Below are 288358 nucleotides of genomic sequence, written 5' to 3'. Positions count from 1 at the left end.
AACCGGCATCAAGCTGACTTGACTCTCCAGTTTCAGCCAAGCGTAGCCTCCTGACATGTGTAAAGTTTTGTCCATCAGTCCTGGCACATAACTTGGATTATCGCTCTCTCAGTTCTAACCTCTTTTCCACTGAAAATAAACAAGATGTCTAGAAACTATTAAAGATGTCACATCATAAAAACAGCAGAGCTTTGTGTCCATTCACTGTATTACTCTTTCTTCACAAAGACCAAAGGGGGCGGGGCCTTACAGCTGTTTAATGCTTCAGGATTTTTCACATTTAATGTCCCATCCACAACAGTTGTTGCCGATTTTTAATATGACATCATATAATCTACTAAACATCGGGCTTTATCACTGGTAGCATCATATGCAGACTGCCTTCAGTGCCGGAGGGGTTTTAGGGTTTGTTCAGGATGCAAAGTACATTAATAAGAAAACAAAAATAATGACATTGGCTCCCAAATGCTCCTATATCAGTTCTGTTCATCTGTCCATTAAAATACCGTCTACCTACTTTTTTGCATGATTAGGGACAATTACTGCATTTAATTGAACTAATGATATATAAAAAACAATGTGTACATGAATATCTCTTTTCATTAAAAATTCAATATGCACCTATTAACATATCTCTGAATTTCTCGGACTAGGTATTAAATAACAGCTTGAATGAACCAAGCTGTATTTAGGTGTACTTGTAGCTATCGTCATATCACACAAGCACGGTCAATTACACAGGCAGAAGAAAAGTTTACCTCATGGCAAAACACCAATGGCAGATCTTAATCTGAACAAGACAACAATTAAAAACAAGATCTGATTAATCAGGTAATGATACCTTGAACTTTTGATGTTTTGCAACATTGAGCCATATGCCTCGTACTATGTATGCATTACCAATATCTTGTTTGATCATTTAAAACAATACCATTGAATTACTACGTGTGTGTTATTTGTTGAATGCAGATACTCAATTCAGGTAGGATACTGCATTGCATGCATTATGAAGTTTAAAAATAAATCAGAAAAGAGGAAGGGGGGATATATATCATATGAAAGACAGATTATTTGGAAAGAAATAAGAAGAGGACATTTTGTTAAGAGTCATGGACTAAAACAAGAGATTGTACAATCAGATATCTATACACAAAGTGATCAAAAAGCCCACCATATTTGATATCACACTGACTCAAATTTCACTTGAACCAACATTGATAGTGGGCAATTTTCAATTGCTATACAGATAGTTGAGGTAATTTTGAAATAATCAGCATGATTCTGCCAAAGACTAAGTGTTGAACTGACATGGGACTCATCGATAAATCAGGACACAGTCAATATTGCAGTCTTATCATTTCTCCCAAGTTAAAGATCCATTTCCCAAAATGTCAACCAAACATTTATTTCTACCAAGAGAATAGATATGTAAAAACAATATTTTTAATCTAACTTTCTACTGCTTTGTGTAAACTGTACGTGGAGAAATTAGCATAGAAATCAGTTGAAAGCAAACAGTTAATATTAGAGCTATTCATTTTTAAAAGTGTTAATTTCTTAAAACTGCATGGTCACTTAGCTTTTCAACATTTTATATCCCTTCTGATCCATGAATTTTATAACAAATCCATCCATAAACTTCAAATAAAAAAGTAGACTTTAATTGATGACACATTCCAAAACTTTCCTCCCAGTAATGAATACATTGTAATATAATATAATTTTTCCAGACAAATTTATGGCACATGTTTTTGGTTAATAAAACACATGCATAATCAAAACCCTACTGACATAATCATACAGACTCTTGCAGTCTTTTACAAATATTCATTACCGAAAGACATTCAAGCAACATTCTACATTTTTCGTATGACAAATACAATCTATACATGCATTTTCTTCACAATGATGTTGGCAGACGATAAGGATTCTATTCTGGGAATGGAGCACTGATCTGATTGCCAATGTAACTGTTATTTAAGCATTTGATTGACTACTGATTCTCTCTTCTTTTTATTAATTACAATGTTTCCGAGTGTTCTGGCATATGATAAAAACACTTGGCTATGTCATCCCTGATAACATCTGTCTGTTAACTCACCATATAGCACAAAGAATACATGTTGTATATGAAAATACAGACAATTGATGTAGAGAAAAATGGACAATTAATTCTATATCTAACGATAAATCAGCACAGAAGGCTGCTATAATACCATCAGTTCTCTCAAACCTGAACCTTCTTCAATTTGTGTACAATTGATAGCTTTCCAGGACACAGAATGAATATAATGAGGATTTTACTGCTTTTGAATGCTATACTCTAGTCCCTATATTCTTGCTTTTAATCATCACTGCAATCATCAACCAATGAAATGATAAAAGTGGCCAGTGACTTTACATCAGACCCACATCAAGTAAGTGCGCCAGATGACCAATGCTCAGATTTACTGATATCATCTGCCTTAATTCCTAACAGACCTAAAACCAAATAACCGGAAAAAATCAATGGAAATGAACATTTTAACCACCTTATCCCCCAACCTCACACACCCCCCCCCCCCCCAAAAAAAAAAATAATTTCATTTAAAAAAGATTTTAGTTTTAGCATTTCAAACTAATCAGAGTCAATCAGAGCAGCGATGAATGTGTTTACTTTTCTGTTTCTCAAGTAAGTTAAAAAGTTTTCATATACAATTCCAATTTCTGAATTAAAAATGAATTTAAAAATCTCACTGACCAACCGTATAAATCAACGGAAATGAAAACTTCCAGTTGTTTCATTATGTCACATCCAGTTTTATAGCATATGATTAAAGTATCAAATTGTGAAAACATTTACATCTGCCAGACTCTAATATATTCTTTTCTGTATCCTTCAAGCCAATCAGAATAAAATTTAATGCAGATGCAGGCAATTCTATCTCTCTTATCTGCTGTGAAATATCAAAGACTCTATTTGATCATGTAATTCTATATATTCAAGCCAAGTCCACTACATTTTATGATCTTTTCTTTGTTCAACAGATGAAAAAATAAAGTGTAATTCTTTTATTTTTCTGCGTGTGAAAATTATAAAAATTGGATCCAGAGGTAAATCTGCATAATATACAGCAATAAACGTTGCACCTACTGGTCTTTTTAACAAGATGCAATCACTCTACAAACCAACACTATATCAGTAGTCTGGTCATAGCTCGCTTATGGCCAACAGCGGGAGGAAAGGCGAGATTTCGGAATTCAAAAAAAAAATTCTACAGATGATACACCCTAGCTATTTTTCAGACAGGATCCAGGAGGTTCATTATAAGCAAATAAACTCTTTATTCTCTGGGAGAGAAGAATGCTTGGGCCACAAGAGAGGGATTTTCTGAGGGACATTAACAGACTGTACCGAGTCAAAAGGTCTTCGAATAATTACAGTGGGGAAAAGTGGATATGGTCATTTTACTCTGCTGAACATATGAACCAGCAATGACAAAAATGCAAGTCTTATGGTAGAAATTACTTTGCTCTTTCGACCTGACTAATGCAATGTTTTACTCATCACATGAACAATAAATGTAAGGTTTTACACTATACAAAATGTGTACCATTGATGAAATAAATAATTCTCTACAAGGGTGACTTTCATGCAAGTTACTTATATTTCATCATCATTCTTTGTACATGTATACATATTCCACAAATATTTCTCCAAAACCACATTAGCAGTGGATGTCATGGTGCATTGAATCAAAAGTCACACTTATGTGCTATACTGTGATTTTTAGCTGATATACCCTTTAAGGAGTCAGAAGTTGAACCTGGTGGTGTCTATATAAACCAGATTAGGTTACAGTGATGACAAGACTTCACACAATGACTGACTTTTCCCCCACACAATGGAGGAAATCAGGCTTGCTTTCGGAAGAATTTCCCCAGCAGTGACAGATAGAGAGTGCTGTGCCAGCTACCTGTGTTGCACTATGTTGACCAGCAACAGCTGTGAGGCAACATAGCCATTAAAATTTTTGGTTTACCTACAACACATATAATTCAGATACTAATTGGTGACAAACATAGACAGAACAATGGGTACTTCAACTGTATTATGGGTCTTTCAGAGCAGAAAAAAATAGGACATAAAGGCAATGGAGAGTAAGGAACATATTGCATTTTTTTTAGTCCTAATTTAATCTTTTTTCAGTAAGTTTTATTGCAACCTAGGAGTGTCATATCTTATCTTTTCCAAATGATGTTTTTAAGCACCGCATGGTACAAATGACCATACCCATAGAATGACTCATGATATTCGCATCAACAGGTCATGAAAAATTTACATTTATGGGAATTAATAGCCCTTAAAATAGATGAGATTCATTTAATCAATCTCTCTCATAAAACTACAGTGAATGAACTGCTGAGCTTGAAAGTCAAAGCTGGAAATTGAATTCTATTGCAATTTGACCTTATGACTCTAAATGATTTGAGTAGAAGTCCTCAAAGCTACAATTTACCAGCTATGAAAGGTTATCAATCCTATTCTAAAACCTTATATAGAGATACAAGTTCACTTCTTGAATATTACTATACACAGGGACAAGGTTATTTTTGCCCTTTGTTATTTTCGCCCTTCTACACTTTCAAATGGTTTCGCCTTGTCTTGAATTCGCCCAGATGCTGTTTTGTTGAAATGAAATATTAATTGCGACAATGCAATTCGCCCAATCTTAAATTTGCTCCCTGACCACACAGACTAAAATAAAGCGGTGGGGGAGGGGGGAGGGGGGCACGGGGGTATTTCCCTGTACACAGTAGCTATAATTTTCCATTTGCCACTGCCTTAAATAAAAGATGCAAATGTCAAAGGTCTAAGATACGAAAACAACAATTTGTTTTCAGTCAGTGACAAGCCATATTAAAATGGAGGTGTGGACCTCAGAAACCTGAGAAAATATAAATCTTGTCTATTTTTTTCTAACAAGATTGTCATTTTTCTCCAAATACCTGAGATGAAAAATTGCTCTCTCCTGGAACAGGTATGTGTTTTAAATGATACTTGTGACTCCAGGGGTTTCATTGCAGCAGTTTTAATGGGATGAAAGAAACAAAACCTCTGATTTAGAAAACAACACCCTGATGTTTCAACAATGATCAATTCTTTTAAACATTAATCAAAAGATGAAAGTCTGTAACTGCCTTTATTCATTGCTGAACATCTTGCTGGATTTTCAAACAAGTGACAGAATGATAGCTTTTTTATCTTCATAGTACACTAGTGCATTGATGAAGTCAATTCATATTCAAAGATGTGTACCGGTTAATACAATTAATTTCATTCACTGGAGCCCATCTTAAAAACTTGAAGCTTCAATGTTTCCTTGTTATGCTGAGTAGTTTGAAAGAAAGTGATGACAATCTAAGCTCATGAAAAAATTAATAACCATCAAGGATGCAAGTTGAAAATTATATACTTGTTTAAGCAAGGAGCACATAGGTCCAGTTACCATGGTGCTTAGCAGATGAGAGTCGTTGATTCCCCTGGATGGGACACCAATCCATTGCTTTTAACCCTAGCACAAGTCAATTCCCAAATTACCACTGGATGGACTGAGACTATGAAGATAAAGTCCCTTGCCAAAAGACACAACACACAATCAAGTGCCCACTTCCTTGGAATTTGAACCAGCAACATACTGACCTAACACCTTATGACCACTGAACCATGTGCCCCACTATATTAAGGATGCAATAAACAAGTACAGATTCTCTCCTGAAACTGCTTTAATTTACAATAAACATTTCATTAAATTTTAATTTCGGATAGGAGATAATACACCAATTAATTTGTACTGAAGTAGACCTATTGCTGTCAATAATTATAAAAACTTGCTGATCCTTACTCAAACATGCATAGATGATGAATTTTTTTTCTAACTTGAAGCATGCAGACATCAACCTTTGAATGCACCAAAAACTATCCATCAATTGAAACTCAAAACTTGGACTTAATGCTGGATAATTAAAATTGATAGCCTGTGATGCATTTACACAAAGGAAAATTGGGGGATCAGAATTCCATAAATCAGTGATTTACATCACCAAAGCCATAGCAACCAGATCAGGAGGGACAAAAATCCCTTTAATTCTTCATTAAACATAAGGTAGTACTGTAAATCTTGCTTGGCCTAATAAGGAAAACTCTGTCTAAATTATGGGTTTGTTTTGGGCTAATCTTGTAGTGCAACGACCTTAAATCTTTCAGTGAAATAAGCATTCAGATACCTGGCTACCTTTCTTCAATTCATTTTGAGAATTACATGCCCTGGTTAAATGTTGTGCAGTTTTATAGACTCCAGTTGTAACACAAGCTAGGGATCTGGAGGTGGTTATTGTCACCACCCAACAACACTAAGTACTATCAATCAATGATGATTTATTTTTTTTATCAACAAATCTGAAAATAAAACACATAGGCTTTTGTAAGATTTTCTTTCAAAATGTTATAGGATCTTCCGGTTTCCCTATTACAGTGTTTCAAATGTGCTTGTTCCCTTTTCTGCACTTAATTTATTATGACAGTTTAGGGGCAAGTGTGAAATCACACACCATTAAAATATTAGCATACTTTAATAGATTAATTTGAATGTTGAACTTTTTAAAAAGAATCTTAATCCCAACCTTGCAGATGTACAATATTCTGCAAAATTTGAAACAGTACCATTTTTTGATGGTTTAAACCTATCAACATCATAAATGTATTTAATATTAGAAATTGTTGTTATTTCTCTTGTTTTTTAAATAGAGATTATAAACACAAGGTTTTCTAGGCCAAGTTAAAGATTACATATGGTACAAATTTTACGTTCAGTATTCTAACATAAAAATAGATGTTTACTCTATCCACACATCAGAAATCTTTTTTTGAAATCACCATAAAAACATTTATGATGGTACCTGCATCATATATGATACTGTAATAGACTCATGTTTTTAAGAAGATAAAATTCATATCGATCAATCTATCTATAAAATTTTCAGGGAGGCAGATATGTTCTTTTGATGTAGAAATAATCAGGGAAGACAAAAAGAATTTGAACAGCAGTGGGTAGCCTGCCGATATAAAGCAGAGACAAGAAGCATGATCATTTCACAAGAAGAACGGCTCTGCAAGATTAACTAACAGCTCAGCAAGAGGTCCTCTGAATGCAAACAAAAAATGGGTTTCCAAGCCAATTTACAAAACAATTTGAGCTACTACAGCCCTGTAGACCCAGCAGCAATGACTTAATGCTAACCAAAGCCAAGTAGGAGGGAAGCAAAATTATGAAGTATATGTTTTCATAATAAACAGATATTTTTACCCTGCCTTGGGTATCTAGGGCTTATCGTCATTACGATAGGTACTGAAGACAAGCATAACTAAGAGCTTTGTCAATAGCGAAATTATGCGGGATTGTTGATGCTAGCAAATGAAGATTTTAGAACTAGTAATAAAAGAAGATGTTGAAAAAGACATGGAAGAGCCAATATTACATAATTCTGTACATAAATTGCTGGTCTGAATACTGACATTCATAACTTCAAAGACAGGAAAATATTTGCATCCTTAGTCTTGTTATGTAAGATTAACATATTAGTTTAACAAAGAAACAGCAGCTAAGATTCCCATCATCATTTAATAAGTTTTAACCTTGACCCACTGTGACCTTGAAACTTTCATTGACATCAAAGAACATAATGGATGGCACTTGTCAAATGTCGACACTTCATGAGAATGTTTCCACTGCTGTATATGTATATGAATATATATCATACTTATATGACATAAAATTTATGCAAATTTGTTGAATCTAATTGGAGATAACAAATGTTTGAAAATGAAAAAGAACTGTTTGACCACATCCCAAACCCTGCAGGTGTATACATGTACCGGTATATTTCACTGATCCGAAAAAAATTCACAAAATCGATAAAATACTGAAATCACCAAATAATGGATGAAGAACTGATATAACTATATGTCTACACCAACAGACAATTCCACTTTCAGCATTACGAAACTTTTCTCTAGACTTATAGGATGATGCTTTAGGATGACATAATAACCAGTTTATAACAACTCTATTTTTATGGTGAACATTCATGTACAACTCCTTCACATATATAACTTAGCTGTCATGTTTTGCATGAACATTAACATCAACTTTTGAAATTTCTCTTCACAAAACATAATACAAGTTACCGCAGCAGACAGATTTAATGCATTTGCTTCAAGTATCTAACCTGCTTATGATTCCAATCCTCTAACTTTTGCCCCGCGTTTCACTTACTGACTGTTGACCAAACACGGAGAAATCAACCATTTGTCTATTATAAACATCTTTGCCCAATTTCCTTCTACAGTATTAAATGGCTTGTACATCTCAATTCATATCCCAGTCAGAAAAAAACATCAATATACATCATAAAATTTTAAAACCCAAGAAAGTATGACCACTTTTATAATGGCTGCAGTTACAGCTGAATGGAAGGCTCCATCTTTCTTGACTGACTGAATATGCAGACCAAAAAATTGATAAAGTTTTATGTCCAATTTGAGAGAAATCTAATTAAATGCACAAAATTAGTGGGAATCACGCAATTCATTAAATCCATGTACTATTATAATATCTGTTTACGTCTGAAACAAATAACTCCCAGAGTGAGTCCCGTATTGGACGCACTGAACACATCGTTGACTTTCCATAAACGAGTTGACTTAAAATGGTCTTCAATGATCACATTCCAATTTACGATGATCAATGCTAATGTATAAAATGTGCAGATATTAACAATTACTTTGATTAAGCAAGCACTTGCTTCCTGAACATGATTATTTCTAACTACCAGTTATCATGATCGAAGATGAAAGCATGCAAAAACACTGAAGTTGAGGACTCTCATTGAAAGATGCATGGTATGTGACTTGAAAAGTCGGTCAGTTAAAGAAAGCTTTTGGAATGTGGCTTAATGTTAAACTCTTCAAAAATTACTTTAAATGGCTACATTGATATTTCTTAAGGTAACATTCCCTGATCCAATCAGCCTGGACAGCCACAAAGTTATTCATAAATTGACCAATTACACCTATGATCCTATCTTAAAAATATCTAAAGACAGGTAATTGCCCAGTAAATAATCCTTTAGCCAAAGTTAATATGGTTAAGAGTTGTATTAAGGAACTATTTGTGTTTAATGCCCTATAACTTTTGTCATTCTTGGGAGGCAGTGGGTACTTTTAAATCTCTGCTAGAAATCAATGAATCTGCAAAGGTATCTTCTGCTATATAATTAAACAACAGCCATGGGATAATCACCCAGTATGAAACAAGCATTGAAATCCAATTAATAAGGTTTTTTTAAAGTTTGCAGGATTTTTCCCTTTAGTGAACACAACATGGTTCCACAATCAAGAGATTATGGACCATCCTTACATCTCCATGGGAACAAACTGAAGTAACAATTTCTTTTCTTGTTCTGCACCGAGAACTGGTCATATACAAAAAATGGTGTCATTTCAAGGTCAAGATATAATACATGGCTGTCTATACAATGTTCCTTTTCAGAACCCGTAAAACACATAAACTTGCTGACCGTCTGAAAAGAAAATAGAAACATAAAACCTCCACATATACAAATACAAGCATAGCAGGAAATTTCCATGCATGTGTTTTGCAAGAAAATTCATACTAATTAAGATATTCCTTTGTAATGTGTATCTTAGACGAATTTCAACCCATTTCCTGTGATGTCTACAGCAGATTGTATATATAAACATCTTGTACAAATTTTATTATGTATTACACAGGAAAATGTTGATGAGAAAACGCATTAAAGCTGTCAAAAATGTTGGGAACTTGTATCATTCTGCACTAGAACCCCTTCTGATGCCACTGAAACCAGAGAAATTTAAAACTTCATATCCCTATCAATGACATCTAGTAATTTTGAAAGATATTAGACAGAACAGTTTTATTTGATCGTAAATGCCATTCCGTTTGCTGTATAATCAAGTTGATTAAGTTGGTTAATATAAATAAACTTTATCTTTTCAGTCATTTGCATGTAACCAATTAGAGCAGAATATATATACAAAGCATAATGCTCATATTGAAGAAGTTTTTAAATGATATTCTTTGACACTGATAACGAAATAAGGTACATACTGGTATACAGATATATGCTGGCAAATTCTTTTCTTTTAAGAATCAAAACTTTCTTGCAGATAAGTAAATACTGGTACCAATAATTTCGTTTTCTGTCTGTGAATATAACTGCTATAGTCAAACCGATGAATTTATTCCCCATTTAATTTAACTTATTCTTCAAAAATTGTCATTTGATTCAGACATTCAAAACTGTGGACAGTGCACAGTAGATAATTAGGGTGGTTGTTTGCTTCAAATGAAATCCGAAACTCTGGACAGTGCATGGAAAACAAACAAAACAGTGCTAACCCACTTGAATTGCGAGCAAATTTAAGGCAAAACAGTCCAATACAATAACCAATGATGCATCATCAAATTATGAAAAATGACTTTCATGTACAGGTTTATGCAATTATGCTCCAGTTACAGAAGTTTCTGTCCCCTTCTAAGCAAAAAATTTCAAAAATATAAGCAAAATAAGCAGCTCTGACTTTAATTGAGTTTCAAGAGTCAAAGCAAAACAAAAAAAAACCATTGTTGCAGATCAGATTTTTACCATTATGTACAAAAACTCAACAAAAATTGTCTATTATGCAAGAAAACCATGCAAATGCTTATTGATGAATCCATACATCATCTGCGCTATTCTGACTTGCAATACTTGGTAGATAGAGTTTAAATACTATCCTAGAGATTAACATTTACAATGGGAATTTTACCCTTTTCACACATTTCATGTTCCTGAAAAACATTATACCAATTTAAGCTCTGAGTAATACAATTCAGGCCAATTTTTAAAGTTTATAACATTCCATGAATTATCTGTCATTGTCACCATGCAGTTGCAGATATTAAGTATAATCCTTAATATTGTACAAGTTTCTCCTACAGTCAATGTCTGAGAGGTCCTTAGACAATTGTAATCTACATATTTGAATTTGTGTTTTTTCATATATCTTAAACAGACTAATTTGAATGATAAGAACTTCTTTTAAATTTTTTAATTAAACTAAGAAGCTAAAAAAAATTCAGTGTGTATTAGGAAAGAATGGGAATAAAAAATGAAAATTGAAAGTGAAGTTTTAAGATCTTTTCTTGATTGTAGCCTTCATCTTATTGTTCAGGTCTCATAAACTGTAGACATTAAAAAAATCTTTCTTTGAAGCTGCCATCATAAAAAGCAAGAGAGCATAACTCTGTAACTAACGGTTACAGCAAGGCCAACCAGAAAGTGCCAACAATGTCTCTGACGGGCTGCATCAAAGTCGAGCTGTTTTATCTCTCCATCATCAGACCTGGAAGCATCATAAGTGCAGCACAATAGGGGGAAGATCCGTGCTTAGTAGACAAATGATTGATGGTCTAACTGTGGAGATCTACAGGGTATGCCACCATATCGCATTAGATCAAGTGCTGATAACATCAAATTCATTCACGTTTATTGCTGCAACTGGTTTTCACTCTTGCACCAAGACATCATAGAAATGCAGTGCACATGGTACTTGGCAGAGACGAAGGGGCAGGGTTTAACACCTGCACTGAGATCCTTTTTCATAACTTGGACATCACCGTCTGGATGCATTCATAAAAAAATAAATCATAATATAGCATTTGTCTTACATTAAATTCTTTTTCTACAAGCTGATGTGTTGAAGTGCATGAAAATATTATGCCTAAGCAGTATAGGAGCATGAAATATTCCACCTTTTTTTCTTCACAAAAAAATGAAATCACATTTATTAACAACACCAAAAACTGATAACCATCTTTCAACAAAACAACAAAAACTGCCAACATGTTTTTTAAACCTCTTATATAGCATTCATATTTAATGTGATTCTTTAATCCAAAAAACACACTTAAAATAAGAATGTGGAAGATTTATAGCTCCATCAAACTGTCTGGAAATGTACAAACTTGTCAGGAATTGCATCAATGATGCAGACAAAACTGAGCTAACAATTTTATTTTTCTCATTTTTTACATACATCAGGTTTTATTGATCAAATCAACAACCCTGCATTCTTCTGGAATATTTCAGTCTTCAACACTTGGACACATATAGACCATGGGTACCTTTTTAATTTTGCTATTTTCATACACTTATAAAAAAAATTGAGTTCAATGAACACTGCTTATGATGGACATGAGAATGCCCTATTATGGTACTTGAATGGATTTTCAGGTACTTATGAAATATCAATGAACCTGTGTGTGTAGTCCTAATCCATTGACGACTCCCCATAGGTGCCAAAAGTGTTTTTTTGTGCAGGTGAATAGTGGCTGAATCGGTAAATGACACAATACATCGCATGAAGATACAAAAGCTGGAGCAGAGGTTGTTTGACAGATCCTATTTAATACACACTAATATGACATACAATATGAACAGGGGATTAGAAAATGGAAAAACATCATAAATCTTTCCCTGCCCTTTACATTATAGGTGTTTGAGTTACTGATCTCAAAGATTTCTTTAACAAAATCCTTTAACTTGGCAGATATTGAAGCAAGGTTCAACACTTGGTCTGAATTCATCAATGACAATTTTGAGAAACTGTTTATCTATACATAAACCACTGTAATAATTAACCCCTTGTTTTATTTTACCTACAGGTATTCAATTTTTCAATCCATGCATCATGATTTTAATTAAAGAAAAGAGGCACCTTATAATTTACTCCTTAAAGTACATAACATTGGACTGGTCTTATTTTTTAAACAGAAAGATGAATCCAATTAAGCCTTTGAAATTACTCCATGCTGATCTTTTTCTGCTGCCTTAAAATCCTAGCTGCACTCCCACAAGCTGTTGAACCTTTTCAAATCAAAGGGCAGTAACTCTTGCCTGAATGTCTTTTCACGTTGAGCTGTTAAGGAGAGAGTCATATGACACTTTATTATCTTTCCATTTAATTTTAACCAACAGTGAAGAAGTGTTCCCAACCCTACACAAAAACAGAAACTACAGATTCTTACTCATTTATAGCGAAAAAAAAGTTCAATGAACTTGATTGCATTACCAGAATTTTTAAAACAACCGTATATTAGCAATTGGACTCGAAAACATCAGAACAACGAATATTGTCAGAGCAAGAATTCATGATTGATGGCCAACAAACACTATACCAAAATTTCTTTTCTTATCAGTCAATTGTGGAATATAATTCCAGCTTCTAAATTGTTAGCCATATGGGTAGTCCATAGATCACGCTGTGTATGCCCATTTCTTTTGAAGTTGAAGCCAACCAACATATCCTACAAGGAAGACAACTGCTGATAGGGTCTGGCTAAATTCAGGGCAGCGCCTGCTGTACCATATCCTGGGTTATTATATCATTTTTCACCGACAAGACAGATTTTTGGAGATTGATGGGAGGTGAACAGTAATTTTCATGCTCAAAGCAGATTTATTTACAAGTAAACATCCTCATCAATGGTCTCTCCTCAAGATGGCAGAGAGGGTTTAAATCATAACTCTCTCCAATAACGGTAAATCTATAGCATTTTAGAAGAATTTATCTGCACTTGGTTCATGACACTGATGTTTTTATTGTTTACATATTTCAGATATTTCTCCAAATTACAGAAGGTTTTGTATGCTGCTAGGTTTTCTGTAGTCACATGCAATGTCTGACCACATTAAATTCCAAAAACCAACTCAAATCTAATTGTGTTCAACATTTCTAAGGCTTGGCGAATGTCATTTGGCTGATTTTCAAGCATTTGAATCACTAAAAAACACCTTTTTCCAATTTACGTTACTTATCTCTAAGACTTTAGAGTGCATTTTGAAATTCTATACTGTTGGGAACATGTCTTTTATTGCTCTGATGAATAAAAATTGAAATCATTTGTAAAGGAGGAAAATACATGCAACGTTTATAGGTATATCATATCATAAACTTGGCCATATAAATCTTATTTTATAAAAACAATAACAAATATACTTCTTGTCCTGGAAAGAAATAGTTATTTGTCACTTTGAAATGACATTCACTCTTATACTGACAAGAATGCAAGAGTCCAGAATAATTACATTTTTAAATGACTCAAGAAAATCATATATCATTTCTGTTTACCGGTAAAATACTTTAAACATGTTAATATTTGTTGTGTATTCTATGTAAAAGCATTTTTTTAAAGAATACTGTACATATGTAATTCATAGTGTTTGTGCAAAATAAAATACAACTACCGTACATAAATGTATAGATATGTTCTAAATACAGTAAGTTTACAGCTAATACATGTGATCACTTTATTACATGAATTGCAACATGCAACATTTTCATTTTTCTTTTCAATATTATATCTAGATCTTTTTCTTTTCTAAAGTGATCCACTTGAGGGTTTCAAGAGAAAAAAGTCACAAAATATGAATCATATATACCTGTACCGATGTACGTGTTAGAAAAATAAGCATCAAACTTAATCTCTTGTACTAAAGGGCCATAGTGCAGGAGTTATATCCCATAGAAAAATGAACTCTGAAAATGTGTTTACTTACAATGCCAAATATATCATGATATATTTACATTAGACCAGGCACCGAGTCTAAGAATCTTACTTTTTTGGTCACAAATGCAGATGAGGAAAAATTGTACAGGTTATGATGTAACAATCTAACACAATACCTTATTTCATGATCCTCTCCCTTGGCTATTGGTGAAGCAATTGAAACATTTATATTCACTAACCTAATTAGTTCCTCTATTTCATAAGAACCTGAGAAGCAGTTAACATTCTTATAATGATTGAACAAAACAAAAAACGTTTTTAACATATAACCAGTTTAATCAAAGACAATTTTATGCATCTATGAACAGAACATTTAATCATCAACATCTAAATAAACCTTCACTATGTCATTTGTAAAAACTATAAAAATTCAATAAAAACTCTTTGAAGATGTGAGAAAAAAATTATTTTGAGGCCAACAATTTTTGAAGAGGCCAAATTTTGGGCCAGGCCAATTTTTGAGATCTTCTGTTACTGCCATCAAATGATCATTTGTATAATGCCCCCATTTGTTTCTGTGTGTACATTTTTCACCCAAAAGATTTCAACAAACAGATTATTACCACCATTACCATTCAAAAAGAACAAGAAAACCACATTTGTTGATTGTAACAATTTTGGAACATTTTTCCGCGAAATACTGAAAAATCAATTTAGAAGTCACTTACATACATTGGTAAAGAAAAATATGAATTATTTAAGAGACAGTTTAAGATAGATAAAGATAATTTGAAAGCAAAGCCATTAACTTATAGAGATTGTCAATTATTTTGAAATTACAATGTACCTCATTAGCCAAAAAAGATACATCTTTGGTATTTTGATGATAGAGGGCATTGCTCATACTACCTCCCAAAGTGAAGGAAACGGGAATTTAACTTTGAAAATCGATAAATTATTCTCTTCAAACAAGAGAACAACCTACCCCCAAAGAATTTTACTAGCACCTTTATAAAACAAAAGCACAATACTTTTAGTTGAAGTGGTGACAACAGAGCAAACACCAAACTAGTGATAACGGTAAATGAGAAAAATACTAGGAGAGCATCGCTATTTATCAGACATTATGACACCTAACACCGATCGTAGAATCGTAGGGTGACAAGTTGGTCCAACCAAAGGCTTCTCCCTCTCTCCTATAGCCTAGCGTCTGCGGAATTTCAGGTACCCCTCTTTAGTGTTTCCTTTGAAAACTTCATGGACATTGATTTACAGATTATGGGGTTTAAAATATGCAAGGGATTTCAAGGCATTGAAACAGCTGCATCGAGATTAAAGTCTTCTTTAATACGATATAACATAATTCAACCACATTAAAGGAGGGATGCCGAAATCCTTATTGTTGTTTCTATCTTTATGATATACTCATAGTAGGAAACCCTTGTAATTTCATAGTTCAATAATTTCTTATTATAAAGAAAGTGATTTGAAAGATTAAAGATTTGTGGTGTATCTACAATAATGGGTTGGAGGGGGGTGGGGCATTGATTAATCTTGATTGATTTATCCTTGATTATTGATAAGAAATTTACTGTCTTTACATAAAATAATCAAATATGTACATTAAAGGTATACACGAGCAGTTCTGACTTAGATTTAAAAGACCTAAATTTTCATTAGAACATCTTATGCCTAACGGTATATAGCTGTCACCTTCCTTCCAAAAGGGCAAAAAAAATAACAGACTTCCATCCCTGATCCCATAGCCAAACCTAATACTTCAATTTTATAATATCAATACTGTGTATAGTATGTCCTTGACATGTAATGACCTTAAGACTTCATTATCAATCTATAATTACAGAATATAAGAGTATATTTCTTTTGTAATAACAGTCAAGTCTGTCTCTACATAAGGTTGGGTAGTTGATAATTTCCGTGGGTTTTTATCAAAAATATATTAACAGTACATGTATACCTAGTGAAATAAATTGACTTCAAAATATAGCAGTGGGTCATAAGAGGTCCGTAGAGGGTGAAGGTCACAATGGAAAATAAATCTTAGAATTGCTGATGGCAATATCATATACATTTTGAACAGTTTTTTTTTTATAATCTAATGGGTTCCAATGGCTCAATATAGTTCGATACTTGTTCTCCAGAGAAAAAAACTGACAATAGGATTAGCAAGGATATTATGCGTACACAGATATTACAGGCCAGTCTCAGTCACATTCAAGCTATAGGCCTAAATACACGAGACCGCAAGTTACAATTGTTAAACATCCACATTTTTATTTAATATGTCATAAAAAATTCTCATACGCCCATGTTTTAACTTAAATCAGTGTTGTTTGCAGTAAGAAAAAAAAAAGAAAAAAGTCGTAAACTTACCCTTCGTGATATGATTCAAACTTTTTCTTATAAAACTTGACTGAGAATAAGGAGTTTAAAGAAAGCGTCCACTGAATCCCCACAACATCTGCAGGACGTTCGCCTTGTTTGGGTCAGTGATCCCCGAATACCAAGTGTCGCGTTCAGTCTGTGAATCTCGTGCACCAGTGACAGATGACCACCATTCAGTCATGCAAATTGTGCAGCGGCGCAGCTGTCAAACGGCGGGACAAGAGAGACAACTGCGATATTTTGTTATCATTTTGAGTTCATAAGGTATTTGTGCGTGTATGAAAAAAAAGTAAGCTCTCCTAGTATTATTTAATTAAAATGTACATTCGTATTCATTTACATGAACTTCAAGTGTAAATATCTGAAATAACTGGTCCGAAATTTTCACTGACAATTTTCAGTGCTTATCTAGGCCTATACAGTACAATTTACATTTATTATCTTCATATATATTTCAGTTATAAATATGACAAAAAGATCATACATGTACCAATAGTGTTAAACCATATTTTTTTGGTGATATAAAATAAATTGAAAACGGAAAGAGAAACCCCATTTATAAAATCGTCAGCTTTTGAGTTTGACGTCCGATTCCAAACAGAACTTTAAATCTTCAACAATGTGATCAAGTGGTAGTAGTTACTTAGTACGACAGGGACTTGTGTAAAAAAAATCAAAAGTTAACAAGAGGCCCAAGGGCCACATCGCTCACCAGAGTAACATTAACAATATTTCTAGTCACCAAGCGGCAGCATTTGGAATTAAAGTAATGTGGTAGAGTGTTATTTTAGTTTGATTTTATTGAAATGATTAAATATCAAATGCAACTATATATTTCTACAATTCGTGTACGCGTATTTGAATATCCATGATGTTTTGATTTTCTGTAATAATTAACTTATACATATAAGTCCTGAGGGCAGTTTATGAGATCCGTGTTTTTCATTGGTTGAGAGGGATTCCCGCTAAGTTCTTTGTGCTGGTCAGGGAGAGAGCGATAGTTTTTCAGCCAGTTAAGAGATCAATTTTGTTCCTGAGATATTCTGACTACTTGACTATATACATATATATATAAATTAATTAATCACGAAAGACTTCAGGACATCGACTGTAAGCTGACTTCTTTTTCATACTAATTCTTTATTTTCCATTATTAACTACATGTAATCTGTTTCTTACTTTTAATGTAATTTTAGTGCAATATAATGAGTTTCACTAAATAGTGATCTAATTAAGCTCTGGTTGAATCAAAGTACATGTACATGAAATTTTTTTTATATCAGTCTTGTATGTTTATTATTCGGGTAGCTATTGAATGGTATTCGCCCATTAATCGGGTCTTGAACCATATTGGAACCCTGATCCATTATCAGGTATGCATGTATAGAAATATTTATTGTATATTATGCATAAGAGCTGTACAACTCAAATGATTATTATATTTATAAATGTGTGTGTGAACTCGACATCAATGATCAAGTTCTTATATAAATACGTGTATATCACTTTGATATAAGGGGAATAACTTTTATGGGTTTTTTTGCATTTATTAAACTTCTTAAAACAAATTAATTCTTCTTTGAAAATATCATTGTATTAATGTAATATGTTTGCTGTTATAATGAATGCTTGAATTGCTATTGTTAACCTTTTTTAAAGGGTTCATAATGAAATAATAATAAATATAGAGAACCTGAGACGTGGTGTTTTCGTTGATATAATCTGACAAAGAAAACACTACTACAGTAATGCTATCCAATCCATATACTACAAACAATGGAATCTTAGTGCACAGTGTCAGTCTATTTGTTTCAGCTGATTACAAGCAATCAACAACAAAGTTTTTTCAAATCTATTAATTCTAGTGTAATTCAATTGAATCATTCTCTTTGTGTGCCAACCACAACGAATATTAAATTTGAGAAAATATGACTTGCAACATTATAATGTAAATGATTCCTCCAATAAAGAAGAATAATAGAATGGTTCCCTGTCATTAATGCTTTAATAGTGTTGAGGTGTCTTTGTGATGTTAATGTTTTTGAAAAGTGTTGAAGTGTATTGGTGTTGTTGGGGAGTTTGGGTATTGTGGAGATGTTTTTGAAGTGTTTTGGTGTCTTAGTGGTGTTGAACTGTCTTGGAAGTGTTGAGGTGTCTTTGTGCTGTTGAGGTTTCTTGAAAGTGTTGAGGTGTTTTAGAAGTTTTGAGGTGTTTGGATAGTGTTAAGGTGTTTGTCTTGGAAGTTTTGAGGTGTTCGGATAGTGTTGAGATGTTTGGAAGGTGTTGTGATGTTTGGACAGTGTTGAGATTTTTGGAAAGTTTTGAGGTGTTTGGATAGTGTTGAGATATTTGGAAAGTGTTCAGGTGTTTGGATACTGTTAAGGTGTTTGGATGGTGTTGAGGTGTCTTGGTGGTGTTAAGGTGTTTGGGTGGTGTTGAGGTGTCTTGGTGGTGTTGACGTATTTGGGTAGTGTTAAAATGTCTTAGGTTCTTCAATGTTCTAGGGAGTGTTTGGATATGTTTGATATGTCATCATAGTTTTGGCTATCGGGGTACTGTTAATATGTCTGGGTAAGGTTGAGAAGTCTAGATAAAATCATTATTTCTGGATAACTTTTGAAAGTCTTGGTTACGTTGAGTCGTCTTGGTTACGTTGAGTCGACTTTGAGAGGATACTGACACCCATTGTCACCACGCTATCACAATATTACACAATGGTATATTTCTTTGCATTGATTCCCATGATGACTAGATAAAACCATTCCCAGGATCATTTATCGATATCTTAAGTATGAGTAATAGGAGACATTAGATCGCCCAGTATCTTTGCTTTGGTCGTCTGGGGTTTCGTTTTCAAGCGACCTCGACTCATCTGTTGTTCCGTCCTGCTATAAGCATTTTTTGTTGGTGCTTTTTGTGATAATGTGATATTACAGCAATACCGAAGTGTGGTCAATGACTAAAAATGCTTTGAATATACAACTATTATACTTAATTACTATGACTGTCATTTGCAAAACAGATGTAGACCAATCTATTTGTCTACAAATCGTTCTGCCGCATTTATTTTCATGTTTTTATGGTACTCCAAGGGACAGTCTGTTACTTGGCCATCTCATGTATAAGGATTAAAGTTATGTTAGAGTACTTCATGCTTTTAGGTTATTGCAACTCCTAATTCATATATTACAGCCAAAACTCTATCAAAGAAATATGTTTTTGTATTTCGCTGTTGTTGCACTTGTACATATTCTAGCTTGATATGAAGATGATCCTAAACGTATACTTTACACACCGCACAATTAAGTTTTCGATTCTTAACTTCATGCTATAAGTAAGGATTCAAGATAGAACCATTTTAACAAGAGCTTGGACTTTGGGTAATTGTGTCAAACAGCAATGTGACGTAAGCCTGTTTATTTCATTAAGTTTTTAAGTTTTTAAGACTTAGCAAATTGTGTATATTTCACTCGAAACCGGCGTAATTTTTAATTTGTTTGATGCAAGAAATAGGTAGCTGCGTCTTACCGAAAATCCAAGGTCTTGTTAAAATGGTTCTAAATTACATTTTGTTCAATTATGAAAGCAAAAATGCTTTGTAAACATGGCACCAAATAGTCAGATATTTTGTTTCTTCTGAAATCCAACTTTCCTGACCAACGTTTTTAGCAAATTAATCGTTCCTTAATTTCCATCAATACAATAAAAGCTTAAGGTATTATGAACTTCTGTTCAGCACAGATCCTTCGACAATTATCTGTGGTTTTTATTCCTGAAGTATTGCTGTTACTTCGTGTTTTCTTTTAAGGACTACGCCGTTTACTAGCGAGTTGGAGCAGAACAATCCATCACTTTGTCTGACAGAGGCTTATTTGTACCTTATTGACAAATTCATTTACAATTTTGGCCACCAGAAAATAGATGATTGTCAATTATGCAGTGCTCAGTTTTTCAGTTTTCGAAAGATTGGTCTCGTTTTTTGATGGATGCCTTGACTTTCCATTAGATGTAAATGAATATTTTCCAATTGGAAAAACGCACTTTTCAAATCTAGTTCATAGCTTGTGTGTGTATCGAATTCACTTTGCATGTCAAAGCCCTGCCGAATGCATTACAGTGTACATAAAGCAAACTGGTTGCATCATCTTATTAAAGAAAGCAAGTCATTCATTTTGTTTTTTGGGGGGTTTTGTTTTTGCTTTTTCTGGGCTTAATTAATCTGTAGGATATATAGCCTTGTAATTTTTTGATTTACCGAATGGCAATGTGTACAAAATTGACAACATGACGAAATTGTAATTTTTTGGCAAATTATTCCATCCGGTAAATTAAAAAATACACCAAGGCAGACAATAGGGATAGTAGTATCTTTCTTATAAAACGAGTTTTTGCAAAGTGATAGAAGGCAAAGTGAATTATACAAACAAAGTATAAGTATATGTGCATCCAAATAAATTATTTTGATAACTTAAAGCCTCGTTGTTTTTTAAACTTTCTTTCTGAATTCTTTATCTTTGTTTCACGTCTTGTGAACAAATTCATACAAAGAACTTAGACCGTTTGCGATTAAAACTTTTGAGTGAGGAGTAATTATGTATGCATTCAAAATACTTTAAAATTCAAAATCAATTCATAAACGAATTAATATTTGATATGAGCAAACTTCTTAGGCCATTACTTCAATATTAAATGGGGAAAACGTCATTGGAAGTACCAAATTCGGGATCAATTTATATGTATTGCACACTTGATTGAAGAAGTTTACCGCATACATAGATTCTAACATTATGTCACACTAATGTAATTAAATAGTCGTTCTTTTTTGACAAACATCTTCTGTGTTAAAATAAACATGTCACAGACACAAATTCAATGAAAAAAACCCAGATGATAATGGAAGTACTGAACGTACTGAGACCACGGACTGTAATATCACAACTTCAGGGGTCCTGAGTCCACACGTGACCGTATGGCGTCCCACAACCACAAGTGGACTCAGAACCCCTGAAGTTGTGAGAATGCGAATGTAAATCATACTATTTTATCACGATATGGCTTGTGTAATTCTTCTTTTTAATCGGAGAAGCATCTTCTGTGTTCCTGGAATTGACTAGTGAAATATCAAACGTAAAAAATAAAATACAACTTTTTTTTATACTAAGATTTTATCTATCGAGGACGCATTATATGATTATCATTTATTAACTTTGTTTAAACAGCCGCTGCGATTATGTACTATATTAAATTTGATGACCAATCAGTTTACTTTCGGCTTTTAACAGACTGCTATTGCTCTTCGTCTAAAAATAAGACTGTAATTTTTATATGTGATCGAAACTTAATTAATACTTTTAATACCGCAGAAAAAATACCTAAATTTAGATCATCAGAAGCCAAGTGCTTTACACTAGGTTGCGTAATTATATTTGCTGAAAACAGTTTTAGACTGCAGCATAACATATTAATTTTGCTTCAATAACAAATTGAAATTTGCCTGATCGTGTCAAAATATTGTTTTACTAATATGCAATTGCAAATTACAAATGTTGACTTGCAAGAAAAATGTTTAATTTTTTGTAACTTTTTTCTAGTCATAAAAATACAAAATGTAACATTTCAAAACAATTCAACATGCATCGAATAATAAAGGTTTTTGATTTATTTTTACATTTTGTGTTCATATTATGACATATATATCTTTTAAATTGTTTAACAATACTTTTGTTTATAATCTAAAGTGACTTCTAACTATTTGTAAACTATGGCAGGGATTAGTAGCTGCAATGAACCATTTCTTTAGTAAACTAAATGTAAGAACTATTCTACATTGATTTAACAGTTAATCTCTAACATTGTCGCATGATTTAACTCCCATCTCAGCGCAAATCATATTTGCTTTGTCAATACAATTTTTACCAAATGGCTATACAAAAGCCATAAATAGGAATTATTACTGAAATTTTAATGCAAATAATTGACTGTATATCCCTGTATCATGGTTGCAGCCAAAAGAGGTTCAAAGACTGGATTTTTTTCCCATAAAACACACTTGACTTTTAAAATTGCATCACCGAATGTCAAAATAAAAGCAACAATACAGTATAACTTGATTACTGCAAACACACTTAAAATGAATTCACATTTTCAGCGAAGTCAGTTTCATCCAGTTTTAAAATTCACTGTTTAAAAGCTACCGGATATAAGGATTTATCGTTATAACGAGTGAAAATTGTTGGTCCTTTCTAATTCGCTATATACGTGTTTGATTGAATTTAATCTAAACTTTATTATTGATATAGTGCTTACTAAATGATCGAAAGGGTTAATTTCTTCCAGAGAGGAGTCAGTGCTGGCAATGAACCCGTTAATATTGAGCCACTGATTTTGTTCTTCTATTGGTGGTATTGAATTCTAATTAAACTGACAGTTAAGTCCATTTGGCTTTTTCCCAACCACAACTATACACATGAACCAGAGTCGTTGGCAATATCTTGGTCTCCAACAGTTGTTTAGTAAGAATTGGATATTTGTCATTATGTCAGACTGAGTCTATTGTAGGAATGAAACATTAACAAGAGGTTTCTCTGCCACACGATCCATATGAATGGCCTAGAGCTGTATAAACGCTTTGACAAGCGATCCTGCTATTCAGCATCCCACAATGCATATCTATGCTTTCTAAGGGGTTCTTGTATAAATAGAAGGGTTTTTTTTTACAATAAAATGCGAGAAACTAAATTTGTGATATTTTTGAGGTCAGAATGTATTTGTCTAAAACTGAACAGAAATTTTTAAGACGCGAGACTGAATCGCTATAAATAAGGGAAATATTGAGAAAAACACTTCTTGTATTACAATAAAAAGAGGACAAATTTTCGTACTGAATTCGGTTGGCCAAAAGAAAAAACTTACTCAGAAATAACCCACATCATTTAATTTTGAAATGCGCCATAAATAAATGATAGACCAATGATATTTAACAATAAAATGCTGGACGAAAAGAAGTAAAAAAAAGATGCGCAAATATGTGATTGTCCGGATCTGTACATGATTGTTGGCACTTTAATCACAGTATTGGTCTCTGTTATTGGTCTAAATAAGAATGTCTACAAAAATAGAGAACTTTTCCCTCTCAGACCTACTACATAAGAGGAAAATGCGATTATACGCGCGTGATGGGTAGATAATAAATGATTACTTACAAAACGCCCGATTATCCATACTGGTTCAAACGGCATCAATCTAGCAAAAACAAGTTTTGTATTATGACTAGATTTTATTTATCGACAATTCCCATTCCTTTTATCGAGTTCTCATCCTTTTGTACAACACTGAAGCACAATAAGAAGCTTAAAAAAGAAGATGTTTTCGGCAATGATTGGCCGTTGTATCTTTGCAACAAAATCTGAGCGCATTGTAGCCCAGAAATAACGTAATAGAAATACAATCCTTATCAGGGTTTAGTCTATCGTTATGACATTATCTTTCAGTATAATTCGCCAAAACTACAAAGGAATGATCATATTAGTACAATAAATCAATAGCAATATCTAGATTTAATGTCACGGAGCTTCAAATGTATCTGAAAGGAACAAACGTGACATGATTTTTCGTATTTCTGTGGCGAGATACTTATCAATTTAATCTTCCTTCAATGGATTTTCTAAAGTTATCCATGTATATTATAAACCTGGTGATGGTTCTTAATTAACTGCTTATGCTTCTCAATCTTTGCTTTACGTAACATCCATTTGGTCACAACCATTAAGATATATTTTATCCTCCATCCACACTTTAATCCCGGATATCCGGTTTCTTTGGCCGGAAGTACACATATCTGGTAAGCATGGACACAATACAAGGCATCTGTTTGACCTCATCCGTAAAATGTTCATCCGAACACGACTCGAATTCATACGTCACCATGCGATTGACTTGAGTGAGCATGTGCAGAAGTTCCATTTTGGAACCATAGTTCTCCAAAACGATACACAAGGCTTGGATAAACCATGATCCTTCCTGGTGATTCCGCCATGAATAGAAACCTGAAAAAAGATGGACACTTGATGATTGATGTGAATCAATAAGCATTGCCTTCATATATCGTGGCTTCTGACTGTTTACCTATTAAAATGCATATAAAATCAGCAATGTAGAACAAATCGGGTTCATATTGAAGGACACAGTAAGTCAATCGTATTGATAAAACTGTAATACGAATAATTCTCTATAATAACAAAAGCATGCATATTTTCAACGGAAAATTCTATCGCCTCACCAGGTACAGTGGAATAAAAGAACAGGAAGTCAGCCTCGACTGGGATCTTCCTCATCCCGGAGAAACTCCGCTCGGAATCCTCGGACAGGAAGCTTTTATAGGACACCGAGTCTTCCACAGACTGTTCTAAGTTTGGACAGCGACAGGACTGGAACAAAACGTATATCTTATAAAGCATGTGTTGCGTGCGGACTCGTGTACATGCACCTCCGAATCGCATTCATAAGTAACATTATTCGTACATATACATCTATGCACTACAATATATTAATATTCGTTTATAATCAAATACATATCATGTTAGGATCATAACTCTATAATAATAAAGGGATGACAGCATATTTTCATTAAGTTGCACCACTTTTATGCATAAAAGCAGAAGGCTAAGAATGAATGACTGTTCAGTTTAATTCAGTGTAAATATAATAAGAAATGTTGTTATACTTTCATGTTAAATACTGAAATCTGATTGGTTAAGACGCAGTTAATAATATTTTCTATTACCCTCAGCGTTAGCAACGCACTTAGCAACGGGTAACATTAAAAAAATGTTACATGCGCGAAAATTATGCGCGTACGGTTCGCTGTAGAATTCACGTTGTTCCTATATAAAAGCAGTAAAATGTTCTTAAAAATTAAGACATTCAGTATAACAAAATAAATAGTGCCTGTTTGGGAGGATAACAGTTGAAATTGACACCCCTCGAAAACCATTGTCAACCTCTGCTTCGCGTCGGGTGACAATGGTTTTCTCGGGGTGTCAATTTCAACTGTTACCCTCCCAAACAGGCACTATTTATATAATATTACATGGAATTATTTATTTTCGACAGAATTACTAAAAAATTGGACAACAGAGGTAAAGATTAGCTCTCTCATCATCACTTTTTTCTCTTGTTTATAACAAACGATAGATAGACCACTGAAAGAGTTGGTTTTAATGTTTCGAATGTTATTCCTGGTGAGCTACCATTGTCAAACTATAAAAGGGTTATAAACTTCATAATCCTGTATGTTAAACAATATATTTTTATATCGGACGCCCTGTAGTATAAATTGAACTAAATCCAAGAGTTTATGGTGGCTCAGATTTTGTGGATTGTTGGGGTTCCCATACCCTCGATTTGTCAAACAAAACTATACAAGAAACCCTGTTCATTTCATTGTCATCTGATTTCACACAAAATGACAAACATGAACATAGAACAGGCATTTCACGAACAGTGGGTTCAAAGGAGTCCATATATATGATTCAGGAATACACATTATACTTGTATGTCAACAAAAATACAAATTACATCGATAAATGTGAAAATTGTTATATTATGATACCATGCCTGTATTGTGTAAAGTAATAAATGTTGTTTAACTATTACATAAAATATGTCAAAAAAAAAATTTAAGCAACAAAATTCTGTTCGCGCCGTCCTACAAAAATATGTTTCCGCTCATATTTTAATGTCTCACGATAAATGTAATTGGTGCGTTTGTCCCGCATGGAGACTGGATATTGTATGATAAACGACATATTATGCTACCATTATTATACATGGTGTCAAGATAAATGCCCTTATCAGGGTGATCTCAAAGGAATTCTGAAAAGGGAAGGAAATACTTTTTTTTTAACAAAAGCATGCTATTCTAAATGACAGTATGTTTCGATACACGATAAATGACAAGTTGCTAGAAAGACAAAGTCAAACCTGTAGAAAAAAAAGTTTGGGTTTCCCAACCAACATCGGGCACTTGTCTCCCTTGAAGGGAACAATGAGGACATCTAAAGGCAGCATTCCGTCGGTGGCGTACACCCTTCCCTCAATTCCATAACTCAAAATGGCACACCCGAAACAGTCGGAATCGGAGTGGTCGAGCTGCGAGGCTGAAAGAGACCAACGACCTCTCAATCAATCCACTTGTATTAATCATTCATTCGGAGGTCATGTCATTCATTACTGGGGGATGTGACAGCAGTTCATGTTTAGATGTTGCATTATTTGGAAGACACATTGCCAGAATTTTTATTCTGACACTGTCAGAATGTTTATTTAATAAGCATCATTACGATTTGTCAGTTCTGCTACATAGAATTGAATTAACGTAGAGATTTTTCTTCGTAGTAAAACGATGCCCCATTTTCCTTGGAATTCATAAGATGTATTTCGTAATACTCTTGTTTCAAAGTCTGTAAGATTATATTGAATGTTCTTAACAAAAAAATGATAAAAAAGTAAATAAATAAGTAGTGCAATATTGGTACATATCATTTTTGCCCTTACCATATTGCAAGGCTTTCGTAGTATGTAAATAATTACAATTTTGAGACATGGATGGATTTCAAATTAAATCTACTTACTGCCATAATCGGTTTATAAGTAAGATTATTGCTTACCTTCGTTCATAAGTTGCAGTAGTTTGGATGATGACACGTCATTGTAGCGTCGAACATCGAACCCCAAGTCCTGAAACCGCTCCTCCAGTCTCTCCGCGTCTACGTCAGTCCCCTCACGTGACTCTTTACCGGTGGACGGATGGAAATTCTTGTTATTTATAATGATAAAAAGGCCTCTTTTGTGATAGTTGAAGTTGTACTCATTTGGCTCCGATGGGGCACCTGGACGAACCGATCTGCGGTCTCCACTGAAAAAATTGACTTAGAATTGACATCTTCAAGCCATGGTTATTTTGACCCTATACTGCACAATCAACCTTGATCTGAGAAGATAGGCAATTCACTGGATTTGTTTTCAAAAACCTAAACCGTGCAACATAAATGAAAACAGAATGTGTTTCTTAAGCGTCACACATCTACTTTGTATAAATAAAACTAACCATTTTACAACAGTTGCCAATGACAACAATAATCATGTAAGATAGTGTTTTAGAAAATTAGTTTTCGTAAGAACTCATTTTTCTGTCAGGTGAGTACATGTACATATTGTTATGTTATGTCCTAAAACCGAACCACTGTGTTTCTTTCGTTCATTAATCAATAAAAACCCCCAGAAGAAAACCTTAAACTTAAGGATCTAGTTTTTTTTCTCAGCGATAATTGTAACAGTACCACCCAGACTTGGCAAAAGTTGGGTCCTAAATGAAACTCAGAAGTCTTTTAATGGAGGAAGCAATCTCATTGATTCTCAAGTAGACAACAGTTCAGACTTTGATATGCATATGAACAGTCCTGGGTTTATTGAATCGATTCTCCGTTTGGAAAAAGCCAAATTTTCACGTGTAATCTAACCGTTTCTGAGGGTTATCGAAATATCTAAAACAAAATGTTATGATCACAGACTGTGCCAAATTAGTTTTCAGGCCTCATAAAACGCGTAATTGTGATTAAATAGCACATATTTTCTTTTCTTTTGAATTGAAGCCGTATCACTGGTTTTCTTTGAAATACATGTTAATATGTAACATGAGAGAGAGAGAGAGAGAGAGAGAGAGAGAGAGAGAGAATACAAACAAACACACACACACACACACACCAAATTTGGTCAATCTTGTAGAGCGGCATTCCGACCTCCTGACCTACCTTACTTTCCGAATTAGGTAGGGCGATTCCTGGTTCTCAACAGAAGCAGCGAGACTTTGGCGAGATGACGTCAGCGATTCCAACGACTTACATAGAGTCATCATTTTAGAACTGGTCATATGGCAAAGGAAATCTAGCTAAACTGTGGCTAAAAATGTCCTTTTCCACGACACATTTTACATTGCACTACAGATACTACGCACTTGCCAAGATAGCTAGCGAAACGTTTACCATGTCTGGTGAACGCATCTCCTTTTGTACTTTCTTCTACGGGACACTTAATCCTTTCTAAAGCCTAAAAATCAGCGTGAATATGACGAGGGCTCAAAGATTCCCGATATTCCCAATAGTCAATCAGTGACGTAAGATGTACTGTCTCCTGGCTGTCACTATAGAGAGAGGCTGCCCCAGGGATCTGCACAGATTCGTAGAAATACTATAGCGTGATCAAGATTTTCATTTGTACTGCCGCTGCCCTCTTCACTACTACATCGGGAAATATCGAGTTCCGATGAAATGGGATTGCTAGGCAGAGTCACCTTTCCTGTGAATTGCAGTAATTGTTCCACAATTTGGTGCCAATAGCTCGTATCTGTGTGTTTTCTATTTGTGAAATCACCATTTAATTTACACCGTCTTTGTGTATTGCTGTTTGTTAACATCGGGTTTTCTATGTACTTCACATCGCGTTTTTCTACCTCAAACGACACAACTGTCATAATATTGTATGGCAATGCGGCTTTACTTATGTAAAATGTTACTATTCATGCACACTGGCCCGATTTCATTTGTAAAATATGCATTGAGATTTTAAGATCTAAATTGCAAGTAAAGCCTCTTTAAGGTAAAATGAAAATCTTCCATAAGATGTTTCTCGTTTCAAGAAAAAATCAGAATTCCCTTTCCTCCCATGAGTTGATACGTTTCATTTCCCATTTAATGTGTCTCACAAATCAATAACATCTCTAATTAATTATATCAGCCGTATCTACTTCTGTTATCTACAACGTTGGATCTACTTCATCAGTAGGCGATTTTTATCTGTTAATCATCGACAGGATTTAGTACTTTAAGAATTGATTACTTACATCTTTCATCCTCAATATTTTTTTGTAAGAAATAAAAACTATTAACTATTTATTGAAACATTCGCTGTCGTTTTGGCAATATACCTAGAAATATTTCGAGCTGAATAACGAGAAATTATCTGGTGATAACGGGTTTACAATACATTTGCTTCAATTCTTCGGAGTCTTATTGCATCCTTCGGCGCTGCACCTACAATGTTCCTCGCGCTAAATGATGCAGCATTATCAAGCATACGTCTGCAAAGGACATCCGCTGATTTCGTTAAAGGCTTATTGGAGGACGAAAAGACATTATGCATGGTCTGTGTTGCTTCCTTAATGAAGGAAAATATACTCTTAGTCAAAGAAACTTCTAGTACTTAAGTTTTCTGACTCGACGAACATTTGTGAAAAATTATTTGGCCGTTGAATATTTGGGTCTTGCCCTTTCTTTGTTGTAACATAGGCGGTGAAATGATAAAATATATCTTATCACGTCTTTCTTACAATATTATTTGAAAAGAAATGATTTTAAGAACAAATCCGTCGAATCTCATAGCATAGAAGTTAATTGACTTCTTCAGACTTGACCGTTTACACTCAACACAAACATACCGTTTCCAGGAATGCCAGTGCAATACAACATAAACACGCAATCGAATGAGTTGACAATCGTTACTAAAGGAGTATAGATAATAGTAAGAGAACTGTCATTACATTTTGTAGAAAACCAAATCTTAACGTCTATTGATTATTGCAGTGATGAGTCTGCTTCAGAAACCTAAGAATCAATCCTATCTAAACTAATCTAAAAGATCACGGCTTATCCTGCTACTAAAGTGAAATAATGCCTTTATTTGCCCGTCGATTAATGGCCATATACATGTACCTGTTGCAAACAAAGGACAACGTCTGTAGTGTATGCGGGGGGGGGGGGGGGGGGACTAAAGGCCACTGTGTGTGTGAGAGGAAATTTGGTGGGGTGTCGAATGGTGTCTCGCTTGTAGCAACTTTTCTTGTTGTGTACCCCCTCCGATGTTTAAATGTTTAAAATATTACAATTTAAGGTTCACCATAACTTCCGATATTTATAAGAGTAAAGAAGAGTCGTGGTTACAAGATGAAGTGACTCAGAAGTGAACGTACGCCGATGAATATTTGAAGAGAAACTGAAACTCCACTTAACTGTATGACCTATGTGACGTCAGGAGAAATTACATATGACACACATGATATATTCAAATTTAAATAATTCTGACATTGGCTGGGTGGTACTTGTCATATCGTAAATTTTGAATTCATACACACATATCAAATTCAATATTTTAAACATGACAATGTTCCTATTATTCTCTTTTGAGAAGTGGACAGGCATAGCCTAGATCCACAGAAGTGGATGTAGGCTATGCCTGTCCACTTCTCAAAGAGAATATGTTCCTATCAGATCCAGTTCATCAGCATGTTTGATCAAATCTGAAGTCCTGCACAACTTAAGGCTTCATATCTCTCGTCCTAATGCACTACTAAAATATTAATTGTTCGACGAGAACGCGAATGCAAGGCTTTTATACATGTACCTGCATCACGCAACCTTTAGAATTACCGTCGCCCGTGTTGTGACAATGACACTTCTGAATTAAACGGACAATCGAAATGATTACGATCCCTTCATTCGGTTAAGTAAATTAAGGGGGGGGGGGTTAATGTAAAAGCATTGACTTACCTGGCTTTCCTCAGTAGATAGGGAGATCCGTGGTCGACATTGACCGGACTCCGCCGGGGGGACGACATAGGTGGACGTCCGCTGTAGCGCGTCCTCAAATTCTTACTTATACTGTTTTAATGCAGCATATGGTATATGGGTCTTTTGTCATCGATCGAGTCAGGCACTTGAATTTGAAACATATTGGATTCATAACACATCGCCTCCAGTAACTCAGAGAAAGAGAGAAAAAAATGTAGCTTTAATTGTTGAAAAAATAATGGTAACCATACCGGTATCTCCTGCATATCTATACAGTGCTGCGGTCTCCCCGCATCAGGAACTCAGCACTTTGGCTCTTCTTTGGCGCCTGCATTTCACACAACTGGGACTGTATTTCTAGGACAACGAACTCTTGAGACTTCTTCAAAATGTTATTACTAAAAATCGTTGAAAAAACGCATTACATTTCGAAAATTACTTCATCAATAATAAGAGAAGAAAAAAAATGTCGATAGGCTGTAACCGTTTTCTCAAGTACAAAATGATTACCAATTTGCATTGATTTTTGGGATGTTGCAGGACAGTATCCAAACATAATACTATTTGGATTAATGATGATCTAAGATATTGTTCATAAATACACAAGTCACGAAAAGACCTTGGAGAAATACAGATAATTTGTCGGGAACTGTCCCTCTACTTCAAGTACTGCACTGGGAATCCAAGATCGTGACGGATTTAAAATTTAGTTAGGAGATGTATTCCCAATTTGTTCCTGTATGATTCTGATTTATAAGCCAGACAAGCTTGTAATATCTACGCCATTAATATAATCCTTTGTGGAATTGTATTACCCTTTTCGAAAAGAGAATATTTTTTTATCGATCTTGTACAAGGAATCAACGTTTATATTTTTTATGTAACGTGTACAACGCAACATGGCGTCGTGAAATTGAGGCATTTATTTGGTCATCGAACATTTGGTTACCGTATGATACTTTGTGGCCTCATTGTATAAAACACAGTTATATGCACACCTATATGGAAGCAACACATTCACAAAAAAGAGAACTGACCCCCCCCCCCCCCCCCCCTTTGCCTATGGTTGTTTGCAATAGAACATTTAATGGCGAATGGACCAATATTTTTAGCCAGCATTTGGTAAAGCAGTGCATGTTATTCGCCTCAATAGATGAATCAGACTAAATACAAGTACAATATTCATAAATGACAGTCTCCTATGATTAATCATATGGCATTGAGTGGATCTTAAAAGTTTGTAAAAACGAGAGTTTAGCATATCCTTGACTAGGTGAATCATTATCTATATAAATCTTAATATTTTGACCAAAAAAGTACAGCGCAAGAGCATCAATTTTAAGATAAGTGCCATTTAGTGTCAACAGACAGACATCGGATTTACAAGACTTAGAGCTGAATAAATTGTCGTCACCAATTAACAGTCACCAATTAACAACTGGTTATAACACTAGTTTATGGATATTTCCAGACATGATATACAAATCTATGTTAAGAGGACAGTATTTCTAACGGATATTCACCACACAAGAGAGTGAACAGATAAATTTTACAAAAATATTCCCAGACCCGTGCTTCCAGAAAGATTACACACATCCCGTAATCCAATACTCTATCTAAAATAGCTATTGTAAAATCATTAGTCATCTCTATTCTGGTTGTCCTCTAACAAAAATCATCTTAGCCAGATAAGATTCATAAGATAACAAGTTCTATTTCCAGATGTCTTTTACATTCACTGCCTAAGTTGCGTATTTTAGCATATATGAGCATTATGTAAATATGGTCCTTCCCTTAATTTACTGTAATACGCGTCCAAATAAAGATTTTTTGGACGTCCTTCGCGAAAAGAAGCTGAACTTCGATTACACGCGGGATTTGATTTGCCATTAGTTTTTCTAAGTCACCTATCCATCTTTGTAAAATATATGCATGAGAGGTTTTATGCGATATAGAAGCATGGATTTAGCTTATTAAGAATGAAAATCCCAATAATCGGTTTAATGCTCTATGAACTAAATGAACTCGGGAAGGTGGGAATATTATACAAATATTGACTGGGGTTGAGGGCAACATTGATTATATTAGCCCCCGAGGGACGAAATATTGCCCGACGCGAAGCGGAGGGCAATATTTTCGTCCCTCGGGGGCTAATATAATCAATGTTGCCCGAAAACACAGTCAACATTTGTTTTGTTATATGAAGAAACAAACCAAAATTAAGAGAATAATTGAAAACAGATCGCCGTAATTTTCTCGGCTCAACAAATAATTCACGATTTCAATTCTGTGCAAAGTTCATTTCCAAAATATTCTCAGCATCAAACGGTCACTGGTGATATTTCGCCGACCGAAAGAATTAATATACAGATGTTCTACCTGATTTTACTTCACAGTAATTCGCAAATCCTTATATCCGTTATGATGGCAAACCGTTGCATTGCGCGTCCGTTGTTTATTTGCCTTGACTGACTGTCTATTATGACGTCACCTTGTTTTGGAGTCGCGAAGAGTTATTTACGTCATCGTTTACGAATCAACTAATCAGAGGCGTTTATTTGAAATAGAGGGAATGTTCTCTAGATATTATTCCTAGCCGGTCAATATCAAAAAAATATTGACTGGTCAATATTTTTCGGACGAGCTAATATTACAATTATTGACTATTCGTCTATATAGAGTTATATAGTGAGAATATACTACTGAATATAACAATGCATAATATTGTTAGACTCTTCTCTCTCTCTCTCTCTCTCTCTCTCTCTCTCTGTCTGTCTCTCTCTCTCTCTCTCTCTCTCTCTCTCTCTCTCTCTCTCTCTCTCTCTTAAAATTGGCAAAGTGATGGTTATTAGTCAAAATATGATAAACACGCGTTGGTTAAGTAGTTTGGAGTGTCCATAATCCGAGGATGTTGTAACAACAAACTATAAAATAAACAATAGCGTCGCCCTGACCTACCGAGAAGCATGAGACTAACTACTCTATCTGTTCTCCTCATCTACTCACTGCTAGGGGACGGGATTTGTGCAGGATACGAGGTAACTTCTTATGCGGTTCTCTAATTTATCAATTTCGAAATTGATAATTGCATTATAAAATTCTATCATCGCATCGTATTGGGTCTTTCAAATCAATCAAATAAACTACACAGTTTTAATGCTTTGTGAGAAGTTTGGAATAAAAACATGGAATTGTTTAGCTAAACACAAAGAAAAAAGAAGGAATGATCAATTATCGATAATTTGTTCAAAGTCTTTCATTCTTAGAATAAGATAATATGAAATTAAGTAACTATTCAATGACCTATATGACTTGCACATACAGGCACGTAGCATCGATTTTGAAAGTGTGGGGGGGGGGGGCAGACTCATCCAAAAAATCTTGACAAGCAAAAAAAAAAGGGAAAAGGCAGTTTCCCTAAATCTTCAAAATCCTAATCCTTGGGGGGGGGGGGGGGGGGGGGGTGGCGTAGATCTATAAAGTATAACTTTGATTTCTCTCATTTCTATTCAGGGTAAATCAATTTTTACTATGTAAATTTAAGAAAATCATTTGGTGCGAGAAAATGTGGGGGGGGGGGGGCACACCCTGGCTCCCTACCCCCTGATGCTACGTGCCTTTGCACATATGACAAAGCTTCGAATTTCCGATGGTTTCCCCGTTGTAAATTGTGGATGGGATAAAGTACTAGCAACCTCGGCTGTAAATTGAGGATAGGACCCAAGTACTAGAAATCCTTTCTAATCTAATATCTACTTAATTCAGAGAAGGAATGTTAAGAGCGGAAAAAGTAAATTCAAGAGCAGGAAAGCAGATAACGCAGGAAAATCAAGCCTGTCTACAGCCGAACTCAATGTGACGGCACCTGCAACAATACAAAGACTCAGGTAAAACAAAATTCAACAAAACCACCCGAAAACAACCAATGAAGACATTCAACAAATCAAATGAAATTAAATAAACTGTAACTTTAATTCTCCAAGGTTCGGTAACCATGGCAACCGAACGTTATACAATGGCGGTCGTCTTGAGGTCCATAGAGGTGGGAAATGGGGACCAGTTTGCGATGATAGTATGGATATCGTCGATGGTAACGTGGCCTGTAAACAAATGGGCTACATCAGGCAAGACATATTACAGATTTGTTTCCAATTATATTTTGTTATATGATCATCTGAAATCATATTATTTGAGAGAAGTAATTGAGGACATGATAATATCATGGTCTCTGCACCATGAAAGAGTGTATATATAGTGCTCATGAAAATGGTTGCTTCTCTTTGTATTTTTTTTCTTTTTTACGTCACTGTACACACTGGTATTAAAATTGCTTAAAGCACTAAAACTGTTTACCTGTAAATATTAAAAGAACTTAGTATTCGGGTTGTTGAATTACATGTACTAGTATTCTAAACGACAAAAGCTTATTACCTTAAATGTATTGAATTATTTCTAGGGGTGCCGAGAGAATATATGACGAGTCCTTCTTTGGATTGGGATCTTGGAAGTTCACAGACATACTAATGGATGAAGTCAGCTGTACTGGAGAAGAGCGGGAATTTTTATCATGTCCCTACACAATCAACCATGACTGCTCCGTTCATGAATTTGTATCTATTCTCTGCAAAGAAAACACAGGTTATAATATATTAGCATTCTTAGGTACAGAAGTTTGACAATGAAATGAATTCATTAGTGTATCTGTTAAGCAAAAATTTTATTCCCATGTCGCATTTCTCTAAAGTCTTTTGGAGTTTTCTGCTGTTGTGGAATAAAATGTATATAACAAAACAGGGTGTGACAAGGGCTGGATAGCTGGACCAGAGGGCTGCTACAAGCTGCACACATCTGCCAAAAACTATCAACAATCCAGAAAGATGTGTGCTAAGGAAGGAGGTCATCTGACCAACATAGAGACCATGACAGAGCACAATTTTCTCTCCCTTCTTCTGTACACAGTTGATGATGGTAGAGTTTATATCTTTTTGCTTTAATTGTCAAAAATACCTTTTAGAATTTTTTTTTTTATTGCACTTAACATCTGAGTCCTTGAATTATATTATATGAATTACTAGTTAGTCCATAATACACTTACTAAAAGGCTGTAGTGGCTAGTATACAACTGATTTTCTGTAAATCTTTAAAACATCATTAATTCTTGGTTTATTATCAATCGGATTATGAATTTTAGACTGAACTTCATTTTTATGTATTACAAAACATCCTTAAAATTCATTTTAACCTGAATTCAACCCTGTTAATATGCCTCTGTTTCTTATCTTATTAAAAATACAAGAAGGGAACTTAAATAACTATGATTTTAACTAAATGAGTTTTAAACTTTAGGACAAAATATAAATTGGACTTTCGGTGGGTTTGTTTTCTTAAATTATACTTTTGAGAACAGTTACTTAGATTTATTTTCCTAATCTTGTCACATATTTTGGGGTTTATATATCAATTATTTTGTTCATTTTAAACGAAACATTTAAAACACCATTTCTTTAAAAAGATCTAAGATAAAGTACTAGTATATGTTATAAAACAGATATGAAACGAGACATTTGCAAATAACTTTGAAAGATCCAGCTTAAGACAAGGAAACAATAAATTACAATCATCTTTCCAGGTACTGACATTTGGATGATTGGAGGAAGACGCAAAAAATCAAAATGGTATTGGGAAAAGTCTATACGCATTCAAAAGGAATCAAAGAATACACAGAGGAAAAGGAACAACAGGAAACCATCTCTACAAACAATCAAATCTGACATGGCTTACAGCGCGTTCTTTCCAGGTAGGACAATTCTAGCCCTTGTTGCTTGCAATCAAACAATCTGATGAATTGTAGAGAATAAAAAAAGAATAACTGGATCCTACTACCTTTTATACGATTTCCTTCAAGGTGTATTCCAGTTAATTTATTACCTTGCAACAATGTTTCAATACAGATGAATGTGTTATTAACTTGATGCAAAGAGAGGCTTCTCTTGATAATATTTGATCCAGTGTCTTAACCTTTAGTATCTTTTTTAACAATGAAGTATTGAAACTTCAACATTAGCAATGATTATGTTCAAAATATATTCTCTTTCATCTTAAGATGCAAATCTTATTCGAAAGAAGCATGAAGCATTTGAAAAGCAGTGTTTCGATTAATTAATATAAAATGTTTCTTTTTAGCTGAGTTGTAAGTAAATGAAACTTGAAAACCTGTATCAATGTTCTATACATTAAGGTTGGCAGCCGACAAATTACAGCAGACAACCCTCCAAAATGAGAGGGGAATACTGTGTTGGCCTAGCCAGTCAGTATCTACACCCCAATGGTTCAGCAGTGTCAGTCCAGTACTACTTCTTCGATGACATTAAGTGCAAAACAAATAACAAATACAGGTTTGGGTTCATCTGTGAAAAGCCACTGCAAAAAGGGGACCAGCCAGCTCTAAGACAGGCCGAGGGCAAGTTTCTTTTACTGTTGCCATTTTGTCTTGATAACCTTTCTCCGAAGTCTGCCTTTCACATTCTCCATGCCAGAATTTAAAATAAATTCTTGAAAACACTCTGTTTGTCATGAAATTTAATTTTCTTTAATTGTTTCATCTCCGTGAACTTTTGACAAGCTCTCCACTCTTGTATTGCGTTTTATCAATTCCCCCTTCTTGAACTGAGATAGTCATTTCTCGGTTCTTCGTCATGCTTCTGTTATTCGTTAGTATTGTTTCTTAACAGAGTCTTATTGCATCTCTCCCTTTCTATATATCTGAATTGAAAGTAATGTTGAGAGCTATATCTGTTCACTAGAGTGTTTTACTGGAAACGGCGAGTCTTACAGAGGAAGAGTAGCAGAAACAACATTGGGAACTCCCTGTCAGAAATGGTCAAAATCAGCCTCCATTAATGACGACACACATCCTGGAAAGGTATAAAAACAATTTTAAACACCCCCCCCCCCCAGAACATCACAAGGATACCCAAGAAACTTTTCATTTGAAATTTTAACTATTGGTTTTATCTAGACTCTCAAAAATGATACAGTGAGCCTATCATGTTATCATTTAGAGACGTTCAAGAATTCTGTTATTCGCATATTCTGCAATAAGTTACTTGTATTATTTTTCAAAGCCAAATTATTATTCTATATATCTAATAACAGACAACAACATCCCTGTTTTCTTTTTAAAATAAATAATCAGCGTTTTAACAAATTATGCCAGTACAGCGGAGAAGTTGAAATAACATTTAATTTACCATAAAGCTTAACTTGAATCCTAATACATGGTTTTTAAGCAACAAGTTGAATCCTTTAATGATATAATATTGATTTGACAATCACTATCACTGTCTGATGATATATGTTTTAGGGTCTAGGAGATCACAATATGTGCCGTAACCCTGACGATGGCAATGGTCCCTGGTGTTGGGTGGACGTGGAACGTGATCGGTTTGGATACTGTTCTGTATCTAAATGTGAATCTTCTAGCACAACTGCAACAGTGTCCATCAACAAAGGTTCAAATATTTCTATGGTTATTTTTCTTTCTTATAATCACTTTTCACCCTCTCAAAAATTTATCTTCTTGTCTTTTGCCTCAAAATTGATAATGCTTTATTATTTGTATTGTTTTCTCTATCTAAAACACTAGATTGTTATACTGGGGATGGTGAGTTATATAGAGGTAGTATATCAGAAACAACTATAGGATCCCCATGCCAAAGATGGTCCAAATCAGCTAGTATCAATGACGTCACTCATCCTGAAAAGGTATAAACAGAAAGTAATTAAAGACTAGAATAATATCGTCATGATGCAAAAATACTTCAGAAAATGGGGTTTATGGTCAATAATGTCATAATCTACTCAATATATACATGAATGCTTTATTTTTTTTTATATAATGCAAATATATAAGACGTAATATATTTGTAAGATATGAAATAAAGGGTTTTCATGAATACATACATTTAATGATTTTTTCAAACATTAAATTATTATTAAGCATTGAATACTGACAACAATGGAAGCACGATTTGGCATTCCCATTCTGTATGTATTTTTTTTAGATCATGATATTGTAATAAAAAAAGTAGATGCCTGACATTGATCTTACAGAGGCATGGTCACGATTTGGTCAGTTTCTATATTTTTAACAATGCTTCGGTAATGCATCACTAATGATCAAACAAAATGTGTCATTCATAGAGTTATAAGCAAGATACAAAGCTCATTATCCTTTACTGTATAAACAAGGCTGGCGTCATGATTTTCTTTACATCGGTCCATAATACTAGCAACAAATCGTTTTCAAACTAAAATTTTTTTATCTGAGCTTTGTTTACATAATAAAGAATTTTAATTGTGAGCTCTGTATCTCGCTTATAACCCTCACATTTTGGTTGATTAATAGAAATGCCTTACTGAAGCATTGTAAACATCAAAAACGAAAAAAACTGACTTTGATCAAAAGCACGACCTTTAATGCATTGTTATATTACTGATCTAAGGTTGCAACAAGATATTTAAGGTGGTATGGAACAATTGTCGATATTAATGTGGATTAAAGTATATTATAATTGAAATACTTTGACCGGTTTAGAATTTTAAAATTTTACAATATTTAACCAAAAAAAAAGTATTTCATTCATAATGTACTTTAATCTACATTAATATCGACAGATGTCCCATACCACCTTAACCAAAAAATAGCTTTCAAAAAAATTTGGAGCCAAAATTGTAAAAACCCTAGAGGAGTTCGAACTCATGACGTACTCATTCGTAGTAAATCCTCTAACCCACTGCATTACGTTGTTACATGTAGCTTTCAATATTGGAAAAAAAACGACTTATATAATTAGGCATTATTTTATTGTTTATTTTGATGAACAATACGTCACAACATGGAGGTGCCCCGTACAACCTTATGGGGGATGTGCGGCATCTTGTACATTTGAGGATAAGAATGTAAACATTTTAGGAACTGGCTTGTTTCTGCCCAAAACTGGCCAAAAATGTTGCCAAAAAAAATACAAGAAATAAATATGAAGTCCTACATGTCATTTTGTTTGAAATATGCATACAAGAAAAGGACAATGCCTTTTTAATCACTTAGAACAGCTGTCGAATTGCGCAGCTACAGACCTATTTTAAAGATTTAAAAATTTGATAAAATATGAAGGGGGTTCATTGGTGTCCATTTGTTGAGTAAAAGGTCTAAGCGTGCTTATATAAGTTCAAACTTTTCCCCAAAGTAGGTACCCTATGTTTAAAATGGGCCTCTAAACCACAAGATATATTTGTCTGTGTCTATGGAGGTACATTGAAGATATACTTTCATTGAAATATGATGTATACTTTTTTTTAATTAGGGTGGTATAGGACATCTGTCGATATTAATGTGAATTACTGTACTTTATAATTAAAATAAATTCACCAGTTTAGAATTTTCAAATTTTACAATATTTGACAATAAAATACGTTAAAATTTTTTGCAAAGGTAAAATATTTTTAAACCCCACCAGGATTCGAACTCATGGCGTACATATTTACAGAGAATCCTCTGACCCACTGCGCTACGCTGTTGAAAATACTTTCTGTAATGATGCTATTTATAAAATTACACTTGATTTCATCGTTTATTTCGATATACAGAACGTCACAACATGGAAGTGTCCCATAACACCTTAAGACAATCACTTTTTATACCCCTACATCGATCCCTCCAAAAAATAATTTACTTCAATTTATACTTATAGAACTGGGGAAAAATCCCCATAAAACAAACATGGGATAGGTATAAAGATGTATATCAAATTCAACAGGAATTGTTTTGAATTGACTTTTATTTTTTTCTATGAAAATATAACGTCAAGTTGTCGCCATAGACACAGGAATTCTAAGTACAGACTGAATTTTTCTTGTTCTAAAAAATAAATCTCATGCAAACTGACAAAATAGGTTACCTTATTTTGAGGCAGAGTTAAATATTAATGTACAAGATTCAAACTTTTTCTCAAAAATGGCTGTAGAGAGGACACCAATGAACCCCCTTCATATTTTTTTTCAGATTTTTAAATCTTCAAAATAAGCCTGCATCTGCGCAGTTCGACAGCTGTTTTAAGTGATTAAAAGGCATTGTCCTGTTCTTGTATGCATAATTTGCATACAGCACAACGAAGAATCTCATATTTATTGCTTTTATATCTTTTGGCAACAGTTTTGGTCAGTTTCGGGAAGAAACAAGCCAGTTCAAGAAATGTTTACATTCTTATTCTCAAATGTACAAGGTGGCCGCACATTCCCATTAGGGTGTTTTGGGACACCTCCATGTAGTGGCTTACTCCCTATCGAAATAAAAAATAAAAATTATTAATTACTATAAATATTTTCTTTTTTCTTTCTCAAAATTGTTACATAACGGCGTAGCGCAATGGTTAAAGCGACTACGAATCTTTAGTATTGAATTCGAGTTGGGGCTTTTGTAATTTTTATCTTTCCCCAAAAATTAAAACGTATTTTGTATATTGTTAAATTTGAAAATAGTGATTTGTTTATCATGTACTTTTATCAGTGTTAATATCGAAAATGTCCTTTAATATTACCTTAAGATCTGCTGGTAATCTATTAAGTTCAGTCTTGACTGATATATGTTTTTAGGGCCTAGGAGACCATAATATGTGCCGTAACCCTGACGACAGCAAGAGCCCCTGGTGTTGGGTGGACGTGGAACGGGATCGTTTTGGATACTGTCCTGTATCTAAATGTGAATCTTCAAGCACAACAACTGCAACAGTGTCCATCAACAAAAGTAGCTGAATTACTTTTTCAATGTTGATTTATATATAATAATCATACATGTGTACAAAAATACCTTTAGCTTGAAGAACAAGAAAATTTATCATTTTTCATTTTTTTTAAAATATAAAGTATCTGAGAATTTCACTATCACTGCAGACTGCTATATCAATGATGGAAAGTTTTATAGAGGGTTTGCCAACACAACAGATAAAGGTTTCAATTGCCAAAACTGGAAATCTACCGGCAGAATGAACCTAACATCTGATTCAGAAAAGGTTACTATTTATAGTTCATCTGGTTCGAAACTCTTACTTTAACCTAACTGTCGTCTATACATAAAATGACTAGTTTGTTGTTCCAGGGATTAGGAAACCACAACTTTTGCAGGAACCCTGATGGCGACTCCAGACCATGGTGTTGGGTGAGGTCCAACCGAAACGAGTTTGACTATTGTGTAGTGCCTCGGTGTTCTGAACTTGTTACAACAGATCAACCTATCGCCATGACAAGTAAGTATAGGTATTTTCTCTCCATTATAAGCTGGTGTAAAAAGGAGGTCCCGTTTCTGGTTTTGCTGTGATCAGACATGCTGTAATTAAAAAAATGGGATTGTGAAAATATATATTATTTAAATATTTAACATTTACCTTATTGAATATATACACCGTATCTCACTTGATAACAAACATTGTACAGCAAAAAAATCAGTGTTCGACTTTCAAATTTTCACCTTCAAATTAGTTAAAAGAATACATAATGAGAAAATATAGTGTTATCAAATGCCATTAATAAGCATATTAATACAAATCAACATAGAAAGCATAAAATATATTCAATTTTTAAAAAGGAAGTGATGTTAAATTATGAGGTAAAGAACAGCTAGATGCATTCTACATTAGTTTGATACGTTGTGTCAAGAAATATTTGTTTGAATGGTACTTTTTAAATAACTATAAAATGCACATTAAGCATTTAACGGTCTGGGTGTCCTCGACATGATAATGACTCAAACATCATATAAATCAGTGAGTCAATGCATTGGATTCAGCATGGGATTAATGTTCACAGATGATTCAAATGATGAAAATGAATAATTAATGGCAGCGGTCCTGAAAGGGAAGACACTGATGTACTCACTGAGTGCTTTACTGCTTTTCCATTCACTTATTTATTGATTACAACTCTGGGGCATGTAATAAAAAGGGGTTTGATTGTACATTGATAACAGGCGAGGCACAGATAGATTGCCCCGTCGACAATTTCTTCTGCCACTCAAGTTCCTCAGACGTGTAAGTATTATTGTATGTTGCATTATCAACTCATTGTTTTTTAATGTGCTAGTTAAATCCTATAGTTATTAAATATAAAACCCATGATTGATAACTTTTTTTGTATATTTTGCTTATCTGACGTTTAGTGATTGAAACTACTGTTGTTTCGAGTAAACTAATTAATATCAGATACTAAGGTATTCACTGGAGGATTGTACAATCTTACAAACGATTCAAGCATGAGCTTTTTCTTGGATACTACTCGATTAATGAACAATTTCTTTCCTCGTGTAACTTAATCAGTAGTGGTATGCTTAAAATCTTCTATTTGATATTATGACAAAATCTTTTAATCTAAAAAACGCTACGCCCTGTCCAGAAACTACAGCAATACCATGTGGGAAATTATAATGCTATCGAACATGCCACTATGTGAAGTAATATAAACAGTTCTAGGGATGAAGAAATATCTTTTTATGTAATAATGTGAAAAAAGCAAAAAAATGACACGTTTTAATGATATTATTTCAAAATTTTGATAAAACAAATGGCCCATAGGCTGTACAAGTACAAGTATGGGTCGAGTAAATATTTGCTTTCGATATGAGTGTTTTATAGTTGTTTCAAAATTGTGCTACACAAAACCATTATTAACATTACATTTCCTATTATTAATTACTCATCAATTCTAATGAAACTGAATACCATAGTTCCTGTTATTGTTTCGAATTTCCCCCGAAATCACTAATTTATTTCGTTCTTCTTACCATTTCAGACTCTTTTACTAATCAAAATCAAATTTGATTCATATGGACCTTGCACAAAATTTTTAATACGAGATGAAGGAAATCGTGTAATTTTGTAGAAAAGTTATACTATGCAGGGAAACTCATTGCTTCAATTCTTGTGAGATGTGCAATACAAGAAAATGACTCTTCGTTCAATTAAAAGAAAATTTGATTTGCTTTTAATGTTTTCTTCATGCAAAATGTGTTCAACGAAGGATACTATCGTTTGTCGATACAGAAGCTCAAATCCCTCACTTTCTCAAAATAAAAACTGATTAAAATTGACTCGCAGCACTCAGCTTGGTTGTTTAGAGAGCAGTTACATCATCAGAAATATCTTGTTCCGTGAATATTGTTCTATATGTTCGTTTTAAATTCAGATGTATTCCAGAACTCTTTCGGTGTGATGGAGAAAAGGACTGTGAATTCAATGAAGATGAAGAAACCTGTGGTGAGTCCTTGGGATATAAATTCCAAGTACTAGTACCCTTTTCCTTTACACACATTTACTGAGAACAAACTTCTTTATTTGTTTCAGAGTATACCTTGCCGCTTTACACAAAAGAGAAAAATTTTGCTCTTACAAAGGGAGGAGAAGAAGCCTACGAAAATATTCCACTCGAACTGGTAATAAATCTTTCATAATATATGTGAAGACAGCAAAGTGAATTATAAAGATCCCCATTTCTGATTTTTCTAAGGAGATCTTACCTTATAATATGTTCTTTTTTTCAGTGTGCACGATATTGCGCACAATCCACCCGATTTATTTGTCGCTCTTTCCACTATTTGATCGGGAAGAGGGAGTGCTTTTTATCCTCACTGAACAGAGAGAGGGTGACGAGCAGGGGAAATTACTCTTCTGCCTATGACTATTATGAACTGAAGTCTCAGATAAGTATGTGATTCGTATATAACTACGTCTTATTCATTTTATCTCTGTTTTCTGCACCAATTTATGTCTATTCTATATTGTATAAATTTCAGTTGCAAAGGATAATAAAAATGCATAAATGTTTTAGTTACTTCAAAATTCCTTTATGTAAAACCTTCAACTTGATTATTTTATTTATTTCTTTAGATGGGTGCATTGATAAATTCAGGTGTAGGAATGGCCACTGCATTGACCAGAGTCTACACTGTAATTCTCATGATGATTGCGGAGATCTCTCGGACGAGGAGGAGTGTGGTAAATCGTCGTCCAATTGCAGTTTTGATAGAAATATTTTTCTACCTTATATCTTTGTGAAATTTTGATTTGTAAGGAGTGAAACACAACTGACTTCATAAAAAAGTAAATTGAATCATTTTCAGCGATTACGAGTTATATCTGTAAATTTTTAGCGGGAAATATCATTCCACCTTTGGGAATTCGCCTGGTGGATGGGGATAATGAGTATTCCGGGAGGGTGGAGCTTCAGTACTATGGAGAATGGGGAGTGATTTGTGATGACAACTGGGACATCAATGATGCACAAGTTGTCTGCAGGATGCTAGGCTTCGAAGGGTAGGCTCTTATATGAAAATATGAAATTGTAATTTAGTCTTCATTTGATAATTGTCTCAGAGGGTTTGCACATGATTAATATTTGTTTAAATTGTCAACATTCTAACGAAAGAAAAATTAAAAGGGTTTCACTGCAAGGTATCAAAAAAGAAATATCTAATTTACCTTTGACAATTTGTTGAAAATTACGTTCATCTTATCCCACTCGTTTTAATGAACTCCAATATCCAAAATGACTAGACAAACAGTCATTGAAATTTCATTACAAATCGGATGAGGGGGCATTAAAAAGATGAATTCCTTTCTTTTCTCATTATGTATGTCAATAATGATATTTTTTCAAAACAGGGGAGCTGAAAAAGCAGAACGATTTGGGGCATTTGGACTTGGAAACAGTAACTTCCTGTTGGATGAAGTAAACTGTACTGGAGGCGAGAGCTCCTTGGAGGAATGCAACAAGAACCCCTGGAAGGAGCATGACTGCAGGAGCTACGAAGTGGCCGGTGTTGTTTGCTATCCGTCCAAAGGTTAAATGATCTGACATATATTACAACATCTATTTGATTACAAGTGTTACACAATAATGTGTTATTATTCGTGGATCCAATGCATTTCTCATAAAATAATAATCTAAGTTAATTGAATTAATAAAGGTATCAAAGATAACGTTTCTCGAGTAAAAATGTTAATTAATATCGATACTTTTCAGGGTTTATTATCATGAAAATATATAAAAGTATATTGAGGTTTAAGATAAATCCTTTTTATGAGATCTTGAGGCTTTCCTTTTTTTAGTTGAACTTATGATAATATATTATAAAAATCTAGCAAAGACTAAAACCTCGTACATGAGAAATATTACGGATTTTTTAAAATTAATTTTTTTTTATCCCAGACACATTACAATGGTTGATTGACAATATACTATAACTTTTGTTAAATACAGCATGTACAGAGAAGGAATTTCAATGTGACAATGAGAGATGTTTGATTCCTCAGCAAGTGTGTGATGGAACAGAGCATTGCAGAGATGGTTCAGATGAACAAAGCTGTGGTATAGCGTTAATTAATCAATAATGCAAAGAATGAAGAAATATGTGTATTTTAATGAAAATGATTTATATCTGATTTACTGGTACTTACATGTAGATATACAAGTTAACCTTGTAAACGGAGAGACTCCATATAGTGGAAGAGTGGAGATTGTCAGGAATGGGATGAGAGGAACTATCTGTGATGATGGCTGGACTGACGCCAGTGCTAGGATAATCTGCAAAATGTTGGGATTTAGGTAATAGATAACAGTAAATTCACATTAAAAATCAAAGTACCGAAGAACTGACGCGAGTTGATTTTATCGATGTTTATTTATTTGAAAATCAATGATATGTTATTTTGCATGACAACTACAGGTAGTTTCTAATCTGTATTTGAATTACGCACATTTTTATAATACGAATTTTCAGACTTTTTCGACACAAGAATGTTGATAAAACCCCATAATAATTTAAAGATAGAATAAATTCAATCAAACTTTGTATCAGTGATAGAAAAATTTCTGGAAAATTTCTGGATCCAAGCAATTGAACCCTCGTCTCGTTCAACCAAACGCTCGGCTGTCGCCGTTAATCTCCGACAAGCAAGAGAGACTCTCTGCTTGTCGGAGATTTACGGAGACAGCCGAGGGTCGAGTTGAACGAAACTATATTGAACTCTGGCGTAAGAATACATACAACTACACGTATACAAAAAATATCTAAATTGTTCGTACCATTTAAAATCTGACTATTTTCAAAGTATTTATAAAAAAGTTTCCTTGAAAAACAATGCTTTAGCATACATTATTACGAATTTATCAATATTATTCTCAAGAACTAAGTCTTGTCAGCGGCGATGATTTGTGCTTTGGTCCAAACACTGTTTCACTTTCGGTTTGTCAGAGTAACTGCATAGGAGAGTTGATTAAAATCAACTCCCAAAACACACTTTATTTGGTCTTCTTTTTCTTGTTACCGTGCTTACAATAGAAATTAAATGTGTATTGCTTACATGACTCCATATGCATACTGGTTATTTAGGAAACGTGCATATAATATAGGTCTGATGCTTTTTTAAAACATGTATTTGTAAACATGGCTATAAATGAAAATAAAAAAATAATCCTAACAAAATACGCATAATATGCAGCATATAATTTAGCTTTATAGCAAAATGTTGGGATTTAGGTAATAGATACCAGTAAATTCACATTAAAATCAAAGTACCGAAGAACTGACGAGAGTTGATTTTATCGACGTTTATTTAATTGAAAATCCATGATATGTTATTTTGCATGACAACTACAGGTAGTTTCTAATCTGTATTTGAATTACGCACATTTTTATATACGAATTTTCAGACTTTTTCGACACAAGAATGTTGATAAAACCCTATAATAATATAAAGATAGAATAAATTCAATCAAACTATGTATCAGTGATAGAAAAATTTCTGGAAAATTTCTGGATCCAAGCAATTGAACCCTCGTCTCGTTCAACCAAACGCTCGGCTGTCGCCGTTTATCTCCAACAAGCAAGAGAGACTCTCTGCTTGTCGGAGATTAACGGAGACAGCCGAGCGTCGAGTTGAACGAAACTATATTGAACTCTGGCGTAAGAATACATACAACTATAACAAATATCTAAATTGTTCGTACCATTTAAAATCTGACTATTTTCAAAGTATTTATAAATAAGTTTACTTGAAAAACAATGCTTTAGCATACATTATTTCGAATGTATCAATATTATTCTCAAGAACTAAGTCTTGTCAGCGGCGATAATTTGTGCTTTGGTCCAAACACTGTTTCACTTTCGGTTTGTCAGAGTAACTGCATAGGAGAGTTGATTAAAATCAACTCCCAAACACACATTTCATTTGGTATTCTTTTTCTTGTTACCGTGCTTACAATAGAAATTAAATGTGTATTGCTTACATGACTCCATATGCATACTGGTTATTTAGGAAACGTGCATATAATATAAGTCTGATGCTTTTTTAAAACATGTATTTGTAAACATGGCTGTAACTGAAAATAAAAAAATAATCATAACAAAATACGCATAATATGCAGCATATAATTTAGCTTTATATCAACTTTAAAATTCAGTGTGAAAACTTACCCTATTTACACAATACAAAAAAATGTACTGTAGAGGGGGTCAGGCCAAGGCCGATGCAACCTTTGGGGCAGGGTCAGGGGTCATCTGGCTGGACGATGTTGAGTGTCGTGGTAACGAAACATCTCTGTTAGAGTGTTCAAGCAGACCTTGGGGGCAACATAACTGTGGACATACAGAGGATGCAGGCGTCATTTGTGAAGGTAAATATATAAAACATTTCTCGTTCTAGATTTGTGCATATATCTGCACAATTCTTTTTTTTTTAAATATTTGTGTATTTCAAAAAATCAAATACTAGTAAACGTATTTTATTTACTTTTCGAAGGTGTCTTCGATGATACAACGAGACAAACTACGACAACACCTAGATCAACGACTCAATCATCTACAGGCAAGTCAATGAAACAATGATATTTGAATGAAAACAAAAGTCGCAGTGAAATTGTGTTACTTAATAACCTGCCCCAATCTCTTTTAATTACAGTCAGCATTACTCTGGTTAACAGTGACGTACCCAGTAGAGGCCGCATACAGCTCTGGTATAAGGGAGAAAAGGGATCCATTTGTGACGATGACTTTGATGAAAAAGACGCCACGGTTGTGTGTCAAATGTTTGGATACAGGTACGGTTATTAAAACTTCTTTGGATATTCTTACATACCAAAATTGACTTTTTAAAGGAGTGGAAAAATATTAAAATATTTATAATGGATTTGAAAAATTCCAAGGAGTGGGAAACCGTCTAAATTGTATGGTCCTGGAAAAGGTGTTATTTGGTTGGATAATCTTGGATGTCATGGAAACGAATCTCACATCGAGGATTGTAATCACACAGGCTGGGGGGTTTCAGACTGCACACATGATGAAGACGTGGGAGTAGACTGCGAAGACGACTCTGTTGGTCAGAAATTGTTCAATCTGTTTATTTTTCAAATACAATATGCATGTAGTATGTTTGGTTTGGTCAACACAATTCAAAAGACTGCAAAAATAATATTACAATGTGAAAGATTATATTCCATATATTTAGTATCTTATTATCTTCTTTTTAAAATTAAAATACGATCAATGCAAATCATACAGTTTTTTTGTCGTTTCATTCTTTTATATTCATTTTACATTCCTATTTCGAAATGTTTGATTAGGATCCTGATTGGTAAATAAGTTGGGTTTTTTTGTCATAAAAATTACCTTTTCATGTTTAATATGATTCCTTTGTGATATTTTTAATGTTTTATCAAATCGAAATGAATTATTTTACCATCTTACAATAATCTTCAACTTATTTTATATCATTTGATATACTTTTGGATACCTTGGTATGTATACATTGATAAAGTATTTGTAATCTATAACACGAAGACTGACTCTTAGTGTCACTAGGATTACTGTATTTCCGGGTTTTTTCGCGAGTCACAGAATTTGCGAAAATGGGGAAAATCTGTAACATTTTTAATTTGCGTCAGTCATTTTTGCGATTTTAAAAGTTTCTTTAAAGAAAATTTCTGCGTATTCAACTTTTTGCGATTTAAAAGAGGTTGCGAAAATTATGACATCGCGAAAAATTACCAAATACATGGTAATTAATGTAAATTGTAACATATCTACAGCTCCCCCCGAGGTGAGAGTGAGGCTGGTGGAAGGGAAGACCCCCAGTGAAGGGCGGGTGATGTTAACTGTAGGGGACGTGACAGGGACTGTGTGTGACGACTACTTCACTGATATAGAGGCCGGCGTAGTGTGTCGTATGATGGGTTACAGGTATAAAAGAAGCACAGCAGACACTGTCTATAATCAATCATGTATTGGGTAAAAGCTGTATGTTTTCACTGAGTTTTGAGTATGACATTAAATAGACAATCAACATTCATATATTTATTTTATTATTGAGTTAACAGATTGTGTATAAACAATTTTGTCTTCCAGGACAGGCGTTGCTACTGAAGGAGGATATTTTGGTCCTGGTTCTGGGATGGTTCTCCTTGACAATGTCAGATGTCAGGGTACAGAGAGATCCTTGTCTCATTGCAGAAACGATGGGTGGGGCATCAGTAATTGTGAGCATCCCGAAGATGTTGGGGTTATTTGTGACGCCCCTCCCACCACAATAGCAACCACTACAAGTAGTCAGGGATCAGGTATTGACTTTTTCAAACAAAATTTAACATTAAGATGAAATAAAAAAAATAATATTAAAAGTAAGAGAGTGTTCGACTATTTCATTTTGCAAAACAGTAGATGATGAAGTGATCATTCGCTTGGTTAACAATGTTGAGGGAATCGAAGGACGAGGAACTTTGGAATTGGAGTACAATGGAGTTAAAGGATCAGTGTGTGATGATGACTGGGATGACCTTGATGCCAAGGTCGTGTGTACAATGCTAGGATACAGGTATACTGACGTGTAGATAGATCGTGTAAATCAATCTAAGATAAAAATTATCTAAAAATTCTATTAAATAGAATCAAATTTATCGTAGATAAATGCCTCCACATGGTTTATGTCTATTTAAGAAAAGTTTATTTCAAATGTTATATGATCATTTTCAGATGTATCGGTACATATGCATGATACATTTATAATTTCATGAAAATTTATCTGTTCTTTTCCCAAGGAGTGGAGTGGCAGTATCCAATGCAAGGTTTGGGCGTAGATCAGGTCCTATTTACTTGGATGATGTTGCCTGTTATGGAACAGAGGATTCCTTGTTGGACTGTGACAGTTCTGGATGGGGCCAGAGCAACTGTGCACACAACGAAGACGCAGGGGTCATATGTTACTCTGCAGATGAGATATCAACTGATGATATCAACCAACTTCCCACTGGTAAAAATTAATGTTAGAATTTAGTGTCGTGAAAATAGGTATCCTCTGTTTCTCATGTTACAATTTAACATGACTCAAACGTATTTTTGTTTCAGATTGTGGTAGACGACCAATGGAGGATGTGATTAACTCGAGACGAAAACGAGACACTGGTGAAAGAACGGTTGAGGACTGGCGACTTCCTTTAAAAATATTTGGAGGATTAAATGCTGATTATGGGATGTTTCCTTGGCAAGTGGCGATCAGAAAAGTCATCTATCGAACAAAAACCAGAAAAATAGATGCCCAACACTGTGGCGGTATCGTCCTTAGCCGGTTCTGGATTCTGAGTGCTGCCCATTGTTTTGATGAGTAAGTTCAGAGTTGACGAGTGAGCAATATTTCAAGTGATAAAAATGTTAATTTAAGTTCTTTAAGCGGTTGCGTTATTCAAAACTGCCCCGAGTTTATAAATCACTATTCAAATCTCAATAAGGAAGATTATGGTCGTTCCTATTCTTTGTTTTTCAGTGAAGTTAAGTCCGATCTTATCATACGGGTTGGAGACCTGAACAACAAAGAGCCTGATTCTGATGAGGAAGAGTTTGAGGTGGAGGAAATTTTTATGCATGAGGGCTATGACAGTAAGTACTACTTCTTAAAAGATAAACTACATTTTTACACATAAATAAAAAAAAATAAACAAATCTAACTTTTCATCTTCACAATTTCATTGCAAGAAAAATCTCTATTTTTGTGATATAAAATGCATGGGACGTTTGCAATTATTTTTCAGCTAAGACCTATGACAATGACATAGCTTTGATTAAGATAACTCCAAAAGATGGTCGAGGAATTATGGCTGGGATGTACGTCCAACCTGCGTGTCTGCCTTCTGATAACACACCGTACACTGAGGACTTAGACTGTTATATATCAGGGTGGGGGGCGACTTCATTAGGTGGGTATCACTTTTTCAGCAGTATGAAATATCTTGAATTTCTATTTGAAACATTAAAAAGTGGCAACGTATCGTTCAGTTACATGTACAAAACTCGTATATAGACAACCACATATTGGGAACAGTAGTACAAAAACAGTTATCGTAAATAAAAGCCGATTCCAGCACATATACATGTATATTTATAATTTTTACCTTTCATTTGGTGTTGCAGGTTCTCCAAACAAATTGAAGTATGCAGAAGTTCCTATCATTGATCGTAATATATGTCGTAACGTATATAAACGTCTGACTCCCAGCATGTTTTGTGCTGGATACCTGAAAGGTGGCATAGACAGTTGTCAGGGCGACAGTGGAGGGCCTCTTGTCTGTAAAGTCGGGGGTAAGCATCACATACATCAACCATTATTGATAACAACATTCAGTCGCATCAGAACGTTATACTTTGTTTTAATTTACCTTCAAACTTGTGTTTACTAGGTAAATACACTGTATTGGGAGTGACATCGTGGGGAAGAGGTTGTGGGGATCCAAATTCTCCAGGAGTGTACACAGTTGTCAAGAATCATCTACAGTGGATCCAGGATAAACTTCAAACATGAGGAAAAATACACTGATGCAATCATGAATGCACAATCTGCTGCCTTTTTAAAAAAAAATTAAATGCAAATTAAAAGTAAATCATGCATCATTATCATTGTTTTAAAATAAAACAATACCAATTCCATGTATTTAGGTGTAGTCTTTTTTAAGAACATGTGTCTTGTTTGTTCCATTCACTACAAAAATTCAAATTGACCTTCCTATTTTAAAATAAGATGTATTTGTCGTATTAAAATAACATATAACTTAAAATAAAAACTAAAAAAAAAAAAACACCCATAATATAAAAATGCAAATATAAAGATATTAGTAATCTATATCAAAATGTGCCTTCATGAAAGAAAATTAATCATATAACAAAGAAGTTTCATGATGTAAGTATCAGACCACTGCTCAACACTCTTCTGTGTTTGACGATATCCTGGACAAGATTTCCAGGTTATTTCCCCATTTTAATTATCCCAATCCAAGTATTGTTCAATTACATCTCCTATTTTAGCAAAATTGCATGAATTACATTGACGTAAAGAAATAGCGCTGGATTGTGATTTTAAAAAAAAACGAAATACAGTAACATAAATAATGCAAAATCTGTAACTGATCGTCCGTGAATCCTTTATGTTTTCATTGTTAGTGGTAAGTAATTCTTTATCTCATATTTTGTTGATAGACAAACAGATATCAAAGTAAGATGAAATTAATGTGGGATATCATAGACAAAATATATATATTACTCTGTACCAGAAAAATGGAAAACTAAAGAAAGGTTAAGCCATACAATGTATTGGTAACTTTGATATCACATTCTAAAAAAATTTCAATTTCATTTCCTTTTTTAGCAAAATATATACATGAATAACATTGATGTAAAAAAAAATATCGCTAGATGGTGATTCAAAAATCGAAATACAGTAACATAAATAATGCAAAATCTGGTACAGAACATCTGTAAATGTCTTCATGTTTTCATTCTTAGTGGTAAGGAGTATTCTACCTTCTATATCTTTGATAGACAAGCACATATCGAAATAAGATGAAAATGCCATGGGATGTCATAGACATAACATATAAATTATTCTGAAAAAAAAAATGGAAAACTAAAGAAAAGGTTCAGCCATACCTACCAAGAAACAAAAGAAGTTTCCCCATCACTTCTCTTTTCCTGGGTATTGATGCACTTTGTTTGATTTTATAAATAAACTAAGTCGATTATACCCGTCCTGGAAAATTATTAAAACAGGAATTTTTAATCAGAATTCCTTTATTTATACAACATATCTAAATTTTGTTTCTGAAAATGGAAAGATATCCAACACCCTGATCTTAAAAGCTAAGAAAAAAATCATTAAAAACCTGGTCTGCTGTTGTTCTACACCTTGCTTCTAGTCCTCAATCAAAGGCCTGAAGGGCCATAATGGCTTACGGGTTTGATATGACTATATTTACATGGATCGAGTATGATTCCTTCTATTTCTTACGAAAACTTTAGTTTATTTATAGCTCTATAGAAAGTAACTAGCTACATGTAATTCATAGATCTATAGAAACTAAAAGGACAGATATCAACATGCCCCATTTATTGATTGGTCGAACCTTAGTGACCGAAACAGACAGGATTGAAATCTAGACCCCTCTTTTATCAATTGGTTGAAACCACCATTGCTTTTCGGAAAATCATAGACTGTATAAAATAAATATGATGATGTCAGACTCAAACTCCAATATGAGACAATTTGTTTCTTTCTTTTATCCAACGACTGAAGTACATTAACTGTAAATTCATTCAACTATATAGGACACAAAAGCACTTAAAACCAACAATGAACATGCTCTCAAATATCAGTATACCTTGTATTCCTAAGCACTATGAACTTGCGCGAGAGTTGGTGCACGGTGCGACGTAACAGCGCCAAAGCCAGCGCGAAATCACTGCGCGTAAAAATAATATAACCAAATGATGAAATGTACTGCATGTTATGTACTATTATTAATGAATTCTCATGAAATCTACACCAACAAGTATTATTCCATTTTATTTGTATTTCGTAAATGTATATTTATTCATATTTTTCTGGGTTTTTTCTACTTTTTTAAGAGGCTGACCTTCACAAGCTTTTATAAGAAATATGAATTCACAAGGCAGTTCTAACACCTTCTGTTTTATTGTTTTCCCTTTGTACAGAGATAAACTCTTTGGGGGGGGGGGGGGGGGAAGAAACAGGCAGAACTATGCAATTATAGCAAACCTGTTTTGACACCAAATTTAATTAAAATTAATTACTGCACTATAACTTTGCAGTTAGTCTCTCTTCACATGACATGTTCAGAGGCATACTATACAGCTATACGATGTCTATAGAGCTATGTTATAGTAATGTGACATTGCTTCCGTATATGACTTGCAATCAAGCTTAACTGTATATTGTTTTCTTATTTGAGTACATTTGGTCTCAAGTTTCCAATATTTTTACGACAAATAAACAGTTCAATCATAGCACAACCAAGGTAACTCCATCGAGGGAACATTGTGCTATTTTTAGATCTTGGAAAATCCCCAACAATCGATAATGGCGGAGGTGTTGAAGAAGGCACATTATATTAGAACAAGTAGTAATTGCCCCTCTATTTATGCATTTATTACCGATTTATAATCCCAGTTTCAATATATCTCAATCATAAGTTCAGTCCTTTAACCGTTAAACACCTTCCCCCTTGCTGAGATCGATGTCGATCGAAGTTAGCGACGCTCTCTGCGGGTGCAAACGTTTTTATGAAGAATGAACGAAATAACGACAACTTATAACATTTACTTATCACTGTTAGGATCTGAAATAATTGGGAAAAGATTTTTTTGCTTATAATACATGTAAGTATGCATAGCGGAAGGCATACTGTGTGATGCATGGCGGGGGCCTTTACCTCTATGCAAAAACGGCCTAAGGAAAAACACTGCATTTAATATTCAGTCGCGTTAGAATTCGAGTTTATTTAAATAAAGTCAATTCATATTGGTTACAATAACATAAGTGATAATAACATATGGAAAATATAATCTTGCTTAAAGATATGTATTATGAACAACAAACAGTTAACTTTGCAACATTCGAATAGAACTATTTTTTGTCGCGCATGTTCAGATAACTGAACTCTTTGCCGTAAAGATTATCCGGCAACTAGATGGCCGTAAGCCATAAAAATACTGACTTTCGTTATCCAAAGCAGGCTCTGTGAATATGAAAGGGTCTAAGTCACATTTTTTTTTTCATAAATGATGTTTTTTTCTTTTCCTTAATATTTTCTATTCTGTAAAGAATTTAAGCTTGATAATAAAATGTTCCAAAGTTGTTGTACATATATAACCCTTCCGTCTTCTCTGCTTTCGATTTTCGGAGGTGGTGCTTTCTTAAAGACCCTATTAGAATCCTGACCTTTCTTTCTGCATCATCTTGAAAAGTCAATTCAGAATGGATTTTAGATTGTCATCATTTAACTCGTTCCATCTTTCATTGTCATTAATGGCAGGTCCTCTGATCTCTTTCCTGTCCTCATTCTTGGCTGTCTCTTGTGAACTTCTCGCTTTCATTATCGTAGAGATGGATTCTTCCTTTAAATGTTCAGTCTTTCCAGGATGTCACTGGTTTCCGTGGATTAAAGTTACGCCAAAATAATAATCCCAATACAGTGATACGATTTTTTTCTTTATATACATGCGTCTTCAGCCAGTTCGACCCTATCCTGGAACGTATTCAGTTCGGTTAGTCAGCAATGATTATGACTTCCAGCATGCTGGTATTTCAGATATAGTTGGCAGTCTCTTTATTATAGTTCTTCTGACCTCTCTCGTGATACTCAGGCCAGTCTTTCTTTTACACTGTACTGGGAAACTATAATAGCCAATTTCAACTGGTATTACACATGCACTTCATCCTTTGTTGCATATTTCGATCACTAATCCTACTTTCTTGCTGTGGAATGTGTCATCGAATCTCTTCTAACGGGACTCCGACAATAAGTTCAATCATTGAGACCATATTGCGCTCGAAGAACTATAAATGTTTTAGAGCGGAGGTTGTTTGATGTCTGAAAATGCCATCCATCGCCTACGACTGTCACTACAGGAACTTGCTGAATCCAGGATGGATTTCTGATTCTTTAATTTATTTACCGGGTTAAGTTGGATCACCTCTTACAAAGTTCGTGAATTTCCTATCTTTCTTAATTCCTCCTCGTCTACTACTGTTTCTTTTCAAGGACGTTTGCTAACTCTCTCGGTACTTGATCATGTTTGCCGTTGTGTCTGTCCTGTTTTAAGCGATTTTGCAAAATGACAAGATCTGTTCTGAAGTGTTTCCCCATAGCTGACAGTTTTTGTTTATGCAAGACACCACTTGCATAGGTTTGTCCATGATAGTTGTAGCAAATCATAAACGGATCTGAATATGGTGTGGTTCCATCCGTCAGATTTTGTCTCATTTTAGGGAAATGTACGGTCATCTTGTACAAATGTGAACGAAAATGTAAACATTTCTTGAAAAAAACTTATTTGAACCAAAAAACTGATCAAAACTATTTTAAAAAAACGGTACCGGTAAATATGAGGGTTTACATGTAAATGTGCATGCCATACAAGAGCAGAGTAATACTTCCTAAATCACTTAGAACTAAACAGCTGCAGACTTATCTTGAAGATTTAAAAATCTGAAGAAAAAACATGGAAGGGGTTTATTGATGTCCATTCTACAACCATTTATTGAAAAAAGGGTTAAATCTTGCACATTAATGCTGTAGCTTTGTCTCAAAATGGTACCCTTTTTTTATTTCTGTAAATTTAGCATACCAAACATATAATGTTTGTAAAAAATTTCCATGCATGTTTTGAAGACTGAACCGGGTATTACAAATAAATCTGACAACTTAAGTTCTCAGTTTTATTTACGGTAGAACAATAATAGGTTTTTAATAATATTCAAAGTATTGCACAAATACATCACATATCAAAAAAATAAACAAATACATGTGTGCAAAATTATCTCCTGATGATGAGACTCTTGTACCATATAAATAATTCAATTGAATTACAAATTTAAATATCAAACAAATTGTACTTAACATACAGCATTGACTAGAAGCCTAAATTCTGGGAGAAATGAATTCTGTCCTTAACATATTTGATGGTCAAGCTATTTATGTCACTGGACAAAAGTAGAGGAGCTTAATTCGGATCCTAAACTAGAATATGCATTTTACATACAATATCCATGTCATTCTTGAAGGCATTTTCAAAAGTCGGTTCATTTTGATCTCAGATACATCAACATATATATGAAAAAGAAAAAAAAAATTGTCCATTTCTCTGAACATTAAGTTTAAAAAGTTGAAGAAAAAAAAGTTAGGCTCATTAAGCTCAGTTAAAACTTCTTTAAAAACAAATAAATGAGTTTCTTTTAAATTAATAAGCAATCACATTTACAGAAATAATAGAATATCAATATCAAGCAGACATATCAAACAGTTTGTCGACCACTTCAGCTACATCTTGCACAGAGTATTTAATGTATTTCTCTGGATTTTTGGTAAAATTCAGCCGTTTAAATTTGTCCAAAAACATTCTGAAAGCAGGAATGATAAAGTCTTTGTTGTCCTTTTTCATTTGTTCACGTAATTCTGGATCTGGAATAGCATATCCTTTCTGAATTTTGAGAATGTCTTCCAACTCCTTGTTGAATCCCTGAAGGATTATGAGAGAATATGGATAAGAAAAAGGAACAATTAGTGGTATACAACTGTTTAGTGAACTATTAACAGATAGAATTCAATATTACATGAGATAATGTGGCATAAATTTATTGTCAAAAATGTACATGTATTCTTAAAATACTCACAGAAAACTTATCTTTGATATTCTGTTTTTCCTTGTCTTTCAGCTGAAAAAAAAACCAATATTTACATCACTCTCTTGCACAAATCCATTTCTTGCTTAATTTCTTTTGAAGTACATGTATTACAATGAGCTATTCAAATTGAATTGTTACTGTTATAATTAAACTTTAGTAGCTCATAGTTGATATTTTAAGTACCTTGTACAATGATATACATTGTATCATAGCGATTTTGAGGTCTCAACCAGTGTCACCTTTTTACAGTTAAATCACAATCAAATAACTTGAATGCTTTTCTCGGTCCCTTGAGTTTAAGGGAACAATTATTTCATAACATTTTTATTATTTAATAGATGTATGCCAAAATATAATACAAAATATGATATACTAGTACATGTAGTGTATATACTTCCTTTTATATAATGTATACTTTGGTAGAAAACAATGAAATTTTTTTATACAAGTTAATTGAAGTTTTTTTTTATTCTGAAAAACATGAGAAAATTCATGCAGAAGTTCTTATTTGTACAGAATTATGTTATATGCTAGTTTAATCACAGTATTGGAATACTGTAAACAAACTTTTATTCCCCACAACTATATATAGTGAATTACACAAAATGACCAGGTTCACAGCCATGTGCTGATCCAGAAAATTTTTCCGGATAATTGTGTTTGCCAGGAGGGGTTCAAGGCATATTTGCGATAATTTTACTATGTAAACTTAATAAATTTTCATTTTCCAGGGGGGGGGGGGGGGGTCCGGACTTCTCCTACCCCTCCTCTAGATCCGCGCATGACAGCAGCTAATTTTTGCAACCAAGCTATATCAACTCATATTTTTTTTATTACAACTACACTGCAAGAAATATTCATGACAATTAGGCTCTTGTGAATCTCACAAAAAAAATTTCGCAAGTGAATAAAAGTTAATTTACAGTAATATGTATGCTGTAAATTCAGTCATGATTAAAATTTGGTAAAAGTCAAGATGAGATGCATGTATTGAAAATACAGTCATATGTACTTTATCAATATATGTATCAATACACTGGACTACTGGCGATCTTAACAAGTTAAGATCACTTCTACAATTTTCGTCTCAGGAGAGTATGGTATATGCATATTGTTCATCTAATTTGAATTTGCGTTTCACGGCCATTACTTACATGTATCTCTTGCACCTAACATTCCAAAGTTCAAAAAAACAAATAGGATGTTTAAAAGATCAAATAAACATGGCATACTAGTATAAAATAGTCATCTAATATACTTGAAATATCAGACAAGTGAAAAGCTGTCAATGTGACAGCAAACCGGGTTTTCTTTTATGTAAACTGTATCCATAATCCATGTCAACCCTTATCCAGTGAAATGGAGTACCCTACATGTACATGTATATGCAACATTTTGCCAAAAAATGACTAAGTTCAAAAGCTAGTATTTTTTTCATAAATTATCGGAAATAAAAATCCTAGCAATATGCACACCTCTGATATATGTACAATTGATCTGCAAAAGAACAACTTCCTATCTTGAGAACTGTAGGAGGAGTTATCCGTACAATGAGGGTACCCTATATGCAATATTTTGCCAAAAAATGACTCAGTTCAAAAGCTGGTATTTTTTCGATAAATTTTCAGAAATCAAAATCCTAGCAATATGTACATCTCTAATATATGTACAACTGATCTGCAAAAGAACAACTTCCTATCTTGAGAACTGTAGGAGGAGTTATCCGTACAATGAGGGTACCCTATATACAATATTTTGCCAAAAAATGACTAAGTTCAAAAGCTGGTATTTTTTCGATAAATTATCGGAAATCAAAATCCTAGCAATATGCGCACCTCTAATATATGTACAATTGATCTGCAAAAGAACAACTTCCTATCTTGAGAACTGTAGGAGGAGTTATCCGTACAATGAGGGTACCCTATATGCAATATTTTGCCAAAAAATGACTAAGTTCAAAAGCTGGTATTTTTTCGATAAATTATCGGAAATCAAAATCCTAGCAATATGCACACCTCTGATATATGTACAATTGATCTGCAAAAGAACAACTTCCTATCTTGAAAACTGTAGGAGGAGTTATCCGTACAATGAGGGTACCCTATATGCAATATTTTGCCAAAAAATGACTAAGTTCAAAAGCTGGTATTTTTTCGATAAATTAGTGGAAATCAAAATCCTAGCAATATGCACACCTCTGATATATGTACAATTGATCTATCTGCAAAAGAACAACTTCTTATCTTGAGAACTGTAGGAGGAGTTATCCGTACAATGAGGGTACCCTATATGCAATATTTTGCCAAAAAATGACTAAGTTCAAAAGCTGGTATTTTTTCGATAAATTATCGGAAATCAAAATCCTAGCAATATGCCCACCTCTGATATATGTACAATTGATCTGCAAAAGAACAACTTCCTATCTTGAAAACTGTAGGAGGAGTTATCCGTACAATGAGGGTACCCTTTTGGCAGCCGCCCGCCCGCCCGCCTGCCATTTTCACCATTTTAATAACCGGATTTTTCCGTTGGAAAACCAGGTTAAAAAATATATTTGGCAATCAAATTAGATCCACATTTCTGAAATATATCAAATTAGGTTTATATACTCATATTAAACATGGCCTGAATTTTGGGACTGATTATAACCCTGCCCTCCTCACCTTGCTGTTTTCCATGGCCTGGATTCTCTGCTGAGATATTGGTTCATGAACTTCTGTAATATAATGCATCACTCGGCTCCAACTGTAACATAACGATTATCAGTGGTTAATATGTAAAATTCATTTCAAAATCTCACATAATCTATGTATAAATGTAGTGATCATTATGATAGTATTCTTTAAAACTTCAATATTCAATATCAGATGATTTTGTACACATATGATTTGCAATAAATGCATGAAGAAATATTTGAACAATAAGTGATGTCCAACCTCTCTGAGTAAAGCTTTTTCTGTTCGTTAATTCGGTCCTCGTAGAATTGTCCTACATCTTTATTCCAAGTATGGATGAGATCCAATAAACCAGATCTACCAAAACAATAATACTCCTACATAAAGAACAATACTCAATAGAGTTAAACTATTTGAATTTTTAATCTCTAGAATAAATTGTATACAATTTGAAAGGGTTACTACATGTATTTTCATAAAAACAACCGTACAAAAATCATTCAACTAAACAAGATGTCAGTACTATTCATTGGAGAATAGTTAACAGGCTACGGTACCTACCTTTTGAGTGACTTTAGTATGTAGTGATAATTATTCAGCATAAAGACTGGTCGCAAGGTCGGGTCACTGTAAGTCTCCGCCTTTATGGTCAAGTTCAGACCCAGCGCTGACAAGGTTTTAGCTTTAAAAAAACAAGAATATGAATTATAACTTCAAGCACATATATCAAACATGTCCAGAAAAGGAGCTAATATCAATAACTTATTAGAACCTCAATACAAATAGTTGTTCTATCTCCTTTGTACAGAGATCATGGACTCACTGATATAATCTGCCAGTCTCATTTTACTCTTCTTGGGGTCCACAGCCTCGGAGGGAGCTGCCTGTTCTCCTGATTAAAGAAATAGCAGCTTTAATCAAACATATAACAAACATTACACATTAGTACATGTATACATTCCGGTAGGTCAGAGTTATCTTATACTTTGATTTCTTATAGCTTCAAACTTGAACTTGCATACATGAATATGTAAAGTTTAAATGAGTGGAGAATTAATGATCACTCTATTAATTTATGTGATCTGTGCATACATTTTGTATATTTAGTATACACACCGTGAAGAAGTAACATGGCACCGGCTGTGTCTGCATAATCTAGTAGAGGCTCCAAGAAAATGATGGTCTGCAATGTTCATACAAGTCACATTGCACAGTAGATCAACTTTCTCATATCTTGTATTAACTAGGTATTATTTATGTAAGAATTCAGTCTAAAACACATGTCTTTTGGTAAACATGAACGTACATTTATGGTCAATCAGAAATTCTTGTTCTATTCATTTAGAAGATATTTTCTTCTCTTTAACATTGATAGATACGTAATGACTCAGGCATCAGCTTAATGTTGTTTCTGATCAAAATGATAGACTTCACAATGACAACACTCTACTGAAGTGTGTTATTACCCTGTTGGTTAATTCATGTACTGTTCCATCCTTTGGCATGGATGCCTTCTCTGGATCAGTCTGCAAAACAAAATGTCAAAAAAGGAAGAATTTCCCAAAGATATAAGAACATTTCATTATAAAGTCTACTTATTCCAATGTTAGAACTCACTAACCTTTATGCTAAGAGCAAACTCTTCTAAAGCTTTGGCAGCCTGCAAGATACAATGTAAAACAATGATGTACATGTACTTTACTGCTAAGTGATGCTACTTAAAAAAGAGTTTTAAACCAGAATGGAACGCTATATAAAATGAACTCACAGTACTGCCTAGTGTTGACAGCAGGGAAGTCAGCTTGGCCCTCGTAGGTGTGGCACATCCCTGAAAATTGAAAGGAATTAACAAAATAAGTGGTACCGTATGTTTTTTTTTTGTTTGCCATTTTAAAACCACTCATCTAAATTTAGGAATGCTTAGTAATTATCAGTTGAACTTCATCAATAAACTATACCTCTAGAGTCAAATCAAATTCTGGTTTGATGGACCTCAGATGTTTCAGAACAGGGAACACAGACAGGACGTTGATGAAGTCATGCTTGGCGATGCTTTTCTTGGCATTAACTGCCAGCAACTGAAAATAAATGATTATCTTACTGCCAAAAATCACGAAATTTTATGAAGAAATTACTTGAAAGACACCGATGAGGATAAATTCTAATACCTCTCCATTTTTTATGACAGAGTCCAAACCTTCCTGAATAATGTTATCAAACACACTTCTGTGGTGCTTGTCTGCAATTATTCCCGACATCAACTGAGCTTCACTCTGAAAGAACAGCAAAGGTTACCATGTAATTGACAGAGTTCAAAGAAGAGGAGACATCAATACATCGGGCAGTATCTGAATGTAGAGAGCATTTAAAGGTCTTACCTGTATAAGTTTAAGAAGGGCAGACAACTCAGTGATGTAAATGTCCACTTCCACATCCAGATTTTCTTCCTTTGGTAACTCAGCATGAGATCCCTGTCTTTTGTTTCCTGAAATATCATTAAATAAATTCTTGAATATTCGTGTAATTGTCATGAAATGTTAATATGCAATGCCTTAATAGAATATGATGTGAGGTATCATTGTGCATGTATTTCCTTAACTTTGTATTGTGTATGACTTACATGTATGGTAATAATACCTTTGACCAATATAACTCACCAGGGTCAAAAGGGGATTGCATCAGTGCTGTGGCTGCCCGTCGTTTAAAGGAATGACTGCAGGGACAAACAAACAAAAAGATATTTATGATTTCAGCTTATAAACGCAATATATACTAGTATTTAATATTCATCAGTCACTCAAGTACTGAATATACTGGCTTTAGGTGTATAGTAAAGGGGTTAACAATATTTATTTTTGTTAGAAGTTTGTGAGTTGGATATTCTAGTTTGCAATTCAAAACTTGTGCATAAATCTCCACCTTTCCATTTATTTTGCATTACAACTGTACTTGGGAGTAATGCTTTAGGTGTGTAGATCACATACCAAAGTCAAAGTAACACTTACTGTACAGAGAACATTTTTATAAAGATAACAATGTCGGTACATGTACTTTGAAATTATTTATATAAAACATCAATATATTAAAATAGCTTTTTTTTCTCTGCTGATCAGGAAAATATTATGATATGTAATGAATTTATTTCTCAAAGTATAGGCACAAGCAAAGTGGTATGAAGCTAGAAAACTTACCACTAATCTGAACATCTTAATTTACCCAAAGTTAGGATAGAGCCATCAAAAAAGGGTAAAAAGTTTTTCAGCTTAAGGTCAGACGACACGTTCCTCAATTTTATATACTAGTAACTTTTTCCAGGATTTTGTAAATGGTTTACTACTACTTTGACAAGCTTTCTAGCAAAAAATTAGGGTACCTTACCAGGCATTTCTGCAAAATACTAGAGTATGCAATTTCCTATATAATCTTCTTGAAAATATACTTGAATTGCTGATATAAAATAAATAAATATACAGCACAGCAAAATTCACTGTATTGGAACTCTATCTCGGCCGGGGGAGTGCTTTGAACTCACGACCTCTAGAACATATATGCTTCTGGCAGTGAGCGGCCACTGCTCTAACCACTCGGCCATATAGACATATAACCATATTCAATTAAATTTTAATTATATTAAAAATAATTATAAAGCTAATGTTTTTTATTGGAACTCTTTATTACGAGGAGATACAAAAAATATTGTCGAGGAACGTGTCGTCTGACCTTAAATGTATTCAAGGTTTAATATACAGACTAATAGACAGTTTTGTCTTTTAATAGAAACTTTTTATGACTTGTTAGGATAAAGAAAAGCTAAGCAGCATAAATGCTACGTTTTTTCTGTAATTTTAACTTTTATACAATAAAAGGGTTGGGAGTTTTTCTTTTTACATGGAGACTACATTTTCATTGGGACATGTACATAAAATACCCTAAATGTAATAATTTTTTGTACTTTGCAGGATGTAAGTTTAGATAGCATCTATAAGTTAATTTAAAAGCCATTAAAGGCAAAATTCTTTCAATACCAATACCTGAAATGCCTTTTAATTGCTTCACTAAAATCAATAATTTGAAAGATCATGTGTTAATTTGTCATCTTAAAAATATTACAAAACCTAGAATCACTTGATTATAGGACAAACACTTGTATACAATATTCTAGCTAATGGAAATATTAAAAAAAAATACATCCTAGAATTTATTGAGATGGTGACAATCTCAAAGGATTTAAACAACGGAAAATAGAATAAAAGCAGTTTCAAGGATTTTGCTTTTACACTGACATATGGCTTCGAAATTTTCAGGTTGGCATACAACTTTAAGTCAAACTTACCAACAGGCATTTTTTTTCATTAAATATAAGCAAGATTAAGCCAATGGGAAATAATCTATGGTCTAAATGTGGAGATCTGCTGTGACTGTCAGTGTCATATTTGGGCTTGAAACTTGGCTTAAAGTCACTGCACACCCTTTACCCTAAAGCTCTATTCATGTGAAATATGAGCCGGTAGGGCTAAGGATAGAGTCAAAATGCTTTGAAATTTTGTTTGGCTTGGTCTGATATGACCTTGACCCTTGACCTAGAATGTAATTCAAGATTTCACATTTATTGACCAAAGGCATTCTGTAAGTGTTAAGTATGAGCCAGATTGGACTGAGGGAAGAGAATATCTGATCCAGACAAAGATTTTCATCATAATTCTGCTATGCCATTAACCTTTGACCTAGAAACTCTGTTCATGGCCCTTGCACATTCTTTACCAAAAGGCACTCTGTGGGTAAAGTTTGAGCCAGATTGGGCCAAAAGGAAAAAAGACACTTTCTAAACAAGTAATCTGGATGAATAGATGGATGGAAGGACAGACAAACTAAACACCTTAAGCCCCCCTCAGAGTGACGTCCAAATTGTTGTTCCTCTAAATAAACGATCATTCCAATTAACAAAAAATTATGCAGTATGTTTTCATTTTATATAATCATTGAAATAAAGTGATTCAGACCATACAGATTTGTGATGTTTTAAAACAAGCTTACGCCATTTTTCTGACACTCTTCCGGGCTGGCGTATCCTTGGACGTTTTTCCTTTACCCCCCTGCAAAGACACACACTTATAAAATGACACACTGAAATAATGATTGCATGAAAACATAATATATGTACATTATTCCATAAGTATTAAGAAAGTAATTACAGAATATATCCAAATTGATTAATTGATTTGCAGAACAACATTGGGCGTCTTAAAATTCGTGGAAAAGTTTTTTAAAAATATGATATATCTGATAATGAAATACCTCAGGTATACAAATGTACATATCAATTTTCAGTACTCTTTGACAGAATTAAAGTACCATAGAACACCATATTTGAGATATTTGATATTTTTTTGATATTTTTCTGATCAGTTAAATATAAGGGTGAAAAATTTATCCTTAGTTTCTCAGGCCAAACATTGGAAAATAAAATGCTGAAAGCACGGTTTTTAACTTAAGCTTTATTTCCATTTCCTAATTAACATTAAAAGGGGAATAACTTAGTATAATATTTCAACTAAAACTTCATTTTTTAGGGGGCAAAGGAAAATTCTGCTGGGACCCAAGCATGGCTACAGAAGCAAAGTACCAGTAGTTGAGATTTCAATGTTCAAAATACCAACATTTTCTAGTATACTGAATATATAGCTAGTAGGTCTCAATATGAATAAAGATAATTATGTGTACATACAGCAGCTGGTGAATTGGCCATAGAGAACAGAGAGATGGAACTGTTTCCTGTTGATGTCTTCATGTGATCTTTTAATCTGCAATATATAATAATGCACTACATCATACATGATTCATGCATTATTTAACAGTAAAAAAAAACCCCATTGCATTTACTGTCAGCCCCTGTCAGTCTAATATTTTCTACTTGACTTTTTTTAGCACACTGATTGCTTTACAAATTTTATTGTATGGGGGACTGTAAATACACTTTTTTGTAACTTTGATGCATTTTTGCATTTCATTATTTTCAATACCCCAGTATATTTATAAATTCTGAATGGTTTTATATTTTTTACCCCTGTAGAGATTTGATGAGCATGGAGGAGCGCGATCTGGTGTAATCCTTCATATACTCCGTGTTCTTTGTGTTATTGAATAGCCACGTGGAAATCAGACTGAGCTCAGTCAGAATTTTCTCTGGCAAATGTTCCAACTGAATATCATCTGAACCTTGAAGTTCTGAATACAAAAACATCGATCATTTTCATTCAATCAGGAAAAAAATCTTGCAAAAACACTTTCAGTTTGTAATAAGTAAAATATTTTGCATTAAGTGGAGGAATGCATTACCCTCATCAGTTGAAATCATGTCCAGTACCATGACGGGGGGCACGGGCCTACAATGTCTGCCCAGCAAGGTACGGAACTCTATAACTAATGCCTCTTTTCCATCATCATACACACGGATCTGAAAACATTATACATAACAGTATCAGAAGTAAGGTAAGTTTCACAGAAGAATAAGCATAAAAAATCAGGGAGAGCTGGGAACAACATTTTGCTGTGAATACTACCCGTTATTTAAACAAGTTAAAAATGTTAGACTTGACGCATTAATATTCAAGTTAAGGATAGTTTGTGCTATCAAGAAGCAATACAATGGAAAGAGCTATAGATTTTGAGGATTTAAGATGGTAATCAATTGTAACAAGTTATAATTTTTTGTGCAAATGCCAAAATACCAAAGTATAAATCAATTTATTAACATGGAAAATCCAAAACACTGACTTCTTAGATAAATATGTACTTCTTACCACATCTGTGAGTTCCAGGCTGGTTGGGTTGTGTTTGTTGAAGTAGTTATGAGCCTGAACAAGTCTGTCCATAATCGATAAATATTTTTCTAGACCACAATTGTGGGGTCTAAAAAAGATAAAATGAAAATCTCTTGAAAAAACAGTGTGATAGAATATGAGATGATTTTTTTAATGCAAAATTTAAAGTAACATGATCAATAATAAACTGAATGTGAACCCTTCTTTAATGAATTCTTCCACTTCTTTGGCGACATGATAATATCCCAATACATTATCCAAAGTCACCATTGTCTTTTCAATATCTGTTAATACTCATAAGGATTTTTAAAAAGAAATACATGAAATATATAAAACAATTGCATGAGGGATTAAAAAAAAAATGGTAAGGAAAAATAAATTTCAAAAAATCTTTAAAAATTGAAAATGTAAAAGCAGTAAGCAACAAAAAGTGTACTGGTTAAGTAAAAAAAAAAACATATTTGGCAATATTGTTACTTATGTCTTCAATGTTCTGTTGTAAACAAATCACGGACAATTTGCATGTCATAAAAACTGGTAGATTTATTTTAAATTGTGCTAATCAACGCTAAAGAATTTCAATTCAATAAATCAGAATTGGATTAACTGTAGGATTATAGGTTCGAATTTGGATGGAGATACCTGTATTCATGTGGTAAACATAATGAAGAATTTTGATTGAGAAAAAAAATTCTAGAAGAGTGTGTGGAATGCAACAAAAGTATTTCCATCAGGATGAACTGCTAGTTTTAACTAGGAGTTACCTCTAGAGGTTCTACTTTTATACTATTAAGTTTTTCAGAGCATTCTAAATACTGGAAATTGTTGACAGATGTCCGCATCTAAAATATCATGATAATGAATTAATACTAAGCATGTGACCTTTGTCACAATATATGAATAGAAAGAAGGATCAAATTTTGCACAAAATTTTTAGTTGGAATTTTATTGTGAATTGTGTTTGATTTTATTGGCTTTGCCCTTCAAAGAGTCGAACCATAAAAAATATTAAATTGTAAACCTGTTATTTGGACAGAATGCCTATCAATTAAAATTTTTAATATCAGGAACTCCTACGACATTTTTCACTGAATTCAAATTAATCATGTGTTTTGACATTAGCCTTAGGCTTGTGATTTTCTTTTTAAGTTGATGCCAGCTATAGGATACTTTCTTGTCTTCTCCTCAACATCTCAGTCTCATTGTACACAGGTTCTACGGTGTTTTCCAATTTCCGGAGTCGGTTTTCAAAACTTTGTAGAATAGTCAACATGTTGGTTGTGTTTGTGTTGCTTTTGTTTAGGGCCTCATTTAGATTCAGCAAATTGTTCTTCTCCTATAAAACACAAAAATATTTCAGACCTGAGTTTCATATATACTTGATTCCTATCATATCGCGGGTTCTATGGTATCGCGGTATTTCTGTTTACATATAGTAGCACGCGCTGATATTGACATTTGACGTCAGGATATTTTTAGACATAAGTAAACAGAGGCACGCTGAACATCACTGAGGTATATAATATAGGAAACTCACAATAACATTGCCGGGTTTCTGGAAATATTTCCGTATTGGATTTTTGACAAAATGATTTAACTACCGCGATATCATAGGACGGGCTCATACATATACAGTGATGTAATACACAGACACAAATCTTTAGTTTACATGCGTAATTTATCTTACTTGAGATACTTGTTGCTTACCCTTTCAAGTTTGTTATCAATATCTGCTTTCTGGATACTTGTTGCACTCATTTTGTGATTCAAATAAGTCAACTGTCAAGTATATTTTTCCTCAACACCCTAAATAATTTTGTCAATGTCAAACCTAATTATATATTTCCCTATTTAAATTCTATTTGATGAAGCGTTTAAGAGATCACCTATAGTGTTCGTATGTCGCAAAACAAAACAGTACTTTACTTGAATTTAATATTGCAAATTACAGGGTTTCAGTTAGAAAGGAAATAAAATAAGAATTTTGTTTTCGCCAAATGATGCATTAATCCAAAGTAAACGTAGCATTTGAAACGACGTTATAAACCAAACAAAAGTCGTAAAATTCAGTTCCGAACACTTTCTGGCAATGTGCATAAATGAAAGCTTGGTAGTGAAACTGAAGCAAAAATTTACAAACTAGGAGCAAAATGCAACGAAGTTGAGGCTTGATTTACAGCAAAATACCATAAAACACATTTTCTTATTCGTTTATTTGCGGTTTACATAATCATAAAGATGGGACGAAGGTCAATCAACACCACCAAGAGTGGGAAATTCATGAACCCCACTGACCAAGCCAGTAAGTTCAAACACACATGACTTTTACAGACTCTGTATGCTATACAATCCACTTTTTACAATTAAAACAGAACGAGTAATAAGTTTTTAATGAAGCAATTATAAAATTTGTTTTTTGTTGTTTTATACATGCTGAAAATTTCAGTATCCTTCCCACAGCTAGCCTATTTAAATATGTATGCAAATGGCCAAAATTTGAGATTCTTAGCTCCTATGTTAGGTCCCAGCCAGGGGAGGTTATTGTGACATCTTCAGTATGTATCAGAAGAAAAAGGTATATTGTCAGTTAAATAATTTACAATTTTGTCAGATCTGCATTGGACATTGTTGGAGTTACAATTGTTTGATACCCTTCAAGCTTTGGTTTGTTTAGGTTTGGCTTATTAGGCATGCATTTAATATAGGGATTTTGAGATAATCATATCTGCAGACAAGACAAGAAGTTTATAAAAAGATAATAATGTAAACAGTAAATCGTTATATTTTAAAAATATAGTATCAAAACTGCAAACATATTTTGATAGCACACTATTGACACAACATGCATTACTCAATTTGTGTGCACACACCATTGTAGTTATGAAACTATATTTTTCAAAAATGATAATATAGTGCTTAAATAATATTTTTTGTTGGTTGCAAACAAAATGGACAAAATATCATGCATTCTGATCCTGAAATTGTATTTTACAGGAAGAGAAGCTAGGAAGAAGGAATTGAAAAAGGCAAGTTTACCATAAAAAGTTTTGTTTCTTATTAATGTTTAGTCCAAATTTTTATTCATTTGCATCAGAAATTTTTTAAAGAACTCTGAAAATCTAAGATGTGGATATTTTTTTTTTTCAGAATAAAAAACAGCGTATGATGGTTCGAACTGCAGTGCTCAAAGGAAAAGATCCTTTAAAGCTGTTACAAGAAATGGAAATAATCGATCAGATGGGTATGTGTGTGAATACATTATGTACAGCATTCAGGGCTCACGCTGCCCATCGCATTTGTCGCTTTTTGCGATTTTTCAGAATTAAATGCGACAGTTTTTTGTAAAATGCGACACCCAGATTTCATTGAAAATCACCTAGCCTTTTGTTTTGATTGCATAATCTTTTCCAAGCGACAGTCTGTAGCTGGACTTTACGCTTGACTGACTTAAGACAATGACACAGGTAAACGGTCGAAGCCATCTGTAAGCGGGGTATACACAACTGTTTTAAAAAAATGATAGGTGATTTTCACACCCTATTACAGCTAAATGGATTTGTAATTAACCACGGACATATCTAATGCTTTCATCAACTGAGCTTACAATGTGATCGTCATTTCACAAAGAATTTGGATACGGACAACAAAAAACTGCATAAAATGAGAATATATATTTTGAAAAAGTGTAAGCCTAACTGGTTTAAGATATGATATATGGTTGATCAAAATTACTTAATTTGAATTGTTATGTAAGTGTTTTTGACAAGGTGCTTAGACTTAAAATTCTGACATCGTAAGGGTAGTCTATAAATAGAATTATAAAGCAAACTTGGAATTTTTACATTTGAATTTAGCTAAAATGTCACAGTTCAATTACTAATTATTTGAAACAAAAGAAGTATGATTTGGAATGATAATCTTGACTATAAATCACAATCTTTACATTTAATACCTTCAGCCAGAATTTCCTCTGTTCCGAAATTAACACAAACTACATATATCTACTAAGATATGATGTTCATACGCCAATCAACAAGCCAAGTAGATGCAATAACAATCATGTTTTGGGATTTAATAATATTACTAACAATACAGCAAATTTGACCTCTTCACTTGCTCTTTTTTTTAAAAATAAATTTAATCATAGGAAAACAAATTAAAAGATAAAATCTGTATAATACTAATTTTCTAAAAAGATCTAAAAAAAGCTTTATACTTGTCACAAGATGTCAATATTCACAACCATATAGACCCATAATTAATTACATAATTTTATAAATATTTATAATAATTTAATAATAATTAAGATGGTAGTTTGGGGTATGCTATAATATACATGTAAAATCTAAAACTAGTATTCTAGTATGGTGATAAACACTATGATAGAAAAAATGATTTATCACGCGAAAAGGTTGCGACACAAAATTTTGAGCTAGTGTGAGCCCTGAGCATTATGTACATCATACTGATTTAGATTAAATGTGAAACTGTGTTTAAAATTGATATTATTTACCATTGGTCCAAAAAACAACATTTTTAGCCTTAACTTTATGGGTAGCAGGACCCCTTGAGTCATAATTTAACATACCTCATTACACATACTTTTATACTTATTTAGACACAACTTCACAACTCGGTGTTTTAAATGTTTTGTTAAAATGCTTCAAATTACTTGAATATCTTCATAGCTCAATAGTCAATGTATCGGACTTGTGAACCACAAATCATGAGTTGAAATCAGACTTTGGGTTTTGTTCTCATGAAATGAATTAAAATTTTGAAAAGAATATTGTTTTATCCTATTTTTTGCCTATTTGACTTATATACTTCCTATCCATTATTTTATCTCTCATAATCAAATAATTTTCTGCTGATTTGAGAAACTATTTCAAGGTGTAGTGAGCCCCTGTAATGTGTCCTTCCGTGTAGTGAGTCCCTGTAATGTGTCCTTCCGTGTAGTGAGCCCCTGTAATGTGTCCTTCCATATGGATGTTGGTGCAAGGCCAACTTAATCCTTGGAAGTTCACAAACATTGTTGCGCTTTATTATGTTTAAATGTAAAAAAAATTATATTGCAAGAGTTAAGATTTTGTTTTTAATTGAACTGTTATTTTTGTAAGAAATGTAACAGTCAACTGATTTTAAAAACCAAATAAATTGTTTTAGATTTGCTTTTTTTTTTTTAAGAAATTTCTTGTATTCTTTAAATTGGCAGAATTTAATCCTATTGATGCACCAAAACTAAGTGAAAAGGTCTTGAAAGACAAAAGGAAAAAACTGAAGGAAACATTTCAGAGAGTTATAAAACTTTATGTAAGTATTGTGCACACTTTTTTGTAATCTTTTATTTCTATATATTTACCATATATATGAATCCTCCATCATTATTGATATTTTTTTCAGGAAAAAGAAAACCCAGATTTAGCCAAAGATTTACAAAAGCAAGAAGTGGAATATGACAGAAAAAGAGAAAAACTTCAAGTCTTTTACGGTACATATTTATCTAAGGTTGTTTCAAAATTATTGTATTTTTGAAAATTTACTGCTCAGGCATTTACAGCAGACCTGTCTTTGTATCACAAAAGATGGATTTAGGTACTAAACATCTGATGAACACAAGAAAAGAACATTTATTAATGTAATCATGCATTTTGTTGTTTTATTTCAGAACAAGTGAAGAATGCAGAGAGAGTAAAATTAGACCAGATTCCTTTGCCAGCATTACCGCAGCAGGATACATGTAGGTTGAAGTTGTTTATTGAATGAAGCTTGTTAATGTACTTGTTTTATGATAAGCCAGAATAAAGAGGATCTGTCCAAATTATTTATTATTACTTGTCAGTCAATCATTATAAAGGTACTGTAGATAAGATTGAATTTGTTTCTCTATAATCATTATATGTACATGTAAGAAGCAGAATCCAGTGAAATTTCGAATGCTTTTTTTGGAACATAATTCTGTGAAATTATAACCATAATTTCATTGCATAACATTGATTTGTAAATGTATGTCCGCTTAACAATAATGAAGATCAATGAAGCTCATACACTGTTAAATATAATTTTTCTTATATATCCTGAGTTATCCTGTTTGTTTCAGCTACTTCAATGATACCTTTACCCAGTGATATACCCCTTCCAATGGGCCAAGATAGACCACATGGCATACTCAAGAAATCAGCTTATGAGTGAGTGTTCTGTATCATCCAGATAAAATATTGTTTTTTATTTTAGCCAAAATATCACAACTGTAGTGGGTACGAAATGAACAATGCCTGTCTCAGTTATTGAATTCTTAATGTAAAATGGATTTTGTTTTATTAGATTACTTATGTTTGTCTTTGGGTGTTTCTAACAGAAAAAGTTTGTCTGGTTTTGACCTGGAGGCAGCGAGGCGACGCCCACCTCCCGGTCCACCCCCTGGCCCCCCTCCTGCTCTCAGTGACAGTGAGGATGAGGAAGAATACGACCCTGCCAAAGGTCTGAGCAGATACATATAATTATAATCATTAGCAAACTTTGTACTACTGTGGAATCATTAGATTTTGTGGTGGCTCAATTTTTTTGGAATTCGTTGGTACTTCTAAACCACGAATTAACATCCTCTACGAATTAATAAATTAGAGAAATAAAGTCATATTTCCTTTTGTAGGTATAAAAAAAATACACGTAATTACGTCCCCACGAACCTCTAAAATTTCAGCAATCCACGAAAATTGGCCCCCACGAATTTCAATGAATCCACAGTATTAGGATCTTATAATACATGCAGTTCTACAGTGCTTGAAATTGAGGACACATTAACATGTAGTATTAGTTTAATAATCTTTGTTATGTTTTTCAGGTATTGAAGAAAATATAGGCACAGTTGATGTAGATGTTGAACATCCTCATGATGTTTCAGATGATCGCATGGAAACAGAACATACTTCAGGTAGTTGTGACAGAAGGATGCATGTATTTGAAAGATTTATTAATCCTGAAAAATTCCAGGCTGTATAATTTTAAACAAATGCTGTAAAGTCCATGTAAACATTATCTTTATAACTTTATAACAGCAAATAGCAAACAGAAGAAAATAAGATTTATAGACGATGCATCAAGAAATCCAGATGAGGAAGAAAAGGACACAAGACTGAAATTTGCTCGACCTAAACCAGCAGGAGTTACTCCCCTTCAAGCAAAAATGTTGAAATTGGCTGGGCAGCAGGCTCCTATTAAGGAGAAAAAAGAGGCAAGACATTTTGAAAGAGATACTGCTTTATACATGTATGTGTGGTTATATACTAGTTCACAGTCTTGGTGTGTTAATAGCCATCTCGTCCTTGATGTTTAGTTGATGAATTTTTAAATGATTTATCATGTTTTCATTCTTTAAATGTTTCACAGAGACAAGTAGAAAGTGATGATTCCGACTCTGATGATGAGAAGACAGAGGCACATCAGGAACAGTCAACACACCTAACTGAGGTGTCCTCAAGAGAGGAAACAGAGGCAGCACAAGCGGGGAGACTTGTCCCTCCCGGACCCCCTCCTGGTGCCCCACCGGGCGCCCCTCCTGGAGCCCCTCCTGGTGTACCTCCAGGTCTGAATGATTGAAATAAAATGAACATTAAGTTTTAATGCAAAGTTAGGCTTTTACTTTGTCTTTTCTGTAGGTTTCCACTTTTTTTATCCTTAAACTATAGAAATGACATTTTTATTAGATATGTAAAAATATTAGATGCCAGATGCAAGTTGGGGAAAAGATCTCTGACATTGATATTTTTTTTCTATCATTAAATAACTTTAATCTGCATTAAAAGGGAAAAAGCTCTATTTTTAATAGTTATGAATTATGTTGTTTAAAATAAAATAAAAAAACAACAACCAAGAAGTGATACTTTATGTATGTTATTTGTTCTAATAGGTCCTCCCCCAGGTGTACCTCCCATGATGTTCAGACCTCCCCCACTGAGGGGTGGTCCTCCAGGAGCCCCACCCAGAATGTTACCCCCAGGGCCACCTCCTGGAAGACCCCAGGGGCTACCACCTGGTCCCCCGCCAGGGTTACCTCCCAACTTACAAATACCCGGGCAGAGAATGCCACCTGCTCCTCCAGGTAATATTTTTAAAAAGTCTGATAACCAGAAGTAATTGGAATTCATCCAAAAAACATTCTGTATTAACTTATGATATTGTGGATTTTTCAAATATTGATTACAGATCCATATTTGGATGAGAGTCACTAATGACTATTCCCGATATATAACCCATCTTTTAGTTTTCATCTAGGACAGATGACTCATACTGTAGTTTTGACTGTAAAAGGAGAACTTTAATAAATTGAAACATACATGTATATGTAGAAATTGCATATTTTATTGTAGTTGTTTTCAAGAATGATTATAATAAGTTGTATTATTTATTGTAGTACATACAAAGATAACGTAATTCCTCTATTCAAGATATATTTTAATGCGTGAGGTGATTTGACAAATTTTTGAAATGGAAATATTTGTATGAAATATTATAGGTGTACCTCCTCCAAGGATAATGAGGCCTCCGTCTGGTCCCCCGGGAGTTTTACCCCCAGGACTTCCTCCCCCTCCAGGGGTCGGGCCTAACCCTAATGTCCTCAGTGCTCCTCCCAGCATTATGAAGCCTCCTCGGAAATCAGGAGAAGAGGAGAAGAAAAACATGGCCACCATTGAGGCCAAACCTCAGATCAAGAATTTGTTGGGGGATGTGACAAGATTTATGCCTACTACTCTGAAAGTCAAGAGAGAAGGAAAGGATGCCAAGGGCAGGATAAAGATTCATTGTAAGTTTTTTTAGGATGTACATGTACATGTATTACATGTACTGATTTTTTACCACTTTTTGTGTAGCCTTATCAAATTGTGTTGAATGGCATATAGCTTAATACATGTTTTTAAATGTATCAATCCATTCTAAAGTAAAATTGAAAAACAAATGTACTGGTAAGTGTTAGCAATTTAGTTTATTGGTTATATTTGTTTGACTTATATTAATGATCATTATCTTTTTTTTTCACAGCACGAGAAGAGGAGAGGAGGCCACTAAGTTTGTCTCAGGTGGCAGCACCTACTGTGACGACAGTTCCCACAAAGACAAAGGACGATGCCTATGACCAGTTCATGAAGGAGATGTCAGACTTATTATAGTGCCAACAGAATCATTACCCGGTACAAGAATCTAGATCTTCTGACTTTAAAGGAAAACTGTGTACTAGTGTCAGGGTTTTCTTACAAAGATTTTCATTCATTTGGAGGATTACATCATTTTGAAGTAGACATTAACAATTTAAAATTGTGATCAATCATGAAATGTGTTTCTTATGCTTGTATTGCATTTTGAGATGATTTTAAAACAATCACAATGCTTGTACATGAATTAAAATGAACTTTGGAGTTACTGGAAATGGATTATTTCCCTTTGATTGCAAGTTGCACTGTAAATGAAATGCATTCAGAGATATTTATCATGTACATTATAAATGTATGATGTGTTTCATTAGAATCATTGTCTGCAGTGTTCATCAAGAAAACATGAGTTACATGTACATGTTTTAATGATTAGAACAATTGCAAGGAATTTGATTTAATTATTGACTTTGCTTATTTTTTTCCATATTATACAGTTGCTTCATTAACAACTGGATCAGTAACTGCATGAAACTTAACTTCATTTGGCGTTTCTCTGTGTTTTAGCAAAAACCATAGTCATGAATACCCTAGGTAATTAATTTTGAATTTTTCCAGAATTATGTTATGAAATGGTACAGAAAAGTCATTAAAGATGGTAGCTAATATTTATTTTACTTCATTTTGCCATATACCATTGATCAAAGCTTTCCCAGTGACATAATTTTTGCCTTTGTTCACAATCTTAAACAAATATTTTGGGTGTTAAAGACTGGTTAATTTGACATAGAAATATTTGTGATGATGAGGTTCTTGCATAGCTCACTAAATTTTCTGGCAAGCCAATAAAATTTTCTTTAAAGTACTGAGTGGTTAGAATGCATTTTGCAAATGCTTTTGTCATAGAACAGCAATGTGATAGATATGTCATTAAATATGATATAAATGGTATCAGGATTGTGAAAGTAATCAAAATCTCAGTTATTCATGAAATGCTCATCTATAGTTTTTGGTTTCTACTTGAATTAGCAACAAGATAGGGGTACAATGTTGAATTGCATTATGATTTGTGTGTGTTATGATAAAACCTTAAGGAAATGTAAAAATTTCATGATCCTGGGGCCAGGTGTGGTGATAAAATTGACAATCAATTTTTTACTCTATCTGCACATTGATCTTAATATTCTCTGTTACTGCTCATAACCTGTATTTATCCAAATACAAATATTGTGACCTCACTTTATTGAACATATATCAAACAATCCTAGAATTTGCCTGAACATAGTTTCATTTCATATTCAGCAAGAGATTAAAGTTTGTGTACTCAGTTAAAATCTCTTGATCTGTAAGATCCACTTTTCATTAATGCCCTGTGGATTTCATCAAATTGCCAGTAAAACTGTTACAGTATATTTCACAGGTTTAAATAAATTAAGGTGTTTTTTTTAATCTGTACACAGAATGTTTGCATTGGCATGCATGTTTAAATCCGGCTTTGCACATTATTAAATAGACTTAATACATGTAGTAATATACTGTGAAATCAATAGAATTTTGTGGTGGCTTAGTTTTCCTGGATTTTGTGCATGAATGCTCCTCACCCAGGAAATTACATCCTCAGTTATAAAAGATGGAAATCATATCATTTTGTACATTTAAAATCACAAAATTACATCTTTCAAACCTTATAAGAATTATTGTCAATTCATAAAAATCAGCCTTTTCAAAAACAAATGATTCCTCTGCAGTTTGAAAAGTGTTTTCATGATATCTTTTGTAATGTGGTAGAAAAAATTCAGGTGAAGGTTGCTGTGAGTTAAAACATTTTGCTTGTTCTGTTTATAAGAGAGAACATGCAATTTTATTTTACAATGAATTGTTGTAATTTTGGTTACAGCAGAAATTTAAAAAGCATGAACAAGCCTGGTATTGATAGGAATTTGAAAAGGAAAGTAATTAATAAGTGTTTTTATTATTTTTTTAGGGCTATTTTCTATGTTTTGTAATAATTAAACTAACCCACAATACATATGATGAAAAACAAGATGTACCATATACTGGTATTACCCCCACCCACAATCAATCTTGCTAATGTTTTCATGTGTCAATTGTCAAAATTGATTGTATGCTTTAGAAATCAATGGATTGATGGTATATTATATAAGAAATAATAAGTGGCTTTGGTGGGCTTCTGTCATATTTTGACTAGCTTGATTGTGTTTGTGGCTTTAACACAGTAGGTGAAAGTCCCAGATAAGGACTTATATAAGGCCTGTCATTTAAATTGCTTTAAATGCCATCTATGTTCATCAAATTCAAGATAGGAATTCATGTACTTTCATGTTTGCTCCCAATTGGAGATATTTAAATGAGGACTGGTTTATAGAAGTAGATATTGACGTATGTGGGGGTTAATAGGTAATATTATTTCATCTGAATTATTTACAGCTTAAGGACCCGAGTTTGGTATTGATTAGAAGTTTTTAAGATTGAGTCTTAGCCATAATGCATATATTTGATTTGTGAATCCTGGCCATGAACAGTATACATGTATATTTACCTGTGTTCCTCTGAATACCCAGGAATTTTTGGGGGCAAAATCTATATTCATTTAGCATTGGCTGACCTCCTCTATCCCATTTGATATGCACCAAGTGCCTACCAAAGGTGATGCATTTGTTTGAGGACTTGTCTAGAGAGTCAATACAAGAGATTTATTTTTCAGGCGTATCTTCTTTGGGGTAATGGAGAGATGAAGCAAACAAAACCCTCTCAGCTAGTAGAAGTCCCATTAAAACAAAGTCAACAGAATGAAGTATTGCATTGTTTCCTAATCTGTCACGGGCTGATTACTTATGATTGCTCCCACAGAGCCCTTGACTGGATTTAAAGGGGGGGGGGGGGGGGGACTGGATTGGGGAGGGGGGGGGGGTGAAAATGAAGAGACTTCACAAGGTTATGAAAATGATGTAGAAGAAACTTTCACATTCCATTGAAAGTCCATTGTAGTGCTTTTTGTTTGGCTGAAAGAGATCTATAGCCGCTCTATATCTCACCAAAAAATCAATTCTTGTTTGACTTTAGGGAATTGAAAATTTTTGTAAAATATGAATCATAAAAAAATCCCTTTGAATTTCCATACTCCTATAACGTCATACATATAGAATATATTTAAGTATTACCAGTAGATACTTATATTTATTACACAAGTCAGTCCTTTGAAAGAAATGCCATTTAAACATTTGTAAATCTGATTATTTCTCTGCTGAATGAGATGAATCACCCCTTGTCTCCATTTAATCCTGGTATTTGGAACCAAATGTATTTGTACAATAACTTACCTGAACACATTATGCATAGTTCTGTGAGTTACTGAAATCTATAATCAAATTTACCAAATATCTTGCCTTTGACCTTACTGTAATAAGATAAAAAATTGAAATGAAATCTAATTTTTAATAAGTATCCTTGATCCAGAAATGTTAAATGATGGGTTAAAGCAAGAATATTTTGATTCGAGTCGGATACTTTAAAGTGGCAGTCATTAATGATCAAATTGATTTTTATTGGTTTTTAGCTCACCTGAGCTGAAAGCTCAAGTGAGCTATTCTGATCACATTTTGTCTGTCCTCCGTCTGTCCGTCCGTAAACTTTTCACATTTTCAACATCTTCTCAAGAACTACTGGGCCAATTTCAACCAAACTTGGCACAAATCATCCTTAGGCAAAGGGGATTCAAAGTTGTGAAATTAAGGGTCACACGCGTTTTCAAGGGGAGATAATTTGAAATTGATGAAAAATTTCGAGAAATTTTCAAAAATCTTCTTCTCAAGAACCATAATGCCAGGAAAGCTGACACTTGTGTGGAAGCAACCTCAGGTAGTGTAGATTCAGTTGTGAAATGTATGACCCCCGGGGGTAGGGGGGGCCACAATGGGGGGTCGAAGTTTTACATAGGAATATATAGAGTAAATCTTTAAAAATCTTCTTCTCAGAAACTAATCAGCCAGAAAAGCTGACACTTGTGTGGAAACATCCTCAGGTAGTGTAGATTTAAAGTTGTGAAAATCATGACCCCTGGGGGGTAGGTTTGGGCCACTATGGGGGGTCAAAGTTTATCAAAGGAATATATAGGGTAAATCTTTAAAAATCTTCTTCTCAGAAACTAATCAGCCAGATGATTCTTTATAATTGTTAAGACTTTTGCCCCAGGACAATTCTTTGGCCTCACAAGAAGGTTCAAAGTTTGCTGTAGGTTTATATCCCATATATAAACTATTGTTAAGGATCTTTTTGAGAACTGCAATACTCAACATATGATATGACTATAAAATCATCCTGTTAGAAAAGGGACTAATAATTATAAACATAAGAATATCCAGGGGGAAAATGGATTTTATTTATACAGGATCTACATGTATTATTGTACATTGTCCAGATAGTTTGTATTATGACTCCATTAAGCTGATTTTATCATACCTATTGTTCCTCAGGTGAGCGATGTGGCCCATGGGCCTCTTGTTATTTTCTTGGTTTTTTTAATAATGGATGAATGAAATAGACAGTTTTTTACTGAACATCAAGTCATGGATTTTATTTTAATCTCCTTAAACGATAGACTGAATTTCATTATTTTTTTAAATATTTATATAAGAAAAATCTTACTGCATATTCAGTTCAATAATTGTGTTGATTTTGGTTTGAACTTGGTGAACTTATGTGATATTACCAGTACTTTATAACAGTACACATTTTTCTCTATGGGGGAAGGTTTAAGATAAGAGAATTGTCAATATATTGATTCCATTTGTTGGATCACATATTCTGGATTTTATTTTGGGTCAAGGAGAAGTTACCTCCCTTGGTTGTGTTGCTGGTTTCACCCAAACAGTAGTTATGGCTGATTCATATAGTGCACTGGTCTTTGGATATGTGACAATGTTATGTCTTTCAAACCTAGAGACTTCACCAAAAGAGAAAGAAGTTGAAAAGGGGGAATGAATAGATCTTTGATTTCGTAATATTCTGTGTAGGAGTATATGGATCGATCTGAAATACATGTAATTGAAAAAAAAATTGCTCTAAGAATGATAGCAAGTGTTTGGCCATTATAGTTAAAATTGCAGTAAAAAATTATCTGTATAAAGAAAGAATCTAATTTAGGTGGAGACTATCATAGTGTTAAGATGTCAAGTCTGTGTTTTATAACGCACCGTTTTAAATTGTAAATGAGATGACAAGGGAGGTATTGGTTTTTCGTACCCTTATCTTTTAACAAATCAATTTTGTCATCAAAAGAAAGGCTTTGGAATTTTTACTAGAGATCAGGGACCAATGTTTCAAGGCTACAGAGCATTAATGTAATGAAAGTCAATGTTATACTCATCATGATCAAATCAATTCCTTTATTTTTGTCGTACATGTATCAAATGAAAACTGCATTAATAACTGCGTGGAAATGAAATTGAATGTTTAAAAACACAGCAAAAAGTTCTAGGTCATTTTTGAGCATGATCGATTTACATATTAAAGACTTTAAAGTGTCAATTTCAAAACAAATTTTAGACAATTCAAAGTAATATTGGACTTTAAATGTTGAAGTCCGATCTTTTTGAAGACTGTTATAAGGCCAGGGGTAGTGAAAACAAATGTAAATTTCTTTAAACGTTCAATACCAACAGAGTAAACATAACAAAACGAACCAATCAGCTTAGCCTATTTAATTGTTCAATGAGCAGACTTGACCTATATCCCTCTGTAATTACGAACATGATCAGTTATAAATAGCAAATTTTACTTATTTTATGTAGCTTCAATTTAGAGCTAGTACCATTTATTTTCATCTAAAATGTATTTGCACTTGAGCTATATGTATTTGATTATGATTTAATGAAGAGTAGAGTTTTTATTCATTTCTTACAAGAGAGTAAGCTTTATTAGTTTGGCAGACATTAAGTACCTTAGCCAAGATTTCCAGAATTGATTTAATCCTTAAAGAAAACAAAAAATTGAAATGTGCTATAATTGCTGTGGTAGAATTGTAGGTACAGAACAGTATTTAATGTGTATTGAATGGATTGGTTTTTAAGTTTAGTTTTCATGAGTGAGTGTATTAATGCTTGAAGCAACCATTTAAGTATTGGCATTTTTTTGGATGGACCAGTTATTGTGTACAAATATTCTCAATTTTTTTTTCTTTGGGGGGGGGGGATTGATTTAAATTATTCATATATTTATACAATTATACAGTAAGTTCATTCCACTTTTTACAATGAAAAATTATTATGAACGTAGAGAGAATTGAGAGATACCAGCCAATATTAAATAATTAAAATGACAATCCTCAGAAACAAATTCTTCTTTCGATGAATTATGTAAAACCTATTTGTGTTCCAATGGAAATGATCACACCCTGGATAACGGTTGAATCCTTTCACACAAATCACCAATCTTGAAACTTATTCAGAAGAACAGGATGAACTTGAGCTAAAACATGTATAAACAGATTTCCGATCATAAAAATGTTTTAAGTCTGTAGGAGGTACCTACATAAAATCAGGCAGGCGAAAAATCCTGCCATTCAGGGTGTAACAACTTTAATTATGAATTAGAAAGAAGTAGGAAGATTTTGATCAAAGAACAGGATTGTATTGAGGCGATTAATTATTAAATCTCTGGGTTCTTCGCAGTACAGGTGAAATGGATATATAGGAAGAAAGCGTGAGGTTGTTTGCGCAAAAATATCTTTCTACTTGTATTGGGAAATGGCAACTTGGGATCATTTTTATCGTCAAAATGAATTTTGTATTCTTTTTGTTGCAACATTACACATCTTGAGGTTTGGAAGAAAAATTATTTTTATGAGACACTGGTTGCAAAAATTAAGGAGTAAAAGCAAAATAAAAAAAATATGATAATGCACCAAATCATTGAATTTGTTAATGCAATTAATTATATTTTTTAAAATTTCATTTGATTTTGCAATTTGAATAATGTTCATAATCATGCACTCCTTATGACGAGATGCAGTGATTTCATGTAAGGTCAGAACACCTGTACAGGCCGGGTTACCTGGGCTTGCAAGTAGGTCCCAGTCCGACAGGTAAAAAACATCAAGTACATTCATTATTGCTTGTACTATATCACTCACTCTTTTTGGGGAAAAAATGAATCCAATTTTCTTTCCCGTTTAATTTAGTAAAGTACATGTATTGTAATTCATAATTTTAAAGTTCTATTCTTTAATTATTCAGCCGTATTTTACATCAAAATACCACCTTCCTCCTTTTTTTTGATAAAGATCAAAAGTTTCAATGAGAACGAAAATCAGTTTTCCTGTACATTGATTTCCCTCATACTAATAATAATTGATTTTCTATAAGTTCTAGATTTGCTGCCGGCGACTTTTGTTTGCTTTTTTTTATCAATAGGCCATGATATGCTGCTTCAGCACAATGACAACGATTCCGTTTAAAGAGCTTTTTAGGTTTTGCGTCACTGGGCTGTGGGGGTACTCTATAGATATTTATAAGCGTTTTTGTAGACAATATATACAGACCATTTTAACTGGAGCATGTTTGAACCAGCTGACTGGCTACATTGTGTTTTCATGAACGGGTTCGAGCAGTCATTCAAAACCGCCACAATATACATTTGTTCTGCTAGTGTTGTGTTTTTAAAGTACTTTGACAAACCTATTAGCCAGAAACTGAACTCATTAAGATTATCTAACTGTTTTCAGACATTGTAAAATATAAATCAATTTCACTATCATTTAATGATGTTCTTGAACCAGCACTGTACAATGTAGGTTTATTGATTTTCTGTTCAATATTTCTCAGGATTGGCAACTAGTGCCTTGAACAAATAAGAGAAATGCAGAGAATTTGTAAATATTTTTTTCTTTATTTCATTTTTTCCACTGTATTGTGTAAAAAATACATATACATTGAATTTCTGACACTCGATAAAATGTGAGCCAATAATACTGAAGGACATTGGATTTTACCAACTTTTGGTCTGCTTTCACAGAATATCACAGAAAATACCAAAAAAAATAGTTTGATGATGTTTTTTTTTCTCCATATACCAGGTATACATGTATATCAAAATGAAGTTTTATGAAAGTAGACCAATCTATTGTGGGAGTAAGGAGGAAATGCTGCAACTATTTAACACTGAAAATATCACAGACAATACACACTGGTCATAAGTGGACTTGGAATTAAAATTCACTAACAATTAATAAATTAACAAAGAAATGAGATAACAAATGCACCCGTGACTGATCAAAGTCAATACATGTATTGAAACAATTAAGATTCAGTGTTCAACATTTTTGAGCTCTGCAAAGGCCTGATCTTGCTATTTCTAGAGAACATTACCTCTATTAATGCCAATATTGACAACTTTTGAAAAAAAGCGAAATAAAAATTGCCTTTTGGCCTAATAAAAATATAAATAAATCTCTCAATATTGATCTGTATTTTATAATACTGATGGGATTGTAACACTATAAACTGGAATTGTTTGCTGCAACTCTAACAGGGGAATGGGAAAAACTTTATATATACACCACATCTAGGGGAAAATGATTAGCAAAAATATTTTTCTTTCCTTCATGATCAAGTCAACTTGCCACTCGCACTTCAAACAGTTAGGTAAAACTACCATTCCATGAACAACATGATTGATAAAATGTGACGAGAAAACTATGAATAAATTCCATTCACTTTATAATGAAGTTATGGACTTCAAACACATTCTCAATAAATAGATGATTAAATGAAAAGGCAAAAATTCAGTCTCTGACCATCTAAAACATGATCAGAATAAATACCCCATTGCTGATGATTACAAAATTACGGTACACATGGAGACTCACTCCTCTTTCTTATTAAATTTTTGGACTAGGAATATTTTCAAGGTCAAATAAGTTATCTACATCAAAAGCATCCCCAATGTCATCAAAGCCATTCATGGCCCAGGGGTGTTCTGCATCAGTGTGGTCCTCTGGGGCAGGGGAGGGGGCTATAGGTGTATTTAGACCACTTTTGTTATGTTCTGGGTCAGACTTTAAACTGCCTGACAGGTTCAAGCTTTGATCCCACCACTGAGGAACTTCTATGTGATGTCCATTTATGGTTAAATCTAAAGGATCGTTTGTCACAAAGTCAATGGGAGACTGATCGTTGGAAAGTTCTGTTTGGGAGAAGAGATCCTCGATTGTGAAATCGTCTGAATTGCACTCAGAAGAAGGTGGACTCATGGCTACCATAGGAGCAGAGTCACAGCTGTCATTGGAATCTAACAAGTCTTCTGTTTTCACTCTAACACCTCCAATTTCTATATCTTGATTCAAAATGGAGGTCCAGTTAAAATCACCTTTCAGATGATCCTGATCCTCGTGGTTTCCAAAATGAACAAGGCCTTCTTTCTTTCCTGCTTTTGAGCAGCTGGAAAAGTCATCCTCTTCCTCGCGTTTGATCTTTTTTGTTGGAGGAAGACAAGGTGTCTCCCGGCTGTTTCTCCTCTTCTTGAAGATTCCATTTTCAATCATGTCATTGTATTCTGGATTGATTCTCCAGAAACCTCCTTTTCCCGGTTCATCCTTACGACGTGGAACTTTCTGGAAACACTTGTTCAGAGACAAGTTATGGCGGATGGAATTCTGAAATAGTAATGGATTTCTATATAGATTTCCAACAAAACTTCATCAGAATTACAAATACCGAATCACTTGATAACCATAAAGAGTGTTTTATCACTAAAGCTTATCTTTTTTTTGTGGAATGCCACTTCAAGTTGATAGACATTCAAATGATATCTCGCCTCTTGAATGTTAAGAGCTATCAAGATTCAAATACCAACCTGCCAGCTTGGGTCAGCCAGTCTGTAGTACATAAAGTTGTCAGTAATCCAGTTGTAAATCGCTGACAATGTGATTTTACTCTTTTTGGTTTCCTTCATGGCCATGCAGATGAGTGTAGCATAGCTGTATGGAGGTTTCACGTAAGGATTTGTCTTATAGTCTATGGAATCCCCATTTAAACTTGAAGGAGGGGCTGGATCCCCTAGATGAAATTTTGGCTCAATTTTACACTGAGGAGGAGCACATGAGACATTCAGAACGTGGTTGGGGTTCACTTTCATATTTTTGTTGTTGTCTACATTGAAGTAGTTGTTGCATGGCCCTGGGCTAGGGGGAGGAGTTGGTGATGTTATTTTCATGATGTTGAGGTTTTGCAGCCAATTGAGACTTGTAAGGCTGTCGTCCAGGTTGATGCCTCCATTGCTGCAGGTATCCAGAGGGTACTTGTTCATCCAGTTCTGACGAAACCTGGCCGCAAGGTGATCACGTGTGAGAATCGGCATCTTCTTTGCCCCCTGACCCTGGTGACGATTCACCGCGTAAATTTGTGGGTACTTCGTCTTGACGGTTTAAGTTGAACCAGAAATGAAAAGTTTTATCCTAAAAGAAAATATTATAATCAAACAAAAATGTCATGCATATATATTTCATAGTACAAGGTCAAACTCTTGAAGTTTGCAACAGCAAAATAAAAAAAAATTGTTCTTACCTTGCAAGAATTTAGTAAAATAAATTTGGAAGGAAAAAATCAAATCCTTATCAAAATAATTAACTAATTTTTGTAATCTATTCCTAAAGAAAAATAAGGTGTTTGCTCATGAACCCAACAATCACATATGCTAGATTCAAGTTCGGGCCACTATTTATTAAGTTACATTTAATATGTGAATATATAAGTATAGACTTGCTTTTAAAAGGGCGTCAAGAGACCTAATTTGCATATGAATAAATATGATCAAGTATTCACCGGTCACTCTTTAGAACTACACGTGTAACCGAAAACATTAAAGGAGGTTTTCATGTCATGATAGAACAATTAATGCCAAACAATAATTAAATGATAATTAAGAGAGACAGTGTTACCTTGATCTCCGCACAGCCTCTAACAGTCCAACAGGTTAATTAACTGTTTCCCGCTAACCGGCACCGCTGAGGCTTGTTCAAGCTTGTCAAAATCCAATGCACATCTACAGTTATCAAAGTGAACGCCGTCAACTTCTTTTCCCGTAATTCATTGCATTTTTTTTTTGAGAGATATGAAATGTTTGAATGTTTTAACTGAAATGGTGATATTTACATGTGCGTTTACAGATGAATATATTAGCTTGGCTGAACGACTAGGCAACAACACACACAGACATAAATATTTTGGCTTGTAACGATTGGTCTGACTGTTATTGTGTATTCCGTCTATGGTTGCGAGTGTAAACATGTTAGAGCAAACGTGGATAAAACGGCGCGTTTGATTGGCTGAATGAAAAGTTTATTACCAGATTTCGCGGGATATTTCATGAACACACACGTGTAAATAAAGTTGATAAAAAGGTATTTATTAAAATTGAAAAAGTTAATAAATTATCAGGTCGTTAGTCTTTACATATATATAAATTTAATTTACTCGAGCCTATGCAATTCAAGTATATAGTACGTTGATACCTAGCCATTTCGGTATACTTGAATTGGATCGATTTTGTACTAAATGATAAAACAATTTTTAAAGATATCAGTATTTGGTCTCGAGCATATATCGAATTAATTATCGTGATCGTGAACATTGTGAACACATGTATGTTACCTTCGATATATTCACAATTCGATATTTTGTGTTATGTACATTTTAACGAAACAAATTACTTAAATCGGAAAAAAATTATCAGGCTTGTTTAGCCCGCTCAACATGATTCCCTATATAGTAAAACCTTTCTGCATTTTCGCAAGCGCTCACGAGCGCCCATCGCAACTAAAGGTATTAACTGTATTGATATACATGTATATTGGTAATGTTAACCCATTTGTCATATGGTCAAGATATGCATGCAAGTTTCTAGTTTGTCATATATTTTCAACATAATTTACCTTTAGTAAATATGCAACTGTTTTATTACAGCCTAAGAAAAACAAACTCGAATTACATATAAATTTTACTTTAACCTTTATTTGATAAGTAACACCATTGGTTAACACACAATAATTAAAATTAAAGGCCATATAAGCCTTTCATCCTCAAATGTACAATTACATTTAATAAATGATTTATAAACAAAAACGATAAAAAGAATATTTGCAATATAAATGATCAAGAGAAATAATCAAAACTATATATATGAGTATAAATTAATAGTTCCCCAGCATTTTAACCACAATGTCATAATTAAAATACCACTTTTTAGATGCTCCAATGTGTTCCCACTACAAGACTGAAAGTTGTCAGAGTTTTAAGAGATTCTGTTGTATTTTAATAATAAAATTAAAATACACATACTACAATTTTTAAACTTTATAAAGGTAATAAAAAAAATACCGAGAACTACTGAAGTCATCAAGGTTAAACTGAAAACTATAGAATTTCTTATTTTCATTTTTTATACTGCAATACTGAGATAAAGAGGTGGATTTCTGATATATCAATAAAAAATAAATTTCATCATAGAAATAATTCATAGAAAAAAATAAATGCATAACAAAAAAATGTAAGTGGTTTTGATTGACACACGCCAAAAAAAAAAAAGAAAAGAAAAACCCAAGGGAGATAATCATCACAATATAAATGTAAGTATTCAATGGGTTAAAAATCCTAACATAGATATACATGTAGTAAAGCTACTACCAATTTCAGGCATCTTTACACTCGCATAAATTTTCAAAAAAATAAATAAAAGGAATACTTTTATGATGAGAAAAAAACAACAATACACTATTTCTTTCACATGCAATAATTAGTTGAGATATGATAATACTCTGAATTTTTTAATGTTCATAGAACTTTATTTTTAATGTATTGTATTGTTTAATAGTCTTCAGCAATAAAGCTTATAGACATTCAAAACAATTGAGATATACATATTATTAAAAACAGGTAATGTGTTGATTTTATTTCAATCGTAAAATATATGTAGTTTTGCATGGATTGGTAAATAAAAAGTTACTAACAGCATATTTCATGGGATCAATAAATAATAAATAAATAATAACAAAATAAATAAGTTACATTACTCTATGGTTTCTTCACAACAACTGCCTCCATACAATGGAAGAGGTTTGATAGGTTTTCAGTTTGGTTTTATTGATAATATGTTGTACATGTATATGCATCATATATGACAATTTAATAGTAGTACATGTAGCTTCAAAGCAATACAACTATATCCCTCAAGTCAGCATAAACTTCACAGCAGAAAAAAGAACCCTCATAAATGTAAAAGTAGGTAATGTAAAAATAACAGACTTAATACATGTACTTCAAAAATTCAAAGATAAAGAAAAAATAATATTGGTCATAGCAGCAATATTGTAACATGATTTTGGAATTCCAATGTAAAATCGATAACAGAGAACCGAAGCATACAGCATGTAAATCCCCGCAAGATCTGTCCATCACACACCTATAATCCTCACACAAAGGCGGAGTATTGGTACCAGTCATGTGACCATATCACAGCCATATATGGAATGATTGCAGCACAGTTTACTTTAAGTCAGGAGGGTGTCTAAAACAAAAATAAAAAATGGGATTGTTTTTTTATTATCATGCAAAGTATACTTTTTAAGAAAATCAGCAAGATATCAATTATTTGTACATTTACAATGGACACAAACACCTTTCTAAATCCTACTCTATCATGTCATAATTAAATCTTTTAGACTACATCAAGTGTTTGAGAATGAACTGTGATGGGTGATTAATGCCTAATTATCAGGGGAGTGAATTGTCTGCTGGCATTTGACAATACCTGACAAATGACGCAAAGCAGATTATCAGTCATGCATGAGTGCTTCATTGATTGATTTATACATGATTGAACGCCCCCTGTCACTCCCATAACAAACAATCAACACAATCTACCCATCAATTAATTACTTTGTAAAAGAGAGAATTTTCTAGAGAGGACTGATTAGAACAGAAGTTGGTTCTGTAGGGGTGTAGAGATTTACATATTCAAAACATAGAGTAAGACTTGAACCTTGACCTACTGCTTGTCTTTGCTTTGTGTCTCCACGGATTTCTGTTCAGGCTGTGGTGAGCTGGGGTTTGAATTCTCCTTCTCCTGAAAAAAATATCAATTCATTATTTTATTTTTCTTGTACTAAGAAGCTTTCCATAGTTGAAGGTCTGTTTACAAGTAGTACATTTATATATAACATTATCAATCAAAAGTGACACAATTCTTATATACATAATATATTGAAATTCTCAACTGTAAACCTAAATATTTAGAAAGTTAGACATTTTTATTTCTTAATATAAAATATACTGGAAGAAGAAGTAAAATTTCTACATTCTAAAACTGTTCTAGCTTCTACATATGATTTAGAATTGTCTAATTTACATGTATAGGTAAAAGAATTTTGGCTACAGTCAGCTATTATAGATTACATATTTGACTATAAGAAAAGTAAGACAACAAAAAGTGAAGGGAACACACAAAAGTCAAGATTATGGTTAAATCCAACAAAGTATTGAGCACACAACAAAACTCATAATTCTGTGATAGTTTTTAAAACTTGTATTTTATTTAAACTTCAATGTATAGATTACGACAATATTGATACACCCTGTAAATATTTCCATCAATCAAAAAAACAAAGAATTAATCATCAAGTCTGACATTTCTAACGATAGTGCAGGTAAACTTTTAGTAGGAATCAGGAAATACCTTAGTTAAACCTTAAAATAGCTTGAATCAGACTTCTATGTTATCAACTTTTTTGTAAACTTTAATTCAAATCAAAAGTGGTTGTGAGATTCTCCAAATTTTGAAGGTTATTCAGATTTGAAGATTATAAATTGATTAAAGATCTTTTTTTTTGTGCCAACCATGACAGCTAAAAGCTGTTGTATTCAAAGTTACAACCCTAAAGACAGTGACCTAAAACTTTTCCTTGTAAGTTTTAATGCCAAGCACTAACTTTGTAAAAAAGAAACAGTTACCAACTTGAATTTTTCTCTCATGGAACTACTAGCAATATCATTCAAAACAAGAATAGAATTCCTGGGTCCCCCGCCGGTCAAGCAGTATACTAGTATCGACCAAGGCTGATTTAGGAACTTGACCAAGGTATTAGAGGTATAAACATTTGGTATAAATTTCATGTAAATCCGTCAAAATTTGTAGGCATGAGAACGCTTACAAGGTCAATTTTTGGATAAAACGGAGTCATTATTGTGGTCAAAGTCCTATAACTCCAACAAAAGGTATCAACCAATGCCGATTTTCGAACTTGACCAAAGTATTAGTGGTATAAACATTTGGTATAAATTTAATGAAAATCCGTCAAAATTTGTAGGCATGAGAGCGCTTACAAGGTCAATTTTTGGATAAAATGGAGTCATTATTGTGGTCAAAGTCCCATAACTCCAACAAAAAGTATCGACCAATGCTGATTTTCAAACTTGACCAAGGTAATAGTGGTATAAACATTTGGTATAAATTTAATGAAAATCCGTCAAAATTTGTAGGCATGAGAGCGCTTACAAAAAAGTGTGACGGACAGACACACGGACGCACGCCCGGCATTTCTATGTCCCCGCTCTGCTTTGCGGTGGGGGACAATTAAAATTTGAATTTTTTATGAAGACCTACTACATTTTGTGCAATTAACTTTACAGTATTAAGTGCTACAGAGAGCACAGTGTGCTACATTAGCTGTGCTGTACCTGGGTGCTGGAGGAAGGAGAGTTAAACTGCTCAGTGAGGTTAGCTTTAACAGCACCAGCAGACTTGGTCTGAGACTTTACCGGTTTGAGAACCTCTTTGTAGGCGTTGACAGGATGGCTGGGGGAGGGAGAGGATGGGGGAGGGGCATCATCCTCCTGGATTTGCATGTGGTATTTGTAGGTTTTCTCAGTGCTGGCCATGGTGCCTGTCAAAGAAATTATTGATCATGTTACCACGTAATAAAACAATTCTATCACTCTGAGAAACTTCATTCACTGACATCTAGGCCTGCGGCCTGCATACCAGAACTAAGGCTGAATGTGCGTCCCTTCACAGAATCCTTTGGAGGGGGTGACCACCAGTTTAACAGAGAACTAACCAAAGGCACCTGTCTGAGAAGGCCCTGAAAGATAGATATTCAAACATTTCGAAACTTTACTGGATTTTTAAAATAAAAAGTTGAATTAGCTAAGCATTATGTGGTGCAGTTGACATTGCTCAAACTTTAAATTGATGAATATACAATTAATTCTAGGTACATGTACGCTAGTGGCCTACCTCTTGCATTAATTTTTCATCCATTTCCTTGTGTAGTTCCTTGTTGGCCTCTTCAATTCCCTTCTGAACCTTTTCAGATAATTTTTCCAAGAACTGAAAAATATCAATAGATAAATGCACTCTAATTAGATACTTTTTTAAGCCAAAAATAAACTCTCTAATTTTCCTCTATGTAAAACTCTTTTATGTATAAGATTCTAAACATGTATACATCATAAAATCAGAGGACATAATTGAACAGGGAACACAATTTTGATTATGTTACTATTTTTAATGTACAAGTATTTAATGACATGCATATTTCAGTTAAAAGATCAAATCTACCAAGTATGAAATTGATTTAGAGAAATGATAACAAGGTAGAAATGTTATTCTGACTGACCTTTGATGACTCCTCAATTTCTTTCCCAACAGAATAGACAAGACCTATCAACTCCTCCAGGTCTGTGTCATCTGTTATCAGTCCAAACTTCACACAGCCAATGTTCTCATCATTGAAACCTACACAGAAATCAAAATCAATGAATGAATGCAAGGAAGTTTTTGCCACTTAGACCATGGCATAGTCAAATGTCATGGGTTTTGTGACCATTCTACACAAAATGGACTAACTGGTAAGATGGGCACAAAACCCATGACTTGCTACATGAGACCATGGATCTGCAACTTTACAAGCTAAAGGGAAGTAACTCAAACTTGATAAAATGTCTTAATTTCTACTGTAAATACTTTAACCAATTTTTTTGTACGTGAATATTTACCCAGTGAGAAAGCTGTGTCTTTGGAGTGAAGCCGCTTCACTAGCTCTGTATTGATATTGTTAATATCCCGCTTGGCATTGTCTGGTAGATCTGTCATCCTCTCTCTCCATTCTTCTGGCATATATCTGTAAATTTCATCCATCAACATAAATTAATCTACAGGTATATGAACTACTAGGCATAATGACTTGTATACTTGATCTGTTATTTTTTAACATGACATTTTTGCATACATACTGCACAACCCCTAATCCAGCCCAACTGGGCATCTCTACAATACGGAGATTGTCCTGAGCTTCAACAACTGCACAAAATCTGTCCCTCTGTAGAACTGTGGCATCTAATATTGCCTGTAAAGTGATCAAATTCCATATTGAGCTGACAAGTACCCATTAAACAAGTTGTTACACTAATGTTCTCTGAGTAAACATCATACTTACTATCTGCTTTTTCAAATTCTCTCCAAATTTTTCAATATCTTCAATGACTGTTCCTTTCACTGATAAGAATGGGAACACATAGTTATCAATTGACAATTTCTATGCATGTACTGATAATTTGGTTATAAAACATGTCATTCCTCACATTGATTTTTTTTACAATACAACAACAAACCTCCCCTGCACAATTAAATTACACTATAGAATACACAAATGTACCGGTACTTGTATTTCTAAAATATCTTTTTCAGAATCGATCACCAACTACAGGTAACTTAACATATAAGTTGTTGTATACATGTACTTTTGGGTAAAAAAAACAATACTTGTCTTTTGCTTTCAAAGCACAGTACCTTAAATTTATGAACATTCATTAGCCCTGTTTACTTTGGGAGCAAGATTGAAAAATACCTTGTGCTGTGTCAAGGGGAGAGAACTTGATGCAACTTCCTTCATTCTCCACATCAATCAGTTCAATGTCCACACTGGAATTCTCGTAAAATAAGGTATCACAGAGCTGCAAATGTATGGGGAATATCAATGTTTGAGCCATTGATCAACTCCATCTGATTCAACTAGAGGTACTGTGAGCAAGCTCACAATTGATACCCCCCGCTAAGATAAAAATCATAATGCGTGTATTTTTCCAATTATAGAAAATATTGGATGAATCTATTTCACAGTCTATTTCTCTAAATAACAACTGCTCTATTTTTTTAAAACTGTTGGTCATAAGCAATATTTGTGTGAAGTAAAAACATTCAATGCTTCTCCATAAGAAAGATAATGACTAGACACGAATTTTGCACTTTTTCTGCCAGTGACCTTGCCCAAATGACCTTGGGTCAAGGTCATGACACACCCTTTCGTCCTAAGCAATATTTGTGTTAAGTTAGAACATTCAATGCTTCTCCATAAGAAAGATAATGACCGGACACGAATTTTGCACTATTTTTCCCAACGACCTTGACCTTATCCAAATGACCTTGGATCAAGGTCATGACACATCCTAAGGTCATAAGCAATATTTGTGTGAATTATGAACTTCCAATGTTTCTCCATACGAAAGATATGGGCCGGACAAAAATTTTGCACTTTTTCTGCCAGTGACCTTGACCTTGCCCGAGTGACCTTGGGTCAAGGTCATGACACACGCTTAGGTCATAAGCAATCTTTGTGTGAAGTAAGAACTTCCAATGTTTCTCCATACGAAAAATATGGACCGGACACGAATTTTTGTATTTTTTCTGCCAGTGACCTTGACCTTGCCCGAATGACCTTGGGGCAAGGTCATGACACACCCTTAGGTCATAAGCAATCGTTGTATGAAGTAAGAACTTCCAATGTTACTCAATAAGAAAGATATGGGCCGGACACGAATTTTGTATTTTTTCTGCCAGTGACCTTGACCTTGCCCGAATGACCTTGGGTCAAGATCATGACACACCCTTAGGTCATAAGCAATCTTTGTGTGAAGTAAGAACTTCCAATGTTTCTTCATACGAAAGATATGGACCGGACACGAATTTTTGTATTTTTCTGCCAGTGACCTTGACCTTGCCCGAATGACCTTGGGTCAAGGTCATGACACACCCTTAGGTCATAAGCAATCTTTGTGTGAAGTAAGAACTTCCAATGTTTCTCCATAAGAAAGATATGGACCGGACACGATTGCACAGACAGACGGACGGACAGACGGACGGACAGACTGACGGACAGACGGACGGACAGACGGACGGACAGACGGACAGGGTGATTCCTATATACCCCCCCAAACTTTGTTTGCGGGGGGTATAATGACTGATGGATAACTTCATAAGCACTTACCCACGTGTTGAGAGCATTATAGTATGTCTTCAACTTGTCTTTTTCTTCTATATCCTCTTGTGGAGACACAGGTGAATATGGAGCAATCTCTACAGCTGAAAATCAAATTAACGTTATTTTTGACAATTTTCTCTTTTCAATTTAAATGCACGGTGATGAAGAGTAAACAGATGATTTTACTTTTAGAAACTGAACATTTTTTAATCAGAATGAATTCCGAAAAAATTATAAAAAGAGACTAGATATTTAGCAGCAGAATATATTTAGCTCTGTACACAAGCAAAAGAGAGAAATTTCACAGGAAGGATTAAATACGTCATACATTTACTTACCACCTGTGCTGTTATCTTCTACATATTTGAACACAATGGTAGGACTAGCCATCTTGAACACAAACTAAATGAATATGGAAAAGAAAGACATGAGGAGCTGATACATCATAGTCCCTCATTATCATCTGTCAAAAGTAACCCTTTTTTTGCACCTACCAGAGCATCAATAGCAACAAATATCATCTCTTTGATGGTTTTTGCTTCAGATTCCTCTTTCTTTTCTTCTCCCTAAATGTAAAATGACAAACTTTAAAATACAAATACCGGTAATAAAAAAAGTCTTATACTGATAATTTAAAATTGGTTTTAATGAACGTGTTATTTGCATTTTATTTAAAAGACACTACAGGCAATGACATACATCAACACTGTATATGTACAAACTTGATCTCATAACCATACAAAATAAATTCAAATATCACCTAATGTATAACTCATTTAGCTTATAAACACATTTAAAAACACTTACAATTTTCTGAATTGTAGGAATTTTTTCAAGTATTTCATGCATCTTCTCTGCCTAAAAAAGATACAAAAAATTGAAATATTTGATTAAAAAAAACCCTGAATATATAAGATTCAATCACCTGTTAAAGCATGGCCAAATATTTGGACAAAACATTTACCAAATTACAGCAGTGTTTGATTCTATCCACAATCCCATCATGCCCCAGGCTCTGGAGAACAATCCACAAGGGCAGACAATTCAGTTTAAGTTGTGGGTTGAATGTGCTTAGACCTGCTGCCAACTCTAGGGCTGGGTCGGAACTCTTGTACAGAGTCTATCACACGGTTAAGGCCATAAAATATCAGCATGAGAGTTTAAATTGAATACAGCAAACCCATTATTCTTGATCTTATTGGGTCTATTCAATTTAATATTTTCAAATAAACACCCACCAGTGCAAATCTTTGAGGTACCGGTAGTTGACAATGAAGCAATTTTCATCTGATAACATCAAACAATTAAATAATGCTTAAAGGCCGAACATTTTTACCGGGTGGTAAATCTCAGGTGAGGGCGGGGCTTAATTTCTAGAGGAGTGAAAGCCTCCGGGGCTTGCAGTCTACCTGCGGTCGTGAACGCTGCTAATCACTATACACAGGAAGCAAATTAATACACAGGAAATAAATAATTAGTCAGAATTGGTCTTAAGTTGAATATGTTATTGTTCTAATGACCATACGAAGCGATTTTTGCGTCGTCCGAATTTTCTCAAAGCACACGTGTGTAAAGTATAAATGAAAAAAATTCAGTAAATTAATTCTGCTTTAAAAATATAAGTCGGTACATTGTGTTTAGCCCTTCACATTGTTTAGGAAGGTAATTTTAATAAATATAATCGTATAAGAAAACCATACGATCAGTTGGAATGTGGAATGCAAAGGCAGCCATTACACAGTGACAATTAATGGAGTTCGTTTTCCATGGAGTGACGTTTTCGTGCAACAAGTTCCAGTTTGAGTGTATTACCAGTAAATACAGCTTTAGTAGCTCAGAAGAGTGTATGTGCTTTGGAGCTGCTCATGCATCTTCGTAGAATTGATTAGATCACATGCATTCAACATGTTTGAAATATAAATTGCGTATTTTCAATTACTGAATAATTATTTTTCATAAACAATGTTAATACTGGTAGTGTTAAAAACTCAATTTTCAATCCCCCTTTTAATACGACATAGATATATGAGATATTAAAGATAACGTTGTTAATTGCTAGTAAACAGAAATCCGCGGACCTGGCAAGATCACGCTCGGACAATCACATCAATCAAACTGGGTGCTATTGTTTCAAACTTGATTGACAAGCGGCATCTTTTTGAAGTTTGTACAGGTAAAAAAGGGGTGTTTGTAAAATGTTCGGCCTTTAAGTATGTAGAAATATCCTAGTAACATGTAAGAAATGCATATATATATATTGATCAAAGTACAAGTTTTATATATGCGAGTAAACAGGGACTGGTCTTCTCTGTTTTAAAGTAATTTATGTACCGTTTCTGCACATAAGGATACAATAAAAGGAAGCCCTGGGATCCCGATCCATTTACCCAGGCGGAGTGTCATGCTGTCCCCCGAGGTGGCTGGCTCCACTGAGTTTGGAATGGACACTGTTGCCAGTAAGGCGAGATTGTTTCTGTCACAACAAAAAATATCACTACAGGTACATGAACATGTCACACTTCATCAATCTCTCTTTATCGTACAAATACAGTCAAACTTCGTTATCTCAAACTATATGGGACTGTTTAAAAAACTTTGAGATATACAAGTATTTAAGATATCGAGGTTTAAATACTTAAAAAAATGAGTGGTTTGGACTTGCAAATCACTTCGACATATACTTTGTATTCAAGATATCAGTGTTCAAGATGCTGAAGTTCAACTGGACAAAGAAATAAACTACCAGTAAAATGTACCATAAAAGGCTTACCCTTCTACATGGAGCCAGATCTTGTGGTTTTTACAGATTTTCCTTAGTTCATCCAGGTGATCAACAGATCCCAGGTGTGGAGAACCTGTTAACGTAACACCAAATATCTCACTCTGTTTGAACTTAAATGTACTGGATGAATACATACAATGTCACAGATTTAGTAGCAACCTTTGTAAATAATTTTTGTGTTTAATTAGATAGTCTCTAGTTGATGACAATCTTTTCACCAGAAGATTTGTTCACTTCTGCATCAAGATTACTGATGTTAGTAAGTTTCAAGCTCATGAGGATTTACGCATGGCTGTTAATCAGAAAATGCAGGAAATGTATTGAATGGTGACCGTCACGTAAAACTGTATAGACTGTAATATGAAAGGAGTACCTGCAAATCCCACTAATAAAACTGGAGTTTTGGCTGCAGAAACATCATCCTGAATCAATTTCTCCAACATCCCAACATCCTGTCATATAACATTTATTAAAACTTTAACTTTACATCTAGAATTTCCTCTAATGTCATTATATCATTTGAGAGATGTAGACTTTTCAATAAAAAATAGACAATCTCTTACCATAATACTGGTCGTGCCATTGACAGTTGAGCATGGAACATTACAAATAGAAGACAAGGGTAATCCCAACTGAAAATAATACGAAATGCTTCTCACTACTTAACAACAAAGATAATGATTCATTTTGAGATTTTTTCCTACATGTAATTTTTTAAACTTTACTTTTTATGGTAAATTACAGAAATCTTGTTGAAATAACATGTATATAACTGTATGATTAGTACAAATATTTACCTGTAAGCACAGGTAGTTGCTGAGTCCTGGCATGGCCGCAGAGCTGATGTAGATGACCGGGGGTCGGGAGTAGAGGGCTTCGAACCCCTCCACCGGGTACTTGGGGTACTTCTGATACAGAGCCATCCTACAGATCTTCACCAGGCCATCTTTGTGTTCCTCGTGATAAAATGGAGAGGAGTCTGGAAATCTGCCCAAAAACCGTCACAACACTGTTAGCTTTTAGAAAACATACTGGTAATAATATAATGACTCTGTATGCTTCTACTTGGCAGTTGATGTATTTCATTAAATATCTAATTTAAACACTTTTATCATCTTCTTTAATTCAGTTAAAATCAGTCCAAAATACACATCTCATCTTAAGATGATATATACTGTGGAATCATCAGTTTTCGTGGGGGCCAATTTTCGTGGATTCCTGAAATTTTATAGGTTCGTTGGGACGTAATTTCGTGTATTTTCTTATACCTACAAAACGAAATATGACTTTATAACCCTAATATATTATTCGTGGAGGATGTTAATTCGTGGATCAGAGGTACCAACGAAATCCACGAAAATTGAGCCACCACGAAATCTAATGATTCCACAGTATTCTATACATTGTAAAAACTACATGTACACATGCCCTTGTTTTATAGTCAAGAATTCTCTATGCAAAGATGTTCTAATTCATGGCACTAAATACCTGAATAATCTTGACAGCCAAAGCTGACAGTCTTGTGTGATTTTGGATGTAAACTTCTTCAGATTATCCTCATCTAGAGTGGATACATAGGCCGCTAGACTGTGTCCAGTGAGGGCTGCTTTACTGTGGGAGTCAAGGATCTGTAACTTGTTCAGTCTGTAAAAAAAATAAAAATGCAAATTAGCCCTGCATTAAAAAACCAACTTTCACCAACTCAATCTTAAAAGGGAGAACTAACTGCTACAGTCTCGAAATAAGCAAAATATTGGCAGGTTTTTTTTAATGTAAACATTTGTAGAAAAGGGCATAAATTCGACAGTTTTGATAACAATGATAACATGCAAGAAAATAAAGGAAATTCTGTCATTATACAACGAAACAAATGTACAATAATTAAACCTTTTTTGAATTCCAACTGACACAATACTGATTTGCTCATCACTGTCTTAGCCATTAGCACATGAATTTTATCTTTATTACCTGATTATTTTTACAGAGGTTATGATGTACTTTAAAAAAAAGACTACATGTACATTCATCTACCATTCATAAGTTTAATTCAGCACTTGTCCATGGAACCAATGGGATTATCAACAACCCATAAACTTACTGTGTCCTCCTCCTGTACTCTTCATCATCTTCATCTTCCTCTTCTTCATCATCATCCTCTTCATCATCATCATTATCATCACCACTTTCCTCTCCTTCTTGTCCTTCTGCTTCATTGTCTTCTTCTTCCTCTTCCTCAGGAAGTTCATCTCCCATCAGTATCAGATCTTCCACAGATTTCATTATTGACACCATTTCCTGACCACTACATGAATTCAAAGAATTAAAAATAAAATGCTTGAGATGTGTACTTTGAAATTAACATTATGGATAGGTATTAAAAGATACCTACCCTCCTTTGAGGGCCTCTGGAATGTGTGCGGTTTGCTTTTCTTTTAGTCTTGCTTTTCTTTCATCTTCCATTTGCCTATGAAACAAGTTTATATTATTGCAGATACGTTGCTATAAAATTTTCTTATTTTACCCCATTAAAAAAAAAACAAGAAAATTTGATTACTGTACAAATTCTGCAACAAAGCTGTGAAGATATATTTTGGATTCTTTTCTGCATTTTCAGTGGGTTTTTTTTAATTACATAATCTGGTTAAAAATCTTTCAAACTTTATTGAAAATGTATTTTATCTTACTTATTCATTCTGTCAAGCATATCAGTGTTCACTTTTATTTGTGCTTCTAACTCCTTCATCATGGGGCTCATGAACATCTAAAATTGTACAAAGCAAAATAAAAGCTGTTACGGTATTAATACATGTATTTCAATTCAGTGCACACTGAGAAAGGTACTTATTGATAGTCCAAGACAAATAATAATCATAAAGTTATTAGTCTCAAATCAGATACAAAGGTGTACAGGTTTATATGATGCATATATTGAGACATTCATTTAAAAGTTTGCCTGTTTACTGCATTGTACAAACTGATACTAAACGTAAGGCAGTTAAATAGATACCACTGGGTTTGTTTATTTCATTATTTTTTACAATGTGTGGATTTCAAGTTTCATTGTTAAAAATTGTCAGATCAGAATGATGGGGTTGCAAATCAAGGCTACTGAAATATAAAGTCAGGGCAAAATATTCTCTAATCATGAGGCTCAATAGATGGAATGTTCTATCGTTAAAATGACAGATGTCCTACGGACCCAGTTTAATGATAGAATTCGTCCCATATACTTGCTTCGTAGCAAATAAAAAAATTATATAACACTGTATATAATCTAAATTTTCATATGATTGGTTTCAAATACCTACCATGTTGCTCTTTTATAATCCCATTTTACCACATTAACTGTGTTCCAACGAAATCACTGCCACTTTTAAGATCACGTTTGAAAATTAGATGTTTACGGTCGCGATGTTAATGATAAAATCTGGGGCGCCTGTAAAGTGCGAAACGAAATCGAAACGAAACGAAACGAAACGAAATCAAATGAAACGAAACGAAACCAATCGAAACGAAACGAAACCAATCGAAACGAAACGAAATCAAACGAAACGAAACCAAAAATCGAAACGAAACGAAACGGAAATTAAACAAAACTAATATCAATTTTGACTACATAAAAGTGAAAATAAATTCATTGAAATAAATTTTTGAACCATAAAATATAACTACCTGTATGTTTCAGATTACCGCTGTAAATTTTTAAGCCGTTTATATGAAATTTGCAAAAATTATATAATTATGTAAATAAGCGATGTACATTCCTATACCCTTTAATGTTTCTAATTTGTTTCATTTAATGATATTCAGACGTTTTGAGAGAGAGAGAGAGAGAGAGAGAGAGAGAGAGAGAGAGAGAGAGAGATGCCTCAAAACTTATCAGCAACATCACATAGCAAAGTATATACGCAAGTTTTGGAAGAGAGAGATAGAGATATGATGATGACACTGAAGGGGACATTCTAACAACAATTTTCTTTCTATCGATTTGAAATATTGTAAAAATAGAACGATCGAATACAATGTAATTTATAGCATACTGGTTGGTTACCAGTTTCTAACATATAATAAGAATTGTTGTAATATGTATAGCATGAATTTGGACGTCGTAATTTGACAAAATTAAAGTGCAATATAAAGAGGTTTTTTTTTTTACCTTAAATCAAACATGATCTCCTCTTTCTCTCCCTTTCACACGCACGCACAATGTATTTGAATCATTTTACAATATTTCATATCGATATAAAAAAGATCGTGTAGTTGGAATGTCTCCGTAAATACTGTAAACGCACTATATTTAGGGTGTACAATATTTGCCGGAATATAATTTTTCAACAAGTTAGCATGGGTTTGATTAACCGCATTTCTGAATTTACCTTTTTATCTACTTATATATTTTACATTTGGCAATGTACTTGATTTTGCGGACGCCGTTTTCCGCCAAAAACGCAAAATAGAATACATAGCCAAAGGGGTGAAGACAGTTTTATAATACGTTTACAGTATAATCATCTTTATATTGCAAGTTAATTTTGTCAAATTACGACGTCTAAATTCATGCTATACATAATACAACAATTCTTATTATATGTTAGAAACTGGTAACCAACCAGTATGCTCTAAATCACATTGTATTCGATCGTTTTGTTTTTACAATATTTCAAATCGACAGAAAGAAAATTGATGTTAGAATGTCCCCTTCAGTATCATCATCATATCTCTCTCTCTCTCTCTCTCTCTCTCTCTCTCTCTCTCTCTCTCTCTCTCTCTCTCAAAACGTCTGAATATCATTTTTATCATTTAATGAAACAAATTAGAAACATTAAAAGGTATACCAATGTACATCACTTATTTACATAATTATATATTTTTTGCAAATTTCGGATAATCGGCTTAAAAATTTACAGCGCCAATCTGAAACATACAGGTAGTTATATTTATGGTTCAAAAATTTATTTCAATGAATTTATTTTCACTTTTATGTAGTCAAAATTGATATTAGTTTTGTTTAATTTCCGTTTCGTTTCGTTTCGATTTTTGGTTTCGTTTCGTTTGATTTCGTTTCGTTTCGATTGATTTCGTTTCGTTTCGATTGGTTTCGTTTCGTTTGATTTCGTTTCGTTTCGTTTCGATTTCGTTTCGCACTTTACAGGCGCCCTAAAATCTGAGACATTTTGAATGCAATTTCTGACAAAATGGCAGGCAAATTCAAACGTGTATATTAACAAAATGCCTTGATACAACCCATTAAATGGATATTTTGTGAAATTAATTACATTTGCCTGTTCAAAAGGTTTGTAATGTATAAAGATATGTTTTTCCCATTCAGACTTCTTTAAACAGACTTAAAAAAGACACAAAGCAGATCTGCTTCACGGTTGCAAGTATATGGGACAAATTCTTACTATTCTTTCTATACTCTGTCCCGAGTTTTTGCTTCCATCACTTTTCGCTTGATATTTTGATAATAATAAATACCTTTGTGCTCAAACTACGTTCATCCATTAATGTGAAAAATGTCCAGATTATCTGTTTTGAAACGCCCCATTACCGCTTCAAGTTTCAATACACATCCCAAAATAGAAAGTCTATGGGGATTTTGCATTGCATCAGCCATTAATAAGCCTGGATGATATGTTGAAAAATTACTCGAGGTGTCCTGAGTACTTCCGAATGGAGAAGAGATGTAAACATTTTCCATCATAAATCTCCATAAGAAATTTGTTTTTGTTCCTGTTAACTTTTATGAGTGAAAAGGGTCAATTTGTACATGAAGATATTTTGGATATTTTCCATATAATCAATTTCAATTGTACTTCTTTCACAGGTATGTGTATTTTTATTAAAAATTATCATAAAGTGATGGAAGCAATAACTTGGGACAGACTATAGGGGCTCAACTGAGTTTGTATATGTACATAGGTTGGATATACACTGCAATTAGTTTTGTTTATATGGACTGAGGTAATTTAAAACATGTGTTCATTAGTAAAACATCTGACCAGAAATGCATAGACCCCTGACTGGATTCCTAATCCAGTCATTTATATTTCAATTCCTCATTTCCAGTATTATCAGATTATATAAAATTGTCTTTGATTAATTGGCATGGGACAATGTGTAATAACATTGTACTAGGTCCTTGTGTTTCAACAACTTGAAAAACACAATACAGGACTTTTCGGTTGATATTTCGTATACCTTAAGGATATAGATCTAGCGTATTAATATTCAAGTGCTGTCATGTTATTGCTTGAAGCTGTCATAGCAAAGGATACTGTCAATGTACTTACGGAATTCATTTGCATCTGCGCATCAGGATCAAACTGAGCAAATGACACCTTTTTTGGTTGCTTAGGTTTCTCTTCTTCTGGCTCATAACGCTCAATTTGAGGTGTCTGTGATGGCTGCATCACTCCTGCAGGAGCACCTGACGATTTAGCAAACATCGACGCCATGTTTCCAAGTACACGCTGGCAAGCAATGTCGTAAAATTAACTTTCGGATTCAGGATGCGTTTTATTAACGAATAAATTGTGATTTAAAATGCTTAGAATTTATTAGAACGTTGTATAAAAGCCACTGACATTGATTTGTTATTAAATAATACATCTTTCAACAAGGTAAACTCGCCACGACATCATTAACGACAACCATATGCGGGTCGTTTGTTTGGAAGGAAAATGTTGCAAAATAGTTTTCGTAGATGAGAAAAGTTTTTACCACATGTGAGTTATTTGCTGTGTTATTTTTATGCAGATATCGTTCAATATATTGAAACAGACAAGTGGAGGTTTTCTTGCTTGGCAGAGAGGGATAGCTGACAAGGTTAACACGTATGCATGGTGCAGCTACTATTTCATCCCCCCAGGCATCAATTTGATATAACGCAAATTTTCTTATTGTAGTCATTTTCTTAATTGTTTATTGTATTTTTGCATCCTGCTCTACTCTCCTCTTTTGGAAAAAATCCTGGTTATGGTGCTGATTTTCATACTGATCTAGGCTGCAATGTTACATTTTAAATTGGTCATTTTCATTTTTTGCAACAATAGCCCAAAGTCATTGTGAGATTTTTAGCTTTTTGAATATTAATGTATATTATAAATCAAATTATATGAAATATAATATGTTTTACAGTTCAACTGTTAGGGCTTACGCAGCACATAATTGTATGCAGGTACATAAGTATTATTTTGTTAATTAAATAATACTTATTTAACTGCATGCCTGCAAAACATTATTGTAGTTTTAAAGATTGACAGCGTGAAAAAGACTGAATAAAAAATACAGTTGAACTTCAATATCTCGAGCACTGATATCTTAAATACATTGGATAATATGTCAAAGTGATCTGCAAGTTCCAACCACTTAATTATTTTAAAAATATTTTACCCTCAATATTTCGAATACTAGGATATCGCGAAATTTTTAAACAGTCCCATATCTATATAGTCGAGATAACAAAGTTTGACTGTATATTAACTTTTTCATGGGTTTTTTTTTCAATCAAAATTTATAATTTTATGCTCCAGAATATATACTGTAGAAGCACACATTTTCGTTGGGTCAAAATTTCGTTGTTTTTAAACCAAATAAGATTTCGTTGGCATTTAATTTCGTCATATTGTAATCTCATTGTAATCATCAATACTTAGGTTAAAAATCCTTCATGATTTTAATTTCATTGATTTATACTGCCAACGAAAATAACGAAATTAAATCCTCAACAAATATTTCTGCTCCTACAGTATACAATACAGTGAGTTTTTTATTGAATGAAGAGAATTTGGTTACCGGTAATTATTAGTGGTCACTGGCTATTCTGATACAAAGTTGTTCATTGATTGTATAAACAATGTTCAATGCAGAGTTTCCCCCCTGATTATGATGTTGGAGTTCAATAACTATAACATTTTATTTTTGTGTTTAGTTTTCCTCTTATTTAACACTCCCTTATGAATAAAGTATGAGATGTAAAATATTAAATTACCTTAAAGTGCATGATTTTCTTAAAAGCTTTTTTACTAAGATTCTTGCAAGAACATGAAATGAGAAGATCTATGTAATTTACTGGAAATTGTGGGTCCAATTCTGACAGAAAATTACCGTAAATAAAAGGAGCAAAAGTTTTAATTTTCTCTTTGTCCAGTAATTATCATTGCTTGCAGGCTTTTCATGCTGACGAGCTGCGTCCAGCTATTAAGATGCATCAGGTCAAAACACATTAAAATGAAGCAATCTGATAAGTGATGTTCTCAAATATTGACCACCATAATCATTTACTGAAATGATCAGCTGTTGATAATTTTTGTTTGACCTTATCACAGGTGTTGGTAATGCCCCAATTTACACTGTCATCAGCTGTCATTGGCTAAACAATACTTCTGGTAGACTGGTACAGATGGGATAACATGTCTTAACCTTGCTATGACAGTTATAGTCAACCATTTATGAGGCAGAAAGGTTACTCATTATTTGTAGTACTTTGTTGGTAGAAAATAAGAGTTTTAAGTTCTCTTACCGAGTTGAAACATTATGGTGGTCAGGATTCAAGTTTTTTAATCAGAAGTATTTATAAATATCCTTTGAGGGAGCAGGATTGATTGGAAGAACCTAAAAGAGTTTGGCATGTGGCAATACTTGTGAATGCTTGTACTATACTATATCTACAGGAACTGTTGTTAACAAAATGGTGTTAATAGATACATTTTTCACAATTTATCATTAATGCAGTGGGAAATTCCTTCATTATTTGCATTAAAATGAACATTTATTGTTGTAAGATTTTATTTTATTTTGTATGTGGTGTGTACCTTAATCAAAGTTTCAATACTCTTATTTTACAGAACTGAGGAGAAAGTCTGTTGAATAAGAAGAACAATCATGCCAGTGGAAATAATGGAACCCGTAAATCTCACACGATCCATCTTCATCTGCAACCTTTTCAGTTTCTTTTTCGCAGCCAGCAAGTCATGTTTACTACCATTCCTGACAATTTACTTGCGATTTCTGGGATTAACAGCAACACAGACTGGCATTATAATTGGTGCAAAAACATTTTCTACTTTCATTTTTGCTCCACTATGGTCCAAGTGTGCAATTCAGTGTCGGAAAAGAAAACTTGTTTTAATGATAGCCTTGTTCATGATGGCTGTTACATATTTGCCACTGACACTACTGACTGGTCTAAGTCCATCAGTGGAAAGCTGTGATTCCCATGTTACACAGCAGAACTCCCCTCCCTTGCTGACCACACAAGCACCTGTCTATGTGAACAGAACGCATCACTTGCCAGATTTCAGCCCCACCTCACAGCCACCCAAACTTAATGTGTCAGCATCACCCACCACGATTCAAGCATCAAGTACGGTTCCAACAAAAGAAATTAAGAATGATGATGATGATTTACTTAAAGCTGTGAAGGAAATTTTGATGAAAGTTGGATTGCCTAAAGAAAAAGTACAACCTCTATCAGTTGAAGACATCGTTCAAAAGTATATATTAATATCTGAGGACGAAAGTCTTATGTCAACATTAAATTCTATGCTCACTAAGACTGACAAAATTATTTTGAAGGATTTCTTGACCAGAAATGGAGTGTCGGTTAGAAGAAAAAGAGATTTATCACTGAAGGACATGAAAGAGACATTTTTACTAAAACTACATGAAAAAATGGAACAAGCTAAACAGAATCTGTTCACTGTTGTGCTTGTAATACTGATTGTGGGAGAGGCCTTCTGTTCTCCTGTTGAAAAAATTGCAGATGATTCATGGTTTGAATTTTTGGAACAAATTGATGACATGGAAAAGTATGGAAAACACAGAATATGGAGCTCTCTGGCATACATTGTCTTCCCTGTGATAGTGACGCTGGTTGTTGACAACACCACTTGTTTGTTTGATCTAAAGGTCTACCCATTTATGTTTCATTTTTATGCATTTGGATTTCTTCTTGGAATTACATTTCTGATCGGTTTCTTTTATCCTGTTCCCAGTGCCCCCAAGTCTAAATACAAGAGTAAGTTAGGGGCTGCCACAGTGAGGGTCTGCTGTACTTGTGGTGGCCTGCTGTACGTGTTAACTTTAGTCATAATGGGCTTCATTTTCTCCTCCTACAGCAACTTTTTGTTTTGGTTGATTCAGGATTTAAATGGTAAAGAAATCACCATGGGAGTGTGCATTCTTGTGGCAAGTCTTTCTGAGCTGGTGGTTCTCGTTTTCAGTTCCCGTTTGGTCAAAGTATTTGGAAATGGTGGGATGATCAGTGTCTCTTTGCTCTGCCTGGCTGGTCGTCTGCTGTATTATTCCTACCTCTGGACGCCATGGGCTGTGCTTCCTGCCGAAGTCTTCCATGCCGTAACCCACACCATGATGTGGTTTGTTGTGTTGAGTAACAAAGCATTCAGAGTTAGTCCAACCATTGACAGGGCTATTAGGTCCCTTCTGTCTTCCGCTTATTTTGGTGTGGGATTCGGAGTTGGCAGCATAATATCCGGAATTATGTATGACCAGTATGGCCTTAGTATATTATTCAGAGGACTCTCAATTCTGTCTATTGGTTGGTGTCCCGTCTTCTTTCTACTGCAGAGATGCTGTCAGCCAAGAGAAGACAATGAGATTAAATATAGCCGTCTGCTTCAGTCTGATGATCACTCGGATGATGATATGGAAGATGATTGGCTGGAGCATGCCCTCAAGGACAAGTAAAATCACATGCCCTCAATATAAAGTAGAATCTCATGTTCAAGAAGACAAATAGAATCTTGTGTTTTTTAAGAGGATTGTTATAGCCAACTTCATAGTTTATTGTTCTAAATCTCAAATATTTTTTGATGAGAATGTTAATGATGAGTTATTTATATTAAGTGTTGATTTTGCTGTTATAGCACACTTCCAACAAAATATTTATGGTTGTTACAACTAATGTAGATTGATTATGCTTCCACACCTTTTTCTTGCTTTAATCATTGAATAGATTTATATGATATTTATAATTAGGATTTACCAGTAAAATGAGTTTACTTGTAACCAAAGATTTGTTGATTTAACGGGGATTACTCTGCTTCAATTGATATTCCTTGATTTTTGTTTATTTGGGGATGTGTCTTTGTAAAAAGTATTTTGGTTTTCTGTCATTTACTGTGTACAGGTAAATATTTGCCCCCATTTTATTATCTCCCCTTTCGCCCTCATTTTCAGCGTGCAAATTAAAGACTGGACAAATTCCAATGTCTGAAATTCCTTCACTTCAATTATTTTTTTACACAACTGTGTCTGAGTAAATTCAAGATGGGGCAAAACTTTTTGCAAGCGTAAAAGGGCAAAAATTACGCGGGGCAAAAATAACCCTGTATACAGTATTGTTTTTCATTATCAGTTTTGTTTGTTCAAGAAGAACTTTGTTTCAGCTGGAATGTTCGAAATTTTAAATATTCGTGAAACCAAGGTACAGATTTTAAAAGTAATGGACAGTCAAAAAATCTTTCTTTATCTGGTACTGAAACATGCCTATGATTTGAATAGCCATTGATTCTAAAAGAGAAATCCTTTTTTCCCAAAGCTCAATTATCATCAAGATCAATGAAATCCATTTCTGATAAATTTTTTGGTTTGCCAAAATTCATTTCCTTTGATTAGCACACTTGTTATTATTTTGATTGTGCCTTAAAATAGCAAGTGTCTTCCTTCACATATACATGTAATTTGGTGCTCCATGAATTGGTAACAATTTTGTATTACAATGTTTATGATTCATGATGTATGTATAGGTGTATACTGAAGTATCTATTAATATATCTTTTGTATCTTACTTATGTTTGTCATCAAAGTTAACCCTAAAAATGATGGAAAAAGAAAACTCATTCACTTTAAAAATTTCCTTCATTTATTTTTAGTTGTAGACATTCCATCACTTAATCTTTGGTGAAACCATGCAATTTCTAATACTATTTATCTGTTGAAACATTGAATTTAGTGTAGGTTAAGTTACCAGATTTATTTGCTTGTTTCTGATCATTGAAACTTTACTGATATCAGCTTTATTCTGCAGTTTGTTTTATACACATATTGAAATCCATTATGCCATAATATTACAAATCTAGCTTCCAAAGGTTTTTCGTTGTTATGGGTACATTTTTGATCCAAACAAATCGAGATTTTCTCTTTACACATTTTGTGAAATCCATTATATCCAATAATTTATGATTGTACAATTATTTTTTTATTGATATAAAGTGTTTATGTCTTGAACATCAGCATTTCCCAGCATTATATCTGTACATGCTCAGAGCTTCCAATTGTGAACTTGTTTGTACTGATGCTTCCTTCCTCTAATGCTCATCTCTTCAATGTGCAATTATGTTTTATGGTGTACATACATTGTAAAAATTTACAATTAATATTGGTTAAAAATCTCAGTATATACATGTATACATTCCACTTTTACTTTTGTTTTATTTTGGTTTCAAGTAATTTGGTTGTGTATTTTTGGGTATTATGTACATAAAATCTCTTTTTTGTTTATAATTATACAGATGGACCATTCCTCTTGTTAACGATCTCTTCATGCATTCATTTTCTGGTGTTGGTTTGTTTATACTTTGTTACAAAGAATTATCATTATTTTTTTTTAATCATATTGGTTTTCTAATTAGTTACAGATTGAAATAAAGCATTTAATGTTGTTGAGCATTATTTATTTAGATGTCATTTCTCTTTCATTTTCATTAACTCATTCTTTAACTTATTTATTTCATTAAAACATTACAGTTATTAAATGGCCCCAACTGAATTGGAAATTCTTGCTAGAGGACAAATATGGTTAGATGCTTAAGTTCAGATGAAACAAAGCATCACAAAAGTGAAAATTTATGTACTTCTATTTATTTATCAAACAAGAAACAAAACCATTAGATACAAACTATTTGTACATTTTGAAAAGTATCTATCATCAGTGTGCTTGTCAAATCTTTGACTACAAAGATGGATGATTCATCATCCTTTTTTAATGAGGCCCATGGGCCACATCACTCATCTGAACAACAGTTTATCTATTTTGAAATTTTTAATACATGTATAAATTAAAGTTTATAAATTAAAATATTGTAAAAACCACAAAACTTTTCATGTATTTTAAGATTTTCACAATACAAAAGAAAAATAACAATTTAAAAAAAATCCTGCTTCTTTGGACATACAATCAAAAGATCTTTGAGGCATCAACTGACCAATCTGATTAGGGCCCCGCAAGGATTTGCGGGTGCCCTATAGTAATCACTCTGTCCATCCTTCTGTCTGTCCGTCTCACTCTTCCGTCCACAAATTTCCTGTTTTTTTTCTTATAACTTTTTTTATGGTTGCCCAATCAAGTTCAAATTTGGTATGGTAGTTCAGTAGGCAGAAATACATATTTTGATGCTAAGTTTGGTTCTCTATGTCTTCTGGTTTGGAGCTGGGGTAGTGGGGTAGATTCCTAACTATGCATAAGAATGAATGGGCAAAGAGAGATAACTGCTGAGAATGAATAGGCAAAGAGAGATAACTGCTGAGAATTTTACCATTGTATACATGGAAGGCTGTGCAATATTTGTCCTTTGGGATTAATTAACCTTCCACAGGAAGAAAATCCTAAGCTTTATCTTTACCTGTCACATTGAGATTAATTACTGCACTGCCTGTGTCTGCAAATGAACTTTGTTTTGAAGTTAAGGTCAATTTTGAATGATGTGTAGTATTGTGTACTTTCTTTGAAATATGGATTTAAAATATAATATTCATATTTTATTTTGGTTAAAATACCGTACACAATGATTTATGATAATTTTATTGAAATCTTAAATCAAAATACATGTATATATTAAGATATCCTTTTTCACTTTTTTATTTTTATGAATTATTTATTTTATTTTTTTCTGCCTTAATGCTGTTAATTTTAACAGGTTATCAGATAATAACCCCATTCTGTCATTTCTGACAAAAAAAATCTTATTGTAAATTTAGAAGAAAAGGATGAGAGAGCAGAACAATTAATCCCCTGGGATTAATTATCTTGCCTGCTGCAGTAAATTTAGAGGCTTACCGGTATCTCTATCTGTCATATCGAGATTAATGAACACCTTTGTCTGCACTGATGTTTGTTTTGAAGCAAATTAAACTCTCATTCCATGAGCTGCACCCTAATATTTTTACTCCTCAGTTTAAAGGATGGTATTTGATAAAGAATATATTTCATTCTAGTCCAAATACTTATATTCTGTAAAATAAAAAAAAAATATATGAATTACAATAAATTAAAAAAAAAAAAATTATTAGATAGCAGTTTTTTGATTCTTTTTTTTTTAATGGATGTTTTGGTGTTGTTGTTGTTTTTGGTTGCTGTGTTTATATTAAAGGAAACTTAAGAATAGTACCTGAAAATGTTCCATCTGTAAGCCCTGATTAAATTCAATAAATGGATGAGAGCAGGATAATTAATCCCCTGAGATTAATTATCTTGCCTGTTTCAGAAAATCTAAGGTCTGTCTTTATCTGTTACCGGTATATGTGTGTCTGCAAGTGATGTTTGTTTGAAGTTGAGGCAAAGCCTAGGTATCAATTCTTTGTTTTTTAACAAATTTTATTTCATCCCATGTTAACCCCCTTTATCCCGTGGATATGTCTCACTGGATATTTTTTTGATATCCCACAGTTGTGACTTTACAATGGGATTTGCGTAGGCATAATGAAGTAAAGTAATGTGGAGTTTTATAAACAGTGTAAACATTAATTGTGGTGTATAAAACATGGGATAAATAGAATCTCATATGATTTGTAGTATAATATGATTTTTATCCAACTTGTGTGTGTTTTATCCCCTCACTAAGGCTCAAGAAAAAAACACTTTAATCGTTGGATGAAAATCATATGCAACTACAAATCACCAGATCCTATATGTTGCAGTTCTTTACATCTTCTGCCGGGCATTTATTTTTCATCATTGTTAATATAAAGAGGATGGAATTCAAAGTTTTTTTCACTTCTCTATATTAATTGTCATAGCGGGGCCCTTCCTGACTGGTCAGTTTTCTAGTTATCTATTAAAGGTAACAGAATTGGGATATGACTAGTACAAATAATATAACAATAGGCCTTAATGGTTACCTGAGTAGCATATAACCCATACACAATCTTGTCGAGGAGTCTCATATATGCATTTAATTAGGTTTCATTCTGGAGTAGAAAAATTAAAAATTTGTAAAAACGACCACCTCCCTGCCTGAAATCTTTCAAAAAGAACTATGAAGCCTATAATTCTGGTGAAAAACTTAAAGATCTGGTCTACAAAATCATGAATTCAGTTTTCCTTTCAGGTGTGTGGGAGTAAAGAAGATAATTTTTAAACATTCTATGCATTAACACCTATACATTCGTTTTGGCCCTGCCCTAGAGTCAAAACCCATACTCCAGGGGACATAAAATTTAAAATTTTAGTAGAGGACTTCCTGGTAAACATAATTATGAAGTCATTTTTTCATACAGATGTGTGAGAATAGAGAAGAAAATTTTTAAACATGTGCATTAACACTATATTGCTAGATTGCCCCCCCCCCCCCAAATGTCCTGAACCCCTGATCCAGGGACCATGAATTTCACAATTTAGGTAGAGGAGTTAGTGGACATCATGATAACCATGTATTCAGTTTTTTGCCCACATGTGTGGGAGTAAAAAAGAAGATTTTTTTTTTTTTAGATTTAATACATTTTTTCCTATATGGCCATATTGGCCCCACCCTAGAGCCTGAACCCCTGACTCAAGGGCCATGAATTTCACAATTTTTTGGGAGAGGGCTTCATGGACATTATAACCAGGCATGTAGTTTTTAACAAATATATATGAGAGAAGAGAAGATTTTCTAAGATTTAATACATTTTTACTATATGGCTATACTGGCACCACCCTAGAGCCTGAACCCCTGACTCAAGGGCCGTGAATTTCACAATTTTGGTAGAAGGCTTCATGGAAATTATAATCATGCAATTATATTTTAACAAATATTAATGGGAGTAAAAAAGAAGATTTTCTAAGATTTAATACATTTTAACTATATGGCCATATTGGCCCCACCCTAGAGCCTGAATCCCTGACACATAGGTCATGAATTTCGATTTTTTTTGGTAGAGGGCTTCATGGACATTATAACCAGGCATTTAATTTTTAACTGATATATATGGGAGTAGATAAGAAGATTTAATACATATTTACTATATGGCCATATTGGTCCAACATTAGATAGAGAACCCCTGACCCAGGGGCCATGAATTTCACAATTTTGGCAGAGGGCCTCATGGACATAATAACCATGCAACCAGTTTTTTCCTCACATGTGTTGGGGTAAAGAAGATTTTTGAAAATTTTGCCTTTTTTGTTGTTGCATATTTGGCCCCCACATGTGGTACCCCAATGGTGGTAGAGCCATTAATTTCACAATTTAGATTCCTCTTACAATAGAGATGCCTCACAACAAAAATGGTAACAATTAGCTTTGTAGTTTTTAAGAAGTTAAACAAGAGGCCCTGCCCCATGGGCCACATCGCTCACCTGAGGGACAATAGGTATGATAAAATCAGCTAAATGGAGTCATAATACAAACTATCTGGACAATGTACAATGATACATGTCGATCCTGTATAAATAAAGTCTATTTTTCCCCCTGGATATTCTTATGTTTATAATCATTAGTCCCTTTTCTAACAGGATGATTTTATAGTCATATCACATGTTGAGTATTGCAGTTCTCAAAAAGATCCTCAACAATTGGTTATATATGGAATATAAACCTACATCAAACTCTGAACTTTCTTGTGAGGCCGAAGAATTGTCCTAGGGCCAAAGTCTTAACAATTATAAAGAATCATTTGGCTGATTAGTTTCTGAGAAGATTTTTAAGATTTACTCTACATATTCCTATGTAAAACTTTGACACCCCCCCCCCCCCCCCCCCCACCATTGTGGCCCACCCTTCTCTCGGGGGTGTCATTATTTTCACAACTTTGAATCTACACTACCTGAGGATGCTTCCACACAAATTTCAGCTTTCGTGGCTGATTAGTTTCTGAGAAGATTTTTTAAGATTTACTCAATATAGTCCTATGTAAAACTTCGACACCCCCCTGCCCAATTGTGGCCCCACTCTACCCCCGGGGGTCATGATTCTCACAACTTTGAATCTACACTACCTGAGGAAGCTCCCACACAAGTTTCAGCTTTCATGGCTGATAATTGTTTGAGAAGAAGATTTTTAAAGATTTACTCTGTATAGTCCTATGTAAAACTTTGATTCCCTATTGTGGCCCTTGACCCTAATCCCAGGGATCATGATTTTCACAACTTTGAATCAACACTACCTGAGGAAGCTCCCACACAAGATTCAGCTTTCCTGGCTGAAAAGTTTCTGAGAAGATGATTTTTAAAAAACTTATCCTATATATTCCTATATTAAACTTCTACCCCCCCCCCCCCTTGTGGCCTCAACCTACCCCTAGGGGTCATGATTTTCACAACTTTGAATCTACACTGAGGATGCTTCTACACAAATTTCAGCTTTCCTGGCTGTTTAGTTTCTAAGATGATGATTTTTAAAGATTGACTCTATATATATATTCCTATGTAAAACTTCGTTCCCCCCCATTGTGGCCAACCCTACCCCCGGGGGTCAGGATTTTCACAACTTTGATTCTACACTACCTGAGGATGCTTCCACACAAGTTTCAGCTTTCCTGGCTGATTAGTTTCTGAGAAGAAGATTTTTAAAGATTTACTCAATATATTCCTATGTAAAACTTCGACACCCTATTGTGGCCCTATCCTATCCCCTGGAGATCATGATTTTCAAAACTTTGATTCTACACTACCTGAGATTGCTTCCACACAGGTTTCAGCTTTTCTGACTGATTAGTTTCTGAGAAGAAGATTTATAAAGATTTACCCTATATATTCCTATGTAAGACATCGACCCTCCATTGTGGCCCCACCCTATCCCCTGGGGATCATGATTTTCACAACTTTGATTCTACGCTACCCGAAGATGCTTCCACACAAGTTTCAGCTTTCCTAACTGATTAGTTTTTGAGAAGATTTTTAAAGATTTACCCTATATATAGTCCTATGTAAAATTTCGCCCCCCCCCCCCCCCTTGTGGCCTTACCCTATCCCCATGGCTCATGATTTTCACAACTTTGAATCTACACTACCTGAGGATGCTTCCACACAAGTTTCAGCTTTCCTGGCTGATCAGTTTTTTGAGAAGAAGATTTTTAAAGAATTACTCTATATATTCCTATGTAAAACGTCGATCCCCCATTGTGGCCTCACCTTACCCCTGGGGGTCATAATTTTCACAACTTAGAATCTTCACTACCTGCGGATGCTTCCACACAAGTTTCAGCTTTCCTGGCTGATCAGTTTTTGAGAAGAAGATTTTTAAAGAATTACTCTATATATTCCTTTGTAAAACGTCAATCCCCCATTGTGGTCTCACTCTACCCCTGGGGGTCATGATTTTCACAACTTAGAATCTTCACTACCTGAGGATGCTTCCACACAAGTTTCAGCTTTCCTGGCCTAATGGTTCTTCAGAAGATTTTTTAAAATTCATCAAAAAATTTCATTCATTTCCAATTATCTCCCCTGGAAAAAGGGCATGACCCTTAATTTTCACAACTTTGAATCCCCTTTGCCTAAGGATGATTTGTGCCAAGTTTTGTTGAAATTGGCCCAGTAGTTCTTGAGAAGATGTTGAAAATGTGAAAAGTTTACAGACGGATGGACATACAGATGACAGACAAAATGTGATCAGAAAAGCTCACTTCAGCTTTCAGCTCAGATGAGCTAAAAATGTAAAATTGTTAACACATGACGGACAAAAACAGACAGCAATAGGTCACCCTAGTTTACTTACGTGACCTAAAAAGTTAAATCACTTGATACAAGATATTAAGACATGAAGGTGTTTACATAGTAATATTACTAAAGGACTATATATATATGGTTTGAGTCTAAAATGGCCCCCTAAAATGAACATTGTCATTTCACTGTAATTCTTTGTTTTATTTGTACAAATATACATTTGAAATTTTTTCATAATTTTCATTTTGATTTTAAAGCCCACAATTTAAAAATATGACATCATAAAGTTTACCTTTTCCTGCCATTTTCTGATTTTTAGCATAAAACGGCTTGTTTTGAGGCAGTTTTTCTTTAAGGAAACATTGAGTGATTGCTTGAACAAACAAAATATTTTCACCAAAGATGTATCTCCCCAATACTTATAAGTTACAAAAAGTTCGTTCTTGTTCAAAGAGTCGCTCTATATTTCCCATTCGATAAAAGATAAGAAAAATGTAAATTTTTGATTGATTTTGATTGAATTATAAAAATAGCGTCACTTCTGACGTCATATACAGCCAGTGAGTGCATATAAATCAAATAAATAGGTGAAACACATATTTCATGTCATCTCTTTTATAAAATAACACAGCAAATTAATGTACCCGAATCATTTTAAAACTAGCGAATTTTGGGGGCCAAATTTGACAAATATCATATATAGTTCTTTAGCATTGTATTTCTAGAGTAAGAGATATTTAGGCATTTCCTCTATAATTTCTATGTTGAACTTTGTACCCTTCTAGGGTCCCCAGTATTAGTTCAGTGGGGGGATGGGGGGAAGGGGTTGTTGCCAACATTTGTACTATTTACAATACCTGGGGTATACATTATCTGAGGATGCTTGCATAGTAACCTCTCAAATTGCATCATTGTAGTTTCTAAGGAAAATGTTTTAAAATCATTTATATCTCTACATATTTTTAGGTCAACTTAAAACCTTTCTTGGGGCCCCAGTATTGGCTTAGGGGTCACAGTTTGAACAATTTAGAATCAACACTAAGGATGCTTTTATTGTTAATTAAGAAACTGTAGCATTGAATTCTTTACATTTTCTCTATGTTATATTGGTCTGGGGGTCATGGTTTTTATATTTTAGAATCAACACTGAGGATGCTTGCTGGTAATCTCAAAAAGAGTAGCATTGTTGTTCCTCTTAAAGCTGAACACCGCTCGTAAATAGGCACTGTCCGCCATATTTCTCTTTAATCACTGCTGTCCCTACAACCCTTATATAAGGGACAGACCTCTAAACAGTTCAAAGTACTTCGCTGTAGAGGTCTCACCTGTGTGGACGTACATTTTGTCTCGCCGTGTTACTCGGTCGCGATGAAATTGTCAAATTTTACGCACCTTTTTGATGCCAGAAGAATACTAACGTCAAATAAATTGGTCAATGCATTATTTACGAACAGAAAATGAACATAAGATAAGAAAAAAAATGCATAAAATCTAAAGACCATGAAAGGAATACTACATGTCGGCCACGAGGTTCAGGTGTGCAATCGGGTGTAACGAAATCGAAGGGTTTATATACCAGGTATCTGTGTGACGGTGCCTATTTACGAGCGGTGTTCAGCTTTAAGGCCAAATTTTCTTTTCCTTCAGTTCAGGTGAGCAAAAAACAACTTAAAAAACAGAAGAATATTTTGTTTTATTATTTCTACTCAGTTAAAACCAAAACACTTGAAGAAATTATGGTAATAAATATTTCAACCTGTATGAAGAAACATTCTATAGTTGTTAAACAAAAATTCTGTTCTGAATGTGCAGATCCATCTGTGGTAGCCAAGGGACACAATTTGCCCCTCTGAGCAGATCATCTCCCTTGGTAAGCAAAGATGGTTCAGATCATTATCTTGTCAATATCACAGTGGAATGTACGACAGATCCTTGCTACTGAAAGTTAAAAAATTCTAAGCAATTACATGCAATGCACATCAACATCAGGAATGAAAGCGAAGAATATTGTGTCCATCTTCATTACTCTTGATATAATCATACACCAGGTATATTAATGATTTGTACAGCAATTCTGTAGAAGCCTTGAAGGGCACCTGTCCCATTTTGCTTTCAAACAAGTAATTACTCTGTTCCACTACAATGAAGGGGTTATCAAGGATATAAATAGGAATGAAAGATTGATATGAACATTCCACAATGTTTCAAGTCAAAATGATGCAGTCATTCACATAATGTAACTACTGAAATGAATCAACAACAACAAAATTAGTTTTTGAAATTCAAAGCTTAACATGAATATCTGCATGTATGTACATGGAAAGAATATTTGCAAGTATGTACATGTAAAGAAACAGAGAATTTATTTACAAATAAGTAGAAGTTTTTGAGAACATTAATAAAATATATAAGATAAGAAATGGTGACTTTTTTTCATCTGCAATTTCTATCCATTTCTTACCTCCCCCTCCCTTTTCCTTAAAGACCAACAAAAAAATCTACCGGTATTCGACAAAATACATTTAAAGTGAAATTATGATTCCTAAAATAAAAGAGACATACAATATCATACAACATATTTTCACATGATTGAGAAATTAAAATGAAAAATAAACAAAAGAGTAATCACAAATATATCACATCATTCTTAAAGAAGTTGCATTTTATTTTATTATTTTTGTTATGATTGTTTTATTAAACGATAATCTCTTCCTGTAAGGTGTCACGGGGGCTCACTGTTGTATTAGTTGCGATTCCACACCTTGGTTCTGCAGTGTTCCTCTGCCTGAAAAAAGCCAAGAACACATTCATTAAACAAAAATTTTTAAAACTTGAATATCATCAGCCTCAAATTTTCAGTCAATCTTGCAATGACTTGATCTGTTTACCTGACACTTCTGGGCGTTTTTCAGACTGGCGCACCAATAAGATGGTCCATAGGTACACTCCTTCTTTCCCAGCTTTTGCTGTCTACTTTTAAAGAACAGTCTGGTATCTTTGGGAGCTGGTTTGGTTTTCTTCATCAAATGATTGATAAGGGACTGTTTTACACCATATTTTGAAGGACAAAGTTTGATTTCCTGTACAGAAAATAAGAAGCATTATTTATAAAACTGGATACTACAATTACAGTTCTTTAGTGAATAAACATCAATCCATGTACAGCTGTACATCAGAAGTGACAATGCTGAAATACCTGACAAATCTTCTTTGGATCCAAGAGTTGTGAGAACAATTGGGCAATCACAGGACCATACTGGGCCACGATAGTGTCACACTGGAATTAATTATTGAATAGATATACATGTACATATGATCCAAAAGCATTTAGTCAGATACTCTTATAATCATATAATTTTGTTTTGCATTTGGTAGAAAAGTTAAAGAGCCAAGATTTCATTTGAAATCTTTAAATATACATTTCAAATAAAAATTGCAAAACAAGTAGGACAAAAAGGAACTAATTTCTTTTAAATCTGAAATGAGTAACCAGTCCTAATGTAAAAGTAAACCAATGTATGGAATATTGTAAGAATGGGGAATCCAATGAATGTGTGAGTTTCTTACCTCCTCCTTGAATGTTGTGGGGAGGAAGTTACAGACTTGGTCGAGGAGTGCCTCTACAGCCTGGACAGTCTTGTTCTCCTTCAGCGCCTCATCCAGGTAATTCAGGATCACCTCGCACACCTCACACTTCTCATCCCCCAACCGCAAACTAGCCACTGAAGTCAAGAAGATTCTCTATCAGTAAAAACTGCCCACAAGTGATTTTCAAAGCAGATGAACAAATAAGGAATTCTATGCAAACAAAGCGATTCTTGAGTAACTACCAAAACAGTTATTTGTTGGAGAAAAAAAATTCCACCTACCTTGACCCGGGATGGGAAGAAACCTGATGGAGTTTACATTAGTTTTCTTTTGTTTGCTTGAGCACAGGTTTAGGGCTTTACAAACAGTCTTTGGATCACCCTCCTGAATCAACAGGTTAATCACAAGGTCTGCGTATTGGTTCACGAAGTCAGTGCACTCTTGGCTGATGGTAGCGGGAAGCTTGGAGCAGACCATTTTCAGGGCATTCTCAATGGCTTCTCTGTTGAGGTTCTCTTTCAGAATGTTGTCCACTTCAGACATGATGTACTCGCACAAAACACATTCAACCGAGGCATCTACACTCTTAGCTAAAATAAATAATATGAAATATATATTTACTAGTATACAAAATAACATTGCTTACACAAACTTACATGTAAATGTGTACCTGGATTGTAATTCTATTGGAAAAAAACCTGGTCATTTAGTCAAAAGCAAAACAAGAGGCCCAAAGGCCTTGTTATGATAAAGAACATCAAACACCTTAAAAAGCAGTTTTCTGTATGGAAACCTAAAGCCACATGCCTTAAACACAATGGGTTTTAAATTTTTGACATGCCAATATAGCAGTATACTGTAGAATCAAGTATATTCATTAAGCTAAAAATTTCATTGATTTTAAACCAAATACAATTTCGTTGGGATTTAATTTCGTCATATCGTATCTTTAAAATGTATAACATATCAACTCTGTATTTATGAATACTTGGGTTAAAAATTCACCATAGATTTAATTTTGTTGATAAATACTGCCAACAAAAATAACGAAATTAAATCAAAGAATATTTCTGCTTCTACAGTAGAACTTTATATAGATTGAAATACAGTGTATGTGGTCCATTCTTTGAAAGCTGTAAAGGAGGAAATGGTAAACTTGGCCCATCAGATTGAACAACACAAGAAATGCAATAAATCAAACCAAAATGAGGTGTTTTATGTCAAAAATTTCATTTTGCACAACTTTCAAATTTAACAATTTTTTTTTTTTAATAGTGTTTGGTATATACATGTACATGTATATTTGTAGTTCTAGACTATAGTATGAATTGTAGTAAAATAAGATTCCAGTAAACTTAGTTCTTCCACACTAATTTACCTTTGGCACTGGCTTGGCACAGGTTTAGGGCTTTACACACAGTCTTTGGATCTCCCTCCTGAATCAACAGGTTAATCACAAGGTCTGCATACTGATTCACAAAGTCAGTGCATTCCTGGCTGATGGTAGCGGGAAGCTTGGAGCAGACCATTTTCAGGGCATTCTCAATGGCTTCTCTGCTGCGGTTCTCTTTCAGAATGTTGTCCACTTCAGCCATGATGTACTCGCACAAAACACATTCAACCGAGGCATCTACACTTTTTGCTAAAAAAAAAATGCAAAAATCATACATTAAATTTATTCATGTAGAATTTAATTTTAAAAAATATACAATTAACAAAACAGAAAGTTACATTAAGTAATCTACCAAGATTTTTAGCAGACACCCTGTAGTTCATTGTTAAAATATAGTTAAACATTCTAATAACAAAGTCCCAGGGACGGGCATATTTACTTCTTTATAAGGGTATTTCTTCGTATCCATCAGTATACAACATGTAATAAAATCATGGGGAATGAACATTACTTTTCTGTAAGCATCATTTCATTATAAGCATGTTTGCTATAACTGTGTTTTACTGTATAGGTAATATATTTTATAAAAGGGTTAAACATAGCTAAATGTAGGAAATACTGTATCTGTTTCAAATAGCATTTAAGAATTAAATTGTGTATTAAATGAAAATATATGTTGCATCCCCTTGCCATGCATTGATAAGCTTAAAAATTTTGTAGGTGCATTCATTAAAAGTATCGTTGCAATGGAATGTTAATACCTTGGGGCATAAGATAGTCATACAAGGACAGGTATCTTTCTCTTAAGATGCATCATCTTAAGAGTCTGTTGATCGTAAGCCTCACAATATACACAATATAATCAGAATCAGCAAGTGCTAACAGAGAGATGGAATATCCACATCAGTATAATGCTCAATAAATATGAACAGATGTATAAAAAAAAACCAGATTCCACACCAGGTTACCTTTGGCACTAGCTTGGCACAGGTTAAGGGCTTTACACACAGTCTTTGGATCTCCCTCCTGAATCAACAGGTTAATCACAAGGTCTGCATACTGGTTCACAAAGTCAGTGCATTCCTGGCTGATGGTAGAGGGAAGCTTGGAGCAGACCATTTTTAGGGCATTCTCAATGGCTTCTCTGCTGCGGTTCTCTTTCAGAATGTTGTCCACTTCAGACATGATGTACTCGCACACAACACATTCAACCGAGGCATCTACACTATGCAAGTGGGAGACACCTTAAATAATATGAACAAGAGATTGATTGCAGGAAAAAACAAATACTTCAGTTTTAACAATTGTTCATGTATCTAACATTTGATTGTTAAAACAGAAATCAAAATACATAAACAAAAATAACATAAAATGATACACATTTTCAAAAATGTTAAGGTTTTTGTTATAGGGTAAGGCAAATTCATACCATTGCGTTTTTCAGAGACCAGCTTGACATGATGCAGCTGCTGCTTAGCAGGTGCTTTGTCAGCAGTACACAGACCAAGTTTGGAGCACACTTCCTTGGGCGGCATGCTCTTCAGAAGATCAATCAAGATCTCTGTGTACTGCATGACAAAGTTGGAGCACTCTTTGGCGAGGTCACCAGTGGACAGGCGATCACACACAGACTTCAGGGCGCTCTCGATCTCCTCCTTTACTTTGCTTCCTTGCAGGATGGTGTCTACTTCCTTCATGATCATTTCACACAGGACACATTCTGTTGTAGATTCCACTGGTTTCTGTATAACTGCAAGCCATTCATTGATATCCATATATTTAATGTACATGTAACTGACCTTTTAATCATATGACAACATACATTTACATGTATATATGTGTGCATGTACTTCTTTTGCCAATTATTTCAATATGAAAATAACACAGGTGAAATTCTATTTGTTGTTGTTGAATATTACATGAATTGTACCTAATTTCTTGGATTCAGAGGTGCACAGCTTTAAGACTGTGCAGACTGTCAGGGGATCTAACTCCTGTCCAATGAGATCCAAAATAGCTGGTGCATATTGTTTTACAAAGTCGCTGCAGTCATCTGAGTACTTGGCAGGCAACCGCTTGCAAACAGAGTTCAACGCCTTCTCCACCTCTTGCTGTGGTAACAAGAAAACAGGAAGCATACAGCTATATTATATGTCAATATATGTAAATGAAACAAATATGAATTATATTCATATGTAAAATAATGTATTTTCTTCTACAAAAGTAACCTACAGTAGTTGAGTTCTTTAGAATCATGGAGTCCAACTCATTGATGACCATCTGACACAAATCACAGAGTTCTCCAGCTTTTGGTTTTTCCTGTACATTTACTTTTGGTTTCAGCTGTATTCCTGGGAGGATGGGCTTAGCAGCAACATAATCAGTTGTTTTACAGAATCCAAGCATTGTACACACTGTAGTGGGATCCTAAGAAAAGTATTCAATATTTTTGGTTTACAAATCATGTAAATACTGGTAACATAATATGTCTACTACAACAAGAGAGATATAACATATATGTGTTAGATATGCAATTTCTTTTCAGCAATAACCGAGTTCAAGTATCATATAGTACAGGTAATTTTTGTATGTTCCAATATTTTGTAAAACAGATTGATAAATTACCAGTTCATTGGCGATCAGTTCAAAGAGTATATCTGCATATTCATCAACTGCTGTTTTACACTGAAATAAATAACACAGGAACATAGTAGAGGAACAGTTTTCATCAAATACTGTTAACAATTTTCATATAATGCAGATCTCGGCTTTCTCCAAAAAATGAAAAAATGTGTACATCTACCTGATCTGCTAATGAGCCAAGTTTTTCACACAACTCTGTCTTGATGTAGGCCTTGATTTTTTCCTGGATAGAAGAAATTTCTTTATTAAGTAAAAGGTTTAGTAAATTGTAAAGAAGACTGAAACATAGTACATGAAACTTCATGCATGTATTTGTTTTTATATCTCAAAACAGTACTTCATCTTAACCCAGTAACTGTTTCATGTACCTGGTTAGTAGGATCGCGGTCCATGTCCCTGACCTTTGACATGACCTCTTTACACAGGTCACACTCCTCCACCCCACCAATTTTAGCCTAAAATGAACACAACAATTTCTCAGAATTACCTGATTAATCTTATCTTTCAGGACATTCAGAATTTCAGTGATCACAGTGTGACACATATCACATTCTTCATCTTTGACATTCTTATAAACCTGCAAATCACATTATACTAGTAATAGAAACTTTGAAATGAAACACGATTTCCAAATATCCAAATATAGTACTTTGTACCAATACTGACTACCTTCTAGTTGTTTGTACATGTACCTTATTCAACTTTTTCAATTCAGTCCTGTACTGAATTCTTGTGACCAATGCCTTGTTAATGTTTGTACCATTACAGAATCCCATCATGTTGCAGAATACTTGAGGGTCCTGAATAAAAGAATAATATAACATCAAGTTTTGTTGCCACTTGATAATGTGATCAAGTTGGTGATTTTTTCAAATTTAACTTGATCTCTTAAAATTAAGAAAGGCATGGAATTTATTTTCCAATACATTACTTACTACTTCGCTGCCAAGAGTTTGCAGCAGTTGTGGTACTAGTTCATCAACAATGAAGTCACACTGCAAACACATTTACAAGTTTTAAAGTTTATGTATCAGAGTACTGCATTCATAAAATCAAGACCTACTGACATTGTATATAACTTTATGCTTTAGTCAAGGAGTGTGCATACATATAGCTTACATGTAGACTAAACTATCAGCATCAACCCAACAAATAAATGTACCTATTCCCTTTTATTTTACATGTAAATAATTCAATGCCATTTAAATGTATCTGCATGCAGCAAAACCACATATATTACCTGTTTTCTCTGCTGTTTAAATCCTACATCATACCCTTTATAAATCTTACTTCATATATTCTTTATAAATCTTTATAAATTCTACATCATATGAAAGCTGTACTTATAGTCTGTCTCACGATATTTATGGTGCACATTTGGATGCTTTTTAATAATACACATACCTGTGGAAGAAAATTTCCAAAATATTTTATTCACACATTATCATTTTTCCCTCGTAAAAACTCACAGGAACGAAAACAGATTTCCTACAGAGATTTATGATGGGGAATGTTGACATCTTTTCTCCATTCAGAAGTCACTCGGATTACCTCACACAATTTTTCAACATTATCATCCTGGCTTATTTATGGCTGATGCAATGCTCAATTCCCATAGACTTTCTATTTTTAGCCGTGTATTGAAACCTAACAAGCTAGAGGGGGCATTTCAAAAGGGAAATCTTGGGATTTTTCCATACTATTGAATGAACATCTTCTGAATCAAGAGGTATTCATAAATATCAAATAATTTAAGAAAATATGCGGCAAAAATATCTTGGGACAGCCAATAACAGTATAAACCACACAAGCTACTCTCTATCTTACCAATCCCTCCTCAGATGGCAGCTGTGTACACAGTACATTCTTCAGCATATCTTTAATTTGATCCTAAATATAAATCATATGCAAATGTATATTCAAAATTTCTGTTTGACCTTCTTATTTTTACACAAAATGAAGTTTTTTGAAACTCAATGGAGGTTTTTAAAATCTACAATACATTCAATATTAATTTTACATATTGCTTACTATTGTTGAATTATCTTGGATCAACTGCTTAATGTCCCCAAAAAACGCCACACAATCCTTGCAGATCTTGGTAACTTTGCCTGATACTTTTGGAACTTCTTTGGGATACTAAACCAAAAATTTCAAATTCTCATTTTGGTTCAGTATTTATTACAAATTTTTTTTTCTTAAACATGTAAATCTCCTTGCATTGAATTGTACTTGTACAGTAAACTTTCTCATGATTACGTTTTAAAATTCATTTCTCAATTAGAATAATCTATTATCAGTGGATGGAAAACGTAAATTGAGGATTTGCTTTAAATGAAAATGATAGTTTTACAGATAAAACAAATTACAGATGTATCCACAGCCCATCCACAGTACATATATTTGAATATTTTAATATTTGGCTATAATCAAGGTTTAGTGTACATGTATATGATTTTGGAAGATGTAATCTTGTTGTATCTCAATGATATTTATGAATGCAAACCTGGTGTGTTTTGTCTTCAAATCCCTTGCACTGCTTGACAGCTGCACACAGCTGTTCATCTGACTGAAAGTGGATAAGTTATCAATTAGGTGACGTGCAATGCACTGCTTTTCCTTATGATACAGAGCAAACCAATCACTATGCTACACCCCAAGAGGAAACAAAATTCTATTTACAAGGAAGCTCCTTTTCAATTTCAAGCTGTATATCAAAATGTTTCCTTCCTCAATTATCAAATGTCAGATCAAAGTATTATTGATATGTTTATAATGCCAGAAAACACAAACCAATTACAATCAAACATGTGTAATGGAGACTTAACACAAATTGTTTGATAAGTTACAAAGGTGATTTGTGAAGTGGTATTATCCAAACTAGATCAGATTAACATTCAACATTGTCGGAATCAAATTATACTGTCATTCGTTTCTGAGGTATCTGTAACAAGATACTTTTTACACTGAATTCTTTTCTACATAGTGTAGATGTATTTTTACACTAATTTTGTTTCTAAAACCATCCTGTCATGAAAGTGATACATGTGCAGTAATGAGGCTTTCCGGGTTTAAACCAAATATACATGTATACATCAATCATTCATCATGAAATTGGTATAAGGTCCTTTATAATCAATCAATATCAGTTGACTATTCATTGGTTACCTAAAAATAATTATTTGAACTCACTGATGTATAAAACTATCATTCAGATGCAACCATTGTTCCCAATCTACCTCAAGGGTAAAATTATACTTACAATGTTGCTCTTTAGTAACTTAATCAGGAGTTCTGACTCTGTGGCAAGAACGCTGCACTGAAAAGGTAAAACAAAACATTGAAGTGTCTGTCAGTCATTTTGTACCTTCTTTATACTGATTGTATTAAACTGTATATTAAGATCAGAACAGCACATAAAATTTTTTGGACTCACCTCCTTCTTCAGACTTTCATCAGGCAAAAATTGGCATGCCATGGTGAAGAACTCAACTATCTTTATCTAAATGTAAAAACAGATTTTTTTGAAGCTCTGATGAATGCTTACTTTTATAAAGCTGGAAAATGTATATCTAGTTATCCTGCAATAGCAATTATCTTGGATCCTCAACCGACTTTCAAATAATGCTTTGACTTATAATGAAACTGGTGACAATTGAGTTGCAACAACAATAACTTATTAAAAAGATGATATAATGAACTTAATAAAAATATAAAAAGTTTACAACATACATCTCTACTTTTGCTTTTCAGCATCTTCCTTGTTTCCTTGACTACCATTTTGCAGAGATCACATGATGCTGGCTGCAAGGAAAAAAAAAATATTTGCTTTGTTAAAAACATCACTTTGGTAAGTTTATTTTTCTCAGAGTTCATAAATAAATACATTTAACTTAAGTTTACTATAATCAGTTGAGTGAAAAATTATCCATAATTTTGAATTACTGTTAAAATATTCAAGATAGGGATGACAAATTTGCCTGTGTAGGCAAATCAGTTTTAAAATATTAATGCAGAGATAGAGCAAAATAAATCAATCAACATTTTCATTACTTAAAAAAAAATTTAAGGCAAATAAATTCTATCGATTTTTACAAGTGCGACTAATGAATAATAAAATATTTCTGAGACTGAGAGTTTGAAAGCTTCATAGAGAGGGAGATCTCACCTGTGATTCCTCCTTAATTATCTGTTTGCTCCACACTGTATCCAAGCAATGCTGCACTGCACCACAGGCCTTTGCATTTCGTGCATGGCTGCACCAATATGAAGGTCCCCAGGAGCATTCCTTTGACCCAAGAAGGGTACCACAGGATGCTGAACAAAGTATAACCAGAATGCAAGCACTAAAGTATGTCTTTTTTATTTTCAGATGCAAATAAAAGTATGAACATTGAATGCTATTTTAGCATAGTATGGAGTATGAGTGCAATGCTATGGGAACAATGACTCCCTCGTCATTAAAAATATTACTATTACCTATAACGAAATATATGTAATGCAAATGTAGTTGTAAAAAAATAACAGATTGCAATCGAAAAAAATATTTTTTTTACCATCTAAAAATTTCTCCTATAAATTGTTGCAAAAATCAAATAAAATATTTTTTTTTAATTGGCTTTCCATGTTTAAAAAACTTTCCTGATTCAATAATTCATTAAAAATAATAATTAGTCAATTAATTAATAAGTATATGTCCTTATCCAAGTGCCTAAATCAACATGATACAGTTACATTGAACAACTTTTGAACAAAAATTACTGCATAACCACGACAATTAAAGTATGTATACGAAAGAGCATTCCTACGGATACTGAGACAGAGCATCCACTGGACTGTGAACTACAGTGAATATTACAGTCAAGCCCTTTTTTCCGAGTCATGGGATACAATCACATGACAGAACACATTACACGGCAATAACATTATGTCATAAATTATTTACTTTTAATCGAAGTGTGTTTCACAAACAGGAAAGTATTCCATTCATCATAAAGCCATATTTCATCGATTTTAAAATTTATTACTTCGATTCCAAGTTAGAAATGACAATTACATGTACTAGATCTACCAATTGATCTTTCCGGACTTAGTATATCTTGCTGCAAACTAATTAGTTTACGGTTTGAAAAGAGTTTGACTTCAGTAATAGGTAAACCATCTATAATAATTGATGTGTAATATCAATTCATAGCCGTGTCCATGGTGTCACTGACAAAACAAATAAATCGGTATTAAAAAAATAAGGAAATTAGCTCAATAATACTACCCAAATGCAGTAAATTAGTAAGTAAGAATCTGGATACTTAAAAAATTACTGCTAGAAAAATTAAAAATCTTTGCATGTTTTCGCCGATTATTTTGATAACAATTAGGTCAATTCACTCTATGACAAATGCAATTTAATATCCGGTTAAATAAAATAATACATGACCTGTGTATCCACTGTAATTTGCACTGCTAAAAGGATGTCGACAGGATCAAGGCCTTTTTAGGGGACATCGAAATTTAAGTAAGGACGTCTGCACTAAACTTACTCAGTGTTACTGATGATTGGGGTATATAAATCATTTCATGACCATGATGACGCTTAACCTATTCCGAAAATCGAAACAAAAAATAGATATATACATACCTATACCAACAAAAGATATCAAAAGTAAAATCAACCGCATTATCGCACAATCACAACGGTTGAGTCAACGGACGTAACTGAACTTGTTGACAAAAGTGATATCATGTGATCTGAATCATGTGTGAAGTCAGCAACAAATAACAGGTTGTTTTTCATTGGGCAAAATTGAAAAAGACTATGTACGCGGGAAAACGTTTGTTCTGTGAGAAATATTTCTTCCCTTTTTCCCCTTAGAAAAAACTACGATCACCTATCAACACACTGATCAATATATCATGCACACTTTTTTAAAACAGGGTCATGACGTATATGCGAAGGACGTATACATGTGCATCTATATAAAGCGCTGAGCCCCCCCCCCCCCACACTTTTTTTGCAAAGTTATACATAAATTAACCATAACCAGAAACGCCTTTTTTCTGGCTTGTAAACATTTCTGCATGTTAAGCGCCCACTTTCAATTTGGCGCCACTCTCCATCATAGACGCAATGCATGCCATGCACTGGGGGGGGGGGGGGGGTTACCCTCCCCCACCCCTTTAATTAATTAATCGTATTGTTAGCTATAGTTTACACGCAATAAACCTAGATTATCAAGTATGAAACCATCAGTATGTTTATAATAGCTAATTTTTGTGAATACATGTGATCTTACCACCTTGTAAATATTTCGCTGGTTGTGCACATGAACAATCAGCAGTGGCAACCCCATAACCTGGTAACCCATCATACAATGATACATATTGACTATATAAATACTGAAAACAACAAACCTCTTTATCGTCATTATCGCGGTGTCGGTTTTTCTATCCAAACTTCATTTTCCATCCTTTTTTCTTGGCTATAGTTTGGCGAATTGATTTCAAACTTCATGTTTTATAATGATGTCATAGAAATCAGGTACCTAAGTATCAAGAGGTAATTAATTTACAATTCAGACTCCTATTTACGAATGGGTTCGATTTGATGGTGAGAAAAGATATAATGGGAATTTATCATGCAAATCCTACTGTGCCATTGTGGCCAACACATCAATTATTGCTCACCAAGTTCAACTTCCATTACTTTCTATTCACTGGTTTGAAAAATCTCTCATGATTTACAGATCAAAAGCTGACGTTGGAACGCAACAAATATCATGGAAAACTTATACTATTTACTTCCTTACTTTTCGATTTCAACGATACACTTAATTAACTTGCCCATGCTTATACATGATATTGTGAAAATTGGAGAGTTTATCGGTCCGACATTGAAGGGAAAAAAATTATGAGACAAAAAACCTAAGAAATGCCCGAAAACATTTAAATGTTTTTATGCATTTCTAAGCTTACTTGTATATTTTTAATTGATAAAGTAATTAAGTTATGAAATAAGACAAAAAATAGAACACAGATTTTTGCACTGTGATGAGGCTTTGGCAATTAATTCAATCTGGTTTCCCTGAGAGCAACTCTTCAGTTTGTTGCTATCATGTACATTGTATTTCACAAAACAGTTTAATTAAGTGATTTTGTAAAATATTCTGAACACACTTTTATCAGAAACCATAATTTGAATGTAGGGTTATGAAATGACAAAATGCAAATCATTGCTAATCATTCGTTTGTAAATGACAACTTCGCATGTTTTATTGAATAAAAGATGTTGCCAATCGTCATCATTTACATTGCGAAGTGTTTTAGACTCAAAAATTCTTTTTTATAAATTCATTTTATTTTGAGATTTCCACAAACTATTACTGGTAATCAAAGTACTGAAAGTACTGGAAAGCGCTAACCTAGCTTGGTTCTAAAGGAAATTTACTTTGTGCAAGCTTAGTTAGAAAAGAAACTTATCGACATAATGTTAATTAATATTAATTGAAAGTATCTAATGCCAGAAGGGTCGAAATGGCTTTTAAGTTGTACTCATCCAAAATTTATCCTTATTTAATTTAATTTGGTTAAGAAAATTTGGTCGAAATTACGTTTCTTTTAAATATTCAATGTACATGTATATTATGATTTATCATATACACTAAAGTTAATTTAAATCAAAGCTGAACACGACTTCTAAATGGACACCTGCCTGAATCATGTTATATAAAAGCCTTTGATTTTGTTGCACTTTATTTCACATCTGTACCTTGTGTGCGATGTGTTAAATACGTTTGTTTGACAAATGTCTGCACTTGTATTGTCGTTATACGCGTGCATTTTTTTTTATACATCTGTAAAGATATTGCATTGACCATTATAATTGATGTAACAAATGTAAGCGACGTAAAATATACGTCCACACAGATGAGATCTACTATGCAAACTTAGTGTTTAGTTCCTTTTATATGTGCTGTGAGGAAAGCGGCGAACACCAAGAATATGTGGCTATTTACAAGTCGTTTTGATTTTTCTACATTCCAGCTTCTGTTTATGCACTCACAAGATTAGCTTTTTTAAAAGCTAAGAAACTCAGCCACTGGAATATACATTTTAGGTGACAAGAGACTACACACTCTACATGTATAAAAATACAAGATATAAATATTTTGAATAATAATATGCAGATGTACATATATTTTTATAACTGTATGCGAGGAGGCAAGTGTGTAACAGTGTACACGTATACAATGCAGTTTGACCTAAAACTGACCAGTTTCATAACTTCTTCGAGTTTCACTAACACGAACTGTCTAGTAATTCCTTCCCAGAACTCCAATTTACGCAAGCGCATTTGAAGTTTCACTGTAACTTAATAAATCAGCCCGAAGGCTGACTATAATCACTGCGTAGCAGCCCCTGTAGTGATGTACGTAAGCCCTGCACATTAGATTCACAATAGCCTTTGCAGTTATGTGCGTAAACCCATGAAACTGGTTCCCCAATCAGTTTAAATGATGTATATTTCTGCTAATAGGGGGCAGTTATTCGATGCACCGGAAGTAGAAGTCTAACGTCAATAAATCGCTGAGCTATGCTTAGCGCTTTAAAAAGGGGGAAAAGGCAATTAAGAAGGACTGAACACCTACTTTCAAGTCACAAGGAGGGTTCAAAATGAATTTAACATTTTTACAAAGAAATTTATTGCTAGATGTGTTCAGTAATTTGGAGTCAATAATCTGTGAAGCACAATTGATTCAAGAATTAAAAAATACAAAACTAAATGACTTTTGCACATTTTAATGTCTTTTTCAGAAATTGGAACATCTGTAAATCAATAGTTAACATTAATTGATAACTTAAATATGAAAAAAAAATCTCTCAAAACTCAAGACATTCAAACACATTCTTGCTTTTCACAACTCAAAACATGATCAGTACACATAAATGCATTCAAGATAATCTATCATAATCTATTAATAAAAGTTTTCATAAAACTATCTTAGACATTATATAAAGCTCTAACAGTTAACAAAGTCTAAAGGTCATCTGACTGGCTTCTATAAAAAATAACACAAAATGTAAAAATAAACCTATCTAATGATACAACTTCATCATACAATGTCATTCTAATCTAGTGGATATGCTTTGATACTATACAAGTTTGTTGAACTTAATTAAAATCAAAGTAACTTTCATAAGAATTCAGAGTATACTGTGTGGTAAGCCACGAGACAGTCAACAGCACAAAAATGGAGGGTAAAATAAGATGAATGTATGTGGTAAATCTACAACTGATCAAACTCATTTCTCTCATTTACTCATCAACATAGAATTAAAATGACTTTTCATTTAATATTTGTGACTTTTCAATCCACACAATCTTTTAATTGGAATTCATTTCCCAAATCATTCAGTCAGGATAATACATTCACCAATAAAAATTAACTATTGCATAGTCATAATTATTTACCTAGCCAGAGACACATGACAGTAAAAGACAAAAGGATTCATTATCACACAAGATTCACTTTGTCCAACAAACATTGGTCTTAAAAGTCTTGCATTTATGATAAAGCAAGATTAAACTTGTTTAATCCTCAATAAATGTTTAAAATTTTGTTCATGGTAAAATAGTGTGAACATGGTTTGCTTCACCATGCTGAACACATTGTTATCATCATGATTATCTTTACTTAATCATTGAACACAACCCTCACTTAGCAATGGAATGAAAAGATGAAATGCACAATTAGATAGAACGAAATGATATGCTGCTTGTTAAATTTTGATTCCACTTGGAATGGATATGCAAATGTATTATCTACAATGCACTTAAAAGAATGCCATATGTGATATAAGAGAGTTAAAATATAAAGAATATAATTATCAATAAGAATATTAAAAAAAAATAAAATAAAAATAAACCATCATCAGTCATTTCATATGGTGTCTCATACAAGTTCATTTGATTCAAACGAATCTCATCATGTTGATATTTTTTTTCGATGGGACTGCATAAACAATTTATGTAAAACCATACATATATTTTACATATTTACAAAATTAAATACTGTTACATCATTCATATTTCATATGTACATAAATATATTTAGCAAAACATGACTGATATTTATAATTCTCAACTAAGACACAAGAGTTTTTTAAGAAAACATCTGCACACATGACTACCTTAATTATTGCACCTTGTAAATTTACGAGAGCAGTCAGCTTTGCGAGCAAGATCTGAGACCGTGAGCATAGAGTCACACATAGCACTAGATTTCTCTATTTGGAAACTTTGGCCACTGGGAAGTAATCACCAAGTCTCTTCTTAATGGAATAAATGTGGATAATGTATGTGAGACATGATTATCACAGGTTCATAATAATCCCAAATTAGATCTCCATAAGGAAATTAGCCTGAAAGAAATGTGGGTATTCCTACACATTACGTGGGCGGTCAGACAAAGGAGGAAAAGCCAGGAAGAGGGGCCCTGGAGCCCGCCGCATTGTTCAAGATCACCTGACCTCCATTCAGACTCATTGCATAATGACTGCTTTCTGCCTCACTGTCCGTGTAAGTGTAGGCATTAAAGTTCATGTGATTCGGTTGCGAGTTCTGCCACGACCGACTGACTTGGTCGTTGGCATAAGGATGGTTGGTGGGGTTTCTGTTCCTGAACGGGGGAGGAGGAGGGGAGGATGGGGGATGGAAGGAGGAATGCTTCTCTGTGATATCACTTTCATCATCACTGGGCTGAAAGACAAAAATAAAATCAATGATTTATACCTAATTAAAGGATTAATTTGCATTCTAAATCAAAAATCAGAAATAAAGATGTAATGAGTCCATGTTTATTCGTCATAATTATATAAACTTTGGAAATTAAGAATGTATTTTCTATTTCATTCTACTGTATTAACTTAAGCTTTACAGTTTCACTCCGTACCTCTGTAGAATCTCCCAGGTTTGATGGTTTCTCTGTGGTACTGCTACTTCCATCATCGTCAGAATCAGGAAGTGGTCCTTTTGCTCCCTCCAAATCCTCTGAGTATGTGACGCTAGCCGGACTAGGACGTGGTGGACCCCTTATGAACAAAGCAATCATTACAGTACATGCATTCCTTATTAAATCTTAGTACATGTAGTAAGTTTACATATAATGATACAAAAGTGAAATAGTTTTAGGTACCCCAGTACAATCAACATAATGGTTCTAAAAAGGTATATCCGACATCTGTTCCTACTACTCATACATTTTTGGAAACATATTTGTAAGTTTTCTAGGACTCGCTATGACTAGTGTCTTATAAAATGACCGAAAACAAAGTGAAGCATTGTACCTGCTGTGCTGGCTTCTTAATGTACCATTCCCAATTCGTGCTAAACTCCGTCTAGATTGTCGGATTTCTGTGGTAGCAAATCCTCCTTCCTCGGGCTCAAATGGCTCCAACACTGTTGACATCGACTGAGATGAAGATTTCTTGGGATCTAGAGAAAAAATGTATAAGAGTTATTACTTTAAAAATGTAGTTCTCTATTTATATCATATTCAATGTGGATGGGTATCCAAATTAAAATTTTATGATTTTTAAAAACCGATGTACTGATATATTGATTTATTTAGCTAATTCAGTGAAATTAGTGCTTTCTTGAATTAGTACAAGAATTCCCTTTAATATTCTTACTTTGGAATATCACAATAATTTCCTGCATGATTGTTTGCTAATTTCCTTAATTGAAAACTACAGTACATACCTTTCTTGTTCCTGGCGGCCAGACAGAGCAGTGAGATGATGACCAGTATGACAACCACCGCACCGAGAGCCACGATCACCGGGAACCACCACTCGTAATGGAACGGTCTCTCCTCCTCCAGACCAGACACTTGAGCTGAACCTTCAGAGAACATCACACAGTTGTGTTATCTTAAGGAATCATTCATTTTCTGTTTCACCTAATGACTTTCCAAAACACTCCCACACCGCTTTCCAATTGTGATGACTTTATTTCAAAATGTCTCATATTATATGTATTTAAACCAAACTGTGCCTAGGCAAATTCAAAATGGGGCGAAATTGTTTGGAAGTATAAAAGGGTAACATAAGGTGAAAATAACACTGTATACAGTATTAGTATCAGATACCTGCATTGTTTTGCCTGTTTGCAGGCTCCTCCACACATTTAGATTGACATTACAACAAGAAGAGATGACTAGGTACTCACTAATGAATTCCGAGGGAGGACTGGGATAGCTGATGCTCTTGTAATTGAAGGCCACCACACTGAACTGACAGCGTCCAGAGAACGCACAGTCGCTGGGCCAGGACAGACTGGTGCGGGGCTCAGAGGAGTGCTTGTACTGGATTGTCTTCCAGGGACTCTCAGCTACAGTGAAGTAAACAAATACATGTACTATATCAATGTTTGCAAAAGACAACAAAAGTGCTTTTTCTGAATGGTCTTCCAGAGACTCTCCATTGGATTAAGTATACAGATACTGTATCAAATGCTTGCAATACATGTATATATGGACATTCTACATTACCTTTATTGGTAATTACATACACTAAGTTTCAGTCATGAAGGAACTGATAATATTTATTCTAAATGTACAATTCTAACAAAACAAAAATTGGTACAGTTACTGACTGCTATCAAGTTTGAAGTAAAACAAGTGTTTGTTTATGTTATTTGATATTATTATAAGGAATTAAGGAAATTGTTACTTGTTTGAATGTACTTTTAGAGTTTCAACAAAATTAGTCAAGATTATTCCACATATTTCCTGATCATAAATTATCACTTAATGATTCCTAATTAGCGGTCAAAACATAATTAATATGTTCTTCCTCATTACACTGAATTGAGGTATGATATTCTTCCTTATAATTCTTATAATATCATAACAAATACAGTCACGTAAATATAAGGAAATAAATAAAACTTAATAATCTGGGAACTTTTAAAACAAACAGTTAGAAAAACCAAAAATTAACTACCAGGTAGTTTTTGTTATAAGCATCAAAGCTAGGGTGACAAAATTCTCTAAAAGAGTGATATTGATAAAAATACTAGTGCAAAAAACAAACCACACGGAAGCAATATTTACCCATACTTCTTGCTTGAATGTAATAGCCAATGATAGGCGAGGTCCCTGGGCTCCGGTTCTCCCATGCCAGGTGCACCTGTCCCTTGGAGATCTGGACAGATGGTTTCCGGGGAGGTTCAGGAGACTCTGAAACAGACAGCTTCACTTTTACAAGGTTCACAAAGACACTCATAAAATTACATGTCATGTAATATGAGAAAAAGAGTGATTTTAATTGATTCTATTTCTTCCCTAAATCAATACATTGAGTACTGGGTACATCCATATTATGTACATTCTAGGAATCTAGCAAGCTCATACTGGTATATCAAATGCTCACATGTATAGCATGACAATACTACAGATAGCAAATGGCAATGCCCGTTATAAATTGCACTGACAGTTTCAGTTGCATATTTGATTTTAGCCAAACTTGAGATTTCTTAAAGAGTTTAGCCACATAAAATGTAACTACAACAGTACTTCATATGGGGCTAAACTCCAGGAGAAAGACAATGTGAAAATCACATTTAACTATATATGATATGAGTTGAATTGGACCCCCATAATTCGCCATTTTTTAAAGTGTTTCGGGAACAATAAAATGTTATGTTAATTTCTAGAAGAGTTGATATAAAATATATTTTTCACCTATTTATTTGATTAATTTGCACTCACTTGCAGTATACCACGTAAGAAGTGACGCTATTTCTATAATTCAATTAAAATCAGTCAAAAATTGAAGGTTTTTTTTTCTTTTTACGAATGGGAAATAAAAAGCGCATGCTTGAACAAAGAAATTTTTTTGTCAGTTATTAGTCTTGGCTAGTTAAATCTCTGATTAAGATATTTTGTTTGTTCAAGCATGCGCTCTATGTTATCTGAAAGAAAAACTGCTTGAAAACAAGCCGTTTTATGCTGAAAATGCAAAAATGGCGGGAAAAGGTTGTCTTTATGGTATCATATTTCTACATCGTGGGCACTTGAATCAAAATGAACATAAAAACATCACATATATATCTGTACAAAGAAAACAAAGAATTACAGTAAAATGATGATATTTATTGTTGGGGGCATTTTAGGCCCATATCATCTATAGTCCTTTACTGGTACATGTACATATTATGTCTTTTGTAACTACAAAGTTTCATAAAACTCTGTTAAAGTTTTGATAACAAAAAATCAAAATTCATATGACTGATAAATGGACTAACTAAGATTCAGTAAAAAGCATACCCTACCTAACTCACTGCATGAGGGCAAAATTACATTATGAATATATTTAAGACGCTAATAAATGCAAAGAATTTGCATAGATACATGAATACATGTCTATTCCAAATTAAACTTGATTATGAAAAAGAATTTTTCCTTCAGACTTTAAGGTAATTTCTGTCTATATTATTACCTGTCTGGGGTCCAGTTTTAATGCTATTCTCCCTTTCTGGCCCTGGCCCCACTATAGTTTTGGCGACCACAGTGAAAGTATAGGTGACATTCTCCTCCAGTTTGTCGACCCAGTAGTAGGTCTGATTACCACTCAAGTCAGACAGAGTTACCACACGGTTATCTGATAAAAAAGCACAAAAAGAAATCAATTTTACACGGAGAAAACTTTTTTTTATACCTGTACAGGTACATGTATCATCACGCCTGAAAAACATTTACATTAGTGTGTAACTGTATTTACCAGCAAGTGATCTGTAGGTGAGTCCATAGAACTTGATAATTCCATTGGGATTTGAGGGTGGCTCCCATGTGACATTCAAAGAAGTCATTGTGATGTTGAAGAAATCAAGAGAGCGTGGCTTGCCAGGTTCTGTTAAAATGATGACATTTTTAAACTTAAAACTAAAATACCTGTAAATATGTACAAACTCATTGACTACAAAAAGCAAAGCCATCATTTATCCATGTAGATTTACAATGACAAAATCAAAGGTCTGAACTGAATGATACTTAGCTGCAATAATGTAGCCCTCTCCCGATTTTTTTTTTTTTGGGGGGGGGGGGGGAGGAGAGGGCTACAATTCCATAAGATCTCCATAATGGTGCAAGTGCAGGAGTGATTCACTCCCACAACGCTCAAATTGTATACAAATGACAATAACATTTGCATATCTTACATGAACTCAAACATTGTAGTTGTGTATGGCATAAATTTATCCAAAAATATCAAGTATAGTCCATATATCGGTAATTTATTGTGTATGTCAACAACGCAAGTTAAATTTGTCGGCCATGTTTACTGACCTCTGCCCTCTCCAGTAAACATCAGATATAAAAAATCGGAGAGGGCTACATTATTGTAGCTAGATGATACATACTCCACTGCTCTGTGCGTCCAAACACCTGCTGACTGTAGGGTCCGTCCCCGGCCGTGTTGTAGGCCAGTACTTGGACCGTATAGTTGGAGTAGTTCTCCAGGTTATAGATGACCATCTCTGTCTCGGGTACCACGGTGGGGGTGCTAGGCTTTGACCCCAAGCCTGTCTTCCAGTAGATTACCTATCAGTCAGAAAAGAACTTGTTAAACATGATATTTTTATCATCATCAGAGGTTGTTTTTCCGTTAATTTTTAAACAAAAATTGATAATAAAATCATCAGTAATAATGTGTTCTTAAATTGAATACATAAATTCTTGTTTTACCTTGTATCCTGACAACTTTCCATTCTGAGTGTCAGGAGGGGGTTGATACCAATTGACAGTTAATGCTGTGGCATTCTTGGGTGTCACACGTACCCCAACAGGGGGAGCTGAGGGTGCTGTTAATTTAAGAATTATATGTATTAAAAGTCATGCTTAAAAAAAAACAAATAAATCAAAACTGACAAACAGATGGTATTAGCTAGATGCATAATGATGAAATGAACATGCAAAACATTTTCTAACTGGAAGAAGATTCTAAAGTAAGTAAGTAGCTTGTACAAAATAATTCAGGTAGCATCATCAATATTCATCCAAATAAAATTATGGTTTACTCTGCACAAACAAAAACAAGGGTTTAATAAACAATGAGTTACCTGCATCACCGACATATATAGAGTGGGGCGTACTGTGTGGCCCGTCTCCTATAGAGTTAAAGGCCATGATACGGATATCATATGTGGTGAATTTGACCAGATTGTCCAGCATTGTTGAAGTAGTTGTATAGGTAACAGTCTTGTCCTGGAAACTTGACATGCTTTGTTGACGATATTGTATTATATAACCCAAGATGTTTCCATTCCAAGTGGAGGGAGGAGGATGCTAGATTAGGAAAGAGTTTGCAAACTTCTTCAAATCATGCAACGCAAATTCCATGCTGCTAAACTTGTGTATGTATAAAGAATAACTTAAATGTATATACACGTATCTTAGTCAGTAAAATACATCATAATCACACAGGATGAAAACAAATTCAAACTAGTGGGTATTGTTTTTTTTACAAAAAAACACATGTCTCCCCTTCTCCCCAAGGATTGTAATATGGGGCAATTTTAACAATTGAAAAAGAATAATGTCATCTATATGTTACCCAGACCCATCTTTTTCTTAATTTGACCTTGAGTAAAACATGGTCAAGGTCATATATAAATCAATAATACACCTAAGTGTATTATTATTGTTCTTTGTTTAAAGTTTGAAGTCCTTCTGTCAAAGTATATTCAGGAGTTGAACAATGAAGTTTTTTCTAATTTGACCTTGAAATAAAAATTTTAAGGTCAAGGTAAAATTTTTTGGTAAGGTTCAACTAGGTTATATACCATCTATCTATGATACAAGTTTAAAGTCTGTATGTTAAAGGAGTCTTGTGTTATGGTCCGGACAATATTTTTTATGAAAAGCTTGACCTTGAAGAACAAAATAGGTCAAGGTCAAAACTTTTGGTGGCGTGCACTCCTTCTCAATACCATCTACCTATGTTCTAAGTTTGAAGTCTAAATGTTAAAGGGTATTAAAGTTATGACCCAGACAAAATTATATTATTTTTTTCTTAATTTGACCTTGAGTAAAACATGGTCAAGGTCAAATATTATTCAATAGTACACCTAAGTGTATTATTATTGTTCTTTGTTCAAAGTTTGAAGTCCTTCTGTCAAAGTATATTCAAGAGTTGAACAATGAAGTTTTTTCTAATATGACCTTGAAATAAAAAAAATAGGTCAAGGTCAAAAATTTTGGTAAGGTTCAACTAGGTTATATACCATCTATCTATGATACAAGTCTAAAGTCTGTATGTTAAAGGAGTCTTGTGTTATGGTCCAGACAATATTTTTTATAAAAAGCTTGACCTTGAAAAACAAAATAGGTCAAGGTCAAAACTTTTGGTGGCGTGCACTTCTTCTCAAAACCATCTACCTATGTTCCAAGTTTGAAGTCTTAATGTCAAAGGGTATTTAAGTTACGGCTTGGACAAATTTGGATGAAGAAGAATAAGAAGAAGAAGAACTAGACACGATCTCGTTGCGAGCAACGAGGAGGTCTTCCGTCCGTTTTGTAGAATAAGGAATGACCTTATTCTTGATCTTCGTCAACGAAACTTATCCGGAAAAGGAGTCGGAATCTATGAGTGTAATGGGTGAAAGACTATCTATCCCTTTGGTGTCCCTTATTTGAGGGATCAGCTCCTTTTCATTCATTTTAGTTAAAAGGTATTATTGTCTACCGCTAATAAGTGTTTGGAAATTGGTTACCGTTTTTGAGATATCTGGGAAAAATCGTTTTGACATCCGGTCCTAAAACTCCTTTTAGGGTCCAGATAACAAACAATATATGGTTGTACATTGTTAAGCTCAATATTTTGAGCATCTTTTGTTAAATACTGCTTTCCTGAACTTTCCTCTATTTCGATATATTGAAGATCAAAGTGTTGGACTTCTGGCCCCTTAAAATCCCTAATTACATAACATAGGAGGAAATGATTACCATGTATAGGCAAATAACCTTAGAATGAACATAATTGGCTCTATAACGTATCACAAAATATTTCACAGTTAAAAGTTATCATCAAAAGACTTTAGAGCCCCCTTAGCCCCTTATTTGAAGAGCCAGCCCCTTTTTCTTGATTTCATAAGAATTTTTTGGTCAATTCAAACACATTTTGTTCAACAAGTGTTTACAAATTTTGTACCGTTCTCGAGATATCTTGAGAGGGTCGTTTTAGGGGCCGACCCTGTAATTCCTTTAAGGGACCGCATAGCAAAGAAATTATGGTTGCAGATTGTTAAGCTCAATACTTTGAGCATCTTTTGTTCAATATTGCTTTTCAAAATTTTCCTCCATTTTGAGATATTGAGAATCAAATTTTTGGACTTCTGGCCCCTTAAATCCCCTAATTATGTAACATAGGAGTAAATGATTGCCATGTGTAGGTGGATAACGTTAAAATGAACATAATTGCTTCTATAACGTATCACAAAATATTTCACAGTAAAAAGTTATCATTAAAAGACTTTAGAGCTTCCTCAGCCCCTTTTTTGAAGGGCCAGCCCCTTTTTCAACATTTCAAATGAAAGCTTTAATCAATTCAAACACATTTTGTTCAACAAGTGTATACAAATTTTGTACCGTTCGCGAGATATCTTGAGAGGGTCATTTTAGGGGCCGACCCTGTAACTCCTTTAAGGGACTGCATAGCAAAGAAATTATGGTTGCATATTGTTAAGCTCAATATTTTGAGCATCTTTTGTTCAATATTGCTTTCCAGAATTTTCCTCCATTTTGAGATATTGAGCATCAAATTTTTGGACTTCTGGCCCCTTAAAATCCCTAATTACGTAACATAGGAGTAAATGATTGTCATGTGTAGGTGGATAACGTTAAAATGAACATAATTGCTTCTATAACGTATCACAAAATATTTCACAGTGAAAAGTTATCATTAAAAGATTTTAGAGCCCCCTCAGCCCCTTATTTGAAGAGCCAGCCCCTTTTTCTTGATTTCATAAGAATTTTTTGGTCAATTCAAACACATTTTGTTCAACAAGTGTTTACAAATTTTGTACCGTTCTCGAGATATCTTGAGAGGGTCGTTTTAGGGGCCGACCCTGTAATTCCTTTAAGGGACCGCATAGCAAAGAAATTATGGTTGCAGATTGTTAAGCGCAATACTTTGAGCATCTTTTGTTCAATATTGCTTTTCAAAATTTTCCTCCATTTTGAGATATTGAGAATCAAATTTTTGGACTTCTGGCCCCTTAAATCCCCTAATTATGTAACATAGGAGTAAATGATTGCCATGTGTAGGTGGATAACGTTAAAATGAACATAATTGCTTCTATAACGTATCACAAAATATTTCACAGTAAAAAGTTATCATCAAAAGACTTTAGAGCTCCCTCAGCCCCTTTTTTGAAGGGCCAGCCCCTTTTTCAACATTTCAAATGAAAGCTTTAATCAATTCAAACACATTTTGTTCAACAAGTGTATACAAATTTTGTACCGTTCGCGAGATATCTTGAGAGGGTCATTTTAGGGGCCGACCCTGTAACTCCTTTAAGGGACTGCATAGCAAAGAAATTATGGTTGCATATTGTTAAGCTCAATATTTTGAGCATCTTTTGTTCAATATTGCTTTCCAGAATTTTCCTCCATTTTGAGATATTGAGCATCAAATTTTTGGACTTCTGGCCCCTTAAAATCCCTAATTACGTAACATAGGAGTAAATGATTGTCATGTGTAGGTGGATAACGTTAAAATGAACATAATTGCTTCTATAACGTATCACAAAATATTTCACAGTGAAAAGTTATCATTAAAAGATTTTAGAGCCCCCTCAGCCCCTTATTTGAAGGGCCAGTCCCTTTTTCTTGATATCACATCAAAGCTCTTGACTTTATAAAGATTTTTTGTTCTACATTTTATAACAAAATACAATCGAAGAAAGAGATATTGAAGGAAAACCACGAAAAAACACGACGCTTTTTTAACTGTAGTTTTCGAGCTCGGGCGAGCTTCGCCGCTTTTGGTCACAGGAAAATATATATACCACATGTCAGATCTACAATCTTTTGTCTACAATCCCTGAAATTTTGAACTCAATATCTTCAACTGTTTAGGAGTTTACCCCTGGACAAGCCGACCCTCTGAAAATCGTTAAATCGTAAATAACTCAAAACCGGAAGTGACGTCATCATTAAAAAAAATTTCCAATAAGGTTCAGGTCATTATCTATCAGACCTGAAAGTTTCATGTAAATCGGTGGAGTAGTTTTAGAGAAATCGCGTACACAAAATTGGTTGGAAAAAAAAAGAAAAATAATAATAATAGGGAAAAAGAAACCGAACGAAAACAATAAGGTCTTCCGTTGGAAAACGGAAGACCTTAATAAGAAGAATAAGAAAGTCGACAAAAACAATATGTCTCCCCTTTGAAAGGGGAGACATAATTAAACATTCAACATACAGTATCTATCTAAATAAAACATATCTATCCTTTTGTGAGTGAATATACATGTATAAGCATATTAGAAAATTTTCAAATACATATTAGATTACAAAAAGACATGCCAACAGGTAGAAAAAAAGTAGGAAAAAAAACAAAGTCTTCATGATGCTGGTTTAGTGGATTAATTTCTCATCTTCATCACATTTTTAACTATTGCAGTCGCTGAACTGTTACTATACATGAATAGAGTGTTGGTAATTCTTACCTGCCATGACACATTGAGAGAGTCTCGGGTCAGGGGGACAACTACTACATTCTGTGGAGCACCCTCTGGTTCTATAAGAAAGATTACGCTTACAACAACAGAGCTACTGGAGATAGTTTTATTTAGAAAAGAACATTAGAAACTATCTAAAATTCTTATGTAGCCACAAAATAACCAACCAAACAAAAATATTGCTTAACAGTACAACTTGATAATTACATCTTTTCACATGTAAAAAAGCGTCCTCGTTATGAATTTATAAATAAAAATTACAATATGAAGATGGTTTAGAATTAAAATGCGTAGAGTAAATATGCAATGAATTTTAGGACTTTCTGTCATTCTTGAAATATTAAAAATAAATATTGTACTTTTTTGCAATATCATAGATAAATCAATCATATGTATGCAGATGATTTAAATATGCTAAAACAATAAGTATGTACATGAATCTTCAAGCATTGTAATAATGATACAATTAAATCTAAAAATTAAATTCTCTCTCTCTCTCTCTTTCTCTCTCTCTCTCTCTCTCTCAATATGAATCAATTATCTACAGCAGCTTACTGTCTTGGAGTGTTGTGGCTTCATCAGAGGCAGCACTAAAGTTACTGGATCCAACATCATTGTTGGCAGCCACTCGAAATGTGTACACGGTATTGGGATGAAGGCTGCAATCAAAATATAAATCAGTGCACATTTTCTGTCATTTGTAGCATTTCACTTCACAAAATAATTCACCATTTTCATTATACATTGTACATGAATATACATGCATAGATCTTAAAATATTAATTAAAACCTATTGAATCTGTGTCCCTACACTTTGATTTGTGTCTTACTTGGTAACATTGAACGTGGAAACGTTAGCCAGAGGTGAGTCTGGGACGTAGGTCCAAGCTGCTCCTTTTTTCTTGTACTGAATGGTGTAGTTTCTCAGAGGGCCGTAACCATCAAAACCTGACAACCAGCTGATGGTTAGGGACCGCGCCCTGCGGTCTGACATTATTGTTGGCTTTGTAGGACTGTCAGGTACTCCTGTATTTATCAGAAAGAAAGCGTTCAGCAGTGTTATAGCAAAAAGGCAAAAATATAAACTAAAGAAAGTCTAAAGCTAAGCTGTTAAAACTACAACATAAAAATAAAATACAATTGCAAATCCAGCATCTCAAATTTTAAACAGCTTACCGTTTGAAAGATAATACAATGCCTAAAATCATAAAGATCAAAGAAGATTGATACAGGGACTTATAACATATTATCTTACTCTTCATCATTATATCAATACTTACGTCTATTGACAGTTGTGTAGACTTTGGCCTTGGCACCAATTCCCCACCCTCGACGAGTCTTGGCCCTCACGCTAAAGGAATAATACTTGTTGTTCTCTAAAGAGCTGAAATGGTACTCTAGTTGTGATGCCACAATGACAGAGCTGTTGTACACGAAAGAGGTATCGTCCCTCCTGTAGGATACCATGTACCCAGTGATGATTCCGTTGGGTTCCAGTGGTGGAGACCACATGATTTTCACTGTGTTAGAGGTCACATCTGGAAACCAAAGTCTGACTGGTGGCCCAGGGACTGAAATATCAGATCAAAGGCATTAACAGATTTTTCAATCTGTATTACAGTGCAATTTAACCTTTTTAGATTGAACAAAACTGTTGAAAAAAAGGAGTAAAAAAAAATGAATTACATGTACCAGGTACTTTATATAAAAATTAGAGAACACTTAAGTATCAAATTTTAAAGACTAGTAAGAAACAAACAACATTTTATATTATAAATTATTCTTTTATTAAAAAAAAAAAAAGAGAACAACATACTATCATCCAGTGTTTTCTGCTGAACTGGAGGCTCACTCAGCTCTCCATCCCCCATTCTGGTGTAAGCAAGTACTTGGATTTCATAGCTGACATACTTTCTCAGATCACCAATAAGGACAGACTTTGTCTCATTTCCTACTAAGGTTAAAACTGCTGGCTCTAAGCCTGAGGACGACTGGTCCTGATAATGCACCTATTCCAACAAAAGATGTCAGAAATACATCAATAAATTCAGTGTTTATCCTTCCACACTTGCTGCATATTTTGGAGGAAACTGATACTTTGAAGCTCAGTTCTGAATGAAGATTCACATGTCTTTGTACTGACATACCTTGTATCCTAGAATGATTCCATTTTGATCCAGATCGGGGACATCACCCCATGTACATCTAATACTGGTGGAGGAATTTGTCCTACAATCTACAGACTCTGGTCCAGCGCTTGGTCCTTAATGAGAAGGAAACAGAACGTTGCAAGTAAAGATTGAAGAAATTGCAATTTGGCTATGTTAAATAATTTTAAGTATTATCAATAAGTTAAAAGATAAAAATACAAACAGAATGTGATACCTGAAAAATAATGATGCTCCATTTATGCATGTTCTTATTCATAGATTTAAATAGACAACAACATTACTTACTGGCATCTCTAGTCCTTTCTTGCTGCTCTGGACTAAAGGCACTGTTTCCCACATCATTGTAGGACTGCATTTTAACCTCATACACCATCCATTCCTGTAGACCACTGAGAATGAAGAAATCTCTATCCAGTGTCAGGTTGACACTCTTCCACACAGAACTGTTCTCATGACGGTACATAATCCTGTAGCCTTTAGGTTGCCCATTCCAGTCTTGTGAGGAGAGCGGCTATAAATGCAATAATACATCTAACAGTTAAAGACACAGCATGATTTCCTTATGCAATGACAATATTCATAATAAAAATATAGTTAAGTTAATAAGTTTGGCCATTTACGGATTGATTAATACATACAGCCCAACTAATCCTCAGTGCTGTGGAATTGACTGCTCTCAGGGTAACTTCTCTAGGGGGAAAATTAGGGGAATCCTGGCTTGTTTGAAACTGTCGAGTGGGTTCACTTGGCATGCTAGGACCCACAATATTAACAGCTATGATCCTCATCTTATACTGAGTAAATGGGGTGAGGTTATACACAGTAATGGAGGTTGCATCTGGAGCTGAAACTCTGTAGATTTCTTGCCAATTCTCAGAACCTCCTACTTGAGCCTCAACGACCCAGTTTGTTATTGAGGTTTTGCCGTCGAAGCCGGGGAAGAACTGGATGACCACTGATCTGGCTTGAACATCACTCACTCCAAGTTGTTCTGGAGGTTTGGGAAGTTCTGTTGAATCAAAAGTATTCATTGATAAATTTCTACTCCTTAAGGTATCCGATGTACAATTGACCAAAAAATGATGCCTGGTAAGGTATATAATATTATTCAATGTACTCGTTTGATAGGTAAGGATATGTAGTTTCTAAAAATAAATGTTTTTCCGGCCAAATCACTATGGGGATGTAACTTTAGCTCTGCAAATCACGCATGGTAAAATACTACTTTTCTTTGACGAAAACATGTGTAATCATTAATAATATTTATCAAATAAATATTGCAAACATATTTTAATAAAAATAAAGTTTTTAAATAAATTGATTACTTTTGTAAATATCTTTTTTTATTTTTGCGAATTCTTTTTTACAATGACCATCACGACTCACACGATTTTTACCCCCCCCCCCCCCCCCACGTCAGCCGTCGCATTCATAATCCAACGCATATTCCCGTTACCTGGTAATTTTCCTTTACGATTGAGAACTTGTAATTTTAGAATTAAAAATCTAAATTGTTCAGGTTTTTTTCAATCAGCAAAATGTTTGCACAAAAAATATTCTTACTAATACAACGAAGTCATGAATTGCGGGTCACATCAGGTGTGTAAAGCGTTACGAACAAAGCGTGCAAGAACCGTGTGAAATGTTTTATTAGAATACATTCCAAACCTTTTACTCATAGAAAACAATATATATTGTATTATCTTTTACTCAAAATTGTATCCTTTTTTAACAAAAAAATTAAGTCAGTTTTGCAAGAGCGCCGCGGGAAAAAAAAATAACGTCATACAACGGCAAATGACGTAAAGCTGCCACAACGTCACAATCAGCGTAAGGGGGAAAAGTTAAAACAACTCGTTTTAAAATTAAGAAAAAAAGATATTGCTTGACTTAATGCATCAATTGTTTATTCTTTATCGTTTAATATGTCAGATCAAAAATAGTAGGACTTTTTGAAAATTTATTTCAAGCTCCGTAATCTACCGAGCTCATCCCGGAAAATCCCGAGCTCTCAGGCTCAATTGTACATCGGATATCTTAAATGAATATATGTAGATAAATTTTTAAGACAGGATGTGCTGTGAAAATATTTTCATACACTTTAAAATGTTAAAAACTAGCTCATTTAAAATTAAAAAAAAAATTCAATGACAAAAATCAGTAAGATCACTGAGACACACCTGGTGGGACTCCAGACTCAATATCTGCTGAACTGACTGCACCAGACCCCTTGGCAGTTCTAGCAAACAGGTAAATGGTGTAGTTAGTGGTTGGCATCAGGTTCCTGATGGTGTAAGAGGTGGCCCCATCATTCAACTTAACCTCCTGTTTCGTAGGAGTCTTATTTTTTTGCTCCCATTGAAGGGTGTACCCTACAAAAAGAGATTTAAAATGAATACATAGTCAAATAAACGTAAACAAATAATTAACTGGTATGCAGATTTTGCTTTTCACAATATATTTAGTAGCAATATCGTTTTATTTATCATTCATATTATAGGCATTAAAATTAAATCAAGCAACTTTTTCATATTATTAATATCTAATATTTTGAGACAAACTTTACATGCATATCCAAAAGTATTGAGTTGAATTTCATAACTCTTACCTTGGAGAATACCATTGACTTCTGTGGGGCGACTCCAAACAACTTTAAGAGATGTGTCCATGATATCCTCAAAGTGCAGAGAAGACACTTTTCCAGGAACTATGAAACAAACATAAAAGAGGATATAAGTCAACAATAAATTTTACATCCCTCCCTGATCAAAAGTGAGGATAGTTTTATCTTGAATGACAACCTACCATCTTCATCAGTCCTAACAGACACTGGTAAGCTAGATGGTCCATCTCCGGCCCCTGTGTAACACAGAACCTCCACGGAGTAGGAAGTATACTTCTTCATGTCATACATGTTTACTGACTGCTCCCCGATTGGATTGTTTGGATCAGGTGGAACAGACAGTTCCCTCTCATATGATGACTGCCCCTGCCTCCTAGCCTTCACTTTATAACCTAGAGCCACCCCATTAATGTACGCAGCATCTACAGGCTGCCACGAGACTCTTATGACAGTGGAGTTTTGAGGCGCAACCTGAACGTTTTTTGGCGGTCTGGTGGGCTGACCTTCCATTGTCCTTTCCTCAATGGTGTTAGAAAAAACGCCCACTCCTTCATTATTATACGCAGCTATCTGGAATTCGTAAGACTGAAAGATGATAAGGTTGGTCAGTTCGTAGGTGGTGACCAGTGGATTCGTGGTATTGACACTCTGGTAGGTGCTGTCTGGGTAGTTTGTAAGCTTGTATCGGATCATGTATCCCCTCAGGTCTCCATTCCAGGTGTCTTCCGAGGGTGCCTGCCACAACAACATGATAGAGGAGTTGGATCTGGGAGTGCCGTAAAATCCTTTTGGAGGACTTGATGGTGCTAAAATAAAGGTGGAAATGATAAAGCTTCATACATTTGAAAATAACATCAGCATTATAGAAGACTTAAACACAGAAAATCATATCCAAGATTCCATAGCTTTATTGAACAGAACAATTTATAAATTATTAATACATTCTGTTGTTATACTCATTGATTTAATAATTCAGCTAATATTTATACAGAATTTTTTTTCGTTCTTTTACATTTTGTGTCAAACAGTTCATAGAAAATCAAGGAATGTTTTGGTATGAATTTCTCACCTTGCTCTGGCATTCTGATTGGTGGCACTGGTTTTGGATCACTGGGAGACCCCTCCCCAACCGAGTTTACAGCACTGATGATGACCTGGAAATACCTGGCGGGCCGTAGACCATTAACAATCATTGACCTTGCACTTGGGGGAACATTGCTATTGAATACATTCCATGGGTCCCTATCCACAATCCCTGTCAAATACAATAGTATTTACATGTAGTTTCATAAATGAGTAATTATTATCTTGCTCACAATGATTTCAGATAAACAAACATAAAATCACCTTTATCAGGTATATAATCCACTTTCCTATACTGTAAAATAAGTCTTTGAATGGGACTGTTTCCGTCAAAGCCTGGACTCCATGACACATTGATGCTACGTAAATCTGATGGGTTATGTAGCACACTGGTCACCACCGGTTTATGGGGCAGCTCTACAAAAGTACAAAGAACACGGTTGTAAACAGAAACCTTAAAAATTATTTCCTTTCATAATGAGTATCAAATAGGTAGCATGAACTTACCTGTGTCGCAACAGTATTTCACAGAGAGTAGCTGATGCAAGAAAATTTCTGAATTCCCTTTTGAATTTTGTGCATTTTTTCCGCGACAGCTTGTTTTTTTTTTTGACTCAGGGATAAAAAACAATGTGTAATATGTCTGATTATCTTAGTTTTGTAATAATGCAATGTCATTTGAATTTTTGTTGCGTTTTGTTTCTGGAAGGGGGGTGCAAAGGCCCGGGTTGGATTTTCAAGCACATGTTACTTTGACGTAAACAAACTCTCTTAACTTGTTGGATGCCCCTGTGTTTTTTGCTACTTAATTGTAAATTAAGTATTGTTTAAAGAGATGTGATGAGGAATTTACCCAGAAGTTCGTTTTGAATTTATAACCTGAATCTAAAGTTGCACTATTTTGGTAAGAATATATAATGAAATTAAATACTGTAGTGACACTTACCTGTGACTTGAAAGAAGGCTGATCTGCTATCGTTGCCTCCCTTGGAGATGACTTGACAGCGGTACCACCCAATGTCTACGTTGTACACCCCGGTGATGGTTAGGGTGCCGTCAATGGAGCTGACCGTGTGGCGGGCAGAGTTGGTGACCTCCATAGTTGACGGGGGATCAGACTGGGTCAGGAACCAGTGCCAACTAACCTCCACATTAGGGTCCTTAGATACCCCACACTGAAGGGCAGCAGAGGAGCCCTTGATGACAGAGGTATTGGAGGGAGGTTGCGTTATGATTGTTCTCACTGAAAAATAATGATATGATTGTAAACATCTAATAATTTTTTGTATGACATCCTCTGTTAATTTCTGACCAATTTTATGTGTTTTATTTATATTGTATCAAAAGTAATCTGAGGAAAGCATAAAAATGATGGGCCATTTCTAAACTAATGACAAGCATATTAAATGAGACATTTATTCAAATTGTTTATTTCCAATTAAAGATATTTTATGTATTTTTGCACAAAAATTGTATGCAAAAGTTGCCAATTTCTTGACATATCCAAAAGTTGTCTTTACCATAAACTTCCAGGAAGGCTTCTGCGGTTTGGCTGCCTCTGCTGTTGGATGCATTACACATGTAGTGTCCAGAGTCTGTGGACACGGTGGTGGTAATCAACAGCTGTCCATTGTCCAGAATCTGGATCCTCCCCTCACTCACAACATCAACAGGGCCATTGCTTGTCACTGAAATAGTCATCATGTCATAAAATAAGAGTAATCTAAAATATTTTAAAGTTTTTAGTGCGTTTTAAAATTTACAAAGAACTGAATATATTTATCCTGGTAAAGAAATTCAAAAGTTGAGTTGATTTTCAACTTTATCAATCATATCAGATATGATTATGGATCTTACTTTTTCTCCATGACACAGTCGGCTTGGGGGCCCCTGTAGCTTCACAAGGAAGTCTGGCATTACTTCCCTCTGTGATTGTCAAGTTGTCAGGCTTGTCTATTATTTCTGGGGGAGAGCCTGTAAATAGAGATTAGTCAGTGTATGAGCTGAGGACAAACATTCTGCTGGTTCCACACATAAATTATTTTTTTTTAGATGTTGTGACTTCTTAACAAACATACTGTTGACTTTAATCCATGTGGCCTTCTTTGTTTCTCCTGCCTCATTCCTGGCAAAGCACATATAGACCCCAGAGTCTGTCATATCCAGGAATGTGATGGACAAGGTTCCATTGGGAGACACTGTAATTCTGAAAAGAAACAAAATATTATTATAAGAGTAGTACCGTATTTTTCTGACGATTAGTCGGTATTTTTTTTCTCTGAAGCAGAGCACCCGACTTATCGTCTTGTTCGACTTGTCGTAGGCTCGAGGTCAGAAAATTGTTAAAAATAGCATTAAAATCTTGGTTTTAATCATCTTGAGTTGGCTGTGTGATTGAAAATTACGTTGTTGAATTCACTATTCATCTTTAATAATTATCATTTTCACTAATCTGTTAACACCAAAATACATAATAATAACAGTTATTAAAAAATGGTACATTGTCTTTAATCAATTAAAAGTTTTACCGTTCTGTTTTTATAAACACATCGTCAATATATAAACACATCGTTTATGTATCACTATAGTAGGAAGATAACATTGCCCAGTAAAATTGAAACCAAATTTGAATGGAAGAAAATATTGCAGTAGGTCCGGGGGTGTTTTTTTATATTTAATTATTTTATTAGTAAAGAGTTGTTAGTGGAAAGTATAAATCATAAATATTTTATGGTCAAATTCAATCTTAAAATACGTAATCGGCAATTATCAATACTACTGTTTATACAATAGGCTGACACCGGTTGTGTTAATACTCTTGCCCTAAGGCTGAGATTTTTACGGCAATTTCACTCCCTGTGTATATAAAGAGTACCGTTATAAGAGTAATTATAGTTCATTGATTAATTGTTGTCCAATTCTTTGATTATTGTTAGATAATTTTTTTAGGAAACGTATGTATGTCGTATATCGTCATTATCAAGTCGTACAAATGATCGATCTATTTCTAACAATGTCTATGTAAAACAAAAGCGTGTATAACTGCATTACTGGATACAAAGTAAACAAGTTTCATCAAATCATAGTAATTGCTAAGCTTTCTGCACTTGAGATCCCCCTTTGAAGTCCGACACGAGACAGGTGCATGCCTATGACACCGGAAATTGTTAAACAAACATTGACCACGCGCCGAGTCAACAGGTGGCTGGTTACGTAATGGCGAATACACTGGCGATAGTCATAGTGGATAATTATTTTAATGCATGGGAATAAAATATTTCTGACAAAGTAAGATTAGTTTTGCATAACACACGATATTGGGAATTGTTTAAAATGCAAGCGACTTTGTAGATGTTGCCGGTATTTGAAAATATGATGCATAAGTATAAAGTGTAATTGTTTGAATGTTAATCATTAATAATAATTGGTAGCAATATCGGGGACATCGTGGCATCATACACTGATAATGTTACTGTAGTTTTATACGCCATTTTGAAGTGATAAGATCGACGTATGGTCTGAAAACGACGTATCGTAGGATTTTGTTAAAATTTTGGCTAAAAATGAGCAATTCGACGAGTCGTCCGCATCGACGAGTCGTCGGGAAAATACGGTACATGTATTTTATTGAGCCAATCTTGAACAAAAAAAACCCATATATTTTGTTACCCTTTCTTTACCGAAATACATGTATTAAGTAAGCCTTCTGTTGTAACTTCTAAATAAATAGTTACAGGCATTTAAATATACATTGATTTTTTTTTTTTTGGGGGGGGGGGGTTCTGCTTTTTCTGTTTGACATACTTTTGAGTGGACTGCACAAGCTGGGAGTTGAAGTACCACAACATGGTGGGGGCAGGAGTGCCCTGGCCCTGACAGTGAATGGTGATGTTCTGACTAAAGTCTCGCACATACTGGGTCTCGATCTGAGATGTGATCACTGGACTCTCTGAAAAAATGAAATTAGTAATGCAGTCTGGAAAATGAAAACTGTCTCTTAAATACATATATCCTGTTAATCACTCCAGGGACGTATATATACTAACGGGATAGGCAACTCTCGCTGAAATCATGTGATATGTGACTTTGTAGGTCATTTTTAACTTCATATATCTATGATTTTACCCGATATATTGTTATAAAACCTTTAAAAAACTGCCTTAAAATTATCATAGAATTGTTATTTGTACTTTATAACCCTGATCTGATCTTAATTACGGCGGGAGTTCACAAAACCCCGAGACCCGTTTTTGCCCCATTTCCGAGAGTACGTAAAAATCGATGTTTATTTTTTTTATGTCTAAATTAGTTTACTACTTATGATTAAAAATTTACGAGAAACCTATCCCTTTTAACAAGAGGAAATAAATAATCTAATAAAAAAACATATTTTAATGGGATTAACAGAGTTCTGAAAACTTGTCAGGGCTTGCATGATAGTTATAGAAATAAACATGGCTAATGTAGAAGTTGCCTATCCTGTTAGTATATATACGTCCCTGGTCATTCATAGCCTTAATTATGAACCTACCATATACAGTGAGATTGGCATCCAAGATGACTGGTGGATAGGTCTGGCCACTGTAAGATGCCTTGCAGCGGTACAATCCTGTATCACTGGTTTCTGGACTTTTAATGGTAAGGATTCTGTGGTATCCCCCAGATAACAGGTACTTGGAGTTCTGAACAAGCTCTGTCTCCGTTCCAGCTTCAACTCTGTACCACTTTGTGCTTAAATAACTTATAGGTCTGAAAACAGATTTTTATTTCCATCATTTCCAAATTTAAACAAAACTGGTTATTGTCAAAGTTTATTTTTTCATCATTTAAAATATACTTTTAAATTTATTTGTGCTCTGTTATGTGTACATGTAAGTTGCTAAAACTTATCATAAATTATTCAAATAATCACACTTTCAAAATCAATGAAGTGTTTTATTCATACATTTTTACCTAGTGTTATTGACTCAACTGGTTTTTTTTTTAGTACTTCAAACATTTTTTGTTACCTAGCATTGACAATGCATTCAAAGTCCACTGTGTAGTCCCCCTGGTTTGCTGTTGTGTCTTTGGGACTGACTATCATTTCTGGTCCAATGTTTGATGAACCTCCTGAATCTATAAACAAGATACATTGGGAAAAGTTCAACTACCAAAATCAATAATATTAAAAAATTTCAAGTGATTATTCTTCCAGTTTTATACAGTTGGGACACCACTTGTATAAGTAGCCTAGTTCTAGAATGTTTTCACTTTGCTAAAATATCTTGTTTACAAATGATAAAAATTCCCTACCTGACACTTTTATTGTGTAAGATTGTGTGGTGCTTGTCTCTCCATTCAGCCCATTCAAAATCTCTGCTTGGTACACATGCCCATCATCACCAGTCTCAGTGTCCAGGAGCACCAGGTCTTTGGAGAGGGTCACTTGATGATTGGGGCCTTCATCCGCCATGATGTTTGAGTTCCGATGCCATTCCACAGTGGGTGGAAATGGATAAGATTTAAAAGAGGGGAGATGAATTTTAAACCCGTGTCCTCTTTGGACATTAACTGTCTCATCTTGCACTGAAGTGAGTGGGTCCAAATCTGTGAAATCATAAATATATTGTACAGTGTTCTAATTACATGTATATTATCATAGCTTACTACACAAAACAGTAACTTGTACACAGATAGATAGGACAATAAACATATTACATTATGGTATGATATACTGCTCAATAATTTGAGATATCATTAAATAACATTTAGGGTTGTATAAAAGTCCCTCTATCCACTCATTTGGTAAGATGAAATAGATGTCATGTTTAACATGTGAAAGGAAATCGAACTAAGACATAACCAAAATAAGAAAAGATATTTGGACAATAAAGGAATCCACCCCACATCTCCAATAGGAATCTATTATAATATTCATTAAACATGGATAAACATAACAGACAGTATTCAAGACCTTTCTAAAAGAAAAATACAGTCTGTGAAATATGAAAATGTGTCATGGGTGAGCGACTCCTGAAATGACAGATAAATACCTCATGCTGTGTCCCTAACAATGTGTTCTATTGATAAAATGTGAAGGTATCTATATCTGTGGTCCTGGGCTGAACTTCAGGTATTGATTTCATCAGTTATAAAATAGTCAATTCAGTTATTATCTTTAGAAAAAATACTTAAAGTATAAAAGAAAACTCAATAAAGTTTCTTCCCACAAGAGTGTGTTGTGTGTGGTACTACAAAAGCTAGGGCACTTGTGAGAAAAATAGGGTCGATGAGGGCATTTCAATAACCCTAACATAACAAGGTCCAAATAAGTCATTTCTACTAATGACAAATAAAGCACATACATGCTACATTCACTCTGCAACTGTCACTGATGATTGAGCCCAGACTGTTGGTTGCCTGACACCGATAGCTGCCTGCCTCTGTACGATTGATGCTGTACATTTTGAAGGTTCCACTCAGGCTCTCCTGGCTAACATAGGTTCCCTCCCTTAGCCAGCGGTAGGCGGGGGCGGGGTTACTGTATGACTGACAAGTCAATATCTTGACCCCTCTCTCTGCCACCGCTGATCCACACTCTGGTTCTCGAGAGAAGTACAATGGCGGTTCCTCTGAAATGAAAAATAGACTTATTCTGTACCAATGTATACAATTATATGCATTCACTTGTTGTACATGCCATTGAAGGACGGCCTGTGTTGTGCAGAACAATATCACTTCATTCACAAATATGATCAGTATCATTTTTGCTGCACAAATTTCATTCCATCAAAAATAAGTATGATATTTTACTTGCGCAGATCACCTCCTATATAGAGACCTTTCAATATACAGAATTCTCTTTATAATGAGTCAACTTTAAATCTTAATCACACTTAACTTCTACTCTCAGTAATGTGTTATCAAAAAGTATCTTTTTAAATGCAGTACAAGTACATGTATAAGCACAGAAAGCAGTTAACAACATTTATTATGTGAATACCGGTATATAGTTGATAGCTCTTTGATTTTACCACAGCAAATGCATTGACATTCATGTGAAATTTTTAAAATTTTACACCCTTCACAGCCAGATTACCTGGTACCTGGTTTCTAACCTGCTGTGAAATGTGTTTCAAGGCCAAAATGTACCGGTAATGTAAATAAAACCGTCTACATGGTCACATTAGCCCATTTCCTTTAAAATTAACAATACGTAAGCATGGGTGGTTTGTCAGGGCACTTAAAACACAGGGATTTCACTGAAGAATAGTTTATCATTAAGCCAATTTTCACTCTAGTGAAACTCTGGACTCCATAAAACTTTTGTTAGTGCAATTACTGAGCATTTAACGGCACCTCAACAGTTAGTACACATCTCTTTCACTGGGGCTTAATCTTCAAAGTCAATGTTGTGTTGATTTGTGCACATAAACTTCTTTATACGCTTACCGATTACAAATTTAAAAGCATTAGAAGATTATTAAATTCACTTTCATTCAAAAGAATGATTCCTATGCAAAAGTCTAATCCATATGCCAGCTTTTCCTTGAACACCCATACATGCAATACCCTTTAAGTGCTTTAATTTCTTTACAAAATGTTATGTATGATAGTTTTAAGACAATGAAATTTGAAGACAGGAAAAAGCATAACAATAGATGGAGATAAGTAATTACAGACAACCTGAAATTCCCTACAAAATCAAATAACTTCAGTTTCAACTTCAATTTATTACAACTAAAACACAAGTTAAGTATTCATCACAAGATTTTAGCCCAAAAAATACATTATGAATGCATTGTTTGCGAAAAGACAGAGATAAAGCCTTAGATTCATTTTCAATTTTTTTCCTCTTTTTTGTTAATGAAACAAAAATACAATTCTTATGTAAAACATGAAAAGGGATCTGTATTTTACCAAAACGGCATTCAAATGTTAAAATGTTTTCAAATTTGAAAAACAAAAGCATTGCTGTTAAGCTACCCGATAAAACTTCTTTACTCCATGGGAACATCCACCCTCAAATGGAATGTCAAGTGGAGCAAATGTTCCAAACCTTTTTTAATTTTAAACCTAAATATTACCAGGGAGCAGAAATCATATGCAATGAGTGAATGTTTAATCTATTGAATATGCAAAAGCAACTGAAAGTTCCATGCTGCATTACTGGTATATTTTTACATCCCTGTCATCTCATTACCAATAGAGTGTGGGAAATTTCCTGTTATTTTAACTATTTTCTATCTCCCTATTTTAAAATATACACATGTATCAATGGTATTACAATGTACAAACTTTATCTGAAATCTTATCTTAATATTATTATCAATAAAATATTCTATGAACCTTAGAGTGTTAAAAAAGAAATTTGAACATCACATTTAAAATGTGATCTATATCGATCTTCAAATTATTGACATACCAAGTTTTACTAAAACACATCTAATCAAAATAAATGTATATTTTCATGGCCTCTATTTTCAACACTGACTTCCAGATAGAATATTAATGTTTATTGCACCAAAAACTCTCAGTGATGTTGCTGCACCTTTTGGTACAAGGTTTGGGCTCTGAGAAAATTATCTACATTATTGGCTTAATAGAGAAAAAAATTATCATTATAAAAATGTGATTTATAATACTAATAGCATTAGGCCTTTATTAGGACAAAAAATAGCATATTGAGTATTAAAATTAAGGTTTAATTTTCTATTCTGTACATTTAGACTCTAAAACTATCAGTCCCATGTACCGTAGTATACTACAACCAGTATGGTATACACCAGGTATCAAATCCACCCATCCTCTATCTTATACCCGGTATATCGCTCACATAGTATCTAAATTGAAATCATCAAATGACATATAAATCAGATGGGAATTTTTTGCTTATTCATAAATAGGGAATAGTCCCTTTGTAAGACCCAAATAAAGAGAGCTTGTAGGACCTGACCATGCAAAGTATTGTACCAGTGTGTACCGTTGTAATATGTAGGTACTTAAAATGGAATATGAAACTTCCTTTTTGATAAAAATACACAGTTGTTAGTAAAAAAGATTTTGACATTTTAATGTTTTCTTTAGAGAAAAAGTGATTTTTTCATGAACATCATGTGTGTTATTTAGCACAAGTATAAAGGATGTACATGAGTAGATATCTGAGCCACTTTGCCTCAAGTATTTGTACTCTCTTCATTAAGTGGATACTTAACTCTTTATATGTCTTGTAATTCTACGCAATTAACTGATGGAGCAAGAAATAAAAAGCAATGTCAGTCTTTTTATCAAAGTCATTAGTTAGAACAATGCAGCAAATGTGCCTACATAATAACAACGATGAAACAAGAAAAAGAGATGATATGTGTGTGTGTGTGTGTGTGTGTGTGTGTGTGAGAGAGAGAGAGAGAGAGAGAGAGAGAGAGAGAGAGAGAGAGAGACCCTAATACAAATCCCACACTTCTTTGATGATATATGCACCTATATTTTAATATGTGAAACGAAATTATGCCTAGAAAGGTTAATTTATAAAAAGACTAAGTTCATGTAGTCTAAACATAGGGAGTCTTGATTTATTAATTTTTGAAGGTCAGACCGGGTTAATTTCAGGGGGTCAAGGTTCGAATCCCGGTCTGTCATAATTGCTACACTCCCGTTACATCTGCATGGTGCTGTGCCATCCCCTGGAACTAAGAGGTTATAACTTCTGCCAGGAGAAGAGCCTGGAGTGATCTTCTATGGCGAAGATCATTTAAATGTGGAGGAATGTGATGATCTGACCAGTTCAAATACCAGCCAATTCATTATTTCTCTCATCTCATTACACATGTTATAAACTTTTTATCTGCGTTCCTAAGATACTTTTTCAAATTAGTCTATAATTATTCAATGATATAATAAAATGCATATTCTTCATTAATGTAATCTTTTCATTTATCAAACAATGGAACATAAATAAACAAAAATCTGGGCAGTAGTATGTATACAGGTATTGAGATGTATATCAAATAGGCCTATTTTATATACTGCAGTAGGGCCTGATATAATGTACATACACATGCGTTTTTATAATGATTTTCATATCAAAGAAAACTAGGCTCATTTCTTTTAACCATAATAACATCAAATAGCAGAAAGATACAAAACATATCCAATACATTGATCAAAAATGATACCTACCACTTTTCACACATTGTAAATAAACGGCAATCCACAGGACAAATTGAAGGTTGGCCGCACGTTTCTTTTCCATTTTCACTTTTAGACCAAAACTTTTGACTTCATATTCGAAACTCTTATAAATCAAATTTAAAAACATACATCCATAAAAGAAAAATCACCGGAATAGTTTCTCCACCGGTTGGAATGAATGTAATCGGAAGTTCGCGTCGGCCATATTGATGCGACAAATGACAATGTTGTTACCTTTTCACTTTTCACAAAGAAAGATCCAAAAAACAAAGCTAAAGTACTCCAGAAATTAAGACATTAATATTGGTCCAGAATAATAATTTACCGCGTGGAAAAAATAATGAAATAATACAGCGTCGTTTGATACAGGTAAATATTGATTTTTCGATAGGTAAGTTTTGATACTCTTGCACTAATTGTCGGTCCATGTGATCACAACAAATGATGTGATTGGCTGATGGAATCAAAAGTGAGGAGTGCTTGATTGGGTCAAATGGTGACTCAGAGACGGTCTGGGTGGAATTTGTGTGGTTTGCCCACACATATAAATTTATTGCTGTCTTACACATTTGCTTATAAGAAAGTTTGTACTGTATATTAAAAACAACTTATTTCTTTTTAATCAAGCTCCATAATACCTGTGTTACATGCAAACCATTTCATTAAAAGTCTGACCCAAATTAACACAATTTTAAAAAGTCTTTAAAAAAATCTACGATGATTCAGATTGTCATTCTTATATCATTAAAATTGCTGAATTTTCTATTGCGATACATCAGTATATTGATTTATCTCGTAAATTAATCATTAAATAATCTTGCGATATTTTTTTTTACATGAATTATTTTTTTATATTATCAAACTAAAGAATTTGTTCTTTCATTTTGTATTAAAATAAATTGGCGGCCAACTACAATTTAAGTTATAAGTTAAACAATAAAGAATTGCTGCACTTATAAACAATAATTATTGCATTTTATACTGGCTATAAAGTAAATCGATCCATGGTGACCAAATATATTCATTTGTATATGTATATTCATTTTGAAAGAACTGTTAATCTAGATAGTAACGTTGCAGTTGTCAAAATCAAATCAAAGGCATTATAGCGAATTCTTTGACAAAATCTATTTCTTTACAGATAGTTTAATCTGTTAATGATATTCACCTTCATATGAGGTATTATTGATATTTATGTATCACAGCACCGGGTCTAAAATTGTTTAATAAATAAATTAATCAGATGTTGATAATCATCTACATACAATATTATATAAATTTAATTTATAAACTTATAATACTGAATATAATTATGTAATCAAACAGCCTTGAGGAACTATACGTTGTAAGGTTCAATGACCTGGGTGCCTAATATTAATGTACAGTTTGAGTAGGATTTGCATTATACGACACTAGTACTGTTGTACATAAATATATGCACATGTCACCATAATAAATATATTTACTTACTAACCTTATTCTTGTCAATGTAGCATTTTATGTATTTTAAAATAATTCTTATGCGAAACAATGACAGCCTTTTTTAATGCTGTGTTTTCGATCCCTAATTAACGTCAAGCCGCAACGAAAAATAGCAAAGTTCCTTCTTTTACTGAAAATTTATTTTTAACTAAAAAAAAAAAAGGCAATCAACATAATTGTACTACCATATATTCACTTTTAAAATTCCAAACAAGGTCAGTATTGCTCTCAGCGGATAGGAATATAAAAAGACGGAATAAATTCATTATACATGTAATATGTTGATGTACACTAATCTATATTATGAAACTGGTTCTTACAGATTATGTATAAGAATTATCTTATATTTTTGAAATTCAGTAGAAACGTTAAATAAGTGTTTTTATTTTATATTATCAAATATTTTTTTATGATCTGATAATATATACTATGTCACTTTACCAACCCTTTAAACTTTAAAAAAAAAAAAGGGGGGGGGGATGCTATAAAGGCATTTAAGCTCGGGTGTGGGATACGAAAATTGCACAACAATTTGAAAGTGAAAATACGACATCGGACATGTGTCAATTTTCTGGAAGCCTTATTTTTCTTTTTCTGTCAGTCTGTGATTAATGAAAATAAGTATCTTTTTTCTACACAATGACAAAAGTTGCAGATGAATCTGATGAATAATTAAAATTAGACAATAATGGCTAATGAAGATCAAATCGAGGAACTTGAGGCTCTAAGGTCCATATTTGAAAACGAATTTACTGGTAAGATTACTGCTATGTACCCGTTGTAACTTTTGATGTTTCCTAGCTACTTGTGAGGTGTTCTGAGTATATATAGAATGTCTGATTTTGAATTAATTTAAATCTTTCTCCGAGTCATGAAGGTGCAAAAGCTTTCTGAATCTGTACAGTTGTTTGACCAGTTCCGAATAGGGTATAGATTTGGAGGTGGTGTAAATGTTCCTGGGTGTTATTTTTAGATCTAATTTTTTGGCCGATATACACCATATCCCTGCTGATATAAATGCAATATTACTGTATTTAATTTTTTTTAAATAAAATTTTATTCTAACAAATTACGTGGGAAGCCATTTTACCAGTTGCGAATAAGCCGATGGGTTCCGAATAACATAACTGTTCCTATACATATGAAATGTAGATAAAAAAAGTTTCGGTCCTAAAACTATTGATTGAACCTGTTGAATAACAGGTTTAATGCAAACATCTCAGTTATTGGTATTTTCTTAACAATACAGTTTGATTTGCACGGAAATGACACACAAAATCACCGTAACAATAATTTAGCCTGGTTTCTAACACCTTGTCGGAATACAGTCTCAGCCCCTCCACTTATCATTATTGTGGTACAATATGATTTATTTAAGACGGAGAAAGACATTTAATGAATTTCAGAAGTATTTGTTTCAATCAATATCTTCATTAAATCCTAAAACAGAGGGAAACAAATTGGGTATTCGAAACTCGTAAAATGACGGCTAAATAAAATTCTGCTTCCATTTGCGTTTTTATTTTATTTTTTATCCTGTTTGCTTTTGGGTATGTTAGAATACATACTAAACCTTCATTTAAAAAAAGAAATCTTGTTACAAGTAAAAATTTAAGGCACCGACAGACGATTGTACGTGCATATTAGCGTTCCAATGACCTGGATTTATTACAAAGCGAAAGTAGGTCGACTAATCTAAGACCGATATCAAATACATGTATGACCGCAAAAATGAAACTACAGCAGAATTCAAACAAGCATTAATACGTGTTTATATTAAAGGTATTGATTTTTTCCCACATTTTTTATTTCATTAATTTTTTGCTATTTAACTTCTTAACTATTCGAAACTGGTCAAAATTCGGAACTGGTCAAACGACTGTATATGGTGCTAAGTGGACGAGAGTCATTGGCTTCCCATGGATGGGGCAGCAGACCATCACAGGTTAAATCTCAGCCTGTACCCAATTTCAGCTACAGTGACAATGTAGATAAAGTGCTTTTTCTAAGGGCACAACACAAACAAGATTACATCAATTGACCATGGTGGGGTTTGAACCAGTGACCACTGAGCCGAATTGTTCTCCACTTAAACTGTCTGAAACCTCTCTTAATTTTGGTTACTTATACCAACTTTTATTGTCATAAACCACATGTCATTTAAAATCTTCACCTCTTGAGCTGTTAGTCATGGGTTTGAAATGGACTAGAATTATCATAATTATAAGAAACTTTTAAATGCATTTTTGGGTCAAAATTGTACAGTTAAGATTTATTACATTTTATATCTGCTGTACTGTCATCCATTTAAAAATGTCACATTCCACCTAAAATTTCGTAAAATTCATCTAAATTAATGTAATTTTTTAAAATATACATATCATGTCTTATCTGTTTCTTTTATTTTTGCATGAAATGAATTCTAAGATACATGTATAATTTATATACATGTACATTTTTGATATTTCAGATATTTCAAAAGATCCACCATGTTTTATGATAAAACTGCAGGATGTTCAGATAAACGGTAAGATATAGTACAGTGCATGTATTTAAATGTCAAAATTATTACCATTCTCTTAATTCATACATTTTTTTTCAATATCTTTTCAATTATATACATGTATTTGATAGGTGCAATTAGTCTGAAGTTTACATTACCAACAGAATACCCAGATATTTCACCAGTTATAGAGATACCAATAAGGAACCAAGTGTTGTCTGCAAAGAACCACAGACAACTCATGGGATTTTTACAGGAAAAAGTCAGAATGCTTCAGTATTGCATATAAATTGATATCAGAATGTAATGAAGTGTAAACTTTAAAATTCCAGAACAGATCTGAAATGCAAACTACAGATATGTTTTATCTTAAGCAATTAAGTTTCTTTCAAAGTGTGAAGAGTCACTTGGAATGGGGATGATTTTTTCTGTGATGGATGCAGCACAACAGTGGATAAATGAGAATGTTTCCCCAGACACTTCTGAACAACCCCGTGATAACAAGGTTAAGTGTAGTCTTTTTTTTTGTATACTGCTTACAATGCATGTCTGCTCAAGACATTCATTATCTACATATATTCTAGGAGTTGGATAAAGAAGAGAAAATTGACTCAGATCTTAAACCAATCAAATTTGAAGAACCCAAGCTGACAGGAGGAAGATGGCAGTATGTCATAGGACTTGTGGTAAACCATTGATTTATATGTACATATACATTCAATTTGTTTATTTGTACACATCCTCAGGATATCAGTATGACCATATTGAATATTTACAAATAAAATGTATTTCTACTCTATGACACCAATATTGTTCCCTAAATCTGATGAAAAATTGCACTTTTTGTAACCATCACATAATTCTGTATTGTTGAAATTAACTGGCTATAACCATTCATATGCCCTACCATTTCACGAGGCAATCACTATCCAAATTCATGTTTTCTAATGATAATACGAGTCACAAATTAAATATTACAAATACATGGAATGATATATATGGGCTGCATTAAAAAATAAATTTGATGATTTATGTTTAGATATCGGTAGTTTAAAGATGGAATAGCTATTTCTAAAAATTATAGCCCTCTATATCTGTATTATTTTATATAAATCCAAGTCATTTACGATTTAGACTGACAGAATGTTTACAAAACATTTTAGGGTAAGCCCTCAGCTGGGAAGTCCACTTTCTTCAATGCAGCAACGACCCTGGATTTAGCTAAAACTGGGGCACACCCATTCACCACTATAGAGCCAAATATAGGGAAGGCTTTCTTTTCTGTCCCATGTCCTTGTAGCAATCTGACAGTCAGGTGTGATGCAGGCAAGGAATATAATACACCTTTTTTTCATAGATTTGAAGTCATACAAGAAAAATGTGATAGATTTACATGTAGGATAATCTTACATGCTACAAACCCTTTGTCTATCTCAAAAATTTGAATATGTGCTGCTTTTTGAATACTTATTTTTGTACAACATTTTTCTTATCTTTAAGTTATTCTGCTTTATTGCTGATCTCCATTAAGACTATGAACAATGTTATTTTCAGCAAATGGTCATGACTTCAAAGGACAAAGATATCTACCAGTGCTGTTAAAAGACGTTGCTGGGTTAGTTCCTGGTGCATGGGAGGGCAAAGGTAGAGGCAACAGGTAACCCAAGTTATTTAGAAAACTGTTGAAATGAAAAACTAGTTCTTGTACTGTACATGTACAATTAATACTCCAAACCTTTAATAATATTATTCTCAGACTTAAAAATCATTTTACTTGTAGTTTGTAATAAAGTAATTAGTTCAAATAATTTTGTTTATTTAAAAATACTGATCTTTTGAAATGATGTATGACGACAAAGAAAAGTTAAATCTATTATATGGTGATATCAAAATACCTGTTTGTATTACAGATTTCTGAACGATTTACTGGATGCTGATGTTTTGATCCACATCGTAGATGCTTCAGGTACAACCAATGAGAAAGGTGAAGAAACTGTAGACTATGACCCTGCTAATGATGTACAATGGTTGAAAGAGGAACTACAGTAAGTAAACTTGCTGTTCTTGGTTAACAAATATGTTAAGAGTTATTCCCCTTGTCTTGCATTTTGATTATTTTGTTGCAGTCAATGGATATATCAAAATGTGTGGGCCAAATGGGAAAATATTGTTAAAAGACCTCAGAAACTGGTAGACATGTTTACAGGATACCATGCCAACAAAGCCACTATTTATGCAGCCCTACGTAATGCAGGGGTCACTGAGAGGTATGTACAGAACATGAAGCAGGTTATTTAATAGTAGGTACATGTAAGTGTATTGTAGTTCATTTATGGTTTATCTCTTGAAAAAATAATGTTCTTTAGATTTAGTACATTTTTATAAATGTGATGAATTGGAGTAAAACCATGTGTTATGAGAGAGAGAGAGAGAGAGAGAGAGAGAGAGAGAGAGAGAGAGAGAGAGAGAGAGAGAGATCCACATGTTCAAACTTAATCCCACACTCATTTATTCAAGAAAGAAAGATTATTGGAGAGAGTTACTTTTATACTCAGACTTAAAATGTTTATTATATAGTGAGTTGTCAAAGATAAAGACATGGGATGACAAGGTTCTACATCGGATAGTGGACTGTTTTCTCAACATACGGTTTCCTATTCTGTTGGTTCTAAATAAAGCAGATAAGGAGACTGCCACAGATATCATCACAAGGTATAGATGTTATATTGATATTGTTAACTGAATACATGGCCACACTCTCTTTTATAAATGTTTTGAAATTAAACCATAGAATGCTTTAGAATCAGTATGATTAATAAAGAGAATTCTCTGTATTACTAGGATTGCTTCTGTATATCATTTCATCAAACTCTTTCATTGTCTTCTTATGACAAATTCATTCTGAGTTTTATTCAGACTTTCAGCTGAATTTGGTGATAATTACACTATTCCTGTGAGCGCAGAGAGAGAATGCTTTCTTCAGAAGATGGAAAAGGAGGGATGTATCAAATACAATAGAGGAAGTGATTCTTTTGACATTTTAGACTGTCCGTCTTTCATTTTTACTGATCTTAAAAAAGTTGAAAGTAGTATTTTGAAGAGGTAGGTCTTTACTTGAATATATTCAATAGCTACCCCATTTCCTCATAATTCTTTGAAAAAACAAAAAAATTCATTATTGTATTTTTTGTTCAATGGTTAAAAATGAGCATACAATTTTATTCTCATGAAAACCTTTACCTGATTGTTAACTTTTTTAATGGTTTAGGTATGGTAGTACAAATATCCACAATGCTTTGTGTCAGGCTGTCAGTTTAAGAGAACCAGTTTATGCCTTTCCTGTACATTGCCTGGATACTCTTCAATCAGTCGGTAAATCTCACGTGGAGAAGAGCCAGATTCTGCGTGATTGTATCATGTTAAAACCAGGAACCAATGTGGAGGAATTCCACTCTGTTCTATGTCATTACCCAGTCAGTCTGTTGTCAGGAGATTTTGTGAGAGCAGAGGTAAACTGGAATTTCGATTTGAGTATTAGCTCTTTTAATAGAAATATTATGAAATATAAAATGAGGAAAGAATATAAACCACTTTAGACAGAGTAATACTTTATACAAGGCTATTTTGACCTACTTGTCAATCTGAAAATTTGGATTTGAGAAAAAAGCTAGCGCCATTTGGCAAAAATAACAAGCTATGAAGTTAATGCTGTATACAGTACATGTATTGTGATATTGATTTTAGAACAATCAAAGAGGTCATGAATTAAAAAGTTAAATCTTCATTTCAGACAGTAAATACAGATGGGTCAAAGAGACCAATGAAGAAAGATGAAGTCCTTAACAATTCTAATAATATAATAAAGATAATGACTACCAAAAGAAGTTCATAGTTTATAAGAATGATCAGGGAGAAAGTTTTTATTGAGAGAGAAAGCTGGAGAAATGCCAAATTTATCATACATGTACGGATGTTATTTATTCTAAAATTCTTGAATTTGATGTAATTTATATTTTTATGTTGAAAATAAAAGTCTGTTAAAGCAAGAAGTCCTGATATTGTCATTTGTGTTTCTGGACAATGGAAGTAAATTGTGTGCATTCTTACTTGATGCAAAAGCCTTAAAAACATTTTAAGACAATGCTGTCAAAAAGGTGGGGTTTAAAAAAAATAAATATCTACATTTAGATATTTTTGTATTTTAAAACTTTGCAAATCATAGAAGAAAACAATTCTGATGTGCAACAATACCGTCTATTTCGTAAAAAATTTTGACTACCGGTATTTAAGTTCATGGGCAATTAATTACACAAACACTTTCTTGTAGCATATGAAACATAGAATAGCCACACTGCTCCACATAATTTTACAGTGGCAGTGTACTTTATTTTTTGTAAACCTCAATTTCTTTTGCTCTCTCATTTGCTTAGTGCTCTATTGCACTAAAAGATGTCGTAGAGCACTGGTCACTGGGATATTCCATCTTTGGTTTCGTTTTTAGTGTACCATCTGTCTGGCATTAAAATCTCTGTCAGAATATAATTGCATGAATATAGTAATTAGTTGTCTTAATAAAACTACAAGTAATCTTTTAAAAATGACTTTAATTTACCAAATACAGTAATAAAAATGGAAGCACACAGTAATATTTCTTTTTCTATTGGAGATCCTGAATAGAAAGCACATTTATCCATTCTTAAATTTGCTGCATCTTGTACTCCACAAGCAACCAACAATGTCCAACATCCATCGAAGCAGTGAGATTTTATGAGATTGCATTTAGGTTTGCTCAATTAATATTTTGCTTGTTTAATTTTCGCTGATACTGCTGCATAAGCCTTTCCCTTCTTCATTTATAACAGCACAGTTTATTTTCTTCCTTTGTTTTTCTTGTGAACAGCACCACATTTATCTTGAATCTTTCCTGTAAGAGCATAAAAAATATTCTGGTTATAGTTGGAATTTATTAATAAAAATCTCCTGAAAAAAATTAAATGAACATGAGATATATTTGATTGAAACAAGGAAGATTTTTTTCTTCTTGACAAAGGTCAAGTAAAATATAAATCTCTGTAGAAAATAATGGACAAAGTTTTATATTCTAGTGGAGTTCATCGGCAAAACAGCTGATTCAGCTAATCGGATAGCTTGCAGATAATAAATGGTAAACTAATTATTTTCATGGCATTGAAGAATCAACATTTTACGAGATAGACTCTTGACCTTCCGCTGGAGTAAATTGATAAATCACATTGGCATGGACTCAGAGGGACAAATTAGCAGAGGGCACAGCATGGTGATGATAGATCTTTTAGTCAAAAATCCATTAAATGTATTTTTCTTGTTAAAACAGTGTGAAGGCAAAGAGGAAAAAACAAGTTTGTTCTAATAACCTATGGTTAATAGTGGTAGTTAGTGTTCTAATATCTTCATATCATAAAATTTTTTGCCCGTGATAGAGAAAAAAACTAATCGAACGTTTTCACAGAACCCGGAAGCCATATTACTAAGCCAATTATTGTTTTAAAATAAAAATGACACATCCAGATAGCCATCTCCCTTTACAATGAAGGTGTGAACTATACCTTGGTCGAGTCCCAGACACCCTCCCCACTCGTGCAGACTGATTTTTCTGTCCTTGTTTGCATCACAAATATCGAGGAAAGGGGCCAGGCAGTGTTCCATTGGTTTGATTGTTGCAACAACGAAAAGAAGTTCCCGGCGGGTCACAAATCTGAAATTTGCAAAGGTTTCATTTTAGAATTGAACATATAATAATCTCTAAAAGTCTTACCGACAAAGCTACAAAATACTATAAATAAGTTACCGGTCTTGTGGGTGAACGTCAAGATCACAGAATTTCCAGATGACTGCATCCACGTGGTTTTTGTCCTTCTCCGCTGATTTCAGCATTTCCACATAATCACCATCAAGCTCGTTTCTTCTGGCCTACAGATTTACCAACATCGACGTTAATTATGAAAAACAGGTAAGGTATTAATTAAATTTATCCCCATGAAACCATGGTGTGTAAAGCTTTGAGATTTTATTACCAATTCCTCCATCACTTTGAAGAGCCAGTTGGACATACGAAGAGGAAACTGCTCCATTTCGAAATCCTGGCATTTTGTAAGCTCTATAACAAAACGTTAATCATAGTCATAGTATTTTCCAGTAAAGATCGGCTAGATAGTCGTAATTTCTTAAGTTATGGAGATCGTGTCTTACGTTTGCACTCTCCGTAGTAATCGAGTCTGAGGGTCCTAAAGCTTGGGTTCCCACACTGGGGCTTCCTGCGACGGCACCAACAGGCTTCCCGGTCCATGTGACACTCGCTGTCAAACGTCAAGTTTTTGTTGCTGCACACCTGAAAGGTGAAAAAAGTTTTATCGTTTTGCTAACTTCCGATGTTTCTGCTAGTGCGCTTGTTATGACATATCATGGACACATTTATTGCTCTCAGAAGGAAATGTGCGAACGTGAGCGTACCATATATCTGGGGTCGGGCTCTGGGGTACATTGCTCGACACACCGACATTTAGCTTTGCGGGCGTTGTCTAGGTAACACTCCTCGCCACGGCGACATGTCTTCTTGTCGCAAGGATCTATTGAAAAAAAAGTTCATAACTGTGACATGATAATTATTTAAAAGATTTTTTTAGATCGTGAAAAAGCTTCAGATAAATATGACCCATTAATTACTAATTCGTGTGTCGACGATTTCCTGGTCGTTGTCTGTGTCGTCATCGTCTACATCATCCTCGTCGTCCTCCTCGGCTCCCTGCAAAAATAATAAACAAAATAAATTTTAAAAAGCTGTACCGTTTCTAAAAAAGTCAATGTCAAAAGTCTATTTTGACTGGAATATTGAAAAATATAGACAACAACCTCCTCTTCTACATCTGGATACTCGTCAGTTTCCCTCCTATTTCGCCGATCCTCTCTGTCCTAGGGTTAGAAAAAAAGCATTCTAAAGCATCTTATGAACTCACTGAATACACAAATTATGTAACTTAAATCAACTTTTTGTCGGTTAAGCCAAAACAAGCGCGTTTTTTTCAAATCGTGCATTGAAGCCTCTGACATATAACGAAATAAGATATAACAGTTTTCTTTTCTCAGAAAATACATCAAACAATGTTTAATCTGCATGTTAGACAGTCCCATTAAAATTGTAAAAACAGAGAGCGTGTGTGTGTGGAGGGGGGTTGCGGAAGGTTTTGAAAACCCAATCCAAAACAACTGCATGTTGGAGGAGGTGAAAATAGTGAAAACACCAAACATATTAAAAAATATTTACCAACGCCCGAAAAAGCTTACGACCTCTTGGTCTGGCAATTAATGGCACAACAAGGATCACGTGGTGATATTTGATATCATCAGATGGATCAGTGCGGAAGCTTGGTGTAAATGTGTGGGGTGTGTACACGCTAAAGGTTCTTGACAGAGATTGTATCCGACTCCTACTGCCTGTATACCGTGTCTATGTCAGTAAACACTATCTGTGTGCATCAAGCCACCCTCTCCATGAATAAAAGTGTTTCTTTTGGTGTAGATTTTATATGAAACAACACTTTTTGTTCTCGTTCTCTATATGAACTACAGTACGCGTATTTATAAAATTCTGTCTGTAGTCCCCAATCAAATCAGTATTAATTAATATAATACCGGTAGTCTTGGAGTATGTATAATGATAATGCCTTGATGATTTTTGTAACATCATTAATTTGGTGTATTGGAGGATGGTGTAAATGTCAAGGACGTCGTCGGGGATCTTACCCTTGCTTCTGTAGCCTGGAAGCAGACGACCAACGCCAGGAGAATGGATAATAACAAAAGAACCTTCATGGCTCTGAAAACAAATAACATTATATCTTATCAAGCAACAACCTTTCTTTCAGACAATGTAAGAACTTCGTCTTGGATAATTAATTACTAATAAGAACCCTGTCTTTGGATGCTCTCAAGAACAGGAATAAAAAGAAGCTTGAAATTAATTCGAATTATTATAAGATTTTTAGAATTTGAAATTATAATTGATTGCTAAGATTTCGCGAATTGTTGACTAAATCAATGAACAGAACCACATGTACGACTAAACTATTTCCTCTTTACTGATGGAAATTCTTCTGTCTCCATATGTTACATACAGTTCCAATTACCGTTACACAAATTGTGTTTACAAACCTCACCTCAACACAAGAGGGAGCAATAACTAAATTTAACAAACAATCACAAGATGTTTAGAATATATAAGAAAGGTTGCTACCGAGTTTAAGAGTTGTTTAAATGCAACGCAATGCAATGTATTACTTTCTTCGCGTTCGAAATATTTTCGCGCAAGAAAACAAGAAATTTACTCTTTCAGTTAGCTTGACACGACAATTTCTGTCATTATGATAAAAATTATTTGTATTTAGTGTGTTGGATTTTTATTATCTAGAATGTTAATACACTTCCTTCTCTTCGTAAGAGATTTTAGAAGAGAAATCAGATTATTTTACATGAAAATTTTTGTACATACATGTAATGATAAAAGTGACCACGTTTTGAGATCATTGCATTAAAATTTTATCTAAGTGCTATATTGATTTTAAAAGAGCAAAGAATTATTATCTGTGTGAACAACCATTTTCCCCCCTTATTCACTACAATACGTTAGCTTTTTCGTTTGCAATAACAGACTTGAAAACATTCACAGGCGTCAAAAACCACAAACACTTTAAGCTATCGACGTAGCTTCAGAATTTTTTTTTTATGCATTTTACCTCTCACTATTAACCGGTTAAAACTTTATGTCTGTTAAAAATGTATATTTATCTATGCAAAATGTTGAATTTAGACTAGTTTATATTGTATTTTAGACATGCTGACACATAAATACACAATATGATTTACTGGTATCCAATATTATTCAGCTTGGTAACAATTGTGGCATATTGCAAAATGTAATTGTTACAAATCATTCTTTTATTTTACAATTATCGAATATTACTCTTATTATATTATATATCGTTCTTGCTGACACGTTAAATTTCAATGCTATATGCTATAAATAATACACATTTACGTACGGAGTCCAATCGTCTCTCTATTGCAAAAATTGAAAGGCAAGCAAGACACCAAGTGTCAACTGCCCAAGGATTCCTAGCTCGCTGCATTAATTACCAAACTTTTAAAAATAGTTTATTTTGAAAGAATTTCTTTAGCAACTTTTCTGCGTATATAAAACAAATAAAAGGACTTACCGCTTTGTGGAGGAGGAAATTTTGATGTATCTCCAAAAGTTGCTGGCAAACAACTGGATGAGTTTCGCATGTGGGTCTCATAGGCATGACGAATCACTGCGTTACCGTATTCCCCCACAAAAGAGCCCCCTTTTGTGCTTTGTTTATAAATGAATCATGAAATAGAAATGTTGATTAATGTAAGTGAAATATTTCCTAAATTTTAAAAATTGAAGCAATTAATTGCATGTTGAGGAATAGTAGCTTGGTGTAAGTGGAGTTGAAATTAATCTACAATGTTCTTTATTGTTTTTCTTCAGTGTGTGAGCAATGCGCTCTTAAGAAGAAGTATGGTACTTCTATTTCCAGTTTCTTCATCCGGAAAACCATCTCTTTGTTTTCTGTCCCGACTGATTTGCGCGGACGGCTCGTTAGTCATTCCGGTCGTCTGCTACTCATTGCAAAGATTCGCAGGAAACAATTCACGAAATAAACAATTTCAAAGTGAAAGCAGAAGTGTTGAAGGAAGAAGTGTGGGTCTATGGTTTTCATCAGCACACTTTGTTTCTATCAGAAGGGCAGCATGTTACTATAGTAAAGTTTAAGCACCTGCATATATTCACAATAGAAGAAATGTACATAAAATTACAAGGAGGTTGGGAAAACGTTTGCTTTAGCTGATAATAGTATAACTGTGTCATACAACTTATACTGTATTAGCTTTTCCAATACATGGTTTTTTTTTTTTTTTACAAAATTAAGTAATAAAATTACAAAAATATAACCGGTTTTTATCAACATCCCTAAAGTCGTCTCTCCCTCACACCGTTTGGTGTCGTTGCCAATTCTTTTTTCATTCATGAAAACTACTAAACAAAATATGGTAGCCTATTTCCTTATAATTAATTTGAATAATGAATTGGAGAATTTTGAAGCAATCATAAACACGGGGGGCTTCGAAAGAAAAGTTAATTCTGTTTATATGTTGGTTATATGAGCAAGGAAATCATTAAAATCCACTGCGTGTGGTTTCACATCTTCGCTAGCCAAGGGTTTTCGGTCCACTTTGCTCCCCATAAACCCTTGGCGGATTTCATTACGAAAACTCGGTGATGTGGTGGCGCTATCTAGCGAGCAATTTGAGTTGCGCCCCTTGCATATTTACATTTTAATCGAATTAAACAACAGGTAATATACACACTACGGCATAAATACAACTTGAAAACATGTTGACTACCGAATATCGGAACATAATTAACGATGCTATTAAATACGAATTAAGTTATAACCTAGGGAAAGCACGGAATGTTTTATTCATAGTGTTTTGTAAGGACCTGTACCAGGAGTGAAACAGTCGCCGATTTATATGAAAGCTTTCATGCCATAAAATCAGGTATCGTTGTCGTGAATATTGCGGACCAAAGAAGTTAAATAAAACAGAGCTCACTGAACCTTTAAAAGCAATAACCATAAGCAGGGACGTATATACTAACGGGAAAGGCAACTTCTACATTCGCCATGTTTACTTCCCATGCTATCACGCGAGCCTTGACAAGTTTGTAGAACTATGGTCAATCCAAGTAAAATATATAGGTTTTTAAAACGATCTGGTTAGATCATCGTTGGGGAGGCACTGTACTCGAGAACTTGTGTCTCAATTTGTTAAAAGCACCGAATGTTTTACCAAAGATCACACATGTGTTTTCTTTTAAAGTTTATATTTACAAGCACTGCGATTGGATCAGCTACTCGCAGCTGCAGCCAATCATAAAACAGATCTTGTCACCGAGTTTTCGTAATGAAATCCGCCAAGGGGAGTAAAGTGGACCGAAAACCCTTGGCTAGCGAAGATGGTGGTTTCATTATTATATAAAAATCAGTTTCTTTGATCCGCTCGTTGATAGCGGATCAGAGAACCTGATTTTAATTAGATTGCGGGCTCTAATGTAGGGATATCTATTAACCATGTAGGAAAAATTCTACTTTGAAATGTTTGTTTACTAGCTCTTGATTCTGTGTAAAGAGAACTCAGCGGAGTATGGACGTTATACAAGTACATGTATAAGACACATCACCCACCATCTTCTTTATAACACCCTACTTTTTGTCATTCTCATCTTGATATCCATTCCTTTTCTATGACCAAATTTGATAATGCAACGGACAGTGCCTCATAGATATACTTGTAAAACCCTTATTTGTACAATGTAGATATCTGGAATACTGTTCATATATCTGCCACCCCTCTATCCATGCAACATTAACGAAAAAATGCAGTTGACAGCATTATGATGTTTAAACTGTAAAACATAGATCACTGACAGGGCTGTATCATACTATGCCTAAATATGGTTACCATTATATAAATAGTGCCTGTTTGGGAGGGTAACAGTTGAAATTGACACCCCGAGAAAACCATTGTCAACCGACGCGAAGCGGAGGTTGACAATGCTTTTCGAGGGGTGTCAATTTCAACTGTTATCCTCCCAAACAGGCACTATTTATTTTGTTATACTGAATGTCTTTTTTAAAATTTTTAAGAAAATTTTACTGCTTTTATATAGGAATAACGTGAATTCTACAGCGAACCGTACGCGCATAATTTTCGCGCATGTAACATTTTTTAATGTTACCCGTTGCCAAGTGCGTTGCTAACGCTGAGGGTAATAGTAAATATTATTAACTGCGTCTTAACCAATCAGATTTCAGTATTTAACATGAAAGTATAACAATAAGGCCTACGGGCCTATATTTGTTGCGGATGTAAAGCGCTCCGCTACTGGTACACCCAAAACCATATGTCCAAGCTTCTATGCAAAAGCCATAATGATAATATGTCAAACAGGTTTTGATTTTTAATGAATGAGCACTTCATTAGTATTCATGAGTATTTCATTACTATATGCACATACTTAGTACCTAATGAAATACTAATTTCCCCAAAGAAGAGTAAGTATTTGTAACACTGAAATTTTACTTTAATACTTTTTTTTCAGTTGACGAAGCACAACAGTCTGTCACAAGACGTTCTTTTGTACGTATTGTGATGTATTATCGATTGTTATATTCAGTAGTATATTCTCACTATATAACTCTATATAGACGAATAGTCAATAATTGTACTATTAGCTCGTCGGAAAAATAAAATAATCGCCTCTGATTTGTTGATTCGTAAACAATGACGTAAATAACTATTCGCGACTCCAAAACAAGGTGACGTCATAATAGACGTCAGTCAAGGCAAGTAAACAACGGACGCGCAATGCGACGGTTTGCTATCATAACGGATATATAAGGATTTAAGAAATGAAGATAATAATTTTTCTATTGATCAACGTATCAAAGAAAAAATTGACCGGAAAACTGCATCAATGCGCGCATTGATGAAAAAGTTTTCCGGTCAATTTTTTCTTTGATACGTCGATCAATAGAAAAATTATTATCTTCATTTCTTATCATTTAATAAAACATTTTCAAATAAAAAAATGTGAAGTGTCATTGATCAAAAATGTAAATAATGTAAATGAAGCGGCGCGTATGAATACAAAACAACAACAGCAACAATATTCAAAATGGATGCGCCTTCAGCTGATGCAGAGCTATTGAGCTGAATTAAAGGATTAAACACAAATAGTGAGTTAAAATCTGAACCGGCTGAATTGAAAACGAAAGGAAAATACATGCGATAGCTTGTGATATTATTCACTGTGCAGAAAATCTCGTAATAAAACTAGTTTTCGTGTGAGATCGCTGGAATATATGCAGCTGGACATAACCATCCAAGGAAAGGCGATCGTAGATGAAAATAGCTGATTTGTCGACAGAGAATAGTATGTAAAAGCGACTTTTGTAAACGTTGTGGTAACTATATAGCCAGTGATGTACTTAAATGGTATTTCTGTCGCTTGCAATGCGCCGAAGGAGTTACTCATAGCTTTTTTTACGACGCTTATTCTGATGACAGATGATGTACGTATGTAAATTCAAAAATCATCGTTACCAAATTTGAACAGCAGTGTTACCGTGAAAGTTTATAGGCCTATATGTTCGTTATAATATTCCTGGAAAAGGAACAGCCAGCCTCGCTGTAAATGTTGATTGATCTCAAGCAGACGAAATTGTGAGAAGACGCTTAATTCTCTATTTCGTGAATCAAATAATGTGTTTTGTTTATTTTTGAAGGTCAAACTTTCATTTTTTTATATTCACAAGGTTGCATTTTGTTTGCTGACAATAAAACAGATACAACTTTACATTTTGTTGACAGTGTTTATCTTGGAAATTCCCGTTCTATAAATAGTGTTTGATCAGAACAGTTGAGAAAAGTAGATCCGGCAAAAATTTTATTGATGCAGGTATCAAAGAAATAATTCGACCAATCAGAAGCGCCGATATCTCATCAAATGAATAAATATTAAATGATTTGCGAATTACTGTGAAGTAAAATCAGGTAGAACATCTGTATGTTAATTCTTACTGTCGGCGGAATGTCACCAGTGACCTTTTGATGCTGAGGATATTTTGGAAATGAACTTTGCACAAAATTGAATTCGTGAATTCTTTGTTGAGCTGAGAAAATTACGGCGATTTGTTTTCAATTACTTTCTTAAATTTTGGTTTGTTTCTTCATATAACAAAACAAATGTTGACTGTGTTTTCGGGCAACATTGATTATATTAGCCCCCTTGGGACGAAAATATTGCCCTCCGCTTCGCGTCGGGCAATATTTCGTCCCTCGGGGGCTAATATAATCAATGTTGCCCTCAACCCCAGTCAATATTTGTATAATATCAATTTAAAAAAACAAAAAATCTTTTGCAATGACTCGAACGTCCGAGTAAATCAAATATTAGTAATAAGCACCATGGCAATAATAGTCAAAAGAGTATTTTTCTATAAAAACAACCGATGAGCTAAGACGTATATTTTGTCACAAACACTAGCATCACTATGAGCTTTTGGGGCACAGTTGTGTGCTATAGCTTTGACAGTACGTGTACTTGGGTGAGTATTTCTGTTAATCTCTGCTATTAGAAAAGAGGATGTATGGTGCCTATATTCTCTGGAAATGTCTTGTCAAAGGCTTGACCAGACCAGGCCATACTTTACCTTTTTAATGCATCGTCCGAAAGGGACATAAATTTGTGCAAATTTCTTATTTTCAAAACCCTTGGTCTTTCTAGCAACATCTCAACTTTCATTGTCTTTTTTTTACCATATCAGATATAGAAGACATCACATTTAGTCAGATGAAAGGTCAAGGACATAGGTCGATGTCAGGAAATGTGCTTCATTGTACTTTGTAAAAGTTTCACAAATACTAAAACCACGAATTGACATCCCCACGAACGTTCATACAACCTTTTGTTTAATATTTAATTACGAAATAGAAATTGCTTTCGACGAAATAACGTCCCCAAGAACCAGGAAAATTTTGACTACCCACGAACATTGACCTCCACGAATAAAAATGATTCCATATCAAATGTTGTTAAATGATGTTATTATATAAATAGTGCCTGTTTGGGAGGGTAACTGTTGAAATTGACACCCCGAGAAAACCTTTGTCAACCGACGCGAAGCGGGGGTTGACAATGGTGTTTGAGAGGTGTCAATTTCAACAGTTACCCTCCCAAACAGGCACTATTTATTTTATAATACTGAATGTCTTATTTTTTTAAAGAATATTTTACTGCTTTTATATAGAAATGAAATGAATTCTACGGCGAGCTGTACGCGCATAATTTACACGCATGTAACAATTCGTTTAATTATACTTTCATGTTAAATACTGAAATCTGATTGGTTTAGACGCAGTTGGTAATTCGTTCTATTACCCTCAGCCTTAGCAACACACTTGGCAACGGGTAGCACAACGAATAGTTACATGCGCGTAAATTATGCGCGTACGGTTTGCCGAAGAATTAACTTCATTTCTATATAAAAGCAGTAAAATTTTCGTAAAAAGTAAGACATTCCGTATAATAAAATAAATAGTGCCTGTTTGGGAGGGTAACTGTTGAAATTGACACCCCGAGAAAACCATTTTTCTCGGGGTGTCATTTTCAACAGTTACCCTCCCAAACAGGCACTATTTATATAGTGTTACCCGTTGCCAAGTGTGTTGCTAACGCTGAGGATAATAGAACGGATTACCAACTGCGTCTAAACCAATCAGATTTCAGTATTTTAGATAAAAGTATAATAATAGTTAATTAGCTCCAGGGCTCCTGCCAGATTTCTCCCAGGACTAGCCTATCGTCAAGCCAAGTTGGTGGAGCTTTTGTCTTCAAACAGGAGTTGGGAGGACCGTGAGTTCGAACCACTCTAATCTTTGGGAACGTTTCTAGATCGGATCATTACTATTATAGATTACGCGTACTTTGCTCTAAACAGACATACATGTACATCGATTGTTATTGGTCTTATTCATAGGTTCATTAATTTTTAAATTAACAGCGAGAGTTTCCCATCTAGAGTTATCTTTCATAGTTCACATTAACAGGTTTGGTCCATTCTACTCCAACAAAGAAGAAAGTTGAATGGGCACAGACCCGCGACTTAATTATGACGATTGGTTCACATGCACTGTTGCATGCCTACTGTCTATATATTTGAAAGTATTTTTCCGAAAATAAAGAAAACTAACAGAAAAAGTTCTTATGACTGACTGAGCTTTGCTCCAATACTATTACTACATAGACACCATTAGTCACTGTTTTTCAGATTTAAAAAGAAAACATATGTTCAAGTTTGCATTTATCTGCATTTTGGGATTTATTTTCTAATAAAAGTATGCGGCATGTCTGTTGCCTTTTTATGGATGGTCATGTGTCAAACAAGTTCTAGTATGACTCATAAAATTCGTAATTTATATTAAGAAATATAAGCACAGATTCGATTAATAGAACTAAACCAATCACACACTTGTGAATAAATCATTAATAACATGCTATTTATGTCTCTGATTGAATATAGATCTAATAAAGTTAGCATACAGCTAACAAGATTCAAATAAATAAAAAATATCTTTTAAAGAAAGTGTGATTATACAGTTTAAGAGGATTTGATAGCTGTGACAATTTTATGCCAATTCTAACTGCTCTGTTTAAGAATATAATTTTTTTTATTTTATTGCTTACTGTTAAATATTGAGACTGTTTCTTAGCTATAGTTCATGGCTTCATCTTTAAAATTGTAAGGAAGGCCCGGTGGGTAATTTCATGATCCTTTTTAGTACATGTTATATATTTTTTAACCATAGTTAAGGTTATAGCGTAAACTAAATTAAACACTGAAAACAAACATTTGCAACTGCAAAACGTTTTATCTGATAACGGAGTTTCATCAGATGTATACTACAGCGTACATCTCAAAATTTATTATCAAAGAATTTTAGTTCTGGTAAAAGGTTTATAAAAAAATAGTATAGAAAATTCCCTGGTTTTGCGTTAATTGCTTATATGTAAGCCAGAAAGACGAGAATTTTTAGGACAAATAGAAAATTAGTTAATTTTTAAACTTTTTTCAGTTAACACTATTAAAATATGGTGCTGCATTTTAATTTGCTTGTTCGGTTGCAAGGTAAGCCTTGAAGAAATAAACTAACACGTTTTCAACGTAAATTCAATGCCACAAACTATTGAAGGATCAGCGTCAGAATATTTTCCAACGTCATGTCAGCGTTGAAAATTAACGTATGTAGATACAAAGTTGATTTGCTTGTTGGGCGTGTTCAAAACAAATTGATATTGATGTCATACTTTTATCAACAATTTGCATAATGAAGGCCAACAAGAAAGACTTTCGCATGTGAACTGATCGGACAATAATTTACAACATTGACGATAAACAATTTTATACATCCTCACCACAAGAAATATTTGATAACCATTGTAAAGATCGAGAAACCTACAAACTCCAATGTAAAACACTATTAGTGCCTCGTTATTATCACTGTGTCATTAAAAGCCACTTTTTATAGAGATATGTTGTGTGTTAATTGTAATGCAACTACATTTCTTTTTACGAATTTGATATAAAGCAAGAGGCTCACGGGCGTTGACAGTCACCTGTCTGAGGACCATAGCCCTTAGATTGAGATGTCAAGCGTCTCATGTTTGCATTAAATCTGAGACTCCTCAGACTGTTACACCGCTTTAATTATTCATGTTTCCAAAACATTCATGCAAATGGGGCTGGGGGGGGGGGGTGTTCGGGATCAGACTCCAGAGGGCGTTTGTAAACTTTTAGTATTAAGAAACCAGCAGGCCTTTAACTATCAATCATTTATAATATTCATTTCATTTTTAATGCACGGAAAATGCATAAAGCTTGTTTCTACAGGACGAGAATAATATGCAAGTGGATATTAAAGTAAAATTAGAATTGTCAATGTATGACACACAGCAAAGACCCTAAGTAAAAATACATGTTAATCCATGGCCTTGGCATTGAATTTCACAATTAAATATCACGACATTATGAACATAATATCAATGCACGACTTTATCTTACGACTGTGATAGTACAGAAGACAATATAGTATATAGTATAGTATAACTATTACATCTATACATTTTCACTATGTAGCCGTATTGGCCCCGTGACTCAGGTGACCTAAAATCATATGATAGCAATATTGTGCCTGTTGATGGCGTCTTTGTAAAACTAAATATATGCTCTGCATTTCTTGATAATCTGTCTGTAAGCCGAGTGGAAGACAGTTTCAAGTTCTCCTATATCAGTAGTTTTTAATTAAATGGCAAAGTACTGATATAGGAGAACTGGAAATTGTTTTCCTCTGCTAATTACAAAGATGAAAAGACGACTTTGAGAACTTTCAGAAAATTCTTGTTATTTTACAGTGTATATAAGGCACTTTAATCAATGTACTCGTAAAAGGACCTCATAATCAAGGAATAGGGGACTAATGTATTACTTAGATTGTTACTTTATTGAATATAATATTTGGAAGAGTTGTTGCCATTCCAATTCAAAGTAAAACTGTGTGTATAATTGATTCCCAGAAAGCTAAAGAAACTTTTGTATTAATATGTATTTGTCTGTTTGTTTGTCTGTCAATCTGTTACTGTTCTTATTCATTTTTCTTTTATATGTATTTGTCTGTGTGTATGCCTGTCCACCGGTTACTTGTTAGTTTTCTGTTTTCTTTATATTGATGGCAATTCCTGCGGGCAACATACACGTTTGCTATACTTTCATGTTAAATACTGAAATCTGATTGGTTTAGACGCAGTTCATAATCTGTTCTATTACCCTCAGCGTTAGCAACGCACTTAGCAACAGGTAACATTACGAACTGTTACATGCGTGAAAATCATGCGCGTATGGTTCGCCTTAGAATTCACGTTATTCCTATCTAAAAGCAGTTATGTTTTCTTTAAAATTAAGACATTCAGCATAACAAAATAAATAGTGCCTGTTTGGGAGGATAACAGTTGAAATTGACACCCCTCGAAAACCATTGTCAACCTCCCTTCAGCTCCAGTAAATTGGTGTCAATTTCAACTGTTACCCTCCCAAACAGGCACTATTTATATAATATTATATATGCGTTACTTTTCACAATTATAATGTAACTACAGGGCTCTTCAGCATCGATGGATCACTAGGACCACAGCCTTTATACTATATCTACATGTACTTACGTACTAAAATTTTAGATATTTGGCCTTAGTGTGACATAGAAATGAAGAAAAAAAAACCCACTGCGAAAGTACATGTATGTCCCACGATTGCAGCTTGAATGTAATTAGTCTAATATTTGATTAGGAAACCTATAAATATTTTACATTGAATGTTATTCTAAAGATGAATAAAGTTTATTTATTTTTACAGATCTAAAAAAATTAGTAAAAAAATATTGTGCTTAGATATGTCTTTTACTAATTAACAATTTTTAATTGCCAATGAGTCCATGACTAATTAGTCATGGACTCTTTGGCAATTAAAAATTGTTAATTAGTAAAAGACAGATATACAGTTTTCGTATTTGAAAAGAAAATATTCTTCTAACATTAGTTTCTAACTGAATCTAATATGTGTTTTATTTGCCGTCTTAGAAATTGTTCGGTAGCTGTCACTGGCAGATATATATTCATATCTCTGAAATCTCGATCGTTTCATAAAAAATTTCGAATATGATGCATTAAACTATCTCATTTCTTTTAAAAGAAAATAACATCCATATTGAGATCCAACAAAATTAAGTTTTCTCAAAGTACTGGAAAAAATAACACTAATGGTCAATCATAACCAAGTCTGCATAAAAATTAACCGCAATATTAAAATGTATGCGATATTGGAAAAAGTGTTTAAGAAATCGTATTGACTGTGTCCTGACGTCATTTTTCTGCGACCGCTTTGCCGGATGTAGACTTTCTATAATTAACCCCAAATTGTCAAGTGATAACATGAATTTATTAGAAATATATAAAATTAACCAACATATTATGCTATATTAGATTCATTTCTTAACTGACTAGTTTCTGAAGCTTCGTGTTCCAAACATATTTGGGTGTGTCCAAAATTGTCACTTATTCATCACTTATTCATCAATGGTTCGCATATTAAAATTTTTACAAACTAGGTTTTCAATTTTTTTTATACATTACATAAAAGTTATTGATAAACAACGTTTGTATATACAGCTTCACCACAGGATATATTTGATCCGCATCGTGATTATTCTCTGACGTCATACGTCTGTGACCGCCGTGCCGAATTTGGGCAGATTTCCCACGACGGATCACACGTATAGTCACAAAAATTTAAATCCGTTTGAGAATTTCTTTGATTGATATAATGTATGAGGTACTTGTTACTTTTTATAGGCATTTCACTTTCATTTTTATAATTTATTCAGTTTCAGTGTCACGTTTCATGTTTTTTACGCCCAAAGAGTCCTGCTTTTAAAGTCAGAAGATAACAATAATGGTCTGTAAAACATCCATAAACCATCAATCGTACAAAATAAGGACAGAACAACCACATGATATCAGATTCCAACAACTAGTAAACTTACAATATACCAGTGCCCAACAATTAATAGCCTTTAATACCAGAACATAACAGCTAGAAACGTTACAGGATCAGAACCTAACAAATTACAACCTTACAATGCCAGAACTTAACAAGGAACAATCTTAAAAAACCAGGGCCTAACAAGTTACAACCTTATAATACCAGAACTTAACAAGTTACAACCTTACAAAACCAGAAGCTAACGAGTTACAACCTTACAGTATTAGAAAGTTACAATCACAGAGTTACAATCATAAAATACCTGAACCTAACATTTCATAACCATAATGCCCTAGGTAACGTCCTGACAGACCTTACAAGTAACAATTTATATTTACATTTCCAACTGTCTTTGTTTGTGATAACACAACGAAATAATTTTGAACCCTGAAACCCGTGACACAAAATGGGCGTGTTTCATAGTATAAACGAAAATCGGTATTGGCTGCGCCGCGTAGTAATACATAGCATGTGCTACATAGAGAAAATAATGGTTATTTTTATTAATGTTGTTTAATGTATACAAATTGGAAATAATATAAATATAAGTAATAAGGAACCATTCTTTGAATATTATGAGGTTATAATTTCGGTCGGAGCGTGGTCAAATCTATCATAAAGCCCTTCGGGCTTTATTGGATTTGACCACGCCCCGACCGAAAATATCACCTCATAATACTCAAAGAATAATTCCTTATTCCTTAATGAATATAATAAGCAACAACCATACAATATTAGCACAAACCATGCAAGAACCCCAAACTGTCAGAACATAATCATTTAAAAACCATACAATATTAACAACCATATAATATTATAACCTAGCAAGTCACAAATAATACAATGTATGCTTGTCCTAACCTCTTATTTGTTTTAATAGACTCCCATCTAACTTCAAGTTGAGACATCTTTAAAAAAGGCCGAGTCTGTCCTCAAAATTCTATATGTACTTGGTCAAGTTGACATTGTATATGAAATAAGTACTTTTGAATCAAATGACAATGCACAGGAGACCAAGCAAATGTTCCCTTTGCCAATATGCAAAGATAACTCCTGATTTTTAGTCAGGCGGCGATATGAAATTACAGAAAATCATCGTATTTCTTTAATTTATAGACGTTACACGTACATCCAGAAAGGAGCATATAGGCAAGAAATTAAATTTATACCAGTTTAAAAAAAAAAATATCTAGATTGTCAAACTTGCTGACGCACGGTTGATTTCTTCTTGCAACGACCAAATTTGAATTTAAAGACTTTCCAACCATTCCAATTTGAATACAGATCTCGGTGTGTACTTCAATCTCCTGAACAGACTGAAAGCAAACACATTAGCACAATGGCTTGGTCTGTCAGTCTGTCTGTACGCCTGGCAGCCTGTTTCATTTCCTTTCTATATTTGTTGAGCAAATATATGGTGGTCCCTGCATATAGACACATGTAATTTGCATAACATCGTACTGCAGATGTATATGCAGTTTTCTATGAGACAGAATGGACCAAAAATATGTAAATCTGCGTTTTACAAAAGAACGTACGACAGAGTCATATTTTCAGTCTTAATAAAGAACAAAACTTAGACAGTACCATATTTATACAATTACTCATGTGTCCACAATAATATTTAACAACCATGAGAATAAAACATTGATTAGTTTGTGATTAATTAGCATTCATTAATTTGGTCTTTTGTAAATCGCAGCCCAGTTTCAGTTACCTTAGAAACACGGTTTAATATGAGGTTATTTGAAATTATCTCAAATATTTGCATGTTCCTCCCTTTATGTGAAAGGTATAAAACTCAATTTGGGAGTCTAAATTACCAGTAATATTAGTACTAGTAGGTACGTAGTATTAAGGGCTCTTTTTAGGAATCTGACTCTTTATTTATTTTTTTAACGATTTGGCATCTTAACTTCTTTAAGATAGTGTAAAAAAAGATAAGGAAAGTTAAACAAAAATATGGCGACTATTTTACGTTTATTTAATCAGCACACAAACGACCTTAGACATGATCTTAACATAAGAACACCATCAAAACGCAGTTTTATTTATGGCATGTGACGTCATCAGACGGACACACGCCGTTCAGTCGACACATTGTTGGGCTTTTTGCGGACAGCAGGCTATCACGGACGTCAAAAAGCGTCACCAATGATGCAAGAGATGGTCACAGAGCGTGTACTTGACTGAAAACTATCATCTAGCGTGATCTAATCAAATTGAAACTACGTTATTGATAAATCGGTCATTTTGATTCATCTTCGCGAGAAAATAAGACATTCGATGTCATGACTTGGTCAAAATGTCAAGGATTAATCTCGATCGCTGAGTGTATATGTCGACGGTGTGACTATGATTAACTTTGTCCATACATCTTTACTTATTTATGACGGTGGGGTTTAATCTAAATGCCGCTTGAAAGACAACTTGACGTCAACGAAATCCATCACACGCTAAGGAAACTCGCACATTAGATGCATGGTCATTTTTTTTTTATTCGTTGTAGTTGATATTTACGGTGCAACAAAGTAAACGTGCAACTACACGAAGACTTTACAGATGTTAATTATACGCACTGCAAGACAAAACAAATTATACCAGGGATTGTTACAATTTATGCATTTCATCTTGAATGTACAATAAAGCCGACAAATGTATTACTCTCTTTAAAAATCTTTTTGAAATAAGAATTTCTATATGCCCAAGTGTGTTGCTAAACACAATCATGTGAAATTATTTGTTACAATGATAATTACTTAACTGGAAAGATGTAGGCCTATGCTGTCACCGAAATGCATATGGGAAAAAAGATACGAAACTACAGCTATGATTACGGGGTTAACTTTAAATGGTGAGACTGCAAGTTACAGACGGAAGGTAAAATAACTTGAAAGGTACCAGTTGGAAAGGTTCAGGGGGATAAAACGGTAAGTTAAGTTTCTGTCATTTACAACCCCGCAACAAGCTGCTTGCATATGGCACATTGGCGGATCCAGAGGGGGGGTTCCGGGGGTCGGAACCCCCCCTTTCTCTGGGACATATGAATTTTTTTTGAAAACGTTTAATGCCTTTTTAATGTCCATTTTTCCATTTTATAATAGAAATACTGTAATTATCTCAAATAAATGCTTTTAAAATTGCTTATTGAAAGAATTTTGTACTGCGTCCCATAATTTTGTTCTTATATGAAAAAAAAACCTATCGACTTTTTATCGAAATAAAGTATATAAGTTGTATCGCTAAAACACAGATTTATAATAACATCTACAATGTATTTTCTACTCTTAGACTATTTCTTTTTAAAAAGAATGATGATAGTTCATACAGTTTTGAACTGACAAGCCATCGAGTAAAACGACGTTCAAGTGCGCATTCGTTTTACTTTAAAAAGCCGCTTTCAAATTAATGTATTGTTTAGTTAAATAAATAAAGTAATAATAATAGACGAGTTTTACTTCTTTTTATACGAAAAATACAAAGAAACTTACATGACCCGCTTATGCGGGTTATGCTATTTTTCTGGAATGCTAGACACCTTCATACCCACATGAAACACAAAAGAAAGCATTTTTTGTTCTGTTTCCAAGAATCGGAAATTCTGTTACAAAAATACCATGTAAAGGGTTTATATGTAAACCATTATGAAAATGCCCACCTTTTTAAAACTTTTCTTAATATGATCGCAACTGTACTAGTCCAGATGATGTAGCGCACCCATAACAGAGGTCACATCAAGTTCCGGGACGACAATTACTTTTACCATTGTATTACACACATACCATTTATTCAGCAGATAAATTATTCCCATTCTTTTGTCATATCCTATCATTTAGACCTTTATTTAAGAAGGCAATCGATAGAAACCAAAATCGATAAATAGTTCAGAATTTAAAAACATCAAAGACATAATTTTTTTTTTACCAAAATATCCATTTTTATGATAGTTTGTCGTAATTAGTCTGAGTTATTTTTTGTTTCTTAGTGTTTCTTTTCTATCAAGCATATATATAGACGCACTTTCTCATTGCTGGGTTTCTTGAGGCTGGATATTATGCAAATCTTCCTTACCTAAACCAAAACGGCAAAACGTTCAATAATGCAGTGCATTCTGATGATGAAATAGATGTGAAATAGATAGTGATGAGATAAATGTTTATTAAATACAGTTGTATACGCACGGAAAACGGTCAAAAAGTCATTGTTTATTGACAAATGATAAATTTTGCACATATTGTTTTTCATAAAATGGAACCCCCCCTTTTCAAAATTGCTGGATCCGCCTCTGTATGGTACATATATCATAGTCAACTTCCTGTCGATAATTAGATGGGTGGGATAGGGGTAGGAATAAAATGTAATTAAAGAAATGAAATTACAAAAATGTCATAAAATCCACAAAATGTGATTTTTTTCTGATTTTTAGTAAATACTCTTGGCTGCAAGTAAAAGAACTATCCAATGCTACTTTAAGTCTATGATGTATGATGGCAAATGGAGATTAAAACAATAACAGTTTGCAATTTTTAAAACCAAAAGCTGGCCTATAGGACTATCATTTCTCGCCAATCATTCTCTCACCAGAGGACGTGTTACACAAGCTTGTGTACTGCACGCTCTCTGGTGAGAATGCGACGCAATATGTGCTATTTTTTTTTATAATACAACGTTTTACGAACAATGCACTGGCGCGAAATAATTATATAGCCAACTTGATAAAATCTTAGGCCAGAAGTGTACGAAATCTATACAACTATAATATGTAGCGAAATCTATAATACAGTACTATATACCACTTTTTAATAAAAATTATGAACTGAAGTGGGTAATTGGGGTGTGCTTATTTAATATCAGTAGTAAAAAGGAAAAACAATAATGAATAGAAATGTATTTGTTTACATAATTATATATCAGACCATTCAAAACAATAAGGGTATAGGAAAAAAATCCACCTAACGCACTTGTACCAAATTACCAATGTACAGTACATGTATATGGAGTAAAAAGATGTCTTCGTAAAACTCTTGCGCAAATCTTTTATTCGTACCAGACCCTCGGGTCATTAGTAATATCGAGCCCAGATTCCCAGATTAAGGAAACTGTTGTAGAATTAAACTTGTATTTAAAAAAATATATATATTTCCTGATAAAATAAATCGGTTTTAGATTTAAGATCTTATGGTTTTAAACAGCAATGATTCCCTTTAACTCATTTTCTCAAATCATGTCCATCTTACTCAGCCCTTACATGCACAGGTTTATGTCTAGTGATTTAGAACAAAAAAAATGTCACATATTAAACAAAAATCTGTGTATTTCAAGACGGAGATTTGTTTAGTGTTAGTTAGCAAACCTCATTCAATATTATTCTACAGTATACCAATTCAAATTTAGATTAAAAAAAAATAAGAAAAGACTGCTAAATCAAAAAACGTATTTTTACCTTGGCCACAAATTTTCAACGTTTTTTTTATTTAGTCAGTACGAAGTCATACAAACCTATAATCGTGATAGAACATCTGAAACCATTGTAACATTTTTACTCGGGTCTGTTCTCAGTTTATTGTCTTGGAGCCTGTTCAGACAGGGTCAGGTTTGACTATTGACGTCAGTTTGACGTCAGGTGCCACGTGATGGCTCACATGTCGCCTATATTTAGCCATGATATGAACTTTACAGAATATGGTAGTCGCTCACCAATCAGTTTAAAATTCATATTAATAATATATAAACCATGACTCAATTTACGCTACCTTAATAAACGCCTCCAAGTATTTATGTACAGATACAGATAGATACAGATACAGATCGTTTATTTCTAACTCAGAGTCCAGGACAGACACGTACATGACATATTTTAAATTTTTATTAAAGGAGTACTATAGCATGTACTCATTGATAAATTTGCCCACATTATTAAGAATTTCCTTGTCTTCAATATTGAGCAACCAAAAAAGTTTTTTATCATTATCTAAAGCTGAAAATGTGCTTTTTCTAAAGGCGCGTTGAACAGATTTCATTGTATGGTATCTAGAATTCAAATGGATTCCAAGTCCATACACCTTATTTTTTCTTTTCAATTGATATAATATTACAAAACTGGCATTCACTAATTTAGATTAATAGACTAAAACTAGAATTACCAATTTTTAAAATTTAAACCTAGGTTGATCAATCTCTTATGAAAACAAACTTATTTAGGATAGTACATATATGCGATAAAGAAAGTGTCCTTGCAAAACGGGAAGTCTCTGGCATAACCGCTAAGTCAAGTGAGCAACGGTTTGTAAATCTTCATCACCTTCTTGATCAATGTCAGTGACCATTCTAGTAATTGGACAGGTTGTCATTCTGTCATTTTAACATTCAGTCGATGGTACAGCATTTACAGCACGCCAATAAACTGAGCACAACGTCAGATTTAGGAACAGCTGTTACTCTTTGTAAACTAATTGACTGTACACTCCATAAGCTGTGAAACATAACAAAGCTTCTGCAGATTTGGCTTTTGTCGATTTTTAAAAGATTTTTGTGTGGGTGGTTGGAAGGATAGAGAATGTGTGTGTTATACAAAAATGCCCCCCCCCCCCCCAAAAAAAAGGAAGAAAACTATTAATAAAAAAAAACGGCGACGAATACAGCATAACAATTGCAAATCATAACTATTTTATTGGATATTTAGACTATTTTACGATAAAATTCTTAAAGTGACCATCACCAAATTGGTCAGTGGTTTGCCCCGTCGTCTTTTACCATCTGTTGTATGTATATATAGATACGATGACGCATATCATACTGTATATATGCAGAGGTCGCGCGAGGACGTACGCGTTGTGTGTGTATATACCTTCTAGTACTATTGACTGTTGACCTATATAATGATAGGATACAAAATTAGGTATCATATAAAATACAATTGTATGAACCATTATGAGCCACTGTTCACTTGAGTCCAAAAGATGAATATTACTGAATAAAACTCTGAAGTGTTACAGAAAATTTGTTTCGGAATTTGCAATGCTGAGAAAGTGGTTTTTGGTAATAAATCATTTAACCGTTATATATCGATAATCCGTTGTGTGTTGAACTTAAAACCTGATGAACGCAGCACATTAATCTCACATAACGCCATCCAATCAAGGTAAATGAAAATGAAACCGAGAAAATGATTTTATACGTCTTTAACGAGTCATAATTATCGCCAATGGCCTTAAATCACGGAATGAGAACTCGCGTGGTCCGGAGAGGGATAATGAAACCTCGAGCACGTGAACTTACCAGTGTCTGCTGAAGAATTAATTTCTTCCTGAAAAACAATGGAAATATTGCACCGAGAGCAACGTCGTATGTTGCCTTGAGCGCTTAAATTACTTTGCTGCAAAGATACTTTGAACAACCAATAACAAATTGTTTCAATGGCGTCCCACGAGCTATATCAAGCAAGTCAACACAAATGCATTCTACACATGCAATATATAAAAAGTATAATCATACTGTGTCATGTTTTTTCATTTATTTCTAAAATTTCTCAAATTTTACAACAACGCAGGAAATATCACCTTGCTTTTGTCAACAAATTCTAGAACAACTAAAGACTACGGAAGCCCTGGGAGGACATTGACTTACTTCTTAATTGTTATGAGCCCAGGAAGGACATTTTGACTTACTTCCTAATCAGTATTAATTTTTATTTATTTGTTACTTTTTAGGTACAGTAGACGAAATTTTAAATTTAAACATATTTTATTTAATAAATTCAATAGGATTGGACAACAGGCATAGCCTATGTATACCCTCTTCTTGTATAATAGGTCATGTTACATAAATTTTTAGAATTATATAGGACACTATACTTATATAACTGTAATCATGTATTTAAATAATAACATATTACGTATATTATTTGTGAATTACAGAGCTATAATAATATATGAGGATATACATTATAATACAGTAATACAGTAGACGAATTATGTAGTTAGAATTAAGCTGCATTTACCAATGACAGTCCGGCTGTTATTGTCAAATTTTATCTTTATTGTATACATCATGTAAAATTTGTTCCAAGAGTTTTACAGGTTGATAGGGGAACAAAAAATAAAAGTGTTAGTTGCTTGCAACCTCTTTTTTAATTCCATTTAAATGATTCTATTGCTGCATGGTGTTAAACGTTTTATGCATGGAAAAAGTACGTTCGACCAAAGAACAGAGGCGTGGTGTGGAGTTCTTAAGAAGCTTGGGATTCAATGGTGGATTAATTTATTTGAAGATATCGTGGATACTGAGATGTTCGACTTAGACAATCCAGTTGTGAAAGAGTGCCTGCAATTTACGTCATGGACGTCTTGCAAACTGATTTGGAGAGAATAGCGAATCACAGGAATTATCATGGTCAAGACATCATCTACACATTCTAAAGTTTAACCTCAAGAGTACATCTCAGATGATAAAAAAAGATAATAATCTAAAAAAATAAAAAATGAAATGAAGTTATTAAAATATCAGGAAATTATATTAAAAATAAAAATAATTGTACTACACTTTGATGACGAATAGCAAAAGCTGTATTCAATTCGGAGCAAACAAATCAAATGAAATTGAGCTGTTTCATGCCAAAAATTATACATCTTGTCATAGCTCTCATAATGGCGCAAATTTGAATTAACCAAGCGATATATCTTGATTTATTCATTGTTCTGTGATATTTATGAAAAAATTGTTATCAGATTCCTCTTTCTGAAAATAATAAAGAACTAATACAGTAATTGTCAAAATAAATTAAATGGCTGTTATATCAAATTTATTTAAAGTCAATCAGGACTCAAGCTATATACTTCTTGTTTCTTGCTTGTACTTATTACTTACTTGTTGTTTTTTAATACTTACTAGTTTTTAATTAATTCTTAATACTTACTACCTATTACTTAATACTTGCTTGTTAATTGTTAAATTTTATTTCTTAATTGTTATTACTTATTATTTACTGGTTATTTATTAATTCTTAATACTTATTTGTTTTACTTGTTATTTTCTAGTTATTTCTAATTTCATTTTAATTTTTCATCTCTACGACAATCAGCTCCAATATCATGAAAAGTTATAGATATTGGCATATGTATTTTGTATCTTAGAATAAAAATGTTTAAGTAATAATGCATGTATTATTGTGGTTTTTTATGTTTAGAATCAATTTTCAAATACATCTCATTTGGATAAAAAAAAGCATCTTTCCTGTACGAGCCAATTAGTAAATGTATGCATAGTAAAAGTATATATTTTTTGAAAGTACAGCCCATTACAGTTTTACCCAAAATTATGCCTGGAACAATTTTTTACTGGAGGTTGGCTTGGAGTCTAATATCTTTTTTAGTTAATTTACTATGCAAATTTGATATTCTAAATTTTTCAAAAGTGAGGGTAACTTATAATCTTAAACTGTTTTCTGGATCTTCAACCTTCTAGATACATGCATGCAAAGTTTAAAAATAACGCTTAAAAAATATTCATGTATGATAACCCCTTTTCTTGGGTATAAAATGTTCTGGTTTTTTTTTATCTTTTGACTTTCTAATATTTTTTATCCTTGTTTAAGAACTTTTCAAAATATTCAAATGAATAACTGTTAGTCAGTGTAAATTATTATTCAAGATTTTGTAAAATAAATGCATATACAAGTAAAAAGAATTATCCTAATACATCATGAGCAGTTGTTTTTTTTACATATCAGCTGATTTATAAGCTAGATAAGATCCTGAATGTAGAGCAGTTACTGCTTTTTTACCCTCAGAAAGTCAGCAAATTCAGATTTTTAACAATTTGAAAGAATAATATTAAGATGAATTTGAATTTAACAAAGTGTCCCAGAAAGAAGCCATCTATATATATAAACAAGTCAATACCAAAGACAATACTAGACTGTATTCACATATGTACGGCAATACCAATCCCGAGGTTAAAGTTTAATAAAAAAAAATTGAATTTTACCCATTTAAATCTATGTACGCGTAGAGAATATTTTTCTGCCCTCAAAATGAGCAAAAATGAAGACCGGACCGGTGTAGTATAAAAAATATTTCAGTTCTCATACAAAATTTTACTGTATTTATTCTAAAATAAAGGTAAAGTTTGTTGGCACATGACAGTGACAGAATTACGGATTGAAATATCAAAACCATATATGTCCCCCTATAAAATTACTTCGATCTCGGGTGCATTTATAAAAAAAAAATTCTTTATATCAATAAAAAGTAATCTTCTTTGCTGGAACTAGTGTTGGTATCAGTGTCCATGTTGAGCGGTACACCAACGCCACGTGTTAGTCATTGCTCGAAATTCAAATTTTTTTTATCAAATAATAGTTACATGTTTGTCATAAAAAAATAAGTCATAACAATTAAGAAATAAGTCAATATGTCCTTCCAGGGCTCATAACAATTAAGAAGTAAGTCAATGTCCTCCCAGGGCTTCCGTAAAAGACAAGCAAGTCATCACCATGAAAAAGTCGTTCAAACTTGACGACGATTTGGTCGTTCTTTTGAAACAAATAGTGCATTTTTTTAATTTAAAAACAAATAGTTCATTTTGTAATTTGAAACAAATAGTACATTTTGGAAACAAATAGTTCATTTTGTAATTTGAAACAAATAGTACATTTTTGTTAAGTTCAGCTACATACGTCAATCACGTTGCAAACGATGGTCTATTTACTTTATGGTTTTCATATATATGTGCTAACTGAATTGCACCCCGCATCAAGCACGGTAAGATACGTTGCTACGAGGTTGTAGGAATCGAATCAAGCACTGGGATGGCTTCGAGCACTCTAGCGTGTGATTGCGTCAATCACATTAATGGCAACTGGGAAAGCGTTGAGCATGCACTGAATAACTTCGACAGCAACGTTGGACGAGTTGCGTTGAGTAGTACGACGCAACTGCACAAAGTTTAAGGAGTAGCAAGTAAAATACAGTATGTATCTATGAAGTAATGCAACAATAACGCTGGGCAGAGTGCGACCAACAAACAAACATGCAACGCCGGACTTTGGTGAATTATCTACTTACATTTTTGAAATTGTATGCATAATTTATTCTATTAAACGTGGGTGTTTTATTTTTTTTAACTTGTTTGTTTTGTATTAATGCAACGATAATATGCAGTACACTATTTATACCGATCCCACACAACTGTTTGTTTGAAATGGTTTCCCTGTGCCACCAACCGCACGGACACTCTCTAATGTATTGTTTGATGACAAATTTCAAATATTTTTTTCCACATTTTAATGAATCTTTAACGAAAAATGATGAATCATTAATTAATCTTACATATATAAACTATACCGGTATATAAATGCAATTATGCCATTTAAAATACACACACAATCTCAAATTGCATAACGTTTGACTAATTTTATATGAATAAATTATAAATAATAAAGTGTCAAGAATAATGATTTTTTTCTCGATAAAGCAGTGTCAGAATGGGGAGATTCAGGTCATGTCTGTTTCTTTTTTCACAACAACATGAATTAACAACTTATAGACCGTGTATTATTGCCATTATCTATATCTCACCTGAATACAGCGATACCTGAGCCACTAATGTGAGTAGTTGTGAAGAACTGGCCACTGACAAACAATCCACGGAACGGGGGCACGGATTCTATCACTAGTCGTCGCGGCCCATTATTTGAACGACATGATTTATTCTTCATATCCGTTGAAAAAATAATTCAACACAATGACTAATGGAAGGAAATATTTTTATTACAAAAAATATGAAAGGACAAAATATGAGCTCAAGCTTTTTTGTAATTGTTCACGATAAGTCCTCTTTCAACATTTTTCTCCTGTGAACTGTACTGTTTTGTAGGTTCAGTTTAGGATTGACGTTTTAAAGATTCTTCGACCTAAATATTCATGTTCCAAACTGTGCTTGCTTACAATTCTGTAGTACTTTGTTCTGCTGAATGACGAAATGTGTAATAACGTTAACTGGACATTGTCTTTTTCAAATTTAAGCAAATAAGGTGGGCTAAAGCATCTTATAATTTGTAGATGATATCATAAGAATTATTTCTGGTAACAGTCCGTCCATCTCAGTATGTATACTTATAATTATGGTTGTAAGGTTATTTTTTATATTCATAGATGTATACAATGTAAATAAATGTACACCAATCAAAAAATACAAAAAATCAAATGTTATCGAAGACCATCTTTATGCTTAAGTTGATAAATGTTGGAAATAAGCGCCGTGAACCAACGCTCAGGCTTATGTTGATTTTTTTTCCTCGGAACAATCGATTTCTTGGGTCAAAATTCCGAAATTGTGAGCATCTTACAATGACACACCTAATTTTTAAGAGTATTATGGCGACTGGTTTTCATATCTAAGGCGAGAAAATTGTCGAGTAATACAAGTATTACGTCAAAGTATTATCTGGCTTTTAAGTGTTGAAGTAATACCTGTTTCATACCTAATGCATCATAATATATCTGGTTATGTTACAAAAATCACATTCATTTGAGACTTATGTTTTTTACCGTCCTCATTGACAATCAGAGTCCGTATTCGTTTAATTAATGAGGGAAGATTTCAAAATTATCTAAGGGGAAAAAAAAGCTAATGAGTAATCGAAGGATATCGCTTAACGAGGGAAAGGAAAACGGGGGAACATATTCTATTGGAATATATAAACATGATTACCCGTATAGCAACACTCGTCGCTTTGTATATTGTCAAATTCAATTCACTGACTAAGTACAGCTGTTTGATAAATAAGATCTTGATAACTCAAGTATGGGAAGTTATAAATATTATACACACTTCTGGTTGGTATCAGATCTTTTTCTCTCCCTCTCTCGTGTTTACGATTTTTTTATTTTTTTATTTTGAACAGTTGGTCGACGTTCGTCTTCATTGAACCTTTTGCGCTCTGGTTTCTTCAAATATTTGTATCTCGCAACGGCGGCTTACAGCCACTGGTCATCTGCAGAAGGCCTCATCAGCTGTTTCATATGCTACTCTCGCCACATATCTTTCACGGTCATTCATCGAATATGGGAATTATAACGTCGTCTGATGAATCGATACAGAAATTGTTTACCTACATTTAAGGTGACTGGCTCTGGATTAGACTGTGACAATGGCACAAATGCCTTTAAGACCATAAAAACCTTGATGTGTAACACTAGCTAAAATGACTTCACTTCTGACGAGGTTTTGTGCTTTTGGTCGTGAATACTTGATTATCACAGGTGGAATAAAGGAGACCACAGACTAGCAGAAATTCGATGAGGACCGAAGCATGCCGAGCGCTGAGTTTTCTTCTTGGGTACTGTATTAGATATTAAATCTCTCCAGATTAAGGGGTCGTAGATTCTGTGATAAAACTATTATCAAATAGTTTTCAAGTTGAACAGTTCTATATTTATTATGTATACATCCCCCACGTTGTAACCTCTCACCTGCAGTGACGATGGTACGTTCTTCACCAACCAAAAACGTCGAAACATATCAGTGAAGGCGTACGGCCGTGCTATATTGGGATCTCGCATTTTCCAATTTGTGAAATGTAAGCTATGTCAGGTAAACGCGTTTTCTCAATGCAAGGTGCAATTAGATGTGTACGCTAATTCGTGACTGATGGATTATGTGTAAACATTCCAAATTGGTTTTTCGTCTTTCCGATCACATGGACCAATAGAAGGAATTTGACGTTACTCATTCGATTTGCGAGCTATTGCATTTAAAAAAGAATACTATATAGTGTGATGGCAGTTTTGCTCTTAACTATTACAGGACGAGCGCTTTAAACAGGAAACATAAATGTAATGAAAATATTTACGTAGCAGGTTTAATCATATTTACACACGGGACATCTATTCATTGAACTGGAAAAGTTATATAGGAAAGCAACAGCTTTCGGTACCGGCAAACTGGATTCGCTCCGCGAAACCATTACGTCCCGTCTCTTCCCGAGGTCGTCTTCATGTAGGCAAAGGCGTTCCAAACGTTCGCCCAAGATGTCGGGAGAGGAACAGACGGGAAGAGCCGGTGCAACCGAACGCAACGAGGAGTATGAAAGGATGGAGAAATGGCTGGACGACCACCCAGAGTTTACGCACGATTACTTTGCCAGGAAGGCCAAAAGAACCATGGTGGACGGGTGGCTGCTTGCCCAGGCTCTGTCGCACAGTCCGAACTTCAAACAACCAGAAACCAGCAATTCCAGCGGCTCCAACTCTAGAAATAATTCTGGCACTAACACTCCCGTGCGGAAAATCTCGGCGCAGGAGTTTGACCGCGGGGATACGTTGAATCCCATCGTATCGACGGTGGACGGCGCTCGGACGTTTCTCGGACCGTCGACGTCACAGACGTCGGTCTCAAGCAAATTCCACCGACGCCCAAGAACAGAACTGAAAACTTTAGACGAAAAAGAACTTATGTATGAATTAGTAATTGACATTTGTAATGAACTAGATGTCAACAGTCTGTGTCATAAGATATTACAGAACGTGTGTATTTTACTCAATGCAGACAGGTGTTCGTTGTTTTTGGTGCACGGGCGGGAGGATGAGGATCGTTTCTTGGAGGCCAAACTCTTCGACGTCAGTGCTGATACAACTTTGGAAGAAGTGTGTGAAAACAGGGAGGCGATTAGAATCCCCTGGGGGACGGGAATCATAGGTCACGTAGCGCAGACGGGAGAACTGTTGAACATTCCGGATGCGTACAAGGTAATTTTATCGTCTGCAGTTCTGTGGAAACTACGCAATATTGTGTAGGAAAACAAGATGTTGGTACTTTATATCTGACATCTAAAATAATACCTTTCTGCTTGGCGACGTGCAGAAATTAATGACCTGCACAAAAATATGAATTTCGTGCAAAGTATTTTATAGGAAGGTCACTAGAAAACAATATAATGCAAACGGCGATTCATGTACGATAAAGTATAATTACCAACCATGAATTATTTTAATGACAAATTATAAACGTGCGTAAATGGATAAGTCATGTTTCTACCTTTAATTGACAAATCTTGCATGGGTCGTTTTCTCTGATTTTTTTTCACTTGCCCATCCGTAGTGGTGGGTTGGAAGCGAAAACCACGTGCTTGCTCATAAAATGGGTAGCTCCAAATAGAAAGCGCCTCTTTGTACAGTAGGTGGAATTTTTGCGGAAGTTTTAAACCTTTAACTCGTTTCTGTCAGCAATTTCCTCTTTAATTGTGTAAAGTTGCGAAAGAAAATTACAACAGGGCACCGATTGACGTCATAAAATGCTCGGTTCATTGAAGGCCGAAATAAAGCCAGTTAACCTTGGGATCTTGTTATCGAAAAACTTATCACTTCTACACTCCGAAAATCTGATAAGACGTCTCGATTACCAAATCCACGGGTAAAACAGTAAATGCCAGTCTGTAAGAAAACTAATTTTACCGTAAAGTTATGTGAACGTTATCCTCGCTTACAACCGACTAAACGTAACCTAATGGTCAATGCGATGGACGAAGAAATTGGATTTATTTTGCGGTTCGTTTTTAATTTGTTCATGTCAGCAAATGCTTGATATATTGCGAAAAGATGACCATTTATTTCCCATCAATTGGCAAAGATTGGGGGAGCCAATGCTCACAATTTAGACTAAGTTGCAATCGCCATGTACAAACGTTTCTTCTTTTTAGTGTAAAGAATAATTTCTCCTGTCCTTATTGGACATTTATAGAAATTGATGCGTTTACAGTTTCCCCCTAGAGAAATGAAGTAATGCCTGCACTATTTAAAAACTTCATATGGTGTATGTTTAGCCATCTGTGTGTCTGTCTGAGCAGAACTTCCTAATGCTGTCTTCAAAAAGTTCACCCTGCCTTTGGTGAATTCAGCAGTATTTGATTATTCTGTCAGATTCTAACTAAATACAAGCTGCAAGCAGATGGATTTGATAGATAAACTAGTAAGTTGAACCCACATCTGCTTTTCTGATTGCCTTTTTTGCATTACTAAACAGTGTTATGGTTAACCTATAAACAAAATCCCCCACACTTCAATGTGAAGTGAAACTTTTGTTTTAGGATAAATAGATCTCTCCAAAGAGTAATATTGATGAAAGTTGTGTGTATGGTTTTTCTTTCATGGTAGCACTTCACACAAAATATGTGATGTAAGTTGTAGGCTATATTTCAGCAATATTGATTAATAGTTGTTGAAATGTTTTTATATCAAATCAAACCATGTTAATTGCTTTTTGACATTATAGATGATCAGATTATCTGGAAGTAACTAATTGTTGATACTAAGACTGTAAAAATGGTAAAAATTAATTTACAACTTATTTAAAGTCTTATATTAATATATTGCACATTTTAAGTAGCAACTTATTTAAAGTCTAGTGATATAATCCACATTTTTTCTTTATTAAATAAATATGATAAATCTACTTATACATGTTGCAAAGAGCCATCGGGAGTTTTAGAATAAATGTTTAAGTTCTCCATTATGATTTATAAGCATAGTTTTCTCGGGGGTAAAAAAGTAAAACAAGGTAGTGGGTTGGCACCTTGGCCTAATTTTCAGCTTGTAAAGTGTTCATAAAATTTTTAAATGAAAGGGCCTTTTTCGCTAAGAAAATATTAAACGTCATTGACTGTTTGCACAGTAGATCCACAGGGCTTCTGACCCTCAAACAATCCATTTTCAAGTATTCAGGATTTTCCTCTGCATATTTGCTTATGAAGATATCTCACACAATTTCAGTTGTTTAACGTTTTGAAATCTTCTTGTAATACACATTTCTGCTAGAGCACAGGATTTAAAGCCCTGCTTGATTCTTCTTATACAGCACTTTGTGCGTTACAGCCCATGGACAGGTAGATAAAATGGCTATTAGTCTCATTCATTGAAGTAATTGACCTTCTTTAGACAGATTTTATGATTATGACATAGTTGAACTAAAGTGGATAAATTCAGGAAAAAATTTCTTGTGCTTAACACAGAGACATTATACTGTAACATATATTAGTTAGTAGTTTAAGGACATCTGTCCCTGGCTTAACAGTAAAGTAACATATTTATTTATATTTATCCTGTTTTTCCTGCAAATTTAAATCATGATGCATCTCATATTATGATAAGGAAATGAAAACTTTTGAGTATTTGATTTCATTTTCAAATCTTGATTGGGAAATAAAGATAAAAATCTCCGAAAATAAAGGTAAAATTCTCCAAAAATATTTCTGATTCTTTTCACTGAAAAGGGACAGCTGTTGAACAATATCCAAAATATGTTTGCTAAACTGTCATGTACTACATTCCAATCACTCAAGTTTGTGTTCTATGAAAAAGAATTGAAGATGAAGGAGATCTTCATAAAACTAGCTACAGCTTCTGAAAGGATTCTACAAAGAAAGCACACATCTAGCTAGATAGTAAAAGGACAATTATAAGCCTCTCCTGTTATATTTTATTGTTATATTTTATTGTTTGTTGTACTGCATGCATTTCATAGAGCAAATTACCATAATTAACTGTGTCTGATGACCTTTGTTGATATCAAGCCAGTAGATTACAATCTAAAAACTGTACAATCACTGTATAGACAGGAAGTTTTAAATGATAACAGATTTCCTGTGTTGTCGGGAAGTATAAGCAGATCTGGAAGGTACAGAAATCAGGAAGATAATACGAAATTTTGCATCAAAGTGTACTGTAAGACATGTATTTCAAGGATATCTTCAGTGGAGAAACATAAAATCAAACATGCGTACACTGTATGATCAGGAAATAAAATTTAAGAGAATTTTTTCTGCTAGGAAATGTTCCAAGGAACCGGCCATTAATCTGACCAGTTCAAACATTGCCTAGCTACAGTGATTTGGGTTGAGTTATTTTACTACTTTATAACTGTAAATTTTCTATCTGAACAGAACTTGATCTTTAGGAACAGTAACATAGGATTATTTTCACATTACTTATCACCAAATTTTAGTACCTATATTGTGGGTACATGTGATAATGTAAAACTTTGCTGACAAGAGCAAGACAACATGGTGAAAGGGATTACTGCAAAAGTGACACCATCTTTGCGACAAAAATCTTTGGTTGGCAATGATATTAGGTGGCCTCTTTTTATTCATTTGATGAGAAAAGAAATGAAGAAAGGAGATTAAGTCTGATTTTATGGTCTTTGTCATGTTTTAAGTTGTGAAGGTGACTAACGCTTTAAGCTTTGAATATGCAATCTGGTTGAACACGGCCAATGATAAAAGCTTACCTTAATACAGATTTTATGAAAAAATATTGATGAAAAATATTGGATGACATTATTAGGTTAAGTGATTTTGGAAAAAAATAGATTACCACAGGAAAAAATCCATTTGATAATGGTGGTAGCCTGTAAAGCATGTCTTTTGTAACGTTTACTGAACAAATGCTATAAATCTTGATATCATACTTATTTACAGAAAAATTTGTTGTCTAGAACTCCACTATTTTGAAAGCAAATGTCCATTTTACAATCTTTTTGTAACTCCCCAGATCTTTTTTGTAGTATGTAATGCAAAAATGATGCAGCTTTGATATACACATATGAAATTTAGAATTTTTAGATGACATGAACAATCAATAGTACCGGTAAGTTGAATATATATTTGTCAGTCTTAAATGATAAATCATTCAAAATTAAAGTGATCTCAAGGCCTTTAAAGCTGGCAGGCAAGAACAGATGAAAAAGAATTGCATGGTCCATGGAGACGGACACTTGGTTAGGGGTTTGTCACTCAAACAGCAAATCAATACCCACAATGCAATATGGTCCAGCAGCTGACGATACTAAGTGAGGGTTTAAATCATCCCAGGGGTATTTAAAGCTGGATATATTTTTCTCCGGCTTTATTCGGTCTGACAATTCCAAACTTGGTTAAACGGAAAGAAATAATCTCTATGGATCACTTCAAGGAAAAGTGTCTTTCTAGTCATAGAAGAAATCTAACAGCTGACTGATTGATTGAAGAGACCTTTCTATATAAACTCTTTGGATGGAGTAAATAATGGATTATACTAGGCTATATTGTATAAATACACAATAACTTTGAATAAATGAAATTTGTATTGCATCATTTACGTTTAAATCAGAAAAATTTAGTATATATGTTATAATGAAAGTGAATTGAACATTATAAATTGATATGAAAAGGATTAACATCATGAACTTTTCTTTGGAGTTCTAACTCATTTCAAACCAGTGGTATAATTATCATTATAATCATTTAATTGACCTATCTATCAAATAAACTGTCATCTTCAACTTTGGGAAAAGTTAATCAATTCAGCTCTTTAAAGGTGTAATGTTTTTCAAGAGTATTGAAATATATATATATTGCAATTTAGAATACTGTATACAGGTTTTTTTTTCTCCCTGTGTAATTTCTGCCTTTTCTACACTTGCAAAGAATTTTGCCCCATCTTAAATTCACCCATACACAGTTGTGTTTAAAGAGAGATAATTTTAGACAGTGGGATTTGCTTAGTCTTCAGTTTGCCTGCTGACAATGAGGGCAAAAAGGGCGAAAATAAAAGTTATAAAACGGGGGCAGTGATTTCCCTGTAAACAGTATACTGGTAAAAAAAAAAACATGAAAAAAAAAATGATTCAAATTAGTCAAATGTACCTGGGTCATGGAATTTTTTGTACTTATATGAATCAGCGGTCAATTAAGATATGTAACATTTTGTAAGATTCAATTTGATATAAATATGTTAACATGTAAGTACTAGTAAATATTTTTTTGAATAAGCTGATGAATTTAAATCATATGAAATTGTCTTATAAACAGTTGATTCTAGAAATTGTGTGTTGTTACAGTTTGGTTTCATTGATTTTTGTTATAAACAAAAGGCTAATATTTGAGGACTATATTACTTCTAATGAAGGCATAAGGTTGTAATTCTAAGTGTTTGTTTCTAGCTTCTTTGGTGCTGTCTCTCTCTCTCTCTCTCTCTCTCTCTCTCTCTCTCTCTCTCTCTCTCAACTCTTGTGGAAGGGAATGCTAATTCACTTGGTAGGATGGTTCTTTTATAAAAATTGTACTTATTTTTACTTTGAGGTCTACAATGCAGAATATGCAAGTAAAAAGTTTGTTTAAAAAGACTGCCTGCAACAACAAGTACCAACTGCTGGATTCAAACCAGTAACCATTTTATTACAAGCCAAATGCGAACATTCATAGCTTAAACTTGAGCCACTAGAGGCTTGTAATGGGGTTTTCAACTAGTGTCATGATACAATGTTCAATTGTTTGTAGAATCACCTCAACTATGTACTGTATACAGGGTTATTTTTGCCTTGTGTAATTTTGGTTTGGCCCCGTCTTGAATTCGCCCAGATGTAGTTGTGTTAACAAAGATATTATTTGCAACATAGAATTTGCCCAGTCTTTAATTTGTCTCTGATAACGAGGGCGAAAGGGGTGAAAAATAAAATGGGGTATACAGTAATCGTATTGTGACATGCTTCACTAACTAACAGTAACTAAGCAATGATAGTATTACGGTCTCTAATTGGTACAATGTGTCTCCTCAAATGACCATTTCATTATACTCGTACTTGCATCTTGTCCCCGCATGTCTGCTCATACATGATACAGCTGTATGTATACTAATTTAAAAGAACAAATCATAATGGGAGAAAATAATTACTACTGTGTCTATGTATATAATACAATTTGTCCCCATTAGATCAGCTAAAACGCAATATAGATAACATCTGTGTCACTTTTCCTGTGGGCTGCGATTCGATATTGACTTGGTGAAGCAGACAGATTGTGAAATGGTGTCCCCTAGATCAATAAAAGTCTGTCTTTATTATGCTGAGGCTGTAGAAGCTCCTATCTTTATAATTGCAAATCAGCTTTAATCAAATTAATATAGCTTTACAGTAATTCCAGCGGGAAATCCGGTAAAAACCCAAGAATGAAACTCTGGTGCTGCATTGTGATAGTGTTACCGGAATCGCATACCAATGTTTTATTCCGCGGCGTTATCAAAATGCAAATGTCAGTTCATTTTATCAAACTAACCAATATATTCAAGAGTTTTCATTACGGATCTTCATACGATCAGCTTGAAATATTAATAAGATGTGATAATCTTGCATTCTAGCAGACAAGCATCCTGTAGAGACACCAGTCTTGTAGCAGGTTTTCATTTAAGATGTAAATAATAGCTAGTTTAGTACTCTAATGATGCAAGAAGATCCCCTGTACTGGTAATTGGTCTTAAAAGCAATATATCTTCACAAAATCAGTGCTTTCCATGTTGAGTCATTCACAGAATTGTACTTAAAACATCATCTACTAGAATTCTTACGGATGGTGGAAAATGTGCATTTGGCTAAAATCCTACGACCAGATCAGTGTAGGGAATGCTAAAATAGATACAAAATGGGCGTTGTACCAAGTGATCTTGAGGGTGAAAATGTTTCATTTAAATGTCTGATATAGGGAACATTATGAAAGTTTAATATATCACATTGAAGACTTCAATGGATAGATAAGGAACTTTCATATTAATATATATCCATCCAAAAGTGCCATTACTATTGAGGTAAAAAGTTCACCCATCATTTGATGAACACAGCAGACTTCAGAGAGGGCTTTCACAAAATGCAAAAAATAAGACGAAAGTATTAGTGATGGGAAATCAGGATTAAAACTTGTCGTTATCTTTGATTCCAATCCTGCTGAGATTATCATTTTTTTGTGAAAAGAAAACACTCTTTTGATGGGAACACCACAGTGAAAATTGTAATGATGGGATTAAATATTCAGACACACCCCTTTATAAGAGTTCTAAAACTAGATCTTCAATTCAATTTATAAGTTGTATGTACGTCAGCAGTGTAATGAAAGAAATTTATTCATATTTGTCATGTTTGAATTAAGACATCAGAAAAAAAGATAAATGATTGATCAACAAATATTCATGTAATAAATAAAATCATAGAATGCTAAATAAGAGTTGCTGAGTGTAGTAAGTTGATATTTGTCAGAAGTACATGACTTGTTTTGTGTAAAGTGGGACATGGCAAGATTCGGTGGTTTGTGACTCAACCGATCTCTTTTAAAGCTCTTGGACTCCAAACGATTATATTATAATAAGAGAGTCATTATTCAATACATTTTTCTTAATTCCTGAATATTTGCAACCAAAGCTTTGCACTTAATAATATTAGCAGCTCACTGGTGCATCAGCATCATTACCCATGCAAGCCAGAGAACTGTTTCATTATTGCACTTTTAACAAACATTTCACCAGCTTTGTGGAATTCTTTGTACTTTTGAAAAGTGGAAAATTGAGATATGATTATGATTATATGAGAAATTGATGGTGATGCATTAATTGCTGTCTGGATGAATATCTCTTGGAAATGATGCATGTTGAATGGGAAGGTGCACTAGCTCCGTCATGCATGCAGCATAATTATGTCTGTGCATGACATGCATCTACCAGTAACATGTTATCCTCTAGTTTGATGTAGACTTCATTTACTTTGGTCTCATTCTCTTTGATATACACATCTAAAAGTAAAGAAAATAAACCAAAGTCCTACTCCAACTGATAAATCAGTACTTAGTTTGAAAGAAGCATATTAAGATATCCAGGTGCATTTTTTAAGGGAGAGAAGGAGTCTCCTTATCTTTGATTTCTTGATAAGTGGTCCATATATCAGTTAAATCAATCTAACTGGTCACAGACTCTTGACTCTTGGGGAATGATTTAGGAATCCTGTGGGTAAGGAGGTTACAGGCCTGATAAAGCTGATGACAGATTTGGTCACTTACGGGATCTATATCCCAGGATCAAGGTAGTTTTAATGGGGAAGAAGTGCAACCAGGTCCTACAGAAGTATAAAAGGACTGCACTCCCGCAGGTTATAATGAAGATCTTTTCCAATTTACCGGTAATAGTTTGCTTAAGAAGACAATAATTCTATGGGGGAAAAAATTGGTTAAAAAAATTGATTATTATGTTAAGATATGTTTTACCTTTAAATATCATATAGATTTAAAGGCTGCCTTATACAGATGATAATACACTGTACTACTTGACAGGAGGTGAGATGCCTCGCTCAATACATTATCTGATTCAGTGAAATGTTTTTTAAAGTTTACAAACTGTTATATTTGAAACCAATGGAAAATTCAGCAAAGAATCTAAGTTATAATAGCTTTTGCACTTAGTTGGAAAGTAAGGGTTGTTTGTACTATACCGGTGTATATACTAGTAAGTGCATGCCATATCACAATGCTAAAAAAAAAATCAGACCAGTTTTAGATATGGGTGGGGCATCTTCATTGTACCCATACATGTTACATAATATGATTCTATTCAAATGTTGATTTTCATTACTTAGAATAGGACAGGTGTGTGCTGGGATTACTATATAAAAAACAACATCTCCTTCAGAAAGAGATATACATTTTAACATTGACTAATACAATCAAACTTCATTATCTCGAACTAGATGGGACTGTTTAAAAACTTCGAGATATCTGAGTATTCGAGATATCGAGGATAAAATACTTAAAAAATAAGTTGTTTGGACTTACAAATTACTTCGACATATCCATTGTATTCAAGGTATCAGTGTTCAAGATATCAAAGTACAACTGTATTTCAATATCTTTGGTCATTCAAACATAAATATCAGTATTTGTATTTTGTAAACAAGGAACTCCCCTTAAAATGTTGGTAGAAACTGAGTATATAGATACATTCATTTTGCCTTTGGTTATAGCAAGGTTTTTTTCTTCAATTTACTACCCAACAATTTGGTATCTAATGAATATGTATAGATATGTTTGAACAAAGGAAGATTAAGATAAATAGAATTTTGCCAGACTCTGGTAAAAATGTGTCACCTTTGCCGGTAATGTGATCTTTAGAGTGACAACCTGCTTTAGTTTCTCTTCTGCTCTGACAGGCAGACAAGTACACTTGCTTTTATGTACCTGCACACTGCAAATGGTACACAGAACTTCAGCTTAAAAATGATTGTACGTGTGGTAGTAACAAGGAAAGTGAAGTGTATGAATGCACTATTGATGTCTTTACTATTTTCTGCAACAGTAACAGAATTAATACATAATGAAAACTCATATCTCACTTTTGCTTATGAATAGAAGGACTTCTAGATTGTAGGAATTCTTCAAACTATTGCTCTCGTTTAGAAATTGAAATGTTACACAGAGGGAGAGGAGTTTGCTTTTTTATTTTAAAAAAACATTTGGCACTGATATTTGAATTTTAATCTTATCAAACTTAAATGTGCGACATTTACATAAAAATCTTTCTATAGATGGGAACTTGACAAATCCATTAAAAGGAACTCAGCATATATACCAAGTGTTAAAACATGAAAATCAATTGGGTTATTGGTTTTGCTCTAAACTAGACATGGGTTCTGCAATAGGATTCAAGTGGTGCATAATGCATTTTACATAAAAGAGAGCCTAGCATGATGGAGTGATGAAGATCAGTATAAATATAATATGGCAATCCAAGTGTCACTGTGGATGTTCTCCTAGATGCATTAGCCTTGTATTTATCTACTCTGGCGAGCTTAAGAGACAAAGAGACTGTGAATGGATGAGGAGGACATTTGGCTCTTGAATGTGGAAGTGACAACTGTTGCCGGAAAATGTCGTCTCAAATTAGTGACTGACCAAAGAAAAATCACACATTCAGTCATTATGTCTCATGAAATTAATACCTCTGTGCCCAATATTTCCGATTCCAACAGAATGGCAGAATGTCATGATTATTCATGGTCCAGTAACCGACATTAGGATGTTCTTTTGAATAATTGTCCATCTTATTCATATATGTATGAGTTGTGTGTTTATAAAATGACAGTTGATGTGATAGTATTATCACTAATCAATGCACAATCTTGATAAATGATGCATATTCTCTTACAAACAATTTGATATCGGGGTCCAACAGGGATCAAGTTTAGTGGAATAAATTGTTTTATACTATTTAAGAATACAGTTGAACTTCGATATCTAGAACACTGATATCTCGAATACAATGGATATGTCGAAGTGATTTGTAAGTCCCATCCACTTATTTTTTAAGTATTTCACCCTCAATCTCGAATACTCAGATATCTCAAAGTTTTTAAACAGTCCCATCTTGTTCGATATAACGAAGTTTGACTGTATATGGACATGTAATTCAATTCTTGAATATTAATATTAATTTATTGTTCCAGCATCTAATTTTTTAGAGACATAGTTTAAGTTTAGGTTACTAATTCAATTTTGTGTTCAGATAATCACACTATTATATAATGATTTAATAAAATCATAAACACGGCCAAAATACTGTTAATTGTGTCTTTTATGTTGTATATATATGTATTAATCTGCATTTTAATTCATGACAATGTACACTAATAGATTGTTTTGCTTTTCACAGGATCCAAGGTTTAATAATGAAATTGACTTGCAAATGGGATATAGGACTCACAGCATTTTGAGTACACCAATCAAAGACTGTGATGGGGTAGTCATAGGCGTGGCTCAGGCTATCAACAGAACCAACTGCAAAGATGAACCTTTTAATCTGCATGATGAGAAGGTAAACATGTGTTTATTTAAATTTATTCATTATGAAAATGATTATTTCACATGTTCTCATTTGCCATAAATTTAATTCAGCTCAGATGGTAAAAGAAAAGCACATTTGTGAAATTTGCAAGCCATATCATATCTTGAGTGAAATGCTTGATGGACTTGCGACTACCTGCTTGTCATAAAAGTGATAGGTGCTGTGTGTGGACGCTGTAGTTTAATTATCATACAGTGTGTTCTATGACTTTGAAAGACTGAATCTTTTATGAAATCCTTACAAAATGCCTGTACATGCCATTAATTAATTGCATCTACAATATACCCATAAATATTCTTTTCAAATGTCGGAATAAGGTGAAAAAAAGGAAATGTGAATTAAACTGTGCACACGGTCAAAGATGCATGTGACAAATATTCCTGAAGGTCAGCTTAATGAAAAATGCGAAATGTCACTTACCGGTAATCAAAATGTTATCTTTTTTATGAGAAAATATTTCAATAATTTGCATATAAACCACTGTGCTTTGTACAGTTATATGGTTTTGTCTAGTAGTTTGTAACGCCTACTTAATTATTGTCCCTAGCTATTAAAAGCACTAAACTTAAAACTTTGCATGATTAAATGCAGTTAATTTATAAAGAAATACTCTTCCATATGCTTGACTTCATGATAAAATGTATAATAAACCTAAAGCTTCTTGGGGGAATGATAAAAAATGGACATTAATGACTCAAATCATCATTTTTTGAATATATGTATTGAAAGATGTCATTAGTTTACTATGCAGTATTGAAGTGCCATATATTGTTCCAAAAGCTGCACTTTTACATCTTCTAGCTAACAGATCATTCCTGATTTTCTTATAATCAGGTATTTTTATCCAGAGGGCTTAATCATTATTTTTTCAAATCCCTTCAGATTTTTTTCAAAGAGAGATTTGAAACCTATCAACTGCCCAAAATGCCATCTTCAATATGATAATTGATTAGCTGGTGAACATGATTGAAAGGAGAATTGCTTCAAGGTTTTACAGCACAAAACCCCCCAAAACAATTTACTTGTAAACGAGTAAGAAATCTAAAGCAAAGTTCATGCTATGAACACTGTAACCTTGCATAATTTGATGCCATTTTTTGTAGACTTGGCATGCAATAAATCTTCATTATTTCTCTTACGTGTTACATTTCTGAGAGGATTGTGTTCTGGGCTTAAGTAATGCTTATAAGAAGTCCCAGGATTCATTTACATGATCTTCAATAAAATCTCCAAATCACGCTTCCCATGCAATGGTAAATGAAAAGTTCTCATTAAACCCAAAAGTAATAGGGAAAAGGGTGTTCCAAAGAGCAATATTATATTTGACACCTATAAAGTACAAGTACTTATAAAGCATTGCCAAGAGCTCAGTCATACAATACACATTGTACAATCAAAAAGTAAATGTTAACACAATATCTAAACAGAGTTGCTCTCTGTTTTCTTCGCCTGATAGGATTGTTTTTCTCCATTATCTTTTGATTTTGCTCTTGGGATCAGCTAACAGAGTCAGATGGTTCTGTTGCTTGTTGAAATCATTGTTGGACTCAGTCTTATGGAGGATCATTGCCCACATAGTGTTACCTCTTGATGTCCTTTTGTCTGCAAGACTCTATGACACACTTTGCTGACCCTATTACTATGTCTCCTTCAAGATTGTTACATTGTACTTTAGATGTCCTTTAGCTGCAGATATTGGTTCCAGAGCTGAGTTTCTGTCAGTCTTAGATTGATCAAATAGCAATTAGGGCTAATCTTTCGCCAGGTAGAAATGTTGAACATGACTTTTTCAAAACTCAGTATTTGAAATTAGACAATTCATGTTATTAACTTACTGAGTTAATTTAGGCTCCAAGGAACATTTTAGTAGGAAATTAGTTTTTATATGTTCTCAGTGAAATTCTGTGTCACTAGTACCTTTGTTTTTATTAGAATTTGCTTTAACGTACGTTTAATGTACTTCGATGTTTTTCATTTTATCATATCTAGAACCATTTCTCATTGAAAATTAAAGTGTTTGAAATCTTAGCTCTTTAGATTGCATGTTATGTAATGATAATGATATCATAATCTATTCAGATTAGAACAAATATATATACCCGGTAATAGGTCTTTAATTACTTTATATTCATTGAAATGATTGATATGTGTATCATAAATGACTTCCTTTGTAACCATGCATCTTTTGTTAGCCTTACTTGATATTACAAACTACAATTATTATCGTAAGCCGATTATTGCAAGTGCGCATTTTATTTGTGAGTTTATTCATTTTTGAAAACATCTATGAAATTTGATAATGTTCTTGCCATAACAGGATTGTACCTTATCATCTTTACAGATATTTTCCAATTACATGGCATTCTGTGGAATTGGGCTGAAGAATGCTCAACTGTATGAGAAATCCTTACTAGAAAATCGAAGAAACCAGGCGAGTCTCTTTAACCTTAAAGACTGTATACCTGAAAGTTTAATGAAAAAAATATAAATTTGAAAACATTTTTTCTTGCATGAATCTCTTAATTTTGAAGAGCAACTTTGACCATTATGAAAAGCAAATTTGTTCAATTCTCAAGGATCGTGAGGTCATTTTCAAGCCATGACTTTACAATGATCTTGTCCTTTGTTGACCCTTTATCTTATTCTTGATATTGGGCGCGCTTGATTATAAGCTTAACTTGGTGTACACCAGTATATACACCGGTGTAAAAATTTTGTATTGTATGTCAAGTCCACTTCAATGAAATAGTGTACATGGTGTAGGGAAGTTAAGAGTGAATATACGGAAAAGGGTGCAGTTTTAACAAAGAATCTGCTGTTCTGCGACAATTAATAGGTTTTTTGTGATATAAGTGCAGTAAAATAAACACACATTTCAAATTTAATGGCTTTCATACAACTGCCAACTTTTATGCGACTTCTAATCCGTTACATTACTTAATATCATTTTCCAAGTTTCCATCATAACATTTGTCCGCCATATTGGTTTCAGTGCTACACCCAACAACACATGCCCCTGACTCGGTATAGAAAAGTGTTCACCTAAATGCTACACCTTTGCACTTGATTTACGAAAGTGTGTACACGGTGTACACCTTTTGGTAAAATCAAGCGCGCCCATTACAATATATAAACAGAAAGTTAACTAGTTTTTTGTGTCGAAATGAATTTTAATTGTTCATTGATTTTCATTTTAGGTCTTGCTAGACTTGGCAAGGGTAATATTTGAAGAACAGAACAATGTGGCCAACTTGATCTACAAGATTATGATGCACACTCAGTCCCTTCTTCAATGTCAGAGATGTCAGGTCATGCTTATCGACGACCTCTGCAAGGTCAGTGATGTGTAATGTTTAACTCCTGGGTCACAAATATAGAGTGGGTTCCTAATGTTGTACCAGCACATATGATACACCCAGCACACTCGAGCATCACCATCTACAATACACAGACACGTGATTGTATCAAAATACTCTACTTACCAAATATATATTTCCATGTAATACATGTATTTTTTTCGTTTTTTTTTTTTTAGAAATTCTGTTTTTTAACCCAATTTAAACCTATTCCATTTTGCACCTCAATTTATTTTGTAAATTTGTACGTAATACAGTACTGGTAAATCACAGAAAATTTAGATGTTTATCTTTTGCCCTATATTACAACAGTTTTGACAGATTAGGACAAAATGTTAATAGTTGTTTGTATGTGATTTACATCAGGTATTCTGATACTAAATCTGTCACACTCAGTATATCACATAGTAGACATTATATATGTGCTATTTATATTTGAAACTTAAAGAAGTAATTTTTATTAGACTTTGTAATCACAGAAATTGAAAAGAAAATTTTGGATAGAAGTTTTTTTTATCCAGTTGTACAAAGATTTTAGTGCAAAAGAAGACACACTTGTCATAATTGCTAATTTCCTCTGACATACTCGCTTAAATCATCAGTCGTCATGACATTATATAAACATGAAGCATGCTTCGTTCTTTTTCAGAAGAATATCAAACACTGTCCGCTTGGCATGGTGACTATTTCAAGGAGATTTCGCACCATTAACTCAACCTGCACATGCATTTTTTAATTATTCAAGAAATGTCATTTTTGAGGCTTCATGGGATTCTTGCCTGTACATGTTTGAATATAAGTGGATGTTTTGTAACAAGTTATGCTAATCAATGAAACAAGCTGATTTTCTCCCTCAAAAATGACATATTTCTGCACTTAAACTCTGCTCTCCCTTTCTTGATATCCTTATAATAAGCACCTGACAGTTCCCATTTGAAGTGACATTAACTTAGATATAGAGAAGTATAGCTGTATGGGTTCACTATTAGACAAAGTGTTCCTACTAGACAGAAATAATTAACATATTTCATGATTGAGTACTCCTTCCTGTTTTCTTCACAGATCGCCCACCTGTGCCTGAAGTTGGGTATTTCTGATCAATATAATTACTGTCCCACTTAATTTCTCAATCAGTCAAAGGTTCTTTCTGTTTTGCATAATTTTTACACACACCTTCAATATTTTTATCTAAATTTGTCTAAAATAAATCTTGATTAAGAGTAAAATGCCTCATATGATAGATGAAATCATTATCAATAAATACTTCCCAAATTTTTGCCTAATAAAATAAGAAGTACATATATTCTTTTAGGTCAACTTAATTATGACCTGCAAGATTTGATGCACTGAAAAGTCCATGTCAATATACTGACATAGATTGCAATTGTGAAAAATAAACTTTAAAAAAATATATGCTGTATTTGATTAATGCAAGCTAAAACCAGAAAAAGGTCACAATCTATGAAAAAAGTTTTGTCCAACATTCATAACTACATACTTGTGTAATGTTTGTTAGCACTTACCAGGTGAGCAATGTGGTCTGTAGGCCTTCTAGTTTGAGATTACATCTACCTATTTATTCAATATTGTACCACAATCTCTCTATTGCTCTCTACAAATATGGATAATGATAAAACTAAATTATTCTTAAACTTATTTTCATTGTCTTTTTCACAAATGACAATTTTTTTATGTTATCTTTTTCACTTGATTCATTCCAAAACCTATCACAAGTGCAGACAAGAACTTAAAAAATGCACCCCATTTGGTATTTAATGTAATCAAGAAACACCTATTAATACTGTGACATTGCTCTACACACGTAATTTTGCTTAATACTTAGGATGTACAATGTTTGGGGAAAAAAGAGATTTCTGACAGTGACCAACATGTGTCATTAAACATAACAAATGCTAGGCATGCCTAAACCCTGAATAACTTTCTGTCTTTCATAAACCTAGCACTTAATTATATCTGCTACATTTATATGTCTTTAGGTTATATAAAGGAAAAGTATGAATTGACTATGATATACCCGGTATTTCATTTTATTTTCTAGCAAGTCCAACTAAATCAGCAAAGATACATCATTAATCAAATTATTTATAATCAAGACAGGTAGATGCACATAAATTAATTTGTGAATCAGGGTTAGGGCTAATGTCAGTCCTGTTTTTTAGCAAGCGCAACTCCTCTTTTACCGTACGCTGCACAGAATTTATTTAAACTTTGAAGGCATTTGGGACACAATGTGTAGATGTGCACTTACCAGAAAATTTCAATTTCTTTATTAAGCGCAATTCCTCTTAAACCGCTGCATGGTTTTTTGGGAAACTTTGTACGCATTAAGGACACAATGTGTAGATGTGCATTATTCCATTATTTTTTTCTGGGAATTTTGACTAGGAACTTTTTTTAGTTGTTAAAAACAGAGGAATGAATGTACATATTTACAGGAAGTTTTTTGCAAGTTATACTCTTTATTATTTTATTTTTTTGCATTTAATGCATACCTTGCCATTCATTATGTGTACCATTGTCAAGTAATGGGGGAGCATGGGGTATGTGAGCTTGCTCTCTTTTTCTTTCATTAAATTATTTTAAGGCACAATTAAGTCTTTTTGGAATGGTTTCATTTGATTTAATAGTAAAATTTACACTGTCACAAATTATCCAACTTTTGCTGGATAAGAGTAAGAGTAGCATATATATTTAACCTGACTGGAAGATGAAACAAAAAAATACAGAATGTATCAATGAAAAAAGACAAGTGTATGAGTAACAATTAACAACAGTTCATTTCCAAAGTGCTTTCTTTGTAAGAATTAGAAAATTACACCCTATTCAATTGAATTTGGATGAAATCTCCTACGCACAATAATTTACTTTCTGATATCCATGCATATTCAGTAGTTATTAGTGGCAAATACACGGAGCATGATTAAAAAGTCCAGCTCCCATGACTGCGGCTAAATTGTTTGGTTGGTCAGATAGACCCTCTGTTTCCATGGAGTTTTCCTCTCATGGACCCTGAACTTTGAAAAATAAGGGACTTTAGAGGTTGATCTATTGTATGGAACCTTGTCTTAAAAGACAACCAGAGGAGTAATATAGCTACATCATTGTATATTTCTAAATGGAGAAATATCAAAAGAGGTACAAGGACTTTTATCATTTTTAAGTCTTGTTACAATATCTTCAAGAAATTCTGATTAATTGATGTGCAATATACCTTTGATCGGGGAACAATGGTTTCAATTACTGGTCCATTTTTTCTGTACATTATAGGATGGCAATGCTTTGCTTGGAAGTAGTTTCTTTCTTATCAGATGGAGAGCAAATTAGCTTTTAATGATCTATTGAACATTTGATGGTGACATAGGAGTCTCGCCATCAAAGTGGGGCTTGTGAAAGAACAATTCATTCTAGTATCAGAGGCAGAGAGCTGCTTGTTTCTAAGCAAATAAAATGGCCATATTTTCAGGAAACATGAGATACAGCTGATTATGGGTGATACTAAAATGTCTAGCAATTAGGCTCACTTACTTCCAACTCTTAAATAAATTGCATATAATGCTCTTGATCAAAACATAACTTTAATTGCTGCCGTATGTTTTTCTCTTGTCTTCAATTTTGTTATACATACTAATTTAGTTAATGGAAAAATTCTAGCTAACAGATTTCTTTACCAAAGCCCTTGAAGTATTGACCAATAGTGTCCAAAAATTTCAATATTTTTTCTTACAAAAAGAACTGATGAATACTTTTCTCTGAGATGTGCATGTTGCATTTCACTGAGTTTCAATTTAATATTAGATAATATTTATTGTTTGCATCAATACCGGTATTGCATTATAAATTCAGATTTTAATTTAAAATACATAATTTAACTTAGCTCTGATAGATTTCTAAAAAAATATTCAGTGATTTTCATAACTCATGTTAAAGACTGCAGTTTTTTAAAAAATATACATCTATTGAGATAGTCTAGAGAATTTTAAGATATACATTTAGTTATTTTTGTAAAGATTTTTTATTATGATTTGAGTAAAAATATTTAATAAAGTAGTAAATATAGGTTAAGATCAAAGTGTCTGATCAAAATATATATAGGCTTGATTTTCAATTATATATGTATTCTTTTCTTTGCAGGGGATTTTTTCTCAAGTGTTTGATCTAGAGAATACCGATTTTGACAACAGTGATACATTTAACAGAGAATGGCAAGTTTTTTTTCCTGAGCTGACTGTAAAGAATTTTAAATACCAAAAGATGTAAAACTGTAACAGTGTAAAATACATTTGCATGAAGTGATCATTGCATCGAATAAATTTTCAATTCTCTTTAATTTAAATAGCTCTGTTAAAACTTAATATGATGATTTTCAAATGGTGTGACAAGGTTACACAGCAATTTTGCTTTGAGATTAAAACTAATGTTGATTGATTTTAAACATTTGGATTAAGAACTAGAACATAAAAGTGAAATAAATGGGTGCATAAACACAAAGAACTTTGTGATGGCTGCAGACCTTGATCAATATGCTGTTTTTAATCGTGCTTTTGTTAATGCAAATTATCAAAGGATTAATTGCATTAAAATGTAGAACCTATTTGCAAATGTGATTTTAACACCATGTGGTAAAATGAAAACCCCATTAAAATCTTCAGTAGATGGTTTATAGGCATAGATTTGACTCATTTTTGATTTCCACAAGAGATTATACTTGAATGTCCATTAAATAACTAATTGAAAACATTACAAATGTAAAAGAGTTTTGTCTTAATAATGGTAAATACAGGTTTGAACATGCTGAAATGGGAAGTAATTACAGGAAATAAACTTAATATGATCTGAGATTTCTCTTAAAACACATGATTTTGATTAATTTTTTCTTCAATCTCCCTTATATTTATGACTTTCCCCCTCTTGCAGGCCTGCTGAACCTAGATTCCCTATTCACATTGGCATCTCAGGCTATGTTGCAGCTACAGGACAAGTAAGCAAAAGGAATTTAGATAATTTCTTTTTTTGATAAAAATAATCAAAAGAGTACATTTGGAATTCCAAAGGATGTAGCCATTTAACTTAATGAAATATCTATCCCGACCTTTGCAAGAGGCATTCCTTTATCAAATTGGATTCTAAAGCAGATCTTATAACTGGTTAAGATGCATCTGCATATATAAATAAATTACTGGTATTTGAAGTATTTTCATTAAAATCTGTAAAAATGCTGTAACTATGCAAAGGCATCAATTTGTTCAATTATTAGTTTTCGGAGATGAAGAGCAGCAAGAGTCTGGAATGATATCAGCATCTGTGATGTTTTTATATTGGCAGGAAGGATGCCTTCATTAGTCAAGAACTTTTAATCAAGATGATGGAAAGACGCAATATTTTGGATTAAATTTGTGCAATTTGTCAGACGTCTTTTGAAATTAAATCCATAAATTCTCATGAAGTTGATCAACATTTCCATCCCTGAAATGGATGGCTAATGCTTCAAAGTAATAGTGAAGAATGTTCTTTTTGAACAAACCATCTTGATGGCTTTAATATTAGCCCTTTTATTTAGGGGAGTAATCACAAATTAAAAAAAAGAACGAAAATTTCATTGATAAAACAAATCAACGGCAGTCAATACCATGATGAAATGTCATGTATATCGCAAATTTTTACCACGATTTTAGCTAAAAATATTCTCATTTTATTCTTTTATCTTTAATGCCTGCACCCTGAAAAGATTCTATTGGTAACCTGTTCTAATATCTTGCATATATGTGTATAACTGCAATCATTTTTTTCCCTGTTATAAAAATTGCAAAAATGGGGCTAATGTGTAACCCTATTTATTTGCCTAAACTGACCAGTAGTTGTGTTTTGCAATTTTTAAAAATAGTTTCTAATAGCAAACTTTACTAGTTATAATTTCTTGCATATTGTATTTTTTGCAAAGCGAAAGATCCAAATGACCTATGTATACATTACATACAATATTATAGGTTATAACTTATGGTTTTGTTTTTAAAGTTGCCCTCTTTTTTATTAGAAGAATTTTTACAATTCTTCTAATTTGTGCAAATGAAACAATCAAAAGAGTCTTATTGAGTCAAATTTTGTCATCATTTGTTTATTTTTCTTTTTTACAGACTTTGAATATAGTAAACGCATATGAAGACAAAAGATTTGATCCAACAGTAAGTGAAGATTAGCATTCAGATTGAAATAGCCAATGGTTTTATAGACTTAGTGTACATCAAACCTCAGAGAAAAACTATAACGCTATGAGGAGTCCTTCAGAACACTCTCGTATATTAAGCATCAATGTACATTAGGTTTTTAGATTGTATTGCCTTTCTTAGTTATCTTAGAAATTAAATCCCAAGGACATAAAAATGAAGACATTGATGAACATTATGACTTGGATGATCTGTCATCATCTAAAAAATGTTTACGATAGACGGATTAGAATTGCACTTTAAACATGAATTATTCTCTTTTTTCACCCAAGCGATGGCATGGTTTGGGAAGATAAGACATCCAGACACTTGAGTGCCTTGCGTTGTCATTAATTTGATTATTTTTCAGGTGGATATTGATCCAAACTTTAAGACAAAGGCCATCTTATGCATGCCAATCAAGAATGCACACGGAAAAGTTATTGGTGTCACCCAACTGATCAACAAGCTAGATGGGTCCATTTTCAACAAGAATGATGAAAACCTGTTTGAGGTATTGATCTCAAGAAAAAGCCATTTGTTTTTTAAAGACTTGCTGAGAAAATACATTTCTAGCAGGAAGGAAAACTCAATGTTTAGGAAGTTGCAAACAGGAGAGATGTTATTTTTTACATCTTAAACACAGAATCCATCTTATGGGGAAAATGTCAGGGATTTTCACTTCAAGATACAGATATGATTTGGAATGCAGCTGAAATTGGAAAATTCTATGCAACCAATTTGATCAATTTTCTTGATTAAAATCTTGGGAGCTCCCCTTTAGAGGTTAAGAATAGATGAAAAAATTCAAATAACATGATGCAATGCAATTGTTATAATTAAACAAATATAGGAACAATGCCATTTTTCATTAAAATAAAACCATTTAGTTTACATTTATTATCATTAAGCACATGCTGCAATTCATGAATTAATTAGTAAATATACTTCAATGGAGAGAATGAAATTGTTTATAACAAGAACTTCCTTTCATTGTAGGCATTTGCCATTTTCTGTGGCTTAGGAATAAACAATACCCAGACATATGAAACTGTGATGAAAGCCATGGCAAAGCAGCGCATTGCCTTGGAATGCTTGTCCTACCATGCCTCTGCTCCGGCTGATGAAGCTCAGAGACTCAAAGTAAGAAATGCAACTCACTTAGTAGAACTATGCTCAAAATACATTTGAGCAGTTGACATGTTAAATGCAAGAAACTGTTCCAAACACTCCCTCTCTTTTCCTAGCCCAAAGACTCAAAGTAAGAAATGTTACTCAATTTGGAGAAAAATGCTTCAAAATACATCATTTAATATAAGTTACAATATGCTTCAAAATACATTTAAATATTTAATACAAGTACCGGTAATTGTGATGAACACTCCCACTCTGATCCTAAATCTCCATACCAACACAAGCACTTGTAACTTGATTGTGTGTTTCTATAATGTTGTGCAGAAAATTAGAGTCTATATAGTTTAAAAAAGGACAGTTACATAAATCATATTAAATGTAACACAAAAGTACTCTTTTGTGAACTAAAATAGTGCCTTTGCTAAATTGTTAAAATTAATGCAAAAGTGCCATAATCTTAATGAAAAAATGAAGAGCACTTATTACATATTAAATTCAATCTCTCTGTTTCTCTGTGCTGGACTGTTTCTGTTTGCTCTGTGGGATTGATTTGTACAAGAATAAACATTCACTCCTCCTCCTACTTTATGAGTTCATCTTGATTAAAGCACCAGAGATCAAGGTTTCTTGAGTACACCTTGCTTGTTTGTCTAATGATGTAAAGAACGTGAACTATTAGAAGAAGTCAGCAGTTATACATTAATTATTTGATGATGAAAGAACATATATCACCTCCAGGGATTCAAGGAAGTTGATCATTATATGCATGTAATTTATAATAATTTTCTAATGTGATACACTGTAGCAGTGAGCTTTAAAATTATCATTGCAGTTCATCATGCCTTTAACATTATTCTGATTTTGAATACTGTAGAAGCAAAAATATTCATTTAGGATATAATTTCATTATTTTCCTTGGTAGTATTTTATAAAATCACTGAAATTAAATCCATGATGAAGTTAAACCCAAGTATTCATAGATAACAGAGTTTATACATAATAAATTTTAGAGATTGCGATATGACAAAATTCAATCCCAATGAAATTTTATTTGGTTGAAAAACAACAAAATTTTAACCCAACGAATATATATGCTTCTTAAGTATTACGGTTCATGCTTTTAACATTATTTTGATTTTGAATATTAAGATTATTTTATGCCCTTATGCAGTTTGATTTTATAATAAATCAATGAGATATTTTTTATGCATGAGTGATTTGAAATGATTTCCACTTGACAGACCATGGTTATCCCTTCCACTTACGCGTACAACCTGTTGGACTTCAGCTTCAGTGACTTTGGGCTGGATGATGATGACACCCTGAAGGCCAGCATAAGGATGTTCATAGACATGAACCTGCTGGAGAGGTTCAGGATCAACTATGAGGTACACAGCCAGTAACTGAAGCATGAATTCATGAAATTGTTTCCCAGCCCCCCCCCCCCCCCCCCCCCTTTCCTCTAACCACATGAGCAATTGCCATATAAGTATTCAGTATAGTTTCTCTTTTTACGCATGGTTCTACACACCATATATATAAGAGCTAGAACTGATCCACTGAAATTAGTTATTTAATTCACTCAGGAATGTAAACCATGTTCACAAATTATTATTGCATATTTCTAATAGTTGAAAGAGTGCCACTAGGGTCTACAATGAAGGTCATGGGCTTAAATGCTTCTTCAATTTTAAAACATGGTTTTAAAGACCATTCATGTAATTTTGGAGATTTTTTTGTTTGCATCTTATTCTAAGTATAGTGCTGAATGAAATCTTATATTTCCAATAGTTGAGAGGAGAAAATCAATGTATTAGAGTGGCAGAAATTGCTGGAAGAATATTGATATTGCTCTTGGAGTTCTAGAACTCCCAGTAAATTATTCTACTTACTGATATTAGAGAAAGGTGGGGTAGTGATTACAGAGATGGAGATTTATATCACCATGCAGACCTCATCATTGATTTTGGCTTTACTAGCATTCATTACACGGATGAATCAAGAGCAAAGAACAGTTCTATGCAGCATTTAGAAATTGAAAGATTTTTCAAAGATTCATGTAACATTTGGGTGCTAAAAACAATCTATCCATAATTTACCGGTATATGTTTTTTTTATCCTTTGACTTTCAGTTGAAGATTGCATGACTGATTTTATCTTTTATTTATTCAGAATTTGCCAGCTGTTATATTGGTTGAATAAAAATTGTTCACCCCTCATGTTCTGCAATTTTATTTCCTTTAAAATTACTAGGTTTCCTTCTTCAATGATTTCTATGAAAGTTTTTTATTGCAATGTACATGCATGTACTCAATTCATTTCGATAACCTTAATTTAAACATATTTTTTAAATAAATTCAATAGGATTGGACAAAAGGCATAGACTATGTCTATCATCTCCTTGTATAATGGGTCAAGTTACATAAATTTCAGAAGTATATACCTAGTATAATATACATATTCAATAACCTTAAATATGATAAGTCAGCAAATTTTTCTATAGTGTAAAATTTTTGCCATGATAAAATTCCAAACACTTTAGGTATAGGTAAATGATTGAATAAGTGTATGTATTAATCAGCAGAAATAGCCTAGACTGTGAATCACATTGTATTGATTAAGTGCAGCAGAAGGTGTTCTCTTGACCTTGTGTCTTTGTCAGTTTTGTTTTCTAATTCCATACATTACATCCTCTTTCCTTTTGATGCTTATTAATTGTAATGAGCTTATATAAATACTTGTGGGAGTCTAAAACCACACCGGGGCATGACATGTAGGATTATCATCAATTTCTTGATCCATTCTGAGGACCGTAGTTATAAAATTGATAAAATAAAAAACCTTGTATAGTTAACTGAAATACTGTAAGCGTACTATATATTTAGCGTGTACGATATTTTGCCGAATGTTTTTACAACAAGTTAGCATGGATTTGATTTAGCGCATTTCTAAATGTACCTATATTTATCTACTTATATGTTTTATATTCGTTTTTCGCCAAAAATGCTAAATAGAATACACAGCCAAATGTAATACGTTTACAGTATACTAAAACAGTAACCACAATCACAGCTGTTTGATGATCAACAGAAATACATGTGTATTCAACATAAGTGCCACTCAGATATATATTTCAGATGCTTTTCAATTTTGATAGCTATTAAGTCAATACTAATGAAGAATTGGATGGTAGTAGCAAGTCAAGTTTTTTATTTACATTTATTTTATTTATTGGTTAATTAATCTTTAGGAATTTTAATTAGGAAGGAAATTTCATGCACAATCTGTATATAACATATTTCTTCTGAAATTAAAAACAAGTTTTTTTTTTGTTTCAGACACTTTGTCGTTGGATTCTGAGTGTGAAGAAGAATTACCGAGATGTGACTTACCATAACTGGAGACATGCCTTCAATGTGGCCCAGACGATGTTCTGTATGCTCAAAGTACGTAAGCAGTCTAACATGACTGATACCTACTAACCGACTTATTTGTCAAGCCTCATTTATAGCCAGGGGATTGTTCATGACCTTAAACCCTGGGAATGTTCTTTAAAGTGTTAACTAGAGTTATACCTGGTAGATGCGCTTGAAAAAAAAAATTGTTGGCTTATCATAACATCGTTTTACTCTAAAATCCTCATGCAGTAACATGATTTTACTGGAGTTCTTTGAGCCACAGAATATTCTTATCCCTTCCTTTTGGCATAAAGCTGATGGTCACAGATGTGTATATATATACATTTTTTCATATGGTTAGAACTGACTAAAAAGGATACGGCCGGAACAAATTTTTCAACAGAACATTCTGGTGAAAAGAGTTCTATATTCAGTCTTTTAGCATCAGAAAAGACAGCAAATTGCAGACTTCTTTCATTACATATTAAGCCATCTCTAAGTACTCTAAGATAATTGTTAATGTACACTTTTTTTATTCTGCAGTCTGGTCAAATGGATAATATACTCACTGAAACGGAGAAGCTGGCTCTAATCATCGCCTGTCTTTGCCATGATCTAGATCATCGGGGCACCAACAATCAGTTTCAGATCAAGTGAGTTCCATCGTAAAAGTGTCAGTCTAAGGCACCAGGGACAAAGTCTTGACTTGTTTCTTTTGTTATGCATACAGTTATTGAAGTATCTCTCTCTAATTTTATGTGAAAGACAATAAAAACAGAGGACACTATTATCGAGTTATATTGCGATAATGAAAAATGATTTATTCATGCCAAATTGCAAAAGAGTTTTTTATCTCATTTTCAGTCATAAAATTGTTAGTATTACATATACCAATTATTCTTTATGACAAAACACTAAATTTTCATCTTGCTTCACAGGAAGCTTTTGTTTGTTATATGAATTTAATGTATTGATGCCTGCAATCTTTATACTAGCTATAGCTCTTTTGACTAAGGATGGACAATTTCTTGTTTCCAGAACCTCCTCCCCATTAGCAGACCTGTATTCTACCTCCACTTTAGAGCACCACCATTTTGACCAGTGCATTATGATTCTTAGTACAAAGGTCAGTGATGCTCAGGCAAAAAAGAAATACAGTTACACAGATTATGATACAGAAATGTTTTTTTATCTTATATACTAACTTGACCATGGAACAGATATTGTTACCTCTGATTTAATTATTATCAAATACCTGTAATTTTAGTGATTATATATTTGTAACAAAATCTTTAAAAAAAAAACCTCATATAAAATATGAGCTTAATATAATAATATTTATATACTGAGGTTTCATTAATATTCCAGGGTATCAATTTTCGTGGATAAAGTTAAAATCACAGTTTCAATGATATGTAAATTTGTGGCGAATGATTCTAACAATACAAATTATTTGTAGAAATTGCATTTCAACAAACATTCAATTTCATGGATAAGCTTAGCAATGAAATCCATGAAAATTGGTATTCTATGAATATTGATGAAACCACAGTACATGTATCAATATACATTGTATCAATAAAGAAATCATATTTCAAAAAGATTCTTTATATATGCCCTTACCAAAATATAAGGCCTCTGGCAAACAGTTGCCGCAAATTTGCAGAGAGTTTGCTGCAAATTTGCGACGAACAGTTGCCGCAAATTTGCGGCAAGTTCAGAATTCGTATGCAAATTAGCTTCTGGCAAACTGTTTGCGGCAAAGTTGCGGCAAGTTCAGAATTCGTATGCAAATTAGCTTCTGGGAAACCGTTTGCGGCAAATTTGCCGCAAGTTCAGAATTCGTATGCAAATTAGCTTCTGGCCAACTGTTTGCGGCAAATTTGCAGCAAGTTCAGAATTCGTATGCAAATTAGCTTCCGGCAAACTGTTTGCAGCAAATTTGCCGCAAGCATACAGATAAACATAGCAACTTTAAGATATTACAACATAAGAAAAACAATTAATAAACACTTATAATCATTTAATAATGAGTTACTCATTACTAATACATGTACTATGCTTTTCAATCAATTATAAATAACTTCTACTGGTGATTAACAAAGATGTTTAACTTAAACAGTTGCAGCAAAATTAGAGATAAAGGACACAAGTAATTATATAACTTTAAATTTTACACATTTTATAAATTTCAAAAATAAACACAAAAATGATGAACAAACCATAATGAAATTTGACAAATAGTACTCAACCGATAGGTGATGATTTGTTGCTGCAGATCGATAAACTTGAATGCAGTTTGATCACAACATGCATGCACAGATGGACTTGTACAAAAGTTCACAATGAGCGAAGTTCAAACCATATAGTTCACAATTAAGCCCTGCACGGTCACTGGTCATGTTACAATTAATCACGGGTTCTTTAAGGCATTTTCGATGTCTTTTTTATGACAGTCTCCTGTACGTGCTCTCCGATTTAATTTCACACATAAACAATATCACACAAATAGCCGAATATCGCAATAATGCCCACAATGGAATGGTCAGACTTCAGCACTTTTGTTTATATGCTTTTCCACGTAAGTCTTACACAAATTCTGTCTTCACTCTTTTTTGGTTGCATCATTTGATCATAAAATCACTGAGTTAGTTGTTCATGCATGGTTTTCTTTAGGTCTGTGTAACCCAGTCACCAGGGCAGACACCTATTGGGAAGATAAATGGATTTCATATAAGCACAATTGTTTTCAAATTTAAAGCAGTTTCTAAGAAAAACAAGTTAGCCTATATTATATACTTACTCAATCTATTAATTTAGATAAAGCTACAAATTTGCACTAGGCCTACTCTAAATCTGACTATGTGAGTAGAACATGAATTCTTTTATTTAAGTAAATCATATAAAATGTACTTACACTTTGTAATGATTATTTCCTACATTGGGCGTTGTTTAAATAAATTTCAAATTTCAATTTATTCGTTCATGCATCACAACGATGTCAATAACGAGCGTTTTGCTTGATTCGACACCCCGCATTGTCATAGGGACGGCCTTATACTGTTAAACTCATTATAAAAGATCACAGTCTTTCGTTTTATATTCCAATAACTGTTTAAACTGCCATTCAACGAAAATATTTTCATTACTTCACTTACTTTTTCAAAAACGTACTCATGATCATGCAGATGGTGCATGCAGTGGCCTTGGGTGTTGAGACTCGATTCATTCACTTATATTCGTCCTCTGTTTAGCCGTGGGTTTTCCAAAAGTAAACACTCCATTGACAATGTTTCTTTTACCTTGTGCACAGCCTTATTCCCTTATTTTCATTCATTTTACCATCTCGGTGATGGCAGACAACATGGCAGCATCGAATGTGAAAATTCGCGGCTAGCTATTGATCGACCAATCAGCGCGCACGTAGCTTACCATTGAAACAAAAGTAAAAGTAGAAACAAACACTGAACAGCATAACGTTACGGAATATTCTTCAATCTACACGATTCAACATCAAGCGGTTTAGATACTCAAATCCAAGTTGACTGATATTTGAACGTAGGAAAAAAGAATATAGCATAACAAAAGAACAGACAGGTTGGTGTTCACGTAATACGTGGGGTCGCGGGAGGGGGGGGGGTTATGCGATTAAAGTTGATCTTATTTTCGTAATGATAAACATTTTTATCGAGACTATCTTAGAATAAAACTTAAATCCGAAAATATTAATTAGATTTATTTTTTCTCTGTACAAATATACAAAATTAAAAAAGCAATTCATTATAATTGACAGTCTTTAAAGCTCTGCTGAATGTGTAAGAAATTGTATAAGTCTTATTTCTGGTAAAGCTTTGGCAAGCTCAGGAAGTAAAAAAAACACAGAAAAAAGAAGAAATGTTTGTGGTAAACTTCTGGCAAATTTTTAGGAGTTTGCCAAAAGTTTGCCACTTCTGGCGAAGAAGCTGCAAACATAATTGGGTGTCTGGTAAACTTCTGGCAAAATAAAAGAGGTTTACCAGAAGTTCGCTACTACTGGCAAAGATCGGCAAACAAGTTCTAAAGTTTTCTGGTAAACTAATCAGTTTGCCAAAAATTTGCGGCAAGTTTCCTGCAAATTTGCCGCAAACAATTCATTTTGGTAAGGGTGACCATTAAATGATACATGTATATGGAGTGTATTGAGCCGCCTTAATATTAATCATTGTATATTGTTGACATTACACAGTCATATTTAATCAGTGGAAAATACATAATATATGTTGTTTGTTGGATACATGCATGTACTTCAATGGTACTTTTTATCATTGTGACGAACATTCAAGCCTAAATATGAACTGGTGTAAAAACTTTGAGCATTTTAGCTCCCCAGGCATTGTTAACATCTATTTGGGCTATTTCCTGTGATAGTTCTGATCTGTATAATTTTTTTCTTTTTAGATCAATACGAATGATTTCTTTTTGACAGGGGAATGATATCCTTAGTAACATCAGGCAGGATGAGTACGAAGAGGTCATACAGATGCTGGAGAACGCCATCCTAGCCACAGATTTAGCTCTCTACTTCAAGTATGCATTTATATTCAGTGTCATCTGTCTTAAATCAACCCCATTATTTGAGTCTCTGTTCCTTTCTGCCAAATTTTTTTTTGTATCATGAAAATATTGGCCATGCAGAGTCCAGATAATTGGTGAACTGGAGGTTTTTATGGTCTTGTTTACTTTGTATTCTGCTCTGTTTGGTTTTTGTGAGCATATTGAGTCAAACATTTTACAGTTATTGGAAATTTTTTAGTTTTCAGCAAACATATTTTAGATTGCCAGAAAGTTTTAATTGCATACGTTCATAAGAAATAACTGTTTCGTTTTCAAAACCAATTTATGTATACATACACAAGACAAGCATCAACAAATCAAAGAACATGTAATTTGTTTTTATACGGACGAGGTAAGAAAAACTTGAAAAGTACTCTCTGAAACATATCCATGTATTCTCTCAGTCAAAGAAACGTTCAACTTTAAAGGAAATAGTAATTTACTTTGAAATCAATTACCGTTACATTAAATTACTATCCCTTTAATTCTTGGTGAGCAATTCCACCAAGACTATTAAAAGTTTCCTGAAGCCCCAGCTCCATTTCATCATTTATCTCAATTAGATATGATGTGTTAATTCTGGTGCCTTGTCTATATAAGCCTCTTGATTTAATTGGATTGGCAAAGAGTTTCTTGGTAATTGTCAAAATGAACCGTACACTGATCACTATAATGTCTTGGAGACATATTTTATGCTCAAACAAGTTTTAAAAGCTGACAATAAATCTCCAATTGCAACTGGAGGACCTGCACCTCCCATAGCTTCAAGAAAGTCTTATTATAAAATGATTATATGTTCAAGAAACATTGTTACCAGTCCTAATGATGCCTAAAACAGCTTTGTGACTAAATTAGTACACTTTTGAGATGGATTTCCTAAAGGTTTTTTGGCTGCCTTTCTTCCGATTGCCTGAATAAATTGCTACTCTCCAACAGGTTCAGGGGCGAATTTTTCAACTTGGTAAGGAGCAGTGAAACAAACTGGAATCGAGATCGAGATCGAGATTTGCTGCGATCAATGATGATGACAGCATCTGATGTGTCAGCCATTACCAAGCCATGGGAAGTGCAGCTAAAGGTAAGCTAGCTTGCAAGTATTCCAGTGAAAGGTGGGCTTGTCACTATTCCAGCAAAAAACAGGCTTGTTACTATTCCAGCTTAAGGTAGGCTTGTCACTATTCCATGGAAAAGTAGGCTTGTCTCCATACCAGCCAAAGATAGGGATTTTATTATTTCAGCTAAAGGTAGACTAGGTACTATTCCAGCTAAAGGTAGACTTGTAAACATTCCTGCTTTTCGCTATTCCATGGTAAGGTAGGCTTGTCACTATACCAGATAATGGTAGGCTTGATAGCTTTATTCACTATACTCTATAATTATGATCATTGCTATATTTGATTCAAAGCTGTTGGGCAAAATTGACTGCATCCTGGATGAAGAATTACACTATATGAACTATTGGAACTCTATATATTCCTAAAAAAGACATTAATTAGTAAGTGAAAGAAAAAATGTGATTAAGCTCACATACGCCATGCTCTCACATAACTTGACAAGGCTACACGTAATAAATGGTATGCAAATAATGAAATAAAAGGGGCATAACTCTTAGAATAAAGATATATGAAATCACAATTTCTGGCATAGATGCACATCTATGCGATGTGGGTTTTTTTTTATTTCAAAGTTTCTAGCAATTTTTCTAATGGTTTCATAGGAGTCGCTTCGACAAAATATTTGAGTAGTTATTGTGTATATATTCAATAACGACAACATTCTTATAGTTCAACATCGCACTTCTTTAATTAAGGAGTCTTTATATTGTGCAATGATACATTCAACAACAATTAAAAGAAACACAAAAAAAACTAGATTTGATTACAATAATGTAAATGTGACTTTTTTAACAGGTCGCTGATCTCATAGCCAGTGAGTTTTTTGAACAAGGAGATTTAGAGAAAACACAGTTGAACATCAAACCAGCAGTAAGAAATTTTTCGTTATAAATTTTTAAGGTTGATCAAATTCTTTTAATGTATCTGCTAATGTATCTTTTATATGCATTGAAAGGATGGACAATTTCCATTCTGTACATATTTCACTGTGCCTGCCTTAACAGGAGCAATTATAGCACTGTAATCATTATAATTTATGTTCTTGTATTCATAATCTTTTCATAATATGATTCCTACAATTGTGAAAAATTACGTTCATCGGAGACATTAATCTTGTTTGGTTTTTGTGCCTTGATGTCAGCTTTTTATTGTCTATCTGTATATTGAATAAAGACATATTATGGATCCGTCTGGCTCTTCCTTATGGGAGAATAAATGGAAGTGTTGGCTTTCACAAATTTCTCTTAGTGAGCATAAAATTTCCAGACATCTGTAATCATTTTGTCCCTGAGTTACTGGATGGTCTTGAAAATAATCCAACAACTCCATTTATTTATTTGTATCTGATTATCTAAAATGGGATTAATGTTTTCTTTGGTACACACATCTTAAGTAACGAATGTATAGTGTTGATATAAATACTTTTGGAGATTAATCAATAGATATGTCTGGGAATTTTTGAGAAATATGTCAAAAAGGGGCAGACAGTAGGAGTAATTTGCTTTCAGAGTTGTTGATTAAATACAGATAAGCTTCATTCTCTGACCATTTGTAGGAGATGATGGACAGAGATAAGAAAGATAGACTCCCTGACATGCAAGTGGGATTCATAGACTCAATCTGTTTACCAGTCTACCAGGTAAGACCTAGCGTGCTCTCTCTCTCTCTCTCTCTCTCTCTCTGGATGACATTTTTATTGATTAACACACCTGATCATCTTTAGCTTTTTTAAAAACTTTTGACAATGTTTTCATATTAATTCTGTACATGAATGCATGCACAATGTAAACTATTTTCATAATTTCAAACTCACAAAATTATAGAAAACTTCACCCTTTCTCAATATTATACCTATATAATGAATAGTAATCAGGTAATAGCTAGAATACTTTTGAAATATTGAAGAAAAATGTATGATAAGTTAGCCGTCTTTCCAAGTACATGTACTGTCATGGAAATAATTTAGATATATGCCTTGTATGGTAAATCAGGATGCGTGTAGTTTTTACTGTTTGAAGGTCAAAGATCACTTGAGAGAACAATTTTAAATTTAATAGAGTAACTGTAATGCTTGTGTAGTTTTTTATTTACTAAGAATTGGTAGGGTGTTCCTCGGGACTTGATCGATTGTATACTGCTACCATTACAAAGGGTTTTTTTCCCATGTAGGCTATTGCAGAGATATCTCCCAGGCTAGAACCTCTACTAGATGGCTGTAAAAAGAATCGACAAAACTGGCACTTTCTGTCACAACACACCAGCAAGCATCTTGTGGATGAAAGCAGAAAGGAAAATGAAAGTAAGGATGACAGCATCCACGAAAATGAAGAAATCGAGGAAGAGGCAATGGAAAATGAAAACAAAGATGAAAATTTTCAGCTTATGGATATTGAAAGTAGTGAAGAAGCAGAAAACATTCTACCTGTAGTTAGCTAATGACTTATTTTTATTTTGAACCATGTAAATAAATGTCCTATTCTCTATTTATAAGTCCCGTATTGTATTTCAGTCTGTCTCAGATGACCCTGGTTTTGTCTCAGGGTTGACTATGGAGTATTTAAGGGTCTCATCGGTGGGTTGTCTGAAACAGGAGGATAATAATTATGCTTTATATGAAGTCCAGTGTACGCCATGTAACTAATCCATTCAACCAGCCATTGTGATATTTGCTATGTTTCATTGTAATGCCATTGCTGTATTATCATAACAAACTATCTGAGGTTTTTTTTTTATTAATGTTTTATCTCATGTGAGAAACAGACTATGCTTTGATAAAAAAGAATTTGATTAGTTTTGTTCATTGTCAAAATGCAAACAAGTTAAGATTGAGATTTCTCAAAATATTTGTAATTTTACATTCAGATACAATCAATTTGGTTTCCTAGCATTTAAAAATATGTAGTTTATGTACATGTGTTTCAAAGGTTCATTTTTTTCTCAGGGTAGGTTAAAAATTAAATTTTAATTTTCAGGTTTAAAAAAAAATGTGCTGAGCTTTTGCGTTTTTGTGAATTAATTTTGGGTATATCATGGTTGATATTACAGACTGTGTTCAGGAAAGTTTTTAAGGAGAGGGCGGAGTCAGAAATTGTTGTCATTATTGCGCTTTATTAAACCACCCTTTGGTTTCTGCCAAATTTTGAATAATTCATTTCATGTTTATCCAAAACTCCTTGGATTGAACAAATAAATACATTAATAATATAACATGTAATTGATTGAAAAGATGTTTTCATCATGGTAAACATCATTTCACCTCATGTTACAACTAGACAGATAAGCTTCAATCATAGAAGCTTCTGTGGTTCAAATGTAATCTTATTTGAATCCAGATAGACACTTTTCTCTAAATCATTATGTAATATTTTTTGTAGATATGACATTTATTCAAGCAGTTTAAATTTTTGGGTTGGGTTGTTTTACAAGAATAAATGGAAAAGTATTGCAAAGTGTATGGTGCTGATTTAATTTATCTACCGATGTATACATGTCATTTCATTTTCTTTGTACAATCACTGTAAATTACTTTGTTAATTGTAAAAGCCAGTCCCAAATTTGTTCTAAATCATCTCCCTAACCATGTATTTTATAAAGTGGATATGAAAACATTTGTGTATCTTCTAACCGTAATGTGCTGCTTGTGTGTACAATTTCTTCATGTCTTTGCATTTCTGACTTTTATATGTAATATTTCAAATTTCACTTTTTCTCACTCAATGATTCTATGAAACATTTGTACTCTATATCTCTATCTCTCTGTATTTTATGAAATAAATTATTTTATGTAAATATAGTATAGATTACTGCAAGAGTATGTTATTATATTAATTAATATAAACTTGATTTTTCATTTAATTTAAGTATGTGTGTTGCATAGACTGTTCTGTTACTATTTGTTTTGGCAGCAAATATGTGGGTGTTGTATAAAAAAAACTTTTGCCTTTCATTCGGGCATTGTGATTTTTTTCTGTGATAACTTCTTTTTTCTTACCCTTCCCAAATAAAACAATCATACAAGTCGGCCTACCCTCTGACTTTTCTTTTCTATCTTAGATAATACAGTATGTAATCTACATGCAATACACTGATGTTCACAAACAGGCGATATGAACGAAAAAATAGAACAATGACATGTTTTCTGATGAAAGTAAAAGCAGAACATGTTTCAAATTAATAGTCTTCATAATTTTATCAATGATTGAATAAAATATACATGTCATCACAATTTTTAAAAAAAATTAACAGATAAACATAAATTGAAGCACTACATTTTAGCATCAGATAGTCTTTCTTTTGTGTTTTTAAGTAAAATCGAATTTTATATAATTTTATTTAATTTACACCTCAGGAAACTAAATCACAAACTTGTTTTTAAAATAGTTGGTGGTGTAAGGAAAATTATAGCATTTAGACATACAACTGGGAGAAAAATCAGAAGAAGAGTTATTATTGTTTAAACTATATTTAAATCTATTATTCCCTTTATTTCTTACGGAAACATAGTTAAGAAATCTACACGCCCCGTTTATCGATTGGTCGAAATCTATAGCGACTGAAACGGACAAGAAAGTGAGGACTGAAATTGACACGCCCTGTTTATCGATTGCTCGAGACCTACAACTACCTAAGAAAAATCACGGGCTGCCCGAAAAAATCATGATGGTGTCAGACTTAAAGTCTTACAGGAGATGATTTGGCTGTTTCTTTTATAACTAACGTCTTATGTACATTTAACAGTAATTCAGTGATTTACTTTTTACGATCAATTTATTAAGAAGTTAAAAGAAAGATGTTAATATAAACAATAAAATGCTTTCTTTAATGATTCATGCGGGTTTCCTTACGAAGGTAGCGATCATTGCACAAAAAGTTAACATAACATAAACTACTACAATACGCAGATGATACTGTTTTACTATTAGATGGTTCAAAAAAATCATTAAAAAATGCCTTATCTCTTATTGATCAGTTTGCAAAATACTCAGGTTTAAAACCCAATTATGATAAAACATTATGTGTTAAAATAGGTTCACTATCAAATTGCAAGCAAAATATACTCCCAGAGGTTAACATAAGATGGTCACAGGAGCCGTTTACAGTTCTTGGTATAACCTACTGCATAGACCTAAACCCTATAGCCATGCATGAATTGAATTTTTTACCTAAACTATGTGAAATGAAAAAACTTGTTGCTTCTTGGTCGAAACGTCTGTTAAGCCCAGCTGGAAAAATAACTGTAATAAAATCTATTATTTTGCCAAAAATTATCCACTTAATTATTGCTCTTCCAAATCCTCCGTCTTGTTATATGAAGGAGTTAGAACAACTTTTTTTCAATTTTTTATGGAATAATAAACCTCCAAGAGTGGCAAAAAAATGTATTACACAAAACTATGAAAATGGTGGACTTAGAATGATAGATCTAAACAATTTATGTACAAGTTTAAAGATCACATGGATTCGTAGATTTCTAAATTATACTTCCTCTTGGAAATCACTATTACTCAGTACGTTGCCAAAAATTGAAAACATTTTTTTGTACGGAAATATGTTTACAAAAGTTTTGTCAAGTTGCTGTACAAACTTGTTTTGGACAGATGTATTTGATGCTCTATTTAAATTTAGGAAAATTGTTGAAACCGAAGTGTCTGAATCTGTTGTTCAGCCAATCTGGTATAATGAAAATTTTAAAATTAATAACAATTTTTTTTATGAATGCTTGGCTCAAAAAGGTGTTCTGTATGTATATGATTTTTTTAGTACTAATGGTCAAATACTGCAATATGAAGATTTTTGTGATAAATTTGATGTACTGATTCCATTTACAACCTATTATGGTATTATCAACAATATTAAAATGTTAAAACTGCCTTACGATGTAAATACAATTATGTTCAACAATCCATATTATCCAGTTTTCTTAAAGCCAATTCTCAAAAACATAAAGGGTTCAAAAGAGATATATGATATAATCACAGCTACATCCTATGAAAAACCAAAATATGAAACTAAATGGGAAAATGAACTTAACCTTGATGTAGACAGCTTTTGGTGGAAATTACATAACCGTACAATTTTTAAGATATCCACAGATGTACAAATTCAATGGTTTCAATACAGAATTGTTCACAGAATTTTAACTACAAATGTATTTTTGAAAAGAATTGGAATTGTGCAATCTGATTTATGCTCTTTATGTGACCTTTATCCTGAAAACTTGTCCCATATATTCTGGGAGTGTACTTATGTTGAAGAATTATGGAATTCTTTTTTTGAGTGGATTAATGATCAAACTAATACGATGATTGATGCCAATATTGTTGATATTTTGTTTGGTAAATTGTCAAAGCACAAAAATATAATCAATCTTTTGATCATCTTAGTAAAACGCCATATTTATAAGAAAAGAAATAACAAAATGTTACCTTCTTTCGAAGGCTTAAAGAGAGAAATACTGTATTACAGAAATTTAGAACATTATATGTATAAAAAAAAATAACAATGAAGACAATTTTTATAAACGATGGGATATTTTCTCTTCCCTTCAATAAGTGTCCTCTGTTTTTAAATTACACTTGGATACTCGATTTTTTCCAACTTCCGCTTTCTTTTTTTCTTTTTTTAAACTTGAACAATCTTAGTATATATAGTTACTCTGTGTACATATCCATAAACACTGGATGAATGTGTGTGTATATGCAAAAAATGTCCTATGTACAGCTTTTTTCACAATAATACTGTAAATTTGATGACTTCAGGGCCTCCCAACCCTGACATCAAATAAATGTTTAAGTTGTCTGGGACAATAAAATATTTAAATTAAAAAAAAAAAGAAGTTTGGTTTAAATCGGCGCTGTGGTTCTGCAGCAGAATATGAAAATGTAAAAAGTTTACGACAACGCCGACAGACAACGGACAAAATCTCACTTGAGCCTTTGGTTCAGGTGAGCTAATATCTACATAACCTGCATAGGCGGGTTAAGTATTTTTTCTGCAACGCTGCCACCTTCATTCCCGCATGAATCATTTTACTGTTTGTATTATTATAAAAGTTGTCTTCTTTTTTTGCAATGTTTGCTCCTTCATAATTGCATTTACCACTAAAGAAGACGTTTTATTGTTTATTGAATCCATATCAATTTTAAAAATTCTATTAAATTGTAAAGTTGGGCAATCATGCCGTTGTAGTTTATCTACTCTGGCGATTTTTTAATTTTTGTTCCAAACAAGACACCGGCCCCATATATATGAACAGCCCTGTAAAGGATCAACAGAAGGACAATTTAATAAATGTATGATTAAACAAATTAAACTGAGAGAAGAATAAGTGAATTTGTTGCTAAAAAAATCCATAGTGTGATTGAAGATAAATTCAATTGCATAGTCTGATAATTCACGCTTTCAAAAATTCTGATTCCATTCAAAATGAAGGGGAAAATAAAGCACTTCATGTGGAAGTACAATGTATGACATGAATACCTCGGAGATCTTTTTCTCCCCCCCCCCCCCAAAAAAAAAATTCGCGACCTCTATTTGACTTTTTGATAAATAACATTTATGCAATTTACATGTAAAATTCTTTAAGTTAGTTTACTTCTATTACAAATATGTTGCTTCAAAAATTTTAAAATTGACCACCTTTTCCCAAAGTGTCAATAATTTCATATGTAGGTGCTCCATGATTTTTAAAAACTGTTAAATTTACTAAATCATTTCTATAATAACTTTGACGCCCCCTTCCCGATAGTGATGGTTTCTATCGTAGGTAAAGAGGTATGTATACAAGTTTTTATAATACTGGCGGGTCGGCTCTGGGGATTTTTAAATATCCCGCCCTAAATTTATAATCGTCCTGATGTTGTTCCCTTGGAAGAGGACCTGGCCTTCAGTTGAATTTGTCCCGTTAACATTGGTTAAAATTGGCTCAGTGGATAACGCCAGACAACTAATGTATACATTTTTTGTAATACTCGCTACTTTCAACCAACACGAAAAACCAATGAAACATGGCTGAAAGTGGCAAGGGAAACCTCATATTGGCGTGTTTTTATTTTCGAATTAAAAATGTTATATCGACCAATAGTCGCTGCTGATATACAAGTCACGAATGAAATCCACTGGCATTCTTTTTCCTTTGTTTTGAAATTCATTTTGTGGTCAATTATACAATATAAATTCGAAAACGGTTGATCATCTGCACATGACGCCAACATCTCGATGCCTATTTCCACCTTTCTTACCCTTTGAATGAAGGTTCATGCATTTACACCTGGGTGTAGTTGCTAGATGACTCGTAGAACGCCCTTTACAGCCAGACCCATATTTTCATTTAAGCCAACATAATTATCCGATTGATTCTCTGTCAACTGTATCATTAATTTTCCCCAACAGGAGTACATGTATTAACACCTACTTATTCGTCTGTCTTCATCAGTTGCTGAAGCTCTGCGACACGAGGAATAACTCCATTTTGAATTTTTTATTTTATTTTGTCAAACATGTGCAGGCAGACATTACACTTGATGTTAACATGGAACTTGTTAAGAACTGATGGAAATGTAACTGTACAATCAAAAACTAGATATTTACACAGGTACCAAACAACAGTCTGTCATGTCCTTACAAATCTAAACAACATTTCTTCTTGGAAAAGGATTTCTAAAATGTTGGCACAGTCAAAATTTTGTTACATAATATAAATCAATGAAAAATTATCAAAAGACCTGTTGTCTTTAATTAAATTGTCAAAACCCAAAAATAGCTATGTCCAATGCTAAAACAAAAGCTGACAGAAAACTAAAACTGATGGCTGATTTTCCTCGAGTTCATGAAGGCAGATTTGCAAACACACACAGATGGAGCCTGGATCCCATTACACAGTGATAACAGGAATATTTCACTGAACTCTGTAGCAGTAACTTGACATCGGTCCTATGGTTCACGGTCTCTGTCCAATAACCTCGTTATGGCAGCTTCTGAGCTTGGTCAGAGACAATGGACCTGAGGACCACAGTTTGTTAGGATGAGATCACAAGAGTATATATATAAAAACACAAATCACTGTTACACGAACACTGCGGACATTGTACGAAAAAACAGACTTCATCATCTCCTTGACTAAAGTCTGTAATTCGTTCAAACTTCCATTCCATATTCATTGTAGACAGTGAAATCACCTGATATCAAAATACACTGCAATTTCAATATATAAAAATACCAAACTGAAAATGGTGAAAATTTGAATATGTACTAACTATTTAACACATCGAGATTAAATCTTGAAAGACTAATGGCATTCTGATAGCATTGTTTATTATTCAAATATTGTTCTATTCTTTTTTTAAAAACATTCATTAGGATCACAAAGGACAGAAAAATAACACATGATCCCCCGCTTCAATACTACAGCAACAAAATGAAACAGATGGTAGAAGAAAAAGAAAAGACGCAATTTCTTTAAACATCTTTGCATCTAATTCTACTCAAATTATGGTAACTAAATATGAAATTTTCATAACACATCTTTTTTTTTTTTTTAATTTTCTGAAAGAAAAAAAAAGTCCATAATTTTTTTTGTGAAAACTTTACATGAATGCGACTAGGGGATGAGAATAAGACCTGCACCACCTGCTTTGGGACTAGTACAACTGCTGACTGACAGGAATGTAGCCATTATTATTATTACATATATCAAAACACAAATGTACTATCGCATTTCTTTATATAAATGTAAACATGAGCACTATGTCATATTCAACACAAACCTTATTATCAACAAAATATTTTTGTTATATTCCAGAAATGCTTTTCCTGCAAATGATGTTGACAACAGAAATGAAATATGTTCAAATCATGACAAAATCATTTTGCATAGAAAACTCTTGATGTTGGAATAATAATATGAAGTATTAACATTTTTTAAACATAAGTACTACAAAAGAAAGAAAAATTACTTTGTAAGTTAAAACAAGGTTATAAAAATTCTTCCTTGAATTGACATCATTATGCCTATGTAGTAAATGTAGAATCCTAAAGCAACATTCACCAAATTAGAGAATATATTACAGAAAATATGCAATTCTGTATGCGGTATAAATAAATACACGGTAAACTGAGACCCGTCCTTTGTACTCTGTTTTATACACTCATATATACATCACCATCACATGAATTTGTGACCAAATTTATAACAGGAATGATAACACAGATCTTACAACAAAGAAATTTAAGGTCATGGGAACCCCAGCCCATAATGCTCCACATATATTTTGCTATCAGTTGCTGTGATAAATTAAAGTCACTTTCGCTCTTTCACACAACCAACATTTGCAGATTGCACAGAAACCATGGTGCATTTAATGCTCTTCAAGTCAGAATTGCATACCTTCTTAAAGCACCACTAATACTAAGGACTGTTTTCATCTCCTGGGTGCCCCCATCCCACCCCTACCCCCCATGCTGCCTCTCTCGGATCGAGCCCCCATTCCACCACGCATTCCTCCTCGCCCGGTGTTACCCATAGCTCCACGCCCCATCATCCCACGTGGAGGACCACCTCCTCTTCCACTTGCTGGTCTTCCTTCCTTTGGCTTCTTTTCTTCAACATTCAGTCGATGATCTCCATTAAAAAGCAAGGGCTGAAAATGTAAGTTGAATTTTTCATGTTTTGAAATCTTTTGCATACATTGTCCATGTACTTTTCTGAAGGGAAAACACCAACTAAGAAACCAATACCACCAAAACACATATATGTTGTAAGAATATTGAAATGCTTGTATTTGCATGTTTCCAATCTCTACTTTTATTATATTAAACATGTGATTGTTTATCAATTAGGGCACAAAGAAGGGGGTCTAGTAAACAACGAAGAAAAAGGTCTTACCCGCATTCTCAAGATTTCTCCAACTGGTGTCGGGCTGTCGAATACTACGAATCCAAAGTTCTGTTGAATTATAAGTAAAGATCTCAGAGAACAGCAAAACAAAGAATGCATAATGAAAAGATGTGTAAATTCAACCACTGATCTACTTACTGGTACTTTGCCAGGAACACTCTTGGCATTTATTCTTACTTCGACGACATTACCATATTCTGAAGATAGACAAACAAATCGCATAAATGCATGAGTTTAAATTACACTTTTGGTGTAATGAAAAATTTCACATAATATAATAAGGTACATGTATGAACATGCTCTTACTTTCAAAGAAGACTCTCAGCTCCGACTCCATAACATTTTGTGGTAGATTTCCAACAAAGAGCTGGTGGCTGTCAGGGAAGCGAGAGGGGGGCCCTCCTCCCCCACCTCCCCCCAGTCTCCTATTGCTTTGTGCATCGACTTCCCCATCATCCTTGCTGGCACTCAGGCGATCTCTTTCTCTCCTCTCTCTTGATCTACAAGGTCAATGATGAAACTATAAATAGCAAAATCTTTCCATATTGTTTTTATGAAAAAAATATCAAACCCATTGTTGCATGTTTAAAGATAGATATGAATTGAATTATGTGTATTAAATATCAGGTAATGTATGTGTTTGTTTTTCATTGTAACACAAAGCAGAGATATCAATCCTAATATACACAGTGTAATGATGATCTAACCTTTGAGTTCTCTGTGGTTGTGGACCTGTTCCCTGATCTTGACGGAAACCAGGGCCACCTGATGATTTTTGCTGAGGCGGTGATGGCATCGTCGATGGTTGACTGACCTGACCAGAAGGGGTGTTCTTGCTGGCTAAGGCAGCCCAAGAAAAGGGTTTAGGTTCCCCTAAAGATCAACAATTCCATTATTAGAAATAAAGTATAAAATCTAAATAATGTTCACATACAATCTATAAGTGATCTGCAGTGCATTAGTGACACAAAACACCTCGTTCATAACAGTTTTTACCCTCTTTGTCATTAACATTTCCGTATTTCAAACTTTCAGTTCTATTTGAAGCATTTGTAAGAAGATGTTTGGCTGTGAGCTATTACCTGCGTTCTGTGGCTCCTCCTCCTGTGCCTCAGGTTCTTGCTCGACTGGCACCTCTTCATCGATCATCTCCTTCTCCTCATAAGCTGGCTCTGGCTCCAATCCTTCATCTTTGTCCTCCTCGGCCGACTTCTGGGAGGGAGAATCCACACGATCCTCCAGGTGAGATGTTCCATTACTGAAATTATTATTAAAAGCAAATTTAATAGGACTGTAACATTCAATATCAACCTGTAAAAAAAAAATCTTTAAAATGCTCAACCTATAGGTAGATCAATAATACTTCCTTTTTTAACAACAAGTCTTTCAAACAAGAAAATAACCTAGAAAAACAAAATAATAGCCAATGGTATGTAACAGCCATTCAATAAATATGCCATTTGATTTCCTTGGTATTCATTTTATCACTATCAAATTGTAATCTTTAAATATCAAGATGTGGAGAAACATTTTCCTGGATTTTCAAGAGTCAATAACATATTTTCAATGAATATCTGTCAGATATATGGCAAATTGTAAGAGTGAAAAGGTCTGGTATATTATTTAATTTTTTAGACCTCATAATCTCTTTCTGATGATGCTTGCATATTTAAAATATATTCAGTGTTTTTCTTTCTTTAACATATAGGCACAATGGCACATGATGTACAGATTACACATGTTAATCAAAGCTAATATTCAGAGGTAAAAATAGAACTGAATATAGTAAGCAAGTAAAAATAAACCAATTATAATCATTTCCAGTGCTTCGGAAAATACTTGGGTTGACTTAAATAAAATAAGGTTTTATGTGATAAATGTTTTAATTAGATTGCATTTCCCTTCTCTATACCATGGTTAATCATGTACCTCAGAGATGGTGGTGGCTCATAGAAATTCTGCACCCCTGGATCCTGCATGCTCTCCTGAACATTAGGATTAGTTGCCATGTTCTCAACATCAGAATCTATAAGAAAAGCACAGGGTTCTTATTTCTTCTAAACCAATTCATGTCCTATTGATTTACAGATGAACAGACAAGTCTTTCTTTGAAATTGAGCTTATTGATAGTTTCATGACCTTCCTTGAAAACTATCCTTCAATAAAAATATTTTGTTAAAATCTATGTTGATCAACTTTAGCGTCGTTTTCATGCAGATGATATAATTATAGGGAAGAGAAAGAAAATCACAAACCCTCCTCCTGATTCTCAATGTCGCTGTCATCATGGAAAACCTCATCCTGGTAACGGAAGATGTCATTGTGTACGTAATACTTTTTGGGAGATTGAGGTGCTAGCACAAAGGTCTGCATAAACCTCCTCATTGGCTGGCCATTGTTTGACAGTTCTCCGGTCACCTGTCAAAATAAAAACACAAAACACATTTAATTTCAAAGTGACTATTGTCAATGATCAAACTTTCATTGTTTACTACAACCAAAAAGACACTTAACAAGGGTACAAGTTTAAATTCAGTATGTTAAAATTTCTTTGTACAAGACCAGAAAATATCCACCTGAACAACAACAGCATTTCCAACAGTAGCCTGACTGTCAACTTGGCGTATCTTAGCATGACAGTCACGGAAATTCAGGGACATAATCTTCTTATGGATCTCCTGTTCAAAAAGATATGATCAAGATTCATAACAAGTTCTGCATTAATTTTTTTATATTTCTAATCCCAGCTTTTAACTAGAACTGTCCTAATGGGACTAATACCCCCGCTAGGCTAATTTCAAATGGGACAAATAATTGAATTGAATAATAATTAAGGTTTGGAACACATACAAAAAAAAAATTCTAGAATTGTAAAAAAAAAAAAAAAATAGTTAACAAAGAAAAATTAAAATCAAAATTGTCAGAATTTCACTGTAAATACATATCTATAACAGTAATACATTTACAAATGTATGTATTTGATGATATATTTTTTTAATTTAATTGATTTAAAGAAAAACCAACAAAATGACAATAACCCCTCCCTTTGCAGTGAATAGAAATACCAGTAGCCAAGCAATGCTCTTCTGTTGATAAAACTTTCAATATCTTTCTAATAAGAGTCTTGACAGATGCAATTAGTTGTTTCAAATTTTCCTCACTTTCTCCTATGGCGCAATTGAACTCCATATCAGAAAATTGATCCCATAGGACTATGATTTTCTTTGATGAGCTTGTTAAATTTAATAAACTCCCAAAACATTACCATAATTACCATACTATGTAAAAATATGTAAAAAAGAAAATTTAATATTACAAACAATTTTAAAATTGCCAAAACACTACAATCATATCAGTAATTTTGAATTTCATTTAAATTAATGCCCAATAGTGTCACTTCATCAAATTACTTGACAAATAAATTTAAACAACCTCTAAAAATAGTTTAACTTCTTTATTAATAATTATATTATTTATTTCCTTATAATGATAGACCTTTTGGTTTACATGAAACAGTTTTAAAATAGCCCCAAAACCATCACCAATTTTACAGATTATCAATTTCCCCTAAACACATGCTCCATCTGAACCATGGCTCAGATAATGGCTCCCTTGGGACAAATGAATTCAGCCACACTTGTCTTTGATGTTCTCATTAGCTCCTAAGAATTTATCATTGACAAACAAAAACTTTGCATTGTCAGTTGATAGAATACTTATGAAAAATAAATTTTTTTTTATTAATTAAAACATAAAGACAAAAAAACTCCATCTGGATGTATTTATATAAATATATTTTAGAGTGTTTTCTATTAATTAATTAATAAAATCTGTAAGGATTACCTCCCTTACTTTTCAACATTAGTGTACAATACATAGAATAAGGAAAATGAAAACTGTCATAAAATCATTAAATCTTGTCTGATCTTAAAAAAAATTGCAGGTGCACATCTTCAGATGGTGTTCAACATATGTACAAATTTTCAAACTGTTGCATGCAGTAATAAAAAATTCTATAGGGGGGACAAAGTTGCGTCTACAGACAGACGGACAGACGGACAGACGGACAGACGGACAGACAGACAGACGGACAGGGTGAAACCAATATACCCCCCTAAACTTCGTTTGCGGGGGTATAATGAGTGACATCAGCTACTTACTGCCTGGCCAACCACTGGTGGCTGCTCCTCTCCAGGTTTCTCCACTCCTCCATGAACAAAGCTAGAGTTGTGACTGTAGAATCTGAATAAAGAATTATATAACCATTTACCAGTTCTCTATTCACTTCCTTCATAGCTGTCACATTTCTATTTCTTGGACTATTTCTTTTCTTATACAATCAAAAACATCATATTCTATACCCTTTGAGTGTCATGACCCATATTAAAGCTGACATGAATTCATAAAAGCATTTGGTCGCCATATTAGTTTCGATCGCTCCTCTACTGCCACTGGGGTATATATACCGGTTGAGAAAGTTACGGTCGGTTGCTTTCCGATCGAGGCATTCACGTTGCGCGGACTTCTAAATGCATGAACTACACATTGTACATGTAGTAAAATGTAGTAATAAAGAATAAAGAAAACAACAATCAATGAAATACAAAATATATTTATTCTTTGAAAGGATGTCCAAGGTATCTGTATTATTTTGCACAGACAGTGCTGCCTTACTTCGCATGCACATCGAACACGTGTTTCGTTCATACAGAGTGCATAACGTCTGCATCTTCTTGAAAACCCTGGCGACACTACATCCAACACAGTAGCTAAATGATAGTAAATCCAAGAAAGTAACAACGTTTCTATCCGTTCCTACAAAAACTCCCCGTTTATAAAATCCATGCGATAATTGACATTGCTCGATCTGCCACAGTGTGTGGTTTGCGCATGTGCGATGTTATAACATACACAGGAAAACGGTCTACAATTATCGAGGAATTTCTGAAGTATCTGCGCTTGGATTTCAGTCTGTCTTGTTTTGTCGTTTATTGGATATATCTTGCCAGTGAAGTGGTTGTCATATTATTTTTGTTCAAAACGCGTTTTTACAAGTCTTTTCGTCCAAGGTAACGTGTTCGGTGTACGAAATTCCTGAATGCGGTGAAGCATGACGAGGGCTCTCGGCCTTATATAGGGGGTGTGTAGCGATGAGCAGAACAATAGAAATCGACAACTAATATGGCGGTAGTCGGAGATAAAAGGGAAGTAATGCGTATTTATGAATTCATGTCAGCTTTAATTGAGATATTGTGTGTAAGGATTCATGATAAACAAGAACTCTGCGAAATTGTGTATTGCCTTGCAACTAAATTTTTCCTTTTCAATTGTAAAGTCAGAGAAAAAAATGATTTGTATGTACTTGAATTTGTAATGTTGAATATCTCAAAAGTAGTTCAATGATAACTTAAATGGGAAGAGTTTGGGGGTTTGATTTATTACAATGCTTAGGATGTAAAGTTTAATAATCTTAAGTGTTATGAGGTTTTTTGTTCAAACTTGCGCACAAGAATGTGGACATTAACCAAGTAGCACACAAACATCTTCCATTAATGATAAATATTACTATCATTAATGGAAATATTACTGGAGACAATGAAAGGGAATTTTAATTTACAGGGATTTACGAATTAACATCTTGCTGCTCTCTAAAATAATTTCTTGAAAAGCTTTAATTTACCTGTGTAAATGCAGTGGGACCTCATTAAGCAAGGTGTAGTATTGCCTAACAAACTCTCGGCCAACACACTGTGGGCTTGGGGTTTCCATGACCATGACTTTGTTGTTAAGTAATCTAAAAAAGAAAAAAGAAATGCATAAACATTGCAGTGGCTTTTTGGAAAACACTGATTCTGATGTCCAGATGATGTCTTCCTCTTTTAAATCATCAATGAAACAATATTTACCAGAACTTTCAGTACAGAGATAACAGAGTAAATACAAATACACATCATTGATAAAAAAAATATCAAAGCATCTCTTGCAGCTTATGTAGATCTGAGAATTATCACAAATGAAATAGAATAATAATAGAATTGGAAATTTTAAGATAAATCCTTTTTGTATTAATTTTTACTCTCACATATATTTCTTACCACACTTGTGAATTTTGGAGCATTTGCTTTTGTTAAGTTGTACATTTTATTAAATAATTAACACTTGCTAGCGAATATAAGCTCATCTGCAAATGTTTTATCATTATTATCATGCTCTGTCCTAAGATATCCTTGATTCACATTTTGCTTAATTATTCTATATTTACTAATACCTCAGGGTTCAAACAATGTTTATTCAAAAGTATGAGAAAAAATATCCAAGATATCAGGTCTCCATACATGACTAAAAATAAAGGAGTATACTGGGATTTTGCATTGCAACAGACATTAAAGTACCCGGATTATACTGTTGAAAAATTGTGCTATGTATTCCAAGTGACTTCAGAATGCCAGTGAATGGAAAAAAGATGTCACCATTTAATTACAATCTCGGTAAGAAATCTGTTTTGGTTCCTGTGAATTTTTCCAAGTGAAAATAGATAACACATCAATGAAGATATCTTCCTTTTTTCCTTTCACCAATCTTCCACAGTTATGTGCATTTATATAAAAAAAAACAGCGAAATGTTTAGGAAACAATAACTTGGGTTAGACATACAGGTAAATTTTACTTTCCCAAAGTGAATACTAATCTTACCAATAAAATACTTAGAATAACCAATGATAAGGGCACTTATTACGTTCTGACATGAAAAAAAAATATGGGTGGGAGCAAGGGTTGGTTATGTACAATACGGGTAAACCAAAACCAATCCATCAACTTTCACTATTTATCAATGAAAATTTTAATCTTAACAAAAATATTGATACAGTTAAAAAGTTATAAAAACTCCATCACTTTATTTAATATTTGCAAGAATGGACATTTCATTCACAACGAGGGTCATATCTCCGGTAAACATGAATAAACAAAACTGCGATCGTTTCCATCGATGTTCGATTCAATTATTTCATACAGAAAAAGTAGATCTAATGTTCGATATAATCAGCCCTGATCAGCGTTCAGCAATAATATTTAGCTTAACTTTGCATTCTGTATAAATTTAGCCGGTTAGTTGATACACAGTTTCGAACAATGTAGGAGAAACAAGGAAGGCACACGAGGTTAATTCGTAACCTCCATTTTTCCTTGAAAAAAGTAAACCTACCTCAATTATCTTCGAATCAAAGCTCGGGGTTCAATATGACTATAAATACATTAGAATCGATATAATTTACAGTCAAATTTCTTATAATATAGATTAAAAGAATTTTGGTTCTTCTGCCTAGCACATGCACAAGATGCGCATTGAAGTCACAATTTACCTTTCAGCGCGCAAGTACCGGGGTTTCCTTTCCAGAACAATCCTGAAACCCCAAAATGAGACCGCTTATATCATTTATTAGATCTAGTTATCAAATTTTTACGTATTTTGAATTCAAGAACAAATGATGGATTACATTTATGATATAAAACACAGAATATGACTTCATTTGCTTTGAAAGGATATTATTTTGAAAATGCTTATATCATTGAAATACTACATCCGGTATTTTGGCGCTTGCGTGTTTCTCTTGGAAACGGAACGCTGCAAAGGCTACTTCTAGGTTGGACCAAGTGTATGTAAAAACTAAAAAAGGTGACAATGGCAGAATCAGCATACCATATGGAAGCTTTGCGGCGCCAAAGAGTTATTGATAGGAAGAGAGCTGCCCTTGACAAAATGGTGAATGGTGGAAGCCAGGTTTGTAAAATTATATCATGTTAAAAATTCATGGAAAGTGTCACATAGATCACAGGAGTTTGAATTTTTATCAATAAAGCCAAAAAACTTACTTTATTGACTGACCCATGAGCTATGCGTAAAGTAAGTTTTTTGGCTTTATTGATAAAAATTCAAACTCCTGTGCATAGATTATATCTAAAACTTTTGATTTTTTAAAAACATAATTTACAGGGTGATCAAATGCATAAATAGAACACAGAAAAAAATTCTGCATCATGCAGGCACGTAGCATCAGGGGGGGGGGGGGGGGGGAGACTGCATCCCCTTTTTCTCGCACCAACCATTTTTCTTAAATTTACATAATAAAACTGAATTAACATGGAGTTGGCCCCCACTTTTTTTGGGAGTACATTAAAATTGAAATGAAAATAATTAAGGAAATGAAGAGTGAAATTGAAAAGTTATTGATATACTATTTTCCAAGGAAAAATTTGGGTCAGGTCGAAGTGAACTTCATTAGACGATTTACAACCTATATTAATTATACTTCTAGTATACTATAGTATTATACTAATTAGTTACAAAATAAGGTTAATCACTGATCAGTCAAAATTGGAGCAAGTTTGCGCTGTATGAATTGCAAGGTTTGTGTATGTTAGATAAAAGTAAGCATGTCATTGATTGATTGAAATGCTATTTTTGTATTATTTACTGTCAGTATCTGTTGTGAATTCTTTATTTAAACTACATAAAGTAAATACCTCAAAATAAATTTAAGCATTAAAACATGGTTGAATTCATCGATGAAACGCTTTGCTGAAAAAATGAAAATGGGAACCTTTACGTTTATGTTTAAAACATGGTGTTATAGATCTATGGACAAGACACTATGGTTTTTAAGAAAAAAAGAACCTTAAATTAAGAGGAGAACTTTTTCAACCATTGCAGGGATTTAGTCTTGCAGTCCTATTAATTCAAGAGTTCAACGTCATAGAATGTGTACAAGTATTTGGCCTGATAGCTGTGATATAATATCAAATACTGCGAAAGAGTAGGCTTGTATCAAATCGGCCAATTTATACGCTTCTTTTGTACACTGCAACCTGTGATTCAACTTGTTAAACAGTTACATTGAATAATGTCACCCCTTTACATATCAAATGTTTTAGGTAAGAGGTGAATGAAAAACATGCAATTAAGTTTAATAATATCCTCTCTGCATCTTAAAGATTGACATGTTATTTTACACATCTATTTATTCTTTTACTAGGATACTGGACCAAATGTGGAACAAGCAAATGCTAAAAACCCAATTTTGTTCAGCGGTCCTGGTGATTATGACACAAACAGGTAAAAATTAGTTATACATGTATATGTAATTGAATGTGAAATCAGTAAAAAAAAAACCAAACAACAGTCCAGATTTTATTTAAGCTTTCAGGTGTTAATTCCCTTGAAGCAAAAAAATAGAATACCAGAAATAATTTTCTTTTTTTTGAAATCCCTTTTGAAATTAATATTACCTGGTATTTAAAAACATACAATTCTTTACAAATAATACAGTATACTGTATCTCAGAAGCATAATTTTAATTAGCTGTGTTAACAATTTTTTCCTGTTGAATTAAAACCATTTTTTATATTTTATAAATATTTATATATAATAATATATTCAAAGCCATAAAACAATACTTTACGATTATTCTTTTTAATGCTAGATGAGTCTATCCTAACATTTTTAGATTAGATGGATCATGATTCTTGACTTGACTTCTCTTTTGGTTGAATATATTACTTCATATTTAATGGATTATTATTTTTGCTATCACAGTAGAGCCTGTGTCTATTAGAATTATGCTCTCATAGTAGGAGACCAATGCAAGGTTTCACATACTATATAATATGACACAATGTAAAATTAAAACACCAGCTTTTATGTTTTATAGAGTCTAGACACCTGCTCAGATCAAGGAGTACAATTTAACAGAAACAAATTTTTCTAAATGTCTCACCAGATATCATAAATATTTAAACAATTGCATATTAAAAAAGGTTTTTTTTATACTTCAGTTGATAATGTTTTTTTTCTCTTGACAGTTACCAAGAAATAAATTCATGTATTGATCACACTAAATATACAGTATGCATGATTGTTGTACATGTAATTCAGTGTCATTTTTAGGGGAAAAAATTTAATCTCGGTTTTTAATTTAAACTTTTATGTTCATACACAGTTTTAGTGACAGCATGAGTAAAAATGCATGTTTCCTATATTTGAGAGGTCTTAACACAGCCTTTCTGCCCTTTTAGATGCAGAGGATCTCGGCCACAACAACCCAATAGAGAGATGGGTGTGGTTTTGCAGGAGGTCGTACATGACCCTAACTTTAATTATAGAATTCTTAAGGAGGAGGGTGATCCCCCTTTGCATGTTGATCCGATTTATAGAATTATGTACCCAGGAGCAGTTGTTTACAAAGATGTATGTTGAATTTTCAACATAATAACATGCTTTTGTATGCTCCTTTACATTCCAACTTTGAGTTAATGAATATACTCAGTAATCAAAACAGATGCTTGTGTTTCATTTTTGAAAAACCCTCAATTATAAACACAATACACATCTCTATCTATATTTGCATGTTTTGAACACAGTGACACCCACCCAGATATCCTAATCATGACTTGCTGGTTTAACAATGTAGTCTTTAAATTTCATCTTGTTTTATTTCCTTTCATATATTATATAGTACTTCATGTACAATTATGTGAACATTCTGCAACCTTCCCTATATATAGTTTGTAGTTTCTTTAACAAGTATAATATTTCCAATCTTTGATTTACTTACAATGTAGTATTTCAATGTTTTGGGTTGATGGAGACTATATATATATTGGTAGTAAAACAGTTACAGTTTTAGGTTATTTGCTGTGAATTTATTTGGTGTAAAGAGGATATGATGAAACAGTTAAAAACACTTCATCTTTGATACATCTGATAGATGTTATTCATTAAAAAGTAAAAAGATAGCATATAAATAAATTTCTTTATAATCCAAATTCCTTAAATTGATCATGAAAACTTTGATGCTTTTTTATAATTGGAAAAATATGAAGAAATTGAGAATCTTTTTTGCATTAATTTGAAATGAATTATAAATTAATTTCTGATTTTTGACTGGTTGTGTGTGGTTTTGTGTGTTGGTTTTTTGGAAATGGGACGCGGTAAATATTAACTTTGAAATTGACATCTACTTTGCATTAATTGCAGGAGTGAACTGTGCAAGTTTCGAGTCAACGGTGAAGGTTTTCAAAATCGTTATAGAAATCGTGATAATCTCTTTCCTCATGTTGACCAGGCCTATGCATGCATTTATTCTGGAAAAGATAATTCTGATTACACGAATGATGAAAATCGCAACAATCGTAGGATGAATCTCAAAATAGACAAATACAATGTAGGCCAGCAAGTCAATGGGATCTTCCACATGCAAGTCATTGAAGCAACACCTGAATGACTGAAAAACAAAACTGTTCTTTTGCTCAAAACATGTACTTGATGCTGTGGTGTTTTTGTTTCACATTTTAACAAAAGATGAATACTTTTTGCAGTTATTGAATGATGACACCTGTGAGTGTTCAGTAAGTCTTGGTTTCCTGAACTTTTTGCAGGAATCAGATTGAAGATGTTCTAGGAGAAAATTCTCAAGCAAGGAAGAATAAACCATTGCCTAAGAAACAAATGCCTGTTAAAAAACCGCCACCAGAATCAATTAGAAATATAAAGCGCAACATGGTTTTTAAGATACTTCACCCATATGACTTTGATTAAACATGTCTTTTGAGATTTAATATGATTGATAAGAGGTTATTTATAAAAAATGTTTTGGTTTTTCTGTTTGTTTTTCAAATAATGTGGTTCTTGGGTGCTAAATGTTATGTTTTGTCTCAATGTTTCTGAAATTGTTTCTGTCAAGTTAGTCAGTTTTGCCATTTCTCCCAGAGATACCTAGATATGTCTTTTTTTTTCTTCTTTTTTTTTTTTAGATTTTGTTAATAATGTTTGCTAACAAACTTTAACAACTATTAGAAGTGTTGCTCAAAGCTATATAGATATATACCATACCAGTATTTTCAATGCATCGTTTTTTTTTATTGTTTTGTATATTTATAGAAGTGTGTGTTTTACTTATGCAGGCTTGACCTAGTCATATCAGTATTATGTAAACAGTGTAACTAATACTCTGGAAACTATTTCATTTTATTTTAATAGTTTTATAAAATGCTATGATGTAATAATAAATAACATAAGAAACCATTCACTCGAGACTTTGTGCATTTTTACAGTGACAAGATAATTTTACTATTGTATTTAAAAATTGATACTTTGTAAAAATTGCACAATGAGGTTGATTGACTAATTTGTAGGTTTTGATTTAAACCTAACAATAGATAATACTTACTTGCCATCTGAAATGGGGCTCTTCACCAGCTTATAGTGGTAAGGCTTAATTCTTAGAAACCTTCCCAACACTAGCTTGTTTTCCATTTTCAGAATTAACTTGCCAGATCACAGAATCTATCATAGGAAAGCGGACAATACTCCAGAGGACAAAGTGTTTCCTTTACTTCATCCTCAGGAATATCAACCCGAAAAACCAATTACCCAACTTCCTCCTAGAAAACCACACTTTAAAGTTTAAAAAATAAATAAATAAGAGGCATTCCTCTTATCTTACCATAACACCTAGTCCGAAAATGGAAACTGCATTTTACCTTGTGTTGTCAAAAAACTACATTTACATGTTAGTGATGTTGGAAGTAACTGTATGATATATTAATGTTCAAATAATTGATGTCATCTCCCCATTAATGTAGATGCATTTACAACTGGATTGGAACAGAGAGGTGCCGCAGACAATACGACCACAGTCGTAATGGCCCTATTCTTCCAAGCTCATGGCAAAGTCTTCAACGAGAATTAAATTCTATAGGACGCGGTACACCATTATTAGCTGGTGAAGGACGCCCTTCTAGATATGATGATCTGCTTGCTATAAGAAAGGTCTCCTTTAAGAAATAGAGAGATAAAATTTATTGCATGTCCTCATTATTTGTTTAATCTATTTAAGTTTTATTTTTTACTCATCGCTTGTTTGGATATAACTAATACAGTTAAGATTTTTTATGTAATTACATGGACCAGTGATAAAATTCAGCATGTTGTTGAAGATATCAGTGTTAACTATTGTAATCCATTATCAGGATATTGTGTGATTTTCTCAAGTATGGTGAATACTATTGTGAGGTGATATCAGTTATCTTTTTAAACACCTGTTCAGTCAGATGTTATTTTTATTGTTGAGAATTTTTATCTTTGGGATGAACTATATGGTGGCAGGATTTTTTTTTCCAGATGTGACTTTGATCAGTATTATTATTGCAATATATATATACACTGTGTCTTTGTTGTTTGCACTTTTTTGCACTTATAAATATTCATTGTTATTTATATACCCAATCATGAGCAGATGATGTTTGTTGATGGTTTTTATGATCAATTGATGTTATCAATAGAAATAGAAAGAGATTGAATAAAAAATAGCCTTAAATTAGTATGAATCATACAATGAATTAATATTGGCTAACAGTTTGTAATATATTTGAATGCAGATTTGCTCACAATATTTATCTGCTGACCATATAAAGTACACATGGCTTTTTATTTTATCAATAAACATAATTCATTTGTTGATCTTTTTTGTCAGAGCTGGTGTTCGATGATATATTGATTCAAAAGGTGCTCATTATGATCTGAGATAAAAATCTTAAAATATGTGTCCCATACTGTGAAACAAATTTTCTCACTTTACATTGCATATATAGTTACAATGTAAATTGAGAGAATTTGTTTTATAGTGCATAAAATTGAAGTGAATTTTGATGGAGTTGTGCAGTTGCCTTACTTTGAGGTATTTTTAATTTAGAAAACATGAAAAAAAGTTGATTTGATATTGTGGTTACTATAAGCATCATGTAGTAAATCAATCTAATTAAAATTAGATCTTTGATCTGCTCCTAATAGGAGCGGATCAAAGATCTAATTTTAATTAGATTGGTAGTAAATGAATATTTGTATTTTCCCTATTCAAGAGTCTGCTTCAAGGGCAGCTGGTACAGTTTTAGTTTAACAATATTATTAATAAATTTATTATGTTAGTACATAGACAAAATTAACTTTTTTTTTCATGTTCTGTTTTCTAAATTGAAAATACTGCAGACAACTGCAGTGCATAAAATGATAGTGTATGGTAATCGAAAGTAATCATGATTAAAAGAAGGAAAACTAATCTTTATATAATCAATTACTTCTAAAAATGAATGTAATCGGCTTGTAATCAATCACTTTAAATATCTTAAGTAGAACCATTTTAACAAGACCTTGGACTTTCGGTTGGACGTAGCTATCTATTTCTTGCGTCAAAACAAGTTAAAAATGATGCGGTTTCAAGCGAAATATGCACCGATTGCATAGACTTACGGTAGTTCAAAAGCCAGACAAATCTTGTTGATTTCAAAGAGCCATGGCTGAGTGGCCAGCAGTGAAATAGACAGGGCTACGTCACATTGCTGTTTGACACAACTACCCAAAGTTCAAGCTCTTATTAAAATGGTTCTAATTGTAATTTAATCAATTACTTTTGAAAGTTTGACCTGTCCCTGAACTGCACCACTCAATGTTTGTCTAGCGATAAAAGATAATTGTTTGCCCCATTTCATCCAAGAAAATTTTAAGAGAGATACATAACACTTGTAAGTGTTAATATAAATATAATTTATTCAAACTTAATAATTGGCATGCACATTAATTTAATGAATAAAGATTAGCTTCTTAGCAAGAAAAGAGTTGTTTCCCTTTTAAAAGTTAGACACAGATATGATGTTTAAAATGAAAATTTTAGAGACAGATTTACATGTGAATGCCATTTAGGTAGCTTACAATACAACATTTGATTTTGCTACACTGACTAGCAGATCAATGTCAAATTTATCTAACCTAAAGTAGAGATACAAGTACACACCAATGACGCCATTAAGTCAATGTGAAAGGTTGGTGTACCTCAGAAATGAATACAAAATCAAGGAAATACAGCAGTCTATGAGCATGTATAGGATCTAAGATAATTTGTATGATCCATGATAGTTTTCATGAAAAAGTTTTGTTTTTTATACCTATTAAGCCTTACTATATTGCATTGCATTAATCAAAACTGAATTCTACTTGAAAATTTTCTTTACATAGATTCTTATTTAAAAAGGGAAATAATATATTGTATGACAAAAGCAAAGCAGTTTATATAGTCAAAACAAACAATTGTGATATAATATACCTGTATAAAATATTATAAATTATTAAATATTAATTAGTATCTAAAAACAGATATATTTGAGTTTTTTTAAGATACCATGTATTTAAAACTAAAATGTAAATATCACAATTTTTCTTACAATTATGGATACACTTATAAAATAGTCAATGAAATGTTTACAGTGAGATACAAGTACAGTAATTAAATTACATGTATATATAAACATGTAACCCCAATAAACCCATAAATATAATATTTTTATCACAATTTTTACAACCATATAAAAATATTATAAAATATCAAACATTTTTACAAGAAACAAATACATCAGCACACCTCTCATTATATTCACTTTGTTATACATGTAAGTATGCAAAATAATTAAAACTGTAATATTGACAGATTCTCACATGATACAATTCTAATCTATCCCTATCTGTTAACTTTCGGTTGCTAATCTCCATCTAAATCAACACCTCCGTTCAAAATCTACACTAAAAAAAACCCTAATGCATTTCAAGCACCAAATACATGTAATTGCTTTTAAGTCCTTCAATTCAAATTAATAATGCAAATGAATAGAAGGTGAAATATTGCAGTGCTTGTAAGCCTGATGTAGACTAGTGTAAATATAATTATATGTGTACCATCAAAGTCTTTTCAGATCTTCTGTGCGAAAACAAAGTCAGAAAGAACCCCCCCCCCCCAAAAAAAAATCAGTGTATTACAGTCGCATAGGTACCAGTATAATTTAAAAAAAAAAATAAGTGTGCCTAATTCATTCATAGTTGATTTTGATAGAAAAATAATACAATGTACTCGAATGGCATAAATTTTCACTCTAAAACAGAAAACTGCATGTCTGTGTATGTCATTGCACAAATAAATAATGAATGATTGAATCTGTATGAGGGATTTCTAAACAGACTATACAGTACAAAATACATATATACCAGGTTATAAATTCACTGACTGATTGTCCTTATTGAAAATGAATGGTGAAGAAATTACACTACATAAACATTACAGTTTTTAATTTGATTACCCTGAATAAATTTTCAACAACTCAAGAGATGGAAAAAATCTGTTATCAGATATCAATGAACTCAGGTGTATTCTTTTGTTGTTGTTTTGTGTGTGTGTGTGTGTGTGTGTGTGTGTGTAAAATTATACTTCACTAGAAGCTGACACTAAAAGCCACAGCACAGCTTACACAAATGTTTACTGTTATATACTAGTCTGAAATGAACTCATTTCAAAAGAACTTAATAATATTAACTATTTCCCACAAAAAAATAAACATATGAGCAGTCTGTCATAGGCCCATACTTCAAGACTAAAAGCCTCACAGAATGCAAACAAAAAAGACAGATTGATCAAGATGGATATTTTCCACCAGAAACATGTACAACTTTAGTTGTCTGATTCAACCAATGACCTACTTGTACTTCACAAGGCAAACTACTCATTGTTTTACCACTGAGATTTATTGATACTTTCTCTCCATAAACTTATGTAATTCATTGACAGCTGAGATTCCATTCCCATTCATTCACTCTGCATGTAAGAACTACTCTGTATTTCTCTGTAATACTGGTAAGTATTTGTACAACCATTAAAACTGAGTAACATCATATCATTTTAAATAGACACATAAATCAGCTTGCAGAATATTTTGTTTACAATAAACTAGAGTTTTATCAAACTAGAAAAGGAGAGAAATCTAGTCACAACAGATCTATAATGTACTTAACAAGTGGATTATAAACTATTATCTAGTAAACAGTTTAAACATACATGTATATTGCTTTCCATGAAGTACATTTACAAGGTATAAAAAGGGGGATCTGATGAAATGCAGCTGTGGATACAAAAGGGCACCACAAAAATAAAATTAAAAGATGCAACACAACCATATTGAAAACAAAGTTAAACTTAAAAATACCCATAGAATTCAAGTCTAAAATAGGAACTTGATTTTAAAAACGTAAATGGATCCGTAAAAGAATTTTAAAAAATGTAGAAAAGGAGAAAAATACATGTATACCATGTTATTGCTTGTAAAAAAAAAATGCAAAAAGTTTACCCCCAAAAAGCACCCACACTTTAATATGTTAATGTCTGATCACATTGACTATCCTACATGTACTTTAATGGCTGACCATTTCAAGAAATGGGACGATAAAACTTTTGTGTGCTGCTTTTCTGGAAATGGATTACTTAAACTTCCACTGGCTCTGTGGCATCTTTTGGATCAAAAGGAAGTGGATCGTTATTAACGCTCTCGTCGTCAGCATCATCTCTTGCCACTCTAAAATGGAAAATAGGAATGTAAACAGAATATCAGATGAGCCAGCATTAACCACTGAAGATTTGCTATTTTTTTATTTTTCATGAAAAGAAAAGAGTCTGGTTCAATGGAAAAGATTTCAGTTTTGCTTGAAAGTAATACAAATGCACTTCAAATACAACTGTAGGTAATAATTTCACAAGTGAATGAATATAAATGATTATAATATAGAGAAGACACTGACCCTCCAGCAGACGACACAGATGAAGAAATGGACGGTGTTCTCCTAAGATCTGACTGGAATGTGGACAATAGCTTGGTGCTTCGATCACTGTAAGAACTGGCAGGGGCATAGACTTCTGGATTGGGACCAGGGTCATAATAATGACCGTTTCTGAAGTAACCTAATGATGAATCATTACTCTTAGAACTGCTTATTGGATTTTGAGTGATTTTTTGGACAGTTTCTTTCTTGGTCCTATTTTTATCAGGAAGAAGAGTTGAGACAGAATTGCGAATTTTTGCGTAAGAAGGCAATGTGTGGCTATGATATTCGACTGGCACTGGGGCACTGCTGTAGTAGCTAGCATGAGAGGCGATATTGCTATCACTCTCGGCCCGCGTGACATTGGGAACGGCATACTGATGATTCTGTTGTTTATCTGGAACATCTATGTACGATATTTTGCTTTCACCTGCCTCAGCAGAATCACCTGATCCATTCTGCTCCTATGAAGAGAAGGTAAAACATAAAAAACATACATGAGTGTACATGTACATCCATTGTAATGGTTAAGAAATATTTAGAGCACAAACATGTCAGATAGACAAAATTAAGCTAATAGAATTGTTTTTACTAAAAGCTTTTTTTTTTTATCAAAATATTAGAACTATGGAGCTTATCTCACAAATTTACTGTACCTGATTTCCCAGCTGATGATCCTCCAGCATCTGAGTAGCCCACTCAAGAAGGCCAAGAGCATCAGATGGAATACTGGCTCCAGGGTCTTTCTTATGGACCAATACTAGCACTCGACACAACTGATGAATGACTCCTCTATCATAAATAGATAACAGAGTGTAAAATTAGTCATTTCTTAGCATTTTAATAATTTTTCCCTCAAAATATTAAATTAAAATAAATATTTATCTTTTTAATGTTTACAATATCTGCTCTACAGCAAGTTTCAACAACTTTTGTAAACAATAATTATTTGGTCATATCACAGAATTTGGTTTCCTGTCAGAAAAAGTGTATGAGCCAACAACTGTTTCTATTAAGTGATATTTATCTTTAATGATTTTGGCTAAGAGGGAAAATAGAGAACAGCAGATTTACATGGGCTTGACTTTTAAATCTTCCATTAAATTAACAAATCTTCCTTATTTTACATCTTTAATGACTGTACATAAAATCTTGAACTTTGTAAAATGACAAGAATTTCTTTTTAATTTTGATTCATCAAGAATGAACAGACAACAGTGTTGAAAGATATCAACATTTGAAGTATTTAGCACACTGATGATTGAAAAACCTAAAATAAATTCATTCATTTTGACAACAGAGTGAATTTGTCCTTGAATCTACATGTAGCTTTACTGTCCACATACTTGTAGGTGGAAACTCTGGCATCCTGGGGGTCCATGGCTCTGAGCTTCTGTCTGATGTGATTGAGGAGGGTCAGGAGGGAGGGGGCCTGGGGTCTCAGCTTATCCAGCTCTGTCAAGTACACCTCCTTATCTACCACACTCTTCTGTAGCATGTCTGAGTCTGGTTCTACAAAGTGAAGCAAGCATACACAGGTGTATAAAGATCCGGCGTGTGCACCAGTCTCTCTCATCAATAACAAGTATAATGTCATCATAATACAAAACTTTCAAATGGTGATAATATTCAGCATATGAAGAGCATATACGTAAGAGTGAAAAAAGATTACCAGTACATCTTATGACACAAGTTTACTGTTAGTGTACCTGTACCCTAAAGATCTTTTAATAACATTTCATATTATTTAACAGATATCAAATCAAGTCCTTACCAAATCCTTTGTTGTCATATAGAGGTATCTGTAAAGATAATCAAAAGAGTATGCTTAGATACTGTAATCAAATTTTATTTATATTCCCCCTCTCCCGACCAACATGTCAGAGTCATCCAGCAATATAATTAGGATAACTTACGGTGGTGTGGGTGCCTGCCTGCATGTTTCCAGCCTTGTAATGTTTCTGATGCAAGTTGATTTTTTTCCTACAAAATCAAAACAAAAGTAAGTGGTTAGATTAACACAACAACATGCAAATCAAAACACAGAAAACCAAACGAGCAAAAGTTGAATGACAACCATTCAAGGATCAACAAATCATTAAATGATGTCAACATACCTTGTTCTTTTCAGATGACAATAAAATATGATGCCTACGATCACACACAGTAAAATTCCAGCTGAAACACCTGCTACAACTCCTATAATGATGTTGATATTGGCTGTGTCATTTTCATACCCTAAAAAGAAACCTCTGATAGATAAATCATATAAACCAAGGAAAATTATGATGTTTTGAACAGTTATATCATCTGGCAATAACATCATAATTCAAGATACCAAACATACGTAATCTACATCTATAAAAATATACATATGTGATCCAGGCAAAGTTAAGACTAAATACTTATGAGAGAGACTTCAAATGTATATTAGTTACTTACTTTTACATATACTTCCCTGGAGTTGGGGCAGTTGCAACTTCTGCGCTTGTCCATTGCATTTCTCCAAACAGTTAAGTGTTTCTTCATCAAGAAAATTTGTACACCTACAATTATACCAATTTTAATTAAATGCATTCAATTTGATGATACTCTGTGGAAAAGATTGACAGAAATCACATTTAAACATAACAATTTTTTAGAAAATATGAAACTTTATCTCTTGTAACAGAGCGACATTAACATTGACTGACTTTTGTTTGGGAACTACATGTACCTGCGACATCCATTAGCACCACACTCAAGGCAGTCTTGAAGTGAACAACTTACTAAAAACAGACAAAAGTCAAAAAGTTAAAATACTGTATTTTACAGATGATATTTTTTCTCTGAGAAGCTATCCTCAGGATATCAGGATAATCTTGTCTATAGATTTTGGGGGGGAAATGGGTTATACATCAAATAGAAAACTTGTGGCATTTTAACAATATGATGTAATATCTATTAACCGTGTTGCTTTCAATGCATTATGTTACCATTTTGGCAGTCCTGTTGGTTGGAGTGCAGTGTATATCCAGGGGAGCACTGACAGCTTCCATTAAGACATTGAGACTTCCATCCACAGCTGATGTCTGTAGGACACAGCCCTGTAATACAGACAACTCTCCAATATCACCAGGAAATAACTCCTGTAGTACGTTCATCAAGAGGAATGACATAAGTACTGATAAACTACAAGTACTAAAATTTGAATAAATACATGTACACTACTCTAAGTTAATGAGTAGCCATAATTATAATGCCTATTAATCTATTCAATAAAGTCAAGAGCAATACTGAAATTATAAGATAGAAAATTGATATTCATTAATGTGCACATTGGTTACCTTGACATCTTTTGAAAATACAAAGCAACAAAATTGGCCAAATTAGTAGCAGTTTCTTCTTCCTCTTCATATCAAATTTCAATCGAAGATAAGGAGGATCAAGCAACCTTAATAAAAAAAGAAATCAAATAAAAATTTATAAGCAAGAACTTGCAATATTCAATTAAAAATAAGAACAACAGGCCCGTGAGCCACATCGCTCACCTGAGCAATGTCGAACTGACCATAGTAGCTGACCCTTCCCTCCAACAATGTTAGCCCTCAGACTCTCTGATAACAGGGTTATATATACAGTTTGATTAGAATTTAAATATTCATCGAACTATCCTGCATCTATTTACTTTCAATGATTATATATATAGATGTATCATATTTTCTTTTAAATTGAAGGATTTTTTCTACTTAAATTTTGTATAATGGAATTCCTCTATTGTATCTTCTCCATGACCACCAGGAATTCAATAAAAAGGAAAATAAAATAAAAATAAAACTTCAAACTATAGCTAGCTTTCATATTAATTTCACAATAACTGCAGGAGAATTTGGTTCCCTATAAAAGTAAAAGTATTCCAAAGCAATCCCCATCTCACTAACTTTTGATCCCTCTTTCTGTCTTTTCTTATGATTTTAATAACTCCATATTTTCTTCAGATTTTTATATAAATATTTTGATTCTGAAAATTTGTGAAGCGAGGATTAATGGTAACACGTATATAAAAAAAATATCAGTGAAAAAAGAAAGTTGAATCAGGGTTACTAAGGCCAAAGAAAAATTCTTCCAGCCCTGGGCGCCGCCATATTGGCAGCCATTTTGTTTTTAAAAAGTTAGTTCGATCATTGATTGACTGGTACTTATCGATGTTTATTGCCCCTTAACTCGATTATAATTTTCCAGTGTTTCAATAGAAGGTAATTTGAATTAAAAGAAATAAAAGAGGACACCAGATAAGTTTCAATAGTGCTTCAATCAAGAAACCCGACTAGTTCTATGTATGTCTTATCAAATTATCAGATGAAAAAAAAAACATTAACACCAAGGAACTGATCTTTAAATACTGAATAAAGCATTCAATTTTATTACCGCGGCATTTATATGAAATAAATTGATAAACAATGAAAGAAGAAATAAAAAAAAAGTTTGGAATAAGTAACTCTCTTCGGTTATTTCCGAAGACAAAACGTGTACGTTTAATGTCTAAAACATGACGTCATAATGTAGACTGAGCACGCGACATTTAGTTAAGCTTTGGCTAATGATTTGAGTAGGCAACCAGGCGGATCCTAGACCTACTGTGTGCGTTTCAAATAAATTTTTTCTACAAAAATCAAATTGCACGGTGTTAAATCTGCGCTCGGTCCAACTGTCACACCGTTTACATATATTTATAAACAATAACAAAAGAGGAGTTTCAGGTGCCAGTTGGCTACCCGTCGTCCAAGATTTCGCCAACATTTAATAGCTGGCCTAGGTGTCAAAGTAGCATAGTGGACAATGCACTAGCTTTTCACCGCTGCGACTTGAGTTCGATCCATGTGAACGGCAATGGTTGTTTATGTTAGGGTGCGGCAGTCGGTATCAGGAGAAAACGTACCCAAGAGAAAACGTACCCAGGAGAAAACGTACCCAATCTCTAGGGTACGTTTACTCCAGGAGAAAACGTACCCTATGAAAATCATAATTATACTACTTAATAGTTTTTAATACTTTTAAATACTATTTTGCATAATAAATATACAGAAATGTAAGAGTTTTATAGATATATGAATTTAATACATGTACTTTATAATTTTAAAGGGGTTGGACATATTAAATAATTTTCAAAGGCTACCGGTACTTTAAAACATATTTCAATGCATAGAAATATATTCATTTTATGAATAATATCTTTATAATAATTGTAGCAACTTTTATTTTAGTACGAAACTAGAACTGTCCTAATGGGACTAATACCCCCGCTAGGCTAATTTCAAATGGGACAAATAATTGAATTGAATAATAATTAAGGTTTGGAACACATACAAAAAAAAAATTCTAGAATTGTAAAAAAAAAAAAAATAGTTAACAAAGAAAAATTAAAATCAAAATTGTCAGAATTTCACTGTAAATACATATCTATAACAGTAATACATTTACAAATGTATGTATTTGATGATATCTTTTTTTAATTTAATTGATTTAAAGAAAAACCAACAAAATGACAATAACCCCTCCCTTTGCAGTGAATAGAAATACCGGTAGCCAAGCAATGCTCTTCTGTTGATAAAACTTTCAATATCTTTCTAATAAGAGTCTTGACAGATGCAATTAGTTGTTTCAAATTTTCCTCACTTTCTCCTATGGCACAATTGAACTCCATATCAGAAAATTGATCCCATAGGACTATGATTTGCTTTGATGAGCTTGTTAAATTTAATAAACTCCCAAAACATTACCATAATTACCATACTATGTAAAAATATGTAAAAAAGAAAATTTAATATTACAAACAATTTTAAAATTGCCAAAACACTACAATCATATCAGTAATTTTGAATTTCATTTAAATTAATGCCCAATAGGGTCACTTCATCAAATTACTTGACAAATAAATCTAAACAACCTCTAAAAATAGTTTAACTTCTTTATTAATAATTATATTATTTATTTCCTTATAATGATAGACCTTTTGGTTTACATGAAACAGTTTTAAAATAGCCCCAAAACCATCACCCATTTTACAGATTATCAATTTCCCCTAAACACATGCTCCATCTGAGCCATGGCTCAGATAATGGCTCCCTTGGGACAAATGAATTCAGCCACACTTTTCTTTGATGTTCTCATTAGCTCCTAAGAATTTATCATTGACAAACAAAAACTTTGCATTGTCAGTTGATAGAATACTTATAAAAAATAATTTTTTTTTTATTAAGACATAAAGACAAAAAACTCCATCTGGATGTATTTATATAAATATATTTTAGAGTGTTTTCTATTAATTAATTAATAAAATCTGTAAGGATTACCTCCCTTACTTTTCAACATTAGTGTACAATATATAGAATAAGGAAAATGAATACTGTCATAAAATCATTAAATCTTGTCTGATCTTAAAAAAAATTGCAGGTGCACATCTTCAGATGGTGTTCAACATATGTACAAATTTTCAAACTGTTCCATGCAGTAATAAAAAATTCTATAGGGGGGACAAAGTTGCGTCTACAGACAGACGGACAGACGGACAGACGGACAGACAGACAGACGGACAGACGGACAGGGTGAAACCAATATACCCCCCTAAACTTCGTTTGCGGGGGTATAATAATGACCTGTCATAAAGTGTTATCTGTCTACTTCTTCTAATTATCCATTTATCGGTAGTCTTACCGATTTGAGTTTCTCTACGCGAGATCCCCTGATTTTAATTATAGTGATAATCAATTAAATACCTGAGCAGCATGTCAGTGGCGTCAGAAGCAAATTGACTGTTCAATGTTACATTTCGTAGTAGTTTCCATATATATGAATCAAACAAATATTTAAAAGACTTCAGTGGACTTGGTCTTATTAAGCAACTTTGTTTTATAGATAAATTTAAGAAAAAAATGTAAAAAATAACGCGATATCGACTTCTTGAGATACTCATCATTTAGTTCTCCAAATAAGATTGCAATAAAAACTAATTATTTAACGGTCTCATTTATGGTGTATTAATTGTCGACTAATTAAACTGCTCAGGCCATGTTCGTGTATGTTACAAATTATTGTCTTAATAATTTAAGTACGTGACTATGCATTTAAAAACAACAGTAACAAATGCTACAAATGTTCATTGTATATTTTATTTTGTTTCATTTAAGAATATCTATGAAAACCATTATTTATTTTTTTCATAGGGTACGTTTTCTCCAAGAGAAAACGTACCCAGGTTTTCTCCAGCATTCCGGCAGTCGCCCGCTTGGACACGTGGGTTCTCTCTGGGTACTCTGGCTTCTTCACACACTTATGACCCCCTCGCACTAACATCCATGCAAACGAGAGATATCAATTTAAGTTGTAGAACTTGTTTATCAATCGTTGTAAAATAAATAATGTTCAATTTTCATTTTAGCTGGTCTATTTTCATTTTTCATAAAAACTAAAAACTTCTGAGTTAAGATCAATTTACTAAAATGTAGTTCTCAAAGTAAGGTTGGTCCCGTAAATTTTTGGACAACAAAAAATGCTAATGGTGGCGTTGCCAGTCTCTGTTATTTATGTCTCTGGTATAAAATATTTTGTGTGCATTATATTACACTAATAAAGTTGATCTGAATATATAGCTACAGCTGTTCCCTTCACCTATCCAGTCAGAATGATTTGTTCGGACTCGTGAAGATTGTACTCCTTAACGTGTATAATCTCCTTAATCAAGTAATACTGACTAGAACCTACATGAAAACTTGCAACCCTAAGGCAATCAAGACATGCAATAATCTATTCATATGCCAACTTAATAATGAGGATCTTTATTTTGAAAAATCTTTTAAAAATAAAACCAATTGCTCATGTAAAAATTTTAACATTACCATTCTTCTTCAACCTTCTGTAATCTTCAAGGGCTATTAAAATGGCATGTTTTCCCAATGTTATGATTGAACAAGTAACGGAACTCTTTTGTTTTACTTTGAGGTGTGTTATTAATACCGAGCCCGATTTCTAAAAATTAAAATATCTGTAATATTTTTATTATGAAACACTTACATATTAAATGTTGTTTATATAATTGCTAAAGTAAATTGCCATTTACAATTGCATATTTTATTCGGAAATCTCCAAATTTAAACGAATCGGGAACGCCATTCTGTCATGACATTAGCTGTTCCAATGTTCGCCCCCGCATATTCTAAAATCGGAAGTACAGGCTTCGGCCATTTTTGGGGTTGACAAATAAAAGTGGAGCTGAAGAGGCAAATCAATCGTGATTTGTTTTGATTATATGTATAGGTAAGATAAATAACCACATTACGTGTATCGTTTATGGCAAAAATATCATATATCACACGCTTTGGTGTTACGCGCGAGATGTGCTTGTTATGTCTGCGAGTTCAGTACAGTAGCCTAGCATTTTGACATTCATCTTTGGTATCATGAATTGTCTAGGATATTTTTGAAGTAAAGGAAAAGAAATATTTTCCATGTTGTAGTAAAACTTGTTGTAAAGTTGCATTGTGTACTCTGTGTGAAAATCTAAGTCCTGTCTCTTTCCTAGAATGCTCTTTCCTGTCGACAATCTGACCATTGTCTGGTCAAACCAAGCCAAATTTAATCCTTTCTTTGTAAACATCTTACATAATACCTTTAATAGTTTTGCAATTATTTTGTTGACTGAATTTTTGTTATGTTAATCATTATTCACTCAAAGTTTGGTGAAATTAACATAAATAAGATTTTCTTTACTAGTTATTTTGACCATTATTGTTTATTGATATATTTCTTTTAACAGGCTTGGTCATTTTAAAAATTTTATACATGTACTATGATAGCATTTAATTATTTTATGTTTATATTGCAATGAAAATAATCAATATGGTTAAAGTTAATAAAAAATAATTTGCAGTATTTTTACAATTAAAAAAAACATTCTTTATATCCAAGTCATTGACTTTTGTTCTGAGAGAGATGGGATCTTATGTAACAGTTAAGTTATCTAAAACTTTTTTACTAAGATATATGCATTATGATGATTTGGCCAGTAAACATGTATTGAAAAGTTTTTTTGTTTTTTTTTTAAATCAAAGTAAAGCATTCAAAACCTTATAGAAAAAGTTAACTGTCAGTTAAAGCAAAGGTTAGCATTGACAATAGAAGTTTAATATTTATTGACAACAGTTACTGTCCGAAGTCTGCTTCTGCGAGTATCAGATATGCTTATGTATATAATTATGGATGAAATAATAATGACTCTAATGCACACCATGCACCGATATTAAGTTAATGGTGTATAATCTAAGAAGCATTTTATTCATAATATACATACAAGTATATAAATGAACATGTATTGAACAGCAGATGATGATAAATATTTATGACAGCCTGAATAGATACAAACAGTATTGGAACGAATGCAGGGAATAATTTTTATTGTTGTGGTGCCTAAAAATTTTTTTATATATATTTCAAATCTTTTAAGAGTTACTATATATAGACAAATTTGTTTCCATTGAAACCTAGTTCATAATAGTATTATGTGTCATTGAGTCATTGTAAGTGATGCAATTATGACATGTTTCTATATAAGCAATTTCAGTGGCCTTGGTAAAGATGATTTCAAGTACAATGTTTGCTTTAAGCTTAATAAGTTCACTCTTCAAGTCCCATCTTCTTTTTTCTCATCAAGCTCCATGCTCTTGTGGCCAGGTCAGGAGTATGTTTTAGTATATTAATTGTTTGCAAATCTAGAATAGACTTTGAGCAAAGTACAGAAAAATTTAATAAGGGCATGTGAAATTATAAAATTTATTTAGAAATTCTCTTCTTTATGAATACATGTATTTGTTCTTTTCCAGATCCTCAAACAAGGAAATTAGATATAGTGTAAAAACCTCTTTTGTTTAAGTGAGTATTTCCATCTAATCTTTCATCATGTCGAATATGCCACCATTGCGCCGCACATTGAAAAATGTGGTAAAGAACTATTCAGAAGCACAGGTGAAAGTAAGGGAAGCCACATCCAATGATCCATGGGGACCTTCTAGTACTTTAATGGGTGAAATTGCAGACTTGACATACAATGTGGTGGCTTTTACAGAAATAATGCAAATGATTTGGAAAAGACTGAATGACCATGGAAAAAACTGGCGTCATGTGTACAAGTCATTGGTATTATTGGACTACATCATTAAAACTGGCAGTGAAAAGGTGGCAGGGCAGTGTAAAGAAAATATCTACGCCATTCAGACATTGCGAGACTTTCAGCATCGGGAGGATAACAAGGATCAAGGAATGAACGTAAGGGAGAAAGCTAAACAGCTGGTTGCACTGTTAAAAGACGATGAACGGTTGCGCAATGAGAGGGCTAAAGCCCTTAAAGCTAAGGAGAGATTTGCACAAAATGCAATGGGAATAGGAAGTAATGACAAGGTAATATTATCAGTGATTCTAAGCATGTCATTTTTACAAACAGAGATGCCTGTGTTGTTATGTTGTACATGAACTGTAATTGTTGTAAAAAAGAAATGTATATGTAGATACTCCTGTGTTGATAAAATTATTTATAGACTAAATAAACCAAACATTGATCTGTTAAATGTTTAATATAACTGTCAAGAAGACCACCTCTAAAAATAGATATGAAACTCTCATGCCATCATAAACTGGTAAGTTGTAGTGATTATTGATTGGATGATGGCAATGTCATATCTACATGGACTAGTATAGTCTTGATTGTGTTTTGTAGGTTCGATATGGAGCAGGCAGTCCTAGTTTACAGACATCATCTGGGGGGTACTCAGATCCATATGGAGGGGCTGGAACAACAACAACAACAACAACTAATGGTATGACCAAATTAGACCCGAATGCATGCAAGATATTAAAGTTAAGATCATAAAAGTTTCATTGTTACAGTGTTATAGTTTGGAAATTTGTTAAGGCAATAGATATTTTAATACAGGTCATTTCCAAGTAGTTGTACCTGTAAATTTACTTTGAAGCTATTTCTAAATCAATGGTTAATGCATGGATTATGCTAATTTTGAAAGTTCTTTTCATTTGATAGGTGAATCTACTAGACAACGCAGAAATTCCACAGACGTTGAATATGCGCGACCCTCATCTGTTGGTGAAGAAGAAATTCAGCTGCAGTTAGCTTTAGCCATGAGCAAAGAAGAACACGATGAGTCGATTAAAAAGCAGAAGTCAGATGACATCAAGTTACAGATAGCCATTGAGGAAAGCAGGAAACAGGCAGATGAGGTAGGTCCAAGGGTCTAAAGAATGCAGCTCTTTTATTCTGTGTTAACCCCTAGATCATTTAAAATGACTAAAAAATTACATATAAGTTTTATAATTTACTTATTTTCTTACTTTGATCACACTGATCTTTGTTTTTGGTCTTTTTGATTTGTGTTAATAGGAAAGGAGAAAAGCTTCAGTAAGAACATTTTCTGCAACAGATTGTTTTTACGTGTAGTCAGTTAGTCTCTAAGCAGTATTGTACATCCCCTTTGATCAGATTTGCTTAGTACTGACACAAATCTGCTTATTATTTCTGCTTTTGTTAACACCCTCTTTTCATTTTTCACTTGAATTTCCTATCTAAACCTAGATATATTGTAGCTTTCCTGACTTTTGTGACCTTCCAGTTTCTGTCGTATTTGACAACTCAATGTGTGCATTAATATACTGATGCATGTTTAATTCATTAAGGTAAACTGAATGTGTTAGGTGAATCTGATCCAATAACACATGTATAATTGCATTATGTCAGTTGTTACAGATATTGTATGAAGTAAATTTTGTTATTCTTTAATTATTTAAGCTCTCTTTTCATAATGCTTGCATTGTATTGTGATTTCTCTGAATGTCTAAACAAATATGGCATTTAAGAATGTTGTATTATGGTATGCAAAACTGTTCATTATTGCAGTATAATTAATGCACATGTGCCTTGTTTACTTTCCTAAACATTTTATTATAGAATTCGTTTTGTTAAATGACAATAAAATAGAATAAGTTACTGGTATTAATAAACACCGAAAGTGATTTGAAAGGACAAGAAAACAACATTGATAGACTTTCAATGATAACAAAGTAAAACTATGTAATAATAAAATTAATAAAAAAGTTACTGTCAGTCTTATAGATTATAAAACTCCCACAGCACAACTTAGAATCTAAAAACTGCACTGCAATTACATGTATATGTACTCGCAAAACTGGAACTAGCAAGTTTTTGGCTCACCTGAGCTTAAAGCTCAAGTGAGCTATTCTGATCACATTTTGTCCGTCGTCCGTCTGTCTGTCTGTCCGTCTGTAAACTTGTTACATTTTGAACTTCTTCTCTTAAACAGCTTGACCAATTTCAACCAAATTTGGCACAAAGCATTCTTATGGTAAGGCAAATATAAATTGCAAAAATGAAAGACCTATCTTTATTCAAAGCGGAGAAAACCTCGAAAATGTAGAAAAAGGGGGGTGCATTTTTAAAAATCTTCTTAAGAACTACTGAGTCAAATTCAACGTAATTCAGCATTAATTTTCCTTATGGAAAGGTAAATATAAATTGCAAAAATTATGGGCTAATTCTGTTCAAGTCTGAGTTATTACGAAAATAATAATAAGGAAATTCATGTTACGATCAGATTATTAACTTCGGGTTTGGTATTCCTTACTTCTTAAACGGGACGGTGTAAAAGTAGGTTCTTTGTTTAAAGCAGCCATGTTGAATAATAAACTTGTCGATCTGACAAATGTTGTGTAACAGTTGAATGTTCGCGTGCAAAGGGAATCTTTGAAACATGCAAGATACATTGGTGCTGATTTTGTGAAGTAAATTGAGGTTAAATATCTCAATGCGTCGACAGTTTTCACATTTGACGGTTATGTTAGCTTGTTTTGATGTTTGTTTCGTTTTCATTATTTATGCTTTGTAACCTTGGGAACTATCCGCTGTATTTTGTAATTTTTACGTATCGAATCAAACATAGACTTCGGTAAATCAGACAGTTGACTGTTTACCTGTGCAAATAAGCAAAATCTGATGTATTAACAAAGTACTAAAATACAAATCATTCTGTTGGTATTTCGGTATGATCTTTTGCGTAATTGTTGATTAATGCAATATGTTTTTTTTGAGATGCTCAGCATTTCCTTGAGTTTATTCAGTTTAAACAGAGTTTAATATCGCTGACGGATATATGTTGTAGGTAAATATATGATAATTTTGAAAACAAATTGTGCTCTTTGTTTTAGTGTATGTTTCTTCTGTCTATTGTTAACAATTTCTATTTACTAACCATATTTGAGTGTTAAGCTTCAAATTATAATCAAGATACAGTGCTTTGTACACAGATAAAAGGCCATTTTTTTGTTTACATTTTAGATGCTGAGTAGGAAATACCAAATTAAAAATCTAGCATAATTGTGAGCTCTGTATCTTGTTTATAATTCTATGATTGACGCTGAAATTTTGGTTGATCATGCATTAGAAATGGCTCGCTAAATGTTAAATACTTGTACAAAAAATGATATGCTGTAACTACTTTCTGGGGAACCCTCTTTATACGATGATTCAGAATTACGGTATATGAATTCCACATTAATTTTTATAGTTTTTAGACACGAATAAACAAAAACAACACTGTTAATTAAAACAGTTTCCATAGTTTCCATAGTTCTGATACATTTTGTTAAGGTAGTCCTATACTCGGCACTAAATGGGCTCAATCATTAAAAGCTTAGCTTTAAATGATAAATATACATTCTAGCAATACATATACAAAAGAAAAAATGCATGTTTACATGCTAGTTTGTTTGTTATCACCTCTCAGACGGGTGTACCCTCTTGCGAAAATTATTGACAATTATGAAATTTGCCAGGTGTCCGTATTTCCTAAAAATAATTACCAATTTTGGGAAAATTAAAACTGAACATACAAAATAGAGTATAAATATTTATTTATGCCATATCTCATCAATAATTTTGCGCAAATTTTTGTAAGTAAGTACGCTTTATGGACCTGATGTATCAAAATAGAATACAAAAAATGCAATGCTAGTATCGCATTTGGTAATTTTTTTTACTATTTTATGGACTCAAACTTAAATTCATGGTGTTTATTCTATAGATTGACATCTTAGAAAAAAGATTTGGTAAAATAAATTATATGTTCACTTGACGGATTACTTTTCACGCTATAAGCTCTAAACCAAGTAGACCCTGACGAAAAAATCCGTAAAAATCACATTTTGCTACAGTTTTCTGCCGAGATCTGTCAACAATGTTAGATATCATTTAAACATTAATTAATTGACGATTGATTAAATTCGAAATAGCTTCTGTCCCAAAATTTAAACCGGTTTTAGTAAAAGAAAAAGAAAATTTCGGGGGGGGGGGGGGCATCAAAACAAAGAAGATATAAGCATACCTGAGATCCTGGTTAATCAGAAACTTCGTTTTTCATTTTACTTTAGCAGAATCGAGTTTTTCAACATTAATCATTTCTATCTCTCATAGAATACATCTATTACCGTTCTAATTGCTCATTATTGCCATTGTTTACAACAGCGATGTAGAGCAAAATCAATACCGGGTATCTAAAACGCTTTGTAAAAGTCGAACCAATATTGTAAAATCTGTGTTATGACGAAGTGTGATACTCGGACTACTTTAAGGGGATAAAGGCATTATCGCTATTCATAAGAAAATATTACAGCGTAAAATCATTTTGGTTTGTAGCCATTTGTTGTTTTGAATAAAGATGAAAATAATGAGTGGGTCTTAGTGATATACAGTGATATAGACTATTATGGCTTTTTTACATGTCATGTGACAACATTTTTCATTCGAGTGTATTCATCAATCAAGTGAGTAAGGTTTAAAAGTCACAGTCGTTTATAATGGGGAAGACCAATTGATTTTTGAATGTTTTTTTAATTATAGGAATTGAGCGAATTGAAGCACAATTTTATTCTTCACAACTATAGGAATTTTAAAAATAAAATCTTCTTCCCATATAGTTTATTCCACCAACTGGTGTAATATCATACAATAAATATCATAATAAATTTTCCAAAAATAAAACAACTACCGTAGTACTTTAGTAGTTAAGGAAGAAAATGTACCTATATGCTCTCAAATATTTTGATCGCTTTATAATGTTGGGGGAAGGAGGGGGCAGAACGAAAATATAGGGAATTAGAGGTTAGTAGTGTACCCCTTACAAAAGTTTAGTTTTATATCTTGCATAGGATTTTTTTTTATTTGGTAAAATGGTATTCCATACAGGTACAATGTATGCAAAAATACGTGTAAAATTCTAATACTTTACAATATTTTTTTTTTTTTTGGTTATTCTACAGAGGGGCCATATGGTACAATATCCTTTGAATGCCGATATAAAGTCATTGTTGCTCAGGTGAGCGATGTGGCCCCATGGGCCTCTTGTTAAATATACAGCTTTTGTCATGTCCATGAAGCAGCATGTCTGCTATTACCGCTGCCAGTCATCCATGCCTGCTCAATGACCCCACCTGCTAACTGACAGGCAATACACTTTACTTAACTCTAGTAATTGCTGATTAAAATGAAAGACACAAATCATTTCTGTAATGATTGTATAGATAAAGTGTTTACTTAAGTGCCACACTGGTGATTCAGGTTCACATCTTACATTCTTTTAAAGGAATAAAGTGAAATTCCATATCACTTTCAAAAATTATAGAATGAAATTTATATCAGTTAATACAGAATAGTGGTACCATTGAAAAAAAGTTATGTTGGATGCTTTCCTTTAGTGATTCTCCTCCTAATCCTAAAGTTATTTGTTGTTTTTATACCCCCGCAAACGAAGTTTAGGGGGGTATATTGGTTTCACCCTGTCCGTCTGTCCGTCTGTCTGTCCGTCCGTCTGTCTGTAGACGCAACTTTGTCCCCCCTATAGAATTTTTTATTACTGCATGGAACAGTTTGAAAATTTGTACATATGTTGAACACCATCTGAAGATGTGCACCTGCAATTTTTTTTAAGATCAGACAAGATTTACTGATTTTATGACAGTTTTCATTTTCTTTATTCTATATGTTGTACACTAATGTTGAAAAGTAAGGGAGGTAATCCTTACAGATTTTATTAATTAATTAATAGAAAACACTCTAAAATATATTTATATAAATACATCCAGATGGAGTTTTTTTTCTTTATGTCTTATTAATTAATAAAAAAAAAATATTTTTTATAAGTATTCTATCAACTGACAATGCAAAGTTTTTGTTTGTCAATGATAAATTCTTAAGAGCTAATAAGAACATCAAAGACAAGTGTGGCTGAATTCATTTGTCCCAAGGGAGACATTATCTGAGCCATGGTTCAGATGGAGCATGTGTTTAGGGGAAATTGATAATCTGTAAAATGGGTGATGGTTTTGGGGCTATTTTAAAACTGTTTCATGTAAACCAAAAGGTCTATCATTATAAGGAAATAAATAATGTAATTATTAATAAAGAAGTTAAACTATTTTTAGAGGTTGTTTAAATTTATTTGTCAAGTAAATTGATGAAGTGACCCTATTGGGCATTAATTTAAATGAAATTCAAAATTACTGATATGATTGTAGTGTTTTGGCAATTTTAAAATTGTTTGTAATATTAAATTTTCTTTTTTACATATTTTTACATAGTATGGTAATTATGGTAATGTTTTGGGAGTTTATTAAATTTAACAAGTTCATCAAAGAAAATCATAGTCCTATGGGATCAATTTTCTGATATGGAGTTCCATTGTGCCATAGGAGAAAGTGAGGAAAATTTGAAACAACTAATTGCATCTGTCAAGACTCTTATTAGAAAGATATTGAAAGTTTTATCAACAGAAGAGCATTGCTTGGCTACCGGTATTTCTATTCACTGCAAAGGGAGGGGTTATTGTCATTTTGTTGGTTTTTCTTTAAATCAATTAAATTAAAAAAATATATCATCAAATACATACATTTGTAAATGTATTACTGTTATAGATATGTATTTACAGTGAAATTCTGACAATTTTGATTTTAATTTTTCTTTGTTAACTAACTTTTTTTTTTTTACAATTCTAGAATTTTTTTTGGTATGTGTTCCAAACCTTTATTATTCAATTCAATTATTTGTCCCATTTGAAATTAGCCTAGCGGGGGTATTAGTCCCATTAGGACAGTTCTAGTTTTTTTTGCTAATATATTCAATCTGATTAATTAAAATCAAATTCTAGTACAATAACATGTACTGTATCTGCTCATGTAAATTGCTACCACACAAGTAGGTAATAGCAATTTGCATTAGTTGTAGCAATAGATACTTTGAGCAGTGGAAGAGCTTCATAAAGGTGGATAATGAAAATCACATCAGAAACTAAAATATTAATCCTCTGTGTTCTGAGGACTCCATGCTGAATCGTATCCACCTTTCATAATAAGTTGAAGTGATGAAAGCTGTGTATTTTGAACCTCGTTGGTTAATGTTCTGTGGTCTTATTAAAAACATGCCTGTAGATGCTTTCAGGGAAACTCAGTAGTTTATAATGATTGAAACAGTTTAGACATAACCAGATTAGGTTGTGATCAAAGTTGTAATTTTTTTAAAGTACAGTTACTCATGCTCATTAAACAAGTGTAAGAAAACTCCAAAGAGGTTTTATTTTTACATTTTGGCAATCTTATAAAAAGGTCTTAAAAATAGACTTATTTACTTTTGATGTTCACTTTTACTAATTTATTAGAATTAATTTATTAGAGTTTAAATACATGAAAATTAGCAATTTTGCTTTGTTCCATTTGCAGACTAAACCTCAGTCAACCGGACTCTTAGACTTGGATTCTCCAAGGTCTCAGCCTTCAGACCCATGGGGAGCCCCAATGACACAGCCACCTGCACCTCCAACAGACCCTTGGGGAGCCCCCCTCCCAGCACCTCCTGGACAGAAGCACCATCCCCCTGTACCGGCCCCTACAGCGTCTCCTCCCCCTTCAGATCCCTGGGGGTCACCTGCCAAACCTGCATCCTCCAGCCAGGGTGATCCATGGGGAATGCCAATGCCCTCAAACTCACCTCCTCCACAATCGAATCCTGGTATTAGAACATTCATAGTAATATAACCCAACTTTTATTTAAATGCAAGAATTTTTTTGGTGAGATTTGCAAGAACCCCTTAAATGCAACCATTTCTTGGCACAAACTAATGTAATAATGGCTTAATTTGCTGCGTATTTCAGAAAAAGGCATAATATTTTTTAAAATATGTCTTGTTGAACCATTTTGTTACTACCGTAGTCAATCCCTAAATAACAGTACATGTATTGCGAATAACAGTTGGTGAACAGTAATTTGAAAATGCACTCGTTTGAAAATTGCTTAAAACACATGTGTACCAATAATGTACATGTACTTCCATATAATTTGTAAAGAAAAGGTGCTTAGCAGCTTAAAATTTTATTCACAGCACCAGCAGCTGGAGACCCTTGGGGAACCCCTGTGCCCTCATCGGGGGCCTCGGCCAGTTCTCCTTGGGGAGGGTCCCCAGTACCAACTCAACAGGCAGGCTTTGGTGGGTTTGATTCAGGGACAAGTTCAATGACAAATGGAGGCACTAAGGCTAATGTTGATGATGACTTTGACTTGTTAAGTTCTCGGGTCACCACAGAATCTCCTGCAAAAGCAGATGTTACAGATAATTTGGATCTCCTAGGAAGTAAGTCCATGTACTGTTGACGTGTACGTGTACCGGTAACATTCAAATCACTAATGCCACCAAATTTCTTCAGTGCAATTACATAAATGATTTACTACATAAGGTTCATTTACCGTAATTCTAGAATCAAAGTTTATGTAAATGGATCGATACTTACCATCTAAGCAATTCTGTTTTGTACATAAATTCTAGTTGATGCAGATATTAATGATATAAGACATGTCCTATGACCATTGTTGTGTATATATTTTTAACAATGCTAGGTTAAGTTCAAGTAAATTGTGTTTACTTTCTCTTTCTGTACCAGCTACTAGCTCCTCAGATCCATGGAACCTTGATAACATGAATAAGAGTCTGCCATCTGAACAACAGCAGCAGTTGAAACATAGAAAAACGCCCCAAGATTTCTTGGGAGAAAATGCAAACTTAGTGAATTTAGATCAACTTGTCACAAAAAATGAATCTGCAGGTAAAGTACTTCTGGGGTTTGGTTTGACTCCTCATGCAAAATTATGTTGTCTTTCATAATTAATCAAGATAAGCTGATTTTGATATTTATTAAGGAATAGGAGGCATACTTTTTGGAGTATCTGTATATGTTTAAAAAAAATGGTTTACTTCTCTAAGAAAAATTAAAGGCGACAAGTTTCAATAATACCCTATATCGGTAGACTTTGTGTGCTAAAATATTCGAATAGGAAATGTAGGCTAAAGAAGGATATTTAATCTTTTTATATTGTATTCTATATTTTTGAGGAAGAATTTTAATATCAACAAAATTGTTGGGCTTATTCTCAAATATGAAATATTTTTCAGATAAGATTTAAATTCATGAGGTTTTTGAATGTATAATTTAGAGTGGTTTGAAGATTTTTGGCTATAAGTGGAATTATTTCTATCCTAATACATGTACATGCATATGAATAATTCTAATCCGGATCATTTAACTTTCAGGAAATAATCCATTTGCCAGTGGAGTATCTAATCCGTTTGAACTGCAGCAACAGCAAAATCCCCAAAGAATGACATTGAACCAGCTGCAGTCCACAGCTTACAACACAGGCTTCAGTCAAACCAGCTCTAGTGGACTGCTACCTCAACCCCTGGTCCCCACTGCTGGCATGCCTCAGCCCCAACAACAAGGATACAACCCATTTTTATGAGAGCAGATGGGCACTATTTTTAGGACCAGTTTTGTTATAAATATGTCAATGATGTGGGAATAGGCATGCCAATATTCTTTTTTTTTTTTACTTTTATCTAGAAACGTTTTAAGAATTTTATTTAGATACTGATCAAAGTCTTTTAATGAGTGTAAACAGTTTCAAGGATTTTTGTGAAACCCCCTTTTTGAGTTTAACAAATTTATAAGAATCATGCTTCATGGAGATCGAGAAAGAAAATGGATATTGAACTCAAAAGATATGGACTTTATGTAGGCAGAATTACGGAATCAAGTGGTCCAGATTTGTTCTGTTCATTTTTTTGCACTTTTAATGATTTACACCTTTGTTAATATACATCCCATCATTTCATATCCTTGCATCCAGTTAAGAATGGTGTATGGGTTGGTGTTTAAATTCATCACATTTTATAAGCAATGTTATTTATCTATTCTTCAGTATCTAAGATGTATTAATCAAGAGATTTGCTGGGCTATACTGGCCAGCAATGGGTCACCTCAGTATGGAAAAGTTGTAGAATACCTATACCGGTACCATTATTTTGATTCTTTAAAGTATACACTGTACTTCAAATACTATGGCCAAATTTCTTGGGACATTTTGATTGGTTAGTTATTGAAAAAAATTACTTTTTGGATGTCAGAAATAATTTTATTTTTATTCACGTGAATTGTTTATTTTCAAATATTCAGCTATCTAATTTTATGATTTTACTGAAAGTGATTTCAAACATTTGATTTGTTAAAATAAATGCCTCAATTATTATGAGAATGTTGAAGCAGATAGACAGTATTTTTGTCTGGATACTGTGTACCCAATTAGGTAAGGAACATATTCATTGTTTGTGTACATGTCCATCTGTGTTGTAATCATTATCCGTATTTATTTTTAAAGAAATTTGTTAATTTTGTTTTTTACCTTGAACACATTGAACTTGTTGAAATGACATTATCTAAAAAAAGATCTGAATGTGTTGGTGCCCCCTTTTTTGCTCAGATTCAAGATATTTACTAATCTTGTGGAATTTAAATGATGCCTTTAGTAAATTCTGCCATTGTGATGCGAGTGACTGTTATCCAAACTTCTATTTGTTGGGGCTTCATTGCAGTCAAGTTTTGTGGTTTTTACATGGTATTAAAAAGATCTGTTTACTTTACTGTAGCTTTGTGATTATTGTTATATTTTTGTAGAAAAAGGGGAAAACAACAGTAAAAAATAATGAGTATTTTCAACCAATCTTTGAAAAATGATAAAGCTTGCTTTTAAAAAAAGGGCATCCATAATGTCTACTTTTATTTATTATAAGTACATGCAAACATTGACTTTAATTCTGCAGTTTGTACAGCACTCTGTCATTCCTGTATCAAGCTCCTTCTTGAAGAAGCCTATATGTTTATATTGTTTACAAACAAAACAAAAAAATATGTTTGCCTAGTACCTTCTGTGATAAAATATTCATGTACAGACAAATATGAATAAAATAACTGCTTAGAAAATAATGAAAATGTTTTTTTTTAACCTGTTGTTCTTCATAGATTGTCTTAAAAGGGGGAGTGAGAGTCTTAGTTTTGTCCAGTTTGACATATGTTTTGGTTGTCACATAAAATTCCTTCACTAATGCAGATTTGCATATCCGGTGTGCACTGTGTTTGAAGGAGTTTGAAATATCAGAACTGTAAATATATACCCTGTTTTTGTACATCACATACTTTTTAAGAAAATGATTTTTCAAGCTTATCTTTATATATTCCTGTGAAAAGAAATTGTTTCCCAATTGTGCCCCATCCTACCAGTGGGGGTCATAAATGTACACTCCCAGAGAACACTTCCACACAAAATAAAGGAATCTGGACAGCCAACAAATCAACCATCAGATCTATGTCAAATATAAAGATAGGATTTGTTAAGTTATAAACAGTAGTTTAATAGGTTAAGAAAATCGAGATATTTTACCTGTTGAATTTTGGTATTTTCTTACATTTTATATAGAGCTCTTCTAGAGGAGATCAATACAGTTTATAAATAGCACGACCATCGTACCTCGCTCTTTTGTGGTCAATTGGGTTTTTATATGAAGAAAATTTTAGAAAAATATCAACGATTTTTCATTATTTTTTAATCCCCCCTTGAAAGAGGGTGTGGCCATTTATACAACAAGCTTGAATCACCTCCACCCAATAATGCTTTGTGTCGTGTTTGATTGAAATTGGCCCAACGGTTCTGGTGAAGTCGAAAGTGTAAAAGGTTTAATGATAGTCAGACAGCTGCTGGGCAGTAACATACTTAAGCTCCCAGCTCAGGTGAGCTAAAATTTAACTGAGTTTGATGTAAATTGGTGGTTATAGTCAATTGTCTACAAAAACAATCTCAGTCATGGAAGAAATTCTATAGTTTTCTATCTGGTCGGTTGCTCGTGTTATTTGAATTTAAAATATTGATTAATTTTCCATACAAACCAATGATAGAAGTTTAAATTAATACAACCACACTGGCAATTAATTTATGTTGCGTAACATAAATCAATTCAAAGCACATGCACCAAGTGTAAACGGTTTCATACCCTAACTGATTTGGCTGATTACATGTATGTATATATGGCACGCCAAATTCACAAAATGTGCTAAACATGATCGATTAAGTTTATCGACTTTTCATCTGTAAAACTATATTTAACGGTTGTAAACTATAGTTTACGAATGATAATCTAAGTTTATCTGTCTGCAAATAACGTTAACAATAGGAATCACATATGTAGACAACAGTTTAATTCGTTAACTATAGTTTTTAATCATGGTTTTACAATCGTGAAACTATAATTATCATATAAACTATGGTTTGCAATCTTAATGGTTGTTTTCAGTGTAAATTATAGTTTTAGACTTCTATATATAACATAGATGACTGCGTTGACTTTGTTTACAAACGTGAAATATAGATAAACGTCGTTTATAACTATAGTTTTCTGTCCGTAAACTATAGTTTACATGCGTTAAATCTGGTATTTAGTCTTTGATATTTTACTTCATGTAGTGAAGTATCATGTTCCAGTGAAGACAAGACATCTATTAGAGGAATACTTCAACAGACTGGAGCTGAGACTCTCCGTTGGAGATTCACTGGCTGTACTATATCAGTCATACTATTCTCAGTGGCTATGAACCTACTAGTGAAATCAGCAGAGAAAATGAGTAGAGGCCCATGGATGAAAGCAGGCATATGTCAACCACCAGTGCGTGCATTCATGGATGACATGACGATCAGTTCTAAGGCCGCGATTGAAGCAAAATGGACCCTCAAAGAAATAGAAGAGCTTATCAGTTGGGCTATGATGAAAACAAACCATCAAAGACGAAAAGTCCTGTGCCGAAGAAAGGAAGAATGACAAACTACGACTTCCAGCTTGGACAGAGTGCAAAAGAAGCTAGTGCAAAAGGAAGTCTGAGTGATGGAGGAAGACTCAAGAATGGTAAAAACACAAGGCATGAAGAAACAAGGAAGCTGGGTCAATTGGGAAGCAGCAAGGCAGCAGAAAGTGACCTGGAATGACATATGGTCAATGGAGCCATACAGATTAAAGTTTCTCCTAAGATCAGTGTATAATATGCTACCAAGCCCAACTAATTTGGCAGTATGGGGCTTATCTGATGACCCAGATTTCTGCTGAAAACCAGCAAATTTTTGAGCATATATTGTCATGTTCCGTAGCATTGTCTGAAGGCCGGTATACATGGCGGCATGACCAGATACTTTCAGTACTTGTAGTCTCCCGAGAAAGCCAGAAAGAGACCACCACAAAAAAAAAAAAGCGGTTCAAGTTTATCAACTTTGTTAGAGCAGGAGAGAGGAAGAAGGGAAGCGGCACTGGGGAGGGTAGAGGACTCTTGACACGGCAGAAGACTTGGCAAATGCGAGCTGACCCGAAAACCAGAATCCAATTCCCTACGCAGGTAGCATCCACCAAGCGACACATAAGCTGCTTATTCTGCAATGCTAGAAACCAATATGCCCGCATGAAACATCAAAATAAAAAAGAATCATTTTCTTGCTTAAATGTTTCCAAGAATCGGAAAGGGTTTTTAAATAAACCATCATGAAAATGTACAACTTTTTAAAACCCTTCTGAATAGGAACTTGCATCTGTATTAGCCCACCCAATTTTAAGAGGGGCCACATCAAACTCCCAGGGACGGCAATTGTTAGCTGCAGGCCTGTAGCTCCAGATCTGGAAAAAATCGGATGGACGACCTGTGAGCTCCCTGGACAGTAGTCGTGCGTCCGAATTTTTTTTCAGACCGGGAGGTACAGACCTGAAGCTAGCTATAGACTAAAGATTATGCAAATTATCTTTACCAAAAAGCCAAACAATGGGTAAGAAAAGACGGGTACATCCGCCGGGAATTATTTACTCGTTGCCAGTGGAGGACATTGACTAGATAAATATTTGTTAAATTTAATTTTCAAAAAAGTCTGTTTTTGTTGGTGTTGTTGTTGTTTTTTTGTGTGAATAAAAGTTTAACAAACATTGATTTTTACACGTATTTTATCCATTGGACCCCCCCCCATTCTTTATTGATGGATCCGCCTCTGCACATAAAACCAGTAGAAGATTTGTGAATCAGAAAATTGAATGGAACCGTTTTAACAAAAGCTTAGACTTTCTGTGGGATGTTTCTATCTAGTTTGCTCATCAAAACAAGCTGTCAAATATTGACCTGCTTTCTTCTAATTACACAAAAAAGCACATTGGTATTCATAGGCTGTCAAAACCGGAAAGTTGTTTGCCAAGATCTGCTCTGCTGTGTGAAATTGACGCTGTTTCAGCAAAAAATACATCCCTTGGTGAAGTCGGGCGAGTGTCATTAATTGCGTTCAATATATTCATATCTATTATAGCCAATGACTGGACAGTTGACCATGAATAAACCCCGCCTTCGTCAAATCGGAGTTTGTCACGTACCGTCCAAACTCTAAGCTCTTGTTAAAACGGGTTTAATTGAAAACTACACTTATTTAGGTTGTTACTGATTAGCCAAAACGTTTTGAAGTTGACAATTGTCAACGTCCTTGTAACAGACTTGTGTGTTATTTTCTCCATTAAAACATGGTCTATGACTATTCCATATCGGGGAAAAAACTACAACTGATCACTTAAAACAAAACTGTCGTTTTACAGCGAGCACCAAAATGAAGTAAAACTGGACTAAGTAGTTTTAATGAGACAAAATATATAACCCGCGTTAGATGGTTATGTAATTTTTTTTTCTGCAATGACAGCTACCTTTATAACCCGCATAAATCATCAAAGAAAACATTTTATTGTTTATATTTACATTTTCTTTAAAAAATTAATAAATTGATCGTAAAAAGTAAGAAAAAATTAACTAAACTCGCTTAATGTACATCAATACGTTAGATAGTTGAAACAGCCAAATCGTCTTCTAAAGGAATTGGAGTCCGACATCAACACGATTATTTCGTACAGTTCTTGATTCTCTTTTAAGTTACTTTTAGAATCATTTTAACAAGAGCGTGGACTTTGGGTAGTTGTGTTAAACGGCAATGTGATGTAGGTCTGTCTATTTCAGTGTCAGCCACCCATGGCTCTTGAAAATCAACACGATTTGTCTGGATTTTGGGGTTAGACTACGCAATCGGTGTATATTTTGCTTGAAACCAGCATCATTTTAACCTTGTTTTGACGCCAAAAATAGATAGTTACATCCTACTGAAAGTCCAAGTTCTTGTTAAAATGGTTCTAAATGTTTCAACCAATCGATAAAAGAGGCGTGTTGTTTTCACCTTTGTCAGTTTCTACAGATGTATAAATGTAAAATTAGTTTCCGTAAGAAGTAGAGGGAATCATACTTGGTTGATGTAAATATTTAAACAATAAAATGCTTTCTTTGGTGATTCATTCGGGATATGAAGGTAGCGACATTGCAGGAAAAATACATAACCCGCGTTAAATTTTTCCTGCAATGATCACTACCTTCATAATCCGCATGAATCATCAAAGAAAGCATTTTATTGTTTATATTAACATCTTTCTTTAACTAATTAATAAACTGATTATGAAAAGTTAGTAAAATTCACTAAATTACTGTAACTGTACAAAAGTACGTTAGCTAAAAGAAACAGCCAAATCATCTCCTGTGAGACTTTGAGTCTGGCATCGTCATGATTATTTCGTGCACAGTCCGGGATTTTACTAAGGTCGCTGTAGGTTCAGACCAATCGATAAACAGGGCGTGTCAATTTCAGTCCTGTCACTTTCAGCCGCTGTAGCGTTCGACCAATCGATAAATAGGGCGTGTAGATTTCAGTCTGGCTGTTTATATAGAGCTATGAATTAGCTATAAGTTTCCGTAAGAAATTGAGGAAATTATGCTTGGTAGATGTAAATATATCTACAATTGTGGACTGGATTGCATAAACGCAGGATATGTATGTTCATAACAATTTAATAAAACTCACATATTCAAATGTTAAAATTAATGGAAACAGAAAGTATAATATTATTTACTATTGAAATATGTTCCTAAAAGTATCTGATATGATGTTAAGTGGTAAATACTTTCGATCACACTGTACCATAAAAATCAATTCACAGACCATG

The 288358-nt window shown here is 33.5% G+C and overlaps 17 protein-coding genes across 45 annotated transcripts in view; 7 read left to right on the top strand and 10 right to left on the bottom strand.

Moving 5' to 3' along the window:
* Positions 1-17214, bottom strand: part of LOC105332878 (inactive tyrosine-protein kinase transmembrane receptor ROR1) — an 81431-nt gene extending 64217 nt beyond the window's left edge. The window contains exons 1-2 of one of the 2 annotated variants that reach the window (XM_034459013.2): positions 17028-17214; positions 1-129 (exon numbers count right to left, since the gene is read on the bottom strand). The exon at positions 1-129 is cut by the window's left edge and continues 129 nt beyond it. The gene's annotated coding sequence lies outside the window, so the exon portion shown is untranslated. Of the gene's footprint in view, positions 322-17027 lie in introns of those variants that run through there. The other variant, XM_034459015.2, reaches the window with a different exon arrangement.
* A 7081-nt stretch (positions 17215-24295) lies between these two features.
* On the bottom strand, positions 24296-32073 carry LOC105340742 (caspase-3). Of its 3 annotated transcripts, XM_011446925.4 has the most exons (6): positions 31912-32073; positions 31640-31805; positions 27707-27954; positions 27021-27196; positions 25318-25465; positions 24296-25084 (listed from the first exon to the last, which is right to left on the bottom strand). In XM_011446925.4, the coding sequence occupies exons 2-6, from the start codon at positions 31705-31707 to the stop codon at positions 24834-24836; spliced, it is 891 nt and encodes a 296-aa protein (XP_011445227.1). In that variant the 5' UTR covers positions 31708-31805; positions 31912-32073; the 3' UTR covers positions 24296-24833. The 3 variants fall into 3 exon arrangements, with proteins under 3 accessions (XP_011445227.1, XP_065921585.1, XP_011445226.1); XM_066065513.1 differs by lacking the exons at positions 31640-31805; positions 31912-32073 and adding an exon at positions 28803-29379; XM_011446924.4 differs by lacking the exons at positions 31640-31805; positions 31912-32073 and adding an exon at positions 28850-29376.
* A 2464-nt stretch (positions 32074-34537) lies between these two features.
* On the top strand, positions 34538-53679 carry LOC105340743 (uncharacterized). 4 transcript variants are annotated; one of them, XM_066065503.1, is made up of 35 exons: positions 34538-34698; positions 35426-35547; positions 35644-35784; positions 36117-36298; positions 36455-36628; positions 37290-37457; positions 37899-38120; positions 38464-38582; positions 39024-39171; positions 39306-39424; positions 42314-42464; positions 42611-42729; positions 42816-42963; positions 43683-43743; positions 44894-44964; positions 45052-45140; positions 45249-45411; positions 45595-45702; positions 45858-46020; positions 46369-46547; positions 46967-47074; positions 47170-47311; positions 49215-49381; positions 49507-49572; positions 49666-49804; positions 49910-50082; positions 50792-50942; positions 51108-51319; positions 51417-51573; positions 51797-52008; positions 52104-52359; positions 52519-52631; positions 52784-52948; positions 53163-53330; positions 53429-53679. In XM_066065503.1, exons 1-35 carry the CDS (start codon positions 34627-34629, stop codon positions 53548-53550), a joined length of 5070 nt encoding a protein of 1689 aa, XP_065921575.1. In that variant the 5' UTR covers positions 34538-34626; the 3' UTR covers positions 53551-53679. The 4 variants fall into 4 exon arrangements, with proteins under 4 accessions (XP_065921575.1, XP_065921574.1, XP_065921573.1 ...); XM_066065502.1 differs by having other exon boundaries at positions 45828-46020; positions 51420-51573; XM_066065501.1 differs by having other exon boundaries at positions 45828-46020.
* A 4786-nt stretch (positions 53680-58465) lies between these two features.
* Positions 58466-70802, bottom strand: LOC105340744 (exocyst complex component 7). 2 transcript variants are annotated; one of them, XM_011446929.4, is made up of 23 exons: positions 70649-70802; positions 70112-70277; positions 69141-69225; positions 68921-69029; positions 68457-68574; positions 68183-68345; positions 67846-67921; positions 67155-67213; positions 66152-66175; positions 64778-64833; positions 64499-64605; positions 64289-64393; positions 64079-64198; positions 63889-63948; positions 63742-63780; positions 63587-63646; positions 63237-63303; positions 62944-63012; positions 62682-62802; positions 62382-62477; positions 62109-62190; positions 59434-59475; positions 58466-59279 (listed from the first exon to the last, which is right to left on the bottom strand). In XM_011446929.4, the coding sequence occupies exons 1-23, from the start codon at positions 70697-70699 to the stop codon at positions 59043-59045; spliced, it is 2112 nt and encodes a 703-aa protein (XP_011445231.2). In that variant the 5' UTR covers positions 70700-70802; the 3' UTR covers positions 58466-59042. The 2 variants fall into 2 exon arrangements, with proteins under 2 accessions (XP_011445231.2, XP_011445232.2); XM_011446930.4 differs by lacking the exon at positions 66152-66175.
* A 209-nt stretch (positions 70803-71011) lies between these two features.
* On the top strand, positions 71012-78952 carry LOC105340745 (WW domain-binding protein 11). Its single transcript, XM_066065512.1, has 14 exons — positions 71012-71247; positions 71940-71967; positions 72089-72182; positions 74157-74254; positions 74345-74432; positions 74610-74681; positions 75042-75129; positions 75300-75421; positions 75786-75875; positions 76000-76175; positions 76331-76526; positions 76851-77042; positions 77457-77744; positions 77981-78952. Exons 1-14 carry the CDS (start codon positions 71180-71182, stop codon positions 78106-78108), a joined length of 1728 nt encoding a protein of 575 aa, XP_065921584.1. The 5' UTR covers positions 71012-71179; the 3' UTR covers positions 78109-78952.
* A 7019-nt stretch (positions 78953-85971) lies between these two features.
* LOC105340746 (forkhead box protein J1-B) lies at positions 85972-89334 on the bottom strand. Of its 2 annotated transcripts, none has more exons than XM_011446932.4 (3): positions 89042-89334; positions 87958-88558; positions 85972-87757 (listed from the first exon to the last, which is right to left on the bottom strand). In XM_011446932.4, the coding sequence occupies exons 2-3, from the start codon at positions 88459-88461 to the stop codon at positions 86984-86986; spliced, it is 1278 nt and encodes a 425-aa protein (XP_011445234.1). In that variant the 5' UTR covers positions 88462-88558; positions 89042-89334; the 3' UTR covers positions 85972-86983. The 2 variants fall into 2 exon arrangements, with proteins under 2 accessions (XP_011445234.1, XP_011445235.1); XM_011446933.4 differs by lacking the exon at positions 89042-89334 and adding an exon at positions 88668-88824.
* A 757-nt stretch (positions 89335-90091) lies between these two features.
* On the bottom strand, positions 90092-106689 carry LOC105340747 (putative pyridoxal-dependent decarboxylase domain-containing protein 2). Of its 12 annotated transcripts, none has more exons than XM_011446936.4 (25): positions 106490-106689; positions 102881-102957; positions 102586-102660; positions 102295-102498; positions 101685-101840; positions 100994-101183; positions 100760-100828; positions 100570-100648; positions 100185-100269; positions 99767-99887; positions 98379-98534; positions 98222-98272; positions 97909-97980; positions 97753-97816; positions 97421-97515; positions 96005-96110; positions 95594-95652; positions 95391-95503; positions 95154-95278; positions 94775-94893; positions 94393-94485; positions 94138-94237; positions 93834-94039; positions 92140-92223; positions 90092-91665 (listed from the first exon to the last, which is right to left on the bottom strand). In XM_011446936.4, the coding sequence occupies exons 1-24, from the start codon at positions 106652-106654 to the stop codon at positions 92146-92148; spliced, it is 2658 nt and encodes an 885-aa protein (XP_011445238.3). In that variant the 5' UTR covers positions 106655-106689; the 3' UTR covers positions 90092-91665; positions 92140-92145. The 12 variants fall into 12 exon arrangements, with proteins under 12 accessions (XP_011445238.3, XP_019927936.3, XP_011445236.3 ...); XM_020072377.3 differs by having other exon boundaries at positions 92146-92223; XM_011446934.4 differs by having other exon boundaries at positions 92150-92223.
* Positions 106690-106770: 81 nt separating this feature from the next.
* LOC105340748 (major facilitator superfamily domain-containing protein 6-like protein B) lies at positions 106771-112882 on the top strand. 2 transcript variants are annotated; one of them, XM_011446940.4, is made up of 2 exons: positions 106771-106924; positions 109046-112882. In XM_011446940.4, the coding sequence occupies exon 2, from the start codon at positions 109083-109085 to the stop codon at positions 110904-110906; it is 1824 nt and encodes a 607-aa protein (XP_011445242.3). In that variant the 5' UTR covers positions 106771-106924; positions 109046-109082; the 3' UTR covers positions 110907-112882. The 2 variants fall into 2 exon arrangements, with proteins under 2 accessions (XP_011445242.3, XP_034314922.2); XM_034459031.2 differs by having other exon boundaries at positions 106827-107041.
* A 7874-nt stretch (positions 112883-120756) lies between these two features.
* Positions 120757-132498, bottom strand: LOC105340758 (uncharacterized). 2 transcript variants are annotated; one of them, XM_034459024.2, is made up of 23 exons: positions 132342-132498; positions 130875-131023; positions 130439-130510; positions 130143-130208; positions 129969-130025; positions 129213-129275; positions 128738-128845; positions 128534-128596; positions 127642-127701; positions 127399-127506; positions 127194-127283; positions 126867-126929; positions 126689-126748; positions 126296-126490; positions 125994-126174; positions 125493-125813; positions 125032-125307; positions 124049-124312; positions 122952-123260; positions 122650-122804; positions 122279-122359; positions 121971-122162; positions 120757-121867 (listed from the first exon to the last, which is right to left on the bottom strand). In XM_034459024.2, exons 1-23 carry the CDS (start codon positions 132379-132381, stop codon positions 121826-121828), a joined length of 3015 nt encoding a protein of 1004 aa, XP_034314915.2. In that variant the 5' UTR covers positions 132382-132498; the 3' UTR covers positions 120757-121825. The 2 variants fall into 2 exon arrangements, with proteins under 2 accessions (XP_034314915.2, XP_019927939.3); XM_020072380.3 differs by lacking the exon at positions 127194-127283 and adding an exon at positions 127075-127161.
* Positions 132499-135483: 2985 nt separating this feature from the next.
* On the bottom strand, positions 135484-163944 carry LOC105342949 (protein sidekick-2). Of its 2 annotated transcripts, none has more exons than XM_034459009.2 (34): positions 163482-163944; positions 159668-159934; positions 158616-158909; positions 158330-158438; positions 157852-158069; positions 157125-157269; positions 155399-155526; positions 155178-155294; positions 154841-155008; positions 154267-154563; positions 153585-153737; positions 153307-153492; positions 152420-153043; positions 152223-152321; positions 151795-151986; positions 150253-150623; positions 149900-150125; positions 149591-149706; positions 149260-149452; positions 148724-149014; positions 148274-148469; positions 147999-148102; positions 147432-147502; positions 142821-143046; positions 142447-142562; positions 142122-142302; positions 141485-141613; positions 141203-141364; positions 139816-139941; positions 138930-139091; positions 138462-138602; positions 138047-138194; positions 137653-137791; positions 135484-137459 (listed from the first exon to the last, which is right to left on the bottom strand). In XM_034459009.2, the coding sequence occupies exons 1-34, from the start codon at positions 163618-163620 to the stop codon at positions 137163-137165; spliced, it is 6531 nt and encodes a 2176-aa protein (XP_034314900.2). In that variant the 5' UTR covers positions 163621-163944; the 3' UTR covers positions 135484-137162. The 2 variants fall into 2 exon arrangements, with proteins under 2 accessions (XP_034314900.2, XP_034314901.2); XM_034459010.2 differs by having other exon boundaries at positions 139822-139941.
* A 1564-nt stretch (positions 163945-165508) lies between these two features.
* Positions 165509-171527, top strand: LOC105347205 (uncharacterized). Its single transcript, XM_034459008.2, has 13 exons — positions 165509-165730; positions 167446-167502; positions 167610-167740; positions 167873-167983; positions 168063-168164; positions 168642-168804; positions 169033-169135; positions 169389-169523; positions 169605-169745; positions 170056-170190; positions 170395-170580; positions 170747-170987; positions 171269-171527. Exons 1-13 carry the CDS (start codon positions 165664-165666, stop codon positions 171368-171370), a joined length of 1674 nt encoding a protein of 557 aa, XP_034314899.2. The 5' UTR covers positions 165509-165663; the 3' UTR covers positions 171371-171527.
* Positions 171528-172062: 535 nt separating this feature from the next.
* Positions 172063-176867, bottom strand: LOC105347203 (SPARC). The gene is made up of 10 exons (XM_011456173.4): positions 176727-176867; positions 175258-175330; positions 174367-174426; positions 174181-174259; positions 173968-174083; positions 173707-173845; positions 173532-173614; positions 173306-173427; positions 173064-173212; positions 172063-172402 (listed from the first exon to the last, which is right to left on the bottom strand). The coding sequence occupies exons 2-10, from the start codon at positions 175324-175326 to the stop codon at positions 172347-172349; spliced, it is 873 nt and encodes a 290-aa protein (XP_011454475.3). The 5' UTR covers positions 175327-175330; positions 176727-176867; the 3' UTR covers positions 172063-172346.
* A 23754-nt stretch (positions 176868-200621) lies between these two features.
* LOC105347202 (dual 3',5'-cyclic-AMP and -GMP phosphodiesterase 11) lies at positions 200622-237272 on the top strand. Its single transcript, XM_066065446.1, has 19 exons — positions 200622-202498; positions 213242-213403; positions 215775-215864; positions 216631-216777; positions 218235-218264; positions 220942-221012; positions 221725-221788; positions 222942-222989; positions 223381-223524; positions 224010-224153; positions 225386-225532; positions 227483-227590; positions 228086-228195; positions 228581-228668; positions 232008-232108; positions 233072-233213; positions 234046-234120; positions 234806-234889; positions 235420-237272. The coding sequence occupies exons 1-19, from the start codon at positions 201782-201784 to the stop codon at positions 235684-235686; spliced, it is 2739 nt and encodes a 912-aa protein (XP_065921518.1). The 5' UTR covers positions 200622-201781; the 3' UTR covers positions 235687-237272.
* Positions 237273-241718: 4446 nt separating this feature from the next.
* On the bottom strand, positions 241719-251535 carry LOC105347201 (ras GTPase-activating protein-binding protein 2). Of its 2 annotated transcripts, none has more exons than XM_011456170.4 (12): positions 251506-251535; positions 249825-249938; positions 248305-248386; positions 246721-246822; positions 246400-246562; positions 246074-246170; positions 245227-245402; positions 244852-245017; positions 244451-244644; positions 244283-244341; positions 244133-244192; positions 241719-243887 (listed from the first exon to the last, which is right to left on the bottom strand). In XM_011456170.4, the coding sequence occupies exons 2-12, from the start codon at positions 249917-249919 to the stop codon at positions 243669-243671; spliced, it is 1413 nt and encodes a 470-aa protein (XP_011454472.1). In that variant the 5' UTR covers positions 249920-249938; positions 251506-251535; the 3' UTR covers positions 241719-243668. The 2 variants fall into 2 exon arrangements, with proteins under 2 accessions (XP_011454472.1, XP_011454471.1); XM_011456169.4 differs by having other exon boundaries at positions 251349-251509.
* Positions 251536-251727: 192 nt separating this feature from the next.
* Positions 251728-257658, top strand: LOC105347200 (uncharacterized). Of its 5 annotated transcripts, none has more exons than XM_011456166.4 (4): positions 251730-251924; positions 253177-253256; positions 254216-254387; positions 256461-256684. In XM_011456166.4, the coding sequence occupies exons 1-4, from the start codon at positions 251826-251828 to the stop codon at positions 256464-256466; spliced, it is 357 nt and encodes a 118-aa protein (XP_011454468.3). In that variant the 5' UTR covers positions 251730-251825; the 3' UTR covers positions 256467-256684. The 5 variants fall into 5 exon arrangements, with proteins under 5 accessions (XP_011454464.1, XP_011454468.3, XP_011454466.3 ...); XM_011456164.4 differs by lacking the exon at positions 256461-256684 and adding an exon at positions 255578-255664; XM_011456165.4 differs by lacking the exon at positions 256461-256684 and adding an exon at positions 255177-255664.
* A 1065-nt stretch (positions 257659-258723) lies between these two features.
* On the bottom strand, positions 258724-269847 carry LOC105347199 (uncharacterized). Its single transcript, XM_011456161.4, has 12 exons — positions 269705-269847; positions 265157-265263; positions 264806-264916; positions 264547-264598; positions 264273-264376; positions 263948-264068; positions 263747-263813; positions 263605-263632; positions 263177-263342; positions 262487-262622; positions 261810-262294; positions 258724-261586 (listed from the first exon to the last, which is right to left on the bottom strand). The coding sequence occupies exons 2-12, from the start codon at positions 265224-265226 to the stop codon at positions 261496-261498; spliced, it is 1431 nt and encodes a 476-aa protein (XP_011454463.3). The 5' UTR covers positions 265227-265263; positions 269705-269847; the 3' UTR covers positions 258724-261495.
* A 121-nt stretch (positions 269848-269968) lies between these two features.
* Positions 269969-282999, top strand: LOC105347197 (epsin-2). Of its 2 annotated transcripts, XM_011456157.4 has the most exons (9): positions 269969-270122; positions 271685-272258; positions 272575-272674; positions 272896-273092; positions 273253-273270; positions 279651-279939; positions 280310-280558; positions 280866-281027; positions 281513-282999. In XM_011456157.4, exons 2-9 carry the CDS (start codon positions 271761-271763, stop codon positions 281719-281721), a joined length of 1722 nt encoding a protein of 573 aa, XP_011454459.2. In that variant the 5' UTR covers positions 269969-270122; positions 271685-271760; the 3' UTR covers positions 281722-282999. The 2 variants fall into 2 exon arrangements, with proteins under 2 accessions (XP_011454459.2, XP_011454461.2); XM_011456159.4 differs by lacking the exon at positions 273253-273270.
* Positions 283000-288358: the final 5359 nt, after the last annotated feature.

Source organism: Magallana gigas, chromosome 7 (genome assembly GCF_963853765.1).
Source record: "Magallana gigas chromosome 7, xbMagGiga1.1, whole genome shotgun sequence".
NCBI classification, from domain to species: domain Eukaryota; kingdom Metazoa; phylum Mollusca; class Bivalvia; order Ostreida; family Ostreidae; genus Magallana; species Magallana gigas.
The sequence above is the reverse complement of the archived record's forward strand: the minus strand, read 5'-3'. Positions and strand labels throughout refer to the sequence as shown.

What these genes read in the sequence shown, in the direction of transcription:
- LOC105347197 (XM_011456157.4), top strand. Translation starts at nt 271,761, where the DNA reads ATGTCGAATATGCCACCATTGCGCCGCACATTGAAAAATGTGGTAAAG. An exon ending in TCCTCCACAATCGAATCCTG is followed by an intron (nt 279,940 to 280,309) that starts GTATTAGAACAT and finishes TTTTATTCACAG; the next exon opens with CACCAGCAGCTGGAGACCCT. An exon ending in TAATTTGGATCTCCTAGGAA is followed by an intron (nt 280,559 to 280,865) that starts GTAAGTCCATGT and finishes TTTCTGTACCAG; the next exon opens with CTACTAGCTCCTCAGATCCA.
- LOC105340747 (XM_011446934.4), bottom strand. Translation starts at nt 106,654, where the DNA reads ATGGCGTCGATGTTTGCTAAATCGTCAGGTGCTCCTGCAGGAGTGATG. An exon ending in TTCCTACAATTCAGAAAATT is followed by an intron (nt 97,981 to 98,221) that starts GTAAGTGTTTTT and finishes TTTTACATTTAG; the next exon opens with GGAGAAGAAAAGAAAGAGGA. An exon ending in CTCCTTCCTCCAGCACCCAG is followed by an intron (nt 92,224 to 93,833) that starts GTACAGCACAGC and finishes TATTTTTTTCAG; the next exon opens with GAGAAGGAGAATTCAAACCC.
- LOC105340744 (XM_011446929.4), bottom strand. Translation starts at nt 70,699, where the DNA reads ATGAGTGCAACAAGTATCCAGAAAGCAGATATTGATAACAAACTTGAA. An exon ending in CCCTTCTTAAACTTATACAG is followed by an intron (nt 64,394 to 64,498) that starts GTAAGACCTTTA and finishes CTGTTCTTTCAG; the next exon opens with AGTGAAGCTCAGTTGATGTC. An exon ending in ATATCAAAGATAAGTTTTCT is followed by an intron (nt 59,280 to 59,433) that starts GTGAGTATTTTA and finishes ATAATCCTTCAG; the next exon opens with GGATTCAACAAGGAGTTGGA.
- LOC105347200 (XM_011456162.4), top strand. Translation starts at nt 251,826, where the DNA reads ATGGCAGAATCAGCATACCATATGGAAGCTTTGCGGCGCCAAAGAGTT. An exon ending in TGGTGAATGGTGGAAGCCAG is followed by an intron (nt 251,925 to 253,176) that starts GTTTGTAAAATT and finishes TTCTTTTACTAG; the next exon opens with GATACTGGACCAAATGTGGA. An exon ending in GGTGATTATGACACAAACAG is followed by an intron (nt 253,257 to 255,176) that starts GTAAAAATTAGT and finishes CATTAATTGCAG; the next exon opens with GAGTGAACTGTGCAAGTTTC.
- LOC105347201 (XM_011456170.4), bottom strand. Translation starts at nt 249,919, where the DNA reads ATGGTCATGGAAACCCCAAGCCCACAGTGTGTTGGCCGAGAGTTTGTT. An exon ending in GAGCCACCACCATCTCTGAG is followed by an intron (nt 245,403 to 246,073) that starts GTACATGATTAA and finishes TAATAATTTCAG; the next exon opens with TAATGGAACATCTCACCTGG. An exon ending in CAACCACAGAGAACTCAAAG is followed by an intron (nt 244,645 to 244,851) that starts GTTAGATCATCA and finishes TTGACCTTGTAG; the next exon opens with ATCAAGAGAGAGGAGAGAAA.
- LOC105347199 (XM_011456161.4), bottom strand. Translation starts at nt 265,226, where the DNA reads ATGAAGAGGAAGAAGAAACTGCTACTAATTTGGCCAATTTTGTTGCTT. An exon ending in TGTCATCTGAAAAGAACAAG is followed by an intron (nt 263,814 to 263,947) that starts GTATGTTGACAT and finishes TTGATTTTGTAG; the next exon opens with GAAAAAAATCAACTTGCATC. An exon ending in TCTGTGTCGTCTGCTGGAGG is followed by an intron (nt 261,587 to 261,809) that starts GTCAGTGTCTTC and finishes TTTCCATTTTAG; the next exon opens with AGTGGCAAGAGATGATGCTG.
- LOC105342949 (XM_034459009.2), bottom strand. Translation starts at nt 163,620, where the DNA reads ATGTTTTTAAATTTGATTTATAAGAGTTTCGAATATGAAGTCAAAAGT. An exon ending in AGCCTTCCTGGAAGTTTATG is followed by an intron (nt 154,564 to 154,840) that starts GTAAAGACAACT and finishes ATTATTTTTCAG; the next exon opens with TGAGAACAATCATAACGCAA. An exon ending in TATATATGTCGGTGATGCAG is followed by an intron (nt 142,563 to 142,820) that starts GTAACTCATTGT and finishes TTAAATTAACAG; the next exon opens with CACCCTCAGCTCCCCCTGTT.
- LOC105340758 (XM_034459024.2), bottom strand. Translation starts at nt 132,381, where the DNA reads ATGCGGTTGATTTTACTTTTGATATCTTTTGTTGGTATAG. An exon ending in CTCTGAATCCAAGAAATTAG is followed by an intron (nt 125,814 to 125,993) that starts GTACAATTCATG and finishes AATGGCTTGCAG; the next exon opens with TTATACAGAAACCAGTGGAA. An exon ending in TCTTCCCATCCCGGGTCAAG is followed by an intron (nt 122,805 to 122,951) that starts GTAGGTGGAATT and finishes TCTTGACTTCAG; the next exon opens with TGGCTAGTTTGCGGTTGGGG.
- LOC105340745 (XM_066065512.1), top strand. Translation starts at nt 71,180, where the DNA reads ATGGGACGAAGGTCAATCAACACCACCAAGAGTGGGAAATTCATGAAC. An exon ending in AGAATACGACCCTGCCAAAG is followed by an intron (nt 75,422 to 75,785) that starts GTCTGAGCAGAT and finishes TATGTTTTTCAG; the next exon opens with GTATTGAAGAAAATATAGGC. An exon ending in GGGCAGGATAAAGATTCATT is followed by an intron (nt 77,745 to 77,980) that starts GTAAGTTTTTTT and finishes TTTTTTTCACAG; the next exon opens with CACGAGAAGAGGAGAGGAGG.
- LOC105340743 (XM_066065501.1), top strand. Translation starts at nt 34,627, where the DNA reads ATGAGACTAACTACTCTATCTGTTCTCCTCATCTACTCACTGCTAGGG. An exon ending in ACGTCACTCATCCTGAAAAG is followed by an intron (nt 39,425 to 42,313) that starts GTATAAACAGAA and finishes ATATGTTTTTAG; the next exon opens with GGCCTAGGAGACCATAATAT. An exon ending in CACTCAAGTTCCTCAGACGT is followed by an intron (nt 43,744 to 44,893) that starts GTAAGTATTATT and finishes TTTTAAATTCAG; the next exon opens with ATGTATTCCAGAACTCTTTC.
- LOC105340746 (XM_011446932.4), bottom strand. Translation starts at nt 88,461, where the DNA reads ATGCCGATTCTCACACGTGATCACCTTGCGGCCAGGTTTCGTCAGAAC. An exon ending in TGGCTGACCCAAGCTGGCAG is followed by an intron (nt 87,758 to 87,957) that starts GTTGGTATTTGA and finishes TTACTATTTCAG; the next exon opens with AATTCCATCCGCCATAACTT.
- LOC105340742 (XM_011446924.4), bottom strand. Translation starts at nt 28,968, where the DNA reads ATGACCAGTTCTAAAATGATGACTCTATGTAAGTCGTTGGAATCGCTG. An exon ending in CCAAACTTTTTTTTCTACAG is followed by an intron (nt 25,466 to 27,020) that starts GTTTGACTTTGT and finishes GTTTTGTTCCAG; the next exon opens with TCCTGTCGCTGTCCAAACTT. An exon ending in CTTTTATTCCACTGTACCTG is followed by an intron (nt 25,085 to 25,317) that starts GTGAGGCGATAG and finishes ATCTTTTTTCAG; the next exon opens with GTTTCTATTCATGGCGGAAT.
- LOC105347202 (XM_066065446.1), top strand. Translation starts at nt 201,782, where the DNA reads ATGTCGGGAGAGGAACAGACGGGAAGAGCCGGTGCAACCGAACGCAAC. An exon ending in ACATTCCGGATGCGTACAAG is followed by an intron (nt 202,499 to 213,241) that starts GTAATTTTATCG and finishes TGCTTTTCACAG; the next exon opens with GATCCAAGGTTTAATAATGA. An exon ending in AGTTGAACATCAAACCAGCA is followed by an intron (nt 234,121 to 234,805) that starts GTAAGAAATTTT and finishes GACCATTTGTAG; the next exon opens with GAGATGATGGACAGAGATAA.
- LOC105347205 (XM_034459008.2), top strand. Translation starts at nt 165,664, where the DNA reads ATGGCTAATGAAGATCAAATCGAGGAACTTGAGGCTCTAAGGTCCATA. An exon ending in TGGTTGAAAGAGGAACTACA is followed by an intron (nt 169,524 to 169,604) that starts GTAAGTAAACTT and finishes ATTTTGTTGCAG; the next exon opens with TCAATGGATATATCAAAATG. An exon ending in GCCACAGATATCATCACAAG is followed by an intron (nt 170,191 to 170,394) that starts GTATAGATGTTA and finishes AGTTTTATTCAG; the next exon opens with ACTTTCAGCTGAATTTGGTG.
- LOC105347203 (XM_011456173.4), bottom strand. Translation starts at nt 175,326, where the DNA reads ATGAAGGTTCTTTTGTTATTATCCATTCTCCTGGCGTTGGTCGTCTGC. An exon ending in AGCCCGACCCCAGATATATG is followed by an intron (nt 173,846 to 173,967) that starts GTACGCTCACGT and finishes TTCACCTTTCAG; the next exon opens with GTGTGCAGCAACAAAAACTT. An exon ending in TCAAAGTGATGGAGGAATTG is followed by an intron (nt 173,428 to 173,531) that starts GTAATAAAATCT and finishes GTAAATCTGTAG; the next exon opens with GCCAGAAGAAACGAGCTTGA.
- LOC105340748 (XM_011446940.4), top strand. Translation starts at nt 109,083, where the DNA reads ATGCCAGTGGAAATAATGGAACCCGTAAATCTCACACGATCCATCTTC.